The following is a 288,358-nucleotide window of genomic DNA, read 5'->3' as shown; positions in this document are numbered from 1 at the left end:
GAGGAGATTGTAGGATCACTGCATTGAGTGACCCTGGCAGTCCACAGGGTGGGTAAACATAAAATGATTAAACAACAATACCTCCCATCAGCTCCTGCTCCCAGAGAGAGGTACAGAAAATATTCACGATCAAATTCAGTTTAAACTCGGGGCAGTTTAAACTCAGTGGCTGTTCTCACTGTTTTAGTCAGCTTTTTCACCTCTGTGTGTGGCAAAAAGACCTGACAAGAACAATCAGAAGAGGAAAAGTTTATTTGGGGGCTCAGGGTTTTCAGAGGTCCATAGACTGCCAACGCCATTGCTCTGGGCCCTAGAGGAGGCAGAACATCATGGCAGAAGGGTGTAGAGGAGGAAAGCAGCTCAAGACATAGCACCAGGAAGCAGAGAGTGAGCTGCTGCAATCAACAAGGACAAAATATACACCCCAAAGGCCCACCTCCAAGGACCCACCTCATCCAGCCACACCCTACCTGCCTACACTGCAAACCAGTTAATCCCTATCAGTGGATTAAAGCACTGATTGGTTAATGCTAAGAGCCATAGCCAAGTAGTAATGATGCATGACTTTTTTGGTTGAAAGGTGACACCAGCAAGCCATTGAGATGATATGATTATGTTAAGATCTGCATTCAAATGGATATTAGACCCCTGCTGTCCACCTCGGCCTGCTACGGGACTCCTGGAGAGTTCCCATTGGTTGGGGAAGTGCGGTAGGAGGGACTTCCAGAGGAGGGATTTCCTGTTGGTGTGTGCGGGAGAACACTGCGTGTGTCGGTGGTCGGCATTTTCCCGGGAGCGTAAGGGGCATTGGCGGGGAGTTTCAAAAATAAAGTTTTTTCCTGCTTGAGTGGCTCGTGATTTTGTGCCCAGCCAGACTGTGGCAGGTTAACATTCTCATAATCCAATCATTTCACCTCTAAACTTTCTTGCACTGTCTCTTACATGAGCTTTTGGGGGACACCTCTTATCTAAACCCTAACACTCACCAAAGGGGAATTACAAGATTTCCCCAAGCCTCAGAGAGCAGTGAATTGCCGAAGTGAGGAGGCAGATAATGAGCTCTCAAGCCACGGAGACAGAGCCAATCAGACCTTGGTGGGTTTCTTTTAACCAGTATATCAGGTGAAGGAGATTGGAAGGAATTCAAGCCTCCTGAAGATATGAAATAAGCAAGACTTAATTCTCAAAGCTGTTAAGCAATACATAAGCAAAGCCTGGGACATAAGCAAAGGGTAGGGATTTCTGCAAGACAATGGTTTATAGTGCAGGTTTTGGAAATAAGGGAGGTCCAGAGTGAGCACTGTTTTTAGAATATCTTACCTGTGGCTCCTTCCATTTTCTTGCTGAGTTTCTATCAGTGTTTTATTCATGTTATTGTGAGGTGAAGTAAAGAAATTAACTGGTACTTTACCAGAATATAACTGTTAAAAGGAAAAAGATACCATTCATAGCATAACTTCTTTTTATTTTTGGTACTAGGGGTAGAATCCAGGGTTGCTTTATAATTGAGCTACACTCTCAATTCACCTTATATTTTATTTTGAGACAGGGTCTTGGTAAGTTACTTAGAGCCTCACTAAGTTGCTGAGGCTGGCCTGGAACTTGTGATCCTCCTGCCTCAGCCTCCTGAGTCCCTGGGATTACAGGCATGCGCCACCATGCCTGGGAACCTAATTGACTTCTAAGAAAGAATTCTGTTTATTGGACAGGATAGGAAAAGAGAAAAAGAGGACATTCACAAAGCAGAAAGGGAGAGAGTGGATCCTCTCAGAAAGGAGAAGGATGACACACCTCTACTGTCTTTTTGTTTAATTGGGGGTCCCAGGAAGTTTCCAGAAAGTCCAGGTCCATCTCTTGACTTTTGACTGATAGCAGGATTGCATCAGACTTTTAAGTCCCCACTGTGCATGGTCTTACCCTCATAGAGGGGAGATTTTACTATTATAATGACATGTTAAAATCCAAGGCAACTGTGGGTCACCTTTGTCTGCAATTACTGGTTCCAAATTGTAACTTATTCTTACAGATTTTATGGTTGAGGGCTTTGTGTCTAATTTTCCCATCTCCTGAACTCCTGGAACCAGTCTGCATAAGTCACAAAAGTCCCCCATCAGAAATTGGACATGGCAGCACATGGCTATAATCCTAGCAAGACAGGAGGCTGAGGCAGAAAGATCACAAGGTCAGTGAGGGTCAGTCTTAGCAATTTAGTGAGGCCCCAAGCAACTTAGATAGGCCCTATGTCAAAATTTTAAAAATTTAAAAAGGGGTTTGGGGATGTGATTTAGTGGTTAAGTGCCCTTGGGTTTAATCCCTGGGACCAAAAAAAAAAAAAAAAAAGATAAAAGTCCCCCATCAGGGCAACCCATGCTCTTCTTATCTGCAGGGAGGAGTCCTTGGACCTGCATTTCTCCTGAAGATAACAGGTTGTTTGCTAAGGAATGTAGCATATGCCATTGACTCAAGTCCGGCAGGCCAGAGCAGCCTCAGGCAAACTGTCCTTCAAAGGACAGTGTGTAGGGCTGGGTATGTGCCTCAAATGGTAACGTGCTGTGCTTGCCTGGCATGCGCGGGGCAGGCGCGGGGCATGCACGGGGCACTGGGTTAGATCCTCAGCACCACATAAAAATAAAATAAAGATGTTGTGTCCACTGAAAACTAAAAAATAAATATTAAAAAATTCTCTCTCTCTTAAAAAAAAAGACAGTGTGTAGGAGTCAGCGCAGTAGATCTAGTCCACAAAACCATGTTCCCACTGCTGCCACCTTTCTGAATGACACATACTTGTGAGTGAACATTTGTAGACCTGACCCACATATTGTACAGGAATGAAACACTGATACATTTCTTTTCCCTATAATTGAACTAGATTCTGAGTCCCCTCTTCACTTGGTAATGATAAAAGTAATGGTCTGATTTAAGGTTAACTCAGACATGGAGGGCTGACGACTCAATGGACAATGGCTATCTTCTTCATCAATTTCATCTTCTCCCTTGGCTCCTTCCTCCCTTCTGCATAGGTAGTGATATGAGTTCCATACTGACAAGAATTTTAACTATTTTCCAGGTCAGGAGAAGAGGACACTGGGTCCTTGATTACCCATCATCCGTTTGTAGCAGCTACTGAGCTGCAACTTATCCTCCTAGGTGTCTGGGTGCATGGCTTGCCACACTTGCTGAAATGATCACTGTCCTCCCAAGGACTCAGTCTATTCATTCAATACAGGCTACTTCAGTCCTTCCCACTGGAGCATAGATCTCAAACTCCTTTATGTCCAGTAGCCAGGTGCCATTTCCATCCCTCTCTTAGGGTCCATAATAACTTTCTGCCACTGTCCTTGGCCAATGCTTAGGCTAGCTATCTAGGTGTCTTTCTCATAATTTGTTGGCCATTATGGACACTGAATTCTTCTAAGGATTCTCAGTCTTCTTCCTAGAGGAGGAATGCTAAGTTCTTTCTTGCCTTGAATCCTCCCAGCCAATCTTGGATTTCCAATTACCTTCCCCACCTGGAACCAGGCCCCTGGGGGGAAGAGGGGCAAGATCCTGCCACACTAACGAACTCATTCTTCTGCTCTCTCCTCTTCCTTTGAAGTTCTTTTCTCCAACCAACAAAAGTCTTTCATCTTCTTCCTGTGTGGCTGAAAATGGTTTTTTCATCTTTCTCCTTCCCGTGTGTTGTTTGTGGGTAAACTTTATATTTTATTCCTTCAGGCTTTGGCTCTTGGTAATGAAAGCTATGTTCTCAGAATTCAGAAAACATGTTCCTTGTCAGGTGCTGTAGCTCTTAGCTCCACTCTCTTACTGCTCCAAGGCTTTCTGGCTTTAGTTTCTAGCTGACTTTCTCTTCAGTGTAGATGAAAGATGTCATAGCTTCTGGAACAGAAGAGGAAACTCATCATCAAAGGAAATCTAAAGGTGGGAAGTCTCAACTGATAATTTAAACATTATCTGCTACACTAATATGTGTTTTTAGGTGGATAGTACTTTGTTGGATCAAGTTGACTCTTCCACGGAACCTAAAAATCACCAGTATAGTCTATATTTTCACAAAGACTTGCTTTGTTATATGTGGAAGTAGAGGCAGGAAAAAAACTAGTTGGAAGTCTGAGATGACATATTGTAGAAGAGAGGCAACAGATACTGTGAGCCTACGTTGACCTTAAAAATACAAGTCCCTACACCATCTAAAAATCTGTAGAAATTCCAACTTTCATGTGGCACAGACTGTGGATTCAAGCCAATTTTATCTCAGAGAGTGAAGATGTCCCAGCTGATATCTGTGATAAATAGGAAATGGTGAAAATATGTTAGCTAATTATACTTCTTCGAGTAGAAGTAGCAATTGTGGTGGTCGGAATATTCTTGAGGAAGCCTACATTCCTGAGCTGATCCACTGCAGAAAGAACAACATAAAACAGGATTCCACAAGAGGCAGCAGTGCAGTAATACTGTTTTAGGGTCTCAGGCAAGAGAAACTGAGACTCAGGTTCTAACCTACTTAATAACTCCTCTAACTCATTACCTACTATGTAAAATGGTGCTCCAGAGGACCTCCACATGGTAATCAATCAATGTCTGGTTGGTTGACCTTGAAAACAGGGGATATATCTGGGTATCTGTTTAGATGAGTTATTGTGACTGAGTCCTTTGGGGTCATCTAAAAGAAGGTCGGATAAATGTGAAATTGATTCTGTCAGGTTAGAACGAATAGGTTATGAGAGAAATACGGTGGAGAGAGAAATACGAAGTATTTTGAGTAATCGTCTCCCTTGATGATAGAAGCCGACAAATACAAAATTTGGTGGGCAGGCCTCTGGCTGCAATTCTGGCAAGAGTAGATGCTGCATTCTTGAGTACAAAGGCAATCTGGGGGCAAAATTCTTTCTTCTTCAGAGGACCTCAATCTTTTCTCTTAAGGCCTGCAGCTGACTGGACAAAGTCCACCCACACTTCAGAGGGTAATCAGTGTTACCTGAAGTCTACTGGTTTAGATGCTAATCACACCTAAAATATACCTTCACAGCAACTAGGGTTTGATCCAACTATTGGGTGCCATAGGATAGCCAAGTGGACACACAAGACTAACTACTGCAATAGCATTTTTGTTTTTGTTTTGAGCAGGCACGTGGAGATGAGCAAGACAAGGACAGTGGGTAGCATGGAGATGGGTATGTTCTCAGGGAGAGAGAAAAAGATCCTTATGAAAGGGAGACCTGGATCTATGAGCATGACCTTGGAGGTGTTACTTGTCTTTTCTGAGGGTCGAGAGGCATCCCCACCCTGCCTTTGGAGTGTCTATACTTTTGCTTTGCTGTCTTTTAATAAATCTTTGCTTGTGCTTGCTTTTGACTTGTCCTAAAATTCATTTCAGTGACATAAGAACCCACCTATGCTGAGCTGAGGTCCCACTGCCCCTTGGAAGGACCTCCTCTTCCTTGTTTGGTGACAGCAAGACAAACAGGTTTCTTCATGTATAGTTATGCAGACAGGATTCAGCACCCATGTAAACATAAGTTAGCCCCAAACTAAAGGAGCTCCATAACAAACTTTGTGGACTCTAGGCTCAAGCAGCATTGTTTTGTGGCTGAGAAAGAAAAAATGTGACCCCAAATTGGGAAGAGAGGCGTATTCCCTGCTTCTGTGAGAAACTCAGCATGGCTCTGGCCCTTCAAAATTCTTAGTAAGTGCCAGAGAACAACTCTCTTGGCACGGATATTAACTTTTTCATTGTAGGCCCCAATAGCAATGACAAAGATGAGGTATCTCCAGTTGGGGTTTTTGTATGGCAGAGGCTGGGGTGGAATTTATGGAGAACAGAGTCACTGGGTGTGTCTGAGGAAGCCTTTAAAAATGCCCAGACATGCCTCAGAGAAACTTGTCTGGAGACAGGAATTTATGAATGAGACAGTGGAGACAACAAGAAGCCATATCTACAGATCTGAAAGACCTAGGGACCTGTGGATTATGCTAGTATTACTTTACAGATTGTAAAATCAGTTAGTCTTAATATAAATTTTGTGTATTTAATAAATTTCCTGCAGATGTTGTTGTCTAAATCTCCCTATAAACTTTTTGAACTCTTCATCTAATATGGAGTTCAGGGCTCAACATGAGCAAAACCAGCTCTGTTCAGACATACAGTATAGTTGTATGGATGAGTGTATTAACTTCACACTGGCACAAACTTTGGTCTTGAGTCAAACTGATGGAAGTGTCTTAGTTTAATTATCTTAAAACTATAAGTGATCCAGTTTGATGACCAAGAACAAGTAATAAGTTATAGTTATAAGTAATAAGTTATAGTTATAGTAAGATAACCATGAATTCAAATTCCTGTGCTACCTTGCCACCTTTATGACTTGGATTAGTTTATTTAATTTGTACATCTTGGTTTGTGTCTCTCCTGATGGGTCTGTTAAGAACTCTGGCATATAGTAAGGACTCAATAGTAGTTGTTAATATCATGATTGCTTACTTCATTCAATACCATATCTATCTGCCCCCTTAAACTTCAGCTGACATCAATGAAAGTGAATGTTAATATCTACTGTGGTTCTTAACCTTGGTAGGCATTTGGAAGCAAGGGACCTTGGGAGATGCTTTTGGAGGGTCAAGATGCTGTTGGTTGTCACAGTGACTGGGGAGTTCCATTTAGTACTCAAAAGATCAAGGATGATAAACACCCTGAAATTTGTGAGCCAGTCTTGCTTTATGAATTAATTGTCCTCCCAGCACCCATTAGTGAGAAAGATGTGTTTTCATTTCTGCTTATTTTGAGCTGAAAAAGAGAAATGAAGTAGAGAGAAGCTAAGCCCAGAGAGAAGGATTCATAAGACCTTACATATGACCAACAAATTGTTCTAATTCCTCCAAATTCCTCATAACAACCCAATTATAAATTCCAATTTTATGACTGAGGAGGAAACAGAAGCACAGAGGTTAAGCGCATTCCAGGCTTGGGTGGCTGGTAAATGGGAGCGCCTCATACAAAGCCCATGCAGTCTGGCTTTGGGGTCCCCTGCTCTTAAACACTGTTTATAATGCCTCTCAGTAAGATGAATTAAAGAAAATCAAAATTAAGTGAAAAATAATGAAGCAACACAAAACACTTGCTATGGTTTATAATTGCTTTTAGAGTTTCTAATGATAAATGAAAATTCTTTCTTTTCAGCTCAGAAAGATTAAAATAAAGCAATTATCTTAGGTAGTACCTCCCATCTTGTAAGAGAGAGCAACTTGAGGACAGAATCAGCAATCCCACCATGTGTCTGCTCTTTGCTACACGTAGGTTTGCAGGAAATGTCTTCTCTCAGAATGCAGCCAACATTCTGTGAGTGTGTGAACATCTATTTTTATATCTTCTATTTGTAGAGATAAATTTATGTTGAAATATTATTGAATCTCTGTAGCATTCTAGTGAAAAGTTTGATATTGGAATTTTTTCTGAAAATAAAAATGTACTTTGTGGTTTCAAGAATGAGGCAAAGGTGTAAAGAGAATACTGGAGAGGGACTTTAAAACAGCCTGCACTTTTAAAGATTCTATAATGGGGCTGGGGATGTGGCTCAAGCGGTAGCGTGCTCGCCTGGCATGCGTGCGGCCCGGGTTCGATCCTCAGCACCACATACCAACAAAGATGTTGTGTCTGCCGAGAACTAAAAAATAAATATTAAAAAAATTCTCTCTCTCCTCTCTCACTCTCTCTTTAAAAAAAAAAAAGATTCTATAATGATGACCTCAATTTGCAGAATTTGAATTTTTACTCATGAAGTGATGAACACAAATTTAGAGGCATCTCATGGTGACCCTGATGGCCAGCCAGCATATGACTTGAAACTACATTGCTGTTTTTAGTTTGTTTAGTAGTTGTGTACAATTATTTGAATATGGAACATTTTATTGTGTTTTGCAATTATCTCAAATAATTTAATCAATAGAAAAATAACACTAGTAATATGATAATTAGAGCAGATATAAATAACTCGTCGTGAAAAATTGTTCAGCTCTAGTTTTAATTGTGTACTCTTTGAACTTAAGACAGTTAAGTGCGTGTTAAATTGTGAGGAAGAAGAGAAAAATAAAAGGTGAAAAAATACTAGAAATAGATTGTTTAAAAGTTATGAATAGTACTTGAAGTGTACTGTTAGTGGAAATTGAAAAATCCTTAAAATTAAGGATTGGGAACTGTAATTAAATATACTCTGGAAACTGAAAGTCACAGGAAGCTCACAGGGCCACTGACAGCAATATGGCTGGCATCAGCTTCCTCTGTCAAAGCACAAAGGAGTCAGGTGTTTAATTTTTGCTTGATAAATATTTTCATATAATCAATGAATAGCTCCACATTTTTCTGCTTAATCCTAGGCATTTTTCTTTATTAGCCTACCTCTCCTCCCAACATTAAGACAAATTACTTTGGTTTCATATCAATGCCAATTAACCTGAGCAAACTAGAGTTAAGAAATTACTATAGAAAATTTTTATTATTATTATTATTATTATTATTAGTGGGTGCTGGGGATTGAACCAGAGAGTTGAGCATGCTAGGCATGTACTCTACTACTGAGCCACATCCCTAGCCCAGAAAATTATTTTTTGTCCCTTTGTATAGAGCTACTTTTTTGGTGATTAGTATATGCCTTACATTTCCTGAAAAGAGACAAATAATATCCATTTATACCACTATTAAGGATTTCATAATATTTAAAATTTTCTAATAGTGTCCAGTTGATTGTTGGTCTATAGTTCTACTTTGGTTTTGAAGGACTCTGGACATGTAAATGTGGGTCCCTAAATATAAGGTCATGGAGAGTCATTGTTGAGTCATTCCCTTCTCATTTCTTCTCTCCTTTGTTTTTTTTTTAAATTTTTTTTTCAAATTTTGAGACAAGGTCATGCAAAATTTCCCAGATTGGTCTGGAACCTTAGATTCTCCTGCTTCACCCTGTGGGTGCAGTGACCCCTACCTGTAATCCCAGCAACTCAGGAGTCTAGGCAGGAGGAACTCAAATACAAGGCCAGCCTTGGCAATTGAGTGAGACCCTGTGTCAAAATAAAAAATACAAGGGACTGCAGATGTAGTTCAGGGGTAGTGCACAAAAGAAGTTGGACCAAAATACTTTCAGTTAAGGTAGAATAAGATCTGTTTTCCTCAATTTTCAGAAAAAGGTAATAGAATGATCTCTAATTTTTTTCTATGTAAAGTTTCTTGAAAACTTTTGGGTTTGCTGTTTCTAAGACCAAGCTGAATAAACAAATAGCAAAAAGCATGACCAGAATATTCAGGAGCAGCTAGCTAATGAAGTAGATCATTCTTTGACACATTATTGTTTTAAGATTATTATATTCTATGTATTACTATAAAATAGCTATATGTATGTGTACATGTATGTACACATGTAAGTGTACATGTATATATGTATACATATATAAAAATATGCAATCCTATATCCTAGTAGAATATCATTTCATAGTCTGTGAAGACCATGGAATCTTAAAGAGCTTTATGACTTCCATGTGCTCTTTAATCCAACAACCTAAAGAAGAAAGCATTGTTATTGGTCCTTAAGAGAAGCCACCGCTGATGAAACTCCTTCCACTTAATGACTACCTAGGCCACGCTGCTCTGTCTGGAGTTTGGGAAATGCCTCTTCCTTTTTTTAAGATATAGGGAGGAGATTTGTTTCTCAAATGCAAAGTAGCCTGTCCCCATGCATTTCAATGCAGACACATTATAAATGGAAACTAGAAACAGTATCAGGTAGTAGCAGCTTTAAGTACAATATTTTGCAGGATGGCCCTGGAACAAAACCGCCATGGTTTATGAGGTCTGAGTGATAAATGACCAATTTGCATTCCAATGTGATTTTTGGAATATAATTCATTCATTAGTTGATTCCTATAATAATTATTATTATTATAAATTGATTGTCTTAGTTGGTTTTGTGTTATTCTAACACAATGCCATAGACTGGGTAATTAATAAAGAATAGAAATGTACTCTTTTATGTTTCTAGAGGCTGATAAATCCAAGATCAAGGTGCAAGCAAATTAGGGCTCTGTCTGTTTCCAAGATGACACCTTGAATGTTGCATCCTCCAGGAATACTGCATCTTAACCTGGCTGAAGAGCAGTGAAGAGAGAGAACTGCTCCCAGAAAGCCCTTTTAATAAAACAGTCATTTGTGAGAGTGGAGCCCTCATGACCTGAATGGCCCTCACGGGGTCCCACCTCCCAAAACAATTTCTGTGGGGATTAAATTTACAACACATAATTTTGGAAGAACACATTCAGACCATAGAATTAATTATCCCTGAAAAAAATGGCGGAATGATCAGGAACAAAACTCTGGAAATAAACTTGATTTGTTCAACCTGAAAATGACAGGATTCCTTCTTGGCCCTATGTTCAAGCCCTTTGAGTGTGTCTTTAAGGTGATGAGACTGTCAATCATTAGTGCCAGATCCAAATGCAAACAGGTGGCTCTCAGCAGTTAGATGTGAATCAAACCATTATGTCATTTCACCATTTTGAACAAATTCTGTTCACTGCTTTTATTTATTTATTTTTTAAAATATTCTCTCTGCCAAAGAAAGAATTCCTTGCAGAGCCAGCATTTGAACTTACTCATTATCTCCACAAGAAATCCTAATGTAGGGCTGGGGATGTGGCTCAAGCGGTAGCGCGCTCGCCTGGCATGCGTGCGGCCCGGGTTCGATCCTCAGCACCACATACCAACAAAGATGTTGTGTCCGCCAAAAACTAAAAAATAAACATTAAAAAATTCTCTCTCTCTCTCTCTCTCTCTCTCTCTCTCTCTCTCTCTTTCTCACTCTCTCTAAAAAAAAAAAAATCCTAATGTAATCCAAGAACTTCTATCTATTCATGAAACACTTCAAATTGTCGTGATTATGAAATCCATATTCATATAGATTTTGCCAAAATATTTAGCATCTAATTAAGTTGAAAAAAGAAGAGTGGGTTAAGGTAAGACTCCATCAATTATGCAAACTCTATTTTTACATTCTATTATCCAAATGCCAACCATGCATTTCAGATTTGTTAATAAAAGTTAAATATAAATTAAGCAGGATATATATAGGCTTTAAGGTGCCCCAGGGGAACATTCCTTCAAATCTGATTGAACTTTGTAGAACAATTTTTGGGCTACTTTTTATTTTTATTTAAACAGCATTGCCAAGATCCTGATAATTCAGGAGGGAACACCCTTCTCTTTTCTTTTTCCAGCTATTGTTATATGCTTGGGATATTTGCCTTTATTGTTTCCTTATGAAAAATATGCCTGATTTTATCTTGAGAAATGATTACTACTCAAAAGATTATCTTTGAATTGAAATTTTAGTAAACATACACTTTGTCTCTCAGCTATTCAGTATTCAATCTAAGTTTTACACAAAATTTTTTTATTCTTCCCAAAGTGTTTACTTTGACTCATGATACTATGACATCATTATTGATTATGCCCTTTTTGAAATGGCTTTTTAAAAATGCATATTCTTTATAATTTTTGAAATCTGGAATGCAAATATTTGTAAAATGTTTTTAAAACTTAAAATTAAAATCACCCATTAACCCACCACCTAAATGTAATTGTTATATTTGTATATTTCTCTCTTCTTCTAGTCTTTCTTTATAGACATACACATGCATTTTTGAAATACATTTTCTATCCAGGTTATTTCTGGCTTGTTTTTTTATCATGAGTATTTTCCTAAGTCATTAAGTGTTCTCTGAAAACAAAAAAAAAGCAAAACAAAATAAAACAAACAACAACAACAAAAAACCTTAAATGCCCTGTAGTAAGTATTTCATATATGGCCACACCACAATTCAATAATTAAAAAAAAAAAAACTGTTTCTCTTATTTCACTGTTATTCAAAAGTGATGTGATGGGAAGTCATGATTGGTTGATCTGAAGCTTTGACTCAGATGCTTCCAGATTGATAGTTTTAGGCAAAAAACCCCTGTCCCCCTCCCCCTCACACACCAGTGGTCCATTAGAATGCAATTATTTTGACCCAAGCTGAAGAGCTTAATGAATGTACAAGATCTTGAACTCTGAATAGATATTTGCAAATGACTAAAGAGTTAGGGAGTCTGTCACACGACTAGATATCATCCTGGCCCACAAATACACTTTGTGCCCTTCAAAGAATGAGAGGAATTCATCACAACTGAAAATGGGATCAAACATGAAAAGCAAATCCTAACATCAGGGTTTGATGTCAGAGGGAGAGCGGTGGCTGTGGGTGCCACGTGCTCACTGATCTCAGAATGCATTCCACTCACGGAATGTGCGTCAATGGAAAGACTATGAACTCTGACACTTTGGTGACTCAGAAACTCTGCTGTGGCACCAACTCTAACTGAGCCATAAAAATGCCTTAACTTTCATTTCACAAGAGTATCTGCACCGGGCAGATCTTTGACACTGGGGTGTGGTGGCAGCTTTGCAATTTCACAAACATTGAGGAGAGTGTGTTCTCAGCACTGCTGGTGACAGTATCTACAGTGAAAGTGACAATGTTAGCAATGGCACTGGCTAATCATAATAGGAAATAAATCCCACTTTAGGATTACACGGAATGAAACTGTCATAGGCTTGGATCACCGTGGTGGGGACAGATAAAACCCCTTACACTCTGGGTAGCTGACAACATTGGAGTGGGAAATGTGCCAAACTGGGTTTATGTTTCATTTTTAGACCTGAAGCTAAGGCAGCATTCCAGGCTTCCTGACACCACACGTTGCATATTTCCCACAGTCACAGTGGAAGTAGAAAGGATTAGCCTATGTTAAGTCTTATTGTGCCTCCAGAGGCACCAGGATTGGCTTGAGTAGACACCCTGGTTCCCTTTTAAACATTATGGAGAAGAGCCCTGTATAAGAAGATGGAGGTTTGGGGTGGTGGGGTTTAGGTATTAAGTTAATGTGACTGTCTTTGTACTCAAAAGTTCGTAAACCTGAAATATTTCGATTTCATAAGCTATGCTGTCATAAATCTCTATCAGGTTGGGACCAGTACAAGAATGAAAAACTATTATCAGTTTCTGACCCAAACTGGATTCTTTCTCTCTCTCTTGGAATTGTGGCATTAGTAACAAAACTAAGAGCTAATTATTCTGTGAAGGAAATTTTATTATTATTTTTTTTATTGGTTGTTCAAAACATGACAAAGCTCTTGACATATCATATTTCATACATTAGATTCAAGTGGGTTATGAACTCCCATTTTTACCCCAAACACAGATTGCAGAATCACATCGGTTACACATCCACATTTTTACATAATGCCATGTTAGTAACTGTTGTATTCTGCTACCTTTCCTATCTTCTACTCTCCCCCCTCCCCTCCCCTCCCATCTTCTCTCTCTACCCCATCTGCTGTAATTTAATTCTCTCCTTTGATTTTTTTCCTTTCCTCTCACAACCTCTTATATGTAATTTTGTATAACAATGCACAATGGAGTATTATGCAGCACTAAAAAATGACAAAATCATGGAATTTGCAGGGAAATGGATGGCATTAGAGCAGATTATGCTAAGTGAAGCTAGCCAAGCCCTAAAAAACAAATGCCAAATGTCTTCTTTGATATAATGAGAGCAACTAAGAACCGAGCAGGGAGGAAGAGCATGAGGAAAAGATTAACATTAAACAGAGACATGAGGTGGGAGGGAAAGGGAGAGAGAAGGGAAATTTTATTATTTGACCACAGAATAAGGAGAAACCTGGAGAAATAACTCTCAGATCAGCTTCTTGCCTGAACAAAGGATAAGGATCCTGTTAAGAGTAAAGAGAGGGCTTTAATTAAAGGGTAAGAGGACCATTCATGACTTCTTGGGGAGACAGCAATTTTTTTTGGGTCCTTATATGGGCCAGTTCAATTAGGGTCAGAAGCAGAGCAGATCAAGAAAGCTCTGTCAGGCAGTAATTTCATTAGGGCCATATATTACAATGAAATGGTAATGAGTCTGGTTCCATTCTGCATCTGATTTCATAGGAGCAGCCAAAGTCCCAGATACACATCTGCATGGCTGCCTAGGTAGTACCCTGTCCCAAACCGAAAACTGGTTAACAAGAAAAATTGTATCTCAGGTTTGAAAGGGTATTTTCCTGGTCTCAAACTCCTCCAAGTAGGGCTGGGGATGTGGCTCAAGCGGTAGCGCGCTCGCCTGGCATGCATGCAGCCCAGGTTCGATCCTCAGCACCACATACAAACAAAGATGTTGTGTCCGCCGAAAACTAAAAAATAAATATTAAAAAAATTCTCTCTCTCTCTCTCCTCTCTATCTTTAAAAAAAAAACCAAAACAACAACAAAAAACTCCTCCAAGTATTTGCTTTGGTCAGCTGGGGTTGCCATAACAAAATACCACAGATTGAATGGCTTAAACCAAAGAAATTTATTTCTCACAGTTCTGGAGACTGGAAGTCCAAGACCAAGGTCTGGTTTAGTTCAGATTCTAGTAAGGGTGCTCTTCCTGCCTTGCAAATGTCTACCTTCTTACTGTGTAGAGAAGGTCTAGAGAGCTCAGTTGCCTCTTCCTCATTGTACTGGGGCACCAGCCCTATTGGATTAGGACTGAATCCTTATGACCTTATTTAATCTTTACATCACCTAGCAGCCCCTACCTCCAAATACAGTTATATGTGTGAATTTAGTGGGGACACAAACATTCGGTCCATGATAGTGTTTTAAACTAACAAAATTTAATACAAGGGACTAGACAGTTACAGAATTAATGGAAGGGGAAGAAGAAAAATGAGGAGGAGAAGGGATGGGGGAGAAAGAGGAAGGAGAAGAATAATGTTTAGTAATAAAAGGTGCCATAAAATGGATCATCCTGTCCATAAAATTACTAAGAATGCCACTGTGTCACTGAAGTGGATGTCCTATGGTAAATATTTGTAGAGGGCACAAATGTTTTCATATTGTAGGCTCGTTTTGAGAGATCAATCCATAAATATATTTACTAGTTCTCATTGCCAGTTTCCAAATTATTTCTTCCAAGTCCCTGACATTTGAACAAAATGCTGGTAGACACCCTAAATTGGCATTAGTGTGTACAGCTGGCCATCTATCCTTCAAGGCATATGAAACTTCTCAAAGTTAAAAGAAAAAGAAGCGCAAGAGTTCTGCCTACTGGGAAAACTGCCTTCTCCTCCACCCTTTGTGGCCACTCCTGAGTGAAACCCAATGTCTAGCAATCCCCTTGTGGCTAGTGTGGGGGTATTGTGCAAAACTATCTATACACCAGGTGGGATCTTCCTTCATTTGTGAGCTAGGGGCATTAAAGTTCCTATAAAGCCAAAAGCAAGGATTGAGGGACAGGGACAGCACTGAGAATAGGAGAGGGAGATAGAGGTCTGAAGTGCTTCCTCAGGCAACTCACTAGGACTTCCAGGATATGCACCAGTGGAATCTCTATATCCCACTTTCTCCTGATATTTGAGTGCAGAGTTAACTTTGTGGCAGTATGGATCAAATACTTCATTCATGGGCTTCCTCTGCATCTTTTTAAGATGAGTATATGAGTACAACAGACCACCTAACATCCTTTAGGATGGCTACTCTCAGAAAACCAGACAATAACTTGTATTGACAAGAATGTGGAGAAATTAAAACCCTTGTGCACTGTTGTTTGGAATGTCAAAATTGAGCTGCCATCATGGAAAATGGTATGGAGTTCTTAAAAAAATTAAAAAATATGACTCAGCGATTCCATTACTGGCTATATGTCTAGAATTATTAAAAATGTGATCTTAAAGAGAAATTTGTACACCCATGTTTATAGCAGCATTATTCACACTAGCCAAAAGGTGGACCCATCCAAACATCCATTGGGAGATGACTGGAATAAGTAAAACATGGTATATACACACACAATGGATTATTTTTCATCCTTAAAACAGAATTTTTGACACATGCTTCAGCATTGATGTACCTTGAAGACATTATGCCAAGGTGAAATGAGCTAATCATGAAAGAACAAATATTATATCATCACATAGTATTTATATGAGGTGCCAAGAGTTTTCATGTTCACAGAGACCAAAAGCAAAATGGTGGTTGCTAGAGATTAGGGGCAGGAAATAATCAGGAGTTATTGTCTCATGGTTTTACAAGATGAAAAGCAGCTCTGGAGATGGACAGCAGAGATGGCTGCACAACAATGTGATTGTACTTAATACCATTGAGCTGAAACCCTAAAGTGATTAAGACTGAAAATTTTATATTAGGTGTATTTTACCACACAATTAAAAAATGTTAAAAAATAAATTAGCACAAAGACATTGTAGGGCCAGTGGTAGGCCCCACCACTAACCAGCTGTTTCCAAGTAGGACTTGCCCTTGCCCAAGTCTCTACTCCAGAACCCCTATCTCCTGCAGATGCTGTGAGTGTTTTTGAATCTACTGGGGCTGAAAAAGGCCATGTGATGTATCTGTATTCCTTACAGCCTACCCAGATGAAGAGTCTTCTTGCTCTAGCCCCATCTGGAGCAGGTAGTCCTTGTGGATACCTTAGTAATTGGTTAGTCAAGAAGCCGAAGGGCATAAAGTGAAGCCACTTGCCTTTCAAGTTGGAGAGGCTATTTCAACATGCCCTAGGGTATTGTTGATCCCTAGAAAATTCACTGTGATGTCAGAATCCCAGATTTTTCTGGAATGTGTCTCCCATTCTCTGATATTTACTTGTCTCACTTGGGAATCTGTTACTTTTTGTTCACCAGATATAATCAGCAAAAATTGATAAGTGTTATCAGTGTAGTAGACCAGTTTAGTATCCTTGACTTAGTGTCCTGATCGAAGTCCCCATGGATACGTTAACAGAGAGGCATAAAATTATACTTCAGATGGAAATCAACTGCTTGTGATGACCTCTGCTTACTAGAATGAATAGATATGACTTATTTTGGAAAATTACATCTGATGGGAATGTTGAAGTGAATTTTGAAATGAATCTCAAAAGATTTGATAGAGGAGAGTAGTAGAAGCAAAGACGTAGAGATAGGCAATTGTAGGGTATAAGGTCCTTTCTTAGCATCTGGAGGGCCATCTTAACTGACAGCTGCTATTTTAAGAAAAATTTTGTTTTCCTGCCCAATGGTGTTTCTGAAAAAGGCTCACCACTCTCTCATACCAACCCAACCCTTGACACCCCTCCCATTAGGACCCATCTGACTCTAATCCCTGAGCCTGCCCCATGAAGTCCTCAACCCCAAGCCTGTTTTGCCTCTCTCTATCTATGGAGAGATGTGCCTTTATTTGTCAGCTCTGAGAAATAAACTCTCTTGTGTTTCTCTGCCTGGTCTACATCTTTCATTTATCACTCTCCTGGTTTCTCGCTTTTCTTTCATTGGTGCCGAAACCCGGGATCGGGTTCCCTGGGTACCCACTCCCCTTTTTGAGGGTCACTGAGTGTCCCTGGGCCCCGATATGGATTCCATTGTGGCCCAGGCCCTCCATTCTGCTGAACGCTCTCTCTTCACCCACCACCAGACATTTCAGGTAAGATCCCGTCACTAAATGACCCACGGGTCCCAGGAAGTGACCATTGATTGTCCAGCACTCCCAGGGTTACTATGTGGTGAGGGGCACCCCCAGCCACAGCTTTCACAGCTACTGCTGATCCCTACTATCGATGGAGTCTATAGATGGTCTTTTATATGATCCTGGGTTTTGAGAAAAACCACCGAGGGTGATTGGGAGTTGTTCCTGGTGAGACCTCATGGACTTGGGTTAATCTCTACCCCTATGCAGTCCCAGCTGGGCACCGAAGTGCCCCTACAGGCTCATGCCCTAACACTTACCAGGAGTGGTGATGACCCCTAAGCATAACCATCCTCTCCACTTGGGCGATATTAGAGACTGGGGAATGCTCTACCTCTAAACTCACCATGGGTGGCTCCTCATCCATTCCCTCCCATAGTCCTCTAGGCTGTCTCCTGGCTAACCTAGGGTCTCTCTCTGTTACTCTGGACCTAAACTCCCCAAAACTTATCTGTTTGAGCAATCAGATATGGCCTAAATATCCTTTGGACTCTAAATGGCTGCTTAATGGCACTCTAGATCCCAGTATTATCAGGGATCTTTTCAACTATTGTGAGTGTTTGGGAAAATAGAAAGAGATATCATACATTCAGGCTTTCTCCTCTCTACATTCTAAACTTTCTCTCTGCAACTCTTGCCCTCCCACACAAGTCCTCTTAGCTGTCACCTCCCCTACACCTGCTTCCAAAGGAACTCCTTCTCCTTCTCCTTCAACCTAGCTGATGAGCCCCTGCCATACCACAATTCTCTTTCTGATGAAGCCACTGTAGCAACTGTCCCCTTGGTCCCTCCACCCTTCTCTCCTCCTGCTACATGCTCACAGGCTGCAGCTGCCCAACCTGCATCTCTGTGTCCTCTACACAAGGTGGCTGGGGTAGATGGTGTAATGTGCCTTTCTCTTTGTCAGATCTTTCACAGATAGAAAAGCAGCTTGGGTCCTATACTTCATGTTCCACCACATATATCAAAGAGTTTTAATATCTGACTCAATCATATAGTTCGACCTTCCACAATATCCATATGATCTTGTCTAACACCCTCCTGCCTGAGCACAGGCGAGTTTGAGAGCAAGCTAGAAATTATGCTGACAAGGTACATCAGACCTCCCCTTCCCATCTGATTGGCACTAAAGGGGTCCCAGATTGGGATCCCAATTGGGATTATAATTTGTCTGGAGGAGTAACTAGTAGAAACCAATTCATTACTTGCCTCATGGCAGGACTTAGAAAGGCAGCCCATAAGGCTATCAATTATGAAAAGCTCCAGGAAGTCGTCCAAGACAAAAAATGAAAACCTTCAGCCTTTTTAGATTGCCTGACCAAGGCTTTATTACAATATACTTATCTGGACCCTGAGACTCCAGATAGCAGACAACTACTAATGACTTACTTTTTCTCCTAGAGTTTCCCCAATATTAAGGCCAAACTAAGGCACCTTGAGAGGGGGGTCCCTAACTCCCCAAGCTGAGGTTCTGGGAGTGGCCTTTAAGGTGTATAATGGGAGAGATGAGAAGGCCTGGAAGCAGAAATATCAGATGGTGGCTCAAGCCATCTGTCCAGCCTCAGCATCTGTCCTTGGTTCCACTGGCCCATGGAAGGGTCCCTCAGGATCACCCAGACCCTGTTTTAAATGTGGTCAGATGGGTCACTGGGCTCATACATGTCCCATGTACAAGCTTCTGGGCCCTTGCACTGGGCCATTGACCATCCCTGAGCCAATGGCAGCCCCTGGCCATACAGCCCTTCTGGTTTCCCTTTCCAACTCTTAAGACTGGTTGCAGAGGACTGTGGAGGCCCAGGTCCCCATCACCCAACCACTACCATCACTCCTTGGGAACCCAAGGTAACTCTGTGTAATTTCAGGTAGGCCTGTCTCCTTCCTTCTAGACACTGGGGCTACATATTCAGTCTTCAAGGAGTTCTGGGAGCCTACTACCAACCCTTACAGACACCTAGCCTTGTTTGTGCTTTTGGCTCTCTAGTTTTCACCCACTACTTTTTGGTCATTCCACCGTGCCCTGTTCCCTTATGGGAAGGGACATCCTCATAAAGCTGGGAGATAGGCTTTCCTTCTTCCCTCATATATGCTTCCATCGAGACTCGCCTGTCGCTCCCCTGATCCTCACCTTTACCTTAGGACCATCCCCTATTCTGTCTGCCAGTGCCTTCCCATTACCCCCTTCCAGGATGGACCCTACTGTCTGGTATGTTTCAAGTCCTTCTATCGCCTCACACCGCGAGTCCATTCACACCTGTCTCAAAACCCCCCTCCATTTTCTGGCCTAATCACAATACCTGCTCTCCCTCCTTGTTGCTGCTCTGCCTCTCTTTTTGCAGCTCTCCTCTCTTTTTGCAGAGCAGCTTGTCAGGCTCCTGACAATAAACTCACTTCTTACCTCAAGTGCGTGTGTGATTAGTCCTGCGCCACTTTTCTTTCAGTGATGCCAGTGAATCAATCATGTTCTCCCATCAGCTTTGCTCTCCCCTCTGGGGATTTGAGCTGCTTTGGGATGCTGGCCTGAGGGCCCAGGATAATGACCACACACCCTCTTCCATTCACCTAGCGCTCTTCTTCTTCGTCCATACTCTGGCCTCATTTGGGTAAGTGACTTGGCCCTTCCTCTCTCCTCCTCCTCACAAGTCTACAAGTCTCTCTCTAGAACCCCCTTCTCCAGTGGGCACTTCCTTTCCTGACCCCTGTCTTTGTCATAGGCCTTTTGCTAAGGCTTGGCTCCCTGCACTATTACATTTATTCAAGACCAGATTCAAAGGATCTCTAACCAAACCATGAACCAGCTTCTGTTACAGGACTTCTAACCCCTCACCAAAATTGGGCTGTCCCAAGTCAGCATTGCCCGGCACCACTTGACCATCACCATTGCCTCAATGACACCTCATGCCCCTAACAAGAGTCCAGATGCTGCCCCTTCCCATCAGGAATAAGCTACAGAAGATCAGAAGATTGGTCTATGCTCCTGTCCCTTAAGGGACCCAAACAAACAAAAAAAGGGGGGAATATAAGTCCTTGCATTAGCCATCTTAAGTGACTGCTGCCATTTTAAGAAAAGTTTCACTTTCCCACCCAAGGGCATTTCTGAGAAAGGCTCACCACTCCCTCATACCAACCCAACCCTTCACAGCCTGCATTTTTTCCTGCCCAAGGGTATTACCACTCTCTCATACCAACCCCACCTTTAATAACCCCCCCCCATTAGGACTGCCCTAAACCCCAAGCTTGTTTTGCCCCTCTCTGGCTTTTTTTTTTTTTTTTGTCACCTCTGACAAATAAACTCTGTGTGTATCTCTGCCTGGTCTCTGTCTTTCATTTCTCGATTGCCCATCTCTCGGTTCCTCGCTTTCCTTTCATGGGGTATAAAAAGTGGCTAGCTGACTAATGGATAAATTCAAAATACATTTATTGAGCACCTACTGAATGCCAGGGATGTACTTTGCTGAGTTTGTAAAAGACAGCAGTAGGATGTGGTTGGGCGTTCAATGACAGAATAAGGAAAGGCAACTGTAAAGCACTTGAAGGCTTTTAAGCTGGAGAGTGATATGATTAGAGTTGCTTTTTATGAAGATTAATCTGGCAGCAGAAACGAATATCCCAGCCAGGAAGAAACAACGCAGATCTGAGCTGGAGTAATGACAACAAAGAAGGAAAAGGATGGGATGAGTAAATGTCGAGGAGGAGGGATTTACATCTGTCCTGATATGGGAGCCAATAAGGGCAGAAGCCAAAGCCAGCTTAAAGCTCTTGAGCTCGAGCAACTGAAATCAACAAAGGAAATAAGGAAGTCAACAGGAGGCTTTGGTATTAGGTGGCATAATGAGAGCTGATAATAAGAAACTAAAGCAACTTGAAAGCAGGGGCTGGAATTGCTCTTGTCTACACTTTTATTCCAGGGCTTAGCATATGAAGAGCACTCAATAAGTATGTGTCAGAAAATATGATACGTGCTTGATCTAGAATTGTCACATCCACTCTGAGAAAGAGATATAATTATCCTCTATTTTTGCTATTAATTCTATTTTTTAAATTTTGAATTAACTTAGGCATATATAAAAACAGAGAATATTGTAATGAACACATCTATGGCTCAGCCTGAGAGACAAAGCATTATAGTATCATCTGTCTTAATCAGTTTGGACTTTAATAACAAAATAGTATAAACTGAGTGCCTTATAAAACATCAGAAATTGATTACTCACAGGGCTGGAGGCTGGGAAGGTAAAGATCAAGGTGTGGGATAATTCAATGTCTAGTGAAGACCTGCTTCCTGGTTTACAGATGGCTGTCTTTTCATTCTGACCTCTATGTTGGAGGGAGTACAGGTCTCTCAGGGGCCCTAATTCTATTCATTCTAGAGTTTCCTCCTTTCAAAAGTTCCACCTCCTAATCCATTGCCCTGGGGACTTGGATTTCAGTATGTGCATTTTGGGGGAACACAAACATTCAGTCCATAGCATTATCCTTATCTCCATTGTATAGGTGAGAAGGCTGAAACTGAGAGTAATAAGATAACATGGTCAAGGTCCCACAGCTGGTGTCTGTAAGGGTTGACTTGAATATAGGTCTGTCTGCCTCCATAGTCCATTTTTTAAAACAAATATTTATTTTGGGGGGTGTAGATGGACACAATGCCTTTATTTTTATGTGGTGCTGTGGATCAAAACTCGGGTCCCGCCCGTACTAGGCAAGTGCTCTACCCGCTGAGCCATGATCCCAGCCCCTCCATAGCCCATTTTTGTAACTACACCTGGTTTGTGACAAGTGGATTATCCATGGGATATCCAAGTAGATATAGTTAACTATAGTACTTAACTATAACATGTGATGCAGGGAGAGAATTCAGGACTGCAAACATCATAAGAGAATTATCTGCATCAAAGTGACAGTTGAAGGGATGGGAGTAGAAAGGGAACAAGTAACAATGACTGGCCTGAGGACATAGACTTGGGCTTGAACAGTGGAGTCTTCCTGGAGGGAGAACAAAATAAAGGAGTCTATTTAAAAACCCTGCCTGTTCACAGAGTAAACGTTCTTTTTGGCCGCCCAAGAGTTTCTTTTTTTGGTTTCTGGAAAAAGGGCAGAGCTGTCTACAATCCACTGAGTAATTTTTCTCAACATCTTTGGCACAAGGCAAGCCAAAGAAGACATGGATGTTTTGCATCATTGGGTGCATAAGACTCCTGAAGTTGAGTATGCTGTTTTTTCAATCAGGGAGAACCCTGAATGTATCTCTGACTCTGACATAACTGGGCATCTAATACACTTCTAAAGGAGGCTGGGCTTGTTTGAAAATGGGTACCTTCCTCCTCCGTATGTAGCAGGACCACTAGGGTTTAATACTGCTTAGTAGGATTTTATTGAATTTGTAACCATTAGCAATACCACCCTCCAAGGAAGCACTTTTTGGCTTTCCTGCAAGATCAGATGTTTGAGTTTCCTTTGGAGAAATGTAAGTATTTCATAAAAAGTCTTGCTAAGTTTGATAAGTTTCCAAATCTCTTCAGGCCACTAAAGATCTCAAGATTTTAGAAAAGTTCCCAGTTAATATCACGGTTTTTTTTTTTTAATTTCCTCTAGCAATATTATTTGCAGCTGAAATATCTATGTAGTACATTTTTCTTAAGATGTTTTCTAGAAGATGTTTGGTAAATCACAACAATGCAGTTTAGGTCTTGCTCTGGCAAGTGTCCTTAGAGCTCTTTAAAGACATTATCAATTCCTTTAAAAAATCAGAAAATGGGGCTGGGGTTGTGGCTCAGTGGTAGAGTGTCTGCCTTGCACCTCATTCGAGCCCTGGATTTGATCCTCAGCCTCACATTAAAATAAAGGTATTGTGTCCAACTACAATTAAAAAATAAATATTTTTTAAAAATCAGAAACGTGAAAGACAATATTATTGTTTTGACTCTCAAATTCCTCTTCTCTATAAAATTGGTATAGGCTAGGCTATACTAGAATACTGAAGCAATCTTGAAATCTCAGTGATTCATGCAACAACAACAAAAAGGTGTTCTTTTCACTCATGAAACAGTCTGCCGTGGCTCTTCCAATGGGGACCCCAGGATACAGTCTATTTTCCTCTTGTCTTGTTTCAATCTAATGCTGAGTACTTTGGGCCACAGTAACATCATATATTGAGAGTAAATTCACTGTCTTTTTTCTCTTTTTAAATTCAACACGTAACTTCTAGATCATCAAGACTGGGGAGAAGTGAGCAGAAGGGCTACACAGAGGCTTTGCAGGAGATTACCCAGAAAGAGGCATAAGCCACTTCTCACAGTTCCCTGGCTAGAACTAGTCACAGGACCCCACCTAACAGTCAGGGGTTTGAGAAGTGTAGTCTTGGGATGTTCAGAAAGGACAGGAAAATTACATATTGATTTATATATCACATAACTGAAAACACTGAGACACTGATGATAAAACGAGGACAACCTTGGCAAGGGTAATAGTTCGATGAACATGCAAGTAATTCAGTCTTAACTCTGATACTTTGTTTGATGGTGAAAATAGTTTTGTTGAAATACTTTTATTTTCCATCTGGGATTCACAAATACTAAAGAAACACAGTTTTTCCAACCCATTTGGCATATGCTGATTTAATACAAATCTGGGTGTGGATCTATCTGCAAATTTTGTGGAGTTGAAAGAATAACGTTTTCCCTTCCTGTCTCCCTCTCCCTCTCCTTTTCCCTCTCCCTCTCCCTCTCCCTCTCTGTTCTCTTTTTGGACCAGGGCCAGATGGAAACATTTTGGGGTGCCAACTTGGATGCAATATTCATTCAAATGCCCTATGGTTCATTTCAGGCACACCAGATATTAAACATTATAAGGGTCTGAACCCAAGTCTGTCCATTGATATTTTTCCTAAGTAATAGGTAAAATATAACAAGTAGATCATTCTTCTTGAGGCATCTGTTGGAATTTCCACAAGCTTTGTCATCATCTTAAGTTGGCCTACTCTTAATTTCTTGATGTTAGTCATATCACATTTACAGAATTTAGTATCCCCTCATCTCTCTTTGAGCTGTAAGCATCAGCCATGATACTCTGATGATGACCAACAGTTAAATAAAGGCAATATTTCTTGAGTAAATAAATAGTTATTTTGCTTTTCTCCCCTACTTAAGATGAATATAGTTAACCATCTCAATAATATACTGTGTCTCCCTCAAGAATCCCCTGATTCTTCCTACTTTTTCCCCATCTCTTCTGCATGTGGGGTGATGGTTGGGGAAAACAGGAAGCTTGGGGGATACATGACAGTGTGAGTACCAGGGAGTTCAGTGTGGCTACTGAGGGTCTAATAGTTTGTGATTTAAATACCTCCATAAAGATGGAGGATGGGGGACAAGGTGAGAAGGATTCCTTGGGGAACAAGTTAGATCAAACCAAAATGTTTGTTTCTAGAAAATTCTTTCCCTATTGTCAACTTATTTCCATGTCATTCTATATTAATTTATCTTAATAATTTGATTATAATTCTTGATTCATTTTAACCCACACTGAATTTCTAACTTTGATTAACATAAATGTATTTTTAACCTGTGAATTTTTTTCTTAGTGCCAGGGTACTTAAATTGTTCAGATTTACATCTCCTCACTGCCAATTAATTATTTTATACTTATGCTAATAATACTTGTATGAAAAAATTGCTCATAGAGTAAACTCTTGATTTAGCCTACCAGTGGAGGGATAGAAGAGCCTTGAAAGCACACATTTCAAGATCATTATCCCAGTCAGAATGATTTCCTCCAAAGAAGATATGATTCTTGTATCATGTAAGATGGAATTTAGAGATGGAAGCTACATTTAAGATTATCTGGCCATGCGACTTTCTCATGTAATAAATGGAGTGATAGAGGCCAGTGTTGGGACCAGAATGCTCTTGAGTCTATTCCTGGTGCTCTTTAGTGAAAGAACATGAATACATAATAAATACTAGTAAAAGGTCACTCTTGTCATCTGAAAACTGTGGTTTAGAGTACTAGAGCTGTAGATGAAACAAGATGAATGAAGAGGATCTGGAAATTTTAAAATAAACTCAACTCTGTATCAAATAAACAATTTTTTTGGAAGACTGTAATGTGCATATCAGGTATTGAAAAGGGAGGTAAAAAATTCCCCACTGTCAAATAATGTGTCACACAGATGAATAAGAGCTACAAAAAAAAAAAAATTGAATAGATGTAATTCCAAGAACTATGTCCATATTCTGTGAAATTTTGGTCATGATGGAGTGTTTTAAACTTAGGGCCACAAGAAAAGAAGGTGGAGGTCATTTCTTCTCTTTGGCTTTCCCAGTGGCTTAATGATACCTCCGAATAGATGCTTTGTATCCTTGTAGCTTCCAGTTCAGTTTGTGCTAGGTGAAGAGAAAAACACACACCCAATACAGTGCCAAGGGAAAAGTGTCTCTTGCAACAGTCCCAACAGTGAAATCGCAGGTTGATGCGAGATGCCTGATTTAATAGCACACTTACTGGGGTGCGAACACTGTTGCTATTATTTCCACTCGTCCCAAATGTTATGCCGGCTGAGTCTGTGCCAAAATAGAGAGGGAGCCCACTAGGCCATACTGCAACCTCAGTTGTGTGGGGCAGTCCTTTTTTTCCTACCCTCCCGTGAAATACCATCCATCGCAGGACGCTCTGGAAGGAAGCCAACGAGGATGCGAAGTGGCGCATATTCCCCATCTGTCCTCTGAGAGGCCACACCCAACACAAGGCCCTCATTGTGTCTTGGGGAACAGTAGATGCACAGTACTAGGGGGCCGGCTGCCCTTCTTTTCTACTTTTTTTTTTTTTTGGACAAGATCTTGCTCTGCTCCCCATGCTGGCCCAATACTGGGCTTCAGCGACCCCCGCACCTCAGTCTCCTGAGTAGCTGGGATCACCGGCACGCCACCACCCGGGTTTTCGGGTGGTCCTCTTAAAAGGAAGCGAGCGCCTCTCACTCCAGCGACCTCAGCCACGGAGGCGGGGGGGGGGGGAGCAGCTCAGGCCACGCAGGTGGGAGAAGGCCCAGAGCCGCGCGCCCAGCCCCGCGCAGGCGCCTCGGGTCCAGCACTGGGGGCCTGGCGCGGGCGCGGCGCACCTGGAGGCGGAGCTAAGCCTCGTCGCCGCGTGCTCCCGCGCGCGAAGCCCCCTCCCCGGGCCCCTCCCGCCGCGCTGCAGTCGCGCAGGTGCGTGAGGCCGCGCCCGCCGGGGACCCTGCAGACGTGGACCCGCCATGGAGCACATCCGCACGCCCAAGGTTGGTGGCACCCGCGCGGGCGCAGGAGGGAGAGAAGGAGGAGGGATGCTGAGCGCGCAGGAGGCTCGACTTCCCTGCAGGGAGCTGGCAGAGCGTGGACCGCGAGCCGAGCGAGGGAGGAGCAGGCGGCGCTTCAGCATCTCTCCTCCGGTCCCTAGGAGGCCGGCCTTTCTCTGGCTGTTTCGCAGGCCTAGCTTTAGCTAACCTCTTGTCCTTGGTGCTCCGTAGAAGTGGGGTTGAGCAGGAGGGAACCCGGCTCGTGTGTCAATTAACAGACTGCTAATAACTGTTTCCATCTCTTCTAGCTATAGGCTTTAAAAAATTTTCATATGTAATTTTAAAAACTGTTTGACAGTTCTGAGGAGTTGAAAGGGAGCCAGACCTTTCCGTAGAAGGAAAAGGAGGTATATGCAGGTGGAGTGGATGCACTTGAAAGCATGTTGAATCTTAAGCTTCAGACTCACCCTCCTCACTCTTCCCAGGCTAGCTTCAAGGGACCTTTCATAGAGCTGATGATCAGTGTTTGCCCTAGGTTGATTGAGGGTGTGTTCCTGCCCTTTCCAGTCTGTTTAGTTATTTGGGGAGAAGGATGCAGGTTATAGATCCATCCACTGATGTATTTTAAACAACGCCACCTTTTGCCACTCCACACAAGTGACTGGTCCCTGATTATACAGTTAAGTAACATTTCCTGGAATCCTTGGCTCAGTACCAAACCTTCCTACCCATAGTTGTACTGGTAATATGATTTAGAATGAAAATGATTGTCATTCCTGCCTGATGAAAACCCTGAACTAGTGAGAGAATACATTTAAAAATCCTATTGGCTGTTTCTTGTTTCTACCACCACAGCTCCTTTATATCTCTGATGGTCTCGTATTCAAACTCTAGGTTCATAATAGAGTTAGATCAAAGCTCTTCATATTGGTGGACAGAGAGCTTCAGGAATATGGCTCATTTCATGGTAAGAGGGAGACAGTTAGTTTGCTTTATATCCAGCAAGAAAACTTTATTCCTAAATTGTAGAATGGTTCCTGAGTATTTATTTCTAAAAGCCTGTTTAAAATTGTCACATGCCAGTGAAAGAATAAATCTTTTACTTTGCTAGAGAATGTTAGTTCCTGTAGTATATTTACATTGCATTGATTTTGCACTATAGAATTAAATTGTTGCTTCACAGTCAGGAAATTGTAAACTTAGAAGACAGTGCTATAAACCACAAGATAGGTGGTTCAAAGCTTTCAGGGTTTAAGTGGTACTAAATAATTTATTCCAAAATGACAAATTTAACTCATGGATTCACTCTGCCCTTGCCAAGGACATCTCTTCTTCTTTAATGAGGAAGAAGGCCCTTTATAAGAATTGTATGTGATAAGAATGTCAGAAGCAGGAATGAATGGGCAACATGGCATTGGATATCGTTTTCTTATAGAATATAAATATTGGGGAGTAAAGACCTTTTCTAGTCCATATTCACATTCATCCTGCATAAAATCTGATGTGTAAATCTGATTATTCTTAAAATTGATTTCATAAACACCCTTCAAACAGTGTAGTACTTCAAGTTAGAAATCCCCTTCTATATAGAAATGGAAAGAAATTGGTGGTGGTGATGTAGACTTATCTGAAGTGTCTCTGAATTGGGGAATGGCTAACATATAGGGTGTTGCAGGGAAATAAATATAAAATTACACAGGTGGGGAGATGAGATTTATCTATTCTCTCATTTCATTCCACAAGCATTTGAGAATCTTTCATGTATCATGCTTGGTGTTAAGGGCCAGGAGACTCACAGACTGGAAGGGGAGCCACTTGTAAATGCCACTGCATGATGGAAAAATGTGCAAGATACAGTAGGTAGAGAGGGGAGAATGGATAAAAGATCAGCTCTACCATCAAGGGTGAGGAAAACTTGTTTAGAAGAGCTGAGAGTGAACATGGGAGGAGTCAAGGAAGGCCAGGAACATTTGAGCCAGAAACCGTGTAGGGGTGTGTGTGTGTGTGTGTGTGTGTGTGTGTGTATGTGTGTATACATACATACATATACCTATATATTATATACTAATAAATAATTACAAAGAAGTCGAAATCTCAAAGAAGCTAAAAACAATGACACTGGTAAAAATTAAAGATCCCTTGTGTTAAACAACACCCTCCTTTAGATTTACATTTTTTAGTCCAAAATTAATTTTCACCATCTAAATGAAAAAGAGAACAAAATTACTTTCAGAGCATGTGTTATAAAATGTAAAGTTGTCAAATGATCATATGCATCTTTGTTGTTTGCTCCCATCATACTCTGAGAGAATTGAATAGATAGTTTTCCTTTGATTTCATGGTTTCATGTCTTGGGTTTGTACTGGGTTGATGTTAATGTGTCTGAGATCCTAGCTAAGTAATCTACTTTTTCTGGAAGGCATTTTTTTTTCCCTGTCTGGGTTTATGTGACCTATCGTGGATTTGGAGCAATATTTACCATGGGGATTGCAGGATTTTATTTAAGAGGAAAAGAAATGTATGCATGTGTAACGTACAGTTGCTTTCCTGTTGCAACGCAAAGCATTCATTTAGTCTTCAAAAGCTATATAGTAGCCATCACAGCCTCTTTGTTTTGTTTCAGTCTCTGGAGTGCAGTTTAAGAAGACACAGGCACATGAATAATTTGGAAAGCTTTGCACATATCTCTTCGTGTGTGTATGTGTATGTGTGTGTGTGTGTGTGTGTGTGTGTGTTTAACTGAAGCCTTGAATACCATGTGCTAAGCAGAATGATTCCTCTATAGGCAAAATCATTTTCAAAGGACAAGCTTATTTCTTGTTGGGTTTAAGTGAAAACACCAAGTGCTACCTGCACTCTTTGTAGTGTACTTTTAGGTTCCTACTTCACTGTCTGGCTTCATTTAACACTCTGAATACTTTCCAGTAAGAAATTATTCTGCTAGAAGCTTAGGAATAATTTGAGTTCAGATACTATCTAGTTATATGAAAAGACTTCAGAGCTCCTAGAGATAATTGGAAGTGTTTGTGGACCTTAGTTTGGTCTTGGATGGATGCTAATCTGTCTGGGATCCTGGATAAATAAACTTTCTTTGGAAAGCATATCCTCACATCTGTAAATTGGAGTTATAAAACAGAATTTGTGATAATCTTTAAAACAGATCTTCAAAATGTCTTCTCTTCTTCTCTACCCCCACACCCAAGTCTGAGATGTTACTCTAAGAGCCTCTTAAGTGGGCTCCTAATTTACTCCTTTGCTCCTCTCTAATCCCTTTTCCACAGAGGGGTCTGGATGTTGCTTTTATGATCCAGATTGATCATATATTGCTTCTCTGCTAAAATTCTTGGGTGGCTTTAATTTGTACCCAATATACAAAGTAAGACTCTTCAAGAGGCCCATAGGACCCTGTGTAGACTGATCCCTTCTTATTTTTCTAGCCTTGTTTTGTGACCATCTTCTTTTTTACTTACTGTCTGTTCTCTGATCACAAATGGCCTTTGTGGGCTTCTCAAAGGTGCAGGTTCTCTTCTACCTTGGGACTTGTGTACTGTTGTTACATCTGAGAGAATACTAATCCTCTGTCTTCATACCTCAAATTCTAGTTTCAAATTAAATGTAATTTCCCATCTTCATCAGACCTGCCTGTCATATTCTATCATAGAAGTTTATTTTCCCTTTATGTTCCACAGTACAGTTATTGTATTTATTGGAGTGATAGTTATTTAATATTAAGTCCTCTTCTTACTGGAAGCTCTCTGAGGGTGAGGGTTGTATTCACCCCGTATCTACAGTTCTTAACACAGTGCCTGGTACCAAGTAAGCATGTGGCAAATAAATTAAAAATCAAAGGAATGAGTAATTATGGATTTTGGTACTTCATTTTAAAGAATTTTTGTTAGTGTGCATTGCACCCATGATTTGACATTATTGTGAATTCTGTAACAATATTAGCATGAAGTATTTGTGGAGGTCAATATATCTTATGTAGTATTGGTGGATGAGTGTCGCAATATTACAAGCATATGTGTAATCACAAAATATATTATAATGAGATAATGTAAAATTCACCATTTTTATCACATTGAAGTTTAAAATTCAGTGGTTTCAGAATTTACAAAGTTGTGCAACCACCACAGCTATTCAGTTCCAGAACATTTTCTTTTCTCCCAAAGAAATCTAGTATCTATCAGTAGTTAATCTTAAATTATAATACAATATCTTACCCTATCTATGTTAAATATTGTTTTGTTAGGCTTAAACTATTGTTTAATCCCTTACTCTGTTTTAGATTCTGATATACATCTGCTATTTCTCTCAGTTTGGTACCTTCTACTATTTAATAATGTATTTGCCTCCTATTACCCTTTTATCTCAACCAAGAAATAAACTAAATTAGAGGCATGAAAATTTTTAGTGACTTAAGCTATTTACTTTCATCTCTCAGGATCTTGGCCCTGATAGCAGATGTACTTGTTCTCTCTGTTTGGTTTCATTTACCAGTTTATGAGTACGTCCTCTAATACCCCTCCAAATAGCTTATCGGAGGAAGAAAGGAAGTACAAATGGTCTAAAATGACTGAGTGACTCCATGATGTTCCTGCTGACTGATGGTTTCCTTTTTTAGGTTTATACAAAGTTCTATTAAAGAACTCATTTTAGAATCTTGCTTAGAATTAATGTCAAACTCACCAACTTATCTGCCTTGTCCATTTAAAAATAGTTATCTTGTTTTAAGGTTCTCTAAGTGAGGGAAAGACATTGAGTCATAGATTTTCTTTCTCCATTTTATTCACCATCATTATACCATTGGCACTAAGGGGTAGTACTCCTTTTATTTTCATTTAACAAATATTTTTTAAGTTATAGAATTAATATAGAGTACTATAGGAATTAACTACTGTTAATATTTGAGTACAGTTTCTTCTGGCATGTTTTTATTTGCGTCAAATTTTTTGTTTGTTTAGAAATTTAGGATCATGTGGATCAATTTTGTAGATTGCCTTTTTAAACTTACCATCATATTGTAGTCTTAAAAAACATACTTTAGAAGATTCTGGGTGTTTTAAAATTCTATGGAAATATTATCACATTAACCATTTCTCCATTTTAAGGCTATTCTACTAAAGTTAATTATTTATGAACATTTATTAATATTGTCTGCGTATCTAGGATAGAGCCCTAGATGGAATTATTCAGTGAAGATAAAGGATTTTTATGGCTGAGATAGGTTGCCAAATGACTTCCCAAAATGTTACATCATTTGCCATTTTCAGAAACAGGGTATAGAGTATCTTTTTTATTGTATCTTTGGTCTATTATTGAAAGACCATTTGCTAATTTAAAGGGGAGAATAGCACTTCATTCTTCTAGGGTATTTTGTTGTTACTAGTGAGGCTGAAGCTTTTTCAAACATGAGTATTGACTATTTTGTTACTTTTCTGAATTATCTTTTTTCCCATCCCATTATATCAACTGGTGATGTGTATGTGAATAGTGTGTATACATATATTTTAATAACAACCTATTGAGATATAATTCAGATACCCTAAAATTCAGCCTCTTAAAATATGTGATTTTATGTATTTTTAAATGTTCACAGAATTTTACAACCACCATCATTATCTAATGCCACAACATTTCATTTGTCCCCCAAACGAAACTCCAAACACACTAGTGGTTACTCCCCATTTTCTCCTCCCCTGCCCATAGCTGCCACTAATGTACTTTCTCTCTCTACCATATTTTCTGGGAATTTCATATAAACTAAATCATATACTGTGTGGCCTTTTGTGGCTTTCCTTTTTACTCAGCATAGTGTTTTTCTGGTTTGTTCAATTTGGATCTGCCATGTTCATCAGCATTTGTGTTACCTTTTTTTTTTTTTTGGCTATTATTGAAGAGTTCTGCTGTGAACTTTTGTGTATAGGCTTTTGTGTGGACTTATGTTCTTATTTCTTTGGGGTAGAAGTTTATTTCTCCAAGACTAGAGTTGAATTAATTATAGAGAAACTTTATGTTTAACATTGTAAGGAACTACCAGATTGTTTTCTGAAGTAGCCGTACCATTTAAACCCCACCAACGAACTATGTCTAAAGGTTCCAGTTTTTCACCCTCACCAGCACTTGCTATTGTCTGTCTTTTTTATTTTAGCCATTCTAGTGGGTAAGAAGTGATATCTAATCTGTGGTTTTGACTTGCATTTCTCCAGTGAGTGATAATGATGAGCATCTTTCATGTGCTTATCTTCTTTGAAGAAATACCTATTTAAATTCTGTGTTCATTTTTCAATTGAGTTATTTATCTTTTTAATTAGTAAGTTGCAGGAGTCCTTAAGCATTATGAATACAAATCCCTAATCAAATATATGATTTGCACATATTTTCTCCCATTCTGTAGGTTTTTCCTTTCATAGTTTTGATGGTGTCCTTTGATGCACAAAAGTTTTTAATTTTGATGAAGTCTAGTTTACTTGGGGGCTGGGGATGTAACTCAGTGGTAGAGTGCTTGCCTAGCATATGTGAGATCCTGGGTTTAATCTCTAGCATTTCAAAAAAGAAAAGTCTAGTTTATTTATTTTTTCTTTTTTTGTATTACATCTATGTATTTTTTTAAAATCTTCTTCTCCTGATTATAAAAGTTTACATTACAGAAAAATTAGTTAAAAAAGCAGAGGCATAATCTCAACACCCAGAAAAAAACTACTGCTATGTATATATGTTCAGTCCTTTTTTTCACATATAAATGGAAATGTAATTTAAAACAAAATTGGGTCCATTTTTTCTTTCATTCTACCTGAGTGTGTGCATGCATGTGTATGGACACATGCTGTGTGTATAATTTTAGTGAATAAGAATCTGTTTTTATATGTCACAGTATACCATAAATATTTTTTCTCATTTTAGTAAATGTTCTTCTGAAAAGTGTTTTTCATAAGTACATAAATGCATATTCTGTGGATGCACTGTAAGTTACTTAGTGTTGGGAAGCAATTCTCCGTGGGTCATTCACATTTTTATACTTTTATTCTGAACTATTTATTCAGAAAAGAACTATCTGTTCATTATAATCTCTTGGTGAACAGTTCGGGAAGAGAGAAGTAGTTTCCTTCTTAGTAGCAGAGGGCAAATTTAATTTCTGTCTGGGATAATAAAAATGTTTTTCCCTTATGGGCAAAGGTTGAACAGGTTTGTTATCAGCCTCCTTACACTATTGACATTTCTTAAATTCTGAGCTTAAAAGTTCTGCATCTGTGACACAGATCCTCTCTGTATATATCAATACATTATGAATATCAGCTGTTTCATATAGTCTCATAGGTCGTACTCCCTCATGTACAGTGAGTATAACATCCTTTATTTGTCTCCCAGAGACTTGTGTCTTCTCTCAGTGCCAATGAAACTGTGGGATGTACTTGTTAGGCTATAATCAAGTTAAACTCTCAAATGCTTCCAAGTTCTTGACAGTTTATCCTCTAGTATTTGATAGTTAATATGTCTCAATTTTTTCACTATAATAACTGATAAACATAACTGCATTTAAATTGTTGTGTAGATCTCTTTATTGCCTCAGATTAAATTTTAAAGTTATATTTTTTGTTTCCATTTCTGTCTATATTAAGATTTTGATGCCTTTTCCTATAGTTTCCTCTAGGATTGTGTCTGCTTCTAGGATAGCAGAGGAACACTTATAAAAAATCATTCTTGAGAATGATATATGAAATATGGTTTATTCTTATTTATTCTTATTATGGTTTGTTCTCGTTTCTTTGCTTACTGATATGATTGAGCTTAGTTTTTGTGTGTGTGGTCATTTGTAGCAGTACCAATTCAATAATGGTAGTAATGAAAGGAAATCCTTAAAGAGCCCTATAGCTACTGCACTAGGCACTGCTCTGTAGCTTTACACTATTAATACACTTAGTCCTCAAAATTATCCTATGAGATGAGGACTGTTGTTAGTCCATTTAACAGATGAGGAAACTGAAGATAAATAAATTAATCAATTGTAAAAGGCAAAAGGAAGACTCAGATTAGCCAGTGTAGCCCTAAAATTTGTGTTCTTAACAACTACACTAACTGCACTATTTTGTGTTTTGATTTTGAGAATAGGAGAGAGAATGCCTTTTGGCTTCCTGTGGCTCTCAGACCTAGTTCCCGGCCTTCTGCAGCCTGCTTCCCTCCTTGCCTCTAGGTGAATGGTCTGCCTCTGTGTTATCAAACATTCCCCTCACTTTTTCTTGATATTGCAATTTGCTTTTATCAAAAGAACCAAGCTCAGCATTGTGTTTTGATTCAGGTTTGTCTAAAGAGAGATTATTGTCCAAGTGTTAGACTCTCTTGTTGCCCAGTATTTAACAGCTGTTGAGGAGATAGTCTATATAGTCCAATCTGCTCTCTCACTTCAAAGACAAAGCTGATGAGTTTGTTGTGGTGAACCAGTTATGGCTGCACAATTATGTCTTCTTTAGTTTCCCAAGTCTAAGCCAAACAATCACTTAAATTGCAGTTAATCGTTCCTCAGAAATCCACACTTCTTAAAATCCTCACTTCTGATAGGTCTGGCCAGTGTTTGTTTGAGACCTGATTGTCCTCAGAGAGGCTTGGGTGTGCACACAGTCAGTCTTAGAACTTAAGAATCCATAATCCTTCGTTTCATGTTTGTGCACAAATGCAGCCAGCTGCAAGGTACCTTTCTGATTAGGTGAATACAGACTACATGTATGTGTATGTTGTGTATGTGTATGTGTGCGTGTGTTAGAGTCAAAATGACATGAAGAGAAATAGAGTAACAAGATTGTTGGTTAGGAGTAAGTTAACATCATATTAAATATGATGGTAATACAGTCTTTAAGATAAAATGACGTTTGAACAGAGATATAATTTTAGAACATTCTTACCACCCAGAAAGAAATTCTACATCTACTAATAAGCATTTCCTCTTTCTTTCTCTCTACACCCTAGGAAAACACTAATTTAGTTTCTACCTCTGTAGATTTGCCTAATTTATATAAATGGAATCATGTAATACATGGCCCATTATGACTGACTTTTTTCATTCAGGTTAATATTTTCAGGGTTTATTCATATTATAGCATGTACCAGTACTTCATTCATATATTTCTTTGCTGAATAATGTACCATTTTATGAATACACTCACACTTGTTTATACTTTTACCAGTTGATAGATATTTTGAGTTGTTTTCACTGTTTATTATTAATAGTGCAGCTATGAACATTTGTGTACAGGTTTTTGGACAAATGTGTTTTCAGTTCTCTTGGGCATATACCCAGGAAAGGAAGCATTGGGTTATATGGTAACCATATGCTTAATATTTTGAGAAATTAACATTTTTCCAAAGATGCTACCCCATTCAACAGAGGTGTTTGAGAGTTCCAATTTTACCAAATCCTTACCCGCCTTTATTATTATCTGTTCTTTTGATGGTAGTTATCCTAATGGGTATGAAGTAGTAGCATACTGGAGTTTGATTTGCATTTTCCTGATGGATAATTATCTCAAACATATTTTCATGTGCATATTAATTATCTTATATCTTCTTTGAAGAAATATCTATTTAAATCATTCTTTATTTTTTGTTGTTGTTGAGTTGTAAGTGGTATTTATGGATTCCCGTTAATAGATCTCAACTGGATATATGACTTGCAAATATTTTCTTCCATTTTGTGGGATGTCTTTTCATTTTCTTCTTGTTGCCCTCTGAAATACAAACCTTTTAAATTTTGATGAAGTCCAATTTCTCTGTTTACCTATATATTTTTCCTTGGTTGCTTTTGCTTTATGTATCCTATCTGGGAATCCACTGCCTTTTCCAAGGTCACAGAAGTTTACACTGTTTAGATCTTAAATTTACTTACAATTAATATTCATATATTGTTTTAGTCAGCCTTTTCACATCTGTGACTAAAAGACCTGGCCAGAACAATTGTAGAAGAGGAAAAGTTTACTTAGGGGCTCACAGTTTCAGAGGTCACAGTCCATAGACAGCATGGCTCCATTCCTCTGGGCTTAAGGTGAGGCAGGATATCAGGGCAGAAGAGTATGGTGGAGAGAAGCAACTCACATGATGATCAGCAAGCAGAGAGAGCAAACTCCACTCACCAGATACAAATATATACCCTAAAGCTATGACCCTAGTGCCCCACCTCCTCCTGCTACCACTCCGTTAATCCCATCAGGGCATTAATCCTTTGATCAGGTTAAGGCTCTCACAACCTAATCATTTTTCCTCTAGACCTTCTTGCATTGTCTCATATGTGAGCTTTTGAGGGACAACTCGCTTCCAAACCACAGCATATATGATGTGAGTTAAAGATCCATCATTTTTATTACATGTGGAATTCCAGTTGTCCCAGCACTATTTGTTGAAAAAACTTTTTTTTTTTTTTAAACCCTGTATAATTGTCTTGACTCCCATGTTGAAATCAGTCCACCATAAGTGCATGTGTTTCTTTCTGGACTCTCAGTTCTTTCCTGTGATCTCTATATTATAGCATGTACCAGTACTTTAGCCTTTACCAGTACTTTTAGTACTTTAGTATCTTTAGCCATTATCCAACGGTCTTGATGACTATAGCTAGGTGTATCATTTTGATTGAATTAACTGAAGTCCTTCAAAGGCTTATTTTACTAATAGATTACTTGTTAGAGACTGAACAGTGAATATAGTTAACTTAAACAATGTGGTACACAGTAACTTTTAGTTGTTTTTATTATTTAATATCATTGCAAAAGGACTTTGCCCCAGGTTTATATGCTGAAAAACTTCCGTAAAAGAATTTTATTTAAGAATAAAAAGAATTTTCTTAATCCAAACATTTCATTTGACCTACTTATTCACTTCCCCACTGCACAATGGGTTTAAATATTTTTTCCCTCTGGAGGCCTTCTATAAAGAGTGGCTTTGTGTAACCCAACTCTAGTTCACACCCATGCTTCAGAGAATATTTTTTCTTTAATAAAAACATTAATCTCTGCAAACACATGGATTTTAGGAAAGGTATCCAGCTTTGCTCAGGAAGCCTCTGCAGTGGCCTGTGAGGCAAAGCCTCAGGGACATGGCCCCAGATTCCTGAGGGAGGGGTCTTTTTGGAATAGATTTGTGGAGAAGAAACTGGGAAACACTTTGACTTTTTAGTGGAGGAATATAACAGAGTAACATGGGCACTGCCATTAAAAGGGATGTGGTTAAGGTATTATACACCTCAAAACTTTTATTATACACCTCAAACTTTTTATTTTCTGTTTTTTGTTTTTTCCCATTCTGAACAGGACAAGCTGTGAACTAGGTATGAAATTAAAGCTCTTGACCAGACACCCAGGATTCCGAGACTTTGTCCCTGTAAGGTTCAGTTTTGTATTCTTATATCGCACTCAGAGGGAGCCCCAAAAGCTCATTTTGTACCATTTTCTTAGGTCCGGAACAGTCTCAACTATTTTTTTCTAGTGCCCTTTCCCCTGGTGGACAGCTACTTAAAGCCTTTGGGAGTAAAAGTACTTCCCAGGACATAAACCGAACCCTTCCTCCCACAGCCATTTAAAATAGTTTAAAAATAACTCCCACTTAAAGTTTTGTGGCAGGCTATGACAACTTTATAAAAATTGTATATTTACTTTTCTTCTCTTTTTCACTTATTAAAACACTGCTTATCACGGATTCCCGGAGAAATAAATTTATTGCCAAGCTATGAAAGAAAGTTTTATTCCTTCAGGCATGTAGCAAAACATGAGTTATTCTGCATGTTCAAGGTGAAATTCAACTAGTTTGAGCAGTGGTAGTTTAAGAAAGGGATTCTGCCTTTTGGGCTAAGCAGATAGATTCAAAGACTTTGTTCTTGAATTTATTCATTCATTCATATTTTCAGCAAATATTCCTTGAGTGCTTCCTAAATGCAAGTTGCTGTTTAAGGGCTTAGAGATCCAATGGCGAACAAGACAGCTAGGGGCTGTGGTCTCATGGAACTTACATTGCTGTAAGAATTAAACAAAAATAATATTGCAGTTCTTTAAAACACTGTATGTATCATCTGTGTATGTTGTCACATTAGAAGCTCTTCCATTAGAAGATCTAGTTCCCAGATCCTGTTAGCCTTCCATGTAAACCTTCTAGTAGCTTCCCACCCAACTCAGAGAGAAAGCCAAAGTGGTATCATTGTTGGAAGACCCTCTGAGATTCCTCCTCACTGCATGGGCCACCTGGTCACCCACTCCTCACTCCTCACAGACCTGATCAGGTTTCCTCACCTCCCTGTAGACTTGAATATTTCAAAACTGCCCCTGCCCAGGGCCTCTTCAGCTTTTGGTTCTGCTGGCTAGAATCCCCTGTCCCCACATGTCCTCCTGGTTGGCTCTCTTGCTTCCTTTAGTTCTCTACTGAAATATCTAATCATTTTATTACAGAAGATTTCCCTGGACCCTGCTGTCCCTTACCACCCAACCACTTACCTGCTTTAATTCCCTCCCTTGTGTGGCATGTACACATATACGCACATACACACACACACACACACATACACACACACACTTTATTTTTTCTTGTTTATCTGTGTATTGCCTATTTCCTGCCTACCTATCCCCAAACAATGCAGACCACATGCGAGCAGTGACCTATCTTGTCTACTCATGTATCTCCGGCATCTAGAATAGTCTGTATCCAGTACAGGTCAAGGAGCCCCCTGAGTATATGCTGGATGACTGAATGAAGGAAAGAGTTTAATGTGACTGTGTCCGAGCTTTAGTACCTTTCCATGGCTTTATTTCTAATTGTTCTTCAGCATTCTGTTTTAGTTCTGTGGCACTAGTTTTGCTTTTGTAGGTGAAGTTCTGCTTTATTCTTTTTTTCTCTGTTCTCTGTTTCCACTACTAGCAACATATTCCATTCATAATTAAATATTCCTCACCTTGTCCGAAAATTCAAATTCAACAATGCAGCCTTTCTGCTTAATGATACCTAATTCTACGTACAATCCCTCACATACATTGTTTTTACCTATATTGTTGATTTTCATTCCTTGGATAAATATAATCCATTATGTTGTCAGTTGTAGTCTCTGTCATTGTAATGTACCTAGGACTATGGAATAAAAAGAAAGAATAAAATGAGTTAAGTTTGAAATGTGAAAAAAAAAAAGAATGCAAAGACAAAAGAAAAATGTGATGCCTATCCCTAAGGATCCCGCAGTTGAGGGTAGTTGTGATGCTTTGTAATTATAGTGGTTTATTGTTTCCAGAAGGCAATAAACCAATATCTGTGTCTCCTTTTCCTTTCTTCCCATAATTCTGATGTAAGTGTGTACATAGCGTTGTTATGGAGCTGTAGGAAATATTATCTAGAAAATCATGAGTGCTTTCCTCGAGAATACATGTTCTTGGTAATAATTAGTGTGGTACCATAAGAATAACATGTAAGAAGGCAGAATAACGAGAGCCCAGGTGTCACGGTGGTTCAAAGGAAGGAGAATGATCACAGCGGACTGGATGGTTGAGGCAAGATTGTTCTTAAGAAGCTGGGCCTTGGGTATCAGGCTGCAGAGGGTCCTGCTGTGCTGGGTGCACGGGGTCCTCACTGATGTTGGGAACCTCAGAGCTCCATGACAGAGCAGCAGTGCAACAGTTCTTGTTTGGCCCTAGAAGAGGCCTCACATCTTTGTGTCTGCACAGCAGTTTGCGTTATGTTCATTTCCCAGAATGAGAATGATGGGCTCTTGAGGGTTGTACCGTTAGAGGAGGAAGGGAAAAATATGGTGCTGATTACACAATTTGTCCTTGAGGGCTTGGGGGCCAGCAGTGAGGCATGGGAACGTGTAGATGGGCTGGAATCTGGCCTTGTCCTGGATGGACAGACTGTACCCCTTCGTCCTCTGGCCCTGATACTGGCCAGGAATTGGTGGGAGGGGGAATAAGACTTGCTTCTCCCTGTTCCTGGACTGTCTCCTCTCTTTGGACCAGCAATAAATTCCATTTGGCGCAACATGCATTTGGAAAAATGCTTTCCCAGAGTTCCCAAAGAGCTATGTAAGTAGGCAGTTTAGTCCCTTTCTATCTGTGCCTTTGTGAAAACTATGCCAAATTCAGAGGCATTTTAGAATTTTAGAAATCTTTTGAGCAAAAAAGTCATCATCATCATAAAGTAAGGTATTGAATTTGTGTATTGCTTCAATGCAAGGTCTTTTCCCTCCCAATTCTACTTTGTTTTTTAAGTGACTTTATTGTCTTTAACTCAACTATCCTTAATGGATCACTCCATACATTTTTTTTTTTTGGAGTTACAATGGACCCAGCATCTGTTTTTAATTTATTTTCTTTTTAACATCCCTCTCTCTCTTTTTCTCTTATTCGTGCTTGTTGTAATGGTATTTTTGGTTGAGGTTATTTTAAGGTGGTGTCGAAATAAATCCTGGGACTGTTCTTTTGTTCACCAGCACATGTCCTTTTAATCCTACACATCCAGGGTCATCCTACCAAAATAAATTATATGGGTCCTGTGCAAAACTCTCAAGTGCCTGACTTTTTATTTGTGAGAGTTGGTTTCTGGCATAATGTTTGTAGTTTCCTCTGAGCTCAAACAGGCTTCTTTTCCTCCTGTCTGCCTTTTCCAAGAATTACCCGGACTCTTACTTCTTAAGCAGCCATGGCTCTGGGTCTCTAACAATTTTAGCTTCATTATTCCCCTCAGATAAATCTAGAATTTAGTTAAATATCAGTCAGCTCTGATGTTTTGACAGACATTTAGGTAGATAGAACAGCAGCCTCTGCATTTATAGGCTTTCCAGAATCATCAAGGTTTTTTCCTTGATCTTGACTTGAGTGAAAGAATGCTTATCCGTGATGGAAGTCTCATTGTTTTTTACTCCTTTTAAAAACGCGGTTTTCAAAGCCTATATTTTTCACAGAGAGGATCACTTTGTATACAGGATTTACTTGGACATTTGCAGGTGTCTTAAAAATATATAGAAATGTGTCTCAGGTACTCTGTTTCTCACATGGAGGAAAGACTTCACTTTGGAAGTTGATAGACTAGAAATCCTTTTAACAAATGTACAATTTCAAGATTTTAATTAATTTTAATTTTTTGTGCAACCAGCATAATAAAACAGTTGGATATACCCATTTATCCTTTCCCAGTTAGTTTTGAAAACTATTTCAAGATTACCAGGTTGATTTTTTTCTGAGTATTTGCCCCTGGGATTCACCCCCTTGGATCATGAGTCCTTTTCCAAACCGGGTCTTAGTCTTTCCAAAGTGAATCCTCCTACTTCAGAACTGAATCTGGCTCTGTCCAGATGAAAGTTTGTACGTGAGAAGCTAGGTTGAAGATGTGATCTCTGCAGGCAGAATGGCTATTGAGAGAGAAGGAAAGAGAAAGAAGGATGATCTGTCCTCACATGTATTCCGGTTTCAATCAGTATGTCTTTGGAGAATTATAATTGGCATATACCATATGATACTTACTGGTGATTGTTTTAGGACTGAAAGGAAGAAACTGGTGAGCAGATTGTAGAAGGCCCTGATCAGTAGCAGAGGGTAGACAACTGTGGCTCTGAATAGAGTGACATGATCAAGGTGTGTTGTAGGATGACTGTTTGTGTAACAACTTGGGTAACAGATGATGTGATAGACGTGTGCTGGGCTTTAGTTGCCCATCATCCATTCTCCCAGGCTCCCTCTCAGGATACTTGCTCAATCTGTATGTTTTGGGTATGTCACATAATATCTGACTACCCAAATCATGGCATTATGTGAGCACTCTGATTGGTTTCAGGATAAGGATGCAACCCAGCAGAATTCAGTAAACCTTTGCTTGGGCAGCTGGGGGAGCAGCTGCTGTGTTTCTCCATGCCCATGGTTTGGTAGGAGATGAGGTTGAGGTTGCTGGAGCCATCCAAAGCAGAGAACAGAGAGGGCCAGCATTGAGGGCACATCCAGGAGATGGAGGGTGAGGAGCTAGGCACTCTGAGCCCATGGCCAGTCTTGAAGCTAGATCTACTACTGACCAATAAAATTACCAGTAAAATTCCTTTTGTTTTGGCCATGTGAGATTTAGATTTCTGTCTCTTTCTCCTAAAAGGGTCCTGACAGAGCTGGAGTTAGGAAATCTGTGTTTAGTATTACCAATTAGGAGTCTCTTGATCAGTAGTCTGGGTATCTGAGTAGGCACTCAACAAATTAACCTAATTAATTAATTAGTAAATTAGAAGGACCTTAATTGACTCAGGGCAGCTCTTTGGTTTTCATAGAGTTCTTTCACAGAGAGCTTGTTTTGTATCATATCTGATTACATTTACCATGCTTTTGAAATAACAGTTTCATAGCAGGATATATTTTTAAGAGAGTTAACTTTTTTTGCGTAGCTTAAAAATGGGTTCTTTTCATACATCCCAGTGTATGTTGTATATCCCACAAACATTTTCCTCTGTGTCTTTTATGGATCTCATGAAGGGTGAGATCTGTTTCTTCTGGTTACATGTCATATATTTTCTTGGATTGTGCTCTGTGATTTTTGCCCTTTTCTTAGTTCTTCTCCAGTCTCTGACCTTTGAATAAAATGGTCCTGGGAAAAGACTTTCATTGGTTTTATAGTTTTAAACAGATTAAATCTGCCTTTTGGGGAAAGGATTGATGTTCCTGATTTTTCTACCAAAAGAGTGGATTAGAATACCCTTAAAGTTTCATGGATAGCACTTTTTATTTGTTTAAGCAACTTTATGTAAGGGTAAAAAGTGCTTTTTGTTTTAAATTAGAAAAGCTAAATGTTTTTTCTGTAATTGTAAGAGATTATAGCAATTCTGAATGGTCTGAAGAATTTGTTATTGTTTTAATTTTTCTGCTTGCATATCAGAGTACTTTGCCAACTATAATTGAGTAGTCCATCTTTCTGGAAGAATCAGTAGTTACTACTAGTTTAACACAGAGGAAATGAAATCACAAATGTGAGGTGAGCATTCAGTGGGGACAGAAAGCAAAACAGATGTCTCTGAGTTTCTTTAGTAATAATTACTGTTTGTTAAAAATTACCAACATGGAATCTGTCCCGATTCTGCTGCCTTCTTTCCTGGCAACTTTTCTGTAAAATTAGACTTTACAGAGTGCCCCAGTTTGGCACCAGAATTTAGTTAAATGGCCAGTAAGGGAGTAGGCACTACTTAAAGGCAAAAGAGCTTTTATACCGGTATCGTCCACAAGCACCCACCTCCCAACTCTCCAGATCCGAGGGCATCTGCTCGCCCCAGAAGCTTCCACACCATCCTGCAGTGGGTGTTCCTTTCTGAGAAGCTGTCAGGCCAGGAATCTGGTTCCTGTGCGCTACAGCAAATGCAGCTGCTTTTCATGTTACCCTGTCCAGGTGGCTGGCCATTGGACACCGTGGGAGAGGTGTTATAGCCACTGACCAGAACTCTCACTATTTTATCCCAATCACTGTGCTAAAAGCTGCACAGTACAAGAGAACTGCATTAACTTTTACATATTTTTTCACCGTATGATTATTGCACATTTTTGTATTCTATACTTTCACATTTTATGGCTCTGCTTACAGCTGAAAAACATTTTAGGCAGAAATGGACTCTGCCTGTACTTTTAGGTTCTCATTACTGTAATTGTCTCAACTTTGGTTTCTGCAGAAGTCATCCTTGTCACTCAGGCTCTTTCTGACTGGTGAGGAGGGCATTGAGTGGGTAGGCAGGCCCTAAGTGTCTGCCATGTAGTCTGAATATCAACATCAAAGACTGAAAAAAAATTGATGGATGGCTAATTTTTTTGTTTTCAGAAATAAAGTGGGCACTGTGATATGTATGTACATTCTCAGAAGTAGTTTTCATGGTCTTTTAAGGATTTTTATGGCATTAGATTGAATATGACATCTAAAAGAGATTTAGTCAGATGTCATTTCTTTAAGAAAGCCAACCAAAGGCTTTGTTTTCAATGCTTTAACAAGACTTTTAATTTAGATTAAAAAACTAATGATACTTACTTATGAGAAGTAGAAGTCTTCAAAAATTACAAAAACTCTAGGATTCCTACCTAGTTATTAGCTATGTCCTCTCTGAAAGAAGCAAAAAGGAAAAGAAGAGTTTAAGACAGGGAGGAGTTTAAGAGAGGTTAAGACTGAAAAATAGCCAGTTGTAGCCTGGCACCTTCTTGCCTGGGCTACCTGGCCCATGTGCATGGGCTTGGGACGTTCCTGGCCCCACTTTGGGTCTAGAGCTGTGGATGTCAGTGTGGCCTCTGTCCCCATTTTAGGGACTGTCGCAGCACCCTTGTTCTGAGGCGGGGGCTTCCTTTCCTTACAAAACCACAGAGTTTTGATGGTCAGCCACATTCCTGGATGGCTGAATTTCTGGAGAATTTAATATTGAATTGTATTTGACCTACAGAGTAGAAAGCTAAGATCCATGTTCTATTAAGATTGAAATTAGAAGGTGGCACCATCAGAATTGCTAAAGAGAGGCTCTGTCTCTCTGTTGTGTCTGTGTTCTCACAGTTGCTGTTTCGTGCCACTGAGTCAGACCTGCAGCCTGCTGGAATGGAGGGAGACATTAGAAACCCTGAGATTCTTTATAGAAGGCAAAACCCAGAAGGGAAAAATGTACAACTGCCTGTGCCCACAGTTCGGTTTCAAAACCAGAACCAGAACCAGAGCCCAGGCCTCCTGACTTGCAAATACTTTTCTTTTCATGTTGGTAGAGTTAGAAAATGTCATGATACCAAATTTAGCATGACAAACTATTTATCTAGCTGCTTTTCTTAGACTAGAACATAAACTTGTCTTAGGTTTTGGCTGCTGCAGACATTTTGATTTCTCCCTGTTCAACGGTCTCTGGATCTCTTCCCCCGGATGATTGACAGTGACCTTTAGCCTAATTTATATGGTACTGAGAACTTGGTCTCTGTCCTGAGCAAAGCTTGTGGCTAGTGCCATTGGTTTTCCTCCTGTCCTTTTCAATGAATGGTAACTCTACCCAGCTCTGTGAACTCCTTATCCTGCAGAGCGGCTTTACTTACGCAGATAGTCCTAGATGATTCTGGAACCCACAATCTTCAGCAGTCTACCATTTGACCTTCAGGGTAGAAAGCAAAGATCCATATTTATTATTCTATTAAGATTAAAATTAGAAGGTGGCACCATCAGAATTTCTGAAGAGAGGCTCTGTCTCTCTGTTATTTATAAGGTCCTCCTGACTCCTAGGCAGCGAGGGAAGGGCGAAGAAGGACTTGTGTTCTGTAGCCAAGGTGTCCTGTTTCAGACCTGGTAGTGCTTTGTTGGAGCCCCATGTTTTGACTGAAGCTTTTCAGCCCTGGCCCAGAAAAGCTGACAAAACCTTTTTCCTCCCTCAATCTAACACCAACAGAGGAGGGTTAGGAATAAAAAAGGATGTTAAACTGGGACACAGTCTTTTCTGTTGGATCTGTAAGATTGTAGAGGGTATACAAAGACTCTGTCTTTTTTTTTTTTTTTTTTAGAACCTAACTCAGTGCTACACAGAGGCATTTTGTTCCATGGAATTAGATGTTCAGTGTTCCCTTTTATTTCTTCTGAGAATCTTGAAAATCTGTCTGGGCCAATGTTTGGGCTCTCATATCCTATTTCCAAGTTTCTGTCTTTGGGTTTATCTCAAAGGATGGCATTCTGATAACAGTTTTGCATATATTTTTACAGTATAATTTTGTCTTAAAGCATTGTGTTTTCAAAATCAAATTTCATGTATAAGATTGCTTAAAATAATTGCCAGCTGATTATTCTAAACATTAATTTTAAGTAACAGTACTAGAATGACCTCAAAGACCGTGATGAATGAGTACCTTGGGGTTTGGAGTTAGATGAACCTTAGCTACAGACTGAGCCTTGCTTCCTGTTCCCTGCATGAGCTGAGGAAATTTGTCAAGTCTGTAAATGGAACTTCGAAATGGGGTTTATGTAAGAACCTAATTAATATAGGGAGTTAACTAAGGTCAGAGATGCAGAACCGTAGAATGAAGTATGACACAGAGTAAGCACATATTCTAAGAATATTTGTTGTTTTTTTTATTATTGGTTGTTATTTTGAGGATTTTTACATAAACCAAGAGACTGTGTTTGGCCTGATCTGTGAGATGTTGGTAGAGTTATTTTAAACACCCCCCATTCTCTTACTCGAAGGTTCTCCTGGGAATTTCTGCCAGCTTCCATGGCTTCTTGCATTTTTGAAGTCTTCTCTGGCAATATTTGCTGCTTAGTACAGGGGGTAGGTTGTTTTACCATCCATTTGTGTGTGCATCTCTATTCAATGACAGCTAGAATGGAATCTGCCTTTTCCTGAATTACAACCTTTCTACCTCCACCCTGACCAAAAAAAAAAAAAAAAAAAAAGCAACACCAAACCATCAAGGAAGGCTTTTTGGTATATAGGCAGCTGTTTGGATGATTAGGGCAAGGGAAGGATTGATGCTACGTTAGAGCAAATGACTTCAAACAAATTAGATTATACTTGTCTATCCCATCCCTGGGGATTATTTATTCTATCACTTCTAGAAGAAATAATAATGTATGTAATAAAACACTTAAAACAAGGTATAGGTATATTCTAAAATACTCTAAAAGAGTAACAGTGCTTATATTTGGATTATGGTCCTAGGGGTGATTTTCTTCCTTCTATATGACTGAATCTTTGAACATTTAATCAATTTGTACATAATTTTTGAAGACCAGTTTTATAAACTGAGAAACTTCATAGTGTTGGAAGAGATTTTACCATAAGCAGGAAAACAAATCCTTACCCAATCATCCTTATCTCCTTTTTCTAATCCTTTAAAATATGTTCCTCTGAGATCCCTCTAATGGAGTTAGTGTGTTTCCTGTGTGTATCACAGTGCGGTGCTCTTGTTGGTGATGCTGGGCTTCTGTCTCTACAGCATCTTGATCTGCCATTTGCTCCTGAAAAGTTCTTAATGTGCTTTGGTCTTGTACCCTACAGCCTCACTTCTGCATAGAGGAACTCTTTACCTTCTTAAGTGCCTGTGAGTTTGTGCATCAGGTTCATGGTTATGGCTTCTGATCCTGGTGCTTACAGGACCACTTCTTTTAAGGTTGCTAGTGTGTTTCATGGATAACTTACAGTTCTTGCCTTCCTCCATCTTTCAGCACCATGTGATATAAAAAAAAAATCCCTCTCTCTCAAAGCATTTCCTCTGCCATCCCCCTGACAGCAACATCTCCTAATTAATGGCCCCCTTCCTGGCCACTCCTGTCAACTTTGCTCTCAGACCCTCCTCTTCTATGGGACCTTTAAACATTGAATTTCCTCATATTTCTTCTCTTTCCACTCTGCATACTCTTCCTTCAGTCCCATGGCCTCAAATATCATTTATAAGTCAAAAACTATAAATTTACTGCATTTCAGCAAATCAGTGATGGTAAGAGGAGCAGATTTTATGTCCCACCAAGAAAGAAAAAAGCAGTGCCAACTAAATGACACAGTGACATCACATGAGTCATATGTGAATCTCATTGTCAGAAATGTCAGGAAGTGAAAAATGTGTGCAACTTCACGTAGGTTAAATGCCCTGCCCAGAGCATGCATATCTAGTGTGTTTTAAGCCGTGTTCCCAGGAGTTTGTGGCTAAGCTGCAATAAGTTTGCCTCAAGAAATGGGTAGTTTCCTGAGTCTTATCTCTCCAAATATGAAAGAAGCCTTATTGCTGTGTAAGTTATTACATATGTAGATGAGATAGAATTTAGGTAGCTCAGTGATGAGGCAGTCGTTGAACCAGTGGGTTTTCAGGGTGGTGCTCTGGCTTAGTATGTACCATGACATGAGCCCTGATCACTGTTCTCTGTCTTCACAGAATTTATTAGGTAACAGAATTTTAATCTTTACTCTTCATTTCTTTTGCTGTTACACATCACTGGGAAATCATGCTGTTGGTGTTTCCCTCGTTTTTTTTTTTTTTTTTTTTTCATTTCTTTTTTCCCTCCATAACTTTAGAATTGCTTTTGACAGCTCTGGGACCTATGAGAACCATTGCCAAATTTTGAAATTTAATCTTCCTGCAGCAGCATCCAAAGTTAACAAATAGACATGGAAAACTCCCACTATGTATTCCAATCTATCGACATCTGTGTACCTTATTCTGTTCCACTCGATTTTCTAAAAATAAAAGTGGTATGGCTTCTGTCACTTCTGTAGGAAAAAATAATTTATGCTAAATATTTTTGGTTCAAAAATATTCCTTTATAGTCAATATATTATCCCCAAAAAGTCTTGTTTCATTAGCCCTAAGTCCAGGAAAAACTATTTGTACTCCATTTTTAGATGTTGTTAACTGGTATAGTGCCTCTGGTCCTATGCTTAATTTAGCTTAGTTTTAGCATGCAAATGAGTTTTGCTCCCCAAAAAAATGTTCTAAAAATAATATATCCCCTTATTTTTTCTCTTCCACAGTTCTCTTTAATAATATCGTTTCTTGTAGTTTGTTCAAAATAGAATGTTTAATAACAAAATTTTAAATAAAAAAATCCAACCATGTGGGAATTCAAAAATATTCTCCATAAAAACTCTTGGGTCAAAGAAGAAATAAAAACTGCAATTACAGATTTTTTAGAAAGCATGAAGAATGAGTATACAAACAAAACTCCAAGGATGCAGCCAAAGATTTACTTGGAGGAAAATGCTTGAATTTAAAAACTTTTGTTATTAAACAAACATAATGAAAATTAACAAACTATTAAATCTGGGGATTTATAAACAAAAACCACATGATATACCCAAGGAAGGCAAGTTACAACATTTATTAACAATCAAAATCAGAAATTAACAAATTAGAAAAGAGAAAAATTATAAAGTTGATAATTTAAGACCTATTTGCTTTAAAGAAAAAGACCTTACCTGTCTAATCACAAAGTGGTAAAAGCACAATTCACAATATTAGGAATTAGAGAAGAGATGAAAAGGGAGAGGTTTGACCCCAAAGAAGGATTTAAAAATATTAAGAATTTGAAAATGTGCATTAAGAAGATAGTTTATAAAGAAAATAGATTCCAAAAGAAGATTAAGTAAAAAAATGGAGACATGGAACAGCTCTGTAACCATATAAAAAATTGAAATCATTATTAAAGAAATATTTCCAGAATAAGATTTATCTTTATTTGTTTCAAACAATAAATAATGTGTATGATAAAAGCTTTCTGATTAATTGGTATATTCACAATATGATTAATTCAATTATCAGTATTTCCAGTTTCAGTTTCCGGTGTCCTGTGGAGGTTGTCTTGACCTTTCCATTGCATTTCATGTTGGGATGATCTCAGGGCACACATCCTTGCATTGCTCCACACAAACAGTTGAATGCTTGAAAAACGAATCATTTGCAGGCATCTCTTGCAACCACTGAATTTTTAGCTCGGTGATGAGAATTCTGTCATTCAAAAGATTTTATTCTAAATGAATATGAGGATCTTAAATTAGTAGGGTTTCTTTATATACATTTCTCTGATACTTTTTTCCCCAAAATGTATGTTCGTGTTTCCTACTATGGTTTATATGACGGCAAACAACCATAAGGACATTTCTACAACTTTAGAAACACATGAGATCACATATCATTTTCTTTTTCATAGACTGTAGTTCATGCATAGTCACTGTGTAATCTCAGAGCTTTACTGCATACACTTTCTGCCTTAAATTAGAATTTTTGTGTAATTACTATGAAATGAAAACTTGGACCTCTTTAAACCTCAAAGAAAGGATAGAATCTACAAATGCTTTATAGTACATTTAAAGTCATCTTTTAGTAATTGGTGAATATTTATCTTCTATATACATTATCATATTGAAGTCTAAATAAGGGGTACATTTTGGTTTTTGTTACTGTAGGAATTCTCAAAATTCTACATTAGAGTAAGTGGGAGATTGCCTGCTATTTTCTGAATAGCCCTTTTGCTTCACTAAAACTCTTTCCATCAAACTGGTTTCTCTAGGTTGAAAATGTCCGGTTGGTTGATCGAATGTCTTCTAAAAAAGCAGCCCTTGGTACTTTGTATCTGACAGCTACTCACGTCATATTTGTAGAAAATGTACCTGATGCAAGAAAAGAAACATGGGTATGTTTTCCTTGTTTTTGGCTTTTCGTATTTTCTGTTGCTAGAAGTAAAATAATGTGACCCTAAGTTCTTTCCTCAGGTTAAGGTGGGGGCTGTTGGGGTCTGGATGTTCAAAGCACTGTCTTTTTCAAAGCCTTGTCCTTTTCTATTGCTGAGTCATATCCACCCGATCAACTTAATCGTTGTTAACACTAACCACTTGGACATCAGTAAAGACAAACCAAGAGATAGCCTGCAGGTTCAAGTGCTTCATGTTATTATAGCCATCAAGTAGATATTCAATAATGTCAATGTGCCAGATACAGCATTTTCATAGTGCTTAATTTGTTATATACACATTTTTTGCAACCATTCAATCATTTTATTAGGTTGTTTCTATCTATCTGATAATTTTGAAAAGAAAATCTAGAGAAGAGTCCCATCTGCTATTTAAAATAAAAATATTAGATATTTCTTAATGTATTCAGTAGTCTAACCTTGACATTATGACCAAACCAGAATCCCTGAATGGCAGATATCCCCCTTTCCAGACTCCATGGACAGTGTTACATTTTTGTAGAGGTGGCAGGCACTGTGGGGTGGACAGGAGCTTGGAGAATGAAGTGCGGCCATGGAGGATATCGTGTGGACCTTGAAAGACCAGAGAAATGCACTTTAGCATGATTTCTCTTCAGTGAAATCTCTTCCTTAGAGAGCAGAACAGTGGTTACCAGAGGCTGGAAGTGGGGTAAGGAGGGAGGGAATGGAAAGTTGTTAACCAAAGGTACAAAGTTTCAAATATTCAGGAAAGGTAGGTTTTGAGGTCTGTTGCACAGAGAGGTACTATAGTCAGTAATAATGTATATTTCAAAATAATTAAGAGAGCAAATTTCAACTGTCTCACCCTAAAGAAATGATAGATAAGCAAGATGATGGGTATATTAGCTTGATTTAATCATTCCTGATTGTACACATGCATAAGAACATCACATTGTATCCTAATACTGTACATAGTTATGATTTGTCACTTGAAAGTAAGAGAAAATTAAAAAATAAAATAAATCCTTCCTTCTGCAGCTTGCCTGACCACCAACAGCTCAGAAAACAACAAACCCAACTTGCTATTGAACTTGAGTGTTCCATGTGGAATTAAGGAGCATGGTGGCACCTCCCAGTGGAGCCATCTCTAACTTCTGTTGATTGCAAAAAAGTTTATTTTACTAACTTCCCATGACCTTATTTAATTTTAGCTCTTAAGCATATTCAACATTTAAGTACTAAATGTTCTCTTACCTGAAGTTGTGCACAATTGCATGCTAAATAGTTCGTTTCAAAATAATTATGCTGGATATCAGAAAGCTTGGTATAAAAAAAAAAAGCTAAATCGAGACAGTTGGTTCTCACTTGGAACATCTCATTTCTTGGTATCTGGGCACAGGTGGTGACTTAGCTGAAGGTTGGGTTGTGTTTCTTATTCGTGTGGCTCAAAGACCTGTGTTAGTCCTTGTCATATTTGTTGGTTATTTGTGCTTAGTGCATCCAAAATAACTTTTGGTTTCTAGATTCTTCACAGTCAGATTTCCACCATTGAAAAACAGGCAACAGCTGCTACTGGATGTCCTCTTTTGATTCGCTGCAAGAACTTTCAGATCATACAGCTCATCATACCACAAGAAAGAGATTGCCATGACGTGTACATCTCTCTGACACGCCTTGCACGGCCAGGTAGGCCAGAGGACTTGTTATTGAATATGGACCCACTCTTAAGCAAATCACAAATCATGTGCAAGAATTTGTTCAGCTTTATGAATGCTGCTGTTTTAGGAATTGTATGTCGTCCTTGTCTTTAGCTGAGGCCAAGAAGTCTGAATGATCACCTGCCATGTAGTTCCTTGTCCTTGGGGGTTTCTCCTGAGTTTGTTACTTGATGGGCCTCTTTCATTAATCTTGGTATTCACATTTTCTTGGTAGAGGTTATGTGTTTTCCTTTTAGGATGAAATCATCTTAAAATTATGTCCTTCTGATATACTATGGTAATTGAGCCACCTTGAATGAGGGATAAGACAGAACTGATAAATTGTTTTGCAGCATTGTTAACCAAACTCTTCTTGTATATTCCTCCCCCTCTCAGAGATTTTAAGGTTTGGTTTCCTTGGTTTTTGATATAATACATATTTTTCAAGGTTGGTGCACCTAAGTAGACTTTTGTTAGCAACAGTGAATATTTGGGATATGGATGTATTGATTCTTTTAAACAGAACGTCCTTAGATATGGTGAGAAGAATGTCTATTTTCAAAAAATAGTTTCTTTCATTTACATTATTGTCTAGCCTGTGTGTCACATTGGGGTCTTTACTATTTACTTCTACAGAAGTGTTTTTTGTCTTTCTGTGTGGCTTGTGTCAGCTGTGAAATTCTTCTGCTCAAGGGAACTTCTAGGTTCCTTCAGAGCATACCATGAAAAAAATTTATATAGAAGTAAAGTGTTACATAGCAGTCCTCAATTAAGGAAATGGGATATGTGCTTATTTACTTTGCCAGATGCGTTTTGATTCAGGAGAAGAAGTTTGTGAACTTTTCAAGGCATTGGTGGGGTCTTGAGTTCCATATGATATGACCATATCATTTGTAGGTAGCTAAGAGCCATATCTAATGGAAACGATGCGTGCCAGCTATCAAAATCTGGTAATTTTTTGACTTTGCTTTGTTCCCCTTTAAAGGCAGTTGGTTGAGGTCTTTTCCTCTAAGTATGTTGAAAAGAAATGCAGAGTAAGCCAGAAAAGCAGTTGAACTTTTTAGAGGGTGCACTATAATTGGAACAGAAGTTCTGGGAAGATGTACATTAGGTTGCACGCAGTAGAGAATGCGAGGAGAATTGTGTGCCAGCAACTTCTGTGTCACTGATTAATGGATGTACTACTGGGTAATAAATGTGCTGTGACCGGATTAATGGGATTTAGTAATAGTCCAGAGAACTGGGAAAGGGCTGAGCAGCTGGAAGAGTAGATCACAGTGGTGGAGGGGGCTGTGGCCCGGAGCCAGAAAGTGCCAGGACTTTCACTGCGAGGATCCACAGGGAAGAAAATCATTCTGTTCCTCTGCTTTTAAAAATATGTACTTTTTCTTAAAAGGTGATGTTTTGGGAGTTAGGTATTAAAGGCAGCCAGAGACCTGACTGGTTACCTTTTCCAAAAAAGGAAGCATAGCAGTTAATTGACTTAAAGCCATCACCTGAGAGGATTTAAAAAGACTCACTAACAGTTTGAATATGGGCATTAGAAATGTCAGTTTATGTAACACACAGTGCTTTAATAAGTGTGGGAAGATGAAATAGAACTAAAGGCGGTTTCACAGCTTTATGTTAAAGGCAGTGCTGAAGTCAGGACATATTACTGGCTCTACCCCTGGAAGCAGTGTTTTGAGACTGGGTGGAGATGAGGAGAGGTAGAGGGGGTCAGATATGAAAAGGCCACTCTCAACCTGGGGAAGGTGTAGTTCATCAGAACCCTCTAAGGATAGTTTTCAAAATGCACCTTTCCCTTCCCCTTCCCCTTCCCCTTCTCCTTCCCCCGGGTATATCACAGTGAAAGAGATGTTTGTAAAGCTCTCAAGATTCTTAGGATTTCTGGGATGAAGGTAAATCAAATTACTGAAAAATTGGGAGAGGTTTGTTGTTTGTTTGTTTTTGCCTTTTGTAAGAATAATGGTAAGCATTTGGTCAGGAGCTATGAAAGATTCTGATACAAAATAATGTGGCCAAATTCAGTAAGCTCTTTAATTCTCAGTAAAGAAACAGGTTAAAATAAAAGTTGTGACCTAAATGAGAAAATAAGTTAAACCCCATAGATCCAATTACGAATAAGGAGATAAAGTTTTCTGATTGAAAGACCCCTGTTTCTCAAGGGCTTCTGTTTTTCCCATGTTCTCTTAATTCTTGCTTCTCATTTGCCTTCTGTTGTTTGTTTTTATATCAATTATTTTTCCTTCTTTAGTGTTTGTGGGCCCTTTAACATTTAAATAATTTCTTTTGTTTATTTTCCCATTTTTACTAAATTACAGCTTTCTAGTTCATCTCAGCATCTCAACTCCCAATTCCTCTGCAATCTTTTTTTTTTTTTTTCCCTGTGCTATGGATTGAACCCAGAGTCTCACACATGCAAAGCACATGCTGTGCTATTGCACTGAGCTACATCCCCATCCCAGTTTATTTATTATGATTAAAAAAAAAACCCTCATAAGTAAGGTGGTCTCATTTGCTTAATTTTAACTTTTTATGTTTCTTCTTAGTCATTGATATTCAAATGGACTTTAAAGTGGAGTTTCTTATTGATAATGCTAATCTGAGTTTAGTAGTCCATTTTCACTGTGTTAGTGTCAGTAGTCCTAATGCTTAATTCGAAATAGGCATCCTCCTTACTTTTACTTTAAATATACAAAATCCAACAAAAGTTGTGTTAGTTTCACCTCACTCCAAATGGTCTTTCGACTACATTTATTTTAGTTGCTTGAATTCAGCAGAATATCTGGAGCAATTTGTTTATCATGAGTTACTAAAACCCCCATATTTCTTTTTTTTTTAAAGAGAGAGAGAGAGAGAGAGAGAGAGAGAGAGAGAGAGAATTTTTTAATATTTTTTTTTTTTTTTTAGTTTTCAGTGGACACAACATCTTTATTTGTATGTGGTGCTGAGGATCGAACCCAGCGCCACGCGCATGCCAGGCAAATGTGCTACCACTTGAGCCGCATCCCCAGCCCCAAAACCCCCATATTTCTGTGTCCTTCTGATATAGCTTGTAACTTTGCCCTCCTTACCCATCGTTCACATTGTGCTCATGCTGAAATGGTGTTGTTTTTCTTTCAATTTTAAAGTACTTTTGATTTTAATATTAAATTACCTTCTGATTTTTTCATTTAGTCTATAATAAGAGGCTGTTCTTCCATATTTTTCCCTAAATATTCTGTTTTCATAACCTTTTCCCAATACCTGGGAATCAAGCTAGGTTATTTTCCTTCCTTCCCTAATGTTTTGTCTTCCCCATCCTCTCTTTCCTGTGGCAGAATTGAGCATCCTTTCATTTGTATGGGAGGGAAGGAGCAGAGAGTGGAAGGTGATGGGGGCACCGTTTGCTGGCTTGCTAGTTCCAAGTCTAGAGTTTTCCACCAGAAGCCTTTCTTGCATCTTCTCTAGAGTGAGATTATCTGAGAGTAAGGAGGTTGATGAGAGCAATGGAGATGGAACTGGATTGGAGTGACATGTTTCCATGGGTTAAAGAAGACTACCATGAACAGTGCGGAAATAACATCAGTCAAAACATGCATCTCTGTGTTTGGGTGAAGGTCCTGCTTTTGACTAAAGCACCGATTAGGCTATTCCAGAAATGCAGCTGAACTGATATTCACTTTTCATTTCATGTAGCATGTTAGCAATTGTCATTTTGGTTTCTGAATCTTTATTTCCACATACTTTTTCTGAATTTTTTTTTAATTTTAAAATACAAGCTGCCCATGAATTTTACTCCTTCAGTCCAGAGGCATGTAAAGTATTTTCTCTTTTTTAAAAATTTTTATCTCTTCTTTTCAGTTACAGATGACAGTAGAGTCTATTTTGACATATTTATACAAACCTTCTTATGGGAAGAAAGAACTCCTGTGCCCTTCCAGTAATGGGGCCTCTTAGAATGCGGCCCTCAGGGCACATCCTCTTGAACCTGCTGGTCCCTAACAGCAAAAGACTCCAGACTTTGTGATGTGCACACACAATGAAGTATCAGACATGTTTTAAGAGTAGGTATTTTAAGAATAGCAAATCAACTGAGGGATGGAACTTTTCTAGATAGAGTAGGCAAATATTTTTCCCTCAGTTAAAATTCTATGAAGTTTAAAGATTTTTCTAAAATGAAAAGCAGCTCTGCACAACAAACACTTAACAGTGAAGAGACAATCTATGGATCAGGAGGAAATATTTGCAAGCCATTTTTTTAAAATAAGGGATTAGTATCCAAAATATGTAAGGAACTGAACTCTAAAGAAAGAAAACACATAATCTGATTAAGAAGTGGCCAAGGAGCCTAAATAGACATTTTTCAAAAGAGGATAGATACATGAAAAAAATGCTCAGCATTGCTCATCATTAGGGAGAAGCAATTAAAGCCACATTGAGAGATCTCCTTACACTTGCTAGAGTGGCTAATATAAAAAAGATGGATGATAATTCTTTCATGCTAGTAAGGATGTGGAGGAAAAAAAAATCTCATACACTGTGGGTGGGAATGTAAATTATTACAGCCATTATGGAAAATGATATGGAGAGTCTTCAAAAAATTAAAAATAGAACTACCACATGATACAGCAGTTCTGCTTCTGAGTATTTATCCAGAAGATCTGAAATCAATATGTTGAAGAAATGTCTGCACTCTCCTTTCATCAAGATGGGAAGAATAAGCCTGACTTTTTAAAAAAAGATCTATTCCACAACATGGCGAACATAGCTAGTAATTGAATATTGTATATTTCAGTATTGCGTCAAATGTTCTAATCATAAAATGTTAAATATTTGGGCTGGTGTTGTGGCTCAGTGGTAGAGCACTCGCCTAGCATGTGCGAGGCCCTGGGTTCAATCTGCATAAAAATAAATAAATAAAGATATTGTGTCCAATTAAAAAATAAGTATTGAAAAAATGTTAAATATTTGAGGTTAGGATATGTTAATTAGGTTGATTTAATCATTCCACGTTATATTTAAAAATCTCAACATGGCACTGTACCTCATAACTGTATGCCACTATAATTTGTCAATATGTAATTTTTTAAAAGGTCTATAACCCAAACAAACAAAAATTAGCCTTCAATTTTTTTATCTTACCTCCCTGCTGCTTGCTAAAGATTTTGTTATGCATTTTTTAGGAACTGGGAGTGAGAGGAACAGAAAATTACAAGGTTGGATATATCCAGTGACATTTACATTTGTGTTAATATACTTTTAATTTTTCAGAGCAGATAATCCTGTTTTCTTCTGGGCATTTTAACAAAAAAGCTGCCCACTTTAACAAGACTGAGCTTTGACTTAACAAAAAGGGAGTTTTTTTCTGTCCTCATATAGAATTTTATTTCAGTTGGGCCTGAGGTTTGGCTGATCATCCTTTTCTTTAAAAATATCCAAAAGAAAATTTTTAATTTCAGTGTCAACCCATTTTGATGTCTTTAGAGTGATCTTGATGTCTTAAGAGTATTTTTAATGTCTGTTATGAATTAATTTTGCTTTTGTTTATGTACAGTTTTATTGCCTCTTCGCAGTAGAAACAGGCATCAGCCCATACACAGAGAACTATCAGGAATCCTAGAATGTTTTTCTCTACCTTTAAGCCTATTTGTAAATATTTAACCAAGAAAACTTAACTTCCACTATTACCCCATATTCATCAGCTCTTTCTTCAGAGGGAACTGTAGTGTTCTCAAGAGATTCTTTTGGCATCTTAAACAAATTGCATTTGTGGTTAACATTATGGTAGCAGAAGCCTGAGTCATGAAAATGGTACTTAAAGATGGAAAAGATGTGTCAGTGTTGAAGCAGCAGTTCCCAGAACAGGATCTCAGTTTTTTTAATGCTGTCTCCCAATAAGCTGACAAGAAGCCATTTTTACTGGAGTCTGCTCTGTGTTTGTGTGTCCATGCACCTGTATGTATTTTATTATTTGTTTCAATAGTCAGTATTTCAAGTTTTGAAATTTAGAAAGATGACATCAAGAGAGACTGAAAGAGTCTAAGGTATCCAGTCAAGTTCTTTTTATTCATAGAAGTGTGTGTGTAATGACTTAAAATACGACCATGTCTTTCTTCCATGTGTCTGAGTCACCTCAACAGCAACAACACGAGTTTGAAACTGCCCGTGTGTAACTCATCCTCTTGCAGGTGGTGAGATTATTTATAGGGTCTCCAAATACATGTGTCTAGGAGCTTTAAATTGTGCTAACTCGGGCTGGGGATGTGGCTCAAGCAGTAACACGCTCACCTGGCATGCTGGGGCGCTGGGTTCGATCCTCAGCACCACATACAAATAAAATGTGTCCACCGAAAACTAAAAAAAAATAAAATAAAATAAAAATTCTTTCTCTCTCTTTCTCTCTCCCTTTAAAAAAAAAATTGTGCTAACTGAAGACTATTAGCAAGCGAAGGAATAAATAGGATGTAGGAAAAATACGAAAATGGAGAAATTTATTTGAGAGAAACAGGAAGACTAGGGGCATGAAACAAGGAAAGTATGGGAAGAGCAAAGAAGGATCTGCATTGGAGGAACGTGTGTGCCGTGCTCCGGAGCCTACAGTCTGCAGCCAGACAGCCTCATCTCAGTCTTCATTTCTCCGCCATTAGCCTCGTGGCCCTGTGTGAAGGAATGTTCTTCAAACTTCTTTGCCTCGCATTCTCATCTGTAAACGGAGAACCACCACAGTGCTTACTAACTGGATCAATACATTTATTAGGGCAGAATCTAACAAAAAAGGACTTCATTAGTTATTAGGTAGTAATGTTTAGGTTTGAACAGTCCAATATGGTAGCCACTGGTCACATGTGACTGGCTGTTTAGTGCTTAAAATGTGATTGAATCTGAACTGAGACTTGTCATTGAATATAAAACACACATGGAATTTCAAAGATGGTAGAAAATGAAATGTATAAATATTAATATACTTTGCATCATGTACATATTCAAATGATAATATTTTGGGTATATTGGGTTAAGTGCAAAATATTACTAAATTAATTTCATTTTTTTAACTTCTTAAAGTGTGGCTGCAAGGACAATTTTAATAACATATGTGGCTTGCATTGTATTTCTGATGGACAGTGCTGGCCTGGACACTTTCCTTTTATGGCAAGAACCGAGGAAGAAAACCAAATCCTAAATTTTATTGCAAAAAGAAAAACAATGTGGTCATTGGGCTTGGCCTCACAAGCATAAAAGGCAATATATAAAGACAGAAATACCATGAAAAATTTGAGAAAAGACTTTGATGGTACATCCTTTGACTCCATGACCAGACCACTGTGTCTTACACAGTGATATCTTATTATGAATCTTGTCAATATGAGCAGTACAGTTATATTTAAGTAGTTATTATATGTTCAAGTGTTTTTAAACATAAACAGCTTTTCCAACTGTTTTGATATTTAATTTTTAGTATTGTGAGCATCAAAATGTGGAGGTGGCCTGGCCTCCTTTCTGCCTCTGAGAGGCTACTCCAAACCCCAAATTGAGATATATATCTTGCATTATTGATGTCTAAAGAACACACACATTCTTCATTATTTTTATGCTTCATATTTTATATGGTTGGAAAAAAAATATTCACTTTTAAAGCAACTAGGCGGGTGGGTGGGGGGAAACACAGGGAGAAAAAGCCTTGTTTTCTAAAAGGAAAGAAGCTCTTGCAAAGTTGAGTCCAGATGCCCCAAGACCTTGTCAGGAGGAGGAGCTGGGTGACCCTGGTCACAGAGGGTGCTTCTGGGATTGTGCCAGGGGTGAGAGGCTGGGATGGTGAGCTCTAACTGGGACAGAATGTTTTTGGGGAGATTTGGTTCTGGCTTTGACTCAGCTTGATTTGGCTTATTCTTCCTTTTCTTGCAGTGAAATATGAGGAGTTATACTGCTTTTCATTCAACCCCAAGCTGGATAAAGAAGAAAGAGAACAAGGTTGGATGCAGATCGATCTCAGTGAAGAATACAAGCGAATGGGCCTCCCTAATAATTATTGGCAGCTCAGTGATGTGAATAGAGACTATAAAGTGAGTGGAGGCAGTTAGCAAAATCCAAATAGTCAGTCCACATGGAATCATGACTTTCATATCCTGTGGATGTTATGTCTCTTTGTAGGTATAAGTGTGTGGGTTCCCAAGCCTCTCTTAGTTATTGCTAGCTTTATTTTTTCTCTCTGCACCTAGAATCAGAAAGTTTGAACAAGAGAACCTTAGAGACCATCACTAGTAGATACTCCTCCTCTTATGTTTGAGGAATTGGACATTCAAGGAGGTCCTGTGGAGACCTTGAGGCCAGGCAGTTGGTGGGAGGGCTGGCTGGGACCTCATTCTCCCATCACATCTTTTTATAGAACAGGGAGCAATTAGTGGGGAAGTCAGAGAGACTCTGATGGCAGTTTGGCACTAGCTCCTCAGTGTGCTCACTGGACTTTTGATTGGTACACAAGGTCACCAAGAGGTTCCCCCAGAGAGATGTGAGGAGATATGTCTACTCTTGTAGAAAGGAACAGAGAGAGGAGGGAAACAGGAGTAGCAAATGAAACTCATGTTCTTTCCAGTGGTGGATTTTCATATCAGTGTTGGCTTCATTATTCTTAAAATGTTTGAAGCAATAATATTAATGTAAGAAACTTCCAGAAAGTTTGCAAAAAACTGAGGAGGGTTAATTACCAACCCACCACGCCAATACTTTAACATTCTTCTATGGCTTTTTTTTTTTCATTCTTGTTATTTTGTAGTGTTGGGGATTGAACTGAGGGCCTATTCATGAGGCAACCTCCCACCCCAAGTCCACTCTTCTGTCTTAAAATTTTCCTTCATTTTTTTTCTCATCTACTTGCTTTGATAACTTTTTTCTTATCTAAGTAATGCTTGTGTTTTTGGCCATTCACATTGACTCTTCTGCCAATTTCCTGTTCATATCCCTGCTCTTTTTTTTTCTGTAAGATTTTCTTTTTTGGGGGGGAGGGGCTGATAGAAGTATTTTATCTATTTTAGGTAATAATCTGTTATAATTTGTGTAACTATTGCAAATATTTCCTTTCAGGAGCTGTTGATAGTTCCTGGGGAGTCTTGATTCTTGTTTTTTTAAATCAAGTTTTATATTTTAGCATATTGTTGAAAAATAAAATCCCTGGTCTATTTGCTAAGCTTTGTCCAAATTTGATACTATGTAAATTCTATAATTACATTTTTAGTTATTACGATTATCATAGCTTTATAATAAATCTTAATTTCCTTTAGGTTTGGTCCTTCCACATCCTTCTTCAGAGTATCCTGCATTTATAGTCTATTTGGGGTAGAATAGATACTCAATATACTGATTCCTCTTTGTAATTACACCTCAATTTAACAATGAAGCCTTGTTTAATCATTTTAAAGTATCTGGGTAACACTATCAGTCTAGTTTTTTCTCTTACTGAAGCCAGCCTCTGCGTTGAATTTTTAGGCTGGAAATAAAAGGAAGGGAAATCCAAGTTTAAGGAAGAAAATTGGATGTCTCTTTAAAAAAAATAAAAAGCATGTACACATCCTTGGGCAAGGAAGAAAATGAAGTGGGGCCACATCTAGTGGAATAGCGTTTTCTTGGAAATGCAGGTTCTTTTTCTTTTTGACAAGATTTCCTTTTAGAATTAGCATTACAGACATGACTCATGAGCAGTCATTAAAGTCCTACATTGTACAGACTGCAAAACATGTTACTCAACTTTTCTTTTCAAAAGTAACACGCAGCAAAACAAAGATAACCATCAATAAACTGCATTGAGACAGAAGAGGTAAAAACCTAGGGAATTTTCTGAATTTGTAAATATCACTGAAATAGGGGAAAAGATGACATATCCTGATTTATTACCATTTTAAAAATAGGATACAAATTGTGTTCTTCCAGAATATTTCTGTTAGTCAACTGAGAGAGTTTTGTCCTAATCCCTTCCTTATGGTTTTCGTTTCATGATTGAGAAGATTTGTACTTTTTGATTCCTTCCCTTACAAGTTATTTTATTTTACTTCTCATAGATCCTTTGAGGTAGGTGGGGCAAGTGGTGTCACTTGGAGAAGAAACTACTGATGATGGAATTGACACTAGACATAGAGTATGATGACGTAGGCCTCTAGAGCTAGTTCTGCCATTTTCTATTTGTGTGGTCTTGGAGAGGTTAATTATTAATATTATTATGTCAGTTCTGTCCTCATTTCTCCATCATTTATGGTACTTGCTTATGGTAATTTAACTCTCGGAGCCAGGATTTTGTTTTATATCCAACTTTGGAAAAAAAAATAAAGTAATTGGCATTTATTACTAGGTTAAATTTTTAGTTGAACTCTCTTGGTCTACAATTTTAAATATATCCCAAACCTGTGATTTTATAAAAGCCATTTACTTCAGTTTTCTACACCTATGTTTTATGTATTACTATTCTATTTTATTTGTTTATACATAAGTTATTTTGTGCTGTTCATACCCTTCTTTTCCTCATTCATCATAAATTTCTTGAAACAAGTTTTAGATCCTAGATGTTTAAGAAGAAACTTTGTATGTAGGTATACCCCAGTTCCTGACAACAAACACTTATCTGAAAGTTTTTGATTGAGGAATTGGCCTTGAATACAGAGGTCTCAGACCACCTGGATGGCATCTGAGATGGAAAACAACCTGGGACAGCAATACGTTTACTGGAAGTTTATAACCAGGTCAACAACAAAGATCAGTTGTTCTGGGAATATGAGATGTTCAAGGCCCCAAATTCTGTTGTTTATATCTGCCCCAGTGCCTAAAAACAATGCCTGGAATATAGTAAGTACTCAGCAAAAGCTTATTGAATGGGGCGAAAGAATTACCAAGAAAATTCCTCAGGGTAGGACAACACAGAGACGTTCGGGCACTCCCAGCAGGCTAATTTATTTAATGGAAGGAAAAGAAAATTGTTTTCCTTATTTATTAAAAGCTAAAATGATTAACTTTCTAATCTATTTTCATAATTAACTAAGGCACAATCAGAAGAAACATAAAAGATTCAGGAAAAAAAATCTTCAGAAAAAAAGCTTTTTTCACATTTATGAACTTTTCCTATTCTCTCTGAATTTTCTTTCTTGATTTTCAAAACCAGACAAAATTGTGGGAAGCTTATTGAGGTTAATGGTGGCTTATATTTCCACCATATTTAAAATCTCATTTGTGCTATAATGTGGTACATGATTCATTACTAGAATTTGGACTGCAGCTCTGAGTCTGTAGTATAAGTGACAATTTACCACAATTTTTTTTTATTGTGGTAAAAAATACGTGACATACAGTGTGCCATATTAACCATTTTAAGTATATGGTTTGGTAATGCTCAATATATTCACATTGTTGCTAGCTTATCTCTACAATAAATCAGCTTACAAAAATGAAATTCTGTGCCCATTAAGCATTGGCAACCATCATTCTACTTCTGTTTCTATGAATTTGATGATTTTATATAACCTCACATCAGTGGAATCATACAATATTGTCTCTGGAGTGGCATAGGAAACTTAACATAATGTCTTCAAGGTTAATCTGTTATAGCATGTGACAGAATTTCCTGCTTTTTAAAAAAGCCTGAATAATATTCCATTAAAGATCTCCATATGTTGTTTATCCATTCCTTAGATGATGGACATTTGCTTTGCTTTCACCTCTTGGTTGTTATGAATAATGCTGCTGTCAACATGGTTGTACAAACATCCCTTTGACACTCTGCTTTAAGTCTTTTGTTTATTTACCCACAAGTGGGATTGCTGGATCATATGCTAATTCTATTTTTAAAAATTTGAGGAAACTTCCTACAGTTTTCCATAGTGGTTGCACTTTTTAACAGTCCATCAACAGTGGGTTACAGTTTGTCCTCCATCCTTGCTAACCCTTGTTATTTTCTGTTTTACTCTAAATGGTGACAACCCTAACAATTATGTGTATCTTCTTTGGAGAAATGTCTATTCAAGCCTTTTGCCCATTTTTAATCAGGTCATTAGACTTTGTTGTTGAATTGTAGGGGTTCTTTCTATGTTCTGGGTAATAATATAGGAGATACATGATATGCAAATATTTTCTCCAGTTCCATAGGTTGTCTTTACATTGTTTTGATTATGTACTTAGACCCACATTTTTAAGTTTGATGTGTTCCAATGTGTCCCATTTCCCATTGATCTTATTTCTTTTTTATTGTCTTTTTTGGTATCATATGTAAGAAATCGATGCCAAGCCCCATGCAATACAGCTTTTCCCTTATATCGTGTGTGTGTGTGTGTGTGTGTGTGTGTGGTACTGGGGATTGAACCCAGGGTCTCTCTACCTCAGAACTATATTACTAGCTACTTTTAGTTTTTGAGACAGCATCTCACTAAATTGCCAAGGCTGGCTTCAAACTTACAATCCTCCTGCAATAGCCTCTTAAGAAGCTGGAATTACAGTTGTGCATCACCATATAAAGCCCCTGAATTACTTTTACAGGAGCATTATACATTTTTATCTTACATTTAGATCTTTAATCTATTTTGAGTTAATTTTTGAATATGGCATAAGGTAAGGGTCTGCCTTCAATTTTTTTTTTTTTGTATGTATGTATCTAGTTTTTCTAGCACGATTTGTTTAAGAGGCTGTCTTTTTCCTATTGGGCTTGACAACCTTACTGAGGGTCACTGGAATATGTGTGTGTGTGTGTGTGTGTGTGTGTGTGTGTGTGTGTGATGGTTTGTTTTTGAGTTCTTTATCCCATTGATTTATTTGTCTGTGTTTAGGCCAGTATCACTGTTTGATTATTATAAAATATATGTGATTTTGGAATATACTTTGAAATTATGAAGTATGAGTCATCCAACTTTGTTCTTTTTAAAATTATTTTGGCTATATGGAGTCCTTTGAGAATTCATACATATTTTTGGATGAATTTTTCTACTTTTGCAAAAGACACTCTCGGGATTTTGATAGGGATTGCCTCAAATCTGTGGGTTGCTTTGGGTAGTATGGACATCCTAACTGTATTAAGTCTTCTCATCCACAAACATAGGATGCCTTTCCATTTATTTGTGTCCTCTTCAGTTTTTTCCATCAGTGTTTTGTAGTTTTCAATGTAGGATTTTTACTTTAATTTGCACTCACGAGCGCTGTCTACTTTGATGAAAGCAGGATGAATTTCTTTTCTTCAGCTCTATGAGAAGTTGTATTTTTTAACTGGCACTGAGTCTGAGTTTTTTCAAAGGTGTTTTAACTTGTTAGAGCTCCCCATGAGAAACTCATCAGAAAGCTCTGTATGTACCATGGAGTTTTTCTCCTAAGACCCAGTGCTCTGGGGAAAGGAGGAAACTTTGTAACTGGTTATCATCTTCCTAGGGGGAGATCCTGTCAGCCAGTGCAAGCCTGGCTGCTATTGACTGGGCTCAGGTTCTTAAGTTCTTGGCCTTTGCACACACTAAGCTGTGAAGGTCTATATTTTTCTGTCTTGGAGAGTGAGAGGTCTGATAGTCTGAGGGCAGGGGTCTGTCCTTTCTGGTGCCCAGGTGAACAAAGAAGACTGTGCACGCATAGACAATAATAAGTTGAATTGAGAGTGTCAAGGAGAGTGGGCTCCGGATGTTTATCTTCTTTCTTGGTCTCATTCCATCTGTGGTGCACCCAGGGCCATGACCTGAGCCAAGCTGGGCATTTTCTGGCTTTGGGAGATCCGTCAAAGGACCTGGGAGGAACTCAAAGTTTTTGACTCACCTCTTGATATTCAGAAGCAATATTGAATAAGTATGCTGAGAACTATTGCCCACCACTTAATCTTCTTTCATTTAGTCATAAAATTTTGCAATTCCTTACTGTTGTTGTAAGGAAGAAAGTAGGTAGTCCCCAATTTACTGAAAAACCTACTTATTTCTTTTTAAAAAACTGTTATTTTAAGAAATGTCTAGTGCAATGACTGCATGTCTTTTGAACCTCAGACAAGCAGGAGTGGTCTATGTAGTAATGATCTAGCAGACTGACTTCAGGCGGCTTTAGACACTGGGTTGGCATGGGGACAGAAGTCGGTGTCTTGCAGCAGTCATTCTAACTGTCCCAGTCCAAGTAGGCTTGGCCATCTGTTCTTGGTACAGGAGTTTCCTCCAGAGTGCTGGTGCCAGAGCCCACAGTAAACTCTTTGGTAATCTTTCCTAAAATATCTTTGGGGGAATCCGAAAATTATGCTTTGGGCCTGTGGACATTCCCTTGTGGCCTCTTTATCTCCTGCTCCATGTTGTCCACCAGTCTGGTAATGGAGATGGTAAAGGCAGGCAAGGGAGGGCAGCATGATGAAACAATTTGAAAGAGCTTAGGAGACTTGGATCTCACATGTAGTTGGCTTGCACTCCCTTTAGTTCCATCTTCCAGAGTGGTAAGGGTGGGTGGAGATGGACAGAGGATCTGCAGATAAAGTATTTCCCCATTGCTCTACCCTCTTGAGAACTCTTGATTTGCCTAGGAAGGAAATAAACAGCTGCTTGATGAAGCCCAAGAAACTGCAATTGACACATTGCAGAAAGATTGATGGACTGATGCAAAAGCAAAATATGTGTTGAGCAGCAGCTATAACTTGCTCCCACTGGCGTTCCTTTCAGCTGTGACAGTTTATAAAGTACTTTGTCACGAGTGCTATCTGATTTGATCCTTTTATCAACCCCTCGAGATATTATTGCTGCAGTGTTGGGTTTAGAGATTAGAAAACTAAAGTGCTAGTCTGGCTTCTCCAAGGTCATAAAGTTGCTAAATCAGAACCAGGTGCTGAAGCAAATTACAAAATCCTTCTAAGGTATGAGAGTTTCCACTGTGATGATTCCTGCCAGAAAGAGTCAATCATTTCTTACCACTTACAAATCAACACTTATAAAAATCAAATATAAATAAAGCTGTGTATTGTGTGGTAATGAGTGGCATATTAGGAAATCAGATTCAGAAGTCTATATGAACTGGAGGATCAGAGAGGAGGCTCCCTGGAACTTTTTGGTTTGGCTCTGGAAGAATCGATGAGATTTGAGAAGGCAGGACAGGAGTATCCAGGGAGGGCAAAGGAATTCGAGCCTTTGTGCCAGGGACACAAACGTAATCTGATGACAGCTACTGCACTTGTATTTTAGGAAAATTGTCCCCAGTGTCAGGCAGTCTTTCAATCAAATACTACTGGCTTAAGTTTTCTCAGCTGTTAGGAGGCAAAAATTACAATTTGTCCCTTTGTAATGGACAGAATGCTCATTTTTTACTGGACTGCTTCACAAACAGGGTCCCAGGAGAACAGGGACAGTGTAGAAGGACAGGATGCTCAGGGGTGTCTTGTTTATTGTCAGAGTCATCACAAAGAATCAGTGACACTTTATTTCTTGGAAGTGTTTTGGTTTTCTCAAAAGAGCTTCCTCTGTAACTTAGTTGAAAAAACTTAACGTATGCCACCTACAAGTACGGTGAAGTGGAATTTCTGGTGGCAGTTACAAAAGATTACTCAATTGTCTAAAAATCCTTCTGTATTTTCTGGTGATAGGTCTGTGACTCTTACCCGACTGAACTGTATGTTCCCAAATCAGCCACGGCACACATCATCGTAGGGAGTTCCAAATTCCGGAGTAGACGGCGATTTCCTGCCCTTTCTTACTACTATAAAGATAACCACGTAAGTCTCGAGGCATGCTTTTGTTTCACACGTTGCTTTTCTGTTTTATCATCACCAGACCTTTTTCTAGCTGCCCTCTGTTCACAGTGTGTTTGAATTCTTTAGAGGTATGTGGCTTTTCCTGCGTTTGGCATAACTCAGTGCAACTATGCTAAGACCTTCATCTCATATAGAAGTGGACCTCTGTGTTTATTTGACAATAAAGTCATGGGTTGGATTCAGACAGTACCTGAACTTGATCTTCCATGATTCCTGCCCTCCTCTAAGCAGTCCTCTTGAGAGACTCTGCCTGCTCCAGGGCTGGAGGGCCTTTGCAAATTGATGTTAGAAGAGCCCCTGAAGTCTGCGACACATTCTTTTCCTTTTCTTTCCATCCCCCTTTTAATGACCATGTTCCTCTGAGTATCCCCACTCTGAGAAATCTTCTGGCTGTCATTGTTCATCAAAACCCACACATGGAACAGGCCATCTTCCATAAAACGTTAGTGGATACAAATTCTATAAGTGTACTGATCTTTCTCTCTTGTGATTTTGACCTTTTAGGTTTAAGACTATGTTTCCCCCCCCAGCAACAGAACGTTGTGCTTGTAAACAAGAATAACAATTTTATAGTTAAAATACTGGAATGCACCCTCCCCGGGGCGGGGGTGTGTGTGGCTATTACTAAAGGGACATTTTGATGGTAAGATGACTTGGCTAACGTTGGGCAGTGGGAATTGGTGGTTAGATGACTGGGTTAGGTAGAGCCTCATGGACTTCCTTTGGAATCAGATCTAACCATGCTCATTTTATGAACCTTTTGAGGGTCCTTTGATATAAATGCCCCTGCTGCTGGTTCCTAATTCCCTTTGGATCCACTGTTGCCATACACAGTGTTGTAATCATGTCCTACACACCTGTTGGTGAATCTAGGGTGGCTTAGAGTGATGGGATGGCCAAACTCATGACGCTTCACATTGGACATAGTAGATCCACAACAGCTTGAGGTCACATGGACTCAATGCCCAGGAGGAGGGTACCACATGTCACAAATATCCACATGGGGGTTGCATTGGGGTTCAATGGACAAGCAGGGTCAGGGAGAGGCAGGCTTTGTAGCATCAACATGGTGAGGTCACCCCAGGCTTATTTGAATAATTCTGTGGTCTTCTGGGAAACTGAAACACCTTACTCGGGGATGAACAGCAACTGCCCCTACCCTGCTAGATAAGGAGAATTATTTATCCATAGAAGCAGAGTGTTGAGGGGAGCTTGCATTGGGGACCTCTCAGTTTCACCAGATGTCAAGGCAACCCATAAGGTTAATTTTAGGGCTTATACCACACCTGGGCTAGGTAGAGTCTCATGGACTCCCTTTGGAATCAAATCGCTTTGCAGATCACAGATAGAGGTGTATAAGTGTTCACAATTTTGTGCATGTTTGTAATCAAGAGCTCTCAGAATTGGTACATTCTTTCTTCTTATTATATTATCTTTAAAAAAAGAGAGGTGTTTGCTTTAAACTGTGCACCACATGGTTTTCTAAATTCCCAGCATAAATTTCTGGGACACACAACTCTTGAAGATTTCTAATGGACATTTCCTTAAGAAAAACACAGCTTTTCTTTTCATCACTAATATTCATTGAAACCTCTTATGTGATAGGCACAATTCTAGGAGCATTATAGTGTTATATACTTTATCACACACTTTGGTTTTAATCTTATTACTATTTTATAGATGCGAGAATTAAGATTTAGAAAAGATACATAAATTACCCAAGGTCATATAGTAAGTGAGACTAAAACTAGGATTAAAAGCCAGATCTTCTTGAATGCTGCTCTTGATGCTATATTAGGCCATCTGGCTTATTTTTCTGCTGGGGGTGCTACTTTTGGGTAAGAATTTAGGATCAGGAAACATTGTCTGGATGAAAATCATGGTTTTACTAATTACTAACTGTGTGATCTTGAACAAGTTCCTTAACCTCTGTGTGCTTTCATCACTTCATCTATAAATAATAAAAGCTCTTACTATATATGATAATTAGAAGATCAAATAAAATATGCGAAGTTCTTTTTTTATTTTTTTAATCAATTTATTTTTTAAATACACAACAACAGTGGAATGCATTACAATCCTTATTACGCATATAGAACACAATTTTTCGTATCTCTGTATATAAAGTATGTTCGTGCCAATTTATGCCACTATACATGTACTCTTTATTTTGCATTACAATTCTTAATACACTTAAATACCACAATTTTTTATATCTCTGTATATAAAGTATGTTGGCACCAAATTCAAAGTGAAGTTCTTAAACATGTGCCTGCCACATATGCACTCAAAACGTGTAGATTTTAATGATTAGTAGCTTTGTAAATAAGCAGCTTTCCTGATAATACCACTGGGGATGTTTTAACCTCTGTTCTCAGGACCTTGACACCTGTAGGAAGTGCTGCCAGGGACTAGTAATACTTTCTTAACCTCTCAACTATCTAGAGTGTTTATAGGATACGAAGAAACACTCAGAGACCACTCACTGTTTGGTACAAAATTGAAAACTGCATGTGAGGAATCCCTGAGTCAATTAGGAATTCTTTTTGGAGCACATCATAGGTCCAGAAAATGACCCACAAAACACTAGCATGAAGTCCATTTAACATGTCTGGTATAATATATTAGCCACATTTCATAGTATAACTGTTCCAATTAACCCCTCATTTAAATCTAGCTTCTCTGCCCCAGAAGGTAATTGGTAACTGTTGTTGTCACTAATTTGCTTCACTTCATGGTTGGAATCTCACTGGCTTAGTGAGTTTAGGTGTGTGCTTCACAGACCAATTCTTACATTTAGAGGAGGTCCCTTCCCTTACTCTTCTAATAGAATCTAATAGGTTGCCTGGTGCTAGCCGTCCTCAACTAATATTTCTTTAACCCAGATAAAATATCTTGTGAAGCCAACTCAGAATCATTCACTCTCCAGTCAGAATTCCTTCAGAGCAAGGTGGCAGACTCTGACCCCATAAAGATCACTACTGAAAGGAAGCCGGACCCCAGGCCAAGCCATCTATGGCGATTTGTTGGTCCTTTGCTCCCCAGTGTCCTTGGGTCTCTCTTTGCCTTGCTTCTGGGTCTTTCCCTGGTTTGCTGTCCTCTTCTCCCATGTTCAGACCCTCTGGTCCCTCTCCTCTCCCTACATTCAAGAACTATACGTCTCTGAAGGGACTCAGCTGCCCCTTTGCTTTGTTTTCCATTTTCCATGCACTGCCCTCCTGAATTCTGAGTGTAGCTCCAGGTCCTGATTTCCTTGAACCACACCAGTAATGGCCTTCTTCTACTTCAGAATGGAACTGGCATCCTCAGATGTCTATATGTCTAGCCAGTCTATGATTCTTGATGTTTATGAGTAGTGAGAAATGTCCCCACCTGCTCCACTGAGGGGCACCGATGCCCACATTCTTCTGGGGAAATGCAAGCCCTTACCAAGTTGTCTTGAGTTGGGCTCTAGGAACTGGGAAGCTAGAAATTGGACCCAGAGAGGGCACCTTCTCATGGGTGGAGCCCTATTATCCAGCCAGTTGGGCAGGAAATGACATATGGAGACTATTTCCCACAAGGGGTTCCCCTTCTCAGTCTGTCTGGAGGGGTTCACTTCTCACCAACCATGACTACTGCCTCCTCCTACCCAAGGGAATTGCAGACTTAAGGTAGATTCTTTGAGTCATTCATGTATTTTGTTGGGAGATTTCTATATATTTAATTTAAACATTAAAGCAAAGTTTAAATCTACAAAAAGATACTTTACTAAAAAACTGTGGGTTTTGGGCTGAAGTTGTGGCTCAGTGGTAGAGTGCCTAACGTGTGAGGCACTGGGTTCGATTCTTAGTACCATATATAAATAAATAAAATGAAGGTCTATTATCAACTAAAAAATATTTTTTAGGTAAAAAACCTTATGTTTTATAGCTGCAAGTTCATCTGTACTCACTTATTCACAACTCAGGGGTAGGTTTGTGTTCTTCCACATGTCATGTAACACTGCAGTACACTGCCGTCCATGAACGGGCAATGGTTTCAGGATCCTCCTCAGAGACCAGAGTCTGATGATACAAAAATAGCATGTTTTTGTGTATGACCTGAGTGCATCCTCCTGTGCAATATCTTCTTTAGATCATTTTAAATACTCAGTGCAACGTGAATACTTTGTAAGTAGTTATTATGCTATATTGTTATAATGACCAAAGAAAGTCTGAACTTATTTAGTACAGGCACAGTTTTTTCCTGAATATTTTGATCCACTAATGTGGGATCTATGAATATGGAAGGCTGATGTACCATGTTAGAATTGCAGGGTAAGGACAGCGCAGTAAAGAATGCAGATTGATGCCAAAAGTAGTCCCTTGATTCTAAGTACACTGGAGTCAGCACAGATTTGTGTCAAGCTGGTACCAAACCTGGCAGCAACCTGGGCTTTCATTACAGTGAAAATTTACCATTTAGAATTAGAGTTGCTTTTTAGTATTGGTAATGTTTTTAAATAGGTTAGTTGAAAAAATGAACAGCAGCATAGCATTAAAAATACATGCACAAAGCTATGTGTATGCGTATGTTTTTTTTTTTTTTTTTTAACTGGTCTTGCTATTAGCTCATCCTGTAAGTTTTAGAATATTTATTTTGCATTTCTGTTTTTGGCAGGAAAATGAAACAATACCAGTGAAAAGGAAAGTAGGTTATTTAAATGGCTTTAAATTTCATAATTTTGATCCTACATAAACATCTTTACACATTCCTGATATCTTACACAAAGAGTTTTTGTACTGTTTGCACATGAAGTGGTTTCTTTGACCTGAATTAAAAATTTTAAAAAATCTTGATTTCCAGAGACAGTGTTACCTTATTTTCATAAGCGGGTGTGTGGTGTAGGTGAACCAAGGGGTCTCTGTTTGGGAGATAACTCCAGAGTCTTCTGGGTGCAGTTGCCTGATGTTGCTGTGTCTCTATGACTCTCCCACAGGCCTCCATCTGCCGGAGCAGCCAGCCCCTGTCTGGCTTTAGTGCACGGTGCCTGGAGGATGAGCAGATGCTCCAGGCCATCAGGAAAGCCAATCCAGGAAGCGACTTCATTTACGTTGTGGACACTCGGCCTAAAGTAAGTGGCACCATTCCAATGCCTCTATGCGGCTCTGCGGTGGGCAGCCAGAGTCCAGGCAGAGCTGACAGTCCACCACTGCTGGGTCTGCCCAGGGGCTGTTCCTCTTTGCATGGTCAGTACTCGGGCGCCCTGCTGGGCTGCTTTCTGAGGGCCTAAGCTCCTGAAGGGCTGAGTGTGTCAAGCACATTTTCTGTTTCCCCTGCTCCTAGCTTTGTGAGCACATTAAATGAGGCTGGCTTAGTTTTAGAAATTGCCCTCCTAAATACACCCAGGGACCATTTGATTTTTTTTCTAAAACACCTCTTTCTGTTCTGACAATATGAAGTGTACTGTGGAGCTCCAGCAGTTCAATTTTTGTGAGGCATTCAGATACACGCTTTCAAATTCTACTTGTGATGATCTATACCAATAATTTGGAAAGAGCTACAAAATATAATGTTAAGTTTAAAAAAGTCACAAAATAATATGTATACTATTATATTTATGTAAAAAAACCTGTACATATGTAAAAGTATATAGAGTAAGATCTGGAAGGATAAACAGCAAGCTATTAAAATTCCATGGAGAAAGGAGGCTTTGGGGAGGTACAGAACTTTTTACTTGTCTGTTTTCTATGTGTTAATCTTCTAGTTTGATGAAACTTCTAGTAGGAAATAACAGAGCAAGGGGCAGGCCAAGGTGATCTTTCACTTCCCTCCCATTCAGCTTCACTTTTTTAAAAGCACAGAACTAAGTACAGTACAGGTTTCCAGTTAAGCTCCTTAGACCCAGTTTTTTCAAAATCAGTCAAAAAACAGAGTCCCCAGAGGGATATGCCAGTGAAAACAAAGAAACGAATCACCTCTAAGTACAGTGAATATATTGCATGGGGTGAGATGACAGAATGAAATGTCCTTTATTCGATATATTTCCCATTGTACTTTCTAACCAATAATGAAATACATCTGGGCCTATGACTGATGAGAGTGAAAATATACATGCAGCTCTTTCTCTCCATATGGGTATGGAAAGGAAAGGAGTCTAGCACGTACCATTAAACAAGAGTAGGATATAATCCCACTGGGAAATAAAAAAAAAACTGAGGGGGGAAGTGTATATCAAAACCTGTAGTTGGTAAGAGGTAAATGTTAAGATTTTTTTACTTTTTAAATTACTGTTGGGAAAAAAAAATACTGTCAGAGTTCTTTTCATCATAAAAAGGCTTTAAGAGCATAAGGACCTTCAATGTTATAGAATTACAATATGACCAGTAATTCCATTCCTAGATATATACCTAAGAGAAACAAAAACATGTCCACATAAAACCAGTATTTGAATGTTTATTCATTATTAATAAGAGCCTAAAAAATGGAAATAAATATTCACTAAAATATAAATTCACTGAGAATGGATTTATAAAATGTGGTATATCCATTCAGTGGAATATTATTCAGCTATAAAAGGGGTGAAGTACTGATACACTGCAATATGATGAACCTTGAAAATGCTATGTTAAGTGAAAGAAGTTTATGCCAAAGGACACCCAACTGGGAGATTCCTTTTATATAAAATGTCCCAGGCAGATTCATAGTGATAGAAAATAAACTGATTATTGCTTTGGCTGGGGGGATGGGAGGAAATGGTGTGTGAGGGGGGCAACTGCTAATGTGTAGAAGATTGTTCTTTGAGGTGATGGAAATGTTCTAAAATTAGATTATGGTGATGGTTGCACAACTATGTGACTATACCAAACACCATTGAGTTGCACTTTCAATGGGTGAATTGAATGGCATGTGAATTATATGTCAGTGAAGTTGTTAAGAAATGAACATAAAGGGGCTGGGTATAGCTCAGTGGAGAATACTTGCTTAGTACCCACAAAGCCCTGGGTTCAATCCCTAGTACCAGCTGGCGGTGGTGGGGAACACAGAAAATAAAAAGAGCATCAAAAAAAGAACAGAAAAGTAGGACCCACAGCTTCAGTCACTCAAAGAATACATTATTAAAAATGGGTATTTATAGATAGTCTGTACTCAGTGGCAATTTGAGAAAAAAAATGAGAATGGGATGCAATCTTTTTATGGATACTCAGACCTTGGTAATTTTCACTGCTTCTCTGAGCCTCATTTTAAAAAATACTGTGATTCATTTCCTCCGTCACTTAATGTAATGTTTTCCTCATGTAATGTCAGTGTTCTCCTCAGGCCCTTGGCCTCAGAACAGTCCATTCTGTTTCTGATCAGAGTGTGCTATGGAATAGCCTTGTGGAGTAGTAAGGGTGGAGTTGTTCTCAGATGCCAGATCAGCAAGTCAATCGGGGAAACCAGCCATGAAACATGCTGCGGCCAGGTCCTAGTCACATTCTAGTAGATTACACATCCAGATCCCTTCCTTTTAGATACACTCTCAAAGCACAACACATAGGCAAAAGTTTCAAACTAGAAACAAAAATAGCTTTTCAGCTTAACGCTTTTCACTTGATAGTTGCCAGAAAAATCTCTGACTTGTACTGTTCTCCTTCAGTTTGTGACCTTCTCTCTGACTCACGCTTTAACCCCTTCCTGCAAATGCTGACTGCCTTCCCTAAGTAAAGTGGAGGTCTTCTGGATTTCCTAGTAGTTACAGAGGATGAATGAATGAATGCCTGCTTCTTCGACACACATACTGAAGAAAAGACCAGGGCTTTAACTGAGTTGAGACTGGAAAGCCCTTTTCCTATCCTGTTTTCCCATCTTCAAATAAAGGCAGACAGATTCACCTGCTAATTTAAGAGCCAGTGATCCAAGTTTGCACTGTGTTATGTAAGCCTTCCCTAGAATGTAGCAGCTGTAGGGCCGGGCATATTCCAGATTTAAAACAAATTAATCCAAAGGATTTGATTCGAAGGGTATATTTAGCACTTAGTGTGTTTACTCTAAGAGATAAGTGGTTCAACACTGATCCATTAAAGAAAATTGGTGGCCCTCTTCTCGTATTTATCCCTGCACACACACTTCACATGATTTTTAAACTGTTTGCTTCGTGCTTTCATTATTTTAGAGATCGTGTATGTTGATTTTTGTTCCAGAGTGTGTTAGGCTCCCTTGGTAGCCGGGAGACTGAGCTCATGTTAGTCATAGAAGGTGTGGACAGTGGCAAACCTGGTACTTCCTAAAGTTGCTTACAGGTTTGATTAAAAAGAGAAAGGCTTTGGAGGCAGCCTGAAGGAGTCAGGTCCTTTGGGCAAGGCTAGCCCCATAGGACAGCCTCCAGAGCAGCTTGTTCAGGTGAAAGCCTTCTAAACTGCTTATTGACAATACAATCATGGGAGGCAAAGGTAGTGAAGTCCTCAAGCACATATTGAATATCTCCTCAAAAATTATGTCCTCGAGGTCACATATTACCGCTAGAGTCTGGTGCATGAGGAAAATTTGCAAAGGCGTTGATGCGGTATTTGCTGGATTGTAAAATGAGGGATAACTCATTATATCTCAACCTTGTTCATACCCTTCTCATGTTCTGGATTTTGCTGAGCTTTTAAAAACTGCCAGGTGCTTTCGCATTTAACAAAAGAACCCTGCAAATGAGGAGATTTTTCATTTCGTAGGTAAGGGTGTAGGTCCAGATTTACTTAAGGTCACACAAAATTCAGATTGAAATCCGGGCCTGTCTGTTCATGGTGGTTTGTGGGTTTTTTGTTTTGTTTTGTTTCGCTGTGTGTGTGTGTGTGTGTGTGTGTGTATACGAAATCTTTCCTGGGGGAACCTCATCCCCATGTTAGGGTTCCGGAGGATTGTTACTTCTGAGCACACACCAAGTGAAGCTGCAGACTCAGACCTGAAGAACTAACCATTAGTTCATCCAAAGTCAGGCCAAGGCCAGAGAAGCAAAAAGGTTTCTGAGCTGTACTTTGAACACCAGCCCCTGTGGAGGAAGTGCTGAGCCAGGCACTGGCTTTAGTTGGTGCTCGGCCTTTTGTCCTTGCTGCACCTCCAGAGGCTGTTTTGTGGGTGTAGCTTCCAATTTCACCTTCTCAACGATTTCCTATGGCGTGACATGATGCCACGTGGGATGTTTTTCTTTTTCTCTGGAGTTGGTGATTAGGTGGCATTATCTACTCACTGGATCTGGGAAATTCAGTTGTAAAGATTAGGATTGCCAGAAAGAGGAGAATCTAGGATCTCATTTCGTAATCAGACGTACATCGTGTTCGCGGAGGGCCATCCTGGCAGCAAGCAGAGGAAGAGAGAATGGGAGGGAGACAGGGTGTGGGAGCAGTGGAGCAGTTCACATTCCTGCTCTCTGTTAGGGCAGATTTCCTGTGAGTTGAGCTGGACATGAATTATCTTACTAGAACCTTCCTCAGAGAGCTTGCCTGCTGGGGGTCTCTAGCTGTATGTGACTGTGGGGTACCTTCTGGCAAGGGAGGCTGAGGGAACAGGCTCACACCAAAGTGGATTTCCATGTCAGTGACATGTGAACTTCCTCTTCCAAGATATGCCCTAGCAGATTCACAGAGACGGTCATTTAGTGTGATCCAGGAAACAGAGACAGAATCACAACCTTGCCTAGCTTTGCAAAGAGCTGTTCACCACCGCTGCCCGACACTACACAGAACTGAGATGAGAGAGAGGAGGGAGGGTGTCCCAAAGCAAAGCCCTCACTGGTCCACACAGCCCAGAATGGGGGAGGGAGATTATTTGCATTATACCTGGGTTCCTATCTGAATATGTCCCTCAAGCTGTTATCTACTTACAAAGTAGGAAAGGAGGAATTTTGACCAGCTCAGTTGGAGACAGTAGTTGTAAGACATAAAATCTTCTCATAATTTCACATTGTGCCGCAAGTTAAGGTTCTTCACCGAACCAGTTATGGATGGAGGAAGGGAAAAGGACCATCACCGGACAAACACCAGGGCATGGCCCAGTCATCCTCCTATGAGATCAGCGTTTGTTGTCGTTCCCCAACTATGCCAGATGAGGACCCGTTGTTACTTAGGCATAAAATGTAACTGCTGAAATCTTACACTCCAAGCCTAAGATAGTGACCAGCCTGCCCTTTAACTTGAGATCAAGATGAACTCTTGTGTTTTCAGAGGTTTGTTAGATTGAGAGTTGGGGGTGAATCTGACGCTGTTTCTTTACAGTCTTGGTGTACTCTTACTTCATTCTGTTATTCAGTTACTTATCCAGTTAATCAGTCAGTCAATCAATCTTCATGAAGTTCCCGTTCTGTGTAGTAGGGGTATGGCCCTAAATGAGGTGCAGGGATATGACCATCAGTGAGCCTGACAGGTCTCCATGGGGCTTATGTTCTCTACCCCTCCTCTCATTCACCACTGAATGTTTCGGTGCCTGCCTGCTCCACTCTCTTCTCATTCTGGTGGATATTCTCTGTTGTGGACACTAAATAAATCTCATTTTTTTTTCTATTTAAGCACGCTAAGAAATTCCTCAGTCATCCTCTGCTATCTCAGTTAAAAATTTAAATTTCTTAAATGAGTCTATTTGCAGAGGACCCTAAATGCTTTTGAGCTTCTTCTCTTGCTTCTGCTGCCATAGATGAACTTCTGCTCCACTCGGAATGGATGGCTCACTGATACTGACCTGCCCCTGTCCCTGTCCCTCTCCTCCTCTTGCTTCATCTTGAGGGTCCTCCTCTGTGCTTGAAGTCCAGCCTGAGCTTCCACTCTCATGAAACAGTAGCCCACACCCGGTTGCTCTAGACTCCAACTCCTGCCATGTCGCTGTCTCTGCCTTTCACTTGGGGGATTGTCTGTTATCTTTTGGTACTCTGTGCTCTCCTTTCCATCGCAATTGTAAGCTCGGGACAGCAGAAGTAGATTCTTGTGCATCTTATCATTGTACTCAGTGCCTGGCACACAGTTCATTGAGAAACACCCAAGTTTCTTTTGTATGATTTATGAGCTTCTCTGCACCCTTTATACTGTTATCATCAAACAGCATATTTTCCATATACATATATATAAATACTAGGGTAACTTTTTGAATATTTTCAAATTGTAAAACTGTGTTTCCTGCTTTGGGGTTTCAGCTTTTGTCACATTATGGTTATAGATCCTGTAAAGTAGGTGAAACTCCGGACAAAAGTTATACTTGGGATGGTAGATTAAATATTGCCACCTTCTGTTCATTATGTGAAATACACACTTGCTCCCAAGATTTCCCTGTGTTTGCTCCTTTGTTTTTAAGGAAGACTACCAATCAATTCTCCCACCATCTATAACTGATGGTTTAAAAACATGGAAGGGCTGGGGTTGTGGCTCAGAGGTAGAGCGCTCACCTTGAACATGTGAGACCTTGGATTCGATCCTCAGCACCACATAAAAAAATAAATAAGTGACATAAAAGTATTGTGTCCAACTATAACTAAAAAATAAATATTAAAAAATGTGAACATGGAATCAATTATAGATTAAAATAATAGCAATAGTATTTTATTTCACTTTTTTGAAAGAGTGTCTCTGTGGTATGTATTGAGCAGGCTTAACTTGAGTTATTCAAGAAACAGGATAAACACAAGGTTCATGTAACATAAGGATACTTGCAAGTATCTTATTAATTTGTTCTGTTTTATGAAGCTTGTTGTAAGGGATAAACAAGCAGCTCTGAAAAATGCTTATATAAAGCAGTGACATTTTATAATGCATAGTTTTAGAAGAACAGTGCCTATAAGTATTTTTTTAAATCCCTTAAAATATTTAAAATTAAAAAAAATAAACATAAGTTGTCTTTCAGATACATGATTAAGGTGTTTCCTTGATTAAGCCTAAAGCCTGTTTTATTAGGGGAAAGGTGACTCTTTTTTAGACAGGGAACAGTGCCCCGAGGTACTGACATTCCCCCAATGAACTGATGCCACATGAACTGAATCATGGAGCCAGGCTGCTATTGAGATGGGAGTCCCTGGGTCTGGCATGGTAGCACATACCTGTAATTCCAGAGGCTCAGGAGGCTGAGGCAGGAGGATCATGAGTTCAAAGCAGCCTTAGCAACTTGTTGAGGCTCTAAGCAACTTAGAAAGACCCTATCTCTAAATAAAATATAAAATGGGCTGGAGGTGCGGCCCAGTGGTTAAGCACCCCTGGGTTCAATCCCCATACCAAAAAAAAAAAAAAAGGAAATGGGAGCCTGAGAGCCTCTATGGCAGTGGCTTACCCTCTGCCGTTTTATTTTTAACCTTTGATACATTTATATTTGTTATTTAAATTACAAAGTTAATGTATGTTCTTTGTAACAGTGAAGGAATACAGGAGTATCTAAGGTTTATAAATGGTGTTTCTCTGCCACTTGCCACCCTCTGTCTTTGTGCTATAATGGTTGTGGATCAGCATATTCTTCCATATATTTTATTTTGCTTAATAAATATGCATAAACATAAATGCATATCTGTAAATTTGCTTTTATTAGAAGCGGATAATTATATGAATTACACCCTCTCACACACACTTACACATATATATATACACAAATATGTATCCTTCTTGACACTTGGTAGTAGTCTAGGGTAAAAATAAACTGTAATTTATCCAGTCATTGCCCTATTGAGGAATTAATGGGTTTTAAGTCTTTCACTATTATAAAAATATTATAATAAACATTCTTGAACGTTGTCATTTTGTGCTGGTACTTTTGAAATTTTGTCAGATTATCAGAAGTAGGAGATCTGGGTCAAAGAATATATGTGTTTTTAATTTACTTTTTTGAAAGTATTGCTTTGCATCATGCTCTTAAAAGTGACCATTTTTTTCTGATAGTGTGATCCTGGCATAGGTTCTTTCCTTGGACTATCCCTGCTGCCCTTTGTGGGGTAAGCAGAAGAGTCAGTGAAAATGTTTCTGAAGATGTCACAGCCTGCTTAGGCCAACAGCAACAGTGGGGTATTAGCAGACGCATGTCCATCTAGAAATGGATGCATTTCCCAGGACAAGGCAGGACTTGTCCCCTTCTTCATTTTACTACATAGAGCTCAGGCAGAGAGATTTTTGGACTTAATAAATTTCTTCAGAATCCATTATCAGTTTGAACTAAGAAACCTCTAACTTCTCATGTGCAAAATTATGATAATGAAAGTGACAAAGGGGAGAAAAGCCCATTTATTAGGTGTCTGGATTTAAATAGTGGCTGGCAAGTGTCTGCATTCCTCTTTTCATTTTATTCAGTGATTCCTGCTCAAGGTTTAGTTGGGTATCTAGGGGATCCTTGTTGGCAGATTAGAATGAATGTGACATTTGATAGCATATTTATTGCAGTATCATATTGGAAGGTACCATAATGAAACTTATAGAGCATTATGTTAACAGCTGTATCTGCTGATATTCTGCCAATCTGCAGGTTGTAAGATACGTTATTAAATCGGAACAACTTGGCTCCATCACAGAATTCCACATTCACTTTGGCACCTCTGACAGGAAACTGCAAGAGGCATCTCCAGGAGGGTTTATCTATAGAATGCTTCCCAGCTAAGAAAATGTTGTGCATGCCAACAAATTCATGCTGTTGAAATAAAAGCTCAGTGTGAGTCCCTGGAACTACATAGCTCAGTAGAGTGTCCCAGTGATTTATATCATATTATGTTTCTGCACATGATTTTAAATGTTTTTATGAATATCTGTAAAATGTTTTGGTTGTTTCGTGGCCTGAATATAATTGATAACTATTCTGTTTTGCTGACCACTGCAGCTTAATGCAATGGCAAATCGTGCTGCAGGGAAAGGCTATGAGAATGAAGACAATTATTCCAATATCAAGTTTCAGTTTATCGGGATAGAGAACATCCATGTCATGAGGAACAGTCTGCAGAAAATGCTGGAAGGTAATCCATTTCCCTATGCACAGCATTTAAAAAAAAAATAGAGCTAAATATCTTGATTCCAGAATGAAATTAGATAGTCTTTTGATTTTAAACTTTTTCCCCCCAATGATGCTGTTTACATAGGTGTCATAAGCTTGGAAAAGTATCATGTTGCTGTGATTCTTGAAATATTCAATAGTCTCTTTTTTCCTTTAATTATTACTGTGAAGTGGTTTTGTCACTTGATTAGCAGTCAGGGATACTTCAGTGGCACTCAACATCTAAGATAAAAGTGCACAGGGATTTTTTTTTCTTCCCCACATTAGTCAGACCCACATTCAAGGACCTTTAGAGAGAAAATGATGCTACATTTAAATCAATTCTTTAATCGCTGTTTTTGTGTGGAAATCAGGTTAATAAATTGTATCTCCAACTTGCTGAGTGGCCTTTAGAAGGGCGGGTATTGGAAGTCCTTGAACTCATTTCTGAATGGCAGCAACTGCTGCAATACACACACATATACCACCCCCCAACACTAGCACATGTAGCAACAAGCACATAAAACTTGCATACACACTCTGCATGCTTTTGTGGAGAGGAAATGAAATAGATGACGCATAAAACAGTTATTCATACAGCCATAACTGATCAGCAGAAAATGTGCATTTCAAGCAAAACTGGATCCTGTCTTATGCCCCTTGTGATCATAAAGACCCACGGAAGAATCTATTGCCATTGTCCACCATTTCTGACACCAGAACCAACTAAGAAGAGGAAAAGGAGGATTCAAAAGCCATGGCTTTTGCCTTGCCTCTAAATGCTATGTGTGTCCTTCCGGTGAGCAGCAGCTGAGTGCCAGGAAAGTGGGCTCTCGCAGTAGGAAATGTGGAGTCTGGGGTGTAGATGGATAAAGAAGGTACTGATTTTTTTTTTTCTAGAAATGCACACTTGCTGTCAGTTACTTATGTAGTTCTCCATATAATTAGTTGTGAGGCTGGGGGATCTTGAGCATCTCAGACAGACCTAATGTCCATTCTCTTTTCTGGCCTGTCTAGTTTATATCAGTAATTATGAAACTTTGAGCACATCAGTTAATTTAGCTGGGTCTCTGTTACTTGCTGTAAAATGGGGGGATTGGGTTAGTAATTTCTGTGGGCCTTTATTATTGCAACAGTTTGATGCTGTGATTACAAACACTTTAAAATTGAGAATTTGAGGTCTGGGGGTATAACTCAGTGGTAGGACACTTGCCTAGTGTGTGCAAAGCCCTGGGTTCCATCCATGGCACTAGAAAGAAAATTTGGACATTTGAATGTTTAGAAGTAATCCTTCCCTTCAACTGGAAAAAAAAAAGGAAAGAAAAATCACAGTCCTAGAATTATCTCCATCTGGTTCTTCACATAATCTGCAGTCTCTTAGGTCACAGTGGCAATACTCTGGATATGATTATTTGAGCTTCTTACACTTCTAGAGATTTTAATGAGAAGTCTGGCTGTCTTTGATGTAAGCTTTTTACCCCTTGAAAAATTGAGCTAGCTTGATACAGTTATAGAAGGGGCAATCTTTATAGGAACTTCAGTATGAAGAACACTCATCATTGTTAGACTCATAAAAACCCTTTATGTTGATAAGTTTTACGTTTTTCATTTAGTACTTTCTAAATTGGCTTTTGAGAACATCTTCTACGCAAAAAGTTGCGCACAGAAATGCTTATAACATATAAAATTGACTTCAATTTTAAAATTGGCATTTATTTGTTTCTCAGTGCTTATTCTTCTGGTCTGTTTTCTAAAGGACAAGCAAACTGACCACATTCTGGAGGCAGCTCTCCTTTTCATAAGGGCTCATGGTATTTGTACATAACTTTTCCAGCTACGTGCAGTGCTGTAAGCAAGGACAACTTTCTGGATGCCATTCAGGGGACTTGACCAATGTTTGACTATCTGTTTTTACTGGGTAAATTATAAACCACTTGTGGAGGCTCAGCTGGTGATGAAGTGATGCAATCAGAGCCACCTGAGGAAGAGGAGGTTTCTTCTTCAAACAGCTGTCCTTGGCATGAAAGAGACGGGATGGTTTACACTGATGCGCCTGGTCCACAGGAAGAATGCATTTCACTCATGATGTTTACTTATTTTCTTCAATTTTGTCAAACCTGTTGTGGATATTCTCAGAGTAGATTCTGGACAATAGAAAAGTAAAATCATTTGCATTCTGGCTGCAAACAGCTCTGTTTGTAAGAGCTGTGAGATATTTCATCAGGAACAGAAATCTAGGACCAAGTTCACGTCCCGTATAGGTGGTTTACAATAGAGGTGATTTAACTTAGAATTATAAGTTCTAAACTAAACGACTTTTGTGGTATTCCCACCCACTAAGGAGATACAATGATGCCTTTCATAGCAATTTGTAACTTATTGAATGTTTTTCATAGTAGTTTCTCTTTCCATCACATATAGGATGGTTTTCCTCTCCAGTGATAGAAGGACATCTGGTATTGTCTTTGGTATGGAAACAGTGAGGATACTGTTATCATCAGAGGTGGAGTTTTCCCTCTGAGGAATCCTCAGTGTTGGGGAGGGAAACAGGGAGAGGGGCACAGAGAGGTGTGCACAGAACTGCTTTCACATCTCTACTTGGTGAGGTGGTGCCGCACTGTGACGGCTCTTCCTGTCCTCTACCTTCAGGGTAGGTGGGTGCTTATGGGAAAGGTATGGCAAGGACATTGTCCACCTTTTTCAATCAACATGACATCTTTTGGATGCAACCTAGAAAATTTCACTATCTCCTCATTAGTAGTTTTGGGCCTACATTCCACACAAATCTGAGATTGATATTGCTGTTGTGTAGCTCTTCGCAGCTGACCACTTATTTGTTGATTTATTTATTTAACTAAAAATTGAGCAACTTCTATGAACCAGGCTTCATAAATATTTTTACTTAGGTAATAATTGTATTTGATTTTCACAACAATAGTGTATAGTGCATATTATCTGTACTTTATAGATGAAGACAGTCTCTTAGAAAGGTTAAACAGCATAAGATAATTTTTAAGAGGAAGCAGTAAGTTGAAACAAATAGTCATGTAAAAAGTGTATGTAAATTTGCTCTAGAAACAAAAGAAATGTTCTTTAGTTATTAGAGCAAAGTACCACTTTTTTTACCTTTTTAAAAAATTTAAAGTATCTAGTACTAAAAAGAATGTGATGAAATTAGCACTTTACTTCTGGAATCATTTAAAAGTTGGCTTAGAGAGACATGTTTTCTTTAGAGATGTATAATTTTTTTTTCCCTGATTGCCTCCTTTTAGGGACTAATCCAAAATAGAGTTTAAAAAAGTAAACACATAGACATGCAAGTATTGACAGTAGAGTTTTATTTATAATAGTAGTATAGTGGAAGCAACAGCAGTTGACTGCTTAAATAATTTTGCTCTACCTTCTTGATAGAAGATTTGGCATCTGTTAAAAATAATAAATATGAATAATATGTGTACTAATACAGGAGAATGGGTATAACGTAAGTTAAAAATCTAGGCTCTGGATTTTATATGTACTTCTGTTCACTACAGTAAGTCATATGTATGAAGTAAGACTAGGAGAATTTCCAGAATATCACTGGGTTAGCACAGGAGGATGAAGGGTGATATTTTCTATCCTCTCATTTATAGAATATTTGCTCTGTTTTTTTTTTAATGATACACATTAGTTATCTCACAGATTCTGTGGGTTAGGACCCTAAACATGTGTCATGTGTAAGTGGGAACCTGGAGACCCCCTTCTCGGGGCTGGAGGAGGCTGCAGTCAGCATCAGCTGGGCTCTGTTCTCCTCAGGAGGCTCGGATGGGGGAAGGAGCTGCTTCTGAGCTCATTCATGCTCTTGGCAGAATCAGCTGAAGGTCCCACATTTTATTGGCTGGAGTCCACTCCCAGGTCTGGAGGCTGCCACAGCTCTGCCACATAGACTTCTACATAAGCTGGTCACACATGACAGTTTGCTTCTTCAAGGCCTGTAGCAGTGCCTCTCCTGGTCTATTTCAGTTGGAATTAAGACATTTAAAAAAAAAAATCCTTCCCATTATTACATAACAAAGCAGGATTTGAACCTTGTACCTTCTGTCATGTTACAGTGATCCTTGTTTTGTGGTTCTGATATTAGATAGGCTCACAGAAAACCACCACACACAGTAATGATGACAAAACATTTTTCAAAAGATTACTGTGTACTCAACACCAAAATTTTAAAAGTTTACTCAGTGAGCCTTGGTGAGATCATGTGATGGCTGCTCTTATTCTCTTTTATAGATGAGGAAATTGAGGCACAAAGGCTAAGTACCAGTGTCAGCTCACAATAATAAGTGATAGAACTGAGATTATTACCTCATTAGTGTGAGTTCAATCACCACACTCTTAACCACTCAGCTTTACTGCCTCCCTGGGGAGTAGGAGAGGCCTAAGTATGAAAAGACCTAGGTTTAGGTTCTTGCTTTAGACCTCAAGTAAGACTAATACTTCTCATTTCCTGTATGTGTAAAGCAACAGCAGTAATATGTTTTCTCTATTTAATTCAGACTTATTAAAAGGATTCCTTGCAAACTACCAACTGCTTTTCAATATGAGGAGCAAATGCTTTCTCTTGGAAAGCAATACGTATTTAAAAATAAGTACTGGTGGGCTGGGGTAGTAGCTCAGTGGTAGAGCGCTTGCCTAGCACATGTTTAGGCATTGGGTTTGATCCTCAGCATCACATAAAAGTAAATAAATAAAATAGAGGTATTGTAGTCATCATGCCCAGTGTCAGTTGGGCATTTTGGGCTAAAAAATATTTTAAAAATAAAAATAAATATAAGCACTGGAAGGCTGGGGAAAAAAGCTCAGTTAGTAGAGTGTGTCCCTTGTATGCACAAGGCCTTGGGTTCACTCTCCAGCACCACAGGAGAAAAAAAAAAAAAGAATTAAAAATAAGCATTGGATAAAATGGATAGGTTGATGATGAATTCAGTCAGGCAATTATTTGATAGGTCCTTTCCTTTCTAAATTTTCATAATTTTTCTATTCAAAATACAGCACGATTTTCAGAGTCATGTAGGTGCTTGCCTCACAGTGTGGTCTGTATCCATTCAGTGCAAGTTCATAAAAAATGATTTTTAATAAACATGTCAGGCCTGTGGGCATTGTCTAAGAAAGTTATTTTATAGAGTTACAGATGTTAGCCTGACAACAGACCAGATGGAAGTGGGCCCAGAGCATGTGCAACAAAGGCCCAGTGTCATTTGGGCATTTGGGCCATACTGCAATGAGGTGCTATTTGAAAGGGGGCCAGGCTGATTCCATGTAAAATATTGAAGTCTTTTATAGGAGGCCCCAAAATGTAACCTCCCCCTTTATTTTGGTAATATTTTCTGAAATTGTGTGTATTAACAGTGGAGAATGTTTTTTGGCAAAATCAGGTGTCTCTAGAGATCATATAATAATCTGTTCTTCTTTGTGAAGTTTCTTAGACTTTACTCATCAGAATCTATATTAGGTGTAGAAAGAATGGTTAAAGGGGCAGAGAGCTTAAAGTATACCATGAGAGGAACCCTCTTGGTGGGTATTTCTTGGAGTACATCATAGGAGGCACCATGTTGGTAGGTATTACTTGGAGTTTATCAAAGGATGCCCATCTTGGTGGGTATTATTCAGAGTTTTTCATGGGAATATACCATCTTGGGGATATTACCTGGAGTATATCATGAGAGGCCCATCTTGGTGGGTATAATGGTCATATAATTGATTCCTGCGCTGGTCTTTCTGCCAGGTTGCCTTGGGGCCATGGTCTACACGGGAACAGTCCTTAACACACAGCTCCAAGGTTTCCATGAAATATTTCTCTCTGCTCAGAGAACTGCTCCATAGGTTCAAAAGTCTTTTTTTTTTTTATACTTTCTTCCTTACTTATGTCTTTATTAGTGATGGCTAACTCAGCCTTGATGAAATGGAAGATTTCTACCCTTCATAGATATTTCAAATTTAAGTTTTTCAGTTTAAATTAAGTATTTCCTATTACATTGTCTATAAATTTATGTTTGGAAGTTTTACTAGATATGAATTAATAAAGTCTATAAAGTTTCTTTTTTAGTTCTCCATGATATTTTGCCATTATTAATTCTTTGATTACTAAGCTATTAGATGGGACAACCAATAATGTCCTGAAAATCTGGGTATTTCTCATCAGAATTTAGCACCATGGCTTCGTTTCTACATGAAAAACCCTAGTCTCCTTGAAGTAGAACTAGAAGACTTCACATAGAAATAGTAGTTGTCAGGCTTTGTAATGAGTCCTCTACTGGGCCAATAGATCTATCTAGTCAGGATTTACTTGTTATTATTGCATGATCATTTGGAGAAAAGAAATGGATCAAGAATGTGTACTTGGCTTCGGTGTGCTATTGGATGAGGATTTAGAATTTGGCTGCAGGAGCCCTGAATGTTACCAATCGAGAGAGTAAGCTCAGTGTCCTAAGTGCTGATGCATAGGGGACAAACATGCTCTTTGTGGATATATGTGCTATGAATCATCCATGGATGATTTAGTAAATTTCCTTAAGCAACTCTTTCCAATCTGAAAATTGGGAGTAAATAAACCCTGTATGGTAGATAATATATAAAGAGCTTCAGGCCTAATTTCTGATTATAGTAAGTACTTAATAAAAATGAGCTACCACATTTATCTCAGACATTCATCATTCATTAAACAGTAATTGAGGTGGTCAATATGCTGGGCGTTGGATAGACAAATGCTTTATTCCTTAATACACAAAGAAGTAGCCATTTTGATAAAAGACAAAAAATCATGATAGGAAGGAAAGATCATGCTTGCTTTAGTAGTGATCTCAGCATGGACTATCCTGAGTAAGTCATGGCTGGATGTTGTAACTGGATGTCAAAGCTAAAGACTTCATTTCCAGGAAACATTATCAAAGGAGAGGACAAGAGCAACCAAAATGATTTAATGAGAGAATAGAGGCTATGTTTTTAAAGTCCACATTATGCTTTCTTTTGAGATTCATGGAGACAATTCAAAGATTAATGTAAAATTTCCCACCCTCAGAATTATTGTTCTTTATCTTGTTAATCATGATTGCAAGTTTTTGGGTAACTAGAACATTTACAAAAGGAGTGCTTATAGAAGAAAGTGGCTAATTTTAGTGGCAAGATGAACTGTTTTTCCATGAAGCTGCAATTTGGGGTTGGCTGTTCAATATTTGCTTGCCAGTGACAACAGGGTCTCAAGTTTGATGAAAGTGTTGGTCCTGGGAGCTTTTTCAGCTGGAATGAGTCCCACCTCCCACATCCTCTGCTGCTTTTCTCACCACTTCAGTATTTGCTGCCAGCATCTTCATCTTACATGATTCTTAGCCTCCTCTCCAGGGCCTCCTACTAAAATATGATATCCATCCCAGGCTTCCAAGCCTCTCAACACCCCTGTCTCCTCCCAGTCTAAACTCCTGTTTCCACTTTCTTTTAAGTTTCCTATTTAGATTTATTGTCCTTAAGTCCTGACTTCTATTTAGTTCCTGTTCCTGGCTCAGTTTGTGTATTGAGCTTTTAATTGTTTTCTTTTTCTAGTGAAAATAATACATAATGTGGTGTGCAGGAAACTAGATATCTGTTATAATATACTTGCTGTGCCTGTTGCATCTGAGGCCTTTCCTCCTCCGCCAATTGAGACAATTGCATCTACCATGTGGACTCAGTGAAGGGAAAGCCTGTGCGCCTTTTCTTACATGTGGTAGAAGTACTGTAAATGGCCACACATATTTTTTATTTGCTGCAAAATTTTATGTATACCAGCAGTAAATATTCATGTCTTACTGTTCTTAACATCCATTAACCCTAAGGTAGTACAGGTTGCCACCTTATACTGTAAATTTGTCTTTAGATACAAAGTTCACACATGGAGCAAATAAATGCTAACAGCATTCCTCGTGTGAACCTGCTGTTTCATTTTCTTTATGCTAGTAGGAATTAGTATTCATATTTGTTTATGTGTGTAAGCACACACATGTTTATTAGATGCACATGCACACACATAGGCATGTTTACTATTGTCCATGCTAATTCAAGCAATGCTAACATAGGTGCACAGAATTTAGGCTTGATTGCACCTCCTAGGCATTTTATACTATCGTCACAGTCTTTCTAATACAAAACTGTATGAAAATGACTTTCATGGCATTATTAATTATATAGAAATTCCAGAAAATATCATATCAACAAAGTTAGAAATATTTTGAAGAATAAGCTTTAACCTTGTCATTATCCTATGGAGAAGCTTGTACACAGATCTTTCTAGTTGATGCAAATTCTCTATAAAGAGGGTCTGTGTTGGGTGACTTGGGTAGGGAGGAATGTGCTGCTGGCATTAATAAGTTGAATACAATTCACTGCAGAGCTCAGAAGTTTATCCTGTGTTGCCATGGTGGTCTCTAAGTAAAAGAAGGAGACTACAAAGCAGGCTTGACTAAACATTTCTACATCGCAGGCCATAATTAAGTTCTCTTCTAATGGTTTCTCTTACTAGGATATTCACTGAAGGGAGATTGTTATCATTTTGCCAGTTCTTTGAAGACTATCTCCTTGGTCTTGACTTCTTGACTACAAAATGGGAAAGAGATAAATCAAAGATCAGCAGAACTCAGCCATATGTCAGGGTAGTACATATGGTGGGGGGGGGCATGCACATGTCTACTTTAGGTCTTAGGGTACAGGAGAGACCACTCCCATTGGGGTTCAAATGGAGCCTTTCTTTATGTCCTCACTGACATTACCCAGCAGCTATAATAGGAAGAAATGAGATTGGTGTAAGTAACACCCAAGTAAGACCAGACAAGGCTGTATTTCCTTCAAGTAAATTTCACATTTCTCAGGTTCTAAAATTATACATCTTTTTCCATTATGGTTTATATATATTTATGGGATATAGTTACCCTGTTATATAAAACAAATATCACTAGACCTGCCATTAAACTCCCGGCTAGTAAGTACAGTTCTCTGTAATTTGTGGCATATGCCTCTGATGTCAGCTGAAATGAACTTTGTTCAGCAAAATGGTTTGTAAATATTGGTTTGAGTTTGGCAACAAGAGTGAACAAATCAGTATTTCTGCCTTATCCTGAGTTTATTCAAACAAACCCAATAGTTTTATATTTAAAAACTCAGGCACTAATCGTTTCAGTCTCAAGTGTACCCCCATCTGTCAGGTGTGTTAATCATCTGCAGAGCTGTTTGCCTTGAACACTGCCACTGACCATTAGGGGAAGACACCATCTCACTTGTCATCTGGCCTGAAAACCTGGTGGGTTATTTTACAAGCGTGTGCAATTTGAGTGTTCCTGAAAAAAAGAAATGTTACACGAGGATCCATTCTTAGTGTGAAAAGAAAGGAAACTGATGTGGCAAGAGCCCAGCCGCCTGTCCCTTGGCCATGTGAGCTAAATGAACAAGGGAGTGCTGGAGAATCCTCTCTCCTGGACATTGTAGGGCCTTGTTTCCTGAGCTGTGGATTCCTCTCTTGCTTTAGGCACAGGCCATCTCCAAGTTAACTGTAAAGCCTGGTATCTTTATTTTTAAACTTGCTGTCATTTCTCTGCCTTGTGGGAAGAGAAGGTGAAAAGGATCGTTTGTTCTTGGGCTGAGCTTCAGAGTTTGGATGCCAAGATATTTCTCAGGCTCCCTGGGCTTTTTGGAATAAACAAGAATGCTAACCAGCCCAGAGCCCTATAATAACAAACCGAAAGTTTGGCCTTTTTAGTGAAAAAAACTGCAAGAGAATATTATCTGTGGAAGGTTTAAAGGAATCAATTGAGTTCTGCAACTTCACACAGTGGAATGTGTGTATTTTAGGATTAAGTTGAACACTTTGGGTCATGGCCCAAAGTGGAAAGAAAGGCCAAGCAGCAGGAGCTCAGGGAGTGGCAAGAGCTCACAGAGGGTGCTGGAATTTGCCACGCTTCCTGCTGGGCTGTGTCTTTTAGCAGTGTGCATAGGCAGAGGCGAGCCTGCCACTTAGAGGGCCTGTGCAGTACTGCTGGGCAGTGTCACTAGAGGACAAATCAGCTGGGCTGGGGCAAGAACAACAGGGCTCAGTTTTAACTAGGAGCTGGCAGTTGGCCTTTGCATCAGGGTCAGCTCTTTGTCTTCAAATTGTGTCTGTGCTCCTATGAACTCACAGGAAGCTTTCTGAGGTGTGCCATGGTACGTTGCTATATGGGGATTGGCTCCTAGATCAACGTCTGTGCCCTGTGCCCGTCTTCCTAAAACGATGTGACCTGCCATAGAAGGCTCTGCATGTCCAGGCGTAAGCCAGCCAGGCTTTCCCACCTCCTGTTCCTAATTACCCTTTTGCCACCTTTTGAAAGAAAACACCCTTTGCCACACCCCCCAACTTTATCAAGATGCTTGATACCAGAGTGTGTAGGGAGATGTTTTGCAGTTTATTTTAGAGGTACATGTACAAAAAGGTTTGAAGCTTTCTGATCAGAATAAACTTCCTTGAGCAAACTAAATTAGCACTCTCCATGGAAGTATAGTGTAAGCCACAAGTACAGACATTTGTTATTTTAAATTTCTTGGTAGCCATATTGAAAGGAGTGGGAAGAAAGAGGCAATTTAATTTTAATAACATTTTATTTAACCTAATATGCTGAAAATGTTGTCATTTCAACACACATCTGCATATAAAACTATGAATGAGGTATTTTGTATGCTTTTTCTGTATGAAGTCTAAAACTTGATTTTTATTTTATGCCTCCAGCATAGTTCAACCCAGATCTGCCCCATTTCCAGTGCTCAGTAGCCACATGTGACTGGATGGCTACTACTATATTGGGGTAGTACAATTCTAAGTGATAGCATAACCGTCAAGCTGATGGTACATGTGAGTTAAATAGTACTTTGATTTGTGTTAGAATTATGAAAAATAAGACATCTGAGTTTGAGAGGCCATGGTGAAGAGCACAAGCTTAGTCCCAGCCTCATGATGGACCTGCTGGTAGACCTCAGACAAGCTATTTCACCTCTCTTGGTACTGGTTTCCATAGTAAAAACGTGACAATAATACCAGTGCCTTCCTTATAATGACTGTCTTGAGGATTAGAAAAGCTTAACTATCTATGTAAGGTACTTAGGAAAGTGGCATCTGGTATTTAAATTTTACTACAATCATTATATTATTCCTAGTATAACCCACCAAGATAGCCATGGTATGATGGCAAACACCCTAGTTTTGTCTGTCAGAATATCTGTGTTTGAGACCTTCTACTATTGATCACTTTGTATTTTAGCTTTTCTGAGCCTCAGCTTCCCCTTCAGTTGAACACCTTCTATCTCCTAAGACATTGTTCTGAATGAACAGGTAAGAACACGTATAGCTACCATTCTGGGGAGTCTTCATTATGGCAGCATAATATATATAAGTATTATCTTGTTTCATCTTCACAACAACTATTTGAGGAACGTGCTTTTATTCCACTTTTACATTTGAGGAAGGCAAAAACTCAGCTGGCTGCGGGTTTCAGTGCTGGAATTTGAAAGCAGGAATGTCTGACTTCAAAGTGCCTGAATAGTGCTGCGTGCTTTATTAAGAGGGTAGAAACATAATCCAACTATGATGCTTAAAGGTGGGGACTGTGGGAAATGATTAGGCTTAGATAAGTTCCATGATCAAATTACTGGTAGCTTTAGAAGAGAAAGAGACATCACAAGATGTACACATGCTATGCGTACTTCTTGGTGATACCCTGCTCCATGTCAGGACTTTGACAGCAAGAAGGCCATCACCACATATAGCCTTTCAACCTTGTACCTCTAGAACTGTGAGCCAAAATAAAGCTCTTTTCTTTATAAAATAATCTGCCCCAGGTATTTTATTAAAGTATCAAAAAACAGACTCATACAAAGGAAATCTTCAGGTGCCAGAAATGAAGACTGTTAAGACTTTGAGCTGTTTCCATGGTAAAGGTTGAAGGCAAAGATGGAGGGCCATTGCTCCCAGTGAAGGCTTATTCAGTGTGTTCATCATTGTTATTCTGTAACTATTATTCATGGCTGAGGCTTTTTGTATACTCTGGTTATTTCCTTTCTAGAACAGTTTAGTGTCCTTCCTGAAGTTAATACATAGTCATCTCACTGCTTTGGTTTTCTCAGTTCTCTTTGAATCACTCCTAGTCCTAAGGCATTAGGACCAGCAGTGGTTCGAAAAGGGAGCCTTGTTTTGGGAAGGTGGGGGATGAGGATATGGGGCGGTGGTGGTGGTGTTTGGAGGAACAGAAGAAAGTCACTGATGAAGGGCTGCAGAGGGAGCTGGTCAAGATGTTTCTGGGTGGCTTCTCTTGTGTTGGGCTGAGGGCAGGGCTGAAAGTTTGGAAGAAGAACTGGGTGGAAGACTGGGCAACCAGAGCGAGAACTTTGGGAAGGCTGGCTGTGAACTCGCTAAGATGACAAGAAACAACCTCATGCAGTGGCCAACAATAAGTCATCCACAGGCCACCAGAAATGTGAATCCAGGAATGCCACCCCTTTGTGTTTTACTCCATCTCCTGCTTGAGTGCAAATGTGCTGAAGTCTGTCTAGATGATGGTTCTGTTGCATCATATTCCTGGGCCAATCCTGTACCTTTTCTTCTCTACTTGCTTTTATTAGGAACACTGTTCTTAGATGTTTGCAACTTACCTTCAGTGAAGCCTTTTCTTAAGGATTCCACAGAATTATGGAAGTCTTGCTCCTAATCAGTCTTTGGGTTGCTTCTGCCAGGTGTCTGCAAGACTCGCAGCCCAAACATGACCACTTCTCAGCTCCCAAGCTCCTGTACATAAGCAGAGTGTGGGTTAGATCCTCAGCATGCCCCAGTCCAAGCCCAGGGTCTAAACATCTCAGGGTAAATTGTTATGTTCCTTATGTGGAGATCAGGCTGAGACTAGCTTAAGGTCACCGTACTGGGTCCAGGAGTGCATTTTTTTTTTTTTTTAACACTTTAAGTTTCAAGTGGGGAATCTCCTGCCCTGCTCTGGCCCAAAGTCAGGTCTGTTGTTTCTGTTCATTTGAGCACAACCTGTATTTACCCACTTCTTACTCCCCACTAAAAGGATAACAAAGTGGTTAAAAAAAAAAAAGGTATGTGTGTTTGTATGTGTATACGTGTATGTTAAAACTACAAAAGGATGAGAGAATGGAAGAGGCGGTGACAATGACACTAATATGAAAGCTGGATAATAGATGAGTGATAAGTGACAGAAAAGATGAGAAAAAAGCTGGAATTCATGATTGGAAGGTGAGAAAAGGCAGGCCAGATGGAACTGCAGCTGTTTAGGATCTGGAAGTTGAGGTATCAGGTATCTCAAATGAGGACTGGCTGAGTGTTGGCAGCCAGAAGTAGTTGTTAAGTCCCAGCCTCTCTGTCCCCTGCACTGCCAGTGAATCCTCTTCCCACATCTGCACAGGAGAAGATTGTGATGAACTTCCTGGAAAGACTGACCCTCTGGAGCACTTCTGGTATCAGGAACCCACCCAAAGCTGGCGGACCTGGGAAAGGAATACCAGGACAAAAAAGGATGGGTTAAGTGAATGTCTACAAAGGGAAGAGGAGACCTGTGGTTCCCTGCCCCAACTCCATTCTTAGGACATTGTCATCCAGTCTTATTGACTCATGCTGGTGTATGGAGATCCCTCTCTGGAACCTCCAGCCATTCCAAGAGAAGGTCTTCTGTATCCTGCCATCTGTGGTGAGACTGGCCAAATCTTCCACAGCTAAGCTAGCAGCTAAGAAAGCCTGCCATGTACACGGCACTCCAGCCAGCCCTTTTGTGCTCCACTCTCATGTGGGAATGAACTGAGATTACCAGAAAATTGAGCAAAGCAAGCACAATATCAATGATAAGAGACCATGCATGCACACAGGCAATCTACTAAGCAAGCAAACAAAAAGAATTTAGGAGGAAAAATAAAGAAACAGATTCAATCCAGAGAGTAGAATAAGAAGAAAACAATAAAACTGGCATTAATAACCTTAAAGAAATAAAACTTGGTGAAACTAAAAAATGTCATAGTGCCAAGTGGTAGCCACAATTTTGAGAAAGAACTCTCCCACCTTCCTGGTGAGAATGCAAATGAATGCAGCCCCTTTCTAAAGCAATTTGGCAATACTTGGTACTGATGAAGATGCACTGACCCTATGGCCCATTCCATTTCATTTATGGAAATACATTTATAGGGAGATTTTCCACAAGGAGATTATACAACAATATTTTTACTGTGCTGTTTGTAAATATTAGAATAGAGGAAAGAAATAATTGTTAACAGTAGGGGAACAGATAAATAAGATATATTCATCAAGTGGAATACTATGCAGTTACTAAAATGAATGATATTTATTGATGTGAATAGCTCAATGAAATAATGAAAAAACATCAAGTTGCAAAAGGTTATAATTATGCAAATTTTAATGCATATCTATCTATCTATCTATATATATATGCTGTATTATTTGGGGATAATAATAGTAATAAGGGCTAACATATATAACTATCTTTGGAAAAGGGGCTTTTGTTTAACTCCATTTTACAACTAAGAAATGTAAGGCCTAGAAAGCCTAAATACTGTCCAAGCTCACACAGCTAGCATGTACGTAGTGAAAGGACAGAAATGTGTTTGGGAATGTTAACAGACTGCAAAGGAAGGAAGCAAGATGCATGGGAACATGGGACTTTTTTGGGTAGCATTTTCTACCTTTTTAATAGAGATTTGAAACAATTATAGCCAATCTAGTTATCTATTACGTTATTTTTTTAAACAAATGTTTTAGAGCAGTTTTAGGTTCTTAGCAAAACTGAGCAATAGGTACAGAGATTTCCCATATATCCCCAACCCCCACAGACTCTGCCCCCCTCCACGGTTATCAGTTGGCCCCATCAGAATGGTACATTTGTAACAATGGATGAACGTACATTGACACATCATCACCACAGTTTAGGGCTCACTCTTATTCTACATCCTGTGGGTTTGGATAAATACTTAATGGCATGTATCCACTGTTACAGTATCATACAGAGTTCACTGCACTAAAAATTCTTGTGCCCCAGCTAGTCATCTGTGTCTCCAACCTAGCCTCTGGCAACCACTGATCTTTTGACTGTATCCAGAGGGTTTTTTTTTAGTTATAGATGGACACAGTATCTTTATTTTACTTATTTATTTATATGTGGTGCTAAGGATCGAACCCAGTGCCTCACGTGTGCGAGGCAAGTGCTCCACCACTGAGTCCAGCCCCAGCCCCTGTCTCCAGAGTTTTGCCTCTTTCGAAAGTCATAGTTGGGAGGCTAAAGGATGTGGCATTTTCAAGTTGGCCTCTTTCATTTAGTAATATCCATTTGAGTTTCTTCCATGTCTTTTCATGTTATAATAGTTCATTTCTTTTTATTGCTCAGTAATAGTTCATTGTCCACATGTGTAATATTTAAAACTCATACAAATTTTAATATCTCATAAATATTTCCTCATAAAATGAGGAAAATTGTAAGCTTGAAAACACTGCTAAATACCCAGGACCTCAGGGTTGACTTGGAACTATAGCTTCTGTGAATGGCTGTGTGTATTCTCCCCTGGGCTTCAGTAGAGTACCCTTTATGTACTTTGCCAGGTAATGATAGTGTCTTCCGGCCTGTGGTGTTGGGCCTGGAGCTGGAAGGGGACAACACTGTGACTTAGCAGAATGACAGTGCTCCCAACCAGAGTGCTGCTAGAGAGAGAGAGAGACATCAAACACCCACTACCCCACACCCTCTGCCATTGGTTATTAGGTACTTCCAGCAGGTCAGGCTTTTGGAAAGATTTTGGAATCTTAACTAAACATGGTCCTCATATGGCTTTCTAAAATAGGGCTTTTTGCTGGGAATCTCTGTATTATTTCTTTCATCATTGCTGTCTCTGTGACTCAGAATTTAACCACTTGTGCTTTTCTGTGTGACTCTTTGGTTGCACAAAATCAGAGTGAATCCCCTGTGATCTAGCATATTTAGGGGCAGGGCTAACATATAACTATCTTTGGAAAAGGGGCTTATTTGTTAACTTATTTAACAAATAAGTTAAATATTTGTCACTAATCATTGCCACGTGCTCCATATGCACAGTGCTTTCAAAGAATTAATAAGAGTCAAATAATTTAATTTACCATATCTTCCCTATTTTAAAAATGAAAAACTGAGGCCCAAAGAGTTAAATGACATGTACAAAACAACATAGCTAATTACTGACAGAGCTGAGTAGGAAATAGGGCTCCCTCTCCTCACCTATATTTATTTCACTGCAGAGTACAAAAAAAAAAAAAAAAAAAAAAAAACCACTCACCACCACCACAACAAAACTTAACAAAACAATGGGTCATTGTTTAATTTTTATGTTTGTATTATAAAACTCCTTAAAATGGGCTTTCTGGACATAATTCTTATAAACATTGAAATGCAGAATTTGTGATAGTCAGAACACTAGTTCTAAAGCTTTTTCATACCTTCTATTAAAGAGGAGTTCTTGAGATGAAAGTTTCTTGTTGATGATGTTATAGGAGTGTTCACACATCTACCTCAGATATCTATGTGTATACAATATAGTTATCATTGGGACACTGGGTTTATTTCAATCAAAGGGAAAGTATCTGGCCTGCTGCACTGGAGTGGATCAGAGGCACAGATCTCATTTTTAAGTTCACAGGCTTAACTCCCATTGCATTGTTGAGAACAGGAATCTGGTCATTTCATGAAGACTTTTGGGATAGTTCCATTTTATGTTTTTGTAATAGTCTCAAACTGAAGAGGTTGGATGATGAAGAGTTCTAATTGGATAAGTACTAGAGTTAGTTTTATGGTTTTTCTTCCTAGTAGTCTCAATCCAAGTACTCCTTAGGTACCTATTTTTAATATCTTTTAATTTTTAAAAAATATTTTTTAGTTGTAGTTGGACACAATATCTTTATTTATTTATTTTTATGTGGTGCTGAGGATCAAACCCAGCTAGGTGAGTGCTCTACTGCTGAGCCACAACTCCAGCCCCCCTCATTTTTAATATCTTTACTGGAAAGGTAAGTAGATGTTCTCTGCTGAACCTTTACTATACTAACATTCAATGATTTTCATTAATTGGGTTTAACCTTACAGATATGATTCTGGTAAACAAATGCAGCATCCATCATGGCCAATGAAAGTAGAAAAGCCTTACCTGAAATGGTTCAATGGAACCAAGTTTAGTAAACTTTTGATTCAGGTTGTCCAGAGAATATCTACTACAACAAACAAATTATTAATAAACTACCTGTAAAACATGATCATACATAAAAGAGAGATTGCCTTAATTTCACTTTTATATCTTGATTCATTTTGCAGTATGTGAACTCAAATCTCCCTCTATGAGTGATTTCTTGTGGGGGCTGGAGAACTCTGGCTGGTTAAGGCACATCAAGGCAATCATGGATGCAGGAATATTCATTGCAAAGGTATGTGATTACAGAGAAAACAAATTAAGGGGTAGACTAGCAACCATGCTGACATCAGAAAGGTGACCTGTCTCCTCTCCATGGGCTCCCCTGTACTTCACTCTGCTGTCCTGAGGAGATGGCTGGCTTTGCAGACCTCCATAAGGTTTGCCTTCTGAACATGTAATTTTGCAAGAGTACAGTGCTTAGTTGACATTTCAGTGGTCAACTAGACTATTTCCAAAATATTCTGTCTTCCATTAGGCTTAGTCCTGGTGGAACAAAGAATTTTCTGCAGGACAGTAAAACCAAATGTGAGTCATTTCAGAGATAGGGCCTTAAGGCTTCCATTGAATATATTATTTTTAAAGACATGACATAAGCAGAAGTTATGTCCCTCAAACTGGCAGGTGGATTCCACTTTGCCATGGGAAGAATATTGTGGCAACTTTCACTGTTTTTGAATGTATTCTATTGTGTTGTTCAGTGTTTCTAAAAATAGGTTCTTCTTAGATTTACACTTAAGAGAATCATCTTTTCTGATGACATGGTCTGCTCCCCTTTATTAGATAATCATTTACTCAACAAATATTTATTTAGTGCCTGGTACTATTCTAGGTGCTATGGATGCAGTGCCGGCTAAGCCAGATCACGTCTCTCATCCCTCACAACTGACATTCTGATGTGGGAGACCAAAAGCAGGAGTAAAAAAATAAAAATAAATTTCAGGTAGTGATAGATGCTTATAATGAAATCTTTACCAATTTACATTTCTTGCCAGGATACTTTCAGCTAGAAGTTATGTGTGTAGTTTCAATGTTGATTAGAAAATCTTCCTTAGCAGATAATTCTGGTTCAATTTTTAGTTTTGTTTTCGCCTTCTTTCCCTATATCCATTACTTCACTCTTCCCCTTTTATCTTTAATTTTGTGCTTTTATAATTTAAAATTTTGTGCCTTTTCCTTTTTGGAAAAGGTTGGGGCCAGTAGTTATTCCAGGATTTCAATAAGACTTCACATGGAAATGGGAGGGCAGGAGAGGGTGGAGGGTGGACAAGAGATGTCAGAAAGGTATGTTTGCACAGGAAATATACTTTAATTTCATATCTGTGCTAAATTTGAGGTGACTTGAGTGAGGGCTTCTGGATGTAATGGAAAGGGCAGGAAAAGCTTAGCTGCTAGCACTCACTGGGCCACTCCTGGTTCTGTCCTAGGAAGGCAGGGCATAAATGCCAAATAAAAGAATGAACAGGTTTTGTTCTGTTTTGTCTATATCTTTCTCTAAGTATAGAAGTTAAACCTAGTTCTGATGAGAGATGTTTCCTTCTATTGTCATTCTGTGTGACTCTGCTGATTGGTATCTTCTAGGCAGTTTCAGAGGAAGGGGCAAGCGTGCTTGTCCACTGCTCTGATGGCTGGGACAGGACTGCTCAAGTGTGCTCGGTGGCCAGCCTCCTGCTGGATCCACACTACCGGACTCTGAAGGGCTTCATGGTGAGTGTGGCTGCTGGGCTTTCCCTGGAAAGGCAGTGCCTTGACCACAGTGGACTTCTTTTTAAGAAACTTTTGGCAACATTTTTTTTTTTCTCATCAGCATTATTTTTCTCTTAGTAGATCAGCAAAGTTAATGAAAGGAGAAAAAGTGAAGTAGGCTTGGAGTAAAGAGGTACATTTCTGGGATATTGAAACCACTTCATATCAGTGCTACTGAATGGGGACAAATATAAAAGACATTCAGTAGTGGGAAAATAATAAGCTTTTAAAAATTTGCTCATAAATACTTCAAGTTTGGGAAAATGTGTGTAACAAAATACTTTTGGGGAAAAATATCAGGGAAAAACATTTTCTATATTGTTCATGCTAATTGTCTCTAGAAGGAAAAACTGCTGTCACTTCCAGGTTTCTAAGTAGTCCTCACAACTAGATGAGAATATTCACTGTTTTCAGGGTTTTTGTGTTCTTTGATGCAATTATGAGTATATTCTCTCCTAGAGGTTGATCCTTTTTGGGTATACATCAAGATGTGATACATTGCTTCTGACTACAGTTGCCAGGGGTAGTGAAGTTTTGATTGAATAGTGAGATTTCCCTAAAATGACTGCAGGGGCTTTCTAGTGACTGGACCATTACCTGGTTCCTTCCTCTTGAACCGTGATTGGATAGAGAATGCTTCAGTGAATCCTGAATCCATGCTGGGGATAGATGCTGAGAGGATCCCTACTAGAATATCATTACTACTAATCTCTTTCCCAAGTGCTATCAGCTGACACCCTGGGGACTTGAGAGAAGAGGCCAGCTTCCTCCCTGGAGCTTTCCCTTTCCTTTTATCAGGATGCGCCTAAGAACTTGAATTATCTGTGACAGGATTGATTTGAGAGTGACATTCCTGCTTTAGACCCCTTTCCTGGGCTGAGGTTAGGAGGGCTAGATTCCCTCATTTACTTTTGGAAAATGGGTTCCCAGTCACACCCTGCCATGAATCTTTCTTCCACATACCTTCCTTTTCTTCCACTCTCTTCCTGATTGTGCCACATTAAATTTACAGCACAAATGAAATGCCCTTCTGAGTTAACAAGGACAGATTTCAACTGGTCCATTCACTTTTTTGGGGGGGAAACTAATGGCCATTTTAGAGCACTGGTGATATTAATAGGACTATTCCATATAGTTAACATTTTTTAAATCCAGACTACTTCAGTCTGTGAACTTATGGTAACCCTAATTCCAAAGCAGGGCTAAAGCTTCTAATATACTCATAAACCCATTTTAGAATTTTTCTCATGTACAGTAAATAACACTGGAAAGCATTTCTAATTGTTTCTTATTGAAAGGTTGGTATTTTTAATTATTCAAAGAGGCAGTATCATGTATTGGTTAAAAGATGGGGTTTAGAGCAGAGAGACCTGTGGTATAAAGTGATGTCCTCTGCTTCCTATAGCAGGTGAATATTAAATCTCTCTCTTCTTCATTCTCTGTTGCTGTAAAATGACAGGGATAACAACACCTATCCCACAATGAGGTGAGGTGTCACATGGGAAGCACAGCAGTGTCCAGCAGGGAGGAAGCATTGAGTGGATGGTGTTATGATGTTTTCTTTTTTAACTTCAGTTCTCATTTATTTTTCCTGTGCATGACCTTCAATTTTGCCCTTCCCACATGCATTGGTGGATATTGTCATTTCTTACTCATTTTCCGGTTATCTGAGGATAGTGATTTCTGAACCAGATGTCTCTGAATCCTTCAGTATTGTTGGTTATGGTCTCTTATTTTCCTTCATTTGCTTCTCTCCATGATACTTATATTCTTTCTTATGTAGGTATTAATAGAAAAGGACTGGATTTCCTTTGGCCATAAGTTTAATCACAGGTAAGAAATATTTTAAAATCTGTTGCTTTGAATGTTTAGGATAAAAACACTGTTTCCGAAGTTTTCAGTGCAGTGTCCAGGGGAAAAATAGCTTGGTTTTGAAAGGATTTTTACTACTATTTGTGTATCCCATTTGGAAAGTTTAAATTATGTTGTACATTTTGCATCATAGTTTGAGAGGACATTCTCAAACTCTAACTGCACTTGGTATTAGTTGGGCAGAACTCAGTAAAATTAAATTGTTCCTGAAGAGACATATGACACTTGCTCATTCATTGACCCAGGAAGGATCAACTCTCCCTCCTTCCATGCACACTGGATTTATTCCATTTTGGAAGTGCTGACATTCACTTTAGGCTGCAAGTTGTGAGGTGCCTGGAGAACAGTTTCCCTGCTTTTTCACAGTGGCAATCAGATTGGATTGTTCCTGAAGCATTCACATCACATCGAAGTTTCTCCCAGATATCTCTGGAGAGGTCATGTGGGACAGTGGCCCAGGCATTGGAGCCAGACAGATGCAACTCCAAATGCAAGCTTTGGCATTTACTGTCTGACTTTGGGCATTTGTCCTCTCTGACCTTGGTTTCCCATATATGGGACGGGGAATGTTTTGGGTCTTCTTGGTACAGAATCATATCATCTTTCGTCTGATTGCTCTGGCTAGAGTTTCTAGAACTATGTTAAATAGAAGTGGTGAAAGAGGATGTCTTTTTCCAGATTTTAGAAGGAATGCTTTCAATTTTTCTCCATTTAGAATGATGTTGGCCTGGGGCTTAGCATAGATAGCCTTTACAATGTTGAGGTATGTTCCTGATATCCCTAATTTTACTAGCATTTTGAACATGAAGGGATACTGTATTTTGTCAAATGCTTTCTCTGCATCTATTGAGATGATCATATGATTTTTATGTTTGAGTTAATTAATGTGATGAGTTACATTTATTGATTTCCATATGTTGAACTAACCTTGCATCCCTGGGATGAACCCTACTTGATCATGGTGCACTATCTTTTTGATATATTTTTTATTGAATTTGCCAGAATTTTATTGAGAATTTTTACACCTATATTCATCAGAGATATTGGTCTGAAGTTTTCTTTGATGTGTCAACATTGGCCTCATAGAATGTATTTGGAATTGTTCCCTCTTTTTCTATTTCATGAATTGGTTTGAAAAGTATTGGTGACAGTTCTTCTTTAAAGGTCTTGTAGAACTCAGCTATGTATCCATCCGGTCCTGGGCTTTTCTTGGTTGGTAGGCTTCTGATAGTGTCCTTTATTTCCTTGCTTCAAATGGATCTGTGTAAATTGTGTATATCTAATCCTGATTTAGTTTGGGCATATCATATACCTCTAGAAATTTGTTGATGCCTTTGAAGACATTTCTGTACATCAGTGACAAATCCTCAGAAAGAGAAACTAGGAAAACCACTCCATTTACAATAGCTTAAAAAAATATTTGGTAATAAACTTAACGAAAGAGGTGAAAGACTTCTACAATGAAAACTATAGCACACCAAAGAAAGAAAATAAAGAAGACTTTAGAAGATGGAAAGATCTATCTTGTTCTTGGATAGGCAGAACTATATAGTCAAATGTGACTATATAGTCAAAATGACCATACTACCAAAGCACTGTACAGATTCAATGCAATCCCAATCAAAATCCCAATGTCATTCCTCATAGAAATAGAAAAAGCAATCATAAAATTCATCTGGAAAAATAAGAGACCCAGAATAGCCAAAGCAATCCTTAGCAAGAAGAGTAAAGCATTTGCTGATCCAGGCCTATACTATAGAGCAATAGTAACAAAAACAGCATAGTATTGGTACCAAAATAGACCTATAGACCAATGGTAAGAATACAGGATACAGAGACTAACCCATATAACTACAGTTTTATTAGGCAAAGGCATCAAAAACATACATCGGAGAAAAGATAGCCTCTTCAACAAATGGTGCTGGGAAAACTGGAAATCCATATGTAACAATATGAAATTAAATCTCTATTTCTCACCATGCACAAAACTCAACTCAAAGTGGATCAAGGATCTAGGAATTAAACCAGAGACCTTGCGCCTAATGGAAGAAAAAGTAGGCCCAAACCTCCATCATGTTGGATTAGGCCCCAACTTCCTTAATAAGACATCTATAGCGCAAGAATTAAAACCAAGAGTCAATAAATGGGATGGATTCAAACTAAAAAGCCTCTTCTCAGCAAAAAAAACTATCAGTGAGGTGAATAGAGAGCCTACAGCTTGGGAGCAAATTTTTACCACTTTCACATCAGATAGAGTACTAATCTCTAGGGTATATAAAGAACTCAAAAAGCTAAACACCAAAAAAGACAAATAACCCAATCAATAAATGGCCAAGGAACTAAACAGACACTTCTCAGAAGAGGATATACAATCAATCAACAAATATATGAAAAAATGTTCAACATCTCTAGCAATTAGAGAAATGCAAATCAAAACTAAGATTTCACCTCACTCCAGTCAGAATGGCAGCTATTAAGAATACAAACAACAATAAGTGTTGGTGAGGATGTGGGAAAAAGGCACATACATTGCTGGTGGGACTGCAAATTGGTGTAGTCAATCTGGAAAGCAGTATGGAGATTCCCCAAAACACTAGAACTACCATTTGACCCAGCTATCCCACTCCACAGTTTATACCCAAAGGACTTAAAAACAGCATGCTACAAGGACACAGCCACATCAACATTTATAGCAGCAGAATTCACAATAACCTAAATTGTGGAACCAACCCAGATGCCCTTCAGTAGATGCATGGATAGGGAAACTTTGGTACATATACACAATGGAACATTAGTCAGCATTGAAAGAGAATAAAATCATGGAATTTGCAGTTAAATGGATGGAGTTGGAGAATATAATATGCTAAGTGAAGTAAGCCAATCCCAAAAAACCAAAGGCAAATGTTTTCTTTGATATGAGGATGCTTACTCATAATGGCTATGGGGTGGCGGAGCATGGGAGGAATGGAAGAACTTTAGGTAGGGCAAAGGGGAAGGAGGGGAATGGAGGGGGTGAGGGGATAGGAATGATGGTGGAAGGAGTTAGACATCATTACCCTAAGTACATGTATGAAAACATGAATGTTGTGAAAATACTTTGTGTACAACCAGTGACTTGAAAAATTGTGCTCTACAGTGTAATATGAAGTGAATTGCATTCTGCCATCATGTGTAACAAATTAGAATAAATAAATAATTTAATAAAGAAAAAGAGTAGAAGAGGAAGAGGCCTGGGTCCCACTTTGTCCTTTGAGAGCACACCTCCACCGACCTAAGACCCCACTTCTTAAAGGCTTCACAACCTCTCAATAGAACCACCCTGAGGAGCAAGTCTTAACATACAGTTTGGGGGATATTAAAGAATACAAATGACGGCATTCTTCTTTCTCTATTGACTTATTGTGTTCTGCCCAGAACATAAACATATTACTTACACAGAACAAATATCTATTACCAGATGATATTTTATCTTAAGAACACAGAAGTTTTTAAAATTACATTATCTTCAAAAGACAAAGAGTTTTAATATTAACCTGAAAATTGATAATCCATGTATAATTAGAGAAATGCTCAGTTAATCAAGAAAGCAAAAGAAAATGTCTAACTATTTGGGAAAATGCAAATTTCCAACAAATAACACAAAATTTATTGATTAGATTTTATTTGACTTTAGATTTTATTTAAAGGTGTTTATAGAAGAGCACTATGTAATGTACATTCACTTGTCATTTCAAAAATATTGCTTGCTGTTTCAAGATAAAATTTTTTATATTATCCTAAAAAAAGTTTTCTGTGGAATCTGTGGTCATATAAAAATGAGTGTTTTGTTTTTACTATAGAAATGAGAATATCCTAGGAAACCATTATTTTTTTTTTCAAATTGTCTTTCTTCCTTATTCCTTCCCAGCAAACAATGCAAGAGTGAGAAACCCAGAAGTTGCTTAGAAATTGCTTCTAATTCTCCCATTAGCCATTAATAAAGTAGAAGATTTATTTCAAAAGTTTTGTTGTACTTTTACAGTTTGAAATAAAAACTGCTCATTTTCCATGGAAAGTTTCCTTCAATTTAATCTCTGGGACTATTCCACTTTATTTTATTTTATTTTATTTTAGAGAGAGAGAGAGAGAGAGAGAGAGAATTTTAATATTTATTTATTAGTTTTCAGCGGACACAACATCTTTATTTGTATGTGGTGCTGAGGATTGAACCCAGGCCGCATGCATGCCAGGCGAGTGCGCTATCGCTTGAGCCACATCCCCAGCCCCAACTATTCTACTTTAACACTTTCTTTTGTAATTATAACATGAACCTGTTCTCTTCTTTATACCACCATTACGAAGTTCTTCTTGAAATTGGAATTTAAAGGTTAATTTTTCTACCTCTTATACTGAGTTTATAAGATTTGTTTAGGAACTAGTATTGCCTTTATGATAGTTTATGAATTTATAGCCTTCTAATTAAAAAAACTTACCTTATAACATATCTTCTACTTTGTTTTATAGATATGGCAATCTAGATGGTGACCCAAAAGAAATCTCCCCAGTAATTGACCAGTTCATTGAGTGTGTCTGGCAATTAATGGAACAATTTCCCTGTGCCTTTGAGTTTAATGAGAGGTTTTTGATTCACATTCAACATCACATTTATTCTTGCCAGTTTGGAAACTTCCTATGCAACAGTCAAAAGGAGAGACGAGAACTCAAGTAAGTGTTTTGGAGTTTTAACTTTTATCTCAAGCTTTGGGCAACATAGAATTTTCAGGTGGACTTTTATAATTTTGGACACTATGTCATTTAGTGCATATATCTATATTGACAGATTCAAGTTCTTTTCTTGTTTCTGGCACCATTTCAAAGTGGCAAAAATGTAATTAACTGACAGAGATCTGTACAGTTGTACTTTTTCCCTCAGTTTCTGCCTGATATACCCAGACAGATATACCCAGATATATCAGCCTGATATACCCAGGTTGGGGGGGTCTTGAAAATAATTCTGGAGGCAAAGAAAATAATTTTTGCACTTAAAAGTTAGATATCTTGGGTGGATATATGGTTAGAATAAAAATTGCAAATATAACAGGGAAAACAAATTTTAAACTCAAGGCACTGTTAATTTAGATTAAAAGTGCACTGCATCATCCAAGGGTAAAAGTAGATAAAATATGGACTTCCAAGTACATTATAAAGTCAGAAACTTAATAACAAGAAGGTGATTTAGGAAGTGCAAATAAGAGATTTTCATAGCATAAAATGATTTTAACTATGGTATATACATGATCAAATTTAATTTTATAAATAAACAGTTTAAATAAAATAGGCTTTATGCCATCAGAGTTATACAGAAATATTTTTTCAAGTGGATACTGGTTTATTTTGTCCAAGGAACTTTAAGTATTCCTGATGGGGGATGATTTAGAAGAAGCCGAGCGCATCTTATAGGCTCACCTGTTTTCCCACATAATTTGTGGCTTGTCGCACCAGACTCTCAAATTCTAATGGTATCTGCTTGGATTTTAATTCTGGCTTTTACATTCACTAGCCATAGGAACTACTTAACCTCTCCATTTCTTTAGTGTCTCTTCCAGAGAATGGATATATCTTACAGGAATTCAGTGAGGGTCAAAAGAGAGAAAACACGGGAAGCCCTTTGAAAACAGCCTGGCAAATAATAAATGTTCAATGAATATTTGGGCAAAAAACTATACAAGCAGCTTTTTTTTTTTCTTAACAAGAATTAAACATCCTGTCCAGGCTAGTGCAGATAGTAGGGGAGGAGTTGAAATTATTATAGTGCTATTCTACCATATCAAGAAACTACCAAAAGATTATAAATTTCCCTTCTGTAGAACAAGGACTGATGTTCAGATCACAGTGCTTAGTTCCTTTCCAGCTGTTATATTATACATTTACTATTCTTAAGAACCAAGATCAGTCATTTTTGACTTTTTTTTTTAAACAGTATTCAAGAAAGAACATACTCTTTATGGGCTCATCTGTTGAAGAATCGGGCTGACTACCTGAATCCTCTGTTTAGAGCGGATCACAGTCAGAACCAGGGATGCCTTCACCTCCCTGCAGCTCCATGCAACTCCATGTACAAGTATGTAAACCTTTAGCAATCTTCAAACTATGGAGTGAAACTGGATTCTGGCACTGTTTAACTTTCAGAGGCCAAAGTGTCTGAGACATTGGGTTTCAAGGCTTTTTTGTATACACAATCCTCCAGAAGATGCTTGAATAACTGACTGGTATTTTTGGCTGTGTCTCCTCCCTCTCATCCCTCTAAATGTGAAATTCTCTTCAGAAGTTAATGTTTTATAATAATGGTATCTTAGAAATATATAGAAACTTATATTTCTAAGTGAAAGTGAAAGGGAGGAGGGGAAGAGAGAGAGGAAGAGAAAAAAGAAAACCAAGTGTCTTATAGGCTAAATTAGAATGACACATTTATCAAATTATCACATGGTTTTATCTCTGCTGAATCAAATCCCAGCTTATTTCTCTTATGGAAATAGATTATTTTAAGATTTTATATATTGGGATGGGAGACCAAGCATATTATATGTTATTCTTTGGCTTCTTCTCTAGTCTTATGTGATATAGAAATGACTCAGAGGTCAGCCAAAAGGCCAGTGCACAGAATATAATGAGAAACCACATTCCTTTTCCTTACTCACTCCCAACAAATACTTACTGGGTCCCCCTCACCCCATTATCATTAATAAATATAAATATCATTATTTCCCCAGACTTTTAGAGCAGAATGTTAATTTTATTATACTTTTTTTTTTAAAAAAGCTTCAAGTTTAAAAGCCTCCTTTTGCAGCTGACTCTCAATATATGTTCACTAATTTTGAAGTTCAAAACAGCCATTTAATTAAACCAAAACAAAAATGTGGTAACATGTGCTACTTCAATCTATTATAAAAATATACTTATTATATGCCTCCTAATTCAGTATCATATATAAGTAGACACTTCATGAACTTAACTTTCTTCAAAAGTCTATGGGCTCCCCCCAAAAACCGTCAACATGAAATTATTGCGAGTGGCTTTTTTGAACTTGTAATTTGTGTTTGGTTATTATTTAGACTGTGGAACTGTAATATTAAAAATAGCTTGTAAGATTTGAGAATGTGAGTTTTCAGATTGTGGTTTGGTGGTACTGTAAAGCTCTTTTTTCCTAGGTTTTGGAGTGGAATGTATAACCGTTTTGAAAAGGGGATGCAGCCCCGACAGTCCGTTACAGATTACCTTATGGCAGTGAAGGAGGAATCCCAGCAGCTGGAGGAAGAACTGGAGGCCCTAGAAGAAGTAAGACATACTTGCTATAATCTATATTGTGTGCTTGCAGGTACATGTGACTAAATCAATCAGAGTCACTCCAAGTGAATTTGGGCTGACTAAATAAAGACACAGACACAGAAAGTACCTTTTTTGGGGGCTCAGTGACTGCTCCTCAGCCACAGCTCCCAAAAGGGGGGGCAAGGCAGGCAAGAAAGAGGAGGGGAGCATGCCTCGAACCCGGGTTTTATTAATGGAGGGAACTAATCCATGGAACATTCTATCCAAAAAAGGGCAGAAGGGAAGGATTACAACAAACAGGTGAGTGTAATTCAACCCTATCAGGTAACACCCACTCCCTGAACTGCACCTTTCTTATCCAAGCAGAGGTAAAGTCCACCTGTATTGCAATGGGTGCAATACCAGTCCAGTACCTCTTTGCTCAGGACTTAAGGTGTGTACATACCTCCTGTACAGGGTGCCTCCTGACATGTGCTTATTTCTTTCAGAATGTGACCCCATGAAAGTCTCTAAAAGCCCATATATCAAATTAGCAGTGACCATTTTTATTTATAATCATTGGATGATACAGTCTCACTCAGGTGAGCACCCAGATGACTGATGTCCATACGTAGGAATTTAATACATATCACAACTCTGGCTCATGGTCATTTCCACAGTGTGCTGAACTATTTGGCTATTTACACACACACACACACACACACACACACACACACATTTTGTTGTTACTAGTAAATACTAGTACTAAAATTCTTTCTGGAGAAAGCATGAAAAAAGACTGAAAAAGGAGTAAAATTAGACATTTTATCTGTAGTAAAAATCTACTACTTCTTTTTTTTGCTACTGGGGATTGAGCCCAGTAGCACTTATATACTGAGTCACATCCACAGCCCTTGTTATTTTTCGAGACGGGTTCTCACTAAGTTGCTTAGGACTGCTAAACTGCTGAAACTGTCTTTTGAACTTGCAATGATCCTGCCTCAGCCTTCTAAGTCACTAGGATTACAAGTGTGCACCATCATACCTGTGTCCTGTCTTTACTTTTAAGAATTAAATAATGATATTATGTTAGTATATAAAAGATAAAATATTTGAAATTGACTACTTTGGGCTTCTGTTACTTCCCCATTTGGGCCAGGGAGGTTATAATATACTTAAATGCTTTTCTTAATTGGATAACTTTGTTTTCAGTGATACTAGTTAAATTTAGTTGATCACCAAACCCACTTGGATTTTTGCTTGGTTCTGCTTCAGTTGTTTTCTTAAAACACTTCACCACCATACCATTCATTTGTTCAGGAATTGGCAGTAAGTTCCTATTGTTTGGGACCTGAATTTTGAATTGAGGTTCAATAATTTAAATATAATGAAAACTTTAAGATCATATGTAGTGAGGAAAAAGTATTAGGAGTGAGGGTTGGAAATTGTCAATAGTTAAGGTTCTTCTTTATCCTCATAGAGCAATAACGTGGCTAGAAGAGAACATAGCCTTTCCAATTGGTCAGTATCTAAAGAAAGTTCAGCAAAATATCACAAATTGAAATTGAATTCTACTCCTTGGCCCAGTGGATACTCACCTGCAGGTCCCCACTGAGAATGATGCCCTGGGGAAATGGTGCTTTATGATTCAGGGCTCTCAACAATAGAGGTGGTCATTTAGAGGTAGCTGGTGAGGCTGACTCCTGTTCTTCATGATATTCTAGAAAATATCACTTTTTGAGATATAAATATCATGGATGATCTTAAGTTGGGTTGCAAATTTAAGTGCTTAAGCTGGACAGGTAAAACAGATTCACAGGTTAAACCATTGGTTTGGAGAACTTTTAAGACCAGGTATAAATGGTACTCTAGAAATCTGCCAGCGTCCAAAAAAACTTTGCTGTATCTGTATGATGAATTCTGCTTATATCATCATGTTTTACCTTATTGGAGAAGTAGTTTTTAGCCTTGTTTGTGCAGCAAGATCACCACTTCCCAGGAAATCCTGATGCCTGGGCACTAAGCCTAGAAATTTCAGTTTCTTGAGTGCCACAGGTGATGTGAATCGAATCAAAGAATAAATGAAGAGAGTGAAATGAGCCGCAGGTTGGGGTTTTAGAATTCTAGAGCCATGGTAGATCTTTTTTTTTCTTTGAGTCATCATTGGGCCAGTTAAATTTATACTTCCTAAAGACATACAAGCTTTATGAAAATCTTAGGATTTTATTAATCTTTTCCAGCATTCATTTTGTTGAACAATTGTTAAACAATTTTAAAAAATATTTATTTAGAATATTTTAAAGTGCCTTAATTTTAAAATTTTTGATTATTATTTCCTTATACGACAGGAAAAGTTTCTTAGTCTGGCATTTGAGATTTTCCTATAATTCAGTCTAATCCAACTTTTCAACCTTATTCTCCACTGTTCCCTTTGCTAAAACTGAACATTTTCTGCTTCTTGCTCATTATTGACACCTCCTTACCTTTGTGTTTTTCTTCTCACTGTTCCTTCTACCAGGAATGCTACCAGAATGTCCATATTTAATCCTTTAAGAGTTCTGTTAAAATGCACTTTTCTCCCTGAAGCTCACCTGCATGACTCCACCCCCATCCCTCTTAAATTTGACTCTTCCAAATCCCTACATGAACACAGCCTCGGTTAAACACTTCAAGTTCTCCACAGCTGGATCTAGATTTATTTCTGTTCCTCATATTGCCCAACACAGTGCTTTTTCACTAATACCTTATATGAGTGGTTTTGAAGGAATATGAGATACTCGATCTTATAATACCTCCCCTGCTGACATTACAGGATAAAATCTGGTAAAATATATTTTGAATAGCCCAAATGTCCATAACCCGATGAATGGAGACACAAAATGTGGCATATTCATGTCATGGAATGTAAATAAAATCCTGATACATGCTATCATATGGATGCTCCTTGAGAACAGAAGCTAAGTGAAAGAAGCCAGACGCAAAAGGGCATGTAGTGTATTATCCATTGATATGAAATATCCAAACTAGGCAAATCTGGAGATAGAAAGCTATCTAGCAGTTGCCACAGGATGTAGAGAAGGGGAATGGATGCTGACTGCTAATGAGTATGATTGGTTGGAGTTTTTTTTTTTTTTTTGGAGGTAGGGGAGGGGTGATGAAAATGATGTAGAATTAAGTAGGGATGGTTGTAAAACCTTGTAAATTTACTAAAAGCCACTGAATTGCATACATTGAGGGTGAATTTTATAAGTGAATTATATCTCAATAAAATTAGATAAACACCTCATTTCTAACTTATAAAAAAAAAAACATTCTGAGTTCACGGGAACCAAACAGGCATAGAAAAGAGGGAGACTACTGATAACCAGGTACGTTGTCTGTGTTAAACTGTTTCCATTTATAGAAAACCTGTCACGCTAGTTATTATCATCCTCACATTAGAGATGAAGAAAGCAAGCCTCACAGAATTCATTTTGTTCAGGCCAAAAAGCCTAGGTTTGAACCCTCATCCATTCGAGTCCCATATTCTTAACATTATACCCAGCTGGAAGGCAAACTAAAGGGATGCATGTATAAAAGGAGAAGGTAAATTATTTATAATTTTTCCCTGAAATTATTATTTCTTCTTCAGAGGCTGGAAAAAATTCAGAAGGTCCAGTTAAATCACACTACAGTGAAGAGTAACAAGCAAAGTGAACCCAGCAAACACTCAGGGTTTTCTACCACAGACAACAGCACAGCCAACACTCCCCAGGATTACAGTGGGAATGTGAAATCATTTCCATCCAGAAGCCCTTCACAGGGTGATGAAGATTCTGCTCTGATTCTAACCCAAGACAATCTGAAAAGCTCAGATCCAGACCTGTCAGTGAACAGTGATCAAGAGTCTGGGGTGGAGGATTTAAGTTGTCGGTCTCCAAGTGGTGGTGAGCGTGCACCAAGCGAAGACAGTGGTAAGGACCGGGATTCTGATGAAGCTGTGTTTCTCACTGCCTGAAATTTCCCTTTGGAGTTCCAAAGTGAAGGATACACAAGAAACACTTCCAAAAACAAGGGCATGGTGCAATTCTGAATAAAAATAACTTAGGAAATGGGACATGTCATCGAGAATTGTAAAATGTAGCTATGAAAATGGAAAAAATGACCAACTCTTAGTGTATTTAGATGTTTAAGAACAAGAAGTAGCCACTTCTTTCATCAATATAAGGAAAATTATTCATCATTTTGAAACTCATTCTAGACTATGAAAATTGTATTCACTGCAAAACAATTACTTCTATCATCACTTGAGGTTACCAGTATAAATCTTCCTTGTCATAGCATGCATCTCCTCACAAAGCCCCCTGACCCTCTTCCCTTACACCTGTTATGATTTTGAATGTGTCTTATTTCACTTCCAAATGCACAGTTTGTGTTTTCTACCTTCTGACCCTATTACCATTATTTCTAAAAATAGGGCACGTTGATGAGATATAAGGAGCTTTGAAGTTGTTTAAACTTATCTTTCAGGTATAATAATCACTTTAACTTTTCCTTAGATAATATATTTTGAATTGTTAATAATAATTTTGTTGCCCTTTCTGGAATCTCTTTTGTTTCTCATCATTTAAAAAAATAATAAAACTTATAACTTACTTTTTCTCTAAGATGGGTCTAATACCTAATAAAATAGAAGCAACATTCACTCTCTGGCTCTTACATATGAATTCAGATCATATTTGCTTTCTTAATAACAACCTTTCGTTACTGTTCCAGAGACTAGACTACAAGGACTGTTTGAGCCAACTATCAACCAGTTTGATTCCCGAAGTTTAACACTGTAAAAGTTAGTAGGGTAAAATATCAACAAGAGTAAATCCCAGCTAAGAACTAGAGAATTTGGCTGTCATGCCTATTAACCAGGGAGGAATGAGTTACAGCATCTATCATTCTAGAAATTATGTGACTGGTGAATCTAGTTTAATTAACATTAGTAACATCTGATGAACAATGACTGCTAAATATTCTGAAAATTTTTTGTTTTGGTAAAAGGCACATGTGAAACAGAACCATTCTCCTATCTTATTGCTGAAACATAGGACTTTACTAGGTAACTTGAACTTTTGATTTGAAGGAACCTACTAGAGAATCATGTTTGAATAGAAAGAAAGAGTATTCACAATGTATGGCTTTGAAATATTAGTACATTCTAGAATGTAGAAGGATTAATTTTATCACTTATATCAACATTTTAAATATGTGAATTTTTATTGGAGAATATATTACATTTTGCTAAAATGGGAGCAAGGAAAAGAAAAAAGGCAAGTGATATTGCTAAAATCTCTATGAAAGATTTGGGGCATAGTAATATACATAAATCAAATTATACAGTATAATTGTTAATTGTATGCATATTTAAAAATAGAAGTTATTTTAATATACTAAAGACATGTAATATAAAAAGCTCTTTTAATATTAAAAAAAAGCAAGTACAATTGTTTTAGAATACAAAATCTGAGTGTTTTCTGTTGAGTAGTTCCCAAATTGAATACAAGGAAAGGTCATTCATTTTCTATAATAAAAAAAAATATATATATATATAACAGAGAATACCCTGCTAAGAAATACTTAGGATATAGGGTCAATGGCTTTTACATTTTTATAATGTATATAACTCACTTCATACCATTCTTGTAGTTGTCTACTTCTAGAAACTTTGTTGCCTAAAACTGAGGATATGACTTTAATTTCTTCCAGTTGGTAGTGTAAGGCTAAAAAAAGCAATACTTAAAAAAAAAAAAAAAAAGAAAAGAAACAGTATCTATGCCAAAAAGGACTATACATTTACTTGGGAAAGCAAATATTCTATTTGATATATTAAATTTTAATTTTATAATGTGACATGTTCCATCAGAGCCATAAACTTTTTAGTTCCCTCAATCTTTTTACAAAACATTATGTTCATTTAGTCTATGTTTTATAAACTAACACTGAACTCTATATAAAAGTTTATATTTATTGCTTATTAAACATTTATTGTGCTTTTACAGAGCCTTTAAAGAACACTGTCAATCCAACAAGACTAAATTCCCTTAACAGTACATTTTTATTTTAAATCAAACTGCAATCAAGAAGTGTTTTATAATTTAGGGCAGTGGTTTAAAGTGAAAGGAATAAACCGATATGCAACTGACATAGGCCTGTTACTTCCTAATTAGTAATAGTGCTCAAGTGATTTGTTATTCAGTGATATTAAGGTAAATTTGATATGAAGTAGATAAGAATTTTAATCATGATTAAGCAAACCAATAATTGAACTATTTTATAGAATAAAGGAAGTTAAGGAAAACAAAGGAGAAATATTTATTCAAGAGTACATAAATATGAGCTGTCTTTCAATATAATCATATATAGATTATGATTAAACCTTATTTGTCCAATGACCTCTATCCCAATAAAAATTCTCTAGTCCGTTTATTCCTAGAAATTTCTTTCAACTTTAAAATTGTTATCTTTAGTAGTATATATCTCATTGATTTAGAATTTTCTTCTCTTTTGAGATATTAACCTTTAAAGCTTTATCCATAACAAACCTCTGTCCTAGATAGTCTATTGAAACTCCTAAGTTTTCCTCTACAATTTTGATTTCCATCTAGTCTTCTATTACATAGTAAAATCAGAATATTTACCTTGGCATGTATGTCTATAATCATTTTTTACAAAGAAATATAGCCAAAACATTAGAAAAAACATCATTTAAATTTATTGCAGTCATGGAACACAAATTCACACAGGCATAAAATCTTTCCATCCTAAAAGACATACATAACCTATATCTGAACTAAATTGCCAATTTGTATAATACAGATAATTGTGATCAAAATTCTCTAATCACTGGGTTGTTAAGAGGTTATCTAATAAACTAATTTAAAGGAAATTATGTATTTTTTATACATGTATATATATATTTGGGTAGAACAGGAGGTAGATGAGCACTTCAATAACTAAACCATGTTTGAGTTATCTTTATATGGTATTTCCGTAATGCATTATTTTTAGTGTGAATGGTCTTTTAGAAGGTCTCTGGTCTGCTGACCTCTTGTTCTAGGATATATCTAGTTTCCAGGAAAGCTACCTGATTTGTTTGTAAAAGATTGGGAATGCAAAGTCTTCCAGTGACTGCAATAATTGTTGGGAATATTAATCTCTGATAGCCAATGCTATCACACTGGATATTGTCACAGACAATAAGGAAAGTTCTGAATGCCCAAAAGACTATCACAAATTTGACATACTTTTACTTCATTATTTCATCTACAAACCAGGAATAATTTTACCTTTTTCTGAGCATTTTGAATATTAAATAGCATGCCCTTCCTTAGCACAGTGCCAGCAAAACAGACAATTAATAAAAGCCATTTTTTGCATACAACAATGTACCTTTTTAGTCCATGTGAATATTTGTGTTCTACAAACATAGACTAAGTATTAAGTATTTTTCAATTCTAAGAAAATTAAGTCTTTCCCCTAAACCTCCATTGCTAAAGACATGTATAGAAGGAGAGAAGAATGAAGACAAAGATAATCTGTATTGTATGCAAATGCTGAAATGATAATTATAAGGGGATGAAATCTAAGCAAAATTATGCACTAGGTTGTTTCGTGATTTAGATACTAGTTTATTGAGCCTCAGAGTTCAAAATTTTCTCCCTTTAGAATCACTTAGGGCTACTTATGAAATATGTTCATTTGGTGACATGGCATAGAAGCAAATTACTGAACACATTACAAATGAAGAGGAAATTCATTAAAAATTTGGATTGCTTAAAAACTAAATAGTACTTTTACTAGTTACTATAAAACTTTTCTCAGGAAAATCGAATTCACATAAAAATGAGAAAAATTCATTGATTTTTTTTTTTGTGTGTCTAGATTATTTTTATTAACAAAAAGATTGTTTGTAACATTAGGAATTTAGAAAGCATACCCATCTAACCACAAACCCATCAGATACTTATTTTTTTAAGAATTAGCCTGACAGTTTGTTTTGGACTGGTTTAAACGAAACCAGTCATTTTCTTAAGTAAAATATTTATTTAACTGTCTTGCAACTTAAATGTATCTTTAGTTTTAAAAATAAAACAATATATGAAGAGCTGGTTTACTCTTTTTTGATTTATTGTAGGTATTAAAAGTTACTTACTTGAGATGGCACATTGGCAGATCTGGTGTTTCCTGACACTATGAATATTTAAAAACAAATTGCCTTGAAAAGTTTTATCCAGAAAGAAAGAAAGAAAAAAAAAGGTGACTTTCCACAGTTGAAAATTTCTTGAAAAAAGGTTGAGAGGAAAATAATCTAAAAAACACACCACTCTTGATAAAGAACTGAGGCAGCTTTGAATTAAAACTACAAATTTAAATTAGTTTTATAAAGTACTGAAAAGTAGCTGAAATTGCATGCATAGGCATTTAATCAATAATAAGAGGAATAGCAGCAGAACTTAAATATATGATAGTTTATCAACAATAAATAAACATTTTTAGTGCAAATAGTGCAGAAAATTTTCTCAAAGCAAAAATCATAGCAAGTATTTTGATCTATACAAAATCAGTCTCAGTTCTGTATACAATCTATATAGTATATCTGTGAATTCAGCCCCTATGATGAAATGCCAATTTGCAAATCATAAATATAAAACAATGTGCTTAAGTTTTATGTCTCATTTTTCTCTTGGCAGTTCATGTTTTCGGGAAAATCTGGAAAGAAAAGAAAATTTTAAAAATCTAAGATTTAATTTGAGGTGATACATTTTCATCTCTTTATATTCTCTTCCAACTAAAATTTACCTATAACTTGATTATAAGGGAACAGAGATAAGGAAAAAAATTAATATGTTCATTTAAATTAGCAATTACTCAGTGTCTACTTCTCAAGCTGTGGGGAATGCAACTTGGTATCAAAAATCAGCCCTGCAGACAGGGAATTTACAATATGATTATAAAATAAGATACAAAACAATTCCCTTCAGACTTGGCATAAGTACTGTACAAGGAGGCAGATGTATTTGAACAGGAGATAAGTCACTTCCTTCCTTTGTATTATATATTATACATCTTACTATATAAATAAGCATATAACCATTAGAAATCAGTTGACTATTTCTTCAGTATGATATTGGCTTAAATAAAACATGAATCCCATTCCCTTTTTTAGGGAACTTACTGTTCTCCTTAGAGACCACTCCTGTAGCCTGGTTTATTGGGCAGAGAACCACATGACACTAATCTACAGGCCAAGCTGATCAGGCCAGGATGGGTATCTCACACATCTCTTCCCTGGGAATTTGTGTTAGTGCTCCAGAGATTCTTGCTAGTCTTGAATGGCTGCTTGAACTGCAGATTTGATATAATCAGGATTTGGGAAGCAATAGATGAGGAGCAAATTGAAAGAGAAGAAAGTGCTAGGGATATAGCTTAGTGGTGGAGTGCATGCTAAGCATGCAAAGTCCGTAGGTTTCATCCCAGCACCCCCCCTCCAAAAAAAACAAAAAATGAACAAATAACAACAGATGCAACAAGTGGCTCTAGCATGAAAGCAGGAAGGAGCTATTTTAGTTGAGTGGTTCCTAGTGTTTTCAAACTCTGGTGACTGAGCTGTAATTTCTTCACTTCAGCTCTATAGTGTATCCCTGCATTATCCAACTACATAGGTTTTTACTTAACCATGTTAGGGTGAGATTTTCTTACTCAACCAAATCATTCTTACAACAAAATTGATGGAGAAGAAAAGGGAAAGAATGTTATCAGTTAAGAACATGAACAAAGACAGGGTGGTAGAAGGAAGAATATGACATACAAAACAACATAAAGAGAAAATGGCAAATTAAATTGGATGAGTTGAAATATATGCCAGATTATAGAAACAGTTAAACCAGAGAGAAATCTGACATTATAGGTTCATTACAGGTTCTGGAGCAGAGAAATTTTATGACAAAAGTGGTACTTTAGGAAAATCATCCTGTTAGTGCTGTATAGGAAGGAAAATCTTAAGTCAGGGGGATTAACTAGAAAAGCACTTGAATAATCTGTAGACTACCAAACTACATCCCAATTTCTTTCTTTCTTTTTTTTAATTTTGAGTCAGGGTCTCACTAAGTTGCTGAGACTTGCTTTGAACCTGTGATTTTTCTGCCTCAAACTCCTGAGTCACTAGATTACATTTTAAAGGAAGAAATGATATGACTATTTCATAATATGTCAACCAAGTGACATGGCACACTCTATACTCTAGTTGAGAGAAGGAAATCAACCCTTAACTTCTAATTCTACATGAGGAGCTATCTGGTGTTGAAAAAACATTTCATCTAAGCCAATATCATACTGCAGAAATATCCAAAAGATTTCTAGTGACTACATGCTTAATTATATAATATATTTAATATGTAATACAAAACATTCTGTATGTTACATAGCACAAAAGAACAGGCACTGTTAAAAACATTTACTTCTCCAAGAGCCTTGAGACTCCAACCTGAAATACAATTTACCTATAGTGGAGCATGAAATTGGCTGTGCATTGCTATCACCTGTTGAAGTTTCTCTTCCTTGGCTCTTCTACAGTGGCAAATCTAGAAGATAAATTATTGAAAATATCAGTTACATCTCCAAAAATGTGCCGATTATTTTTTACATTACGATGTAATTCTTTTATCCAACTGACACTATTTCAAGTTTTAAATGTTTAAAACAGTTAATTCCTCTGAACTTAAGAATCCAAAAACCGGGGCTGGGGATGTGGCTCAAGCGGTAGCGCGCTCGCCTGGCATGCGTGCGGCCCGGGTTCAATCCTCAGCACCACATACAAACAAAGATGTTGTGTCCGCCAATAACTAAAAAATAAATATTAAAAAATTCTCTCTCTCTCTCTCTCTCTTTAAAAAAAAAAAAAAGAATCCAAAAACCATTTAATAGAAGATAGCTTTTGCTGGCAAATTCCAGAATGTAATATAAACCCTGATCCTTTACATCAATTCTCTTTAATTTAAAATAACTGTGTCTTAAAAATATGGAGATAAGTCCTGCTGTTAATCAATCTGCCTCACCTGCCTTAACACAATATATATATGCAAATATACACACATATTGTACCCGCACACACACACAAATCTCATGTCTTATAATTACCAATTAAAAATTTTAAAATATGATGCTTAGAGAAACTGTGCAAACATTTAGGACCCTACTAAAGGACAAGAAACTATAATGCAGACTTTTTCAGGTTTTCTTTAAATACAATGGAAATATCAAATAAAAAACTGTTTGAAAATGTCAATATTTTTAAATTTGTTTTTTAATTTGTTTTTAATTTCTATATATTATCTCATTAAACGACTTGTGCAAATAGTTGTAATTGAGGAGTACACTATAACTGTTAATTAGAACAAGGCTGAATTACCAGCTTCTATAGAATGGTACAAAACTATTATGTCTCAAACAGAATAGTTATTTGATTTACCTGCTTGTGTACTCAGAACAAGCAAGTTTAATAAGTGATAGTGAGAATAGGGTGTTGCTATCCTTCTAAATAGAAGCTCTTCAGATTCCTCTCCTAGCACTCAAATCCCCAGCTCAGTAATGTGCTGAAGTTTTTTTACTCATGGGTGTAGTTAAGTAATTTGATATTATGTTGTCACTCATCCTCAATGGAAGAGTATTACATACCGTTCTCTTTTCCATGAAGCTACTGAGAAAATCGTCTATTTCAGTTTTTCCCTCCAAGAAATCTTCAGCGATATTATCAGATTCTTCTTCAGCTTCGTGTGCAGCTACTTTCAATCTTGCCTGCAGGGCACTTGCACTACAGCTCTGGGGGAAAATTTTTAAAAAAATTCCTTTGAGGGAAAGAAATGAGGTAGAGGTATGAAGAAGAATTTACTAAATGCCTTACTTAGTAGCCTCATTTTGAGAAAATCTGCTCCTCTATAATGTCTCACCCAGGTCCTTAGCTTTTGGTTATAAAGTAGATACCTAACTAGAAAAACCAATCCACTGGCTGCAAATTATTAAATAAGAAATTAGGCAAATCATTGCACTTTCCTGGGGATTTTGGGATTAAATGCATATGGAAAGCACCCTCTAATATGACCCCCTCAAGAACCTCTGTCTTCTAGTATTCCTGCTCTTGTTTAATCCTCTGTTCTGGAGAGTAGGCTAGACCTAGTGACTCACTTCTAAGTAATAAAATATGGCAAAGGTGATAGGATTAAATTTAAACAAAGAGGTGGAAGACTTGTACAGAGAAAACCAACTGTTGGAAGAAATTAAAAGCATAAGTAAGCGGGAAGATATTTTATGTTTATGGGTTGAAAGATTTAATATGATTAAGATAAAATACTAACCAAAGTGATCTACAGAAGCAATGCAATTGCTGTTAAAATGTCATTGGCATTTTTTTGAGAAATAGAAAGGCCCATCCTAAAATTTATATGGAATCTCATGAGATCCAAATGACAAAAATAATTTTGAAGAAGAACAAAGTTGGACAATTTATATTCTGATTTAAAAAGTTACTACAAAGTCACATTAATCAAAATAGTGTGGTACTGGCATAAAAACATATAAAGCAATGGAATAGAAGAGAGAGCTAACACATAAACCCTCATGTGTATGATCAAATTATTTTGACAAGAGTGCCAAATCTATTCAATAGGAAAAGGACATTTTTTTTTTTCCCAAACAAATGTTGCTAGAAAAACTGGAAATCCAATGCAAAAGAATAAAGTTGGAATCTTATACAAAAAATAACTCAAAATAGATCAAAGACCTAAATGTAGGAAGTATTTTTAATAGCCACCTTAGTATGTATGGAGTACCTCACATACAGGAATATCCAGTAATGCAACATTATTATCACCCTTGCTAAAACTGATTATTCAAATGCTTCCACTTACTTATTCACTAAATATTTATTGAGTATCTGTTATGTACTAAACATTAGAGCAAGTATTAGGTAACATAATAAAACAGGAGAGGTTTCGTACTCTTGTACTCAATTGTGTAATCATGTAATTTACAAACATTGAAGTGTAAAGCAGGCATCATCTCCAGAGAATCTTGAGTGAATACATCTAGGGAAAAGCCTTGGAATCAAAGTATTTATTCTGCATGTGAATTTTTTTTTTTTTTTAACTTTAAGTTTTTCAAGAATCACTTCCAGTAATTCCTGTATAAACTTTCAGGGACTAAAATAACAGTTAAAGCAGAATCTTTATTGGATATTTATATTTCTTCTCTTGTGAGTAACTTGTTTTTTCCTTCACTTTTCATCAACCACTGCCATTAATGTTTATTTGTCATATATGTGACAAATATTTGTTCTCTTATTTCACTTTTGATATTATAATTTTTGAAATTAAAAAATTTTAATTTATACACAGTGAAATTAATTATAATTTTCCTTCATGCTTCTTCCCCTTTTATAATGCTCAGCAAAGTTTTTCTCACTGTAATCTTAATAAAACTCCTAGAGAGCTAGTTGACTGTGATTTCCACAGAAAGCTTTTCTACAATATCTTTCTGTATCCTATATGATATAGTGACCTTACTTTCTATAAATGGGTACTAATTGGACAACCAAGTATATCATTTATTGAATCCTCAATTTTTTCCAATGAATCACATATACGAGTCTATTTCTGAACTGTATGAAACTATTTTTCTACAAAACTACTATACCATTTTAAATCATGAGTTTTTACAGTGTATTTTGATAGTAGAAAAGGGCACTCTTTTCCATTATTACCTTTTCATTTAAGCTTTTCCTACTTTTACCTGTTTAGTCTCTCAGATGAACTTTTAGATAAAATCCATTAAGATTAAAAAAAAATACTTTTGGCAATTTGGTTGCAACTAATGTATACGTATGTATTTTAATGTTTTTGGTTGTAGGTAGACACATTACTTTTATAAATTTATTCGTTTATTTTAATGTGGTACTGAGGATAAAACCCAGTGCCTCACATATGTGAAGCAAGAACTCCATCACTGAGCTATGACCCCAGACTATAAGTTTATAAATTATTTTGGGAAGAATGAAGTGTTTATAACATGGTAATATTCATTCCATGAATATTATGTTGCTCTAAATATAGTCTTAGAAAATAGCTCAAGAGTTCTTTCATGTCATTAAGTAAAGTTTACTAACTCACTTCATCAGGCTCACTTCTAAATATTTTGTATATTTTGTTGCTACTGTAAATGAGCTATTTTTTCTCTGTTTCATTTTGGAACCTTCCTAGGCTGGGGATGTAGCTTTGGAGTACTAATTGTTGGAACATAAGATGAAAAATTTCTCTTCTCTCTAGGATTACTGATTGTTTATTTTTTGGTAAACAATTATTTCACCTCTTATTTTCTATTGCACCTTTTATTTCCCTTGTCTGATTGCAGTGATCAGAACCTCCAAAGCAATATTATACAGCAGTTGACAATGAGGCATTATTCTCTTATTCCCAACATTAATGAGATTCTGGAAATGTTTAGTCACTAAATGTAATGTTTACAGTTGATTTCTAATATTTTTTTATCAAATAAAAATTAATTTATATTCTTAGTTTACTAAGAGTTTGTATAGGAATGATGTTGACTACTATTAAAAGCTTCTTTAATATCTACTAAATTCCAATATGTATCTAAGACTATTTCAGTTGATTTTCACACATTTTATGAGACAGAAGATTGCTTAGGTTTGACTCTGAACCCTAAAACTTTCTATAAAATGGAAAACAGAGAAAAGTAACAATACCTGTCTTGTAGGATTTGGGGTAATAATGGGCCAATGTATATAAATATCCTGGTGCAGTGCAAGACATACATTAATCACTCAATTTTAGCTACTATTCTTATTTTTTTTTCTAAATGATAATCCCATCATCTGAAATTCATTATAAATCAGATTCTCCTTTAGCATCCTTTTTTATTGCTCTTATTTTATTTCTAATTTATGTGTTATTACATTGGCTTAATCTTTCAGAATTTGATTTTGAAGAAAATACAATACTAATAACAATGATGACTTAATGGTAGACAATATAGATTATTTCCTCCATTCTATTTTTAAAGATTTATTTTTTCACAGATATAGGCTGAATTTTATAAAATGCTTTCATATATTATATTTTTCAATTTGATAACTTTTCATTTAAAATATTCATACATAAGCTTATTTTATACATAAGCTTATTTCTGAGTCTGCAGTTAAAGATTTTATTTTATTGTTAAGTTTTATTACAACTATTACACTATTTTTATAACTTACCCAGAAGTTATTTGTGGGGCTTTTCATATTTTCCTGTCTTAGAACCAAATATACTCTCATATGAACACAAATGATTTATTGTAGTATCTAATAACAGAGCTGCGCATGTATATTTAAAGGTATCAGGCTTTCTACAGACAGGCATCTAACAAAAGGTAGCTGACAGAAGGTGGCCTATGCACATCAGGATGAAAAGTTCTCATAGGAAAGGAAAAGAACTAGACTCTTACCTCACTAAGTTCATGCTGCCTTTGCATCTTCTTTTCAAAAGTAGATTTCATTTGTGTAAGTAATTCATACTAAAAGAGAAAATAAAATTCTGTTTAATTCTATTTTTAAATTATATAAATTTCTTCAAAATGATCACTAACTCACCTTATCTAAAACAATTTGCCTTTTGGCTTCCAAGCTAGGTTCCAAAAGGAGATTTTTTTCTGTAAGATAAATTCTCTGGTTATTTCTAGATAAAGATCACACTTTTCTCAGGAAATAAGAAGTTAAATAAGGGAAGACATACTTGCTAATTCCTCGATACTTTTTACTAAGTCATCCTTGTCTGCAATAATTTGTTTCAATTGAGGCAAAGTCAGGAACTGTTCTAGTAATACTTCCTCTTGTTCATTCATATCTGTGAGTTGTGATAAACTAGAATACAAAAGAAAGAAATATGTTGTTAATGAAATCAGTCATATAGTATTTCTCCATGATGATAAATATTTTCAGTTTTATTTGGTTGATAAGATTCTAAATAATTTTCATATGTACACATAAAAAGGCCAAATATAAGCTTAAGAGGAAAATAAAATGTTAACCATAGTGGAAAGTAGAAATGGGAGATTCTATAGGACAACCAACCAAGTTCTGCAAAAAATATATAATAGTATATGTATAAAATATGTATGTATTTATGTCTATGTATATGTGTGTATATGTAAATCTATTAGTGTATGTGTAGGTGTAAGCATGTGAATATATATGTGTATGTATAAAGGTAGAGATAAATGGTTCATTAAAGGATATTTAAGAAAGCTAGCATTTAAATATAATAGTTGAACATTTTTCTGAATCCTAATTCAAATAAACTAGCAACAAAAAAATTTAATAAATAAAATGTTGAAGAAAGAAGATAACATTAAAGAATTATCATTAAGGAGCAATGAAAGAACTAAATAGGCCAAGATATATTATGAAATAATCAGATATAAATACATTCAGAAATAACTTTCAAAGAATGCAAAAAAATTTTTTTCATATGAAAAATATTTGTTACCTTCATAACTTATACTTCACTCTTAGCATTTAGAAAAATCCCTGGTGGTAGACTACTCACTCAATAAATGCAACCTTTAATACCTAAAACTGATTTTAAAATTCTCCCCCTAATATAATCACAATATAGGAATAGTGAAGATTTTTTAAAATCTTTTTATTTAATATGAATATGAAATGATAATCTGGTTTATATTTACAAATAAAATATATCTCAACTTAAGTTTTTTACCTTAATTCTGAGAGTTCTGGAAATGTATCAGGAACATCTGGCATCTTATAACCAAAACCATTCTGGCTTATCTAAAGAAGAATTTAAAGGGTGTTACATTTCAGCCATCTTTTGATTATTCCCTTTTACATATATAGTAATTTTTAATCTACTATGTCCCATAACTACTCTCATGATCACATCTTCATCTTCTTATTTCATGTGGCCCTTATGCTCCCCTTGTATTTTTTTCCCCCAATATAACTTTGTACATATAAGCTTACTTCTTATTTTTTTGTTGATTAGGTCCTTTGGTGAGAGCCTGTGTTAGCTTTCTTTCATGGGCAAATGTATGGGTATAAATTGGAGTATCTGTGACAGGTATGGGAAATATCAGTGGATTTCATGGATATAGATGAATGTATTTCTCTTAAATGAAAGACAGTAAGTATAGAAAAACTTAAGCTGTCAGTCTGAATAGTTATGTATCTGGGTTACATAGGACAACAAGGTAGTTGCAGAGCACAGTATCCACTGTTTGAATATATATAAAATTTTTTATGCTTGAAGACCTTTGAAAAGTTCTCTTATACTTTTGTCAATACTCATTGCAGTTTGTTTATTAACACAATGATGAAAAGTTTGGAAAAACAAAGTCCACTTGGGTTTCTACTCTAAATGATTACAAACTTTGAAATTAGTAATTTTTAATATAATAAGGTTTTACAATGTTTAAGTATTACTATGAGTGATATTCACTAAGGGTTAAAGGGAAAGTTTTCAAATCCTTTTGAATATTTTATGTACCAAGTATTGGTCTCTCCTTCTGTAACATCACATGTGGCAAGTAACCAGCCTCAGAACATAGTTTTTAAACCAATGGGATGCTTGAAGCCCTTAGTATGTTATAGAAGCTCCTCTTCAATCTGACACCTGATTTACCTACATGATCAGTCCTTGTGCCTTTCTCTACACCCAAAACAACAACCAGAGAGATCTATTATAGGCGGCTTTACAAAAACACCATCTGAGGTATACTACAAAGCCTTTGTCAAAGTTATTGCCTATCACAGAATGTCTTCTAGAGCCTCTTGTTATCCTGGCAAATTCATAACCACCTTTCAAAATCTGGCCTCAAAGCTGAGCTTGGTGGTGTGTGCCTGTAATCCCAGCTACTAAGGAGGCTGATCATAAGTCTTGAGGCCAGTATGGGCTACCTAGCAAGATCCTGTCTAAAAACCAAGCATGAATGCATTCCTTCTTTTATCTGAATAATTTTTACTGTGCAATTGCTACATGTATCAGGCTTGGTTTCAGGCACTAGAGATAAAAATGGTAAAAAAACAGAACTACAGTTTTTGTAAAGGCATCCCTACTAGTTCTATCTTGGTCTCTGGGAGTAATGGCCATTTTTCAACTGTTGTCTCAACCATAACACTAGCATGTCTTGAGAAGTTCCTTATTTGAAATTATTTGATCATTTGTTGCTTACCTCTTTGAGTTTGTTATTTAAGTTGGAAATGTTATTTAATCTTTTTATATTTTGTGCCTAATTTAGTAGCTGGCACATAATAAACAATAAATGTCTGCTGACTGAATGCATATTTCATGGGTACAAACTAGGCTACTAAAGATACCAACCGGAACTGAAGTGTCCGTTGTGGGAACAGGTAATGGCAGACTTGAAAGGACACCAAATGAAGGAGCAGCAGGCTTGGCTGTGGTATAACTTGTTGTTGAAGAAGAAACAGTGTCAGCAACAGACAACGAAGTGATATTCCTGTTAGCTTCTTGTGGAGGATATGGAGGAAGAAATGGAAAGCCCTGAGAAGCATAAGGAGGCATCCCGCCTGGGTTACTATACAGGCTAAAGAGAAAAAGAGAATGAGAATTAGATCACATTTAGGTGTGAAGTATAGAAAATTATGACTAAATTGTTCTAAACAATAATCATTCATTTCTATTGATAGAACTCTATTTTTGGTAATACTTGTTATAATTATATGACTGATATAATTGTAATTGATAAACTATAAAGCCTCCAAAAAAAGAACTGCAGTCCTCTTTGAAAAAAAGATGACTACTATAGAAAGCATACAATTCAAATGGTTAGAGTAAAGGTTAATAGGCCATTTTTGAGTTTCAGCATTCCACTGATATCATTCTTTCACAGAGAGAATAGAGAATAACATTTAACCCAGGAACATTATTCAAGGGGATGCTTCTTAGTAACTTTCACTGTACTTGGAAAAATCTAACTGAAAGGTAAGACTGCTTTTCTAAAAAATTTGAAAGAAAAAGTAAATATGTACATAAGCTGCAAAAAATGTTAAATAGTGTCACAACATTATGTACTTGGGATTTAATTAGAGAATAATAAAGTCAATATTTTTTTTGTAAGATAAACCTAAACATTATACATTTAATATACTATCCCTTAGAAAAGTTCACAAAGCATCAAATTATTAAAAAAAAAAAAGGGAATTCAGGCATCAAGGCAGACTGAGAATCAGGTAAATGCCAATATTTGAATTAATAGAGTAAGTTTATATTAGTTATATGTAAAAGGTAAAGGATTTACCGTATGTTTAAAACAATATTAACCACTAAAATGTTTCAGTTTGAACTGAAACATGTTTCAAATCACATCAAGCTTAAACACTTTGTGTTGGAATACTATTACTTCATTTCATGATATAAATTAACTTGAGTTGAAATGTTGTTGGAAGAAAACATTGTTACAGATTTTGAAATGTTTACTAGTGAACCAAATTTTATATATAGAAAAAGGAGGGTAAAAAGATAATAGCCTTTATATACAGCAAAATTAATTATAAAACTTTAATAATTAAAAAAATGTATAGGTCAGTACTTATGAATAGATAGGAGACTGATGGAATAAATATAAAATGCAGAAAAAACCTAAACACATTTGGGAATTAGGTTGTAATAAAGATCAAATTTCATGTAAGTGAAAAATAGAAAGGTCAGTAATTACTATTGGGATGTTTGGAAAAAATTAAATTCAAGTCAGATTCTCATATTTACAATATTATAAAAACTTAATGGATTAAAGATTAATTTTTTTTAAAGTCTTAAAAAATCAGAGTGTGGCTATATGCAGTGGAACATGCCTGAAATCATAGAAGCTTGGGAGGGTGAGGCTGGAGGATCGAAAGTTCAAAGCCAGCCTCAGCAACTTAGGCCCTAAGCACCTAGTGAGACCCTGTCTCAAAAAAAATTAAAAAATAAAAAAGGACTGAGGATGTGGCTAAGTGCTTCTAAATTCAATCCCTGGTACCAAAAAACAAAACAAAACAGAACACAACTGTAATCCCAGTGATTTGGGAAACTGAGGCAGGAGGATAGCAAATTTGAGGCCAGCTACAGCAAATTAGCGAGACCTTTAGCAACTCACTAAGACCCTGTCTTAAAATTAAAAAAGGACTACAGATGAGGGATGAAGCTGAGTGGTAAAGTACTCCTGGGTTAAATCCTCAGTACCAACACAAAAGAAAAAAAAATCTTAAAAGAACTGGAAGAAATCATTGGGAAATTTTAACTTTAGGCTGGAAAAAGACTTTCTGTGATATAAAATTCAGTAGTCATAAGAGAAAATAATGATGAATTCTACATATTCATAAAGTATCTACATGGCAAGCCCTTTATAAGACAAATAGGGCTGGGATTTAGCTCTGTGATAGAGGGCCTGCTTAGTATGCCCAAGGCCTGGAGTTCAATCCTCAGTACCATAAACAAACAAAATAAATAAAGGTAAAAACATCTGAAACAAATATCACACATAGAAGATAATTTCTCTAATATAAAAATAATTCCTACAAATTGGTAAAGGACTAACAATCCAATGGCAAAGTGAAGAATAAAAAAGTACTGGTTACAGAAAAGAGAAACATCTCTAAAGCATAGGAAAAATGTTCACCTTCACTGTTATAACATAGGTACAACTAAAATTATATTAACATATCATGTTCTGCCTAAATAGCTAAAGATTCATTTTGATAACATACTGTGTTGGAAAAGAACACAAGGAAATAAGCATTATATATAGAAAAAACTGCTACAACTGCTTTGGAGGGCAATTTTGCAGTGTTTGTCAAAGTTACAACAGTGTATATGACTTCTAGAATTTATTCAACAAATATACTTATGTTTGGGAAAAATATTTGCTGTGGCACTGAGGGCAACAAAGCAGTGTGATCCTATATTAGAGAAGGTTAAAAACAACAAACATCTCAATCAAAAGGACTTTTGTTAATGAATTACAGTATATCCATAATACTTTGTGGATATAATACTTTAGAAAATAGAACAAATACTTTGTGGGCATAAAATAATAATTGGAAAGAGCCTTAGTTACTAATATGAAAACACTCCAAATCATATTATTTAGTGAAAATAAAGCAAGGAAATAGTAAGCTATCATTTGGGTAAAAAGGATGGGGGAAGAGAACAAAATACTACATTCATATTTCCTTGTATATGCATAAAATGCCTTAGGATACACAAACACATACATACACACACACACAACTCTGGATGCCAAAGAGAAAAAAAAACTTAAATTGCAAGAGAACAAGAAGTGGCGGGCAGACTTTCCACTTTATACTTCCTAGACTTTTTGAATTTTAAGTTAAGGGGATATATGATCTATTCAAAAAACTCAGTTAATTTCATTTTGCTACACATGGATTTCCAGTTTTCCCAGCACCATTTGTTGAATAGGCTATCTTTTCTCTAATGTATGTTTTTGGCGCCTTTGTCTATAGTAAAAGATAACTGTATTTATGTTGTTTGTATCTGTGTCTTCTATTTTGTACCATTGGTCTATATGTCTATTTTTGTGCCAATACCATACTGTTTTTTGTACTACTGCTCTGTAGTATAGCTTAACGTCTGGTATTATAATGCCTCCTGCTTCGTTCTTCTTGCTAAGGATTGTTTTGGCTATTCTGGGTCTCTTAATTTTCCAAATGAATTTCATGATTGCTTTTTCTAGTTCTGTGAAGAATGTCATTAGGATTTTAATAGGAATTGCATTAAATGTGTACCATATTTTTGGTACTATGGCCACTTTGACAATTTTAATTCTGCCTATCCAAGAGCACAGGAGATCGTTCCATTTTCTAAGGTCTTTTTCAATTTCTTTCTTTAGTATTCTGTAGTTTCCACACAAAGAGGATGAAAGACTTAGGCACTAGAACAGAGATCCTGTGTCTAATAGAAGAAAAAGTAGGCCCAAATCTTCATCATGTCAGCTTACTGACTTCCTTAACAAGACTCTTTAAAGCGCAAGAAATAAAAATTAAGAATCAATAAATGGGATAAATTCAAACTAAAAAGCTTCTTCTCAGCAAAGGAAACAATATCATGGGAGAAAATCTTTACCACACACACCTCAGATACAGCACTAATCTCCAGGATGTATAAAGAACTCAAAAACAAAACAAAACAAAACCTCGTAACACCCAAAAACCAAATAACCCAGTCAATAAATGGGCTAAGGCTAAGGAACTGAACAGACACTTCACAAAAGAAATAGTCGATCAACAAACATGAAAAAATGTTCATCATTGTGGGAGGCTGACTAGCATGTGACTGTGTCTGTCTCCCCTTCTGATTGGTGCGGCATTGTTGGTCAACCCAGAGGATAGCCCCAATCTTTAAGGTGCAAGCATGCTGAGAGCCACAGCCGAGTCTGTATGGCCCCTGGCATTTTGCCAACAGTATTGATTGACAGGCAAGGCGTTAATATCCGCCTCTGCCGCTACTTTTGAGTTCTCGCGCTATTTTTAGTTCTCACGGGGATTCCCCGGGAGTTCCCATTGGTTGGAGAAGTGCAGGAGGAGGGATTTTCCCGGGGAGATTTTTCCGGCGGAGAGTTCCTGCAGGAGCCTCGTGGCTTTCGGGAGGATTCCCCAGGAGCGTGTGTGAGGTTTTTTTCTTGCAGTAAAAAATAAAGTCTGTTCTTGCTTCAGTGGCTCGTGATTTGTGCCCAGCCAGACTGCGGCACAAGCAACTGTGTCTTCGTGCATGGGCATGCCTTCCTGCATCTCCATGGGTGGAACTATGCTCACCTGTTCCTTTGTGATATTACCCCTTTGCCCTGTTTGGGATAGAATGTTCCATGGAAACACCTTTTGTGTGTCCCCTTCTCTTACACTGCCCTTGGGTGTGGCCTACCCAGATGTCAGTCAACCTGCTGACAGCAGACATCATGAAGCTAGACAGCCCCTTGAAACCTGACCCCTTGCCTCATTTGAATAGCTTCTCCTTAATAAAAGGGGTAAGCACGTGCTCTCTCACTCTCTTTCTGTGGACCCTTAAGGTCAGAGAAGCCATCACAGCACCCCCAAATAAAAAGGTATTTCTGTCACTTGTGTGGTTATTTTGCACAGCCCAATTAGCCCAGTTCCCCTGGAGTGACCCCTGAGTGTTTTATTTGTATGCAACCCGGCACATCATCTATAGCAATTAGAGAAATGCAAATCAAAACTACTCTGAGATTCTATCTCATTCCAGTCAGAATGGCAATTATCAAGAACACAAGCAATAATAAATGCTGAAAAGGATGTGCGGACAAAGGTACACTTACACATTGCTGGTGGGACTGCAAATTGGTACAAACACTATGGAAAGCAGTATGGAGACTCCTCAGGAAACTTGGAATGGAAGCAGCAGCAATTTGACCCAGCTATGCCACTCCTCAGTTTATACCCAAAGGACTTAAAATTAGCATACTACAGTGATGCCATCACATCAATGTTTATAACAGCTCAACTCACAATAACTAAACTATTTGATACTACGGCTGTCCCTTTTAGACCAACTTAGATGCCCTTCAACAGATGAATAGATAAAGAAAATGTGGTACATACACACCATGAAATATTACTCAGCCTTAAAGAAAAATGAATTATGGCATTTGCAGGTAAATGGATGGAACTAGAAAATATCATGCTAAGTGAAATAAGCAAGTCCCCCAAAACCAAAGGCCAAATGTTTTCTCTGATAAACAGATGCTAATCCATAATGGGGGGTGGCGGGAGGGAAGAATGAAGGAACTCTGGGTTGTGCAGAGGGGAGGGAGAGGAGGGGAGTGGAAGAATGGTAGAATGAGATAGACATTATTACTCTCTACGCATATATGATTACACTACTGGTATGACTGCACCATGTACAGCCAAAGGAATGACAAATTGTGCTCCATTGGTGTACAATTGTCAAAATGTATTCTACTGTCATGTATAAGTAATTAGAACAAATTAAAAATTTTAAAAAGCTAAGTTAAAAAGTTTTCTAATATGATTGTTTATTTCAAAGGATAGCTCAGCTTTATTTTAAAACTTTTATCTAGGGTAAGTATATGATAACAAGTTATTTAACTTGTTTATATGACCAATATAGAGAATATTTACTATCATTGAATTAAGGTATCAATAATTCTGAATCAATCTGCTGTATTTTGAACTCTAGCAGATAGAAACCCATAAAATAATCTACAAAATACATTAAACTTGATGTGTAATAATGTACAATGTATCACAGAACTTATTTTAAATGTAGCAAGTGAACATGTTGGCTTGTATTTTCAAAAAAGCTGAATGATCTCATAATCAACCTTACCAATAAATAACACAGGAAATACAGTTTTCGAATATGGCATATCCAGATCTTTATCCAAAAATAAAGACTCAGGATTCTAGGATGTAGATAATAGGAAGCCAAAAGGTGCAAGAGAGAAGGCTGAGGTACCAAATGAACTGGATAACCTGATTTAAGATTTGCAGGCAGTGTCAAAGATGCTATCTGACTTCTGAATAAGAAAAAGTTCTTGGAAATTAAGTAGAAGGACTCAGAAATATTAAGACAATGAAATATCAAGAAAGAGGAATTATACTATAAACATATAGAATAAAAAAATTAGATACTTCTAAGAGTTGTAATATAAGTCTTAAAAGAAGTTTCATAAATAAAGGACTGGGGTGTATGTAGCTCAGTGGTAGAGCACTTGCCTAGCATGAGCAAGGCCCTGCATTTCATTCCCAGCACACTTAAACTTAAAAAAAAAAAAAAAAAAAGGAAAACCAAATATAGACCTTTATTTGTAGAAGAGTAGTTTTTTCAGCCTGCTTCTTACCTATAGAAGTTTACAGATCCAAGGCTTCTTTTCATTTGACACTATCTCTGTCCCTTTTAGACCAAGATGATATAATTCTTTTAAAATATTTTTTATTTTCTTATGAATCCATTTTTCATTTATTTCCTCAGACAAAAGCAACACCCACAAGGCATGATAAGCTACTGAGCTTCTAGCAAAGCTGCTGAGAAACATTGTCATTGAGATTTTTAGAAGGCCTTGAAGGCCTTTTTTTCTTACTGGGTAGTTCTCTGAGGCAGCACCTTGGTTCTTTCCGAGGTGTTAGCAAAGAATTTTCTACAATACTTTGGGTTTGAATTTTGCTTTTTTATAACATTTCTTATTTGAGAATCTAAGGAAAGCTGGGAATTAGGTACATATTTATTTTCAATTCAGGAAGTTTTTTCTTTAACTCTCTCCTGACTCATTTTACTACAGCCAGCTAGAAGTTGAGTGGCACTTTAATATTGCCTAGAAATTTCCTTAGCTGGATCATCTAATTCACTAGGTACATTTTCTGTTTTCCATATTATCATAAACAACAGTGCTGACTAACCTTTCATTAATACAGAGCTTCCCTCCACTATTCCTGTTAACAAGTCTCTTTGAGGCCCTTCATTCGTACTTTCCTGTGACTATTTCCAGTTTTCACATCTGCTTGGTCACAGAGCCTCTCCCATAATCTCCATATGTGTATGTGTCACAGCAGCATTTTACTTCCAGGTACCAAAATCCTTTCTGGTAACTAAGGCTGCCTGACAGATTACCCACAAGGAGAACATTTATTCTGTTTACTAATCTGCAGTCTGGGCAGAATTCATTGGAGAAGCTCATGTATACTGTACACATCATCAGCTTGCTCTCAACAGAAGCTTTACCTGGGAATACCTAGATGGGGCTTCTATATGTAGCTTGGTCTTCCTTATACTATGAAGGGTGAACTCCCCAAGAACAGCTATGAGAAGGCATACTGCCTTTTTTTGACTTCGCTGCTAAAGTCATTCAGTGTCACATCCCCTACATTCTATTTGTTGAAGAAATCTCTAAGTCCTGGCCAGATTCAAGGGGAAGGAAATGGGCTTATCTTCTTGATGGGGAAGTGGCAAGTCTCTGAAAGAGCATGTGGGACCAGAAGTATCAATATGGCCATTTTTAGAAATTAGAATTTATGTTCCAGCCAAAGAAGTTTGGAAGATAAATTTTGAGACTTAAAAAAGTCTGTAAATGTCTTTGACATTCTCACTACTTCATAGTTGGTAAAGTTCAAGTTCTACATTGGTGTGCTTTTTCACTTAGAATTTTGAAGACACTGCTCTGTGGTCTATAAACTTCTTACTAGGGTATGTAGCTCAGGGGTAGAGGTAGGCAAGGACTCTACAACTGAGCTACATCTATAGTCCAAGATCTAATATTTAAACAAAAAGGAAGAATGACTCAGAAAGCAAAACCAAGAATCCAGAATTATTCTGTGAAAAAATCATTGTCATGAAGTTAGGCTAAGTCTTAACTAAAGAAATGTGCCCAGATGGATTTCATAATTGCTATGGACCAGCAACTTCTATGGTTCCTATTTTCTCCTTTTTTGAGTGGAATGGTCTATAATGGTTATCCTAGGCTTGTTCTACCATTATATGATGGGTATGTCAGGGGCAGCAACCTTGTCATTTTAATTCACTTGTCTTCAGAACAAGAATAATTATGGTACTGGAGACTGAACCCAGGTGTGTGCTACTACTAAGCTACATATTCCTATCCTTTCTAAAAAAAAAAAAAAAAAATTATGAGGTGCTGGGCTTTTTAAAAATTTTGAGACAGAGTCTTGCTAAGTTGCTTAACTGTCCTCAAACATTCAATGCCCCTGCATCAGTCTCCCTAATAGCTAAGAGTACAGACATGCACCACTATGCTTAGCAAGAACACCTCAATTCTCCTGGAGCCTGATTTAGATAATAAAATCCTGGACTCAAAATTAAGAGCCTAATTCTATAATAAAATGAACTCTGGAAGTTCTTGGGGGAGGAAATTAATGTATTTTTGACTGTAGGAAAGAGGTGAATTCTTGTGACCAGGAGTGTGACAGATTGTAGTTTCCAAAATTGCTACCACAAGATTTCCAGTCCCACATGCTCTTCTTGAACTTTTTACTCCATTGACAGACATAGTCTATTTCCTCTTCCTTTTCAACCTGGGTGGGACGTTAAAAAGCAGCAGAAATGATACTGAATGACACCCAGGACTACAATCAAAACATGATGCAGCTTCTTCTTGGCTGGCTTGACTTCTTTCCTGGTATGCTCACTGTCAGAACCCAAACTGTCATGCTGTGAAATAGCCCAGGTCACATGAAGAGGCCACATATAGAGGTGTCAGCTGACAGCTTCCACTGAGGTCTCAGCCTTTGGCCAACATTAACTGTCGGACATCAGAATTAAGACAGCCTTCAGATGATCACTGAAGTGATCATTAGATCACTTCAAACCATGTGATCTAATGCAAAACTGGAAGTGAGCACCACTGATCCCTAACTAAATTAAAGATTCATCAAAAAAAGATTCTCATTATTTTAACCACAAGTTCTAGGGTAATTTGTTATATATCCTAAATAACTAGAACAACATTCCTTTACTCAGGAAACTATAAAAAGACAGTAAACCAAGAAACTAGGAGGTAGCTTTAAAAAGTGAATAATACAAAACCCAGGAAGTAAAGAGTTTAATACAAGAAAGTGGCAGAGGAAAATCCTAAGACCAGTGAAGTTCCTGGATGACAGCTGTGGAATAATCATAGAGAAGAACTCAGAAAGGAGGAGGAAAAAGTGCAACTTCATCTGCAAGTAAAAGGAAAAACAAAAACAAAAACAAAATCCCACAGAACCTAGAGATGACCTGACAATGTGAAAAAATGGGTTAAGAGATATTTTTCAGAATTGCTAAGAGCTCTGTGGAAATTTATGATGTGGAAAATTAAGATCTAAAAAACCAAAGCAATACAAAAATGAGGTAACTACTAATTCCAGGAAAAAGTAAAAATGGTTACATACTTGGCTCAGCAATGGGTAATATTTAAAGTCAAAGTAATGAAAACACCAAATATAGGTTAAAATCATGATATAATTTATATCATGATATAATTTAAAATAATGACATAATAAGTTAAAATCATGATATAATTTCACTTGGAAGAAAAAGTGGAGAGAACTTTTTGAAAGATAGCTAAAATTATTATAATGTAGCTATCAATTATAATAACAAGTCAATAGAAATATCTAAAATGAAAGAATTGAGAGATAACATCTTGTACATATTATTCAGAAAAAGGAAGGTAAACGTTAGAAAAATAGCAATATAGTCGCCACTGAAAAGTGTGGATACATTTCAAGATGAGGATATAGAAATTAGAGGGTTATCTTTTAACATCATTTAATCTTTTAAACTGCATTTTGATTTCTTTGATAAGTACAAATATGTTTTTATTTGTTATAAATATACTTACTATGGAAATGCTGTCGAAGCAGGAGCTAAAACTGGGGGATTCTTCCAAAACTCATCCAACAGACTTTGAACAATTTTCCCAAGATCTGAATGCATTGTAAACTGAAAGTAACAATAATGCATGAGTATTAAAATCACTTTCAAAAAAAAGATCTTAAAGTCTCATTGACATAATGTCATTTTAAATTTTAATCCACTTTTGCAGGTCAAGAATTGCCAGAAAAACAAAGACAACTGTGTCAAATCAATGTAATAGTAATCCACAACTCACGGCATTTTCTTATAGAATCAATATTATAAGTATTCAGTAATTAGCAAATTAGGTTGAAAGTCCATTCAATCAACAATAAAGCTAAAATAATTCCACATTTCACTATTTATAATAGTTTGAGAGTTTAAACGTAAAGTTATGGTCCTTTAACGTCAACCATATCATATCCAAAAACTATAAGTCATAGTATTAACTAAACATGATATTTTCTAGTATATAAGGTAAAATATTTTTTTGGAAAATTACTGAATCCAAAGTGAAATTTTAAATGAATTTTAGGTTGCAAACATATTTCATAGAAAAGTAATACACTTGTTATAGTACTCTGAAAAAAATTATACCACACACATACATTGCTTACTAATGGAGAAGTAACATACACTCCTTGTTTATCCATTAAGTGATGTCGTATTGGTGGATAAACACTGATCACTGGTTTTTCCTGAGGAAATTGTGGAGGAAGTAATCTGGTAAAAAACAGAAACAAGAAATATTATATTATATAGTCACAATCCTAAAATTCAAGTTAAAAGGAAATTAAATTTTTACACTTGTACAGATTCATCATTAAGTACTAAATGTTCTATGCCTGGCACAGTAGAGCAGGCCCGTGATTACGGTGACAAAGGTGGCTGAGGTAACAGGATTGCAAGCTCAAGGCCAGTATAGGCAAGTTTGAGGCCAGCCTGGTCAGCTTAGTGAGATGCTGTCTCAAAGTAAAATAAATAAATAAATAAATAAATTAAATGAGCTAGGGACATAGCTCAGAGGTAAAGTTTCCCTAGGTTCAATCCTTAGTACCTAACAAAAACAAACAAAACAAAACAAAACAAAAAACAAATAAAAACCCCAACCATACCAAAAAACTCTATGATGGTTATTGAGTTAACTAAAATTTATGAACAATTACACTTTGGTTATATAGTAATTCAACACAGCTAAAACCTTAATGTGCAATATAGACAGTTTGAATTGCAGAAGTTTTTACATCATGGTGATTGTTTTCAAATATGCCAAGCTATACAAAATCTCAGCTAAAAATCAGAATCAAATGAATCATACAAACCCTGTCTGATTATTTACTGGATCACAGTTTCTGGCCACACAGTATTCTTGGGTTTTGTTTTTGCTTTTTTTTTCCTTAAATTTTAAAATGCCACCAGTAATTATTCCAACATCTGTTCTATGTCTAAAGAGTAAGTAGATAAAATGCAAAGCACTAGAACTGAAATGCTGGATTTCGTCATGCCTTGATTCTACCTTATTTTCATCTAAATGTTCCAATTCAATTAACACCTCTCTCCCAACTTTGAGATCAATTACATAGGTGCAAGCAAAAAAACACAATAAGTTCTCCAACAATTTATTGTCAACAAATTCTCAAAGGTGAAAAGTTAACCTTTTGTAGCATTACAACATTAAAATTATCAGGTAAAGTCTTAAAAATGAGTTTACTATTTTCCAAATCTCTAAAATTCAGAATAGTTTTCCTTTTACACTATCTCTCTATTCCTGTTGGCCCAGAAGGCTATTTGTTGACAGTATTGTCACAAAGAAAACTAGTTCCTTGTTGGATTCTCCTACTTATCTCTACCCAGACATTTGATGAGAAATAAAACTACTTCATTTATATAAAGATTTTAAAACTACTTTGGTAAAAGAGATAATAAATGGCCTTTCCAGCCCATCAATCTGGATTTGTATCCTGTTATGATATCTACTAACCATGTGTCTGTACTTTGTCCTAATCTGCATGATGGCTATAAGGATTCATAAAGCTCATGTGTCAAGTTAATACTTGGCAGAATTAAATGTTCATTCTTGAATCCATTCGTGCAACTATTATTTAATAAGGCCTCCTCTGCATAGGCACGATGTTAAGCAATGAGGATACAAAGATGAATAAGAGACGTTTTTTTTCTATACCTTACCCAGATACTTCCTCAAACAACCAACCACCTAAATGCAATCTGAGGTAATAACTTATTTTTTTTTTAACAATGGAGACTAATAATTGCATTTAAGCCTAAACAGTCACTTCAGCAATCAGTCCAACTTCTTCTGTTTATGACTTCAATACAAACCTCATAATTACATTTTTAACTTTTAATTCCACCCCACCCCCCCACCCCCGCGGCAAAAATCAGCTGATCAAAACCAGCCCTGACTGTTCTCAATGATGTAGTATATCTACTGGTGAAGTTTCAAACATGTTAACTTGTTTCTGATGTAAAGGTGAATCAATCTCTATAGGTTTTCCATATGTGATTCCTTTGTCTTTATCATTTTTCAGCCTATCTCTAGCTAAGACTAGTTCTAATAAAAATAATTATAGTACTAAGGGTTATTATTGTATCTTTTAATTGCATTTTCTCTTTTATACTTCCTTTTCTATGGCTACCTGTATCAGTGATGTCTTTTACAAATTATTCACTAAGTTGCACACTTTTTAAAAAAATTATAGTTACTTAAATTCACTTTAAACAGCTTATTTCTAATAGTAACTACGAGAGAATAAAAAGTTTAATTCCTATTACATGAAAAAATAAGACACAATTCTACTCACATATTAATGTTAATAGTCAGATTGTTTACAGTGAATGGCAATCTGTATTCCACATCTTTCTGTATTTCAGCTATACTGTAAGAGAAAATTTGAGAAAAGAAAAACTTACCCAAAGTTATAAAAAGCATTAAAGTTAAAGACAAATGTTAAATGCTAGAGCCTACTAAAACTATTTAAATTATAATCACAGAATCTGGATAGACAGCATAACTTGTATTTTGCAAGATAAATTATCACAAAAACCCTTATCAAATAAGTAGGCAATAATACTCTGAAATATCCAAGGGGCAGGTGGAGCATTCTAAGGAAAACAGGCAAGTAAAAACTCTTGTATTTTATGTTAGATTGGTTCACTATCATTTAATTTACCATTAATAGAAGCAATTGCAACCTCTCTGGTTAATATAGGTCAGCAGGACATATGGGTTCTGACTGGAACTATCACTGTCCAGCTACAGATGGTAATGTCTTAAACTGAGAAATGTGAATGAGTGTTGATTATATATTTGGATAGAGGCTGAGAGCTGCTTTTCAAAAACAATTATTTCCCTTTTTCTAAGTAAGGGAAGACAGATTTTGTTCTAGGTAGCAATGTTTTAGTCTTGCTTGTAACTACTTGTTGCTAAATACTTAAGTCACAGCCTATGAAATATATAGGAAAGTTGTGAGGTAAATATCCAAGAAAATATCTTAAAAGGGAATGAAAGAATAAACAATTGTACGCACTCTATTTGCTTACTACCTGCCTGGATCATTAACTAGACTTCTTAAAAAAAATTGTTTTTTCTTTTAAAAGCATATATATATTAGTTTAGATGGACAGCAGCATGCCTTCATTTTTATTTTACGTGGTGCTAAGGATCAAACCTAATGTCTCACATGTACCAGGCAAGCACGCTGCCACTGAGCTACAGCCCCAGCCCCAATAACTACACTTCTAATAGCCATTTTGGACCATGAGTGACACTGAGAATGGGAGTCATATACTGGGGACAGCTAAGAAAAAAGAAGTAGCTTGGGTCACTGATGACCATGAAATTTCCAGGCTCTTAATTTATTTTATGTAAGAGAAAGATAAACTTTTATTGTACTTAAGTCATCATTTTGGGGGTCTTTGTTATTGGCAGAATATAACTCCTTTTAACATTCTATAATGCAGAATTTTATTTTGTTTTATTGTTAATTTTAGGCATACCTTTTTACAAATATCATCTGTAAATCAGATATGGAGACTTTGGGGTTCACTTGGAATACTAATCAATATTCACAATATTTCCACTGAGAAAAATACTAAGTTGTATCGATGACTTCAGGTTGTAGAGGGAACCTTAATATCAAACAGACAAGAAACTTCTTCAAGCATGAATATCTGGGAAAGGCCTAGCATATGCATAATGGTTTAATTTGTGTTCTTTTGGATGCTTTGAACTAAACTTCTAATTTTTCTCATTTTTTGACTATTATATTTTCTGGTCTTTTTTTTTTTTTCATAAACACCTAGGCTCTAGAATATGTAAATCTTAGATGGCTTAAAATGTTAGAGAGTGTTGGGACACAGCTATGGAAAAATATTAGATGCAGATAATGCTTTCTCTTCTGACATCCTATGGAATAGGATTATCATTGAGAAGAAAGACCTAAAAAAAGACTCAAGCAAGTACTCAATATCAGGATTTATATAGTTTTTATTAAGTTTTTCTTTGGGGATTAAGTTTAGACTCACTGCCCTTTCAGAGGTATGAACCCTGCATAATGAAAATAATGGCCTAGTTTTTAAAAATTCTGTTATATTAGCTTACAACCCTAAAGTTTCATTGTTCTAGGAAACACTGGTCGTAAAAGATTCCACCATTCAAAGTCAAGAAAAGCATCTAAGTGATTAAGAGTGTGACCTTCTCCTTTTAAGGTCAGGTTCAGATCCTGCTGGTGACCATGGGCAAGTTACTTGACCTATTTAAAGCCTTTTTTCTCAAATTGGAAATGAGAATGTTAAAAGCACCTATTTACCTAAAAGTGTTGTCAGATTAAGCAAGATAGTATATGTGAAACCCCAAGAATGATACCAGGCAAATAACTGCTCAAGATCTAAGCTATTATTTAAAAAGAATCTAGAATGTACATTAAAGTTGGGGCCTGACTGGCCTTGTGATATTAAAGTTTTAACTCATTAGGTTTTTTGATATTATTCAGATTTTTAAAGAAAAATTTCATAGAAAACACATTAAAATGTTTCATTTAAATTTTTCAATTAGGAATGTCCAATTCATTTCTCAGTTATACTCTTCACATTTATTACATTTTTGAGACGTTTTCTACACAAATGAGGTATCAAAAAAAAAAGAAGGTAATTCTTACATTGTTAATGACAAATGAACCATCATTAATAAATTCCAAGCAAGTTAATCATGGCAATCTAGTAATGCATTTTCAATAACTGTATTAGATAAATCTAACTGCAGCCAGATATTGAATTCTTTTATGTAATGAAAATAAGTCCTCGAATATTAATTACAAATGTGATTTTGAACATTTCGCTATTTTTAATAACTTTAAAAAAACTTATTCCAAAACTGATTCATCTCATTAAAAAAATAAAAAAAACAGGCAAAGAGAACATATAAATAATTTGGAATCTTATATAACCAAGACAACTACTAGTAACACATTGATGCAAAATTTTCTAAATTTTTTCTACATTCACACCTTTACTTACAACAAAATATAGAATTTTGAAACTTTCTATTTTCCCACTCAATAATTTATTTATAATTATCTTTCTAAATTTACATCAATGATAATGTTATTTCTACATTATCAATCTTAATATCTGCATAATATTCTAGTATATAGTCATAATATTATTTAAACTATTCACTATACTTTTAGGTATTTAGATTGTTTCCAATATTTACTATTATAAATCATCCTGCAATAAATACTCTTCTTATTATATATTCATGCTAACAATGATACTACCTTTTTTGCAGGGATGGGTGTGGTGCTTAGATTGAATTAAGGATCTTGCATATATGCTAGATACCTACTGCACCACTGAGCTACAACCCCAGCCCCACTGATACTACTTTGAATGTAAGTATACACACACACACACACACACACGGACACACACACACACACACACACACACACACTTGAAAGTAATACTGTAATCATAGCACAATAGAAAATATAAATTGCCTTCCATTAGTAATCTTTTTCTGTGAGGTTCTCCTCTAATAATTTTATTCTCTAAGATTCTTTGAAAGAAGAGAATTACTATGGTTTTACCTCAGTGTCTCTGAATCTGTGTGGGGCTAAATCAATCCAGGACAACAGATAACTTCATTAATAGGAATATACAATTAATTGGCATTCTCATTCTTCTGATAATCCCTAAAACATGAAATGCAATCTCTATATATAGTTAAAATATCCCTATAGAGAATAAACAGTCATTTAATGCTTGGCTTATCTTTTGCATAAACTTGGATTTCCTAACACAGAGTTCAAATAAGCAGATACCATTTATCCAACATCTTGAAAGGAAATGGAAAAACAAATGAGTATAGGGTGATCTTTGCTCTGAAGGAGCATACAGCTTGATGTGAAAGTCCAGAGATTTTTTTAAAAAGATCAAATGAAAATAATGATAAGCATTTCCCATAGTGCTGGATAATTCAAGTAAAAGTTTATAGATAAATCTTGCAAATGAAGAATTCAGACACTTAAAGAAAGTAGATAAAGAATAGGCAATTTTCTTTTCTTATTTAAATCTATGAACTATTAAAAGAGATTTTAAAAAGGCAAATCTGTAATGATGCTGAAAAGCAAACACTACCATAGCAGATAAGAAATTTTAAGGAAGATCTGAAAGATAGAACATGGGATTAGATTTAAGGAACAGAGTGGAAATAAAGAAAAGGGAAGTAAATACAGAAAATAATCATAACCCAAAACATAAAACCAATACAAAGTCAGGAGCAGTTTGAAGGTCTTCCAAGTGTTTGAACCAAGTCAATACAAAGCAAGAATGTACAGAGAGGAGAAAGGGCAGAATTATTTCTCAGGTTAATGACTGAAGTAACATATGTAGCAGATGGGCTAGTTAACTCTGTCCATTTTATTGCATGCTTCAACCTGTAAACAGAAATTATATTTGCATTCATGTTAACAGTGAAGGTCAGACACGGTGGCGCATGCCTATATTCCCAGCTACTTTAGAGGCTGAGGCAGGAAAATCACAAGTTCAAGGTCAGCCTCAGCAAATCAGCAAGGCCTATCTCAAACTAAAATAAAAATGGGGATATAGCTCAGTGGTGGAGCACTTGCTTGGCATGTGGGAAGCCCTAGGTTCAATCCTAAATATTGCAAAAGTTATTATTAGTATTAGTATTAGTATTAACATAGTGAGCTTCTAAGGTAGGTAGCAGTGTTGTGGAAAGTTACAAATCAAGGAGGCTACTAGCTCACAGAAAGCCTCTATTTCCAGAAGACAACTATTAGCTTGCCCCATATAGAAGCACATTATTCTTTTTGCTCATCATCAGAGGCAATATATGGCAGAGTAAAGATCCACAAACAAGTCAACAGAGAATATCAAAACCAGAAATAAGAACATCATAAAAGTTTTAATAAAACAAAACTATGAAAGGAATGCAAGCTCAGCAAACCAAAACACAAAATTGCAAGAAACGGGAACAAAAAGGAGACTATAAATTTGTGTAATTAATATCCTTAGAGAAAAGAAAATTATAGCTGATGTGAAAATAAAAAGCCAAGAAACTGGTAATTTAAATAGCTTTTATCTGTTTCTTAGCGAAAGTTGATGTACATTAACATATTTAAAACTTTATGGAATTCTAAAGTAAATTGCTGCAATTTGTTTTCCAAAGCTGTGCCACATGTACACATTTATTTCATGATATTTTTTGAACAGTGTTTCATTGAACAGATAGGAAAATGACTAAAACGTGCAAAGAGCTATAGGAACACAGAAGAAAGCATGTAACCTAGTGGAGAATAAAGGGGAAAAATAATATCTGAACTACCATTAAGTCAACCAAGAATTAACCTAAGGAAATGTTAGAAAAGTTTCAGATACAAAACAATATGGGTTCTTTGCTATGGTTTGGATCTGAAATGTCTTCCAAAAAGGTCCATGGTTTCTAGTTTAGCGCTATTGGGATATGGTGGTAGAGACCATAAAAAGTGGGGCCTAGTGGGAAGTTTTAGGTCATTGGGAGTGTGTCCCTTAAAGAGGATTGTGGTATCCTGTCTCTTCCCCTTTGTTTTCCATGTCGTGGCCATGAGTTGTTTTGTCATACACTGCCATCATGGGCTGCCCTATTGAGTCCAAAACAATGGGGCCAACTAGTCAAAGACTGAAACCTCCTATTAACCCAGTGCAAAGTGTTTTGCTTTTTAATGGCAGTTAACCTTTCAGCAACTGTGCCCTCCTTGGTTGTACCTCTAAACATGCTCCTTTTCAGGCCAGAAAGTTTTCCTAATTAGTTTTTGCTCCCATCCTCACTGTAAATTTGTCTAAAACCCACTACCCAAGCTGCTGCTTTAACACTGTGCTACATTAAAATTCCCTCCACCACGTAAATTAGTCCAACACCTCTAAGTTCAGCCTCCTACAAAGTCTTTGGGCATGGACACAATGCAGCCAAAATCTTTGCAACGGAATAATATGAATGGCCTCTAGACCAGTTTCTAATACAATTCTCATTTCATCTGAAGCATTAACAGCCAGGCCTTTACTTTCCACAAGTCTACTGGCATTCTGGTCTACTGAGCCCCACAGAACCACCTGTTAAGCTCCACTTACATTATTCTAGGCATTCTCTAGCCTATTCCTCCAAACTTTTTCAAATTCCTTCTCCACTTTGTCTCAGGAATAGTCACAGCAATGACCCCAGTTTTAGTAGTGAATTTTTTGTGTTAGCTTTCCATCACTATAACAATACCTGAGATGTATCAGCTTATGAAGAAAAAAGGTTTGTTTTAGCTCAGTTTTTAAGGTTTCAGTCCATGATTAGCTGGCCCCATTTTTTTTTTTTTTGAGCCTGTGTTGTGATGGCATATCATCATAGTATTACATGGCAAAATCATTCACCTTATAGCTGTGATGAGAAAGAGAAGGGGTGGGAGCTCCCACAATTCCCTTCGAAGTCTTGACCTCAGTCACCTAAAACTTCCCATAAGCTCCATATCCTAAGGGCTTCACAACCTCCCAATAGTGCCAAGGGCCAGGGACCATGCCCATTTGGAAGATTTTAGATACAAACTATAGCAGGTCTGGAGCAGCTATTATCTATTGAGAAAGTTTTTTTCTTGCATGGTTATATGGTTTATTGTATCATACACTTTGCAAGTGTAAGTTTTAATAACTCTTTATAGACTATATGTCTTAATGGGTCAAATAAAATTCACTTAATTGTGGGGTTGTTTGATACATACAATTTTATAGTTTACTATGTAAGTTCAAAGATATTTGTACAATCAAAAAGTTGACATTCTGTAGAATTATTTAGCTTCAATAGATGAAGGAAAAACAGATTCTTATAGAATTTTTTATTGTAACAAGTTAAGGTGATTTCCTTCTATAAATTTTTAATCTCAAATACCTATAGGAGCAAGTAATGTACATGAATAAACAGAGCTGCTTGTATTGCAACAGAGAATAACTGCAAAGTGACAAAATGGGAAGTGGGAAGCCCAGCAAAAGCGACGGCTACTCTTAGTCTGAAGCAAATGTTGCTATACAGATATTTTGTTAGATCTTTCCATATCTTTCATTTTAAAAGTTATAAGGGACAAAGGACATTGGGAAAAAAATTATGCCTTCTTTTTAATTTTGTTACTTAAAAAAAGTCTATTAAAAGTAAAGTTGGAGATTTGGATATTTTAATGTAAAATCTCAATTTTTAAATGTTGGCAATGGGTCTTTTTAAAAAATAATAACGTGGAATAGTTAAAACACATACAGACACACAAACACCCTTATATCCCCACACTTTAAGTTTTTTCCCTTCTATTTTCATGATATAAGTTTTTGTGTCACCAAGTTTGTATATGAGTACTTAAAAGCTAAAAGTGAAATTCATAGAAAGGAAGGCACAGAACTTGGATTTACTCAGAAACCTATGAGGGCTGGGGCTGTAACTCAGTGGCAAAGCACTTGCCTAGCATGCATGAGGCACTGGATTCTATCCTTGGCACCATATAAAAATAAACAAAGGCATTCTTTCCATCTATAACTACAAAAACATTTAAAAAAGAAAGAAGAAACCTATGAGCACACCTGTAAGCAAAGGGTCAAGCTTAACAGCTATAGGAAAGGAACTATACAAAAGTAAACTTTCCAAGGAAGTTATAAGGCTAAAAGTTTGGGCGATCAGAAATAACACTGGGATCCAAGTAATGGCAGTAAAAGAAAATATCAAAACAATTTTAAAGACTATGGAGACTGCCATTGCTACAGCATCAATCTTGAATGTTTCCTAAAGGCCCATGTGTTGAAGGCTTGGTCCCTAGTTTGTAGTGCTATTGGGAGATGGTGGAAACTTAAGGAGATGGGGCCTAGAGAAAGGAAGTTAGGCCATAGAGGGAGTACCTCTGAAGGAGATATTGGGACCCTTCCTCTCTCTCACTCTCTCAGTGTCTCCTGGCTGCCATGAGGTGAGTAGTTTCTTCTGCAAGTTTTACCCACCATCATGTTCTATCTTGCCATAGACTCAAAAGCAAGGGCCAACCAAACATAGACTGAAATCTCTGAAACTGAGCCAAAATATACCCTTCCTCTTCAAAAATCCTTTATCTCAGATATTTTGTTACAGTGATGGAAATGTTATACAGATACTATTAAGATATAATATTTCAAGTTCTTTACTTGCCTAATGCTTTATTAAATAACTCTACAGAGAGACATTTCATTTGTGAGTTAACTCTTTGGAATGGACTTGTTTTCGAACTGGAAAGTCAGAAGTAGGCTTTCCAGAGACAAATCAGTTGTAGGTAGGCTTTTGAGAGATTCATAAACAATAACTTGGTTAGAAGCATGTAGACTAAGAGGCAAAATTTTAGGCACACTAATTCTATGCAGGGGGGAAAAGGAATACAATTTGTCATATGTCTATTACTGATTTTCTGGATTCCATTTATTGTATTTTTATCTTATTATTATTATTTTTTAAAATCTTTGCTCTGCCTCAGTTCCTTTTATTTGAACAATGAGACAAACAGACATCTGTGTTACTAAGTTTTAAAAGAAATAACAGCAATTAATAGAGCATAAAGCCCAGGGGTTAAAATGGGAAATAACTATGCTGTTTCTCTTTATACCTAAATTGCTCCTGGGTTGTAAACAAGGGACTGAGAAATTCACTATGCATTCTAGATAGTTAATACTGTCTTGTAGAGAGGATTACCATTTTCAGACTCACTCTCTGGCTATGACATTTTTATTCCTGATTCTGAAAGCTAACCAAAGAGTCCCTGAGAAGTTTCAGTCTCTGGAGAATTCCAAGGAATGTCATTTCATGTACACCATAGACTTTCTGGAAGGGAAGCTACTGAGCACTAGCTCATCAGAAAGAGATAATTCTGCTGTATCCTCTCCATTTTTCTTCCAAAGATTCTCAAGCAGACCTGTTTCTAACACAGAATATCCAAGCAGAAGCAGAAATGATAATCATTTAAAATTGGGATTGCTTGAGTCTGGCTTATATTTATGATGCTCGAATTAATTTTTTTTTTTCTGTCTTACAGACTGTCATTACATTGAGGAGTCTGAGATATCAACAGACTTTCATCACTAAACAGAGCAATAAGAAAGCAGGTAGTCAACCCTTTCATTTCAGTGGTCATATGGCCTGTAAAGGTTACATGACTATCCAAAGTGGCAACCTGCCTGTTGATGACACATATGTATCTCCCGACTCCTTGCACAAGGCTTCTTTCATTATGATTCTATTAGTTGTTCCAGAGAGAAAAATAAAAACAATTCTTTTTTCTTTAAAGAAAGAGAGAGAGGAGAGAGGAGAGAGGAGAGAGGAGAGGAGAGGAGAGAGAGAGAGCGTGTTACCGCTTGAGCCACATCCCCAGCCCAAATAAAAACAATTTTGATAAATAACCTAACCCCCAAATTAGATATTATTGTTGAAGAATACAAATAAAAAACAGTATAGGATTATCATGTAATTGATTATTATTTAAAAGAATACAGAAGTCCTTTACCTAGTATTTGTAAGTTAAAAGGTAACAAAGATTATTTTTTATATAACCGTGAATTTACATAGTTAATTATAAATAATATTTACCACTCACAACATTGCTACAAGTTGTTATTTTATACATAAGGAAATTCATAAAGAAGCCAATAACTTTAGATACTGTGAGAGAAGAGAGACTCTTCACTCTAGATGGTTGGAATAGTCACTATTAAGACCATCAGTTTTTAAATTTTTCTGATTGCAAGTATAATACAGAGAAATACTACTCCTTAGCTTCACTTTTTGAAGACTCCTTAAATATTGAGATTAGTGAATTTAACAGCTGGGATATTTTTAACTACAAGTACATGAAAACCAGGGTAAAAGTGACTTTAACAGTGAGGAATTATTTATCTTAAATGAGTAGTGTAGAGAAAGGGAGTTTCCAAAGTTAGTTAAGTTAGCAGCAAAATATTATCTTCCATTTTGCCACATTCAATAGTCAGCCTTATCTTAGCTCATGATCCAAATGGTTCCAAAAGTCCCCTGTGACACAATAGCAAACATGAGAGACATTTCTTCCTCTGATCTCTTTGTTCTCCTAGACATCTCTTTTATTATTCAGACAAGGCTTTGAGTAGCTTCCAGCTAACCTCCTCTCCAACTCATACTGACCAAGATTAGGTCAAGAGTTAGAGAAGTTGAGACCATCAACATTGGCATAAACAATCATTATTTACCTCCTGGGCTTGAGAGAGCCCAATCTCTACTAAGTGAGGCCCTGCACAAGGGAACAAATAGAATAAAAACAGGTGCTCTTTCCAGATGACAAAGGAAATGAATTTGGATAGGAAAACAACAGTGTCTCCAAAGTGAACTACTTTATGAGGTAGAAGGAAATAGAAGGATTAGTTCTGCACATAAAGTCAGAAATCTTAGTGGTAAATTTAACAGTGTGATAATTATTAACTCAAAAGATACAATATAGTACTTGAGTCCAACCTATCTACCTTTTAGTTTCTCTTTCCATACAGACTTAAACATGTTATTATACTTGGTTAACTTTTTTTTTGTTGTTGTTACTATGACAGTATCCCACTTGCCCTGCATCCCACTGAGACTAGATGAGGAGATATCTATAAAATCCACCTAACATGAGGAAGATGAGAAGGTAAAATTCTATTAAGGTAAATAAAAATGAGTTTATATCCATTAGAGAAAGAAACTTGAATAAATTCTTTGTTGAGATGGGATTTTCAAATAAAGAGTTGGACAGAAAATGAGAAAATGGGATGGGGAAAAGTTACTCAGTAAAACAGAAGGGGGAAAAAAAGCTACATACTTCAGGAAGAGCTTCTGACCTTACAGAAAAAAATTAAAAAAAAAAACAAAACTCAGAATGTGAAACTAAAGGGATGTAGGCAACATGCAATAAGATATTGATATCTATCACTCAAGAAATTTTTTTTATTACACACACACACATACACACAAACCAACCTATTTTAAAATATTCTTTTAACTTATAAAATGCACTTCAGAATAACCAATCATGGTGTCTGTACAAAAATCTTTAAGTATAAGATTACCTACTAATTTGCCTAGTCAAACAACATATTCTAAGATATCACAGGTTGATCATTTTCACTGGCTATCCTAGAAATGTATGTCATTAGTTAAAAGGGTGGACTTAGCAAGAATAGGTAGGTAGAAGGCATGCTTTTTTTCTGGGATTTTACCATTCCTTAGAAAACTGGAAGCATATGATCTACTTAATTGTCCCCAGAATTATCCAAATATAACTTGTAAATTACACAAGCTATACAAATTGTGAAATATTTCAATTAAATAAAACTCCAAATATTTTTATAAACAAACTTAAAGTTACATGTTCATAATATTACAAAATATAGGTAATGTCCCATGTTCAAGACTTCTGGCTCAAAAAATAATAAATGAATACTTTCTGCATTCAATTCATGGTATTTATTCATCCTTTAAGGCCAATTTTAGAACTCCTTAGATGAACAATTATTGCTTTACAACCTCAGTTCACTTGGGTGACCAAAAATTCAATAAATTTTAGATCAATTACTTCCTTATTTACAAGACTTTGCAGCAAGGGACTTTGGAGTTTTTAAAAATTCAATTTCACCCTTAAAGAATAAAAATTGTCCAGCATTAAGAATAAACTAAAGGCTTAACTGCAATTAATTCCAAGGATATGGTTCTAAAAAGTATTTCTACAGTGGTATGATTAGTATAGTACTCAGTCTTCCAAGGTGACAACTTCTAAGGGGACAAATTTGTTATGCTTGTTAAAAGTGAGTCTCCGGGCTAGGGCTGTAGCTCAGTGATGAAGTGCTTGCCTCGCATGTGTGAGGCACTGGGTTCGATCCTCAGCACCACATAAAAATAAAGATACTGTGTGTTAAAAAAATTTAGAATAAGATTTACTTGTCTTGTGGCTCAGAAAATGATACTCCAAAGTATGGCACTTTGGCAAGGTAATCACATTGAGCTAAAGGAAATTAGAAGGCCTCAGCAGCAAAGTTTCCCTGACTTTTTTCTACCTCTAGGTTCTTATTTCTTTCTCCCCCAGAGCATTCATAAAAATCAGAACTCCTCTTCTGCAAATCTGGTCAAAGAAACTAGATCTCCCATCCCCCAAAGCAAGTGATAAAACCTACAAAGGTCACTTTCTCCACCCTCTCCCCAGAAAACCCTCATTCCAGAGGGACCCTTCCTTATACCCATATGGAGAAGAAGGAAAGCTACACAAAGTGCCAAGAAGAATCTGGACAGGCCTTGCTAGGTTTCTTCACCTCATTTATTACCATTAAGCCATAAACTTCTGTCAAATCACAATTTTACATGGTTGTCCATTCCTTACCAAACCTAAATATAAAAATAGACAGTTTTCCCTGGGTCTTTGGGTATTCATTTCTTAAGGCTCCCATGTAACATAAATTTTTGGTTAAATGAATCTGTTATGTTTTTCCCATGTAGCATGCCTTTCCTTATGAAAGCATTAGCCATTACCCTTATAATGGGTGACACTTGTAAAAACTTTGAGTTTAATTTTCCAAAATGAATGCCACCTAATTTTGCAGTAAATTTATCTTTTGACAATACATTTATTACTATTCTAGGTTATAATTTACTTGCTTGGAAAAAATATTGATGTGTAACAGATAAAATGGCAATTCAATAGGAATTCAATTGTTCAATAGGAATTACTCAATTTTATTATCTCATTATGTTTTTCAAATGTATGAAAAGATCTTAAAAAGGACTAGAATTTAACCATGTTGACATCTTTACATAAAACACATGCTGTGAAACTGTTAGGAAAATATAATTGTATAACTCATGACATAAAACAGGCAGCTCTAATTTTTGAAAATCATTAGAGGCGCAGGTATTTGCAGTATAAAAGGCTATAGCAAACCAGACTACAGTAAATAAAAACAGTTGAAATAATTTGAATTGCAAAATATTTCTAATCTGGCCATGATAAAATGAAAACTCTTAAGAAGACAAAACAACAGAGATGAATGCATGGCAATCTTTGAGTGTAGAGCCAAGAATATTAAGGAAGTGAAAATGTACAGACACTAGCAGTTGCAAGATGGGGAGAGGTTATTGGAACAGGGTAAATTCTTAATTAGAGACTCAAGAAGACTGACTATCGCTCAAAGAATTCACTGATGAAAAAACTACGGCTTCCTTTCTTTTGATATTGCAACAATTTTCCTCTTTGTGAAACTTGGAGATTCCTCTTCACAATTCCCCTTAGCCAATTACAGTGCTTTAACACTTCTGCCAAAGCTGTAATCAGGTGGGTATAGGGAAAGATTAGGGGGGAAACCAGGAATACTAAAGGGTATCGGATATAGAATACGAAAGAGATTACTGTCAGCAGCGATGTGTCAAAACGGATGAGCAAGTCAGAAGTAGAAGAGCTGAGCAGTGGTGGGGCAGGAGGCAGGGGGGGTTCCGGAGGAAAATAGTAAACATGGGTAGGAATGGAAGATCAGATGTGTGACCCACTATGAAAGGAAGTCTATCAAAAGGAGGCAGCTGGCGGGCAGTCGGCCTGTGGAGCTGTGAGAGTGACTGGGACCAGCCCGCCCTCCCGCCCTACTTTTCCCTCCTGTCGAAGAAGCAGCGACCAGTCACCTGGAGTGTGAGTTCCGGAGGGACTCGATCAAGCGCTGCTTCTGCTGTTGGAGGCTGGTGAGGCCACCGGGAGAACCAGCCGCGGAGGAGGAGGCGCTCTTGGTTAGGGGAAAGAGCCAGCTCATCCTCCTTGGGTCCCGGGGCCCAAGGCCCTAGAAGGCTCTGGCCTGCTTCTCCCAGCTGCTCAACCCGGGCGTTCTCCAGCGACAGAGAAGCGGGCTGAGACGCGAGTGGCCTAAACGCTGGGAGGCTGCATCTTCACTAAGCAAGCCCGGCTCGCGGTCTCCAGGTTCTGGGGGACATGCTATAATGCAGTTAGCTGGAGAGGGGCAACGTGCCGACCGGGTTAGGCAGTCCTACCTTCGCCGCCCAGACGCCCAAACCAGCCAGTCAGGGAGGCTGACCGCCCAGCGCTCCACTACCCTAGCCTTCGTCACCTGCGTGCCCCGCCTCCGCCCGTGCGCCGCGCCCCCTCTGCGTGTCGCGTCATCATCCAGCGCCCCCGCCAGGACGTGAGAGAAGCTACGGCGCAGCACGGTGCGGCGCAGCTCCGGCTCCCCTTTCCCAGTTGCTGGGCGAGAGGTGTCTATGGGGCACCCGCCGCCGCCGCCGCCGCCGATACCGCCACCGCCGCCGCCGCCGGGTGCTGCCTCTATGGCGAGGAGGAGGAGGAGGAGCGCCAGCTCAGAGACACAAGTAGATTTAGCGACTGCTGCAGACCTGCGGGGGGAAGGGCGGGCTGGGGAAGTAGAAAGGGGGCGGGAACCATGAACCTGAGAGGGTGCGCGATGGCGCCTGCTGGAGTCAGCCGGTGGAGGAAAGAGCTTGGTGGCGGATGATGGGGGAGGGTAACTGGGGCAGGGGGTATTTTCTAGAGGGTGGCGCGGAGTGATGACGTAACGGCTTTGTACCTGGGGCTTCGATGGGGGACGGAAATTTAGAGTTGAGGGCGGTGGCCTAGATCCTCAGCTCCTGGTGTTTCTTCACGCAGCATTACTTGGGAGTCAATCTGGCTCCAGTAAATATCAGAATCTTCGCGTTGGCTCTGTGCCAGGGAAAAGAGTTATCTGTGACATGAATGCCTCTGTGCTGTCCTGTTTCTCTGGAAGCCTGTGGAGATGGTACCTACAGTAGTGAGAAGGCCTTTGGTGACTCTTCCTGGCATTTGGAGCAGCATAGAGAGAAAAGTGGAAGAGAGCAGTGTTAACAGTATCATATCAAAGTGTTTGTGTATCAGGATGGGAGTTTTAAAGAAGGGCTGTCTTGGATCATTTGTGATTTCTGTTCTTAGAGCAGACGTTACATTTATTATTTCCGAGTAGGACGACACAAGATTCCCCTCTTTGACCTCAGTTTTTTTTCCCCCCGAATTTCTGTGAAAAATGAAGGAGCATTTGGGATTTCTCTAAGAATATGTTGGTCCAAATTACCATTGTATATCAGAAACCAGCAACATGAGAGCTATCTTTAGCAACGGAAAGTGCTTGGAATTTTAGGAAATTAGAAGTAAATTTAAAATGCAGACATTCTGTTGCCCTTTTTTTTTCACCTTCCTACAGTTTCAGATATTCAAATGATTTCTATGACTGTTACTTTTTTCTCACAACGTATTTTTTAAAAATTAGTTTTGTCCCCTTCAATCTGGATTGAATAAATGCCAATGAAGCAGATTTTGTAATTAAGATTTAAAATGTTTTGTTAATTAATGACAAACAAAAGTAAATGGTACCTTTATCATGGTAGCATCTGATCTCATTTTTATTTGGAAATGGATGGCTTCATAAAGTTTTATGCAGAGGATGAATTGAACTCTTTTTAACAGAAAGTTTAAAAATATAATTTATGTGTATGATTTAAGGACCCTGGGTAAATAACTACTTAGGTTTCTACCAGCTCAATTCTATGATTTAGATTTATGATACATCTGGAATTCACATTTATGATATAGCTAGTTTTTTATTTTATTTTTTTTTATTTTGACAGGTACATAAATAAAGGACAAAGTATTTTATGAAACAGATCTTCAATCAAATATAACATTTTGATGCTTGGCATCTAGACTCCCTTCTGCCCTCACTATGCCAGCAGCAACTGTAGATCATAGCCAAAGAATTTGTGAAGTTTGGGCTTGTAACCTGGATGAAGAAATGAAGAAAATTCGTCAAGTTATCCGAAAATATAATTACGTTGCTATGGTATGCCCTTGAACAGATCTTTAAAATGATTGTAATAAAGGGATAGGAGGGATTTTAAGTTTGAATTCAACCCTTTTGGTTGATTTTTAAAGATTAACCATGAAAAAAAAGAAATTACTGGTGCCATCTCCATCACAAAACCATCAGAAGCATAACTGTAATTTGACAAGTTGGGTTTATTATCATGGGGTATTTGAGTACTAATGTTAGAAGGTCGCTATTAAATTTGGTCTTGTGTCAGGGATATTTAGTTAAGGTGTAAGGAAATAGGGCTTTTTTCTGGATTGGTTGCTGTCGAGAAGATGCATTATTTCCCTATTTGGGTATTGTCATAAGTCTGACCAGAATGAGGGAAGACTAAAATAAAGGTAAAGCTGCAGAGGAGGAACAATCATGATAAGGCCTAACTTATAGTACCAGATGAACTCTTGGAAGCCAGGGGGTTCCAGGATATTTCTTTCAAACAAATGGAGTCTCCCATTGAATGAAACATTGTTTTTCTGCAATTTTTAAATTATAATCACTGGAACTCCATGAACACACTATATTATTAAGCAGCTCTGCTCTCACACATGCTATTCAGTCTGCCTAGATTGTTTATATAGTTAATTGTTTTCTGCTTTGCTATTGTATTTTTGTGTATCTATTGTAGCTACTCTACTGTTTTCTAGACCCCCTAGATTATTAGTTCCATAAAGCAAGGGAGTAGTGTCTTCCTTATGCTTTCAACACCTAGCATAGTATCCAATAATTGGTTGTTGAATTGAACTGAATTTAAAGAAGTTTTAATTTATTTTTGCATACTGGGTTGGTATTTAGTTTTTGTTGTTTGTTAGTCTTAGTTTGAATTTGGATACTAATGGATATGTTATTTTCTCAGTATTTTAAATATAAACAAAAATAAATCATCTTGTTTGGGTAGGGACAAGATGATTGGTGAAAATACAAATATGTGTACATAGGCAACATTCTACTTAATAAAGGTTTATTTGCCCATAATTAGAGTTGAAATTATTTTTCTTTTGTTGGGGGGATATTTCTTATCCAGTGGAAATTCATAGTGATTTTTTAAATGATAAGGGGTAACAACATTACAGAAATAATGACATCCACCAGGTGTGGTGGCACACACCTATAATCACAGGGGCTTGGGAAGCAGAAAAATCAGGTTCAAAGCCAGCCTTAGTAACTTAGTGAAGCAATAAGCAACTTAGCAAGACCTTGTCTCAAAATTAAAAATAAAAAGGGATGAGGATGTGGTTTAGTGGTTAAAGCACCCCAGGTTCAATCCTGGTAGCCAAATAAATAAATAAATAAATGTAATATCCTACAAAAAGGAGTCCGTGGCATACAGTTCTTGACAGATGCTTTCTGTGATTGATAGAATGTTCGTTTAGCCAAAGAAATTAGGAGGCTAATGGTGCTTCTAGTGATTTTGGTGTTGACATAAACCTTGTCTCATAGAAACAATTGGAAAATGGTGAATTTTCTATTCCTTAACCAATTCTTCATGCAGCTTGCTTTTATTTTAATATTTTAATACTGTGAGCATAGCTTAATATACTCTTTAGGAAACATGAATTAATGTTTTTCCTTCTCTTTGGCATAGAATAGTAAGTATCATATTTTAAGTAAAAACAAATCGTTAAGTGTGTAGTTTCATTTCATGGTTCTAAAAATTAGTGCTCTTCCTAGTTAAAAGTATTTAATATAAACATGTAGAGTATCATCAGTAATAGGATTCTTTGACTTGCATCAAAAATTATTCTAGGAATTTATGGATTTTGGTTGTTAACGTTTAGTAAATAATGAACCCTAAAACTGTTTTACAGGACACCGAGTTTCCAGGTGTGGTTGCGAGACCCATTGGAGAATTCAGGAGTAATGCTGACTATCAGTACCAGCTATTGCGATGTAATGTAGACTTGTTAAAGATAATTCAGCTAGGACTGACATTTATGAATGAACAAGGAGAATACCCTCCAGGAACTTCAACTTGGCAGTTTAATTTTAAATTTAATTTGACGTAAGTGGGAACTACATATATAACTCAAGCCTTTTTTGTTTAATTTTAGAAATTGATTTCCTCAGGTATAGTAAAGTTCTGAGTGAATTTTGGTACAGTTATCCTGGAAATACATTGCATTTCAAAAATGTAGGTTTTGTTCTTAATATGAGACCAAAAAAATTCAGATATTAAAGATGTTAAAATTCAGATATTTCAATTTTAAAGATATATTTAAAAAATATGACTACTAGGTTGTTTTTTTTTTTTTTAATTTGGGAAACTGGGTTTTTTGTTGTTGCTGCGGTGGTGGTGGTTGTTAATTTCAGGCTCAGGGTCTCGTGCATGCTAACAAGTGATCTAGCTATTTTCTCAGCTCCAAATCATTGGGTATTAAAGATACTTTTTGATAGAAAAAATAATCTTAGGACATTGATTGTACTTTCAAACTTTTTGTGTGCCATGTGAAATATAGATTTCTATAATATGCATTTTTGTGAAGAGATTTTTATTGCAGTCATAGTACTCTAGTTTGTAAGTAGACATGTCACATGCAGTAAGATATTTCTTGGAAAGTTGGGTGCATTTTCTTTTCAAATCAGTGTTATGGAATGATTATTTTCCCTTGTCATCTCATAGAATCTCTTAATTTTCGTAAAGTAGAGCAGTATCATTAAACTTGGTGATGCTAGTATATCAGAATCTAAATTCTAACTCAATCCCTGGGTCTACACTCAGTTTCTTTAGTTACAATATTTCTATATTATTGATAGAAGTAGTCTTGATAGCTGAGAGAAGTTTATAATGTTTTGGGGGCAATGACAGGTTGTTTATAAACTGTTGAGGAAATAAAATGTATTAATGCATTCTAAATGTATTATAGTATTACAGTGTCCTTTTGTTTAATAACCTGTATTTATATGATATGATCTAACATCTGATTGGAAAAAAGAAGTTACTGGGTAGTTAATGGGAGTGCAATATAAAAATTATTCCTGTTCTTGATTGCATAATGTTTTGTTTAACATAAGCTAATGAAAAGCAGGCTAATGATTTTAGAGTGTAGTAGTGACAGTAGTATAATAGTGTGGCTTCTCAGTGCATTGTGTTTATTGTGACTCTTCATTTTACTTTATAAGTACTAGTATTATTATAAATATTATATAGTATAATTACAATATACTCTCCAGAACCTTTAAAAGGTTAAAAGTATTCAACCTTTCTATAACTGATAACCTTTTATAAATACTACAGATCACACACAGTAAAAATTACCTTCTATCCTTTTCTTAAAAGATGATCATTTAATTAGTCCCTTATCATTTTAATCGTTCTGTGTTACTTTTTTCCCCCAAATGATCATTAGAGCATTGTCACAAAAACATTTTAAATAAGGTACTGTTATGATTTGAGTTCATGAGTAAAAGAGTGACCCCTTAGTGTCTCAGTTTTGGTAAAATTGTTTCCTCTTCTAGTAACATCTTTGCTTTAGTAACAATGGCTTTCTTAATAGAGTCTCTGTGCAACTTTTTTTTGTTTCCCTGACACTATAGTTTTAACACCAAATTTTGCTACCACTTACAGAAATGTTAGTGTCCTAAGACACAGTTAAGGAGCAGGATATAGTGAAAAACATTCAAGTAGAAAAGGTCATTTGAATGATAAAGCCAGTACTGTGTAATATGTGAAGAAAGCACTGTGAACAGCATCTTGGACATGTTTAACAAGATGAAAATGGACTTTTTAAATCAAGTGTCTATAATGAATGTGTCAACTACAGTGCTAGTCTCTAGGGGTATAGTATTGAAGAAAATTGGTCATGGTAATTATAACTTAATGTTTTCTATTGCTCTTCTATTTTTATGAACATAGAATTTCCAAGTCAGTTGCCCCTAAGAATTCAGTATTTAAATAGTGGTTGCCAGGTATGATAGTGCATTCCTGTAATCCCAGCATCTCACAAGTTCAGGAGAATCAGGAGTTCAAAGCCAGCCTCAGCAACTTAGCAAAACCCTGTCTCCTAATAAAGCATAAAAAGGACTGGGGATATGGCAAAGTGCCCCTGTGTTAAATCCCCAGTACCAACATAAAAAAAAAAAAATTATACCAATATTTTTCCAAATTTTACCTTGAGCATCAAGAAAATAACTGCAGATCAATATTTATCTACTGTAGATATAAAGACTTGTGAGACATGGAAAGCTATGTATAGTTACAATGGTGTTTCATTAGGCTGTGAATAGTTATTTAAAAAAAACATGCAACTAAAAGATCTGAGATCTAAGTGACATTAATTTCCAGTCTTAGTTATATGTGACATTTAATATTTTCTGAATCTTGAAGGTGTGATTTATGATGTTTAAATCATAGCATCCTGGTTAAAGCACCCTGGTAAAATGAAACAGATTTATGAGCATATGAGTTTTGTAAATAGAATTAACTTTCTTTTTTCACTTTTCTTGATAATTATATCATGATAACTACAGTACTTATTGTGGGCTCAGAAGCAAACAATTTTATATTTTTTTTAAAGCTAGGAAAAGTTTGGTTTCTTTCCAGGGTGCTTGTTGATTTAATAATAATAAATAGGACATACATGTTTGAAGAGCAAATTAAGTGGTATATTCTAAATTAGAGTTGGATTCAGTGTTCTGAAGTAAACTGAGGTTATGGTCACCTATGTGCTATATAAGCTAAAAGATGTTAATATTATCCTAGTATTCTGCTTTTACCTCTTGTCAATTTGGGTATTAAGGATTATTGTGCAGTTAAACAATGTTCCATTGACGAGTTTGGATTCATCAACATCCTCACAGACTGAAATTAACATCAAAGTCTATGGATTTTGGACATGAAACAAAGGAAATAAAACCTGAATTTTTAACATACAATACATATTTACTGACAATATTTGCCTTGTTTTTTCTATGTAAAAAATAGCATGCTTCTGGTAGAAAATACAGAAAAGTTAGAGATGACTACTATCACAGTTTTCTAGCATTTCCTCTTTAGTCATTCTGTGATTAAAATACCTTTTTTTACATTAAGAATTTATCATTTATATATTATTATTAATAAGTTACTAACAACTTTTTGTAATCATTTGCATTGACCTCTTTATGGTTATACCATAATATAACTAACCATTTGCTATGGTTGGACATTTAGTTTGTATGTTGAAATTTTTATTGTTGCTTTGCTCTTGGGCCTCTCAATAAACAGATGGCCTCTGCTTTAAAGTCGTTCAGCTTACAACTTTTTAATTTTACGTTGGTACAAAAGCAGTATACATTCAGTAGACACCAGACTTTGAGTTTTGAATTTTTGACCTTTTTTCCTGGCTAGCAATATGCAGTGCAAAACCTTCTGGCAATGCTGGGTAGCAACAGCAAGAGGCAGCTCCCAGTCAGTTAACATGATAACAAGTGTAAACAATCAATATTCTATAGTATATTGTGCTACTAATTGTGATGTTCAGTAAGTTAGTTGTTTTAGGTAGATTTTCAGCTTATCATATTTTCAGTGTACAATGATTTTATTGGGATATAACCCAAAATAATCAAGGAGCATCCGTACATCTTTGTCCAACATTTTGGTTATTTTATTTGGAATAGATATCTATATCCAAAGATAGAAAATTCTGTCCTGTCTCACCCATTCAGATAGCAATATTAGCATATTTTGACTTATAAATTTCATTTGGTTCTGATAACTAGTGTTATTTATTTGTTTGTTTGTTTTTGGTAACTTACAAGTCATTTGTTTTCTAATGTTCCATAGCCTTTGAAGATTTTTTGGCATCTTTGTGATATCAGTTTGAGTTTATGAAATATTATTATTAACCACCTTTGTATTTGTGACTATCTGTATTCCAGTTTGTGTTTTTAACTTCATGATTTTTTAGCAGAAATTTGAGTACATTGGAGTTTATACTTTTAAAAACTAATTTTAGTTGAAAAGTATATGAGAGTAACTTTTTGAAAAGTACTTTGTAAACCCTTTGGTGCCTGTTGAATCACGAGTGGTTTGAAGTTGGAGGGTGCCCATGTATTTAAAAATATGAAATTTTGGAGTAGGCTGTTTTTATTTGTAGAAAGTGATAATTTCAAGAAATTTACTGACTTTAGTTTAATTATTTGAAGTAGTTCCTGTATTTAGGATATTACCTGCAGATAACCATGCATCTCTTCTTTTTGGGAAACCCTTCTTAACAGACTTATACATGGTTATCATTCATGTTCAGTTAATGTAACAGATGTTTTGCTATCTTACCCTTCAGTAGTTCGTTTATCTTTAGTTAGGAGAGATCATGTTGTATTTTATAATTATTGTAAACAAATTGACCTTATGGACAGCCAATACCAGCACCTGCAGCAGTTCTCATATCTTGACTGAATGCTACTTTACTCTTTTGAGGGTAGTGTATATTAACATTTTTTCCTCTCCATTGCTTGGATTTTTGAGGTGGGAGAGACAGTATAGGAAGGTTTAAAAACTTGAACTGGATGCCATTGGAAAGTGACAGCCTACTGATTTGAAGAATTGACTCAGAACTATTTTCTTCATCCTGCCCCAAGATTTAACTTATCTGCCTAGGGTTTCCCACTTTTTCCTTATCATGAGTTGGGTATTATAAAGCATGAAATTGGTACCAAATTATAAAATGTTCAGTCCATGAAACTTAGATGAGACTACATGGACTTATCTGAATTAAGCTGTATGAACTATGCAGAAAAATAATTATACACAATTCTTTGTTTACCAAACTTATTTGATTATGAAGTACCCAAGGTACTCATCTAGGTCTCTTACCTGGGAATTGTGATTCATTAGGTCTGGGACATCAGTGAGACCTGGAAATCCATATTTTGGTAAGTTCTCTGGATGATTGTTGTCCTTTGGCAAGTTTGAGAAATACTGGTTTAAATAGTGCAGTATACACTGTCCTACTTCATGTATTATCCAGTCTGGTGATATAATATTGAAAACCAGAAATTCCCTTCTTGAAACTTGTGATTGGGACAGAGAGGGAAAAAATTAAATTAAAAGTGAATTGAGCTCATAACCCAGAGTAATGAGAGCCTGGAGAAGAATCTATTTCTTTGGTTATAGTTGCTAAAGCATATTTCATGTGAGCTGTGGGACCTAATGAGGGATCTTCTCATCAAAATATATAAGGTACATATTTTGAGTATAGCAAAACCAGTATCTGTTGTTTAACCCAGGAGAGGTGGTACTGCATTTATTCAGATGTCTCTTTTTAATCTTTAAAAAAATTTTTTATAAGGGAAATTTTAACTTAAAATGATTATTGTGGCTTTCTATTTTTAAATGTTTTAGTTTTGGGCTTCATTAGTTTTAGACATTTAGAAGCAAAAATTTCCAGAGAATAAATCATGAAAATACTTTGTGGCCCAAGTGAAATATGTCTTGGTTTAATTAATTTCATTAAAGTTTTTAATAGAAAGTTTCTTTGTTAGTATTCTTAAATTTAAAAAAGTAAATAGCTTCTTATTCTCAAAAATATACCTCTGCATTTTAATAAGGTTTTAACATTTTGGATACTTATGTATTTATACTTGGAAACTTAGAGATGGCTTTGTCTCTAGCGTAAGTGAAATCTTGAAAGACTAGTTTAGATTTTCTGACTTGATTTTGGAGGCAGTCTTCCAGAATTAGGATTGTTGGAAGAAGAAAATTATTGCTGTTATAGCATTCCTTAATTTTAAATAGTTCACTACTTTTTGGAACCATTTAAAAGGCTTATCATCATTTGTGAAAGGATGCATCTCCTTTTTAAGATTTGTTCAACTTAGCTGCATGAGATGTGTCTCCTGCTTGATATTTCATTCCTGATGAGAGAGGGGCATAGCGTCACAGCTGTGGCTGCAGCACTCTCTGGCAGCATTAAAATGGATGTTAAACTAAAATGGATGTTACCATGTCCTGGAAAGAACATGTCTAGGACTTTGTAATGGTAGCCTCTGTGAGTAGAAAATTATTTTTAACAATACTAAACTTATGTAATATATAGAAGGCTAATGGAATTGAGTTGATAGTGAATGTTAAAATCTCATCGTTGGACTTTTGTGATTATTGTTTGAACACTTTTCTGAAGTAATGATCCTTATATTTAGACTGTATTTTTCTTGCATTGATGTAAAGCATTGGAACAATTAGTCCTCTGTCTTGTTTTTGGCACTATAGTTGTAAATGGAAGCAGAAGATAAACTGTTTGAAGTGATGGCATTTTGAATGTTGTCTTTCTCTTTCTTCTGCCAGGGAGGACATGTATGCCCAGGATTCTATAGAGCTACTAACAACATCTGGTATCCAGTTTAAAAAACACGAGGAGGAAGGAATTGAGACCCAGTACTTTGCAGAACTTCTTATGACTTCAGGAGTAGTCCTTTGTGAAGGAGTTAAATGGTTATCATTTCACAGGTAAAAAGATTGCATTGAAAATGGATTTGTGATTCCACTTTATACCTGCCTTGTGCTTGCTTGGGTCATTATATAAACACTATCATGCTTAGTTCTAGAAAGAATTGATTTCCATATAACTGGTTCCTATGTACCTCTTATGAGGCTAATTAATATTGCTGTACCTTAAAGTTAACATTATTATGAGTGAGATCCATTTTAGCCTGTAGGGGGTAGTATTGCTTAAGTGGAAAGAGCACAGCTAGAAAAATAGATTTTGACTGGAATCTAGCAGTGCCGTTGAGTATCATTGTCACAAGGGTTTTTTAACATTTGTAAGCCTTAGTGGTTTGTTTTTTTTTTTTTTTTTTTAATTATTTTTTTTATTTTGCTCGACTGGGGATCAAACCCAGGACCTGGCACATACTAGGTAAGTGCTCTGACATTGAATTACACCCCCTCTAACATTGAGCTACACCCAAATCCTAAGCCTTAGTTTTTTATGCTTATAGAAATGAAACCATTCATTAATAACAATTTTTTTGAAGTATGTGTATGTATAAAAAAAAATAAAACAGCAAAGAGAATGCTATGGGTGAATTTTACTTTTTAAAAAATAGGACGATAGGGAAGAAATACTTGCAGATCTGTTTTAATGGCCAATAATAACATTTATTTATGTATTTATTTATTACCTTTATTTTATTTTTTAAACTAGATGATTTAAAAGAATTTCTATAAAGGAAATTCGTTCCATTTTTGTGAAAATAGACTTTAAGATATGAAAAAATGTTTTTTAACTGAATTGGCAGTCCAGGGACTAAAATCTTAGAAATTATTTTATTTGGCTTTTGGGTATGTTTTTAAAAAGCATTGTATTACATGGCTGTTATGCTTTTATACTTGTTTTCCTCACACATCTATTTTGAAAGAGTCCTGCATGCTATAGAATTTTCACACTGACTTATGTAATGAAAGACTTCCTCCTGAAGGCTTCGATGTGATATTTTTTAGTTGGAGGTACTGAACATACTAATTCTCACCTATCAAATTTTCTCTCTGCCTCCATTTGAACTTGTACATAAGGAAACAAGACTTAATTCTCTGTTAATGTAAGAAGGCTTTTTTAAGTTATTTGTATGTTCCTATATGAGAGTACAAAATAAGTAGAAAGCATATTTCCTTTTTTTTTTTTTTTTTTTTTTTACCAACAGGTGATATACTCTTATTCAGAAAATATAAGACCAGACAGGGTTCATGTCTTCTTGGAGTTCAGAATCTAGATTAGATTATTGTATATTTAAATATTTACCAAGGTATGATAAGATTTTTATTCCATTAATATTAAATATTTCCTTCATATTCAAATATATTTCTGGTAAAGACAAATTTAAGAAATTTATAAATTCTAATACAGCCTTACTTTTACTAGTAGTAAGCAAAAGCCATATTGTCTTACATTTTTAGATAGCCAGCAAGGTTATTTCCTTGCCAACTATCATAAATTTTAAGTTTCTAATTCCTCGTGCTTATACTTTGATAGTCATTAATGGTGTTCAACAGTAACACTTCCCTCCCTCTTTTAAAATTATTATTAAAATTCTGAGTGGTAAATAGAAGTTTTGTTTCCCTTCCAAAAGATAGATTAATTGCATCTTTCATCAAATATTTGTTGAGTTTCAACTGTGTGCAAGGAGAAAACAGTATTTTTTACATGTGATAGAATGATTCATGTATTTGAAAGCATAGTACAAGAAAACATGTTCTTTAAGAAATTTCTGGGAACTGGGCTCTTCAGGGAATGCTTGCTTTCAGCGACCTTTTATTGGAAAGGAGTATGTAATTGATGTGGGAGTAGAGGGTAGATAGAAAACTGTAGAGAGGGAAATGAGAAGGATAAGAGATCCTGAGAGTGTGAATTTTTGTTTTATTATTTAGGATAGTACTACTCAACCTACTATGTTTATTTCTTTCATATGCGGCCGTTTCATTAGTTTCTCTCAGAAAAACATATTGAGATAGGACCAAAATTGTGAGGGAAGAGAGTATGCTTCCAAATGAAGTCATTTAGGAGAAGTGAAAATATTTTGTTGGAAACTTAACTGTGGACTTTTGAAGTATGCTACCATATTATGAAAAACTGGGAAGATTTTATTATTTTTGCCTTCTTAATATTCTTGGTAGTTTTTGACATTTTGGACCAAGTTTCCATTCATCTTTGTTTCCCTGTTTACAATGTTATTCGTTATTCTTTGAGATAATTTTCTTTTGAGATATTTATGAGCAGTTTGATAATCTTTAGTATTCTTTTTTTTTAGAAAGTGAATTTTTTTTAATATTTATTTTTTAGTTTTCTGTGGACACAACATCTTTATTTTATTTTTATGTGGTGCTGAGGATCGGACCCAGCGGCGCCCCGCGCATGCCAGGCAAGCATGCTACCACTTGAGCCACATTCCCAGCCCATCTTTAGTTTTCTTTAAGTATCAGTGAAATATTAGTGACTGCTGACTTGGGCTGGTATTCTCGGTTTGTATTTCAAGGGCTCCGAGAAATCAAAGGACAAGTTTTTAGCACTGATTGTAAGTTGGCAGGGTTTTCCCATTACATTTGTAAATAATGTATATTTTCTCTGTTTTCTTTTTTTTAAAATAGTTGATTGCTTTTTTGCCTATAGTGTAATTCGTTTAAATTTTGTATTAATAAAGCATCTTTTTCCATCTTTGTGGTATTTATACATCTCTGTTCTTCATTCTTTTGACCCTTTTGTAGTGGTTATGACTTTGGCTATTTAATCAAAATTCTGACCAATTCTAATTTGCCCGAAGAGGAACTTGACTTCTTTGAGATCCTTCGATTGTTTTTTCCTGTCATTTATGATGTGAAGTACCTCATGAAAAGCTGCAAAAATCTTAAAGTAAGGCTTTACCATTGCCCGGTGGCATTATCTGCAAAACAGCACACTATTCAGATCAAGTAACTGAAATAAAATCCTAGGCTGGGGTGATGTTTTGATCCATGTTATTTAAAGTTTGTGTTAAATATAGTATCTGGTCTTTTGATTCTTGCATAATTAATAATTTATAGGCACTCCCCTTTCTAAGCATTAGTATATCTTGGCACAATAGTCAAGCTAAGTGTTGGGAGTTCTGTTATTGATTGCAGATTGAAAATCATAAATCAAACAGAAATGTGAAGACTGGTGGGGTTTTCCTATGCACAGAAGTAGTGTGAATTTTAGCTCCCAACACACTTGTAAACTACAAGATAAAATTTTGAGTTGGCTAGCAATGGACAGATAGATTCAGCTGTGTGGTTAAAAAAAAAAAATGGTTTTTCCCCTCGGCTTACCTTGATTTAGATTTAGAGTTTTGTGGGGTTCCCCTCCCTAGCTAAAGCCAAAGAGTAATGTTCCTAGAATTAAATTATATAGCTAAAACTATATGAATTTTGCTAGAAGTAAATGCTGTTGTAAATGTGTAGATGCTATCTTGATTATAGCTTGCATTCTGACAACTGCTTAGTTTGTGTAGTTTTTTATTTTTATTTTTTTGTTTTGTTTTTTTGGTGCTGGGGAACAAACCCAGGGCCTTGACAAGGCAAGCACTCTACCAACTGAGTTATATCCTCAGCCCTTTATTTTTATTTTTATTTTTATTTTATTTATTTATTTTTTTACTTTGAACATTTAATTATTTCAAAAGAAGAGTTTGTTAAGGAAAGGTGCTGCTCCTTTGGTTTGAGAACAAATTCACCTATGATGGTACACTAACTATTGAGTTTTGTGATGATTGATGGATTAGTAAAATAAGAATGTATAACTATTAGCCTACTGTGATCTGCTTCCTCATATCTTTAGAAAATTTCCTAATTAGAGTCCCATTTTCAGATTTATCAGCTTCTCCCAGTTCAGCAAATAAATTAGTATTATATTCTGTTGGGGACTTTCTCCCTCGGTGTTCTTAAGATTTAAATATACATTTTAAAGTTTATTCATATTTTGGTCTTTGTCCATGTTTGTGACTTGTGAATTCAGGCATACAAGTGTTTCTGTTTCTCTCTATGACAAGCAATTTTTATTTCTTCTAGGGTGGATTACAGGAAGTTGCTGAACAGTTAGAGCTGGAACGAATAGGACCACAACATCAGGCAGGATCTGATTCATTGCTTACAGGAATGGCCTTTTTCAAAATGAGAGAAGTATGAAGACATCAGTGCCTTTTTCTCACTTGCTTATTAGGTTGAGAACATTAAAGATTTGATGGCAAAAGTTTTAGGCACTAAAAGCCTACTAAGTGTAGTTAGAAGTACCACATAAGTAATATTCACCACACTTAAGTGATTAAGTATTAAAAAATAAATCAGCTTGAAATATAGTTCTGAAGGAAATGGAAGAATAAGTTCTTTTTAGGATAAAAGCTTAAAAATGTAAGTTACCTTAGAAATCATGTAAATCCAACTTATAATTTCTCAAGTGAGAAAATAGAGGCTAGTAACTTTTCTCTAGGATCAAACATACTACTAGAAGAACTCCACAGATCTTTCTTAGACTTCATCAGTGCTACTTAAAACAAGGTAGGGAATTTATTCCCCTAGTATGGCTTCTCTTAGACCTGAATCTAATGGTAAAAATTTCATTTGCTTGTACCATTCTTGTTTTGAAGATTTTATAAAGTAGGACTCATGCTTTTTACTGGATTGAATCTTACAAAGTAGTTTTAAAGATTCTGAAGGGGTTATGTAAATCTAAAGGAAAGTAGTAGCCGAATCAGAAAACATTGGGAAGACTCTTCATACGTTATCAGAATCTTAAATATAAAATCATTAGATATAGAAGAATGAAATTTAATGAACTTAAGTCTACTCTTAGGTTATGTATTTGATAGGTACAGTTATACTTTGTTGTAGGTAAACATGATTGGGTTGTGCAAAAACAAAAGGGGATGGATTTGTTACCTATAAAACAGTTTTGCTTTTTGCAAAATATTTGCTATGGAATTCTTTCAAGTATATTCTCCTAGATATTAAGGAGTTGACTGAGACTGAGAAATGTATTAATAATAATAGAATGCATTAAATCTGTTTTGTTAAGTAGTATTAATTTAGAAGTGATTTAAATTGTCAGGACAAGTAAATATTTTGTTTTTTGTTTTTTTTTTACTTTTTCCAGTACTTCATTATAGAATTAAAACTGTTTTCCAGATTTGCATTTTAAAAATACCTTAGAAGTTTAATTAATGGTGGATTTCTGACACGAATTTGTTATCTTTATTTTTCTTGGCTTTTCAAGCACTGTAACCTAGTGTGAATGTTCATATTTTACTTTCCATAACTTGTTTAGGGTTTATTTTTAGTTATCTCAGATTCAAGGCCATTTAAAAATTTCATTATTTTTCTCCACCACAACCTTTATTTTTTTTTCCTCCACCATCATTAGCTATTTTCATTCATACTTAACTGTTGAGTATTATTACATTAGTGGAATAAAAATGTCTGTCATTTTTCCATGCTCAAAAATTCTTATAAAAGAGATCTAAATGTTAATGAGAAAGACATGCATTTATACCTTTTTTTTGTATAATCTCTTTTTTTGGTTTCCTTTTGAACACTGTACTTCCTGGGGACATCAGTCTTATTAAACATCAGTGTGTGGCTTCAAAGGAACACTATAGAAAAGAGCTGTTGTTATATAGTTAATGAACAGTCAGTACTTACATTACTGAAATATAAATTGCAAGTGGTACTTTTTGGTTAAAATTATCTTTTTTTTTTCTTCAAAATTCCTTTTTAGATGTTCTTTGAAGATCATATTGATGATGCCAAATATTGTGGTCATTTGTATGGCCTTGGTTCTGGTTCATCCTATGTACAGAATGGCACAGGGAATGCATATGAAGAGGAAGCCAACAAGCAGTCATGACATGAAATAGTCCTTTTTATTTTATTTGACCTACACACATGCTTGTATATAGGTTTTATCTCTGGTTGAATCCTTTGAACAATAGACAATACGTTTTCCCCCCTTTTGTAGCCCTTTTGTTTTTTGCCTTTCAGTACTAAGTATGACCGTTCCTATCTCAGATCTTAATAAATAGAAGGTATATTCAGGTTAAATTTGGCCTTAATTTAAAATATTTGTTAGCAAGCGTGTGTGACAGAGTGGGGAAAGCTACATCATATTGAATAATTTGATAAACTTTACCTACTTGAGCTTGTCCCCTCCTCCCCTCCCCCCCCCGCCCTTTCCTAAATTAACTAGCACTGACTGTAATTTATTTCCCTGTTTCATGTCTCTCCCTTCCGTTCTGCAGGAGTTTTAGCTATTTGAGATTGTGGACCATCAATTGTGCACTTTAGAGAGTGATTCCAATCCTCTGTTTTATCAGAAATTGTGGTTTTTCTTGCTCTTAGCTAGAAAAATGACCATCTGCCAACTTTCTACAGTATTTTGTTTTGACCTACAGAATATAATTGCACAGGTGTTGTGCAAATTGTTGATTCAGCAAGACTAACAACAACGAACTACTGAGGAGCTTAATAACTACTGTTTCTGTATGTAGTGTTTAATCTTCCAAGCACATCTAGTGTCTGTCAGTTTCTCATTGGCATATGTAGGCTGCTCTGTGAGTGAAGAATTTTCAAACCAGCTTTACACCCTTCAGCAAAAAAAAAAAAAAAACAACCTTGTGATTGGATGTTTAGTATCTGCCAGGAAACTGGAATTCAAGAGATTGAGGCTACACTTATTTTATGATAGCACACTTCCCTTGATCTGCTTTTTATTCCATCACTGTTAACCCTTTTTATTTTATAGCCATACTTATGATGCTCTTGATTTGTTGATTATACAGATCAATTTCATTAAAGTCCAAAGATAACAAGTCTTTAGGTATATTTTGTATCAAATTAAAAGAGAAAAATTGTGCTTTCATAGTTGCTACAAAGAAATACTGGAGAGATTTGGTGCAAAACAACAAAACACAAAATATATATACACACAAAAACACATATATATAGCTAATAAAATTACCTGAGGAGTGTAATGCTTGTTTATTTTTTTGTGTATATCTTTGCAATCTATTTTATATATATTTGACAAAAGAGACTGTGAAATATTTAGCCATGCAGAATATGTGACCAGACCAGAGCATGTGTAGGAAGACTTTTTGGTAATCTTTAACTCTACCCTAAAATGATGGACTACAAGTTATTATGTGTTACCTACACTTCAATCAGTAATATTAGCAAATCTCCAAGTGTTAGAAACATTAGTTTGTTTCCCTTGTACATTCTTTATTCATATTACAATGCTGTAACTGGGTGGTCCTTTTTAAACAAAACATTATTTGCAAAACAGAGGGTATTATTTGTTTTTAAAGCTTTTGTAAATAAAGGCTTCAGAAATGTTTTCCTAAATGTAGATGACTGGTGATTTTGCTTTTAAATATTTATTGGGGATGTGTGTGAAATACCTACTTGTTTATTTGGGCAACTGAACAGGACTGAGTTATTTCACGAATGGTAAGTGGTTATAACTTTTTAAATTCAAAAATCATTCTGAGCCTTCTGCATTTCACCTATTCTTGCTCTTTTTGAGGACCTTAACTAGATAATTAAGAACTGATCTGTTTCTCCTTTCTAGAAACACATTTATTCTGAAAGACTAAATACATTTGGTATAACTTGCTGTGGCTTCTTCTTAAAGCCACCGTGCTGAAGCAAGTTTGTTTTTCACTTTGTCTACCCCTTTAAAAAACAGGAATTCTAGATTGCCTTTTTAGTAGCCACATCATTGCTAAAATTTCATAACTTGTATCAGTTTTGATTTCTGTTCCTAAAAGTAGTAACATTTATAATTTCTGTAGAGGAACATTATGACCTTTACCTAATGTAGGTTTTGGATACAAAGAATTTTGGCTTATAATGTTTTTAGTGTTCCTGAATCATTAATATGGGCTCTGTTAAATCTATAGAACAGGGGCTGGGGTCATGGCTCAGTAGAGTGCTTGCCTAGCATGTGTGAGGCACTGGGTTCAATTCTCAGCACCACATATAAATAAGTAAATTAATAAAGGTCCGTTGACAACTAAAAAAAAAAAAAAAAAAAACATTTAAAAAAAATCTATAGAACAAGGGTCAACAAGCTGAACTAAAGGCCCAATAAGGCTGCTGCATGTTTTTGTAACCCACAAATAGTTCTCACTTTTAAATTGTTGTGTGGAGTAACATTTCCTGACATCTAGAAATTACATGAAATCAAGTGTCAGTGTTCATAAAATTTCATTAGAATGTAGTCAGATTAATAATTTGCACACTGTCTGATTCCTTTCCCCCATACAATGTGAGACTTGAGTAGCTGCTACAGAAACTACCTATGGGTGGGTTCATTGTCTCACATTGCTACTTAGCAAGCTATAGAATCAGTCATGCAGGTATAACTCAACAGCATTTGTTGTACCATGTATATCTTGCCACCAACATTTTAATTTTTTTCTGTTCACAGTACACACTCTTAACGTTAAAACAAAAAAAAGTATAAATGTTTGCTTTTAAGCAAACTAGAGTACGGATTATTTTGTCAAATTACAGGAAATGCATTGTTTTTGATACAATGAGAATGTAGGCTAAAATAATACAATATGTTTGACATTATCAGAGTAAACATCACAATGTTCCTAACTCATGGGAAGAATTAAAAATTTTAAATGGAAAATCAGCATAATTGTTGAGGAAAATTGAAAATGAGGCTGCAACCAGAGTTATCTTTTTAAGTGGCTAGTTTGTTAGCCAAGCAAAACTGGTGATGAATTACATCATGTTTCAATGTAGGAGCCCAAATAAAGGTCCAGAAAAAGTAAAACTATTACTATTGATGAGAATAGTTGCATTAACAGTGAGGACGTTGGAAGCAACATCAAATGATTTTGAACATTTTTCTTTGGCTCCTAATGAGTCAAAAGTTACCAGTATTGTCCAGTCTTAAATATTTGAGAAATCAGTATTGAATTCAGTGTCTGAAGAAATGGTTTCTATTGGTAGTCTGTTTAGAACAGTTATGGGTTATGAATATTTTCAAGTAAGTAAAGAAATTGTTGTCAGTACCACCTGAAATGGAATGTGATAAAACTAATGGGAAAGGTATGCATCAAGCAGAAAATGGTTTCGTTGACAAGTTATTAAAACATTGATAAAAAATATAGAGTGTTTAAAGCATACAGCTATTCATTTTATTACATTGGTGTCAGCAGTGAACTTCATGCATTTTTTGTGAACTTAACCATCAGTACTGACTAGCTTTGAATATCACTTTTGTTGTCTCCATTTCTTAAATTGTCATCAGATATATCTTCTTGCAGTTCTTTCAGTGTTTTTTGGATCTTGATGGCAATGCAAAGAAAACATTTCAAAATCACTTAACTGCAATTGAAGAGCTTCCTCTTAATCTGTTGGAAATGAATAATCTGGAGTGAAATTGTGTGCTAAAAGGCAAAGACCAAGAAAGACTAATGGAATCCTATAAATGCCTTAGAAGTGGTGAATATATGCTCTGGTGGACATCAGTATTTGGGCAGTACCTTGATCCGTTTGTGAAGAGACTTCAAAGATGAAATAAGTAAAAATCTCATTAAAAATCAGCACTAACAGATGGACATCTTCAATTGACTTTGATTATAGGGGATACTAAATTGAGCCCAAATTGACCCACTAATTTTAATTTTCTCAAATTGTACTCAATTATTTTTATAATTAAAATGCTATGGAAATTTTTTCTTTCTCCTTTTATCAGTACCTAAATAATTTCCTTCATTTTATCTTTTACCTTGCCAGCTTCAAATTGTATCTGTCCACCTCTATTAGAGAAAACTCAAGGATCCATAGGTGTCTTGTTTGCTGTTGGAGCTGTGATGACAAATATAATGGCTCCTCTGGTTAAACAACCTGAGGTGGAATCAAATTATTTACACTTGAACACTTTCATTAGGATGAATGTGTTTTCTTAAAAAAGAAAAATAACTGATTAAATCATTCCTCTTGAATGTAGATGCTCTATATTAAAGTCCACATATTCCTTTGGCTATGTGGCTATCATTTATGTGAGTACTGTTTTATACATAATCATGTTTTTCTGTTAAGACTACAGAAATGGAGGGCTATCATTCAAGTCCTACAGAACCATCATTTCAGGCTTTAATTTTTTTTTAAATAATTAGCTTAAATTATGATAATCATAGAGGACTTCATGTACATTCTAAGACAATTTCATTGTCTTGTATTAAATAGTTTTCTATAGCATTAGTGAATTGCTTATATTTAAGGTACAATATAAAAGCAAACAAGCACTTTTTCTCTTGTACAAATGCATTTCTTTGCTAAATAGCAACAGCAAATAGCTGAAGTAACCATGTTACCAATATCCAAAATTACTTAGTGAAGATAACCTTCTTAGCCTGCAGAATTTTATATAATATTTCTGGTTTTATTGTCACAAGAGGGGAAATTCCCCACTCTCACATACCTGTTGTGGCTCCTCTTTTTCCTAAAATGTCATGGCTCATTTGGGTAAGCAACTCAGTGCCACACCAAGAAATTGGGGTTCCTTTAGCTTCAGATTGTATACCATCATTTGGCTTCCTGATTGTTAGGGAGTTCCAGTTTGAAGAACTCAAAGACAGTATGTTATATCTTATTAGTCATGCCATTAGGCAGTTTCGATGTGGACCGGTTTCAGTTGTGCCAAACACTTTTTTCTCAATAAGAATTCACATTGTTCTTTGTTAACAGTTGTCTTATGTCATTGCAAAGCCCATGTACAAAGAGGGTGGACAAAAATCATTCTTGAGCTACACACAGACACACATACACACAAGCCTTATGTTGAATCTGCATAACCATTTGGGGGTTCATCCATATACTCTACTTCTTGCCTCTATGTCTCAAAGAACTTGAACACATGCTTACATGTCACTCCAGGTTAGTGTATAATTATTTTTTTAAAAAAATTCAACTTCCATACAATAAATATTTGATTAGACCAATAAATATATTTTAATATTACCCTTTAGGGAGCCATAAAAATATATACACACTGATAGGGGAAAAAAAGGTGCAATCTAAATTCTCATAATATCCTTGCTTTAATAGCTGAATAAATGCAACCAAAGAAATGAAATTTTATAGGATTGGCATCTGTTCGTTAGTTCAGCATCGATATAATCCTACTCTAAAGGATTTTTTCTCTCAATTTGAATAATCACCTTTATCTGTCAAACTATTAATAATAGTATTCAGGTCAGGATGAAGTTCCTTATAATACTGTTAAATGTTTATAATGCAATATAATAGTTTTCACAATATAAACAGTACTGACATTTCTGAGCAATGGGAACTCCTTAATGTAGTATAAACCAGGGCTTTAAGTCAATTATTACAAGTTTCCTTTTGGTTTAACTAGTACTATTATTAGAAATAAACGAAATCAATCTTAATATCTTTTGTTCATCTTACAATACAGAAATAATGAATGCTGGCTATGTTTAAGAACAGGGATTTGTGAACAACGATTGCCAGTTTTTGTTTTGCTTTCACTTTCCTGCATGAGAAAGGACAGGAAATGATTTAAATAAATATGCCTCATATCTGAACTTTTTGCTGGTATAAGACTAATTAGAGGGTGTAAGAGATTGAGCTAGTAGTCATCTATCTATGGTAGAGCATTCTGAAATCACATTTCAAGGGGACACTGAGAAAGGAAAAACTTGAGTATCATAGTCCAAAGCCTTCTGCAACACTAAACATTGTGCTAGGAACTACTTCTTGTTCATAGTTGGATCCACAGAAGTTCTTTTGAATACATGAACCCATCACTTTGGTAATGTTCATTGTTCACAAGCTATAATGCTACTCCAAAACAAATACATCATGGGAAAGAGAAATGGAAAATGCATCCTTTGCACAATATAATACAATTTCTGGAGTTCTGAAACATAATAAGACCCTTAGGTAATAACTTGTAAAGGGAACCTAGTGGGGAACAGAGTGCTCAATTTCAGGATTTCTCTAAATGTTGTTCATGTATTTAATACTTTAAATGACATTACATGTTACATGATCAAATTGCTAAGATTTCAATAAAAACAGAATCTGAATTTTTATCGACAAGGTTAAAATATTCTAGTGGTATTTTTGTAAAAGAATAACAAATACTTAAGATGCATAACTAAGTTCTCTTTCATACAGAAGAGGAAATAAGTGCTGAATTGGCTGTTTATAGAAAAGGAGTCTAGGCTGCTAAAATATTCAGGATTGAGCCAGGCAGTTTTCCATTTAGGAAGAGCAAATTTCTACAGCAGGATCTTACCTAGAGACAATTGTAAAAATCTACTGCTGAAATGTGTCACTTAAGACAAAATAATGGCAGGTCAGAAAGTCTTGGTGGGTGGGATAGCTGTACTGGGAGAAACCTTGATCATGGTTTACAGTGCAAGTTGCTTTAACATATACATACATATACGTTCATAGCTTTTTAAAAAAATACTCAGAGGTGTCAAAATCACCACTTTCACAAGTAAATATCTGACTGGTAAGTGTATGCCAAATTATACAACATGACTTCAGAATGAGACTGACAAGTTTACGTATATTTCAAAATGAAGAAAATTTACTATTTGTAATATCATGGAGCAATGATATTTTCAATGTTTTCTTAATGCATGAATCACATTATTAATCTAATTGCTTTTAAATGTTTTATAATCCTTTGCATTTGGCATCCTTAGTGAAGATAGTTTCCATCAAACATATGCCATATTTCCAAAAGATATCTATGGATTTCAGTAATTTGATCTATATAGTCCATTTTTAACTGTCTAGTTAACTACTAAGAAGTAATACATTATCTTTTCATCACCTCTCTCTCTCAAAGACTCATGTTATGATTATGATGTAGATATCGATTTTGCCAGTACAGCTCAGATAGGCTATTAGGAAAAGTATATCCTTAAAGGATTTGTACTGTTGGTGTAGAAGCAATTTCACATGGACACTTAATGAAGAACAGCCACTTTATTAGGGTATATCAGGAGTGAGTCCCTGAATAAGTACTTCCTTCAATGCCTCATCACTGAATTCAGATCCAACTGTTCTTTCATTTGCCTTTGGAAAAAAAAAATCTCCTTCCGCTACATAATAGCAAATATTTACATAAACCAAACATTAGTTCACTATTTTTTTTAAATAAATGCTCTGTTCATAAATAATGAACAATAATACCTAAGTCTAGGTTGCTATAAATCTAGGCAGTTGAGACATCATAGTCAGGCTATTTAGTTCACTATTTTTAAATGAAATTTTTTCTTAAAATTTTGGCACCTTTATGGTAAAATCTCTAAAAAACAGGAAAATAATCAAAATTATGAGTTTAAAGGTGTATTTTTAAGTGTGTCTTCAAGTCTGAGTTAAGCCATTACATTTTTAAAGAATAAAATGCTTAAAATGTTTCAAAGGTGAATTTTATAAATATGTACAAAAGATAGATATATTTATTTGGTGATTTATTCACTCAGGTAAAATTATACTTCAATTACTTCCACAAATTATCATCTCCTACAATTAAAACAAAGATGGCTTATTTAAATTTGAAAACAGAAAGGGAACCATTACAACTTAATGAAAAACATTTTTATTTTTTTAACTTTTTCAAATCTGATTCTAATGTGTATTGACTTACATATTTAAATAAGTACACAAAAGACCTAAAGGGAGGAGGATTAACAATATTTTTGCAGAGTAAAAAGTTAATAATTTAAAAAATCCCTCTTTTTTTCCTTAGCATCCAGTTTGACAAGAGGAACTCTTAACTGGATCCTGTCCAGAAAAACAGCCATAATTGTGCTTTGAAGAATAGCTGGCTGCTTATAATTTTTAACACACCACATGCAGCTATTACCCTTAAGACTTCTAGCAGGAGCTATAGCTTCCATTCTGGCACTTTAGGTAGTGACAAATGACCAAACATGCTTGAAGACAAAAGTAAAAATGTATCATATCTTTTGAGCTATCTGGAAGCAGACTGTCATATCAAATTCATTTGCTCAAAAAAAATATGTAAAAGCTGCCATCCTGTACTCCAAGGAACTATCAAATCAACTTGGCTGACCTTGGTTCTTCCATAAACACAGTTAATGTAAAAACTCTTTACTTTTTTAACAAGGATGAGTAATTGCAATATCTTTTACTTCATTAATCTTCTGGTCTTCTAGTTTATTTTGTATTGAATTTTTGTTTACACCAATTACTTAGCTGTGTTTAAAAGGTAATCTGTTTTATAGTCTCAAAATCAGTACCAAATAAAAGTATACATTATTCTAATTGTTAACATTTACAAAACTTACACTCTATTGGATATTTTTTTAAAATGAGAACGTTTTCCTGTTTTTAAATAGTGCATACAAGGCACAAGAGCTTCTGAGTATATTTACTCAAGCCAAATCTTTTGGCATCAACAAATGCATCATTTAGTTCATCTTAAACTAAATTTATAAATTGTACACCATTTACTTCATATTGAATTAAATTTCTTAAAGTATATGAATTTAATGATTTGCATAAATTAATTTAAATAAGTATCTGAGGAAAAATACAGATTAACTGTTACAGGTTTGATGAGAAGACACAGTAATAATATGGCTATCACTGGAGGATTAACCTATTGATCTACCAGGAATTCTTAACAAAAATTCAATATTTTCACTGTGTTCAATAAGAGAAATAACCTAAAAAGATACTTTATGCCAGGTGCAGTGATGCATACCTGTAATCCCAGCAATTCAGGAGGCTGAGGCAGGAGGACTGAAAGTTCAAATCTAGCCTCAGTAATTTAGCAAGGCCCTAAGTGACTCAGAAAGACCCTATCTCAAAATATAAAATAAAAAAAAAGGTCTGGGGATACGGCTCAATGGTTAAGCACCCCTGGGTTAAATCCTGGTACCAAAAAAAAAAAAAAAATTACAAAAGCAAACCTGAATAAAGAATGTCATAAACCAATCTTCATAATTGTTATCATAGATTTCCCCACATTTAAGATTAGAAGAGGGGGCGAGGGTTGTGGCTCAGCTGTAGAGTACTTGCCTAGCATGCACGGGGCACTGGGTTTGATCCTCAGCACCACATAAAAATAAAGATACTGTGTCCAACTAAAATAATATTTTGTAAAAAAAGATTAGAAGAGATGAAAATGTATTTTCAATGTAATAGAGGGACTTTTGTCAGAACATTGTATTAGTTTTCTAACTAGTTGCTTTATCAGTGGACCCAAGGTTCAATGTTCTTACTTTCCAGCAAGGAACAAAGGGTAAAATGAGATTTAAAGTCTGGCAGAAATGGGTGGTGATCCTTAACTGTAGGCTACTAGCACTCTGTAGTGGACTCACAGTTACTACAGTTCACTCAGTCTGAGGTCAGATTCACATTAGAAGAGAAAACCAAAGAAGTCTTATTTCTTACCCTCTCCTTCTTAAAGGAAACTAATATGAATAAAGCTTAACATTATAATGTGATTTAAAATTTTAAATCTTAAAAGATATTAGTCTTAATTTTCTGAATAAGAAAACCAGATTATTAATGTTTTTTACATGAAAAACTGTGCAAACCAAGTATTTGAGTGAAAAGTGACCCATTAATTCATTCCCAGTTTTTAATAGAAGATATTTTCCCTTTGATTCAAAAAACACAATTACTTTTAACACTTAAGAGGAATTCACGTTAGCTGTAACATTTGTATAGTGGATCAAAAACGTGTTCGGCTTAAGCAACAGCTTGGAAAGAACTAGTCAATTAATATTCTGCATATCCAGGGCTGGAGATGTAGCCCAGTGGTAGAGCACTTGACTGGCATGTGCAAGGCCCTGGGTTCAATCCCCAGCACCATGAAACAAGCAAGCAAACAAATTTTCTACATATCCAGCCAAATGAATAAAGAAGCTGCTGTTCAATGGCTTCTGTGGGAAGCCTCTGCCATCCTTCTGCAGCATTGGTACCTTGAAATGAAACAGAAAACATGAAACTATTGTGTTAAGTACAAAAAATGAAATCCAAACTAACCACCTCATTATTTGTTGCAATAACATCCATTCCTTGTTCTTCTATGCTAGCAGGCTTGGTAGACATGTTTTTGAATACAGACTAGATCCATGCTTCTCAAATTTTAATGTGCATATACATGAGAAGACCTTAGTAAAGTTTAAAATAATTCAGATCCTTATACAAAGTACATGTATGAAGACTTGAATTGGGTGTCAACATATTTTATATACAAACAGAGGTAGAAAAAATTGTGGTATATATGTGTATTAAGAGTTATAATGCAAACAAAACAAAATAAAACAACAAAAAAAGTACATGTATAAAGGCATAAATTGGCATAAACATACTTTATATACAGAGATACGAAAAATTGTGCTCTATATGTGTAATAAGAATTGTAATGCATTTCAGTGCTGTGCTGTCTGTCGTGTATTTAAAAAATAAAATCAATGAAATATTTAAAAAAGAAAGAAAGAAAATTCCAAATTTGGTAGAAGATATAGATCTAAAATAAAAAAAATTAATTAATTAAATTAAATAATTCAGATCCTGATTCAGTAGGTCTAAGGTAAGGCCTAAGGTTCTGCTTTTCTAAAAAGTTCCAGATGATGCCACTGATGCTCATTTGGGGCCACAATTTGAGTAGAGAGTTCCATGTTGACAGTTTTGCATTTGTCTGAGGTCAACTGGAGTTTGGGAGTGACAAATGAATTGGAAAGGACATTTAAGGAAATAAATTTGAAACTTCATACACATAAAAACACAGCACGTTTAAATTTATATTGTATTGGGTAAGCGAAAATAAATCTATTTTTAGCACTACTATGGGTTTTAGCACTAAGCAATCTTTTATGAAACAGCCTTAAATTGAGCTGGGAATGTAGATCAGATCAGGGATAGAGTACTAGAATGCTTGCCCACCTGTGGCTGCACAAAGCCCCAGGTTCAATCCCCATCTCTGCAGCATTTAAAAAAAAAAAAAAAGCCACAGACCACATACTAGTGTAGTTCAAAGAAATAAAGAACAAAAAAAATTCATTTTGTAAGATATATTAGGCACATCAATATTAATCAATATTAGATGACAACATTCAATATTAAATTGAATATTAAATGAATTACAAGTCTAAGATATAATGCAAGAAAAACTATTTTTAAAAGTCTAGTATTTATTAGCTATCTTAGAACAATTCAATTTAAAAATTTTTTACTGCCAATGGTTATATCAACCAAATGAACAACATTATATTATAAAACCTCTTGGTAATGTTTTGGGGGTTAGGCAGTTCATTTATGCTGCCATTTGGTTATTATAACTACTAATGCCATATTTTCCTATGTAATAAAATCAAGCTTCTATGAGATTTTTAATTTCAATGTTGTTTGATTTCTTATCAACCAAATATTTATTGAGAACCTACTATGTTTCTGGCACTGTGCAAGGTGTTAGGTATAGCAATGAACAAATCCAACACTAGTCTGTGTTGAAATACTGGGAAGGCTAAATGACTTATACACAATCATATTATGTAAAAATGCAAAACATTGAACACAAAAAAATTTGTAATGTCACTGACCTCACAAAAAAATGAATCATTATAACAAATTATTATAACTAATAATGAAACACAGTGGGGAAAATCCTGTAAAATTTTGTTCTACAGAATATGTTTCTATAAAATATTTTATTTGTGGTATTGACTAGTAGTTCATATTTGTTTATTCATTTTTGCATTTTAAATATTATTTCCAGAATTTAATAATGTTTCTTTGCTATGTAACCAAATTCAAAAGATAAAATTTTCACTATCCTAACCACAATTAGGATCAGTCTTATCAACTGTACCATTATGCATTCAGACCTGATCCTGGTCTTCCCCAAATTAAAACACTAAAATTGTGAATTACCAGATTCGCATCCTTCTGTCAATTACATGACAACCAAAAGAAAGCAAACAGCTAAAACAACCAAAACAAAGCAAACAGCTAAAATCAGATATTCAGGAAAGACTTTGACACAAACAATTTTGTTTTAGGTGCTAATTGGTTGCTTCTCTTAAACTTTAGGAATCTAGATTGCGGTTTTGAGTAGATTGAGAACCTACTATGTTGAGAATCATCTCAACTTTAAATTTTGATTCCTTATATAGTGCTTATTACAAAACTATATTTCTTATGTTTGTTTAGATGTTAATGGCTTTATTCCAAAGGTTCTCTTCATTTTCCCTTCTTACTTACTGGAAGTTTATTAACATATTAGATTTCAAGGAAAGTGACTTGGAACAAGTTTAAAAAAAACTTACAGTTTAAAGAAAATGATTTGGAGCACCTATTATTTACATGCTATGAGGTCCTACTGTGACTAAAAATGGGGATGACAGGTGTTTGTGCTAATAAAACAAAATCATCTTATACTTGGACCCAGTGAGATTCTGCTAAAGGATGGTCAAAGATATGATAATTGTGTATCCTGAATGTTAGAAAAAAATAAAGATGATAAATTCTATGATCCTATGAAATGACAAGCAATGTTTGAGTAAATGTAAAGAGTTGATCTCTGCCATTTAATGCATTCATATATAAATAACTTTTTCATTAACTTATTTCTATACTTTATCAAATTAACCTGAAGTGAAATTCATGTCCAGAGGCCCAGGATAATTAATGAAATTCCACAGGTCACATAAGACATCTTACATGCAAAAATAAACAATATTTATGGGAATTAATAACTCTAATAAATTAAAAAACTGTTAAAAATATAAAACATAAAAATAAAGGGGAAACTTACTTTATTTGTATAAAGTGTGAATTTACTTCGCTTGAAGAGTTAAGTCTCATTCTCCATGGTTAATGCAGGATTGCTCATACCTTAAAGAAAGAAAATAAACTAACATTTTTGGTTGTTTTTGAACAAACAGACAGAGAAATGTTTATTCACCTAAGAATAATTCTCAAGAATACTTGCAAAGGTGCCCTGAATATAGTAAGGAGGCTGGGGAGATGACTTCTAGAAGAACAAACATATGCATTCACACCCTGTCCAATGTTAGAGCCAGGATTTTTCTCCCCACCTCACACACACAGACATCAAAGCCACTAAAAATAGAGCTAGAAATGTAAAAATGTAAATATGTGTTCGATATTTTGCATTTTTACATGAGGAAGTAAAAGAACAAAATGGTGAAAGATATTAAATCGTTCAGATCAAGTTTCCTCACCTAATTACCTCCTTCTTCAAACCAATCTTTAAGTCCTTTCTCATCTTCTCCTTCTCTTTTTATTCTTCCTTCCTTTACATTTTCCTCTATACTAGTTTCCTCAATTCATTCATCAATTTAACAGAAAATTAATGTAAATGCCAAATAATTAATAGCATATAAAATCAAGCAATCATCTCCAAGTCGATGTAGACTATCAGATAGAGTGTCTATCCCTTCTGGAAGAAAGGGAGTTCTTTGTTGCTCTTCCAAACAATTGACCCCCAACTTTTCATCACTTCTTTGCCTCTAAGGAAGGTGATAAACTCAAATGGCAAACAGGTGCCATCAATTTTTGTCAATGCAATGCCTCCTTCCTATAGACTAGAAAGCGAAATGGTGGGTTAAGGGAGGGACTAAATTATGAACACTCAGATCACGAGGATCTTCAGAGGACACAAATGGCCTTCAAAATATGATCTTTAAAAAAAAAAAAAAACTTTGATCTTAAGAGAATTGACTTCTTATATATTAAATAATGATGAGAATTTTTACTCTGGACTCTACTTCCCACTATCACTAAATCCCAAAGAGATTTCAAGTAAATCAGTAAACACTTTAAAGTACAATGAACCAAGTCAGGAAGCACGTGAATTTGAAAAAAAAAAAAAAGAACTAGAAACAAAGAAAATGTCTGAAAAACTGCTAAAATGAGTCAATCTGGAAATTTCCTGGCTAACAGGGCCTTACTTGTGGGTGTCTGGTTTTGTAGTCATTCTGGGGACACCCACACACCTGCACTACAATCACCTCACTTAATATTGACTAACCCCAAGAAACAGAGTATTTGAAGGATAAGGAAGCTAAGCCCAAAGGAAGTTAGATCGTAACAAATACCACACACTAACAGGTGTCCAAACTGGGTCTTGTAAACAAGTCTGACTTCAAAGCCTTGATTGTTCTTTGCTAATAAACTAAGTAATCAAAAGATTAAAATCAATAATAACAAAAGAACTGTGTGTGAGATATGAAGAAATTACAGGCAGTTTAAGTTATGGAAATTATGCAATCATTTTACATAGATATTTTAAAGCTGAATAGAAATCTTAAGAGTCAAAAACAGAGCTACATAATTAATTTAAAGTACTTTTCAGAAGATATATTTTATAACCGCCTGAGTTGACTACATTTTTTTCATTGTAATCCTTTGTATTTGGAATTTATTTCTATCACTACTTAAAAAAAAAAAAACAGGCAGTGATAAAGATTTGGTTCTTTAAACTGGAAAAAAAATAATCTTCTATAAAATGGTTTTCTATTAACAGATGTTAAAACAACTCACAAAGAGTTCTTTCAAAATTATTCTAAATTTACAATGGACATCTGACTCCAAAGGTTGTGTGTGTGTGTGTGTGTGTGTGTATACTTATATATAGACTTACATTTATAAAGACATATTTATATATATTTATAAATACATGTATAAAAATTAATAAAGTTCTGTAGAAAAACAGTGAGATTTTTCACCACTGCCCCTTTTTAAAACTAAAGCATATTTAAAAATAGCCAAATAAGCACACCCTTACCAGCTTTGCCTTTTCCTGGGTTTGTGCTGCTCTCTGTCCAAGACTGAGAATCAGTAAGAAGGTGGCTCTGGGACTCTCTCAATGGCTTTGCAGGAAATTGATGGTTTTCAGGACTGATAAATAATAATGAACATCACAGGTGAATTCTTGGTAGTATTGTTGAGTATTTCTCAAAATATGAAAAACTCAAACCACTTGTAATACAAGACGATTTTAGGAGGTATCCAAGATATTTGGGGACGACAAGGATAAGACATTAAAAGACACTGACTCACAAGGAGAAAAATGTTGTCTTCAGTCTCCTTTCTTCCTTCTCATCATAAATAACATGATAATCTCTAACCTTGGAAAATTTACATTATTAATATAGAGAATAATCCTTAACCTCAGATTTTAGCAGATAAGGGAATCTAATTCAAACTTAATAAGATCATTTTTATACTTGATTTTATTCTGTTTATGGCAAATTATAATAGCTTTTTTATTTATGACTGTGATATGAAGTTTGCTTGAAAAATAAGTTTAAGTATCCTTCTTAAAGAGATATATTACACAAAAATATTAATTTTGGGATATATAGATATGGAAAAAATATGAAGGTGACAGTAGGAAGATAAGTTTGAGAAAAACCATGGTAGTGTTTCTAAAGTGACCTAAATGATCTTGAACAAAGAATTCTCCTCCTCCCTATGAACAAATGAGAGTGCTATCTTGTAGGAATGTTGAAAACATTTGACTTCACGAGAACTTAATTTGGGGAGTGAAAAGGCTTGAAAGAATTTCCTCTGAAACTTAAGTTTTAAAGTTTAGGTGGACCTGCCATATGTCAACATGTTGGATGATGTGGAAAACATACAAAAAATAATAGTCCACTTAGAGAAAAATTCTGGGCATAGAAGGTATTAGCAAAATTTTAGAATATCCTGAAATAGAAATTATAATTTAAAAATCTACTTACAATTCTTCCAAAAACTAACTGCACATATTTTAGCTGAATATAATTATTATGTTTTTAAGGATATGAGGTTAAGCTTTTGCTCCTTAATGATTACCTCATATCTAATATTTTATAACATTTTAATATTTTTTGCAGCTTTAATAGCTCCTTATTAAAATTTTGGAGGTAAATTTTTAAAATGAGCATGTTTCTGCAGAGATTTATACCTACTCATAAACAAAAATCTTTTTTACTTTAACTCTTAATATTCTTCAAGAAAGAGGCAATAAAACAGAGAATGCTAACTAGGGACTGGTTTAGAGACTCCTTAAGGCTAACAGAACGCTACAAAGTGGACACAATCCAATCATTCAATAATATTTTTTGAGACCTGATATATCAACGAACACATTCTTTGCACTTATGGAACTGTGTGATAATTAAGGAAAAATAATAAATTAAACATATAATAGCCTGGTGACACTAAGATGGCCTCTAGTGTAAAGTTATACCTGAGCAGAAAGTAAACAAAGGGAAGACTCACACCATTCAGACAAGTAGGGGAAGATCTGTTAATAAGGGTAATTTGTCAAGATCACTTAGCTGGGTAACATTATCAGAACTAAAAACTTCCCCAAACCGAACAATACCCATTAATTTTTAAACTACAAAAGCCATTTAACAAGGGTAAAAATGACTACTGCAAACTACTGTTAAATTTTATAAAAGCTTGAAGGCTTATCCTAAATAATTTATTAAAACTAGATTTCTCTGCGCTGATGTATAACAAAATCCACTAACATTTAGCTGTGTAATTTCCAAGCCCAAACTCATAAAACATGACCCGTGAGGCTCTGATGTCTTTGAATATCCACATGAACTACATCAGAATGGCCTTGTCACTAACTGATGGAACCTAGCTGTCCATAACTTACTCTAAAGATGGAGCTGCAAATGGTTTTCTCTCTTTTGACAACTTAAAGTGATTTTGGAATTGTTGCCAGAAACCCTGCCTTGAGAAGGATTCTGAGCTCACTCCAAGCTCCACAGGAAAAAATACTGTGATCAATAAAACATTTTCACACACAAAAAAAATAATAGTTAAGGAGCACTATTCTTTCAAGCTTTTTTCACTCCCCAAATTAAGGAGCACTGATGTAAGTCCTGTATATGTGACATGTAGCAACCAAGAAAGTCTCCAAAATTTAATAAAGAATGATATCATGGTTATGCTTTTGTTGTTGATTTTCCTTTAAACATTACAGGTATGTTGATACTCAAATAAATATTTCATAAAGGTCTAAAAATTAGTGTTTCAAACCAATGAAAACTTACATCAGCATTTTAAAAATTTTAACTACTATCGCCTTTTGACAGTAGCAAAGTCAGAATTAAACTTCAGTTCTGTTGCCATCTTAAAATTCTTGAAAGACTGAATCAAAACAAACTTAAAGCTGGAGCAAAAGTCTCCAGACAACAAATTTCCCAGACCCCTTCACTTCTCTCTAAACAAAATAAAAAATAAAAAGGTTCTGATAATACTTTGAGGTCTTTAAACAGCAAAAAAGTTATAGGACATATTACTAATAGAATTATCAAACAGGTGCCTTGGGATCCATCTGAACTCCAAAGACTTGATACAGAGAATTTTCTCTGATCTTCATAAAAATTACCAGAGAGGAAAGACATGGAGGGTCAGAGGGGAATTTTATCCTTTGCATGCTCACTAGAAAAACGAGGAGCTAATTTTGTCCTATAATTTTTAAGTGCTACATTTAAAAAAAATCATAATATATTTCAGTCAACTGAAATGTACAGAGAACCTGTGTACTTATCCCTTAGACTATTAGCAAAACCTCATAAACACAATCTAAGCAGCCCAGGTTTGCCTCCCCAATCATACTCTCCTCTCTCCCTCATTCCAAGTGGAAACCATTGCAGTAAACTCTCTTATGTTTACTCCTGTAACCAAAGGACTCAAGAATAAAACTCATTGGAAAATAAAGCAGAAAAAAGTGTGGGATTACTTTTTAGCTGTGGAATTCAGTCCTGCAGGAGTGGATGGTTGTTCAGGATCCTGGTTAACAAGGCAAGTTGGAAAAGAGCAGCCATCACCTAGACTATAATTAAAATAAAAACTTACAGTTGAATCAGGAAAAAGACAATGGAGTAAAACCCTGTTACAATGCCAATGACTGAAAGCAGAGCAAGTAATATGCAAAATATGTGGATCAGCACTGGCTTCAATACACTGTTTATATTTAGAGAGAGGATGAGTTAGTTCATGTTCACATTGATGTAATAGTGAATCATAAAATATTACTTAAAAATAGAAGTCACTACACAGAATTATAGACCTATGGAACAGAAACTTTTTCTGAAATTGTCCTTTGTTGACTTGCTTCCATTAGTTTAAAACATGAAAAAGTTAACAGCAAAAGTACCTTGAGAAAATGGGTAGCAACCAATATTTCTTCTCATCACCAAAAACTTGTCGCATGTTTTTACTGAAACCCAAGCTGAAGCCATTCTTATCTGTTCCATGTCGAAACACTGGACTTCTGAATGCCTCTAGAAGAGATGGTAAAGCAACTGCATGAATAAAGAACAAATCAACAAGAGGTTCCTAATATTTAGAAATAATTAAATTAAATGAAGAAACTCTGGAAATCAATGTCCACCCTGTGAGTAAATATGTACCTACTAGTAGCCCTGACATACAGATTGTCTAATCTTTTCAAAATATCACGCCTATTTTAATTCTCAACTAATCCTTTTACTACTATGGCTGTACATGTGCATTGTAAAAACATTTAAAAATACAAGTAAGCAAATAGGTTAAAACTTTGTTTCTTCTGGATCTTTTGATAGATAATTGAATGGATACATGGAAGGGCAATAGATATATATTCAAATATACAGAGTTTTTTTTTAACCAAAATGAGAGTATACTTTACATATATTGTATAACTGTTTTGAAGTTAACAAATTCTAGTTTCAATATTATTGAAATTTTCTCTCACTTAATCATAAAAATTTTCCAGATGACCCAAAAATACACTGTATAGTGTTTGTCCAAATCAGGATACAATCCATAACCATACATTGCATCTGGTTGTGCCCACTTGCCTATCAAAGTTGAGGCTGAGTAAGGTTCTGGGAGTTGCCCAAGATCACAGAAGAAATAAATTACATATGTAGGATTTGAACAAGGTCATCAATTTTCCTTCCAGAATACTACATTTTCTTCTTGAATAACACTGAAAGGCAAATTCTAAAATTTTATTTTTGGAATATGAACTAACATTTAAGTATAATGATTTTTTCCCAAAATTTAAAAAAAAATTAACTAGAAGTTGGGTTCTATGAAAAATGTGGTGATTTAGACATACCACAAGTTGTGTCCACTTGCATTATAATAAATGCAACATCCTTTGCATTTGCCACTCCAGGTTAAAGAGTTATTTGAAAACTAGGGCCATATTACCCAGAGGAAGTCCTTTCAGTGCTACAAGTTAAATCTCAAATCTAGAAGCTAAAAGCTTCTGGAAACAATTCATTTACTTTCAATGCATTAGAATTTAAATGTCCAAACTGAAATTGGAAAACAAGACACCTTGCTTAGAAACTACTTTATTAAAGCAAATTTTTTTCTAATAATATGTGCTGTAATAGGATTTTGCCTGAATGTTAAAAATGAACAAGAACTATCTACTATAATTAATCTTCACTGAATAATCATGGGATCTCATAGCTTAAAGGCTCCTTTCTGATCAAAGGAATTTTTAAATTCTAGTTGCATTCCCAAGCTCCTAATCTTAGCCTAGAAACTATGTAGCTAAGTCTCTGCTTACTTTTCACTTCTCATTCTTTAGCTTCTTATGCTCCAACCCCATAGATGGTTTCTCAAGTATTCCTAGCTCTTTTCTTGTATTTTCTTTTTTTAAAAAAACTGAGGTGAAATTCACAAAACATAAAATCTTTTTTGAAGTGAACAACCAAATGGCACTCAATATAAATTCTGTGCAATAATTACCTTTATCAAGTTCCACAATAGTTTTACTATTATACCCTTAAGCAGTTACTCTCCAGTCCCTTCTGTCCTTATCCCCAAGCAACAACTAACACGATTTTGCTCTATGGATTTTCCTATTCTGGACATTCATATGAATGGGATCATATAAGCCATAATCTTTTGTGATTATTTTCTTTCACTTAGCATGTTTTCAAGGTTCATGTGTGTTGTAGCAAGTGTCAGTACTTCATTCCTTTTTATAGCTGAGGAATATTCCTTTGTATAGATATGCCCATATTTTCTCCATTATTTAATGGGCATTTGGGTTGCTTCTGACTACTGTAAATAGTTCTTTAGGGTCACTGGTATATAAGCATCCATTTAGATTCTTGTTTTCAATTTTTGGAGTATATCCCTAGGAGTGGCACTGCAGGCTCTTACGCTAATTCTACCATATGAGGAATATACCAACATGTTTTTAATAGTTGCTACACCATTTTATATTCCCAGCATAATTATAAAAGGATTCTAAATTCCCTAAATCCTGACAAACACTTGTTTCTAGTTTTGTATTACAGCCACCCTAATGGTGTGATGTGATACATCACTATGGTTTTGGTTTGAGTAATGATGTTGAGCATGTTTTAAAGTACTTGTTGATTATTTGAATATTTCCTCTAAATAAATGTCTACCTAAATGTCTATTCAAATCCTTTGCCAATTTTTTGAGTCTTTTTGTTGTTGGTTTGTAAGAATTCTTAATATATTCTGCATATGAGGTCCTTAGTCAGATACATTTTTTGCAAATATTATTCTTATTCTGTTGTTTTTTTATTTTCTCAATAATATCCTGTGGTACACAAAAGTGAACATGCAACAACAGAAAAAAATAAGGAGTTATTTTTTTCTGTTGTTGCTCATGATTTTGGTATTCTAAGACTACATTGCCATTTTCAAGTTCCTGAAGATGCATTTTCTAAGTTTTATAGTTTTAGCACTTCTGTTTAGATCGTTGGTTGATTTTAATTTTTTAAAATATTTTCTAGTTGTCAATAGATCTTTATTTATATACAGTGCTGAGGATCAAATCCAGGGCCTCACACATGCCAGGCAAGTGCTCTACCACTGAGCTGAGATTCTAGCCCCTTCAATTTTAATTTTTTGTATATGCTATGGGGTAAGGGTCTAATTTCATTTTCTGCCCTATGAATTCAAGTTTTCCCAGCAACATGACAAAGCTATTAGTCTTTCTCCATCTATAGTCCTGACAACCTAGTTAAAAATTGATTGACTAAAGATGTATGGATTTATTCCTGGAAATATATGTGTGTGTGTGTGTGTGTGTGTGTGTGTGTGTACACGCATACATGCATGTGTGTAATAACGTAATATAATTAAGAATACACAACCAAATGAGGAGATGCACAAATATAGAGGTATGTATCTCGTCATGTCAGTAGCACACTGTTTTGATCATTATAGTTTTGAAATCAGGAATGTGAATCTTCCAACTTTGTTCTTTTTCTGGTGAGATATTTTGGCTGTTTGAGTCCTCTTATAATTTTATATAAATTTGAGGATCAGCTTTTGCATTTTGTATAAATCACTTTGGGTAGTACTGCCATCTTAACAATGTTAAATCTTCCAGTCCATGAACATGGGGAATCTTACCATTTATTTATAAGTCTCCTTTAACTTCTTTCAATCATGCTTTGTATTTTCAGTGTGCTACTCTAGAACCTCCTTGGTTAAATTTATTCCTAAGTATTTTATTCTTTTAAAAACTTTTGAAAAGTGGAATAATATTCTTAGTTTCATTTTTGGATGTTTCATTTTTTTGTGTACAGAGAAACATAACTGATTTGGCACTTATTGATTTTATTTGACTATCCAGATATTGTTAACACTGTTTTTTTGTGAATTCTTTAGATATTTTTATATAAGATCATGTTATCTGTGAATAGGGATAGTTGTACTTCTTTCCTTTGGTTGCCTTTATTTCTTTTCCTTGACTAATTCTAACTGGTTAGATCTTGCTGTATGTTGAATAGCAGTAATAAAGGACATATCCATGTTTTGTTCCTGATGTTAAAAGGAAAGTTTTCAGTTTTTCACCTCTGAGTCTGAGGTTAGCTGTGGATTTCTCATAAATGCACTTTATCAGGTTGAGGAGGTTCCTTCACACTCTTAATTTTTTAAGTGTGCTTCCTCTTAATCATGAAAGAGTGTTAAATTGTGTTACATGTTTTTCTCTTTTCTCTGTTAATGTACAGTGAAGCCAAACTGTCCCAGGCTTTTTTTTGTTGTGAACCATTTGATTACTGATTCAATCTCTTTACTTGTTATAGGTTTGTCTTAGTTTTTTGTTTCTTCTTGAATCAGTTTGATGGCTTGTTTGTTCCTAGAAATTTGTCCATTTCAGCTAGGTTTTCTAATGTACAATAGTTCATAATAATCTTTTATAATCCTTTCATTTCTAAAAAGTCAGTAGCAATGTCCCCATTTTCACTTCTGATTTTTGTGATGAGTCTTCACTTTTTTCCTTGTTAGATAAATGTTGTCAATTTTTTTGGTTTCATTGGTTTTCTGTAATTTTTTTATTATTTATTTCCATTATCTCCTATCTTTATTACTTCCTTCCTTCAGCTAGCTTTGGGTTTAATTTGCTCTTCTTTTTTTCATTTTTAAGGTAGAAAGTTATTGATTGAAATATTTCTTCCTTGTTAGAATGACATTTACAGCTATTCATTTCCCTCTAAGAACTGCTTTAGCTGCATCCCATATTTATAGGGCTTTTGAACATACTATTTTCTCTGCCTGACGTGCTCTGGCTCTTTTCATGGCTGACTGCTTAGGTTAAGTACTTTTTGTTGTAGTAAGTGCTTTCCTGCCAGCTCATTCTAAATAAGTTTCCTCCATCATCCCCAGTCCTTTATTCACACTTGAGCATTCTCTTTGCTTCATTAAAATTATTTTGCATTTTGTAATTACTTTTATGTTTCATTATTAATTTAGGGACCCCTCAATAGACTGTCTCCTTTACTACTTCTATTCAGCATTATACAGTAAGTTCTAACTACAGCAATTAGTCAAGGAAAAGAAATAAAGGCAACCAAAGGAAAAAAGTACAACTATCCCTATTCACAGTGCTCTTGGTCACAATGCTTTGCCCAGCATGGATGACCAATAAATGCATGAAATGAATGAACTTATATATGTCGAAGTGACTATCCACTCACACAAAAATGTGAGAAATAAGAATGATTTTTACCACTTCAGGATAGGTGGATGTTTAATCATATGGCAACTTTCAATGAGTATCTACGTATGTACTTAAAAGTTCTGTCAACTACAATAATTTAATACTCACCTAATGTAGATTTATTTTTGCTGACTAGCCAACAATGATAGCCAAACAGAGAAGACAAGCTGACAGAAAACATAGCTGCAGCAAAGAATAAAAACATAATATGGAACTTGGCTTGAGTATCAGGTAGGCCATTCTATAAAGAAAGGAAGAAAATAACATGTTTCGTCAAAGGGGAAATTATCCTTTTATTTTTATAAGTAAGTTTCTTTTTGCTTAAAATTTTTTATAAATAAATTTTTTATAAATTTTTAATAATTTTTTAAATAGATTTAGATATGGATAAAGATACATGGTGTTAAAACTTTAGGAGAAAAAAGAAATATATATTTTGTCATATTAAATTAAATATTTGCGGGAATATGTGTCTGGAAAAAGATTAAAATTGGGGGTATTTATTTTGCATAGTCAAATCAGAAAAATTATGACAGCATAGTATAAACTATAACAGTAGGACATGAGATAGAAGGAACTGTAAAATATTTTAAATCTGACATGTTTTGTTTACATACTACAGATTCACAAATGTTTAAATAGCTTTATTATTAAGGTTAACTGGCACAATTTAGTTACCATTCTCATTGATGTTTTCTATTACTGCAAACAACAGCATTGACTAAAAGAATACATATAACAACACATCCACAATAATGCTCCAAGCTATTTTAAATAATAACATCACAGAAAAGATCAACATTAGTGAATTACACCTATCTAAAATAAATTTTATAATGTCCATTGGCTGAAATCGGCCACCTCAAAGCAAACTAGCTTGATCGTCACTGTTGGTATGTCAAAGGAGACTTGGACTGGCTCTAGAATGGAGGGCGTGGGGATATGGGTAATTAGTGAGGCACCCCAGCTGGCGTGGAGGACCCATCAGATAAAATTGTTGGATTCTCTACAGTAACTGTCAGATTGACACTGGTCATAAGACCTCATTGGTAGTTTTCAACAGTGGGGTCTTCCCATTGAAAACTCTGGTCCTTCTTTTTCAAATATATTTGTGTTTTGGAATGAAAACCACTCACAAGAATGAGGAGCAGTGAATTAATATCCTCCCAGGCATTTGTTAGGGATCATTCCTCAAGCTGGAAACTGCTACAAGCAGATCCCTTCATCTGTGTGAAGCTAGTACTTAGCAATGTTAACTAGCACATAGTAGGTATTCAACAACTCTTTGGTAGTAAATTTGGTTTAAACCTCAAAAATGGATCCAATGATTCAGAAATTCTCACCATAATAAAGGATAATTTAATGAAAATACTAAAGCCATTCTGACAAGGAATAAATTGCTTTTTAAGATTATTTGCCACTCACAAGGAATATCTTCAGATATTTAATAAACTCTCAATTTTGCCTGAGAACAGTAACATAAAAATATATACATTAAAATAAATTAAGAAGTGATTATTTAAACATGTCATATTTTATATCAGAATACATTAGTCTTTCCATGAATTTAATAAAGACTTAAGATTTGGGAAAATATATAATACAGAAAAAAAGAGTACTTAAAGCCTAATTAAACAATACCCACTAAAAATTGAAAACATTATAGACATAACAATTTTTAAAAAAATCTTCTATATGAAAACACATCTATATTTAAATACAGAAAAATAGCTATTTATATAGTCCATTATCATTATTTGCAGTAGCTATGTTCTATAAGGTTACCATGAACACTGACTTTGTGAATCCTGAACCACTCCTCCCAGGGAGAATGCAGAGTTAGGTTCCTGAAAGACTCCTGGCATAACATCTTCATCAACTGACCAATTCACAACTTCGTTTTCTGTGGGTTTTTGCTTAAAGGTCCCTTATCATTAACATGGAACCTGTGGCCAACGGCACTATAACTTAGGCTAATGAATGAGGCTTATTAAGGTGTTTCCTTCATATAAAATGTCAGTCTTGATTAGAAATGTTAGACAGCACTTCAGCGTTATGCTTGAAGACCATTTTAAATAGCAAAATCAACAAAAAGCACAGAAATACAAGACACGGCACCAGACTGTGAAGAGCACGTTTGTTCACACTATGAGAGCTAATGAAGCAAGAAGGCAGAGCTCTGCCTTGTTTCACCTCAACTGGGCGCATGCGCGTGGAACACTCCAAAACTCTGCCATTCTGCACCCATCTGCAGATGATTCTGAAAGCTTTGTGAGTACTGGTTTTGATATTACAGACAAATTTTGAGAAGTTGAATTAAAAAATACAGGATCTGTGAATAAAGAGGACTGACTATGTGAATTAACTCTATTTTGTAAAGTCATTGTCTGAAATAATTCACTGCTGAAAATTTACATTACATATTTTTATAAACTGAAGAAAAGTCACTAAAGTAACAACTTACTGTCCAAAATTTGATAAAATACTGTAAATCTGTAGCAGCAATAAAAAGGCAGTACAGCAGAGAATAAGCCAAGAAAAGGAGGAAGAATTTATAATTTGAAAATCCAACACAATTGTTCACCCTGCCAAAAAAAAACAAAAACAGTCACAGTGAGTATTACATCTTCAACCCAGTTATAATATGCTCAAATTTAACAGTGTTTGGTTTTCTCTCATTTAAAATTTGTTAGCATTTCTTTAAGTGTAAGTCATAAAATTTCTTTATACATGGAAACATTAAAAATCAATTTTAAGAAAAAAGGAGTTTCTGTGCTTAGATTTTCAATATGCAATATTTAATACAGCTTTAATAAGTTGTGATCAATGTAACTACATTTCATGTCCAAACATATGAATAAGCACATGCTTAAAAGCACAGAGCTGTAAGACAACTAGTAACGTCAGGCAGATTAGAGAAATTGACAGTTATCTTTGGGTTTGATAACAAATTATGATTAAGTTAAAATCTTTTAAATTTTCCTAGGCTAGATAAACTAACTTCACATACTTCTCCTTGCATGCCATCATTGATTGAACCAACCAGACTGTCAAAGCATATTCTTAAATGGGAGATTTAAGAAAAGAAATACGATTGGGGGCCAAAATAGTAATGACATTTGACACTAGATAATTACATGGCCCGAGAAAGTGAAATAGTAAATTAGAATTTCATTTTTCTTACCTGTAAAAAATAAAAAAGCACTAAGATCATTTTTGACATCCAGCTTTATATTATATGATATGGACAATAACAAATTCTCAGTTCTTATTATTCTAAAATCATTATGTGATGCTTGGGGGAGGGTGGAATTCCAAACATTATTAATACATAAAAACATAAATACAGCTCATTTTATATTTACTCTTTCTCTTAAAGGACCTAGGAATTAAACAAGAGAAATATTAAAAAGCAATAATAAAAGAAAACTAACCAAATTATAACTAATAGAAGAAAAAGTAGGTCCAAATCTCCATTATGTTGGATTAGGCCCCAAATTCCTTAAAAAGACTCCTATAGCGCAAGAATTAAAACCAAGAATCAATAAATGGGATGGATTCAAACTAAAAAGTCTCTTCTCAGCAAAAGACACAATCAGTGAGGTGAAGAGAGAGCCTACAGAATGGGAGTAAATCTTCACAACAAGCACATCAGATACAGCACTAAACTTTAGGATATATAAAGCACTCAAAAACCTTAACACCAAAAAAAAAACCCCAAATAATCCAATCAATAAATGCACCAAGGAACTGAACAGACACTTCTCAGAAGAGGATATACAATCAATCAACAAATATATGAAAAATGTTCAACATCTAATAGCAACTAGAGAAATGCAAATCAAAACTACTCTAAGATTTCATCTCATTCCAGTCAAAATGGCAGCTATCAAGAATACAAACAACAAGTGTTGGCGGGAATGTGGGGGAAAAGATACATTTATACATTGCTGGCGGGACTGCAAATTGGTACAGACAATCTGGAAAGCAGTATGGAGACTCCTTGGAAAACTTTGAATGGAACCACCACTTGACCCAGCTATGCCACTCCATGGTTTATACCCCAAAGACATAAAACAGCCTATTACAGGGACACAGTCACATCAATGTTTATAGCAGCACAATTCACAATACCTAAATTGTGGAACCAACCCAGATGCCCTTCAGTAGATGAATGGATAGGGAAAGTTTGGTGTATCTACACAATGGAACACTACTCAGCATTAAAAGAGAATAAAATCATGGTATTTGCAGGTAAATGGATAGAGTTAGAGAATGCTAAGTGAAGTAAGCCAATCCCCAAAAAACAAAGGCCCAATATTGGGGGGGGGTTGGGGGATGGGAGGAATTGAGGAACTTTAGATAGGACAAAGGGGAGGGAGGGGAAGGGAGGGGGCATGGGGGTAGGAAAGACAATGGAATGAGTTAGACATCATTACCCTAAGTACATGTATGAAGACACAAATGATGTGAAAAAACTTTGTGTACAACAAGTGACTTGAAAAATTGTGCTCTATATGTGTAACATAAAATGAATTGCATTCTGCCATCCTGCATAAGAAATTAGAATAAGTAAATAATTTAATTTAAAAAAAAGATTTTTTTCCTTTGCATAGAGATCACAGCATTATGGGATAACCTCAAGTAGATGTGATAGAATAGATCTGTTAAATTGGCTGAAATCATTGCTTTCTGAGTTAGCTCAGTGTTATCTGACATACTGAACCTATTTCATAGAGCATATACATATTGTTTCCTCTCCTCAAATGTCCTTGTTCTCACTCAAGTGTTAGCAAAATAATCTTTCTATTGACTTTAGTAATAAATTAAAAACTTTCTTGTTCCAGATTTTAAAAATGAAACTATGTTCACATGAAAAATGGTTATATTTTCTACCTCAAAAATATAAGGTAGGGCTGAGGTTGTAGCTCAGTGGTAGAGCGCTTGCCTTGCACGTCTGAGGCACTGGGTTCGATCCTTAGCACCACATAAAAATAAATAAAATAAAGATACTGTGTCCGTCTACAACTAAAAAAAAGAGAGAGAGAATTAAAGAAATATATAAGGTAAAGGAAGCAGCATTAAATTTATTAATTTGCATTGTATATGATCTATAGTTCTATATGGGGAAGGAATTCATAAGGATGTCCAAAACTCTGGATGCACATTGTATGCAGTTATATTTGCAGCTCTAGAGATTCCAGTGGGAATCCAAATTGCTGAGATGGCTTTTCAAGGCATCAGAATGAAAAAATGGCAAGAAGTAACACTGGTAATATTCTGTACAGCCTAACTGTAATTTGTTTCGAAAGGATACAGGATATTGCACTTGCTTACTTGTGCTGGTTTCAAGAGGAAAAAAAGGGTAGGTGAAGGTGAAGACTCTGGACAATGTGAGTGTCACCTATGACTTTTGTGGCCTGGGGGGAATTAGAAGGAAGGGACAGATTGCTTCCCTTCCTATAAGAATGTAAGAAGCAGTTTTTGAGTAAATGATGAAGAGCATTTGTATTTATAGAAATAAAATGATTTTGATCACAGATTTTATAATACCCAATTTGGCTTCCTTTAACTTCTATTAAGAGTAATTTGCATGTCAGACAGAGGTAGGAAACATGGCAGAAGCTCCGTAAAGAAAGACCAAGCATTTTAGAGTCTGAAATGTTTCTAGGGAGTTTTATGTGTATGTTACTAGAAGAAACAGAGTCATCATGTTTATTTTTGAATAATACCTTCCTCTTGTGACAGACAGTTTGGGGCTAGACATTTTAACTGCCTACTGGTATGTAGATTCAGATGGGAAAGGAAGAGAACCCAGTCCAAGTCTGAGCTTCCTCCATCTGGAAAAGGAATGACTTCACATGAAGAAACAACATGTTCTGGGTAAATATCCCTCTTAGGCTATAAGCACAGCTGTTGGCTCTGTTCAGGGCAATTGTTTTTCTGAGAACAGAAAACAGAACACAATTTATTAGGAAGAATTCGGCCTTTCAAGTGACTTTGAGCCCATGTTTCAAGTTTCCTGAGTCTTACTTTCTTTCCCTTTAAAACGGGACAAATCGTACTTCTGTTTGTTGTTGTAAGGATGACAGATTATACATATGGTCTCTAGAATACAGTAGGTGCTCAATAAATTAAAGCTAAAATTATTTACTTTTATTTATATTACCTAATTTGGGGCAAGTATGTGAAAGGATTATTAATATAATTAAATTTTACACTAAAAGAAAAAATTTCTCTAATAGAAAGCTCGTAAAGCTAATACTAGAGAAACTTATTTTTAGTTAAAATAATGAGCGTGAGATTGATTCCCTGAATCCTGATGGATAACTTTAACTGGCCAGAGCTGATATGCTGAAATCATTGAAAAACTGAGAGCCACTGGTTAATATTTCAAATGCTCAAAGTTCATAGGTACTAAAGTTCAAATCCACATACAAGACCTCTCTAAAAATGGTCTTCCCACAGTCTGGGAATATCCTAATGTAATCATATAATGGCTTTTTAAAAACATTTTCAGGATATTTTAACTGAAAGAAAATAAACCAAATTTAGTCTACAATACAGTCAGTTGTGTTTTTAAAAATGAGGGAGGGAGGGGCTGGGGTTGTGGCTCAATGGCAGAGCACTTGCCTGGCATGTGTGAGGCCCTGGGTTTGATTCTCAGCACCATATATAAATAAAATAAAGGCCCGCCAACAACTAATAAAAATATTTTTTTTTTTTTAAATGAGGGAGGAAAGCCCCTGCCTACATACAGACCTGTGGTTCTCTGTGAATAGGGGAAAGAGGGGATAGAAGAACATGTTCACTGCTTTTATTTTTTAATTTAGAACCGTAAAAATGAGTAAGTGTGTGTGTGTGTGTGTGTGTGTGTGTGTGTTTGTGTGTTTTAGGTGGTGGGGATTCAACCTAGAGCCTTGTATATGCTAAATATGTGCTTTACCCCAGAGCTACACACCCAGCCCTACAAATTTTTTAATTTAAATTTTTAATTTCAATTCTTTAAAAAAGTTGACTGCTCCATTCAGCTGCCATCCAATGAATATCAGGCCCTTGGCATCAAACCCTTCACAATCGGCATGGTTATTGCTTTCTTCAAGGGAATGCCAGAGCTGAGACGGTGGGGGGGAGGTAGGGGCTGCAGATGGGAAGAAATAGTGCAGGAGGCAGTCAGGTCATTGAACTTCTTCCACATTGCCATTAAAGGATGAATGCAAGACAGTATGCAGATATAAAATGTGAGACTATTTTTAAAAACTCCGGAGTCTTTTGCCTGTTTCCCTTCACTTATTTAATAGGATCTGTCAAAATTTGAAAGATTGTCCAATTATCCTATAAGTTTCTTATTCAGTCAAATTAATTGCAGGTTTAGAAAGATTGACATAATGGCAAATCGTTATTTTCTATTTTTATAATTTTGAGTGTATAGCAAGGACATAGCAAACTTTATAGGTTGGTACTGGTCTGGAATGAATCCTGATTATCTTCACCTCTCTGTTCATTATCATCTTAATCTTCTATTAAATTGGAAAAATTAAAATCAATTTTATGACCCAATTATTTTACCACTGCTAAATATATTGAGAATCCACAGCAATTCAAAATGGAGAGTGCTGAGTATGGTTTCCCTAAAAGTAGGCCCTAAGTTAACACCTTTGATATAGTTTGAGACAAAGAAGGGAGAGGATTTGGGATATCGTTTAGTGGTAGAGCACCTGCCTAGTATGTGCAGGGCCCTGGGATGGAACCCCAGCCCAAGAAAAAAAAGTGGGGGCTAGAGGGGAGGGAGAACGGCCCACTAAACAGTATTACTGGACAGGCCTCATTGGTTGAGGGTGGCCCTGGGGCTATTAATTCCCTGGCACTTCTGGACTGCCTAGCCTGTGAGCAGAGCAAACCTATCCAGGTAGAAGAGAGCCCTCCGATGGAGAAGCAAAGAAACACAGGTGCCTGAGGTGGGGGGCTGTCTGCAGGTGTGATGAACTCACAGTGGGTCCTGGGGATGTGAATGGGGCATTGACAACTTCTGCTATGGTGAGGGCAAAGAGGAATAAAGGGAGGATTAAGAGAACTTGTAATTGAAACTACTGGATGGGGGAACATTTGCTTAGAGAAAAAAAAAAGAATGGGGAGCAAAAAAAAAAAAAAAAGAATGCAGATGCAAATTAGTACAAATGGGGTTATTTACAGAAATTTTTCTTTAAGAAGACAGCTATTCTTATAGGAATTGACTAGTCTTAACATTTGAAAGAAGGATATCTAAGTGAAGGAAAGGAAGAGATATGCTAGTGAGAAATCTACACAACTATGAACCCTACATTCTCTATTTCCTGCTGCGAAGAGAAACATTCTTTTTTATTTAAAACAAGTCTCCTGTAGACTTGTGGGGATGTATATATTTCTTGTGGCATCACCCCTGAAAGAAGAAAGTCTGTGGAATAAGTATGACTAAGGTCTAAATCCAACCTGGCTGGCAACCTTGGCCCGGTTGTCAGAGGTCTGTGCGCACTGAGGTGAAACTTATAGGAAAATACAGAAAAATTATAGAAAATCAACCTTCATCAGATCTTTCAAATAGATCTCTAATAAGTAACCTAACTTTATAACTTAGAAATATTAGAAAACATTAGTAAATTCCAAGTGGAATATCTTATTTAAAGAGCTCTGTGCTTTTCTGTATTTGCCATCCTATTCCTCAATACCAAGTTTTATTTAAAATAATGGATAAAGCTTTAGGGATTTAATTCTTCATTAGATATCTGCATGAGGTATTATTAACAGTATTATGTATAATTAATGGGCAAATCTTTGTATACACTTCTGGAAAATATTTTAGAATTTCTGTGTTTATGTATGTGCATACAAATTTCATTTGTAAAAATGTTTAAATAGAGAAATAATTCAATTTATAAAAATGTATAAGAGACCTAAGCCTACTTAAGTACAGAGCCTACTCACCATGGACAATGATGATCCATCTTCAAAATACACCTAAAAAAACAAAACACAAAAGCCCACACCCCACAAGTTTTTAAATCACATTGTCATAAAAGGAAAATTTAAAGCATCATTTCATTTATGGCAAGTAAAATACTGCAAAATTAATTATATAAAAAGTAATAGCAAAAGTCCTTATCAAAAATAAATACTAGAGCTGATTTTAGTTGCAATATAATAACAGAACTATAATCTTTTTAAAATTATTATTTATTTTTGAGATGAGGCCTCCCTAGGCTGACCACCTGAGTTATGAACTTGAGTTCCTCCTGCCTCAGCCTCCTACGTAGTTGAGACTAAAGGCATACCAACATTCCTTACTTAATAATAGTACTTGAATTTAAAATATGTGCTTTAAGATGTAAATCAAATCATTTTATAAAAACAATATGATATATAACATACAACTACCTCATCCTTAAAAAAAGTTCAAAACGTCAACAGACTTATGGAAAGTCTAGGTAAAATCTTCTCTTTAATATTAATATTAAATCATTAATTAATATTAAATAATTAATATTAAATCTAAATAATTAATATTAATCATTAAGTCAAATCATACTGTTTGTGTAGTACAGTAAATATATAACATTTGTCTGTTATAAAGTCAAGTGAGTTATTTTAATAAAGAGAGAAAATGCTCACAGAAGTACTTACTAAATTGAATTAGTCAAGTCAGAACTGCTAGAAATCAAGCACCTTAAGACATCATGAACAGGGTTGAGGGAAGGGGACAAGTGACTGTGGCCCTAAGCTACATGAGTATTAATGCAAATGATTATACCAATTATATTTCCTAATAATGATCTGAGAAGCATAAATAAGGAAAAAAAATGTGATAACCTGGAAAACAGAATAAATACTACATGAAAAGGTCAGATATTTTAGAAGCAAAAAAAAAAAAGGTTTCCTTACTTATCACAGACGGAACAGTGATGGCAACGATCTGGTTTTATAAGTTGGCATCTGTCACAATATCGGATTGCTAGGAACAAAAAGCTCCACTTAGTCTTAAGATTTAACACAGAATTGAATGTACAATTAAATGGCTTTTATCATCTCTCCAAATTTAAATTTTAAAAAGCATACTGAATTTAAATTTGGTAAAAAGAAGATATTCAACTCTGTATAAGTACACAAAAAATGAGTAGTTGAGCCTATAGTCAGAGTTCTCTGGAGAGGTTTACCAAGAAGAAAGGATCTTTTTGGAAAACTTTTCTGAGGTGTTTTACATTGTCAGTAGTCACAGGAAGGCTCACAAAGGGCACAGATGTGTCCATTTCTATTAAGGTAGATAGTCTTCTCAATTAAATGAATTTACTTCCTGTGCATAACAGGGTGAGAAGATACAAACGCAGAAACATGTTTGAGAAATTGATAAACTCTATTAGTTGCTTAATTGGGAAAGACCTCATGTCTCTATTGGGCAGTATACAAGATTAGAAGTGACCACTGGATGGGCTGGGTTTGTGGCTCAGTGGTAGAGTGCTCACCTGGCATGTGTGAGGCACTGGGTTCAATCCTCAGCACCACATAAAAATAAATAAAATAAAGGTACTGTGTTCTCTACCACTTAAAAAAAAAAAAGGGTTTTATATAAAAATAAAAAAGAAGAAGTGAGTACTGGAAGAAGTACTTCCAATAGAGAATTCTAGTTCTTGTAACTGAAGCCCTCATCTTTTCTTCTATGATACAGATATCAAAGACAATTATGGATAATTGACGTGGAGATGCCATCTCAGTACAGAAGCATCTTACAGGATACACTTGAAGAAGAAAACAAACAGGATAAAAATTGTGTGTAAGACTTCAATTATTCATTTATGATTCTGAAGTAGGTTAGAAACAAATATAAATAATGTAAGAATATTAACGAGATACTTCACATTCTTTTTTCTATACTACATCTTTAAAACCCATTATGTATTTTATGTTTATTTAAAGTGTTTCAACTTGGACTAGCCATATCTGGATTACTCAGTAGCCAAATGGGCTAGCGATTGTTATAATGGGAAGCACAGGTCTAACGTTATAAACAAATTTCTGGGTAATCTTGGTGGGCAAGTATCAATAGTTCATATGTGTCAATTTTGAATACAATTGTTTAATTAGATGTGAAATAACCTTTAAAATCTGATCCAAAGAAAAGATGTATTTAGTTGTATTTGTAAAAAAAAAATTTGTTTAAATATTAAGGATGAATAAAGAAACTGTACCAATATCTAAATTATGTCTTACATAATTTATATAATCAGCTTTAAATTTATAAAAAGTGCATGTGAAGTTATTAATTTTATATTCAACTTAGATACTGCTCCCTTAAGTACCACTAGGAAAGTCCATAATTAAAACTTTAAAAAATTCTTCTTTTAGGAATACTCCTAAAAGATTTTAGCAGCTCTTACACCTTCACTGAGTCACAACTAAGTAAACATAAACAGAATTAGAGTCAATTCTGATTTAGTTGAGATCTCTGCACCACCGATTTCATGTTTCCATTCTGTTTTACTGAATTATACAGAAACCTTTTACAGCAATCCAAGAAATAATTATCTTGAATGTTTGACAGTTTCAAGTACATACATTCTTCATAACAGTCACCACAGTGCATCATTTGGATACTGTTCCAAGACACTCATTATCCACACTGACCTCCAGACATAGTCCTAGTGTAGATGGGAAGATCTTTGGCTGCTCGCCTAAGAACTTCCTGATGGGCTTCTCCTCTTGGCTCTCTCTCCAACAAGTCTTTTTCTGCATAAGAGAGATGGAACTGTGGAATAAATTTACATTTTAATCAGTATTTTTGAAGGAATGATGAAATATTGGTCTGCTCCACTTATACCCAAAGGCACTTATAAAATATTAATGGTACATAGTATATTCAGAGAAGTAATAGAGTTTCAAACCTGGAAAAGTCTGTTAACCTCAAGGATCACTGCTTTATGCATCTAAAAAAAGTATAATAATCATATCTACATTTTCAGGTGTTTGGGAAACTCAAAAGGAATAGAATATATAAAGTGCTTATAAGTTGTAGCATTCTATCCAAATACTAATTATATAATAGATACGGTAAATACAAACGGCTCAATAGATAAATTTTTCATTTGGATACCATTAGGAACAAAAGTAGACACAAACCAATCAAGCATATTTTCTCATCTAAGTAAGTTTTAACTTAGGGATAATCATCACACAACATCTCTAGTCGAAATTGGCCCAACTAATTAAAAAATACTTTTTAAAGAAAACTTTGGTAATCACGCAAACACCAAAAAAAAAAGTTTAAAAGTCTACTATATGAACTTTTATAAACATATTTCAAGAGATGCAAACAAGAATAATCACAGTATCATTGTTTGAAATGTAAAAAACTAAATACCACCCTGTGTCCATCAAAAGGATAATGGATACATAAACTAGGATAGGATACATTCAAAATACTGTTGGCATTTAATGATTAATGGACAACAACTATTCAAACAAAGGACCGAATTTCAACATATTACTGAAGACAGCAACAATAACCCAGCTTACAGAACATACACAGAGCAACTCCTTCCCTACAAAACTTTAAAATCAGCAAGCTAAACAACTTGCATAATATTAAAGATGCATGTACATGTGATAAAATTATAAAGAAAAGAGAATAATTAATAAAATGCAGAGCAGTTGTTATTTCTTGAGCATACTGAGAAATACCAGAAGTAATACAGGAGGTATGGAAAATATGACTGAGTGATTATTAGGTGTTTTCATTTTATTGTTCTTCAAATTGTATACTACATTACTTTTTTTGTATGTATAACACATAGATTTTTTAAAAGAGATTAAGTATTTAAAGAATGAAAAATAGGTCACAGTATTTGAGCCTATATCTTTATCCTCAGAGAAATAAACTTAAAAATCTTTGTTCCGCAGTTGACAATTCTATCAAAGTTCCTTTAAAAACAGAAATAAATCTCCAGCTTTCAAATGTAAATAAATTTTAATATTATTCCTGTATGCATAAACCTTTCAATCGAATCACAAAATTTCAGACCCATTAAGGTGAAAGAAAATACAATGTTTTCTCCAAGTATAAAATTTACATACTAAGAATCCTAAATAACTACAAAATACTAGTATTAAGCTAGTAGAATGTAAATTAGGCTTCTTGTAAGTTTCTAATATATTTGAGAGAACTATTCTCTAGGTTAATTAGTCCTCCTGTTATAAGTTGAAAGCATTCGCTTACCTGTCAATTAACTTCAGAGTGTTTCAAATTCAACTAGTCCTTCAAATGAACACAAACAAGTAAAGGCCATATGTTTTAGGAAGGCTTAGCATGCCCTTTCTATCAGCTGCTCTTCATGAGTTTGCTATCTTAATTATTTAGCTTTTAAAAAATGGAGTATGTTTAGACACTCTTGGTTGCTAGAATCTGAAACGAGGGTGGCTGTGAGCAGTGTGGACTGTGGAAGACCAGAAGTGTGTCTTGAGGCTGATCCTAGAGGCTGGCAGAGAAGCAGCAGATCTAAATATCTTGAATCCAAGAAAACATTGGGAACCACCTTTCCAACATGTGGGAAATTATCTTCCAATTGGATCACGAATCCCTAGATTCATTCCATTATTTTCAAAGTGACTGAAAAAAGAACTCTGATGGGAAGCTAATGGTATGAAAATGTTGTCAGCCTTTAGACTTCACAGAATTCAAGAACTGAGAAAGATTCAAGTTGTTTACTGATCTATCACATGTGATCATCTTCATTTACCAAAAGATTCACCAGATTTTCTTTCTCCCCTAAAGATTCTATGTTGGATACCGTGTAGATGGCACTACTTTGAAATTAAAAATTGAAAGTGCTATTAACCGTCTTGAGAGAATTGAAACGCAGACATACTAATGGTCTTAATAGAACTGGGTATCTTGTTTGGGCCTATTTATTTGGCATATGAGGCATAGCACCATATGATGTTGTAAGGATGCAATGGTAAGAAAAAAATTTTAAATGGTAGGCAGGGTTGCAAAGTTGGTTCAACATACAGAAATCAATAAGCGTAATACATCACATTAATAGACTTAAAGACAAGAATCACATTATTATCTCAAGAGATGCTGAGAAAGATTTGACAAAATTTAGCACCTCTTCATGTTCAAAACACTAGAAAAATTAGGGATAGTAGGCCTACACCTCAACACTGTAAAAGCTATCTATGCTAAGCCTAAGGCCAACATCATTCTAAGTGGAGAAAACTAAAAACTGGAACAAGACAGGGGTGCCCTCTTTCACCACTTCTACTCAACATAGTTCTTGAAACTATTTAGATCAGACAGACAAAAGAAATTCAAGGGCTATGCATTGGAAAAGAACTCAAACTATCACTATTTGCTGATGACATGCTTCTATATATAGAAGATCAAAAAAATTCCAACAGAAAACTTCTTGAATAAGTGAATTCAGCAAAATATCAGGATATAAAATCAATACCCTTAAATCAAATGCATTTCCATTCATAAGCATTGAATCCACTGCAAGAGAAATTAGGAAAACCACTGCATTCAAAATAGCCTCAAAAAAAATCTATCAACATATATATCAAAAAAGTGTTCATTATCTCTAGCAATTAGAGAAATGCAAACCAAACTAAGATTTTATCTCACTCCAGTCAGAATGGCAATTATCAAGAATACAAGCCATAATAAGTGTTGGCGAGGACATGGGGAAAAAGGTCCACTCATACATTGCTGGTGGGACTGCAAATTGGTGCAACCACTCTAGGAAGCAGTAAGGAGATACCTCAGAAAACTTGGAATGGATCCACCATTTGACCCAGCTATCACATGTCTCAGTTTATACCCAAAGGACTTAAAATTAGCATATTGCAGTGAAACAGCCACATTAATGTTTATAGCAGCTTAATTCATAATAGCTAAAATATTGAACCAACCTAGAAGCTCTTCAACAAATGAACAGAGAAAGAAAATGTGGTACAGATACACAATGGAATATTACTCACCCTTAAAGAAGAATGAAATTATGTCATTTGCATGTAAATGGATGGAAGTAGAGAATATCATGCTAAGTGAAATAAGCCAATACCCCAAAACCAAAAGCCTAATGTTTTCTCTGATAAGCTGATGCTGATCAATAGTGGGTTGGGCGGGGTCAGGGGGATAGGAAAGAATGAGGAACTTTGGTTTGTGTAGAGGGGAATGAGGGTAGGGGTGGGACTGTGGGGATGGGAAGGTCAGTAAAATGAGACAGACATTATTACCCTATATACATGTCTGATTACACTACTGGAATGACTCTGCATCATGTACAGCCAGAGGAATGAGAAGTTGTGCTCCATTTGTGTACAATATGCCAAAATGCATTCTGCTATAAAATAAACAAATCTTCAAAAAGCACAGGGTCATTTCAGAGAAATTATCTATCAACTTTGTACAAGCCGATTCCTCTGCCTAGAATACTATTTCTCGTGCTTCTTGTATAAACAGCTCCTTCACTTTCGCAGGTTTCTACCTAAATGTCTCCTCAAAGAACTTCTGTGATTCACTTAATTGGGAGGTAGCCTGACCATTCTGTCCCATATATTATACTTTCCTCGGGTCGATCGGTGCTTTCCTTATGTGCCATACTGCAGTTTAAAATTATTTCAGATTTGTTCATTTGTCCTTCACCTCTCTCTCCCACAAGAATTTAACTCTACAAGGCCAGGCAAGGATCAAGACCTGGCACACAGTAAGTTCTCCATTATAACTGTGGAAAGGACAAAAGAGCAAATATCAGTAGGGCCAAGTCAGACCACTGCATGTCAAGGAAAAAGTTATTTTATATTCTCATCCCCACCTTTACATACTCAGAGCCATGATTCTCATTATTGAGGCACAGACATATTCCTTCCCCATTTCTAAACTTAATGTAAAACCGGTATTGTATGTTATTTTGGTAAAAGACTGAAAAACAGTCAAATGGATTGAAATCATCAACATGACCTTCATTTTTTTTAGTTTCTGGATCCTTTTCACCTTAGAGAAAAGTTCTGGGGAGTGCTAGAACTGGAAGATTCCTTAGTATGTTTAACTTTCTTAATAAATAAACACAGTGGCCAGGCTTGGTGGTGCATGCCTGTAATTGCAAGTTCAAAGCCAGACTCAGCAACTTAACCAGGCCCTAAGCAACTACTGAGACCTTGTCTCTAAATTTAAAAAAGGGCTGGGATGTGGCTCAGTCGTTAATCACCCCTGGGTTCAATCCCCAGTATCAAAACACACACAAAACACAACAACCTGGATCTGCACCAAGAAATAAAATACAGATTGGTAGAACTGCTATTCATATGATAGGAAGTCAAAAGATACACCCTGGAATACACCAAGTAAATACACTCTGATGCAAAGGCATATCACACCAAAGATTTTAACAAAGAGGCTGTTTATAGATCTCTGAAGAAACAGAACATCTCTTAGGGTGGAATAGGTAACTAACTTCCAGATGTGACAGTTCTTGACACTACTGTTTAAATAGTTTCATTTTGGGGGGGGAGCACAAAAATTTGCAGAAAAATTGAGAAAACTGAGAATTCCTATACTCCCTGGTGAAGTTTCTCATATTGTTAATATCTTACTTTTTAGTATGGTGCATTTGATACATTAATGAACCAAAATTGATACATTGTTAACTAAAGTTTAGCATAATTTATTTGTATTTCCTCAGTTTTTTAATTTTTTTTCTGTTTTAGGATCTCACCCAGGATACCACAGTACTTTCATCATATTTCCTTGACTCCCTTTTAGCTGAAATAGTTTCTCAGGTTTTCCTTTTTTTATTTTTTCACCTTGACAGTTTTGAGTATTACTCTTCAGGTATTTTGTGGGGAATCCATCTATAGCAATCCATCTGAAGTTTTTCTTTTGTGGAGAAAAAACAATTTTTCATGATTCATTTGGGTTTATGGAGTATATGAATTATATAGTATAGGAGACAGAGGTAAAGGGCAATTCTCATCATGTCCTATCAAGGGCACACGCTGCCACCTTGACTCATCAATGTTGATGTTAAATCCAGTCGTCTGATTGAGAAATCTTCTGGCAGGTCTCTTGACTGTAAAGTTACTATTTACCCCCTTTCTATCCTGTACTCTTTGGGAGAAATTTACCATATGAAGCTCACATTTAAGAAGTGGGGATGTTATTCCTCCCCTCCTTAAGGCAAAGTATTTGTATAAATATTTAGAATTATTCTATGCAACAGCTGTTTCCCGTCTACCTCTTCATTCATTCATTGACATCAAAAATCTCATTTATTTTTTACTTTGGGTTTTAATCCAACACTATTTTATTTTTCCAGATTTACTGAATTTGCTCAAATTATTCCACCTTTGTCAACAGGAGTCCCATTAGTGGGGCTGTGGTCCTTCTGACATGTCCCCATCAATTTTTCTTCTGTATTTTCTGGCACTTCAAAAAACCCCAACCATCTTGGGTATTTCCTGCCATAGTCCCAAAATCAGTGATTTTGCCAAGGATCCTGCCTTTCTTTTACTGGAGAACATTACTAGAAATCAAGATCTGAATTCATACATAGTTTTCAGGTTAAAGGAGAGTATAATTTTAAAAGAATTTATGAATTAAGAAAACCAAGATCTAATAAAAACAAACAGAAAATTCATGGAACTGTATTTCTTACTCTATTTTACTTAGGATGAATATAAAACATCACTAGTTTCTAAAATGTACAAATTAAGACATAAAACATTTTTGCCTACTAAATGGGCAACAAAGGGTTTTCTTGATAACATGAAAAGCCAAGAGTCTGATAAACTGGTCATATTATACGTTGCTACAATACTTTGGGGAAACAATTTGGCAAGTGACTTAACATTTCCTTGATCTAGTAATTCTACTTTTGAGAATTTTTATCAAGAAAGTAATTCAAAATGTGGATAAATATGTAAAAACATGTTAATAATTATGTTTAATGTGAAAAGTTTGGATTAACCTAAAAATCCAAGATGGGTTGTGACTAAATAATTACATATTTCAATGAGAATATCATGCTGTTAAAAATGGCAGTAAACCAGTGATGAACAATTATGTGAAAAAAGCATAACAGATACACTCCACACAAAAATAATTAGAATGAAATTCAAAATTCAAAGTGGTTGAATTAGTGTGGACATATTTTCCTTTTTATTTTTGCCTAGTTTCCAATTTCAAAATATAATTTAGTATGGTTATACTGGGAGAAAATCTTATGAGAGAAAAAACTATGGTCAACTTAACAATCTTGCTATGAAAAAGGAAATTTTGATTCAGATGTTTCAGATTTCTTACATCCTCTGTACAATCACAAGAAAATATTAACATTATTTTCTTATATTACCTCTTCTCCTACATTTTTGGTGCAACTTTTCAAAAAAATTTTATCATGTGAGAGTACTTTATTGGTCAATTACAGTCCAGGACCCTCGTTTTACAAGTGAGGGATCTCCAACTGCTGATAAATTAAAAGGCATTGTATTTTAATGGAATAATCCAAGAATATTCACCACCTAACATAGGCTCTTTTCTTTCAAACCGTAGTCTCCAAAATTTTTTGACCATGTATTCCTATCCATAAGAAATAATATGAGATTTCACTGCTAATATGTGAGTATTTCTTTCTTAATACATGTACTGCCAAGAATATATTACATACCTTAAAAAGAAAACTTAAAAAAATAGAAACAATAACATATAAGCAGAAATTTCTCTATTTTTCCCCAATGCTTCAGTTGATGTCCTGGGCACACCCATGCCACTTTGATATCTACTTTCCATACCAAATGTTATTGCTTGGATACGAGGTATTCAGTGAAAAGCTCATGCGGGAATAATCAGAGGTGAAATGATTAGATTATGAGAACTGTAACTTCATCACTAGATGAATACATTTGATAGATTAATAATTTGAATGGACTACTGGGTGGTAACTGTAGGTTAATGGGGTATGGCTGGAGGAGGCAGATCACTGTGCCATACCCTTAGGAATTGTATTTTGTCTCTGGCTCCTTGCTCTATTTCCTCGCTGCCATAAACTCGGCTTTCTTCTACTACACCCTTCCACCATGATGTTCTGCTTCATCTCAAACTCAAGGCAATGGAGTGGCCAACTTTGGACCAAACCTCTGAAACTATGGGCCCCCCCAAAACTTTTCTTTGTATAAGTTGCCTCTTATCAGGTCTTTTGGTCACACCAACAAAAAAAGAACATGTCAGAGCACAGTGGAGAGAAAACAGTGTGGCCTTAATAGCCAAAAGAACCTTGATATGAATCTTAGCTCTGCCACACATTTTAGCACTAGATGCCTTCAGAATATTAATGATTGCAGCCAATGGCTCCATCTGTAAAATGGTAACAAATAATATCTACCGCATACAGTTGTCTGAACTGAATAAGGTATATATCTTTTGTAGGAAAACAAATTTCCCAATGATGTCTGGTAGAGTTATGAATTCACTGTCATCAATTTTGATTGTTCTTTCAATAAAGAGATTTATTGAAATGATAATTCTATTTATTTAAATGATAAATTTATTGAAATGATAAATACAGCATTTCTGTATCATTTCACTTTTCCACTCTTTCCAACTACCTTTTCAAATCTTACGTGTACCCCTAACCTCAGTCAACCCACCCCTTTTTCATTTTTAAAATATCTTTATTTTATTTATTTACTATTTTTTATGTGGTGCTGAGGATCGTACCCAGGGCCTCATGCATTGGAGACAAGTGCTCTACTACTGAGTACAACCCCATCTCTCCCCTTTTTTTAGCTGATAATCTCACATATAATTTTAGGGAGAAATTAGAAGTCACCTCAACTTCCTGTCAAAGCTATAAACATAAGTGTACATTTATATACTAACTTTCCCCCTACTTTCTTTCAATCACTTTGAACATCTTTTATAGGTCAGACATTGCTGTAGGCCTAGGTGATGGGGTAGTGAAGATGGGGTAGTGAAGATGGGGTAGGGAAGTTCATGCCCTTGTAGGGCTTACATTCTAGTGATGGTACAAAAAAACAATAAAGGAATAGAATATAAAGGGGTAAATGCTATGGATACAAATATAGCTAGGTAGGTGTAGGAAATTTCAGGGACAGGAAATTTGCTATTTTTACATTGAATAATCATGGAAACCCTCAATGATAAGGATACTATTAGAGTTAAGGCATGAAGAAAGTGAAGGCGTTGGCTACACAATTTCATGTGGGAAGAGTATTCCAAGTCAAGAGGAAATAGGTTCCAAGGCTGGTAAAGGAGGGACATGCCTAGCATGAAAGCCCATGTGGCTGGAATAGCACTGAATATGGAAGAGTAGGTCAAAGAGGTGATGTGGGACAGACCACAGAAAGCCTTTTAGGTCACAATGGGGAACTAGATTTTGTTACTCTGAGCAAGGTGAGTCATCACAGGGAAGTTGTGAACAGAAGAATAATATGATCTCAGAGACAAAGAAAAAAGTCAAGGATGATTCTAAGATTTTTGGCCTTAGCAACTGGAAGATGAATTTGTCATTACTGAGATGGGAAAACTTCAGAAATAGGAGGACTGGGAAATGAGGTGGAAACAGGGAGTTTGGTTTCAGTTATGTTGAATGTGAAATTTTATCAGCTATCAAATAGGTAGCTGTCGATGACTCTGGAGTTTAGAAAAAAGGATCAGGCACTAATGTACTGAATTGAGAGCCATAACAATGGGAAACTCACAAAATTAAAATAAATTGTTAATGGAATAAATGTGGATATATAGGAAAAGAGTTTCAGAAATTGAGTTCTGGAATGATTCAGTGCTCTAGAGGTCCAAGATATAATGAGCAAAGGAGACTGAGAAGGAACTGCTAGTATTGGTGAAAACATGAACTCTTTATGCAAAAAAAAGGGGAGGGGGGTAAGAATATTTTAGACATAAAATACTGCTGTGGTGTACACAGGGAACTACATGAAGTTAAGACAAGAGTATAGAGTAAGAAGCCAGAAAAAGAGAAGCATCTTTGCTGCTAAGCAAGGGAGACTGCATGCCCCAACCCCCACCCCCAAATTATGTGGACAGTCATAGAACAGACTCAAGCAGTACAAAATGTTAAATTTCTTTTCATATGGAACCCTCCAGCTTTAGTGTGGAAGATACATTGTGCAGAGTTCGGGAAGGGAATGTAGGTAAAACTGAAACAGTATCACATGGAGACCATATGTCTTAGACAAGGGAGATGATTGACAGCCTGAATTAGGGCAATGATAGAGGAAGAGAGAGAGAGAGAGAGAGAGAGAGAGAGAGAGAGAGAGAGAGAGAGAGAGAGAGAGAATTTTTTTAAAAAAAGGCAGAGGGGATATCAGGAGGACTTGGGTGCTGAGGGAGGGTTGGGAAGATGGAGAATTTGGATATGGCTCTGCCAAGCTTCTGGCTGAAGGACCCTGTAGATAGCAATGGTATTAACTGAGAGAAAAACAGATGAGCCGTGGCTTAAAGAAGGAGAAGGTGATGACTTGTGTGTTCTGTGGCTGATGGATCAAGGAGCTGTGTTTGGCAGGGAGATCCTAAAGTTTGAAACTCAGAGGAGAGTTCAAAAAGAGATTTGGGAGTTATCAGTAAAGAGGTTGTAGACAAACCTCCAAAGTGGATGAGGCTACTTATGATAGAAGTCGGCATTTTTCTTCAAACCTACAGCTAAGGCCAGGATGCGGGGAACATAAACAATGGGAAAGAACTAAATACTGTATGAAAGGGAAAAAGAGGCAGGGAAAGGAAAAGAAGTGGAGAGTAGAAGAAGAAAAGGCAATATATAAAAGCATTCTAGTCCAGTCATGCCATTAATTGTATGCACATAACTGTGAGTTTTGTTTTTGATTTTCTTTTCTGGTCTGATAGCATATTTATAGGCCTGTATGACCACAGCTACATTTCAAACTGATGACTTCAGGAAACCATCTGAAGTGATCTCTTTCTTTTTTTTCCTTTCCCTTCTTTTAACTTGGCCTACTAGAACTACACTGTTATAACAAAGTTCATTTCGATTCAATAAACATGTAGAGGACTAAGTGATTTCTTATCTTTAGGACAACCTTGCTAATGTTTCAACTTTTTTTTTTTTTAAGAATTCAACAAACATGTACTGGGTTAAGTGCCAAAAATATACAAATCTGTAAGATTTCAACCTTTGATCCAAGAACCAGATAAAAGATCTGGGAACAAATAGAACAAACTTTTCAAAAAAAAAGCATATATGCAAATTTAATTTAATCATATCATTCTACTTAAACCTTTCTATAGCATAGATTGTAAGCTGTTCTCCAAAAATCAAGTCTTACCTTCTTCTGTAGAGGTTAACATGAGCATTGAGAATAAAGACTAAACTCCCATCCATTTAGGAAAGTGTGACCATATAACTAAGTTCTAAATCGAATTGGAAGTGATATCAGTAACTTCTAGAAAGTATTTTTAAAGGAAAGGGCATTTACTTCTCCTCATCTTTCCTACTTCCTCTGGTCTGCTGGCTAGAAATGTAGACATGATAACTATAATTTCAGCTATCCTCTTAGACCAAGAGGAGGCCTTGAAAACAGAAACTACACATGATAGAACAATAACGTAGATAAAGCCTACATACTGGAAGCTGTGGACTAGCTTTAGATTTTTTTAAAAAATATTTTTTAGTTGTCAATGGATCTTTTATTTATTTATATGTGGTGCTAAGGATCGAACCCAGGGCCTTATACATGCCAGGCAAGTGCTGTACCACTGAGCCACAACCCCAGCCCTAGCTATAGATTTTTTTGGCTGTTGAGAAGGTAAGTTAAGCCATTTGTTGTTGTTTCTGGTAGCTGAAAGCCCACTAATACATCTTTAGTATGGCAATTATAATAGAATTCTGTCTACCTGCCAGCTCTATCTATCCATCCAACCACTCATTTGATATTTGACTCTAACGTAGGAATGGAATGCATAGTAAAGTTAATACTGGAAATACAATAACCATCTGGTACAAAGGTAATCTTTATCAAGTGAAAATTCAAGTATTTATTAACATAGCATTTTTTAAAAACTAAAAAAAATCACTATGCCCTTTAAATCTGTAACACTAGTGAAATGAAGAAAATTTATTTTTCAGATATCAGTACTACTGATTTCTCTCTTTAGGATAACTGTTAAACTTACTTCTTTTGAAGGATTCATTGGTAATGTAAAGATAGTTTTCCAGTACGACCAAACAAACATTGCAAAAAGTAGATGATAAGCCATCAGGCACACAACTAAAATGAGAGAAACATAATTATCATTGTGATATGCAAATACATACTCAAACCATGATACTCACAAAAGATCTGCTTGTTCTAAAACAGCCAAGTTACTAATTATGATAAATCATAAAAATTCATTTTCATCATGTTAGAATAAGTACTTTTTAAATATAAACTTAATGCCAAGATTATTTCTAAAAAGACTCCTAAATGCATAAGTATATCTACATCCATGAATTGAATGTTCTCATCTGCAAATAGGCATGTATCTATTTGTAAAATGGCTAAAGGGACCCTTTTAAACTATAAAAATTAGGCAGTTATGCCTGCAACCTTAAAGAATAAACACAGCATTAAACAAATGTCAGATCTTTAAAAACGTTGCTTTATTGAGAGAGACAGCAAATGCCATTCCTGAGAAGCTGTCTGCTCATTTATTCTGCTCCTGTCTATGCTGGTGGCCCTCACTAATGACAACATGTGTAAACAGGCCAAAGAGGTGCTTCTCCTTGTCCACTTAGACAAAAAGAGATTTCCTTCAGTGGAAATGCAAGTGCTTTATCACATGGGACAATCATTACAAAAAAAGCATTTTGAATGTTTTCTTTAAGGTAATATATAAATATACTTTGTGTGGTGTTTTAAAGTCTTGGAATACTATACAAACTTAAAAATACTAATTTTGTATGCAGTGATAATAATCCACTCTGAATAATACATTAATACACAATTCTGTGAGATATAGTTGAATAAAATATGTTTAATATTTTAAGCCTTTTTTGGTGAAGATAAAGCATTTTTAAAATTTTTATTTTTTGCTCTTTTTAGTTATACATGACAACAGAATTAATTCTGATATAACTGTACAAGAATGAAATATATCTTATTCTAATTAGGACCCCGTTCTTATGGGTGTACAGGATGGTGGAATTCACTATGGTGTATTCATATAAGTACATAAGAAAATTATTTCAGATTCAATCCACTGTCTTTCCTTTTCCTACCCCCCACTTCCCTTCATTCCCTTTTGTCTAATCTACCGAATATCTATTCTTCCCCTTTCTACCTATAGGACTTTTTAATTTTTCTAAATAATGATGGCATTCATATTTATAGAATCATTAAAAATTTCAATTATCCAATAAGGCAATAATAATTTGAATATCTCCAATAGGGGTGAGATGACGACAGCCAATGGTAGTTTTCATAAATTATGGAGATGACTCAGTTATTAGGTAATAGTGTGAGTTGGGACATAGACTATTGATATCCTTGTACCTGAGAGTCACAAGAATTTTAGGCACAATTACTGCCATTTGGGGCTTGAGTTCTGTTATGGTTTAGATCCAAAGTGTCCCCCCCCAATGCCCAAAAAGCTCATATGTTGAAAGCTTGATCTCCTATACAGCAGTGTTCAGAGATGTGCCCTGAGGGAGATGAATGGATTGTGAGGGCTCTGACTCATCAGTGGATTAATCCATGATAAATTCTTAGCTTAATGAGCTATTGGATGTGGTGGAAACTTCAGGAGATGGGGCTAAGTTGTTGGAGGAAGTAGGCCTCTGGGGGGGTGTCTTTGAAGTGTGTATTTTGTCCCTGGTCCCTCCCCCACACCTCCTGGTAGCCATGAGGTGAGCAGCTTTGTTCTGAGGAGTTCTTCCCAGGGTCATGTTCTGCCTTCACCACAAGCTTAAAACAATGGAGGCAGCTCACCCACCAAGGACTTGAAACCTCTGAAACCATGAGCCAAAATAAATCTTTCCTTCTTTCAGTTGATTTTCTCAGGCAAATTCTTTGCCAAATATCTGACAGAATTCAGTTTAGGAATTTAGAGAAATGAGATATCTTCTTTTCATTTCTCAAAGAGTCATTTTTAATTGCAACCCAATCTAAATGGATACAATTCATTTTTTTTCCAAACTTAAAAAGGTATACTGGTAAAAAGAGCATAATATATTTTACCTTGTTCGCCAATGTTTTCCATGGACACTATGGAAATAGAAAACAAAAGATAGGTCATAGGTTACATGAAGCTCATGGCAAGCGTACAGTCGAAAAGAGATATAAGGCATTTACATAGGTTAATCATTTGGCTTCCCTCTGAACCTACATTCTTTAAATATTTGTTCAACTTTACTTAGAGGAAAGGTAAGCACTATGTGGAGTGAGGGTGGGGAAGAAAGACTGGCAGCCATGCCTTTATTGTGCACTTCAACTCTGGCTCCCGTGCAGCAAAGCAGCATTCATCAAGTGTGCCCTTTGGGTCTCAGTCATGTGTCTGTTGGCTTATTGGTTTCGCTTCAACCACAGGGTTCAGATAAAAGCAGGGTTTACCATATCATTACATTCCAGAGACATTTATTGCTTTTTATCAACCGGCCACCACCTGGCTAGCTCTCAACAAAGAATAAAATGCTGCTTCCAGGGCACATACTCTTCATATTTCCAACAGTTCAAATTCTCACCCCAAGGGGTCTGACTGCTCCCTGCTGTACAAAGAGGAGCCCAGGCAGTGAGGGGAAACAGCCCTCCCTCAGGGGCCACTGTAAATATGTGAAGGTAGCGAATGGATTAAGATAGGAGCCAAAGGAGCAGAAACAAGCTGGGACAAGAAATTGAATTTAATAATCCAGACCATTTTCTCACTTTGTGTATTGTCTATTTGTTTTGCTATCCATGTAGTCTTCCTGTGTCTGTTACAAAGTGGGTTTCTCGGAGGGTGTTGGGGGTGGAGTTTGGCCTATCTCAGTTATACCAGAGGAAAGTTTGATTTCATGTATTTTTGTTCCTACTTGTTTTTTTTAAAGGGGTACAGGACTCCAGTTCTTAGCTCTGGAATGAAGTATCACTGCCTTCAGAAGTGCTAGAATCAGGGTAATGTGAGAGGTTTTTAGGACTACCTCATCCAACCAACCGCTTTCTCAAACAAGCTATTGAATGTCAATTCAGGCATTTCTAGAGCCAGCAGGGGCCCACAGCTTTGGAGAGCAGCCCAATCTATTACTGGATTGCTCTCAGAATAAGAAAATTCATCCTTACAGGATGATAAAAATTGCTTCTTGTGGCTTCTACCTGTGACATCTAGGCTTCCAGTCTGTAGCAATAAAAAAAATCTAAATGATAGAACTTCGAATATTTTAAAAGTTACTGTTTCCCCCTTAGATGTTTTCTTTTAGCCCAAATAATAAGTCATTTTCAGGTCTTCTACCAACTTTGAAATGTATAGCACCTGCTCTTCAGAATGGGCCTGACAGGCAGCACTGTGACCTATGACTGACCAAGAACCTGTTTCATAAGTTTACTTTTTCATAGACTCTAAAGTGGTGAGGCTGAAGGCATAAGAAAGACTCCAGCTGGGCTGTTTCCTGCGTCTGAACCTTCACCGCGTCTACGCATTTCTCTCTAGGCACTGCCTTGCTGGTCTTTGCTGTTGCTCCGAAATTGACTACATACAACTCTTCATCAAAACTTCTTGTCCTTCAGAGGGCCTCATCTAAGGAAATGGAAAAGCGATTTGACTCCATTTGTGCACTTATGTATATGACCCTTAAATGACCATGCCATTGGTGTTGCTGCTTTAAAGAAAATGCATTTGCTATCCTGTGCCTCTAGCTGTCAGAACAGAAAACAGTAAAAGAAAATGACATTTAAGAAAACAAATACAGTTAATGAGTTAATCATCTTTTTGACCCAGAACCCAACTCCATAGTTGGAAATACATTCAAAGACATATTTTTAGAAGTTATTTTTGCCATTTATGGCTTGTTTTTCCCTAAATGTATTTCAAAATCCATAGATGCTCTATATTTTTTTATGATTAATCAAGTCATACTTGGACACATATTAGAGTAAATAATTCTGATGTCACTTGTAGAATGAGATTTAGAAGTCCAAAAAGGCTACATCTGATTTCACTCACCAAGATGAACCTATCCAATTTCCTATAACCATAAGTTTTTAATTTTTGTCAATATCACAGGCCAAAATGAAAATCCTTCTGTTTTAGTATTTGTTTCCCTCATTACTAGTAAAGTTCAGCACTATTTTTAAAATACTATTGTTTTTTCCAATCTCTTCTAAGTGAATTCTGTCTTTCTTATTGGTTTACTTTACTTTTGAGAGACTTTTATATATCTTGGAAAATTATCTCATATCTGTAAATATGTTATAAGTAAAGTTATATGTAACTGTTTTCAAATGATTTAACAAATACTAGCAAAATTTTATGACTTATCATTGACTAAATAAGAGTATCAAAATTTTCAAATTATTTCATTAACAGATATATGAAGCCTACTAGGGTTTTGTTTTCATTCTTAGGACATGAATGTTCTCCCAATCATGTTTATTTAATTAGTATGTCAGTGATTCACCTTGTAATTTTCAGTTTAATGGCAGAGTTGTCAAATTTCAAAATATCCTTTCTCATTGTGTAAAAACATGAGATGAATCAGAAAATATAACGTCATTTTCTAGTGACAAATCACAAATATTTGTAAATGGCTAATTAAGAACAGATTGCTTTGTAGACTCAAATATTTTTCTTACATGTATAAAAAACTATATGGAAAATATAGATGCATTTTTGAAAAAATATTGATGTAATCAACTGTAATTTGATTATTTACATTGTGTAAATAAAATTAAAGAATTAAACAGCAATATTGAACACATTTATGACAGATCTTCCAAAAATAACTATTAGTTTTTTGTGTGAATTCTGAGTTTTAATCCAGTATATTTACATTATTAACTTCATAGAATTACTCAACTTTATTACTCAGCCTGAAAGAAAAAGGAAGTTATGGCACTTGCAAGTAAATGGTTGAAACTAGAGAACATCATGCTAAGTGAAATAAGCCAATCCCCTCCAAAAAACGAAGGCCGAATGAATGTTTTCTCTGATAAGTCGATGCTGATCCATAGTGGGGGTTGGGGGTAAGGAAGAATGAAGGAACTTTGGATTGTGCAGAGGGAAGTAAGGGGAGGGGTGGGGCTGTAGGGATAGGAGGCACCGTAGAATGAGACAGACATTATTACCCTATATACATGTATGATTACAGTACTGGTGTAATTCTGCACCATATACAGCCAGAGGAATGAGAAGTTGTGCTCCATTTGTGTACTGTGTGTCAAAATGCATTCTACTGTCATATATAACTAATTAGAACAAAATTTAAAAAAAAAAATAGAAGGGAGACCAGTAGAATAGAGGAAGGGCATCAATCAGGGGGAAGTTAGAGGGGAAAGGGATGGTACTGGGGAATGAAATTGATCAAATTATACTGTTTTATTGTGTCCACATATGAACATATTATAACAGATTATACCATTAGATATAATTATAATGAGCCAATAAATAAAGAAAAATAAATAAATTTTTAAAAAGAATTAACTTCTTTTGTTTGTTTGTTTTTTGTTTTGGTACTGGGAGCCTAACAGGATCTTGAGGTAGGCAAGTGCTCCACCACTGAGCTACCTCCCCAGCCCAAGAATTAACATTTTGGAATCGAGAAATGTCATGGATACTATAAGGCCAGGAGTTTGGGTTATCAGGTCTTCTTTTTCGGGCAACCCTTTCTCCCTAACTCCCCCCTCCTATGATTCCTTTAAGTAATAGAATGGGGACTGGAGAAAAGGCTGAAATGGTCAGTCATCCATTTATAATTGATAAATGTGATAGTTTTTATAATAGCACTAATTGTTCTTTAAGGAATCTTGATTTAAAAATAAAACAAGCAGGGCTGGGGCTGGGGCTCAGCGGTAGTGCACTTGCCTGGCATTTGTGAGGCACTGGGTTTAACTCTCAGCCCCACATATAAATAAATAAAATAAGATCGATCAACAATTAAGAAAAAAAATATTAAAAATAAATAAATAAAACAAGCAAAACCAAAGTTGAAGAGTAGGATTTGTCAAAGTGAAAAATCCCAAATACAGAGAAAACTTGATCCATTTGTCTTGAAAATATCATTTAAATATATTACCACCTTATCTCTTCAGCCTGAATTACCAAGCAATCGTTTTGTTCCAGGTGTCAGTAAACTACGGCCTTTGGTCCAAATACAGTCAGCCATCTTGGTTTGGGTATGAAGTCTCATGAAAGGAAGGCATGGTTTGCAATGTGGTAGTGTTCAGAGGTGGGGCTTTGCAGGAAATGATTAGATCATGAGGGCTCTAAATTCACCAGTGGATTAATCCTTCCATAGCTGAATGGGTTACTGGAAGATGGTGAAAACTAGGAGGTAGGCCATGTTATGTACATGCCCTGGAGGAGGATTTCTCATCCACTGCCCCTTTCCTCCTTCTGCAGCCTGGTTGCCAAGAGCTGCGATTTCCTCTGCTACACCCTTCACCAAGTGTCTGCTTTGCAACGACCTGATTATGGACTGCAACCTTTGAAACTGTGGGCCAAAATAAACTTTTCCTTCTTTAAGTTGTTTGTGCCATTTTGGTCACAGTGACAAAAAACTGGCACATACCTGTTTCTGTAAATAAAGTTTTGTTTAAGCAAAAACACATTCACTCATTTAGACAGCCCTTTTGTTTTGCAGTGGCAACACTACATAGTTGAGACAAGGATGGTTTGTCCTTAAAAGCCTAGAAGACTTACTATCAGTCCCTTCAATAGGGAACCTTAATCTTTTCTCTGAAGACCTTCAACTGAACAGAAGAGGTCCACTCATATTATGAAAAGTACACTGCTTAACTCAAATCCTATTATTTAAATGGTAATCACATCTAAAAAGTTCCTTCACATTAACATCTAGACTGGTGTTTTACCAAACAACTGGCCACCTTCACCCAATCAATTGGATATACAAAATTAACTGCCATGGGGCTGGGGTTGTGGCTCAGTGGGAGAGCGCTCGCTTCGCACATGCGAGACTCTGGGTTTGACCCTCAGCACCACATAAAAATAAATAAGTAAAATAAAGGTATCGTGTCCAACTACAACTAAAAAATAAAGATTTTTTTTAAATTAACTGCCATACCTTGTATCAATAATTTAGTTTTATTCTGAAAAACTTTTTCTAAGATTTGTATTGATCTTTTGTAAAAAATATTTAATTTTTGTAGTTGTAGTTGGACACAATAACTTTATTTTTATTTATTTTTATGTGGTGCTGAGGATGGAACCCAGGGCCTTGCACAAGCTAGGCGAGTGCTCTACCACTGAGCCACAACCCCAGCCCCTATACTGATCTTTTATACCAATTCTCAGGCCAAGTTTTTTTGACATATAGATTAATAAATTAGAATGCTATCTAACAAATGACTACAATATAGTGCATCTTTATGTACCTATTAGAGGAAAAGCAATAACAACGTCCTTTGCCACATTATAGAAATCTGGTGACAAATAATTTTACCCAAGTTACATTTATTTATGTACCCGTATGATTGCCTAAGGATGCAGGATGCTATCAAACCCTATTCTCTAAAGAGCTCTAAAAATATTCATCAGTTTAGTCTAGGTTTATTTAAATTCAATCTTGATTAAAAGCAGGGGAGCATCTCAAAGATTATTCCAGTCCTAGATTTTTTTTTACCAAGTATTTTGTAAAAATTTGGCTTTGGTGATTATACATGAAGAGCTTGTCAAAAACTCAACCTATGGACAAGCAGCAGTACAGTAAACTGCTGGCAATTTAAAATGAGTTCAACTGTTAGTCATAAATACAACTAAAATGCAAGATTTCAGATATTAAAATATGCCTAGTAGATAAAAGATGCACCCCCCATGCCCTCAATTAGCAAAGAACAGTCTTATAGTTGCTCTAGAACAATTCAGTCTCTAGGTATTTTCACTGCATGTGTATCGCTATGCTCTTTTTCTTCATCATCTCTTTTTCTTGTCTTCAAATTCAAACTCTCTCCTTTAGAGGAATGATTTACCTTAATTACTTATACACAGTGACCTTTCTGTATAAAACTATGCCATTTCCAGATTTGTTCTCACACAGACATATCTTAGTCTCATATAAGCAATCTGATGATGAAGAACACCAAAAATAAGAGGTTTGGTTCTCACGTATTAATCTTAAGGATAACTTCATAGACGGACTCTTTTTTCCTGTTTATCTTTAACTTATTTAATTTTCCACTCTCTTAATTATACTATCCCTACACTGTGGAGCATAAAATGGTAAATAAGACTCTATCCCAGTGCTCAACAAGCTCAGAGTTTATTTAATGATTTTTCTTAGAAGTGAAAACTAACTTAAAAAATTGGATGCAGCTATTAGAACATTTTCAAATAAGTAACAGAAACAGCTCAGATTCAAAAAAGTAAAACCAAAATACGAGGAGCAGTACATTTAAATATGCTTTACTATCTTCTGTCCTAACAAAACCTCTTCCTTGACATCATGTTGACTTCCTTGACTGCCATTCTTTGCTCTGGCCTTTTCACAAGACAGCTGATTTCTAAAACCATCTGAAGTCATTGCCTCAACCTGAAAACTTCCTTTCTTTTCCTGAACCAACTCCATGAATCCCCCGCCCACCATCATACTCCACTGGTCACTTTTGTTGAGGCCTTCAATGCCCTTTCCCTTCTGCTAATTTTCTACACTAAAGTAATTGGACACAATTAATTACACTCTTTCTGAAATACTTTGTCAAACTGACAGTGAATTCTGACAAAACTGGCCAGTGGGATCTCCGAAAAACAGAACTGTTTGTCCCTTCAGCTACTTTCCAAGAAGCTCTATTTCATTTTTAGTGTATTAGGGGTCAAAATTGACATTGCTACTAGACCATTTCAATGACAGGCCTAAGAAAAATATGTTACTCACATCAGTATTTCCAGTTTAATTCTAATTGTATTTTTTATTTTCCTTACAATATATCCACTTGCATTTTTTATTCTTTTACTTTATTTCATTTTATTTTATCTTTGATGATGGGGAGTGAACTCAGGGTCTTAGACCATGCTAAGCATGCACTCTGAATACCCTCAGCCCTACTTACATTTTTAGTCTTTATCAAACATTGTTTTTTCTTTGTAGTCCTCATGAGTCGTGATGATATTATGGACAAGGGCAGTGCCTGCCTTCCTCTCAGACATCATCTCATGCTACTTCTCTCTTGTGCACAATGCTTCTGGATTTTCCTGTCTCTTAAACATGCTAACACTGTCTCTCTCTAAAGCCCCTTCACTGGCACTTAACCAGGTGACAGGAAACCTGAAACCTTAGTCTGATCCTCCCAGCAATGTGACCTTGATCAGAACACTCAGCTGAGCTCTGCTTTAATTTTACATTTAAACAAAAATTTGGACTTAAACTTGAAGACTCCTCTGGTTATAAAATTATTTTAACAACTATTTTGCTGGATTAAAAAAAAAACTGAATTTAGGGCAGATGTTATTCAAAAAATAAATTTATTAGTGGAGTTAGGGAACTGTAGTTTCAGAAGAGAAATAAAGGGTAAGGGCGAATCTTCAATAGGTGCACCATTTGGAGTCTCAGCATAAAAGCCAATTCTAATCTCACACTGCAACGTAATCTACATTCCTCACTAGATCCCCAGTCAGTTCCTTAAAAAATAAAAAAAAAATTCATTTTGCCATATAAAAATCTTGATCTCTCCTAAAGTGTACATTAATGATGATGTCATCTTACCCAAAACCCTCCTAAGAACTTATAATACATTTACAGTATCATAGTTTCTTTATTTCAGTCTTAGAGGTCAAGAACGATCTGGCTCCTGCCCACCTCTCCTCTGTGGTCACTTCTTGGTATTAGTCAGCTGACTCACCAAGCTACAGTCATGCTGAGCTTTGATTTCTAGAACACAACAAGCTTTGGTGTCTACCCTGTCTGTAAAGTTCGCCTGAGTACACACCTGGTCGCTCTTCATGACCATCAGCTGCAGTTTAAATGTCAGTTTCTCACAGAGGCTCACTGCCCACTTTGTCCCTATAATTAATATCCCAACACAGTGCTTTTTTCTTAGCACTAAGCACAATCTAAGGACTTTTGTTTGTTTCTTTTCTGTCTCCCTCACTGAGGTTTGCATTCTGGCTGTACCACCAGTTTGATGTTTTATCTTCACCAAGTGATTTAGCCTCTCTAAACTTTATCTCAGTGTTCATCTCACATGACTGTTTTGAGAATTAAACTAGGAAAGCAAAAGCACCTAAAATAGAATCTGGCAATCATTAGGGTCTGTTAGCTGAATATGGAGGATAAATACATTGCCAAACAGTGAATGTTAAGAGTAGGAGTTCTCCAAAGTTTAGTGCTAACAGTTTTATAAACAATCTAGAGGAAAAAAGTACACAGTGAATTTTTAGCTTGCTAAAATTTTCTGGAGAATGAAATGCCAAGTTGTTAGGAATGAATTACTGGAAGACCTTTTAAGTGTGAATATGCAGAAAATTTCAGAATTACAATGTTGGCAAGTTAATATAGGAAACAAAACTGAACCAGTGAATATTTTTTTCCAGGGCTAAGTATTGAACACTGGGCCTCACATGCACCCTAGGCAAGTCCTGTACCACTGAGCCACATCCCCAGCCCAAATGGGCTATCTTTTAAACTACATTTTCTTAATCTGCCCCTCCCATAGCTCTGTTCCTCTCAACCTCACCCCAATCTGCACCCCACCATGCCCTGTTCAAATTCTAAGGTCTGGCATCCATGGGCATCTCAATATTATGCCTGGAGAACAGAGTTATATAATTTGGGAATAGGACTTCCCTACTGATTTGATACATTTCCTCAGAATTTATATCTAACAAACTATAATGATCTAAACTATGGGCTAAAACTAGTTTAGACCAACCTTGGAAAATGGCCCTCAAATTATTGGAGACCTTTTATTGCAGAATGGCTCAAAGTAATACCAAAGACAAAAGTGAGCAACAATAAGTAAATATAAACCAAGACCCAAGAAGTCTCTTGGAAACAGTCCAGAGGGTTTGACTTGTGGGTGGATAGGCCTCTAGTAGTCACCAAAATCCTCTGCATTGTGTATATGACACATAGTATTACAAAATTACAAAACTAACTGCCCTGTGTTAAGAGAAACCAACCTATTGAGTCTGTGACACCCAAATACATCCCCTACCCTGGGGCTGCCTCCTTCTTTTCTACCTGCTGGGCCACAAGAGAAGAGCTCATGCCACTGCAGATCTTCAGTGATGATACCTCTACACAGACTGGGAGACTTAAAAGAAATCTATGGTTCCAGTTCTGAGGCCAGAAGACTGAGATCCAGGTGTTGGCAGGACTGATTTCCTCTGAGGCCTCTCTCTCCTTGGCCTGCAGTGGCCACCTTCTGTCTTTTCGCATCCTCTTTCCCCTGTTTCTCTCTGTATCCAAATTTCCTCCTCTTATAAGGACACCAAATCTTAATAGATTAGACAGAGCCTACCCTAATGGCCCAATTTTTAACTCAATTACCTCTTTAAAGATCCTATCTCCAAATACAGTCAGATTCGGACGCTCTAAAATTTTGGATTCTATCTAAGAATTTTGAGACACACACACACACACACACACACACACACATCAAAATATCCTTCCAAGTGAGTCTGCAGTTGGACAGGGTGAAGGCTAGATGGAGTGACAGGGTATCTGTGGGTTAGTAAGGGACAATGAGGAGTGAGACTAAAAGAACTAAAGGAAGCCAGCCATCTGTTGAATGCTTTCTATTTGCCAGAATGTGGGCTAAATGCTTTAAATATACATCTCATTTAAACCTTCTAATAATAAGTGACATAGGTATTATTATTATAATTTTTAAAAAATCTCTCAGAGGTCAAATAACTTCTAATGTAATTCAAGTCATAATTTACAAGGCTGGAATCTAAATATGGGCCCACTTGACCTCAACACTCTTTCAAGGATTCCATGTGGCCTCTTGGGGCATGCAACATCTTCCTGAATATCTACCCCACTGGGCCTCTTTGCCCTAAGCAGTCATTCCCCTCTTTACTTGCTCCCAAGTACAGGTCTGTGTTGACACTCATGCCACCTCCTTATGCTTCTGATGGGGGCTGCTGGGGGATACTGTGGGAAGCAGGGGGTAACATACCCTTTTTTGTCACCTTTTCCTTCCAACCTACATAAAGCACTTGGAAAAAAAGATAATTTAATAAACTCTGGACTGAGATAATTAAAATATTTGGTCATATTTCAGGGCACTGCTTGAATCTGGACTTTCCTAAGCATCTCATTTTAAGAACTGAGGAAGGAATAGGGTTCTGGGTTCTTAGGCAAGAAGGAGATGGTGTCCCAAGAGTCAGGCACTGGGACAGGTGATTCCTGACCTCCAGCCTCATCAGAAGGAAAGAGAATTCTGGAGATCTGTACCGCCCAGCCATATTCCAATAGTATACCCCTCACTTGTAGAAACTGATATTAAGAAGGACGGAATGTGGAACTGTCCTTGATTGGTAACTCTTAATTCTTACATTTATAAAAATCTTCCAAGTTAGAAGCATTTCTCCCCTGCTCCCAACATCATTTCATTTTCCTGTATTCTATATTGTGGTAATAACACACAACCCTCTTTAAAAAATCTTTTTAAGTTCATGACACAGCAGTATGAAGTATAGACATAAGGATGCACAGCAGATCTCTAGAACTTATTCATCCCACATACCCAAAAACCTTTATACCTGTTCAACAACAACCCATTTGTCCCTCCTTCCAGGCCCTATGCAACCACCAAACATTTCACCTCTGTTTGAGTTTGACTATTTTAGATCCCTCACCAAAGAACGATACAGTATTTGTCCTCTGTGACTGACTCACCTTAATTAGCATAATGTCCTCCAGGTTCACCCATGCTGTTAGATATAGCAGATTTAAAAACATTATTTCCTTAGCAGTTTAACAACCAAGTCATTGCTCTAAAGCAGCTCTCCTCTATAGAAATGGTGTGAAATCTAACTGAACCAACTGAAGGCTAGGAACATGTGTGCCTTTCAATTTATCAGTTCTGAAAAGGGACTAAAAACTGTCTCATGACTACGGCCCTGAAAAACCCACTGACCCTTTCATCTTGGCAAGTGGAAAGGCAATTCCTGAACCACTGGCTGTATTAAGAAGTGTGGATAAATAAGGAAATCTGATCTCAGGGCTGGCCCCTGGATCTTAGTGTCCTCATTTCGAAGCTTACTCAATGGAATCCTCTAATCTCTCTGTCTTAAATTAAAATAGAAGAGATTCCCAGTGCTGAACAGTTGTACAGATTTCAGGGCAGGTGTAATTTACTTATCCTGTACAACATGACTACAACTCAACTTGTAGTTCCTACACTCACTGAATCTTTTCCATTTCAACCCCCTTCCTTTCCAATTCCAAATGCCCTCCTTCAGGAACCACTAGAGAGGCTATGACTGACATGACTGGCTCCTGGGCACCAAAAAAAAAAAAAAAAAAAAGGTATGGTAGGTACTACACCCTCAACAAGGTTCTACCTGCAAGGTTCTACACGCCATGATTTTCTACTCTCAAAGGGAAGGTCAAGTCAGGTGTGGTGGTGCACACCTGTAATCCCAGCCTCTCAGGAGGCAGAGACAGCAAGGTGAGTCTTGGCAACTCAAGGAAAGCCTGCCTCAAAATAAAAAATAAAAAGAGCTTGGGATGTAGCTCAGTGATAAAGTGTCCCTGGGTTCAATCCCTAGAGTAAACAAAAAAAAAAAAAAAAAGGAAGGGGGAGGTCAAGTACGGATTTATATCCTGAAACATTCCCTTCTTTAGTGAACAAAAATTTCAAAATTGGAAAGGCCTTGGCAATTGTCTTGCCCAATATAACTACGCATAATCCTTCCTATATATCTGTATGCATGTATTGGTAGCAAGCAAAAGTCCTACTTGTATTTTGGTGATTTCTTCATTTTAAAAATACATGTGATGAGGTAGAAACCATTTTATATTGCATGATTTAATATCATTAAGTCAGTTTCTCATTATTAGGTGTACTCAGAATTATCACAGAGGACAATACTGAGAGTACTTTTTTTTCCCCCCACTACCAAACATTAACTGTTTGATTTGTTAAGCAGAAACACTAAAGATTCCTCTTTGCCTCTCAAAGGAAACATAATCTCCTAAAACTACCACTCAGGGTTAGCAGCTACATGTTGAGTACTCTAGGACCAGAGTACATGCACAAGTATCACATTTACAAATTCAACCAGTATTTCTGGGTTCATAAAAATTATTTGACACTTCTATAGTACACTGTAACTCTCTAGAGGAAGAAATTATGTAAGGCTGTAATTCCAACCTTTGTGCTCACAATGCTCATAATGGAATAGAATTTACAGTGGTGCACTTAAAGAGATGAACTAAAAGATTTACAGCAACACTAACTCCAGCAATAATCACTGCAATATAGCACGGGGTCACAATATGTGTGAAAACAAGCAAATCAAGCTATTTCCTAGCTTTCTCTTCAGAACTGGATGGCTGGGAAACATTTTTTTCTTTTGCAACTTCACTGTCATATTTATGAAGTTCTCATACACAATCTTTCTTTGGTCCCAGCTTACATCACATAATGCCTTTCCCTTCTTACTTGCAATAAGTTATACCCTCACTCTACTCGGTATTTACCTATAACACCAGCACAATCTGACACACTGCTGAAATGGTAGTTATATTCACTTGAAACAAAAGTAAATCATAAGGGTAACCCACAGATGAAAGATTTACATGACTACTTCTGTGAGACACACTATAGCAAAGCAATATTATGCAAATACCACTGCATTATACCTGGACGTATTCATTAATGTACATGAGAAGTTATAAAAAAAATTATATAAGGAATTAAAGAAAATAGCCATCAATATTTGGAATAAGTCTCTTCTGCTCTATGTGAGAAGCTGCAGATCATGTTTCCTGCTGGGATCTCTCTCCTAATTATAAGTATAGATCTTTGGCTTACTGTAGACCTGCAGGCACTACAAAAACCTTGCTATTCATTCATGAATCATGATCAGCCCCTGGCCTATGGATCAGGATCTAGTTCATAATTAATACCATGGGCTACTAACGCATCTACAGAATGTTTTCCCCACTTCACTCTATCAACCCTAACTTACCCAAGTGGAGTACCATTTGCACTTGCTAACAAGTTTTTCTTTAAAGGGATTAAATTTCTGTTATCTTTCTACTCTGGACTCTCTGGTTACTCAAAAAGTGTAGTTAAATTCTTGACTATGCACAGTAAGCCAGCAGCAAGTTTTCCACTCTGAGCATGCCTGATGGCCAGGATTTCTTGATGGACAAAATAAGCAGTAATGAAGGCTACTTCATGGGCAAAATGGGACTATTCATAATTCCCTGCCCATCAATTTTCCTGCTGAACCATGGAAGTAAATACTGTTGTGGTAACATTGATACATCCATCTCCTGGATACCTCTAGAGACCTTTAAATGCCCACATGTTTACAAGGGCATATGTATACAGACTTCCCTGGGATCACATTTCCATCAAAAAAAAAAAAAAATCACCTGCTCTGGAAAAAACTGTATGAAAATCCTCAAAAAATTAACACAAATTTACCATGTTATCCATAAATTCCACTCTTAAGTATATGCCTAAAATAATTTAAAGCAGGGACTTGAATAGATACTTTTACAGCATTATTCAAAATAGCCAAAAAGGTAGAAACAACTAAAAAGTGTATCAGTGAATGAATAAACAAAATGTGGTAAATACATGCAACAGAATATTATTCAGCCTTAAAAATGAAATTCTAACGCATGCTACAACACAGACAAATCTTGAAGACATTATGCTATTGAAGTAAACCAGATAAAAAGATCAAAACTGTATGATTCCATTCATATGCAATAACTAGAATAGTCCGATTCATTGAGGCGTGAAGTAGAATGGTGGTTATCAGGGCTGGTAATGGATACCATCTAAGGATATAGAGATTTGGTTTGGGAAGATGAAAAAGCTCTAAAGATGGGTGGTGATGATGATTACACAACAATGTTAATTCCACTGAACAGTACACTTAAACATGGCTAAAATGGTAAATTTTTATGCTACGTATATTTTACTGCAATCAAAAAAAAAAAGCAATTGCTCCATAGTCTATTCTCAACCACGAATTAGGTTAATATGCAACTTCAGCTAAAATTTTCTTTCTCATCTCTAATCATTTCCACATGGCAGAGTTTTTGTCATTTCATATTTTCAGGAAAGAAATCCCAGAATTTATAAGTAAGAGAAGAACAAAGCTTTATTAGGATGCAGATGCCTAGCTGGGCATTTCTATGTGAAATAGCTCATTCATGAGTCTGCCCAGATTCTTAGTGTCTGAGATCCAAAAGAATGCTTGGGCAAAATGACAAATTCCATTCTTCTTTGACCTTCTGCAGTTCACACAAGTACATGAAACTGTGAATGTAAAATCCTAATTCTGAGGCTCTTGGATATTCCTTGCTATATCTGTCTCAGATTGATAGCCTTAAGTCAGAATTAAAGTACATTCAATATTCTCTGTTTAAGAAGGCTGAAGAAATGAAAGAAGAAATTAAATACATTTTAGAAAGTCTTTCTTTTTTAAAATATAACATGGGTAATAATTTCAGCAATCTAATGAGAGGTTTTAGTTAACTGAAAACTGCCAAAATGGATTACAGAATGTCTGAGCAAAGCTAAGTTTGAATGCTTCCTGCAAATCCATTTAATTATATTTTAGTGGCTGATTTATAAGCACACTGGGAGGGAATATTTTACACACTTTAAGTTGTTATTATTTATTATTATAGAAAGATCATTATAATTTAATCATCTTTTAAAATCTCAAATGACTTCTACAATGTTATCTTCTAAATTCTCATTACAGATAATTAAATTTTGAAGTCCAGAAAGAAAAGAAAGTATTTTATTGTTATATGTGAAATCATAAAAATATTACAAACTTATGAACATCTTGAATGAATAAAAAATAAAAAGCTAAATCAGAAAGTCCTTTCATGAAGGATTCAGTGTTCTCTGACGCTTGAAATGTCACTTTGTTCACAGGCTCAAATTAAACAATTTTGCAGGCATTCATTCATTTTTCATTCTACAAAGCAAATGTCCTGAATGCAACTACATGTTAGCCTGTTATACACCAGTGCTACAATGACGCACAAACCAGATGTGGTTAGCATCCATGACATTTTCTGTACACCATCTCCAGATAAAAAGAAAATTAAGTTTACCCAACAGAGGAGAGCCTTTTAAATTTAGACAGAATTATTTCAGATTTCCCAGCAATTCACACATAGGTATATGTGACTTTTTGGTAATGCTTTCACATTAAATCCAAGAATCAAGGGTAAATTCACAACAAGGGCTGAATATCCACATTGTTCAATTCTCAGGCCTCATTTTACTTGATGTATGAGTATCTTTGTCAAAGTCAACACCCTTTCCCTGTGAGGCTCCAGGAAACCACATTTTCTTAGTTTTCTTCTACCTAAGGGGTCACTCCTTCTTGGTTTTTGCTACTTTCTACTTAACTTTTAAGTTCCCAGTATTGATCACCTTTGGTCCACTTCTCTGATCAATTTATAGTCTATCCGTCTTTTGTCAAGTGTTACACATCAAAGACTCCCAAACTGATTCCTCCATTCTAGACCTTTCTCCCATATGCCAAACTCCTGTATGAAACTGTCTCTTCAGCATCTCTATTTCAACATCAACGTATCCATTACGATCCAAGGCAATCCCTCTGCCTGCAACTCTACTCTACCTAGAGCCTTTCCATCTTGATTGATCTCCATTTTTCCAGTTGCTCAGGAGGAGAATAATGGAATTATTTTTGGCTCTTTTCTTTTACAACTCATATTTGTCTGTCAGAAAATTGTGTTGTCACTACTTTAAAAATACATCCAGAATCTAACCACATCTCACCGTTTCCACTACCCACACCAGGGTTGGATTCACCATCATTACTCATATAGATTTATATAGTAGTCCAGGCTCTAGGGCAGCCAAAAAGTGTTTTTTAAATCTAAGTCACAGCATGTTACTTCTCAATTTAATTCTCTAAAATCGTTTCCCATGTCACTCCAAGTAAGGCTGAAATCCTCACCATAGCCTAAGAGGTCCTGTAAGAGCTGGACCTCTGCCCTACCTCTCTCATCTTGTCATCTCCTTTTCCTTGCTCATTCTACTCGAGCCCAAATCATCTCTTTGCTCCTCCTCAAACGTGTTGGGCAAATCCCTGCTCAGGGCTTTTATACCAGTCACTCCCTGCACCTGAGACCCATTTCTCTTTAACACCAGCATAATCAGATTTCCCAGTTCTCTAGGTCCTCACTTAAAGTCCCCTGCACACTCATGCCACCTTATTTAAAATTGAAACCTTCCCTGGCTTCCCCAATCCTTCTTGCCCTGCCTTTTTTTTTTTTTTTTTTTTTTGCTTTTTATCATGATGCTTAGGACTTTCCAACAAATTATATAACTCATTTATGTATGTTTCTTATTTGTCCTCCTCTCCATCCCAACTAGACTATAAGCTCCAAGAACAGTCAATAGATGTTTTTTGAATGAACGAAAAGTGTGTTCCAAAATTATGGCTGGTTGAAATGCATTCGATTCTTGGATTTTGTATTTTGTTAAAGGGCAAATTTATGAGAGCCTATAGTGAATCCCTGCCACCTTTCCCCTCCTGACATACAGTTTTCAGTTCTATATATATTATTTTTCAGTATGTAGTCATCATAGAATAAGCTGTATTTCATTAAAATATGCTATAACTAAAGCCCTGTTTAAGTCAAACTGGTCTCTGCCCTTCATCTTTCTACATTAACTGACCTCTCTAGGGATGCCCTAGATCATCACAAGTCATAGTTAAGTGCATAAATTCCTGACTGTCTTTCTTCCTAATACATGTCACATCAAGTTGCCTAGTTGGTAATAAACTTGACCACTAACTGGCCCCTGCAATTGGGAGCAGGCTTATGACTTTCAGCTTGAGGCTCATAACTGAAAGTCTTTTTTCTATAAATGGCATCAGGTGTCTTTTGTGACATCTCAAGCTCAGCTGTTCTGCTGCAGGCTGTCTTTTCCCCTACAGTACGCAAGATGTGGATTATGTGTACATTACAGACACTATTTTAAATCCTGCCATCCCTCACCTCCCTACAACTCTGCTGAAAAGCCACACTTCCGATCCAGCTTCTATACCTCTTTGTGATAACCCACAGCCCCCAAAGGGATCAGGGGCACAATCTGGGCCGAGGTTTTTGTTTTGGTACTGGGGATTGAACCCAGGGCTTCCCCCATGCCAAGCACGTGTTCTACCACTGAGCTATACCCTTATCCCCTAGTCTGAATTTTAAATTATGTCACTCCACACATACTCTTCAAATACAATGAAAATTCAGTTTTTTACATAATGCAATAAACACACAAACAGAAATTTAATTTTATCTGCACACAAGAACACAGACAACCATGACAAAGCTCCCCCTCCCCTTAATAGACTCCTTTGGACTATCCTGCTCCTTTGGAATAGCAATGCTAGCGAATAAATCCAAGGAGGTCAAATTAACTTAGGTACAGCAAAAATGCTTAATTGCACACTTCATATGGAGGGAAATTTCAGGATACCATGGAGAAAACACTGGCAGAGAAATAAAACCCAGGCATTGACCAAAGCACTTCATTTGTATTTTTAAAATATAATCAACGACATATCTATAATGAACAATCGTTAAGTAGAGAAGTGCAGAGGAGTGCTAAGATGATAAACACAGCATATTATTTTTGCTCACAATAAACACAGCATATATATTTACCTCTCAAATAAAAATGGATTTGTAACACCTTGGGCACTAATATTTATAAATGAATTTAAAAGCTATAATCAAGGGAAAAGTCAAATTAGGAAAGAAGCTACATAAGTGTTACAAAAATGTGGTGTTAGAATTTTTAAATGAAAACCCTCAGGTTATCACAGTTGCCTTCTTTATTGCTATCATATATTTTTTTAAAAAAATCAGGGCATCTACCTTCTGCCACTGCCCCTGACTCCTACCTTCTGCCTTTATAATTTCACTTTTTCCACTGTGGGTATCTGATTGATGTAACAATAAATACATGTTAATAAAATTCCCCTGAAGGAGTTAGAAAACATAGTTCAACAGTTTTTCTAATGGACTATTAAAAAACTCCAATTGTTATGTTTTTATTAATTCTCTATACTATTTCTAAATTATAATATGCAATAATATAATTTCACATAATATTAAAACTGTCTTTCTAATGACCTTTGAAATCTTGCTTTCCCAACAGACAGCATGAAGAATCTATACCATATTCTATTCTGTCATTTTCAAGTTGGACGAGGCAGTTATTTTTACAGTCATCACAAAGAGTGAGAGTGTGCTGGAATCTCAAGGGAATGATGAACCCACCAATTCCTACAGAAAAGAAGGCTGGGGGATGTGATTCAACTGTCAAAGTACATGAAATCAGCAGTATAAATTATGAGATCTAAGCCATAGCTCCATTTTTCTGTGAAGGGAAATCACAAATTTTCCATCAAGATGAAAAAGACAAACAAATGAAACAAAAAAAATCAGTGGAGAGAACATCTCAACTCCTTATACATTAACCTCTGGAAAATACTTTCCATTTTTGTTGCTGTTGCTTTGTTTTTTGTTTTATTTATTTATTCCTGGAACTATTTTTCTTCCTGGAAAGCAAAAGAGATCAAACACCTGTGCTTGCTGAAACCTACGGCCTGTGACATGGATGCAACAAGCTGCACTCAGCCTGTGGAGCTGAAGCTGGAACCACTTTTCAAAGCTGCAGGCAGCAGTGATGGTTCCAGAGCTCCATGGTGGCCAGTCACTAGGGCAGTGGCTCCTTCAGAAGGCCATTCCAGAATAATCTCAGCTTGGCTTCACCAACCTTTTCTTGGTTTCTGTCCATTTTCCAAACTAGGTCCTCCAATCTTTTCACAGATTCAATGAATTATATTTATGAAGTTCTCTGCCCAGTTTCACCCAAGTCACAAGCCCTGGGCTGACAGCAGAGTAAAAGTGGCCCAACCAAGCATCATGTAAGAAGCATGGGAGCTAAAACAACTACCCAGTTGGAAGCGTGGAGCAAAAACTGCTGGTCATAAACTACCTGTGAGATATACATACATACGTGTGTGTGTGTGTGTGTGTGTGTGTGTGTGTATTAAGATTTATAACATGACTTGAATTCATCACTACCTAAGAGTCCCATCAGTCTCTGCATTTTCTTTACTAATTGCCCTTTCACATTGGTCCAAAACCAATACCCAGGTTCCCAGGAGTGCTGTGTCTCATCTTCCATTTCTGCTCTCCTACCACTCACCCAGAAGGGTCATTCTGAAAGGTAACACCTCTTGCCTCCTGCCCAAGCTGGCAAAGACTTGAGGTTTTGTATTCTTTCCCACAGGCAATTTTTTTTTTTTCTTGGCTATTAGGAAAAGATCTCTATTAAGCTCTCTCTAAGTCATTTCTAGGGAGGAAAACACTTGGCATATAACAAGGGGTCAATGAATGGTTTTGAATGAACCTTCTGCAAGCTTCACAAGTTGACTCCTTTCTAACCCTGTGGACACGCCTTCCCTAGAGACAATTGCCTTGATTTAAGAAATCTCCCTCAGCTTTTAATTACTAGAAGCCTGCACCTATTGAAGGCATGAATGTCATTTTCAGGAAGCTTTTGAAAGCAAACCTTGCTACAGTAAGCCTTAGTTTAAATTGAGTTCTGACAGCAAGATCCTATTCTCTATTTATTTCCACCATGTAACTGGATGTTCTCATACTCCAAAGAGGTTAAATAAAAGTAAGTAAAAAAAAAAAAAAGATTAGTTTATTTAATATTTGCTGAGCATCCCTACATGCTAAGTCTATGGTAATTGCTTTATATAAATTATCTCTAATAGAAATTAAACAAACAGTAATGACGTGTTGTCTAGTACAGCAAAAGAAAAAATAATTTGGTGACACACTAAATGGAACCAAGAAAAAATTAGGTAGCATCTTTTCTCCTATGTCTCTCCCTCCCCCTGAACCATTTCTATTAATGTCAAATGTAGTATAGATCAAGAATTTGGAACATATCTTAGGTTGCACATTTGAATTTTAGATTTGAAGAAATGTTGAGATTTTAAACCCTTGGTCCATAAACTTCAACTTTTAAAATATTTAACAATATCAAGAACAATCACAGAATATATGTTTTTGGCAATATTATTGCCAATAAGAAATCATGTTTAAAAGAACTTAGGAATCAAATGTTTTATATGCATCATTTTTCCATGTATGTGCCTTCTGTTTAATTTTAAATTATTTTACTACATATAGATAGTAACATCTATATTCCCAAGGTCATCTGTCTGCTCTTAAAAAAAATAAAGAAAAAAGCCTTAATGTCCTACATAGTTTATAAAGTGATAATTCACAAATAATAATAATGTTCCTTTCTGCATGGCTCGAAATCATTTCCTGCTGGAAGGCACTTTAGAGACCCTTCAATCTCCATCTTTGAACTTGCAATGGCCTTGAGTTAATGGTAAATCACAGCTTAATAGAATATGAAGTTTTATATATTTTATCCTCAGAGATATTTGTTTGCATGAAAAATAGAAAACACAATTATATATCTACCAAACTGATTCTTAAGTTTGTGGATTACTTCTTTTAATTCTTAAATATCTCCAGTAATGTGTACAATATAAGAGGTTGCAATCATTGCTGAGGAATGTTTATTAAGAAAGACCATTTTGTGAATGAATTAAAGCCTCAATGCTCTAATGGTATAATTTCTAACAAACCCCAAAAGTCAGCAAATATCTGATTTGCCAACTATTTTTTTTTCAATAAAGTTTTACTGGAACACAACCACAGCTAATTTAAGTATTTTCTATGGCTGTTCTCTACCACATGGCTAGCAAAGCCAGAAATATTCACTCTTTGGCCCAAACTATATAGCCTTCTAAAACTCTGAAATCATTGTATAAAGGCTATTAGCTTACTTTCAGAGCTGTGTTAATTCTTACTAAACAACAACGAGAGTATTAAAAAGACCTGCTATACAAATTCACTGGGTTAGGAGATTTGGTGAGGCGTTTGGTAAGAAGGGAGACATTTTGATATGTGTGCCACAGCAGTGAAAGTCACAGCTGACACCTTCACTGGGTAACTTGGGAACAGGACAGAACTTGTAGCAACTTTGAACATTAAACTGCTTCATCCATGATACAGGAAGAGGTTGGCCTAGATGACCTCGGAACTTGTCGTTCTTCATGATTTTGTAAAAATGACTTAAGTAAAAGCATAAGCAAACATGGAAATGTGAGTACACCACACAACAGTCAATGTCTCCTAGCACCTGCCCATAAAGAGAGCAGAGAAGTAATACACTATAGAAAAAATGGAAACCAAAATGGTTACAAGAGAAAATGTGGCAGTTATTATAATACTCTAGCAAGTTTTTAGTAAATTTGAAATTATAACAGAATAAAAGTTTAAAAATAATCACAACAATTTAAATGTTAGCATTTAAAAGGAAAACTTCAATTACCTTCTACAACAAGCAAAGTTAAACTAATAACTACCACAGAGGATTCTGTGAAACATATAAACAGGGTTCAGTGTGTCCACCAAATCAGGCATATCTGAGGCTACGAATCACTCTTGCTCCTCTAGTTCTGTGTCTTGGAGTACCACCTTGCAAATTTTTCTCTTTGAATTTATTGTATGGAAAACAAGATAGCTAATAATTAAAGGAATTTAAGACCGAAAAAGAAGCCAGGATACCTGAAACACTTGACTGTCACACTATCAGTATATCCCACATATTTTACATATACACATATTCCAAAAAGATAAGAGTTATTTTTATACAATACAAACATGAAGAAAAAAATTATGCTAACTGAAAAAGTGCCTAGAGAGCCACACACATGCACACAGTTAAATATAGAAACTAACTGTAATGAGGAATCATTATCTCCAGTTTCCAAGGATACCAGGATAAGCACTACTCCTAAATTGCAGTTCACTCAGCAAAGGGCACACAGCAATTTATATTCAGGGTCATCTCTAGCTGACAGCAGATGTGAAAGGAAGGACCAGGGTAAATCACCTTGTTTGTTTGAGATCTCCTCTACTTTCCAGCCCCTGACCCACCCGCCTCTGGTCCCAACCCTGGCCAATGTTTTATATAAGAAAAATTTTAAAATATGACTATAAATAGCAATTTCCAAGAGGGGGAAAAACTCCACAAAGGACAGGGCAAAATAAGATGTGATTAATGCTGGGAGTGGGGGTGGGAGCTGGCATTCCATTTTCTTTGTTTGTGAAAAGCAGCAGAGGCTGGTTTTGTGCATCAGTCTAGTTGCCATCTTTCCCAATGCCTAGAAAAGAATTATACAGTTAATCTCAATTTCACACCCAAACAAGGCTATGCAAGGCTTTTGGGTTTACCATTCCTAAACTGCCATAGTCTCTAGAATCAAATACAGTTTCAATTTATCTGTCTTCCAGACACTAGGATCTAGACTTTTTTATGATTACTTCCTTTTGTGTTTCTATGGCAATAAAAAGGTAAAAACTACTTTCTGACAACCTAGGGGATATTGCCTCAGAATCCTTTGTTTGTTTATTCAAGATCATTTGTTTATTTTTCCTGGTACTGGAATCAAGATCATTTATTGATTGCTTTCACTTTGGGAGGCATTTGTGCCAAGCCAAGTAGGCAGTCACGAGCTGTGGTAAGAGACTTAGGATCACGAGGTCAAGTATCAATGACAGACCTTCACTTAGGTAGTATAAAAAGAGGTATTCTCCCTCTTGGTCAAAATGTCAATTATGAAAATAGTGATGTGGATTTTATGGTACGTTAAGTTTGTCTTAAACATAAAGTATATATAAAAATATGGCCCATATATAACAGTAATTCCTCACCCATCACCAGTCTATCCAATACAGCAAGGCCTCCCATGTTGCATCTGGTACATGTTAGAGAAGAAAAGCTCTTTCTGCCTTCAGATGTTTCCTCCTGATGGACACGACACTGTGCCAGGCTAAGCTTCTTAGCCTAATGTGATAATACAGGAAAATAAGCTGCCTGTTCTGAAAAAGAAGGCCTTCTAGGACTTTCCTCCTGTACACCAACTAATTGATATTTTTACTGTTTCCACAAGGTGAAGGAATAAAATACAGCAAAGATTCCTAGTGGTTATGTAACATACAGAGTGTATAGCAATAAGGAAAGCTATTTTAATATTAACTATTAATATAAAATGCAATGCTTTTTCCTCACTTTCTTTCTATACATTATACATGATTGGAATACCACATATCCAGAAGAATTGTCATGAAGATGTCAGTACAGCCCTATCTTTTTTTCTTTTTTATTTTTCTACATAGTCTCACTTTTTTACTTTTTGGATTAAGATTGTTTTTAAAGCTAGTAAACAAAGTACTAAGTGCAGATTTCAAAACTATTAAAAACTATATGAAATGGGAAGCTAGTCTCAATTCTCTTAAAAGTTATGTCAGCAATTATTCTGGTGTATTATTCGGACCCTATTTCTCACAGGGATAACATTTTGAGGTAAGAATCTAACGTCTCAGCCTTGAACCTTTAAAAATGCTGAAATGCTACTAAATAGGGTATTATCTAATCTTTTCCTCTCTTCCACCCAACGCTAATGCTTATAGAGCAAAAACACTTTGCTAGGAGGAACAGCAGACACAGAAAGCATCCACAAGTTACTGGCACAAAGACTGCCCTCTGTTTTAACGTTTTATTTTTTCCGATAACCCAGACCAGCTTTCACAAAACCTCTGAAGGTAGAAGCCAGCATAACTGCATTTCCTGCTTGTGCATAACCAACTTAAGGAAAAGAAAAAGTATTCCCATTGAAAGTACCCTACCCACCAATTCAGGAGCCTCACACTTGGACTGGAGCCATTTGACACTGCTGATATCAAAACCTCACATGATTTCCCCATCCCCATTAGCCTCACTTCGAAGTAATGGTCCTGTGTATTGCATGTCTTCAAAAATACTTTTTAGCAGCTCATCCCCCTCCAACTCTTCTTAACTAGAAAGTATCCAACTGACAATTCTCAAATCATAAAGGCAGCTAAAACGCCCTTGAGCGCTGTCACAAATTTTTTAAAAAGTGGATTCATGACAATCAGCAAAGGACCTGCCACCAGAGGCCATCCCTACATGGGTTAGGAGTAGCTCAGATCCGGGGCCCAGCTTGGAGCCCTCCAGCCTCCCGGGTAACCTCCCGGCCTCACTTCTTGGTGGAGGCTGCGGGCAGCTGAGCCCACAGTTGTTGCTGATACAGTCCTACCCATCTAGGGGGTGTGGCTGGAATGGCGGTGCTTAGGGAAGGCAGCAGGGGTGCTGGGCTCCGTGTGCCTGGGGAGGAGGTGACCGGTAACCCCAAGGTTGTCAGGGGAAGGCGAGCATAAAGCCAGGGTTAGGTTGCCCGGAGGCTGCTCAGGGCCTCGGGGTCAGCGGAGATGCTGCTAGTCCCAGCTCCCGGGGCGCAGGGGAGAGCGGGTGGGGAGAGTGGAAGTGCGGCTGAGTGGGCTGGGCTCCCGGAGTCCCGGGACTGTCACGATGGGCCGCGAAGGGTGAGGGGAGAACGGGGAGGCTGTGGGCAGGCTGGTGCCCTCCCTGCGGGGCCGGGGGTGGGCCGGAGTGCTGGCCAGCGCCAGAGGCGCGCACTCACCTATGCACAGCTGGACGGCGTAGGCGTAGTAGGACCAGCCCAGCAGGAGGCTGATGAAGACCACCGGGATCCAGTAGAGCACCCGCCGGCACCGCCGCCTGATGCTGCCCGGGCCCGAGGGCGCCATCTTCCAGCCGCATCCACCTGCCCAGCTCTGCCGCCGCCGCCGCCCGCGGGCCTGGCTATGGGGCGAGCTGGCCGCGCCCGGCGCCCCAAGCGGGACGGGCCCGGGGGCGGCGGCCGGTTGAGCTGCGGCCACTGCCGCCGCCGTGGCGCTAACTCCCCATCCCGCAGCCACGAGCCAGCGCCGCGGACTCCCGGCTGCTCAGCCCGGCGGAGGCGGCGGCTTCGAGAGGAGGCCGAGGGGGAGGAGGCCGAGGAGGAGGAGGAGGCGGGAGGCTCCGCTCCGCCCCCGCCCCGTCGCTCCCGCCTCGCCGCCTCCCTCGGCGCGGCCGCTGCGCCCTCGGGCGGGCTTTCTGGGGACTCCGGGCGTCTCCGCGGCGCTCGGGGCCCTTCGCGACCCGCGCGCCCTCTCGCCCCTGGGTACTTGAGAGGCACCCGGGGAGGGAGTGAAAGTTGCCCACCTTGGCCCCACTGCCTCCGGGTTGGATCCTGAATTCCGGGGTAAACAGGTGGAAGTGGGAGCTCCGGGGCTCCTTGGCCTTGCTCTCTGGGGGTTGGGGTTAGATCACTGGGTGACCCTCCCCAGGCGCCCGCCTCTCGGGGAAGTTGGGAAGCGGGAGCCGCTACACTTTGCATCCAAGGCGCGCGGGGAAGGGGAGACAAGGGCGACCCTGCAGACCCGGAAAGCTGGCCCTCTGCACCTGCCCTGGGCTAGTAGGGACCGGTGGCCCACCGCGATAAATGCGCCATTAGAAGGTCTGTGGGCGCTGAGGCCAATGTCCTTGCATCCTGCTTGGAACATACTCGATTCAAGTAGTGGGCGCCAGCAAACGTGGAGGACAGAGAGGGTGCGCCAGGTTCTTGACTTGTGAAAATACTGTTTGGTTGTGAGAAAGATTACTTTGTCTACTGCATGGACTGGATGTTTTCTTTTTCTTTTTGGGGTGGTGGTGGTGTCAGAAATGCACCACTAAAGGGGGTTGCAGAGTGGTCTTCCTTCGGGTGTGTCAGGGGATGGGAAGCCAGGAAAGAGCATTTTGGTTTGAGAATCCAGAGACCACTGGAATTAGTAACGGAAGTTATTTACTCCGAGTGTTTTAACTCTTTTGCTAAATTATTTCATGATTGTTAGAGTATCCATTACCAGTACCCCTTCCCAAGAGCCTGATGGTTCCTCCTAGCACTCTTTTCCTCCACCCTTTTGTTACTACAAAGTTTTCTTTTGTTGTGGCGATTCTAAATTTAGCATATAGTTGCTTCTTAAGTGATTGCCTAAAACACTGGAAGGAAACCTAAGGGTAGTTAAATCAAACCTACCGGGTTTATGATGGATGAAGAGAAAAAAAAAATACAAATGCTTCTGAGGGTGTTTCCTTTTTTTTTTTTCTGGTTCATCTGATTATAAACGCATCTGATTCCACAGGAAAACACCTAAATCAATGTAGTGCATCTGAATTAGATAATGTAATTATTATATGAAATGGCCATAATTTTACTTAACCTATTGAATATGTATATTTACACCACAGAGCAACCATATCGAATGAAATTACTCTATATTCATGTATAAGGTTCTGATTTACAGGAATTAAGTCAAATTAAACTCTCCTGTTTTTGTGATTAATTTTTGTGACTGGATTAAGCAGTAAGCTAATCTCTACTGAAATAGCTACTACACTGCTCTCACACAATCTCTTCACTTCCATTAAAAAAAAATGCATAGAAATTTCTATAGGATCCTGAATCATCAAAAAAAAAAAAAGTTCCATCCCACTGTTTTTTTGTAGCACTTTATATTCTTTTTGGACATTCTGTAGGGTAGAAAAGTATAAAAATATAATTTTCCTTGAGTCCTCAGTTTTACCTATGGAAAGAAAATCTTGTGCTTCTAATTAGAGTAGGCTAAGGAGGTTAGGGGTGAGGCTCAATGATAGAGTACCTGCTTGGCATCTATGAGGCCGTGTGCAAAATAAATACAAGAGATTAACAAGAATTAAAAGTCCCTAACTGGACTGAACTACCTTGACAATCAGTCAATTGAAAGTCAGTAGAGTCTCCTGAGGTATAAAAACAAGTTTCTTACACTGAAAGCCCTGGAGAAAGTGCAAATTGTGTCTCTTTAGATACTGGATGCTTCAGTGTCCTGTGCTGTTCCTCATCTTATGGGGGCTTGAGGTTGTGAGCCGAAGGGTATTCTATATAGTTGTCCTATCTTTTAACCTTTTGGAAGAATGTGAATATGTAACTAAGATTGGTGGAAGCCACATTTTTTATCACCCAAAATAGTATTAAATTGTTCATATTTATATTAATGTTTATGGAATATTTTGCAAGTTTTTACTTTTTTAAGGATACAAATATTACTGAATTCTGCATTCACTATTATCTTTAAAAAAAAAAATGTTGGGGGGGGGACATCAATGGCCCATGCCTGAGACAGGAGGATCACAAGTTCAAGGCCAGCCTCAGCAACTTAGTGAGACCCTGTCTCAAAATTGAACAATAAAAAGTGCTGGGAATGTGGCTTAGTGGTAAAGTATCCCTGGGTTCAATTCCGATAGATAAATCAATAGATAGATAGATAGATAGATCTAGCACAGGAAGAATTTTCTCTAAAGCTTCCCAATGACAGGATTTATCTTCACATAGTCTCTAGGCATAAACATGCACGTACAAATGTAAGCTCTTGGGTCAGTAGCCAATCTTTAGATACCAGACTTTGTTGGAATGGAAGGATTACTTTTATTTTTAAGAATAAGCTTTGGTTTTCCCTCTCCCCTTCTTTAGGACCTTATATCAACAGGAAAAATTTTTGAAAGTGACAATTAAGAAGCTATACTAGAGAATTACTCTTTAGAGAAACAAGTTTCAACTCACCAACTGTAAATTAGATATTTAGAAGTTACACCGAAATTGTGGGTTTTATGTGTAACTAGAACTGACGTGGCCACTTATGAAAAAGAGAGTCCGCCACAGCAAAGAAGGGAAAGGGCAATACTAGGGGAGAGAAGGGGAAACAAGGCAGCCAGGAAAGGAGGATGAGGGGAGAGAGCACCTGAGAAGGGAAGAAAGGCCTGTTCCACCCGGGTCCTGATGATCATAACTCCAAGCTTCTGCCTGGATGCTCTGTCCACTCAAATTTATTAATATCATTCAGCTTTCAAAATTTCAAATTCCTATGATCAAATCCTGCTTCCATGAGAAAACCTAGATTCTTCAGTCCCCAAACCTCAAATCTGTCATGACTTTATGGTTAATACTCCAAATTGTCCTCCTACTTCCAGATCTGGATTAAATTTTTCATTTACTTCCTTGTAAGTATGAATCAAGACGACATGCCAACCAAACCCAGGCAGCCACAGATCCACCTTGTCTCAGGGAGCACAGACCTCCATTCATACAGCTTATGCCAACCTTATCTCACCTTTCCAGCCAAACCTCCTGTCTTTATTGATTTCATTCAGTCACTTGCTTGATATTTATTCCTTCCTTTTGAAAGCGATCCTCTTTGATTATTTTCCTATCACTTTTCGGGAGGAAGGGAGGGGGAATTCCTTTAGAAGCCAGTAATCCATGACATCAGTGACTAGAGTTAATTTGGATGTTTATAAGTAATCAAGATATTTTCTGGGAAAAGAATCACACACCCAAACCACCTATTTCTGGACACATGTAAAACAGAACCAGTTTTTTTTTATTTATTTATATATTTATTTATTTATTTTTGCATTACAATTCTTAATACACCATTATACCATACTTTATCATATCTCTGATTATATATAAGGTATGTTGACAACAAATTCACATCTTTATACATGTATTTTGTATAATGATGAGGGTCTCCAGGAAATGTGTGGATGAAATAATGCTTAGACGTGTTTTGTCCCCCATAGATTTATGTTTTTAGTTATACTAGAATGAAACTGTGTAGAATGAAAGATTATTTCAAAGGTCTAAGTATAGAACTGATTGGCACAAAACACTGGTAAAACTGTAAAGTGGGGCAAACTGGCCGACCTCACCTTTCAAGAACTCCAGTATTTCTACAGCAGTGTTAGTGTGTCCTGCCACTAGGTGGCAGGCGCACACCAAGCGGTGTAGCTCTCCTGCACATTATTTTTCACAGATTAAATAGCATCAACCATGAACTTCATTAAGGCAATTATAAATTCTAACTTAATGATCAATTACATATAATTATAATTATATAGTTTTATATTATAATTTAGGGGCTAATTATTAATTAATAAAAATATCAACCCCATTCAGAAAATTCAAAAGACAAAAAAAAAAAAAACCCCAAAAACCTTTCTGTATAGTAAGTCACTCTGATTATGCTGTTTTTTCTTTATAGTTTGCACTCAGGTTACTCTCTATAAAACTAAGTTGTAGTTGGGTGGTGTGCACACCTGTAATCCCAGTGACTCAGGAGGCTGAGGCAGGAGGAACCTAAGTTAGAGGCTGGTGTAGCAAATTGAGACCCTGTCTCAAAATTAAGAAGACAGAAATGCCTGGGGATGTAGCTCAGTGGTAAAGTGCCTCTGGATTCAATCCTCGGTACAACAAATAAATTTGAAATTTTCAATTAAATATTTTTGCATGTACTGACCCCCTTTATTAACCCTAAATGGGACAGGGCAGGGCCCATGAACCCAAAAGGTGAGCAAATATTCCCTCCTCATGGATTGGCTGTGACCAAAAGACATGACAAGCACAATTAGAGGAGGGGAAGTTTATTTGGGGGCTCATGGTTTCAGAGATTTCAGTCTATAAATGGCTAGCCACATAACTCAGGCTTGAGCTGAGGCAGAATATCATGGTGGAAGAGTGTGATGGAGGAAAGCAGCTCAAGATGGGAACCAGAGAGAGCGAGCCCTGTTCAACAGGAACAAAAAACATAAACCCCAAAGACAAGCCCCCAGGACCTACCCCTTCCTGTCCCATCTTGTCATGTTGGAAAATATGGACTTAGGATATTTCCATTTCCATCTTTGTAGGAAGTTGTGTTGGACAGACTGACTTGACATCCTATCGCCTCTGAATATTCACAAGACAGGCTTTATGTAAGAAACAATGTAAGTATAAAACGTATGTTTATGTGAGAAACAAAAAATTCTCCTATCTAGTTATACTTCCACCGTTTTATAGAAACAAAAATGACAGGTGATAGGAAGTTGAAGGGTATTTTAGGTTCATGGTGTTAGGAACCTTTTTTCTTTAAATGGAGTCCTAAGAGTAAGGAGGCTTGTGGATCATAATAGAGATAATACTATAGATTGTTGAACCTGAGGTTTGCATACAAATAATTCATTTCAAAATATTTGCAAGGAGACACTTATTAGAATAAAATTGTAAACTCAAATTCTTATATATACAGATAAATATTTAATTAAGATTTTAAACCATCAGTGCTTGATAATGTAACTTGATTCTTGGGTAATTCTACCTTTGAAGCACAGAATGGTCTATCTTCATCCAGTGGCCATCAGGACTCTCTTGATTTTGGGCTGAGCAGATAATCATTGGGCATCTAACAAATAACTGATTAAATTTAACTCTATCAAGTGGTAGGATAGATTAGTCATGTTACATTTTCTTTTTTTAATTTTTTTTAGTTGTTGATAGACCTTTATTTAAAAAAAAAATATTTATACATGGTGCTGAGAATTGAATCCAATGCCTCACACATGCCAGGCAAGTGCACTACCACTGAGCCCCAGCCCCAGCCTGTCATGTTACATTTTCTTTATGGCAGATGTGGATAAAAGTATAATTCATGTGTCTTGCCCAGTGGTCTTGCCACACTGGTTCTGATTCAAGGCACCCTCTCCTGAAAAGAGGAGAGGAAAGGACCCTGGGGAGGGAAAGAGGAATGGAAAGGAAGAAATCAAATGGTTCTTTTAAAAATGTTTAATTTTTATAAATATTTCCAAGTGTTGTCAAAGACTTAAATGTAACTGAGAAATAAGCTCATGTTGCAATTTATAATTGTAGAAGGAAAAAAAAGTAAATCTATCAAGAGCCTTTTTCTCTGGCCTTCAAAAAGAGCAGGAAAAATAAAGAATAAATATTTAATGGTGACATTTAACAAAAATGTTATATTGGCTTTGGATTTGTATCAGAAAAACTTGATCATCAGGGATTCTTCCATCAGCTAAGCATTTATCCAGTGTAAATTATGTTCTATAACTCAGAATCTCTGAGTCTATAATTATTTTCAAGTGATACTTAAACACTCCACATTCTAAGTTTCTTTGGATTATTTCACTGGTTGATAAAGCCTTTTCCTGCTCATATTTCAGTCTTTGGTAATGGGTCATGGTATGAGATGCTAAGTTGGCCGTGGAATATAAGTAACCTTTATATCTGGAATATGAGACAACATGGATTTTGGCTTTTCAAACACTTGGTATAATTGTCGAGGGTTCAGAATCAAAGGACCCAAGATTTTGAGTTTTACATACTATAGAAAATAATAGGTTTGGATAATACATTTTCATTCTTTTAATCTTTCCTTTAAATTCAATCAAATATTAAAGATAACTCTTTTTCAGATTCTAAGATTCAATAAAGATTTGACAACTTGGTAAGGTCACTTCATGAATGGTTGAAAAATATATTAATTTAATTAATATGTAAAACTTATACAGTTCTAAAAGGCAAATTTGACTTCATTTATACCTAATGTGTAATGAAACTTTTCCAGTGGTTACATTGTGACCCATTACTAGTCATGAAAATTTATAATTACTCCTTAACAGCATCTTGAAATATAAATGCACATACTTGAATACAAATTTCTGAGATGGAAACTAAAGTTAAAAGATCAATATTCTATTATTTTCTTAAATAGCAAGCACTGCAATAGATGATAGTGCCTCCAGCACTAGAATAAATTATCTAGTTGGCTAAAAGTATTTTTAAATAAAAAGGTCAATTATAACTATCATCTCTAGAAAACAGCTAAAGTATCTGATATATTTGCAAATTTTAAAAATTATTAACCAATTGAGCCTGTTTAAATATGACTAGGAAATTTTCCAAACTTCTGTGGCATTTTATTTAGCAAATACTTACTGTTTGCCTGCTGTGTACTAAGATATTGGAGATATTAAAAATTCAAAAACACAGTCTGTAGTCTCAAGGAGTTTATGGACTAGTTAGAAGAGTAATATGCAAACAACTTACAATAATATGATGAATGCTCATTGCAGCATTGTACCAAGTACATTAACAACAGAGGAAAAGTGACTCAGTGTTTCAGCAATAGAGAACTTTGGATAAAAAGTGGAATTCATGGTAAAACTTAAAGGACAAGTAAGAATTTTTATCATGGGGAAAGGTTTTCTTGCACAGCAAATTCCATCTCGTCTTGAAGATAGAGGGTATCAGTCAAGGTCCAGCCAGAAAAGCAAGACTCAGGCATTTTTATGGGAAGAATTTAATATAGGGATTTAAATTTTTAAATATTGGAACAGTTGAAAAAAAACAGGATGAGGTGAGACAAGCATAAGATTAATAACTGTAGGAAATTATTACCACACCTAGGACTGGGTGAAAAAAGGGGAAGTGGTTATTTCTGAGCTTCAGATGGGGAACATGACAGATGCTGGAGACCTTGGGGGTAATTGAGCCACTGCTGGAAATAGCTTGAGATGGAGTGAGAGAAAGGGCCAGCGCTCAAGCACACAAACTTACCTGGAAGCCAGATGGCAACACAGCCTGAGAAATATGGTTTGCAGAGGTCAGTTCCCTGTATATAAATAAAGTCAAGCATAAGAAAAATAAGAAACGATCTAAGACCAAATAGTCAACTAATCATCACAAGGGAGCTTAGAATAGGGAATAGTCAAAGATGATATAGATATTAGGTGTTTAAAATAAGACCCAAAGACCTTGACTGATATTCAAGAGTTTGAATTTTACCCAAAAGTCATAAGAGAGCTTTTTAAACAATTTTAAAATTTTAAGCAGAAGAATGAGATGTTAGATTTCAGTTAGGAAGATAATTCTGAAAGCACAATGGTGAATAAAGTTGACTGGTAGGGAAACTAGTAGCATGAGAACTCCTGTCCAGCTAAAGAAAAGTGAAACCTTGAACTTGAATAGTGACCAAGGGGATGGAGAGGAAGAAAGAGATTGTAGGACAGGCTCAAGGACCAATTGGATAAGGGATGTGGAAGAAAGGAAGGAACAGAAGATTCCAAAGGTGTGGAGTCTGCAGAAAGGAAATATAGGATGAGGGCCTCAGGGGTGAGTGGGCCATGACAATCCAGAGGGCTCACAGTCAACTGTACAAGAGCAAAGTTTCTGGCTGCCATATCTACTGCTAACTATAACTTCAAAGTCAAATGCAGAAAAGAAACATGACATTGAGAAGTGGGAATGGCTGTATCTCTCAAGTTTCATAGGAGTCTATGTATACCCATCCATTTGGATGGTAACTGAGGTCACATCTTAAGATTCTTTTCCGGATCTTATCCTTCAGTTATTCCTTCAAGTGTCTAACAACCCTCACACCGTCATTTGGTTTGGGTTTGTTTAACTCTTCAGCTTACTCAGATTCTGAGAGATGTAGTTGCAAAATATCTTTTTTTTTTATCTAACCCTTTCATGTTCGAGATGAGATTTTATTAAAAGAGTCTTAAGTACACTGGGATATTAAATATACAAGGATAAAAGATCTAACCTAAAAAAAGTGGAAGAATCACTTAAAGGCAAAGATGCTGTGGCATTTTTAAGCAAGACCATCATTCACTGCGTAGGGCTGTTTTGAGCACTGCAGGTCATTCAGCATCTCTGTGCACCAAAAAACGACAGGGTGCTTTCCTAGGCATTAGGACAAACAAAACCATCCTCTCAGTGGGCGGGGATAGGAGGAGGTTTGGGAAGACAGTTCCAGCTTCCAGAGGCAACCACTGAGAGAAGAAAGAATGGTACAGAAGTTCCGTCTTAAATAGACAGTGGTGGGTGGGATTATTTTTACCATAATGTTCCCTCATATAGAATTCAAGTATATTTATGTCAATTATATAATGGAACATTCTCATTCGGAAGAACATTAAAACTGTTTCTAGAGAAGTTGAAGAGAAGATGAAGTTTTATCAGAGTTGCACCACAAGATCATATTTTAAGCTAGATATTTAGAAATACCACTGAGGTACTGGCATTACAGTTTGTTTTTCTATATGGGGCTGCAACGGAAAAATCTGGATTTCAACAAGGAACTTGCCTGAGTGAAGTTCATAGTATAGCTAAAGAAAATGTCCACTTTTACATCTGTTTTTTGAATGGAAATAACTGTATCAGGAGGTTCACTGGTATATCTCCAAAGATGTCCTGCAGTTTGTATACTGTCAATACTTAATAAAATCTAGTATGAGATATGTATATCCAGATTCAGACCAATTTAAATTGCCAGGACCTAAAACACAGTCTATGTCTACACATGAAATAATCCACAACTAATGTGAAATTTGGACATATTTCTGTGAATGGTTCCCTGCCAGTATGTTCCCCAAACATTGCTGATGTCAATTTTTAGTAAAAAGGTGTAAATTGTATGCAATAGCATTGGAAACTCACCAAAGCAGAACATACGTCAGCTATTTTAAATAATCTCTGTGTTGGTTATTTCCATTTGCTCTTCTAGATCTGTTCTCTGCTCTGTGTGTGACTGAAGTGGTGTTGCTGGTGTGTGGAGGGTTGTCACCTTTTCCAACTGATCTCAAAGGACTCCTTTTCCCTCTGGATTCTCATTGGTTTAATCAATGGGAGACTGTCAGAGGATTAGATAACCACATATAACATAGTTTGTTCCATCTCCTCCAGACTGACACTGAGGATCACACTTTCTGTCTCCCTTTATCCTTGAGGTCTGGGGTAGGGGCATGGGGATGATCACTCACCAGAGGTTCAACCATACCCTCTTGGTTTCCTTTATTTAAATTCTTCTCAATTAACACTTTTGAGTGTGTCATCTCTTCCCTGTCTCTTCCATAACTAATGGAACACCCTCCAGCCTCTCTGTAAATCTGAGTAGAGTCTATTTTTTGCTACATAGAAAAAAAGACATAAATGCCTACTGAATCCTTTTTGCTGGTATTATTCTTTATTATCTCTTTTAAAATCCAAAAAACCATAACAGAATTGTGTGTAACAGAACAATACATAACCTCTATATATAACAGAAAATTTGGAAACAAGAAGATAAAAATGTACCAGGATTTTAAGAATCAACACAAGCATTGTTATTTTAGTTTGTTTTTATCTAGTCTATCTTTGTGTATTTTTTTAGAGTTGAAATGATAGAATACATATAATTTTGTGTTCTCATAAATATTTCATCACAAATTTTTTTCATGTTACTATATAGGTTTCAGAATAATCTTAAATATTTGAAAAATATTCCATTCTGTAGCAATACTGTAATTCATTAAAACATTCCACTATTTCTAGATATTTAAATATTTTCTAATGTTTCACTGGTATAACATAAATATCTTAGCTAATATAGCATTTTGTTTATATTTTTTTTATATTTTTTTCTGGATAGCATCCCAGAAGTAAAATTAAAGAGTCAAATGTCTTGGAAAACTATGCAGCTGTGTTAATTTCAAATATTTTCACAGATTCTTCGATACTTCTCCTTTTCAGACCTGAAGTTAATTCCTCTCCCTTCAGATGCTGACTGGACTTAGTGTCTTAGTTCATTCAGGACACTGGCACAAAATACTATAAATCAATAGCTTAAAAACAACAGGAAATTCATTTTTAAAGTCCTGGAGGCTGGGAATTTCAACTTCTAGGTGCTAACAGATATGGTGAGGGCCAGTTTGGGGTTTGTAGAACACACATTTGGGCTTCATTCTCAGATTGTGTAAAGTGTGAACAAGCTTCCCAGAGCCCCTTTACAAGAGCGCTAATCCCATCAGTGACAGCTTCATCCTTGTAGCCTGATGAGCTCTCAATTGCTAACTTGCTAATAACTTGGGAATCAGGATTTCTATTTTTGTTTTTGTTTTTAATTTTTTTTATTTGTCTAAATAGTTATACATAACAGCAGAATGCATTTTGACACATCATATATAAGTGGGAGTATAACTTCTCATTCTTCTAGTTGTATATGATGTAGAGGAATCAGGATTCCAGCATGGCTTTTAATGAGACACAAACATTCAGACCATAACAGTGACATAACCTAATAAAGCAGATGATGGTGGACAGTTTCAAAGACTTAAAAAAAAAAAAAAACCAACTGTGACTTTCTGCTGTCTCTCAGATCACATGATCTGTGAGAAGCTAGCTACCATGTCAGGAACAGCCCTATGGAGAGGCCCAGGTTGCAAAGTAAACTTTGTTGGCAGTCATTCCTCCAGCCCCAGTGATCCCTTCAGATGTTAGCAGTCCTAGCTCACAGCTTTGTTGCAAGTGCACAAGAGATCCTCAAACAGAATAAGCCAGCTAAGCTGTTCTCTACTGACTCAGGAAGTGTGTGAGATAATAAATATTTGCTTTCTTAGGCCACTGCATTCTGGGTAGTTTGTTATGCAGTAATAGATAATATAGCAGCAAAATGCTATAATTTATAGCATTTGTTTAACCAGATTCAGATACGAGGCACTTAGCGAGCATCCCAACCCCAAATAATCATGGCAAATTATTGCCGATGAAAGCACATACATAGGAAGAGCCAATGAGAGACATAGGGAGGACAAAGAGGGAGAGAAACAAGGTTAAAAAAGTGAGAGAGGGGAAAAGGAAATAAGTTAACAAGAGAAGGGCATGGGGAAATCTATCATCCTACTTCATCATAGATTGTCCTGGTTTGTGGTGGTGTCCTGATATCATTATGAATAGCTCTTTTTTTCACTTTCAGAAGTGATTTCAATTGGATGATCAATTATATGTCCTTAGATAGGCCAATATCTTGGCCTTGTCCCAACCCAGTTTTGTGACTTAATACTCCATCATTCTCCAGTACCTCATGCCCAATCTACTCCAGCTCCAGATAGAGTATTTGCTTAGAAGACTAAATTTCCCACCAAACCATAACCTTTCACTAGCATCTCTTCCAGGAATAACCAGTCACCTCTGTTTACTTCATAGTGTCCTTATATCACAGTAAACAATTTATCACAGAGGCTCAGGAATTAGGAAAACCTGTGTCTGAATTGGGTAACTTCTTTAAGCCTGAGAGGTAAGATGGAGAATATCATATCATCTAATCTTCCACATAGGATTGTTGAGAGTATTACTAATAGTATGCACATAAAATACTTAGCATATGGTCTGGTTTCTGGTGCATAATATACACATACATACATCACTAAGCATTTTACATGCATAATATATATGATGAATATGTTAGCTTCTGCCAGAATTACCGTCAGGGGAAAAAAATCCATTAAGACTGGGACACTTTAGTTGTTGGAACCTACATTTTACTAGGATACTCTGAATTATACAAAAGATTGTATTTATTAGTTTTAATACTATAAAGTAGACATAGTTTAGGAAATGTGTTAGCAATTTTAAAAGTCAAGCAAAGACTACATTTGCCCTTCATACTTGATATGCCTTACTTTGTTTATTCATTCATTCATTCATACACTTATTCACTTATTCTTTCAATGGATATTTAATGGCTATCCACAAAATGCCAGACACTATGTTAAGCACAGGGTTGAACAAAGCTGTTTAAAAAGAATAAAGCTTTATTCCCACTTCTTAAAGGACAAATCTTATATATCAAAAGGATATTATGTGGAAGTATTAAAAAACTAGAGAACTGAAGCCAAATTTATATATATATATGTATATATATATATATATATTATATTTCCAATGATTCAAATTTTATTTTAAATTAACTTTGAGCAATAGAACAATTTTCTGTCAAGAAAGGAATGTATTTTAGCTTCTGACTTAATTAAAAAAAATAAGAGTGGCAAAATGCAAATTATATGAATGTATTATTTGTAATCCTTGACATATCAGCAGGAGGAGTTGACAGGGAGATGACTTTCTCCTCCTCCTCCTCCTCCTCCTCCTCCTCTTCCTCCTCCTCCTCCTCCTCCTCCTCTTTCTTTTTCTTTGCCATAGACATTCCTCATTTTTGTTTTTAGGAATAAAGAAAACTACTATACAGAAATAGTCCTGGGCACATGAACTATATATTTCATAGACACAGCATAAAATATTCAGCAAACCTAAGTAGATTCCTGAAAGCCAAGACACTTCAATAAGTGAAAGTGATAACAACAATTAAAATGCATCCTCCTCCACCAAACAGTATAATAGCACAGAGGAAATACGTACAGGATAGGTTTAAATTATTACCAGAAAAAATGTTTAAAACATTTTCTTTTCACTGCTTTTATTCCACTTTAGTAATAAGTACTACTTTATAGTTTTAATAGCCATGAATTATTACCTGTTTGTAATCTTCAAGGTTAACATCAATTACAAATAAGTTGGTTCTAAATGAATAATGTATTTATTTCAGGAATAATAATAACTAGCATCTATTAAGTGCTTACTATATGATAAGCTTGGTGCTTCATGGGCAGTTTCACATTAAATCCTCATAGTCACCAGATCATTATCTTATCCATGAAAATATTGAGGATGTGCAGTGTCAGAATCTTATACATCTGCAAAAGTGGTTGGTGACAGCCAAGAGGAGAACTCATGGTACAGTGACTCCAGAGCCCATGCTTAGCCTCCATGCTATTCTCAACAGATGGGAATATAGTCCACCTGTTTATGCATGCTTTGTAATTTATTCTTTTTGAAATAGTTAAGTCTATGTGGATTCTGCTTTTGGTCCTTGACCATTTCCTCAATTCTACTCCAGGATCATTTAACATTATAATTATGCAAGTCTATGCTTGTCTGAATGATACACTGACTCATTCGTTTAGTTGAAAGGCAGAAACAGAATCAATTTCTTAAAATACCATAGAAAACTAATTGAAAAATTTCATGAATCACCTAAATGAGAAATTGATACTAGGAAACCAAGTACAGAGAACCCCAGACAACTTCCTTTTTGGAATACTAATTAACTACATATTCATCTTGAGTGAAAATACCTCTGTGACAATACATTGTGTGACAATGAAGTGTGGGAATGTGAGAACCATTTCAGTGACTTCTAAACAGTAGTTCCTCACTCTCATGAATTTGAAGATGATGCGTATATTTATTACTGAAAAGTGATCCAATCAGTCTTCTTCCCCGCACTGGGTGAATTAAAGACAAAGTTCACATTGTTCTTTGTTAGTTGTGCTTTATTTCTTTGAGCTGTCATTCATCACTTCTTTCCCCATTGTTCCAAGGCTAGCAGATCTAATGCTGTGGTTCCTCTATAGCCCATAGTTCTGCTGTAATAGCTGAAGAATGTTTTGTGTTCTTTCAACCCCCATTTTTTCCTTAATAGCTTCGGCCTCCTGCAAAAGAAAATGTTATAACATCTTGCTATTATTTCTTATAAATTTACATTCTGCTGGAGTTCTTTCCTCCATTAAATTTTTGTGAAAATCAGTATCCATTCCCAAGTAGCATAAAATGTTACTCTTTATCCGTTTCTTATCTTCCTATACTTTTCCAAATTCAGACACACTTGTGTACTGACTCAAATTTCCCTACATTAGGGGAAAAAATGGCTATATAAGATTTGGAGCCCAATGCAAAATGAAGATGCAGAGCCATTTGTTCAAAAAAGCAGGAAAAAGTGTGGTTTAAGGTATTAAAATATAAAGCTTTTCTGTTTCTCTTATGGTCTCCTTCAACTTTTCACAGTTTTTTTTATTTGCTATTTAATGTCATTCTAAGTAAATAAAAAATTTAAATTACTAGTATGACTTTTACTGTTCATCTTTACATTGTGCAATGCCAATTTCAAAGGCAAATATCAGCACATTTAATTCCTATGTGGAATCATTAAAATTACATAATTCATATTTCACAGCATGGAATCTGATGGTTTCTCCCATTGGCCAGAAGAGGCAATATACAAGTTAGACTGAGGAAAGTTGGGAGAAAAAAAAGAGTTCATCCAGCATGGAACAAACTGAGGGGATGCTTGCTTGGGCATAGGAATACTTGTAGGGTGAGTGTAAACCGTCACAAGTGCCCTGGGACTCTATCACATGACAGTATTCACATACATTTGCTCAGGCTTAGCTACTGGAACTGATTGTTGCACCAAATGCCAGCTAGTCTCATACTTGCAATCCTCCTGCCTCAGCCTCCCGAGAGTAGCTGGGATTATAGCTGTGCACCACATCTTAATAATGTTAATAATTAAGATTACATCTTAATAATGTTATCTTTGAATTTGTGATTTGTACAAGAAGCCAGTGTGGTAGTAGAGTTCATAGAAGGGCTATAGCCTCTGCTTACCAGAGGTTCTCCGTTCCATTCTCCCCAACTCCCTAGGATGAGTTCTTGTCTACCCTCTGCCTTTTCTGACCTCATCCTACCCACCCTTGCCCAGCTACTGTTTCCATTCTCCACTCCCTGGCAGGGCTTGGGTACAGATGGGGGAAGGAGCAGAGTAGGGCATCCACACCCCACAAAGTCTTGGGGCATGATGGAAGACATCCTGTTCTAGGCTGGCAGTGCCACTGTACATCAACTAATAGCCTGCCAGGGACCTTAATTCAGCAGAGATGAGTCTTTAATTTACCCCTAATCTAAGTACTTAGAGACTTTTTTTTAGGCAATAGCTCCTGAGGTTGACTTTCCACCAGGGGTTTGGGCATCAGGGCTGTGGGAGGGGGAGTGGCTGTCTTGACTTCCCCATCGTTCTCCCTAGCTGGCCAGAAATGAGAAGAATGGTCTACCATGACCAGAATTTATTATAATAATGCAGAACAATATTATAATATTAGGAGGTCTATAAGGAAGATAGATATAGTACATTTGTTGATACAATACAAAAATGTAGCCCATGGCTTTTTGAGGAGGAGTTGTTGAATATATCACAATGGAACCATCATGGTGAAGATTTAAAAAGAATAGAAAAGAACAGCCCAGGGACTCTGCCAGTTGGCACATTGCCATTGTGGACGTTCGTATCTGGTTTGCTTAGTCCAAAGCCTTCAGTTCAGACAAAGATAGAGGAAGAAAGCTTAGAGCAGAAAAAGCCATCAGAGGGAAAGTTACAAAAGGAGACTGCTACTAACAACTTTCTATCACCAGAGGGCGTAAGTGTTCAACCAACAGCACCACCTCTACAGGAGACTGTTACTAACACCTTTCTACCACCAGAAGGCATAAATGTCCAACTAACAAGGCCACCTCCATATGCTGGGAGGCCCCCAACCCCCACAGTTGATAGTTCGGATCCTGAGACAGGATCTCAAGTATTAACATGCCCTGTATTTGAGGTAGGAGGGCAGCGAATTCACCATGCTTTAAATTTCAAAACAGTGAAGCAGCTAAAAGAGGCTGTAACAACCTATGGTCCTCAAGCACCCTTCACTGTAAGCTTGGTCAAATTCATTAACAACTTGAACATGACGCCAGCAGATTGGGCTAATATGTGTAAAGCTGTGCTAAATGGAGGACAATACCTGTTATGGAAGGTTGCCAATGAGGAATTTTGCAAGGAGACGGCTAGGCGAAATGCAGCAGCTGGTTATCCTCAGAGAAATCTAGATATGTTGTTAGGAAAGGGACCTTATGAGGATCAGCAGCAACAAATTGCATATGATCCTGGCATATACGCACAAATTGCTGTAGAGGCGGTTAGGGCATGGAAGACTTTACAAGGACATGGAGGTTTACAAGGTCAATTATCTAAGATAATACAAGGAGCTAATGAATCTTATGCTGAATTTGTAGATAGGCTTATTCAAACAGCTACCAGAGTTTTTGGGAATACAGAACAAGCAATGCCATTAATAAAACAACTGGCTTATGACCAAGCGAATCGTTGGTGCAGAGATATCATTAGACCATGGAAACATGGAGATTTAAACACATATATTAAATTATGTAGAGACATTAATGAACAAGAGCAAGTCGTGGCAGCTGCAGTAAAACAGGCTTTAGATGCCAGAGACATTAATGAACAAGGGCAAATTGTGGCAGCTGCAGTAAAACAGGCTTTAGATGCCAGGCCAAGAACATGCTACAATTGTGAACAAACAGGACATTTTAAAAGGAATTGCCCCATAGGAGGAGGGTTTAACAAAAAACTAGGTATCAAAGGAGTAGAATACTGGGTATTTGCCCACGATGCCGTAGAGGGAGACATTGGGCTAATGAATGCCGTTCTCAAACCACCATAGAGGGTACTCCATTATCAAAAAACGAACAAGGACCAGGTGTTTATCCACAATATTGTGGAGAAAGGCATCAGGCTTCATTGCCAAAAAATGGACAGGGGGGCCCAATGCTCTGGGGCCCAAAACCACAAATATACAGAGCACTGGAGGAACCCAGCAACCCCATCAGGGTAGTGCCCAGGACACATTGTCCATCAGATCCCTCATCAGACAAACCAGAGGGAGCGCAGGGTTGGACATCTGCGCCTCTGCCAGATCAGTACTAACTCCAGAGATGGGAGTTCAAATCATTCCCACAGGGGTAAAAGGACCTCTTCCCAAAGGAACAGTAGGCTTATTATTGGGACGCAGCTCTTCTACTCTAAAAGGACTTATGATAAGTCCTGGAGTAATTGATCCTGATTATGAATGTGAAATACAAATTATAGCCAGTTCTCCAAAGGGTATATCAGTAATTTCACCAGGAGATAGAATAGCACAGTTACTAATAATACCAAGCCTACATGATAAATTTTCCAGTCGTGTTGTAGAAAGAGGTTCCAAGGGATTAGGCTCCACAGGTGTAGATTGGGCTATGCTTTCTTTAAATTTAGATTCTCGCCCCGTGCTAAAACTAAATATTCAAGGACATGAATTTAATGGGCTCCTGGGTACAGGTGCTGACCTTAGCATCATCTCTCGTCAAGAATGGCCAAAACATTGGCCATTACAACAAGCCACTCAAACGCTTCGAGGCCTAGGAGTGGCGACTAATCCCCATAGAAGTGCAATGGTATTAGATTGGAAGAATCCTGAAGGATGTGAAGGAACTATACAGCCATATGTATTGGATCATCTTCCCATAAATTTATGGGGACGAGATGTCCTAGATCAATTAGGTTTGACATTAACAAATAACATCAATCAAAATGCACCCACTATTATGACTAGACAAGGTTTTAGGAAAGGAAAAAGATTAGAAAAACAAGAACAAGGTATAGCAGCACCAATACAAATAGACCAAGGAACAGACAGACATGGGTTGGATTTTCAGAAAGGGCCACTGAGACAATAAAAATTACTTGGAAATCAGAAAGACCAGTATGGGTTCCTCAGTGGCCCCTGACTAAAGAAAAGATACAAGCAGCCCATGATCTGGTCAAACAACAATTAGCGGAAGGACATACACAACCTTTTGTATCTCCCCATAATACTCCCATTTTTGTCATCAAAAAGAAATCTGGTAAATGAGAGTATACAAAGAACTCAAAAAATTAGACAATAAGAAAACAAATAACCCAATCAACAAATGGGCCAAGGACATGAACAAACACTTCACAGAGGAGGACATACAATCAATCAACAAGTACATGAAAAAATGCTCACTATCTCTAGCAATCAAGGAAATGCAAATCAAAACCACCCTAAGATACCACCTCACCCCAGTAAGATTGGCAGCCATGATGAAGTCAAATAACAACGAGTGCTGGCGAGGATGTGGGGAAAAGGGTACTCTTGTACACTGCTGGTGGGACTGCAAACGGGTGCGGCCAATTTGGAAAGCAGTATGGAGATTCCTGGGAAAGCTGGGAATGGAACCACCATTTGACCCAGCTATTGCCCTTCTCGGACTATTCCCTGAAGACCTTAAAAGAGCGCACTACAGGGATACTGCCACATCGATGTTCATAGCAGCACAATTCACAATTGCTAGACTGTGGAATCAACCCAGATGCCCTTCAATAGATGAATGGATAAAAAAATGTGGCATTTATACACAATGGAGTTTACTATGCAGCACTAAGAAATGACAAAATCATGGAATTTGCAGGGAAATGGATGGCATTAGAGCAGATTATGCTAAGTGAAGCTAGCCAATCCCTAAAAAACAAATGCCAAATGTCTTCTTTGATATAATGAGAGCAACTAAGAACAGAGCAGGGAGGAAGAGCAAGTGGAAAAGATTAACATTAAACAGAGTCATGAGGTGAGAGGGAAAGGGAGAGAAAAAGGAAATTGCATGGAAATGGAGGGAGACCCTCATTGTTATACAAAATTACATATAAGAAGTTGTGAGGGGAATGGGATAACAAACATGGAGGGAAATGAATTACAGTAGATGGGGTAGACAGAGAAGATGGGAGGGGAGGGGAGGGGGGATAGTAGAGGATAGGAAAGGTAGCAGAATACAACAGTCACTAATATGGCAGTATGTAAAATTGTGGATGTGTAAATGATGTGATTCTGCAATCTGTATTTGGGGTAAAAATGGGAGTTCATAACCCACTTGATTCTAATGTATGAAATATGATATGTCAAGAGCTTTGTAATGTTGTGAACAACCAATTAAAAAAATAAATAATAAAAAAAGAAATCTGGTAAATGGAGATTATTTTAAGATTTAAGAGCCATTAATAATGAGATGGTTATTATGGGACCTGCTCAATCGGGGATTCCTCAATTGTCTGCTTTGCCAAAAACTTGGTATGTTTTAGTTATAGATATTAAAGATTGTTTTTTTTCAATTCCAATTCATCCTGAGGATAGTCCACGTTTTGCATTTACTATCCCTGCACTGAATCATGAAGGTCCTGATCAGAGATATGAATGGAAAGTACTCCCTCAAGGCATGGCTAACAGCCCAACTATGTCAAATTTATGTTAACAAAGTAATCCAGCCACTTAGAAATCAAAATCCTGAACTACAAATATTTCACTATATGGATGATGTATTATTAGCACACAAAACTAAAAACACATTGCTAGAATGTTATGCCACACTTACAAACTTATTAAAAAATTATAATCTAGAGATAGCAATAGATAAAGTACAATTAAATTTTCCAATTAATTATTTAGGAGTTCTATTATCCTCAACCATGGTCCGTCCACCAAAAATTCAAATACGAGTAGATCAACTCAAATCACTTAACAACTTTCAAAAGTTATTAGGAGACATAAATTGGATAAGGCCTTATCTAGGTATACCAACAGGAGAGTTGGGACCTTTATTTGATATCCTAAAAGGTCCATCAGATCCAAATTCACCCCGAATGTTAACGCCTGAAGCAAGAAAGGCATTAAAAATCATTGAAACATATATGGAAAATATGCATTTGGATAGAATTGATATAACTTTGCCTTTATTATTTATTGTACTACCAACAAAAAATATTCCTACAGGAATATTTTGGCAAGAAGGTTCATTATTCTGGATACATTTATCTTATTCTCCTAACACTATTCTTACTAGGTATCCTGAGGCTGTAGGACAATTAATACTCAAAGGAATAAAAGCAGCAAAGGGAGTGTTTGTAATTTCTTCCAATAAAATTATTACTCCATATACTATGAATCAAATTGATGAGTTAGCTAATGAGTTAAATACTTGGGCAATAATCATCTGCAAATCTAATGTTTCATTTGATAACCACTTACCATCTAATCCTTTATTGTCTTTTTGGTCATTGCATCCTGTAATTTTTCAAAAAATGACAAGAAAAACACCTATTATGAATGCTCCAAATATATTCACTGATGGGTCAAATAATGGTACAGCAGCAATAGTTACACCTGATCAAACTTTTACATTTTTAGTACCCAAACAATCAGCTCAAAAGGTAGAGCTTAATGCAGTATTACAAGCTTTTGTGATGTTTAAAGATTCTGTATTTAATTTATTTTCCGATAGTCAGTATATAGTTAATGCTATAGTATCCCTTGAAGATGCTGGTAGGATTTCCCCTTCCTCTACTGTTTTCTCTTTGCTTTCCACTATACAAAGTCTAATCTGGGACAGAAAAGATCCATTCTTTATAGGACATATTAGGGCACATACAGGATTGCCTGGAGCCCTTAGTTTGGGCAATGATTTAGCAGATAAAACTACACATGACATACATATTTTCTCTACACTAGAAGAAGCTATAAATTTTCATAGAAGGTTCCATGTCAATGCTAATACTTTACAAAAGCATTTTAAAATAACTAAGGAACAAGCTAGACAAATAATAAAACAATGTCAAAATTGTGTGACCTTTTTACCACAAGTTAATCTTGGAGTCAATCCTAGAGGATTGATACCTAACCATATTTGGCAGATGGACGTCACACACTTGCCAGAATTTGGAAAATTAAAATATTTGCATGTTACAGTTGATACTTCTTCTGGATTTTTGATGGGCTCCCTTCATGCCGGAGAAAAAACTAAAGATGTTATAGCTCATTGCTTACAAAATTTTGCCACTGTGGGCATTCCAAAACAGTTAAAAACAGATAATGCCCCTGGTTATACTTCTACCTCTTTTAAACAATTTTGCTCATCATTTGGCATTACTCATATAACAGGAATCCCATACAATCCACAGGGACAAGGCATAGTTGAAAGAGCTCATCAAACTATTAAAATGTACTTATTAAAGCAAAAAGACGGAATTGGGAAGGGGTATATATTCCCCAAAGATAAACTTAAAATAACCCTTTTTACTCTAAACTTTTTAAATTTGGATTCATCAGAACTTAGTGCTGCGGAAAGGCATATGTGTCCAAAAAATGTACATAAGCCCAAGGTACTTTGGAAAGATATTCTAACAGGACAATGGAAAGGTCCTGACCCAGTAATTGTCTGGAGTCGGGGGTCTGTTTGTGTGTTTCCACAGGAAGAACAGCAGCTGATTTGGATTCTGGAGAGATTAACTAAAGCGATTTCTACAGACCAAAAAGAAGATGATTTGACTCAAATCCATAACAGCTGATATCCAAAACTCCAGTTTGGCTATCCTTACATCTGCGACAGAACCAGGATGCTTTGTTCAATATCTATTTTATTATTGCCCTTTCCCACATCATGAAGTTCTATTTTGTTTTTTGAGCTCATACAGACCTAGGTTAATGTTTTGCTGATCAGTTCTATTTTTTGACTATAGAGTTTTTAAACATTGCAATGGAGATTTCACATGTAAAAAGTTATAAGGCCTTTACTATTATGTTATGTCTTGTATGTATTATATTATGTGTGCACACTTGTATTTTGTGTTATATGTTTGAATGTATGTATATCCATATATCATATATGATGAGCGCTCATGAAAAAATGGATCCAAATATTTTTTTTATTCACGTGATTTAAATGGTTTAACTTAAATTGGGTAAACAACTGTTGAGGATTGTTTTAATATGTGAACAAAAAAGGAGGTTAACAGATCTCTTTGTTTACTTTTACCTTTCCTTTTCATTATATTTAATAATTCTCTTCAAGATAATGTAAATTGTTAAGAAAATTGTTTTCTTTTAGTGCCTTCTGGAATGTTACATAATTTTTTCTTTAGTCATTATTGCCAGAATTCCTATCTTCATCCCAGTGCTGGTGAAGACAAAGATAAAACCAATCTACAGCTTCTGTAATAGCCATCACTGAACTGCTTGCAGAACTTGCCTGGACTATGTATCACTTGTATGCATTGTGAATTCACCTGTATGCCTTGTGAACTATCTGTTGGTGCAGCGACTTGTGGTAGTATTGGGATATTTTTGCTGATGATGTCATCGGTGGTACAATTTTTCCAAAAGGAGCCGTCAATTGGCTTGGTGTATCTTCCTCCCTTCTGCTTGTCATGATCGTTCAGCTAAAATTTGGGGGCCAACAGAGGTGAGGCAAAGAACCTCATCCCCCTGCTGGTACAAAGACCCTTCCACAGGTGTGGCTGTATACTGGACCAGTAGTCAGTGATGGGTAAGATCCAATTGCAGTGGTACCAACCTAAGACAGGAGGCTGACGCCTTGAGGTCAGCTCATCTGATAACGGGTAAGAACCATATGTACTATTGGACAACCTAAGGCAGGCACGGTCCCTAAGCCACATACTTGTTGTTTAAACAGAGGGGGAGATGTTGAGAGCCACAGCCAAAGGGGCCCCAGCAAACTTCCAGCTGCCAGCAACCTTTCAGACTGCCAGCTGATGATTGGCTCACAGCAGCCCCAGCAAAATCTATCTGATTAGCTTCTCTGCGGTGATGCTCATTGGGGGACTTCTTTGGCTCCGCCCACATGACCCAGCCAATCGGCCTCAAGAGCAGGAGTATTGTGGGAGGTGGTGAGGCTTGTATTTGGTGAGAGGCTTGTGGGAAGCCGGTGGTGGCAGTTGGGCTCTGAGGGTTTTTCCTGAGGAGCTGTTTTGTTTGGCCTGTGTGGTTCTAAAAATTAAGTTCATTTCTTTTGACAAGTGGCTCCTGAATTGTGCCCAGCCAGACTGCAGCAGGAGGTCTCTAAGGAAGATATAGTACATTTGGGTGTCAAACAGGAAAAACAGTATAATCATATCTATGGATGCAGACCATTTACTACTTATTCCTTTTTCCAAATCCTTCTGAATTTAGGAAATAAAAGATACTTTCTTAAACATGATAAAGTATTTGTCTTGAATCAACAGTAAAATATTAAATTGAAACATTAGAAATAATCCTATTAAAATAGGAATTTAATACTGTCTCTACTAGTATTTCATTGTTCTGGAAGATATAACCAATGCAATAATACAAGAAATAGAAATAAGAGCAATAATATAGACATGGCAAAGACACATTTGCCATCATTTTTTTATGTAATATGATTATCCACCAGAAAACTAAAGGAAGTAATCAAAAACTCTCAGAACTACCAAGGGTTCAGCTAAGTGGTTGAATAAATAAATTCAATTGCTTTTCTATATACCAATAGTAGTCAGGTAGAAATTTTTATGTGAAAAATTCCCTTCCTTAAGAGCAATAAGAATTATGTATGACCTAAGAAAGACTCTTAAGAAGTAGGTATGACCTGGATAATTAAAGCCATAAATCCTGATTTGAGAATAGAATAAATAACTGAACTTGAATAATCATTCTTGCATGGGATAAAATATTATAAAGGAATTATGATTCTTAATGTAATGTGTCAACTTGACTAAACCACTTAGTGGTCAGGCACTATTGTGGGTATTTCTGTGACAATGTTTTTGAATGAGATCAGCATTAAAGTAGGAGTTTGAGTAAAGCAGTCTTTGCTAATGGGGATGGGTCATATTCAGTCATTTGAAAACCTAAAGAGCACAAAAGGCTGTCTCCTTCAGAAGAGATAATTGTTCCAGCCTAGTTGTTGCACACTGAAACACTGACTTTTCCTGGGCCTTGAGGCCTGCCAGACTTTGGACTCAACCCTTAGCTCTCCTGTTTCTCAGGCCATTGGGCTCAGATTAAAATGAACACTTGGGCTCTTCCAGGTCTCCAACTTGCCAACTCACCCCGAACATCTTGGGATTTGTTGATCTCCACAGTCACGAGTCAATTCCTTATAATAAATCTCCTCTCTATATGTATATCATACTGACTCTGTTTTTAGGGAGAACCCTGAGTAATACAAGTGTCAATTCTTTTAAAACTAATTTATAATTTTAAAGTGATTCCAATAAAAATGTCTATTTGGAGGAGTTATGATAATTCAAAGTTCATAGGAAAACATAAACAAATAAAACAGTTAAGAATTTTTTTTAAAGGGGAATTGAGATATGGCTATTGAAGGGGAAGACAGACAAGTCTTATGGATTCTGAAAACATAAAGCTAGAGTAATTGAAATAATGTGGTTTCAATGGTAGCAAAACAATTCAAAGGAAGAGAACAGTTTATTCATTTACTTTTTACCTTCTCTTCCCTTGAGATTAGTACAGGTTGAGTATCCCCTACCTGAAATGCTTAGGACTAGAAATGTTTTGATTTCTGATTTTTTTAAAATCTTGGAATATATACATGTACATGATGAGATATCTTAGGGATGAGACCCAAGTCCAAACACAAAACTCATTTAGGCTTCATATACACCTTATACAACTAGCCTGAAGGTAACTTATACAATACTTTTGGTGGTTCACATGAGGTTTGACTGTGACCCATCACCTGAGGTCAAGTGTAGAATTTTCCATCCATGGTTTCAGGTTGGTGATCAAAAAGTTCTGGATTTGGGAGCATTTCAGATTTCATATTTTTGTACTAGGGATGCTCAGCTTGCTTCTTGAAACAGATTTAAGTATTTAAAAATATTTGAAATATAACTTGCATTACATTAGGTGGAAAAAGTAAAAAGTGTTGGACAAATTGGTTAGATATTTGTGGATAAACTGGAGTTGGGACCTTATTTTTTAACATGTAAAAGAACTAATTCTAGGTGGATTTTTATTTAAACACATAAAAAATACAAACCATAAAAATAATGACAGAATATTAAATTGGGAGTGATATTTCTAAGCTTACAAACAATGGAAGAAATGGCATATAAAAGATTTCTTCCAGATATATAAAAATTAGAATATTTGATATATATACATATAATTAAAATATTTGAAATATATATATTACATATATATATAAATTTGAACAATACACTGGAAGAATATTTACAATTTAAATGACAGTCAAATCATCTATATATTTAAATCACAGAGACTGAATGAGTAGATTAAGAAAAAGAGGACATGAATCGATATTTGTGACAAAGGACATGAACATTGGATCCATAAATAACAAAAATCTCAATGGCAAGCAAACAAAATGTCATTAACAAAGAAATTTTTAACTTCTGGTAATGGTGGAAAAACTTGATTGAAATAACCCTTCTTTTTTTTTCCTTTATTTATGTGGTGCTGAGGATTGAACTCAGGGCCTTACACATGACAGATGAGCCCTCTACTGCTGAGCCCCAGCCCCAGCCCCAACTCCAGCCACAGCCTGGATTGAAATAACCCTTCTATAGAAAATAATTACATGGTACACAGAGCCAGAATATATGACTACAGAAATTAAGGGTAGAAAGTGAGAATGGCTTCTTTATTATGCCTTAGTTGTTGCTGGTGCTATAACAAAATACCATACACTGGGTAATTTATAAGCATCAAAATTTATTTCTCACAGTTCCATAGGTTGAAAAGTCCAAGACTGAGTTGTTAAAAGGTTCAGTGTCTATCTGATAAAGTCTTGTTCTTTATTTTCAAAATGGTGCCTTTTTGCAGTGTTTTCACTTGGCAGATGGGGTGTACAGTTCCCTTGCACAAATCTCACTCATGACAGCTCCATCCTCACGACTTCATCATTTCTTAAAGGGCCCCATCTCTGAATACTATCACAGTGGCAATTAAGTTTCAAGATATGAATTTGATGGGGAGGGTGAGACACCAACATTTAGTCACAGCAGTACCTAAGAATTAACTTGTAGAATATTTGCTTCTTGTTCTGGCATTTTTGAGTTTTGTCATTTGAAGATCTTACTACTCAAAGGGAGCATGATTCCACTATGTGACACAACAGAGGTTCCACTGAGCTGGAGAAAGAAGAGATTCCCATCTGGCTATTTTAGATTCCCACTGGAACCAACATGTGGAAAGGTGGGCTGCTCTTGTAGGTGGGAGAGTGATGCCTACTACCAAGAGGAAACTGGGTTGGTGTCACACATTATGGGAAAGGAGGACTGTCTGTAATCCAGGAGACTCCCTGCGGGTGTTTGTTAGTACTCTATACCCAGTAGGAAAGGTTAAGGAAAACTGTAAGATAATTGAGGACTCAGAGCCTTCAGGAATGAAGGTTTGATTTGTTCTACTGTGCAGAGAATTCTCAGGTTAGGGTCGTCTGACCAACAACAGAAGAAAGGGCTGCAGTTGCTTTGCTTTCTGTTTGCTTCTCTTAGGTTTGTGCTTCCATGCATGTGTTTTCCTCTTCTCTCTCCTTTCCTTCAAAGAAATTTATATGCAAGTTGCTAGAGGTTAATTTTACAATTTAGTTTTTAGCAACAGATTATGCTTTGGAATTGTGATGGGTTTTGAGGGGCAATCAATACAGCAACAGTGATGTATACAAAGGTTACTAGGTGGTACATCTTCTCTTTTTGAGAAGACAGTGAGTGTTCTATTAGGGAAAACAGAGAACTGTTCATTGTGGCCTGGCATTCAGGAGTATGTAGAGGGTATACCCAGAAGCTGAGTGGTCAGACTGTGCGGCTTACTATTTCCTTTTAACTCCAAATTCACCCTTTTTGCCTACATGTAATCATGAAGTTGGATTTTGTAATTTTTTTTTTCCATTGCTAGCCAGCCTTGTGTTCAACCTTGAAAGCAGAAGATTCTAGAGGAACAAGGAAGGAGGAAGGGATTTTCTTTGCCTGATTCTGGTATGGCTCAATCTCTAGGCTCTTGTAGAGTGCCCCCCACCCACCATTTGGTCCTTATATGGATTCTCCAGGGCTAGGTTCTTATAATTGGCAGCTATCTCCATGGGAGTTTCCATGGGCCTGTGTCCCCCCACCCCCACCAAGGTCACTATTCCCCACAATTTCTCTTTAGCCTGAGAATTCCAGAGCCACTCTGCAAATGTGCTGGGCTCCTGCAGAAGGTCACTTCTCCAGATCCCAATTCCAGCAGTGTCCAGCCACCAGCAGGTCCCCAGGCAGCTAGAGAATTATGAGGCTGAGAACTCTGGTGACAGGCTCTGCTTCCATGTGATGGCTTGCTTGGCATTCCAGAGACTTCCAGCAATCCTACTTATGTGGCATCTCGGTGACTTCCTTACCACCTAGTGAAACAAAGCTATGGCCTTTCCAAAGAACTCTGGATCCCAGCAGAGTATGGGGAGAGCTCTGTCTTGGGAGCTTTCTCTCAGTCCCAGTGGAAACAGTTGCTCCTGATTTCTACTACTCCTTTGTTAGAGTTCTGCTTAACTCTCATGAGTCACTTCACCATTATTCCAACACTTGTTTACATTAAACTTCCCTTAAATCATCATGTGGTTTTTGCCTCCTAACTGGACCCCAACTAATATATCTAGTAACACTTCTTCCCTTGTTAATCTACTTTGTCTGAAGTCAGTACAACCATTCTAGTTCCCTATCATTAATGTTTTTTTCTCTATCATTTTGTGTGCACCCTATTCATTTATTTATATATAAAGCACTTATTTTCTAGATGGCAAATAATATTCATTTTAAAAATCAGTCTAATAATATTTGACTTTAATTGGACTATTTCATGAACTTATATTTCATGTATTAGTTTTCCATTACTATAATAAAATACCTGAAGTTGGCAACTTTATAAAGAAAAGAAGTTCATTTAACTCACAGTTCTGGGGGTTCAAGGGCATGGAGCTATCATCAGGTTGGCTCTGGTGAAAGCTTCGTGGTAGATAAGCAGGAGTGTATGTAGGAGGAAGAGATCATATTACTAGACAGGAGGAAGCCAAAGTATGACTCAGGGTTTCAGCTCCCTCCTTTGTAACAACTGGCACTTGCAAAACTTACTCTAGGAGACTAGCATTCCCTTCTGAAGGCTGAACCCACAATGACTAAGGCCATCCCATTAGGCTCCATTTCCTAAAGGTTTCATCACCTCCAGCATTGCCACACTGGAAAGCAAGCATCCAACACATGAATCTTTGGAAGACAAACCATATTCAAACCACAGTATATAATTGTTAACTTTGTGGAATTTATATTATCACTTTGTTATTTTCTTCTATTTGTCATCGTTTGTTATCATTTGTCATTTGGCAGACTCCCCCCCCCCCCGCCTCATTTCTCTTTTCCCACCTATGGATACACCAATATATATTTTTTATTATTGAATTTTATCAAATCTATGGTTCTATGGGTCACATTATAGATTAACTGATTTAATATTATACCACTGTACCTAACATGTAAAAATCTTAGGACAGTATATCTCTACTTACTCTGTTCTGTCTTTTGTAATATTTAGTCAGCTTTTTTGACACTGTGACCAAAAGACCTGACAAGAACAATTTTAAAGAAGGAAAGTTTATTTGGGGGTTCACGTATTCAGAGGTCTCAGTCCAAAGACAGCTGGCTCCATTCTTTGGGGCTTGAGGTAGAGCAGAATGTCATAGTGGAAGAGGGAGGGAAGTGGTTCAGGAAATGAGGGGGAGGGAGGGAGGGAGGGAGGGAGGGAGAGAGAGAGAGAGAGAGCGAGAGAGAGCGAGAGCAAGAGAGAGCGAGAGCAAGAGAGCGAGAGCCCATGCAAGTGATAGCTCTCTCTTTACCAGATCAAATATAACCCCCAAAGGTGTGCACCCAGAGACCACCTCCTGTAGCCATACTCTACTTGCTTACAGTTACCACCAAGTTAATTCCTATCAGGGAATTAATGCATGGTTTGGTTAAACATCTTGTAACCTGATCATTTCATCTCTAAACTTTCTTGCATTGTCTCCCACATAAGATTTTAGGGGATACCAAAAATCTAAACCCTAACAGATATTATCAAAGGTTTTAGTGATAAACTCAAGCATACATTATGTATGCTTTAAAGTCAATTGCCTTGTTATGCATTTAGTCCATTATGTCCCAGCATCCCAGTTATCACATTTGCCTAACATCTTATTTATAGGATGACTTATATATGTAAAGGATAATACTATGTCCCAATGCCCTTTTAAAAGGAAAATCTGTGTTTTCATTCTTAATGATAACACAAGATATATAAGCTCTTGATTATGATTTCCAAAGTATTTTAATGTATCTGTGTCAATTTTGTTGAAATATTCAGACTTGAAAGCTTGGGACTTAGTGGGTTAAAGGAAAAATTTTTATATTTAATAAAAGTTTAGGATTTATGATGAACTTTATTATTTTGTACAGATCAAGGTTTCTGGCTGGCTTGATTCTCCAACTGCTTGAAATAATCCTTTTAACTTTTTTTATGGTGCAGGTCTGCTAGTCATATATTCTCTGATAATCTTTATCTGTAGCATCTTTATCTTTGTATTGCCAATATTATGAAAGGCTATTTTGTTGGGTCAAGTACTGTAGGTTGATACTTCTTTTTTTTAAATCTCTCTATACCTTATAGATGTTTGACAGATAACTTTTGTCCTCTGTTGTTACTGATGAGAAGTCAGCAATTATTCTTATTATTACCCACTGTTCTCTGGCTGCTTTCAAGATAGAACAATTTTTTCTTTCTCTAGTATTCCATCAACTTGGTTAGGATATGACTGGATGTGGTTTCTCTATTCAGGGTTTGTAAAACTTCTTGAAATTCTGGTTTGTATATTTCTTCAAATTTGGGAAACAAAATTGGACATTACTTTTTTCTTTTGCTGTCCCTTCCCTTCCTTCTTGATCTCCAACGACACTTATGATGGACGGCTTTACATGATCACAGTCACTGAGGGGCTTCTCTTCAATCAGTAGAGTTTCTCTTTTTAATCAGCATTTTTTTGGGGGGTCATTTATATTTTCTTGCCTTCCAGTCTTACCTTCTTCTGTCTCTAGTCTTCTTATTAATTCTACACAATTTTTATTTCAAAAACTGTGCTTTTCAATCCTAGAATTTTTCATTTGACTTTTATAGTTTTTACCTGTTTATAATTCTCATTTCTTTTCTATTTCCACCGTTTCATTTAAATCCGTGAACACACTTATGTGCTAAGCCAAATATCTAGGCCACTTCTGGGCTTATTTCTTTTGATTATTTCCTCTGGCTAAGGGTCACATTTTCCTGCTTCTTAGAAAATATAATACTTGATTTTTTTGTAGGGATTTTGTTTTCTTCTACTGAGTTTTGTCCTGGAAGGCATCTTGATCCTGTTAAGGGTTAATATTCTGGATGGGGTCTAGAGTTGCCCTTACTATAGAGCAAGAGCTTACTATAGAGTTCTTACCTTTATGTCTAAGGTGTGATTTTAATTTAATTCTTTGGTTGTTCAGTGAGACCTTTACATTCTGGTTGGTTTGAACTCCATGGTAATCTTGGCTTCTAAATTTATTGTTGCTGTTGATTCTGTTTTATAGTGGCTACATTTTCTGTATTGAGAAGTCTTTCTTTAAAAGGAGATACTTATCTGTGAGTCTTATGGGACTGTTTCCTATGCTTCATTTAACTCTGCTCGTTATATGTGTATACTCATCTCAGGACCTTTCTGGACTACTTTAACAGTTTTAACTCAGAAGAGGGAATCTCACATTTACAGGTCAGCTTCCTTATTGTTATTTAAAAGCTCAATATGCTCATACATTATTAGCATAGAGCTCTGGCTTCAGGACAATCCAACTCACTATTCTAGTTCTAACTAACCACCTGTGAACTCTTGTTGTTGTGGCTGGGGAGTCTCACCTATTTGGAGCTCAGCTCTTGAAGTTTTAAGAATTTACCTTTTCTTTTCTTTCTTTCTTTTTCTGTTTCTTTTCTTTATTATTTTTTTTCAATTTTGAAGGTTGGAATCCCTGGAATCTAGAAATCCTTTGGTGTATGTTTTATTTGGGGGTGGGGGTCTAATGACTATGGAATAGAAATTAACCCAAGCTTCTATAATCACATGAATTTAGGAGATAAACACATATATTAATTGTATAATCAGGTAATTGACAAAAATAAAAGGCAACAAATGTCTATCTGAACGAGTAGCATATATATTTAGATGGTAATATATCACCATGAGAAACTGAGTGGTTACTTTAATCTATTCATCATTTTCCTGTTGCTTAATTTATTTCTTAGTCCAAATACTAGTTAAAGAATACTTTCCATGGACTGAATCTTTGTAAATTTTAGAAAAACATATTTAAGTTGACAAATGAAGGCTGACATTTGGCTGTGTTTTAATAGGCTGAACACCTAGCAAATCCTATTCGTTTATTTGTTCATTTTGTAATAAGTCTTGACATCACCTTCTCCGCTTTCTTAAATTTGCTTACTTAGCAGGGCACAATGCAGTTTTGATGTGCAATCTGATTTCAAAAGAATCTTTGAGACAGCTAATCTTCTGTACACTCAATGTAATTAAATATTATAGCACAAATGGTACATAAGATACTCATTTTCTTGAGAACCTCTTAGCACCAAAGAGCAACGACACAAAAAAGTATAGATTTTCAGAGTGCTTTTTTGGTAGGTTCTTTGGCTTGAACTTTTAACTCTTATAGCACCTTAAGTTTGCTAAAGCAATTCATGCTGTAGACTGGAAATATCATTATGATATTTCATTCTGTCCTAAGCTCTCTACCTCAGTTTAACATTTGCTTAACTTTAAGCTATTTGCTTCAACTACTTCTTTGCTTCAAGCCACCAGCTTGGAAGTATGCTGCTAGGGAATGCCGTACTGAATTCGTTTTACAATCAAGTTTGGTTGTCTCTTATGGTAAATGTGACTAAAGTATGTTTTGTCAGGTTATGGCTACCATGTTTTACTTTTTTAATCCAGGAACTGATTTCCATCCACATTTCTTTATTAATTCCTTTCTCAGCCTTATCATCCATACTTAAACTATATGGTAGTTTCATAAATTCACATTAACCATTATACTTTCAATTTTACTAAAACCTTCTCTTTTTGTCTCAAGAAGTATCTAACTCTGGTTTTGGTGAATCCTTCCAACACAAGGCCTTCATGTACATTCTCACTTTTTATCAGACAGAAAACCCTCAGTTTTTAAAATGTGCTTTTCTTGAAAAAAGTAAACATGCTTATGCTAAACATTCAGTTAAATAGCATCTCATTAAACATAACCATGGCCTCCATCTTCAAAGGTAATCATTCTTAAATTCCTTGTGGGTATTTTCAGATATATTTTAAGTATGGAATTTAAATACTACATGTTGTTTTGCACACAGATTTTTTTTCTCACTCCCTCTTGAAACTAACAACAGAGCTGGGTGAGGTGGCTTATATCAATAATCCCAGTGACTCAGGAAACTGAGGTAGGAGGATCATAAGTTCAAAGCCGACCTCAGCAACTTAGTGAGGCTCTAAGCAAATTAGGAAAATGCTGTCTCAAAATAAAAAAAAAATTATAAATGAAAAGAATTGGAGATGTGGATCAGTGGTAAAGCACTTCTCTGGGTTCAATCCCCAGTAACAAAAAACAAGACCAAAAAAAAAAAAAAGAAAAAAAAAACCCAGCAACAGTATCAGCAACAACAAAACAAAAACAACAGAAAAAAGATTTTTTAAAAAATGTTAAGCTCTCTATTTCAAGGACAAGAAAGCTACACAGGAGATACAGAGATAAACTCACATAAATATAGTTATCTCATTCTAGACAAAGGCGCCAAAAACATATGGTGGAGAAAAGATAGCCTCTTCAACAAATGGTACTGGGAAAACTGAAAATCCATATGTAGCAAAATGAAATTAAACCCTTCTCTCTCACCCTTCATAAACAGCAACTCAAAAGTGGATAGAAGACTCAGGCACTAGAATAGAGACCCTGCGTGTAATAGAAGAAAAAGTAGATCCAAATCTCTATCACGCCAGCTTAGGAACTGACTTCCTTAACAAAAGACTCCTAAAGTGAAAGAAGTAAAATCAAGAATCAATAAGGGAGATGTGATCGAAATAAAAAGCTTCTTCATAGCAAAGGAAACAGTCAATGATGTGAAGAGAACCTACTGAATGGGAGAAAATATCACATGCACCTCAGATACAGCATTTATCTCCAGAACTCAAAAAACTTAACACTAAAACAAACAAATAATGCAATCAATAAATGAGCAAAGGAACTGGACACTTCACAGAAGAAGAAATACAACTGATCAACAAATATATGAAAAAATCTTCAACATCTCTAGCAATTATAGAAATGCAAATCAGAACTACACTGAAGTTCCATCTCATTCCAGTCAGAATGGCAATTATCAAGAATACAAGAAACAATTAATGTTGGTGAGGATTTGGGGAAAAAGGCACACTCATACATTGCTGGTGGGACTGCAAATTGGTGCAACGACTCCAAAAAGCAGTAAGGAGATTCCTCAGAAAACTTGGAATGGAACCACCATTTGACCCAGTCATCCCATTCCTAGATTTATACACAAAGAACTTAAAATCAGCAAACTGCAATGATGCAGCCACATCAATGTTTATAGTAGCTCAATTCATAATAGCTAAACTCTGGAACCAAAGTAGATATCCTTCAACAGATGAATGAATAAAGAAACTGTGGTATATATACACAATGTAATATTACTCAGCCTTAAAGAATGAAACTATGGCATTTGCCGATAAATGGATGGAACTGGAGAATATTATGCTAAGCAAAATAAGCCAATCCCAAAGAACCAAAAGCCAAATGTTTTCTCTGATATGCGGATGCTAATTTACAATGGTGGGGCGATGGGGTGGGGTGGAGAATAGTTGGACTAAACAGAGAGGAGTGAAGGGAGTGGAGGGTGACATGGGAGAAGGAATAAGAGTAAAATGAATTGGACATTATTATCCTATGTGCATATATGATTACATGACTTGTGTACTCCATATCATATACAATCGGGCAAATGAGAAGTTATACTCCAAAGGAGAGCAAAAAAACAAAATTTTAAACCTCAGAAACAGATGATAAGTACTTTACAGGCAAATGAGAACTTAAAAGCCTAGAGACACTGAGAGGCTGCTTTCCCTTGCAGAGTTCCTTAAGAAATGAAGGATCCAGCTGCTTTTGAAAGTTGTATTATAAATAGGATGGACTGATTGAAATTTGGTTTAAAAAGCATTTAGATTTCCTTTGTTCTACCTTCTTTCCCCTCCCATACACACCAGCAGAAAAGGCTTCAGAGGTCAAACCTGAGATATCCTATGCACAAAAAGAAGAGCACAATGGAAGAAAGGGTGATTCAAGGTCTCTTCTCCTGAACTCAGCTGTGAACAAAATAGCAGCCAAGCTCTGAACTGCCTAGCAGAAGAAATGCAGCTAGCAGAGAATGAAACCCATCAGCCACAAGCTCATCCTGTGCCCACAGATTCCAATGTGTTTTAAAATAGGAACGTGTAGCAAAGGATTACCCATTATTTGAGAAAAGCCTCCAGTATCAGAGACCTACAGTATCAGAGACAAACAAAAGGGGAATGAGGCAATAAAGGGAACAGAAGAAAACCCCAAAGTAACTGAAACAAAGCAATCAGGGAGATAATAAAAGTTATTGAAATACATAAAAGAAATATAGGAGATGACAGAAAATTCAGAAAAAATTTTTTAAAGATGAATAAATAAATAGAATATTTTGAAGACAAATTAAGAACATCCTGAAATGGTATGATAAAAAAGACTAAGAGGCAAGCTAGGCGAACCTGCAAGCCACGGGCGGGCGGGTCAGGCCCAGCAACCAGCCAAGTGACTGCAGCTACATGCGCCGGCGGGGAACGCGGACCAGACCCACTAGGACAGGTCCGGCGGACGGCTGAGGGCTAGGCCCGTCCCCTCCCCCAGTGTCTGCAGGTAGGCGGGACTGTGAACACCAGCAGAGCGGGCCCAAAGCCTGCTGAGGGGCAGAACCGGCCCCTCCCCCAGTGCCTGCAAGCTAGGCGAACCTGCAACCCATCGGGAGGTTAGGCCCAGCAACCTATGGAGTGACACAGGTGCCCCTGGCGCCTGCTGGGTAGGTGGACCTTTGACCGACCAGCAAAGCAGACCTAGGGCCTGCCAGCATGGTAGACGGATCACACTAAGTGGAGGAGGATCACAGCCACTACCTGCCCTGCAAGGGTGATTTTTCAACTATACAAGAGCAATATAAATAAATAGAGGGGGAAAATATCAAAGACACAACAATTTCACCAAGCAGAAAGAAACGCCAGCAGTATGAAACGACAAGGAAAGAAAGGACCACAGGCAATGCAGGTCAACTCAACTTTAGAAGAGGTAATAGCTGCAACAGATGGAATGTCAGATAGAGAGCTCAGGACATACATGCTTCAGATGATCTGGAGTCTCAAGGAAGACATGAGACAGCAAAATCAGACAATGAAAGATCACATTGACAAACAAATCCAGGAAGTAAAAGATCAATTTCACAGGGAGATAGAGGTAATAAAAAACAAACAAATAGAAATACTAGAAATGCAGGAAACAATAAACCAACTTAAAAACTCAATTGAGAATACTACCAGCAGAGTAGATCACTTAGAAGATAGAACATCAGACAATGAAGACAGAGTATTTCAACTTGAAAAGAACATAGATAGCTCAGCAAGTCTACTAAGAAACCATGAGCAGAACATTCAAGAGCTATGGGATAATATCAAAAGACCAAACTTAAGAGTCATTGGGATACAGGAAGGCACAGAGCTCCAAACCAAAGGATTAAGCAATCTATTCAGTGAAATAATACAAGAAAACTTCCCAGACTTGAAGAATGAGACAGAATCCCAAATCCTAGAAGCCTACAGGACGCCGAATGTGCAAAATCATAAGAGATCCACACCTAGACACATTATAATGAAGATGTCCAACATACAGAATAAGGAGAGAATTTTAAAAGCTACAAGGGAAAGGAAGCAGATTACATTTAGGGGTAAACCAATCAGAATAACAGCTGATCTCTCAACACAGACTCTAAAAGCTAGAAGATCCTGGAATAACATATTTCAAACGCTTAAAGAAAATGGATTCCAACCAAGAATCTTGTATCCGGCGAAATTAAGCTTCAGGTTAGAAGATGAAATTAAAACCTTCCACGATAAACAAAAGTTAAAAGAATTCGCAGCTAGAAAACCATCTCTTCAAAAAATCCTTGGCAAAACATTACAGGAAGAGGAAATGGAAAATAACATTGATAACCAACAATGGGAGGTAGGACAGTAAAGGGGGGAAAGTAGTCAAAGAGGATAACAAATCAGGTTTAGTAACATCAATAAACAAATATGGATAGAAGAACAAACCATATCTCAATAATAACCCTAAATGTTAATGGCTTAAACTCACCAATTAAGAGACACAGGCTAGTAGAATGGATCACAAAACAAGACCCAACAATATGCTGTCTACAGGAGACGCATTTGATAGGAAAAGATGTACATAGACTGAAGGTGAAAGGTTGGGAAAAATCATATCACTCATATGGACCACGGAAACAAGCAGGAGTGTCCATACTCATATCTAATAAAATAGATTTCAAGCCAAAGCTAATCAAAAGGGATAAAGAAGGACACTTCATACTGCTCAAGGGAACCATACACCAACAAGACATAACAATCATAAATATATATGCCCCAAATAATGGTGCAGCCGTGTTCATCAAGCAAACTCTTCTCAAGTTCAAGAGTCTAATAGACCACCATACAGTAATCATGGGAGACTTCAACACACCTCTCTCACCACTGGACAGATCTTCCAAACAAAAGTTAAATAAGGAAACTATAGAACTCAATAACACAATTAACAACCTAGACTTAATCGACATATATAGACTATACCACCCAACATCAAGTAGCTACACTTTTTTCTCAGCAGCACATGGAACCTTCTCAAAAATAGACCATATACTATGTCACAGGGCAACTCTTAGACAATACAAAGAGGTAGAGATAATACCATGCATCTTGTCTGATCATAATGGAATGAAACTGAAATTCAATGATAAAAGAAGAAAGGAAAAATCAAACATCACCTGGAGAATGAACAATAGGTTGCTGAGTGATCAATGGGTTTTAGAAGACATCAAGGAGGAAATTAAAAAATTCCTAGAGTTAAATGAAAACACAGACACAACATATCGGAATCTATGGGACACATTGAAAGCAGTTCTAAGAGGAAAATTCATTGCTTGGAGTTCATTCCTCAAAAAAAGAAAAAACCAACAAATAAATGATCTCATACTTCATCTCAAAATCCTAGAAAAAGAAGAGCAAAACAACAGCAAAAGAAGTAGAAGGCAAGAAATAATTAAAATCAGAGCTGAAATTAATGAAATTGAAACAAAAGAAACAATTGAAAAAATTGACAAAACTAAAAGCTGGTTCTTTGAAAAAATAAATAAAATTGACAGACCCTTAGCCATGCTAACGAAGAGAAGAAGAGAGAGAACCCAAATTACTAGCATACGGGATGAAAAAGGCAATATCACAACAGACACTTCAGAAATACAGAAGATAATCAGAAATTACTTTGAATCCTTATACTCCAATAAAATAGAAGATAGTGAAGGCATAGATAAATTCCTTGAGTCTTATGATCTGCCCAGATTGAGCCAGGAGGATATAGACAACCTAAACAGACCAATAACAATAGAGGAAATAGAAGAAACCATCAAAAGACTACCAACTAAGAAAAGCCCAGGACCGGATGGGTGTACAGCAGAGTTTTACAAAACCTTTAAAGAGGAACTAACACCAATACTTTTCAAGCTATTTCAGGAAACAGAAAAAGAGGGAGAACTTCCAAATTCGTTCTACGAGGCCAACATCACCCTGATTCCGAAACCAGACAAAGACACTTCAAAGAAAGAAAACTACAGACCAATATCTCTAATGAACCTTCATGCAAAAATCCTCAATAAAATTCTGGCGAATCGGATTCAAATACATATCAAAAAAATTATACATCATGATCAAGTAGGATTCATCCCTGGTATGCAAGGTTGGTTCAATATACGGAAATCAATAAATGTTATCCACCACATCAATAGACTTAAAAATAAGAACCATATGATCATCTCGATAGATGCAGAAAAAGCTTTCGACAAAGTACAGCATCCCTTTATGTTCAAAACTCTAGAAAAATTAGGGATAACTGGATCATACCTCAACATTGTAAAAGCAATCTATGATAAGCCACAGGCCAGCATCATTCTGAATGGAGAAAAATTGAAGGCATTCCCTCTAAGATCTGGTACAAGACAGGGATGCCCTCTCTCACCACTTCTGTTCAACATAGTCCTCGAAACACTGGCCAGAGCAATTAGGCAGACGAAAGAAATTAAAGGCATAAAAATAGGAAAAGAAGAACTTAAATTATCACTATTTGCAGATGATATGATTCTATACCTAGCAGACCCAAAAGGGTCTACAAAGAAGCTATTAGAGCTAATAAATGAATTCAGCAAAGTGGGAGGATATAAGATCAACACGCATAAATCAAAGGCATTCCTGTATATCAGCGACAAATCCTCTGAAACGGAAATGAGGACAACTACTCCATTCACAATATCCCCCCCAAAAATAAAATACTTGGGAATCAACCTAACAAAAGAGGTGAAAGATTTATACAATGAAAATTACAGAACCCTAAAGAAAGACATAGAAGACCTTAGAAGATGGAAAAATATACCCTGCTCATGGATAGGCAGAACTAACATCATCAAAATGGCGATATTACCAAAAGTCCTATATAAGTTCAATGCAATGCCAATCAAAATCCCAACAGCATATCTTGTAGAAATCGATAAAAGAATCATGAAATTCATATGGAATAATAAAAGACCCAGAATAGCAAAAACAATACTAAGCAGGAAGTGTGAATCAGGCGGTATAGCCATACCAGACTTCAAACTATACTCCAGAGCAATAGTAACAAAAACAGCATGGTACTGGTACCAAAACAGGCGGGTGGACCAATGGTACAGAATAGAGGACACAGTAACCAATCCACAAAACTACAACTATCTTATTTTTGATAAAGGGGCTAAAAGCATGCAATGGAGGAAGGATAGCATCTTCAACAAATGGTGCTGGGAAAACTGGAAATCCATTTGCACCAAAATGAATCTGAATCCCTATTTCTCGCCGTGCACAAAAGTTAACTCAAAATGGATCAAGGAGCTTGATATTAAATCAGAGACATGGCATCTGATAGAAGAAAAAGTTGGTTATGATCTACACGCTGTGGGATCGGGCTCCAAATTCCTCAATAGGACACCCATAGCGCTAGAGTTAACAAATAGAATCAACAAATGGGACTTACTCAAACTAAAAAGTTTTTTCTCAGCAAAAGAAACAATAAGAGAGATAAACAGGGAGCCTACATCCTGGGAACAAATCTTTACTCCACACACTTCAGATAGAGCCCTAATAACCAGAATATACAAAGAACTCAAAAAATTAGACAATAAGATAACAAATAACCCAATCAATAAATGGGCCAAGGACCTGAACAGACACTTCTCAGAGGAGGACATACAATCAATCAACAAGTACATGAAAAAATGCTCACCATCGCTAGCAGTCAGAGAAATGCAAATCAAAACCACCCTAAGATACCATCTCACTCCAGTAAGACTGGCAGCCATTAGGAAGTCAAACAACAATAAGTGCTGGAGAGGATGCGGGGAAAAGGGCACTCTTGTTCATTGCTGGTGGGACTGCAAATTGGTGCAGCCAATTTGGAAAGCAGTATGGAGATTTCTTGGAAAGCTGGGAATGGAACCACCATTCGACCCAGCTATTCCCCTTCTCGGTCTATTCCCTAAAGCCCTAACAAGAGCATGCTACAGGGACACTGCTACATCGATGTTCATAGCAGCTCAATTCACGATAGCAAGACTGTGGAACCAGCCTAGATGCCCTTCAATAGATGAATGGATAAAAAAAATGTGGCATTTATGTACTATGGAGTATTACTCTGCATTAAAAAATGACAAAATCATAGAATTTGGAGGGAAATGGATGGCATTAGAGCAGATTATGCTAAGTGAAGCTAGTCAATCTTTAAAAAACAAATACCAAATGACTCCTTTGATATAAGGGGAGTAAACAAGGACAGGGTAGGGACGAAGAGCTTGAGAAGAAGATTTACATTAAACAGGGATGAGAGGTGGGAGGGAAAGGGAGTGAGAAGGGAAATTGCATGGAAATGGAAGGCGATCCTCAGGGTTATACAAAATGTCATATAAGAGGAAAGGAGGGGTAAGACAAGATAATACAAATGGAAGAAATGATTTACAGTAGAAGGGGTAGAGAGAGAAAAGGGGAGGGGAGGGGAGGGGAGGGGAGGGGGGATAGTAGAGAATAGGACAGACATCAGAATACATCACACACTAGAAAGGCAATATGTCAATCAATGGAAGGGAAACTGATGTGATACAGCAATTTGTATATGGGGTAAAAGCGGGAGTTCATAATCCACGTGAATCAACCGTGTAATATGATGTATTAAGAACTATGTAATGTTATGAACGACCAATAAAAAAAAAAAAGAAAAAAGAAAAAAAAAAAGAGCTAACCAAGTCAGAGAGACTGGATCATAAAAAAAAAATATATATCTGAATATGTAACAATGAACCCCACTATTCTATGTAATTATAATGTACCAATAAAATATGAAAAAAAAAGACTAAGAGATGAACAGTAGGGAAGAAAAGAAAAAAATAGAGATTAAATATAGGAGGTTCAGTATCTGAATAATAGTTTGGTGTGGTGATGCATGCCTGTAATCTCAGTGCTTTGGGAGGCTGAAGCAGGAGGATCACAAGTTTGAGGCCAGTTTCAGCAACTTAGTGAGGCTTTAACTAATTTTGTGAGACCCTGTCTCAAAATAAAAAATAAAAAGGTTTGTGGATATAGCTCAGTGGTAAAGCACCCCTTGGTGCAATCACCAGCACTCCCCCTACAGAAGAAATCTGAATGGAAATTCTAGAAAAACTAGGGAGTGCTGGGTGTGATGACACATGTCTCTAATATCAGCAGCTCTGGAGGCTGAGCCAGGAGGATTGTAAGTTCAAAGCCAGCCTCAGCAACAGCAAGGCTCTAAGCAACTCAGTGACACTCTGTCTCTAAATAAAATACAAAATGGGGCTGGGGATGTGGCTCAGTAGCTGAGTGCTCCTGAGTTCAATCCCTGGTATCTACCCCCCCCCCTCAAAAATAGGAAGAAAATCAAAACAAACAAAACAAAAGCAAAAAGAAAAGAATCTCTCAAAGAAATAATAATTTAAAAAAATGGATGCCATGAGTTTTTAGAGTAAAAGAACTAGTGAAGGCCCAGAACAGACATTGAATAAAAGACCTCTATCAAGTACATCACTTTGAAATTCTGGAATAATAGGGACAAAAGAAGATTCTACTCAAGTGAGATTCTACTCAAGTGAGAAAACCAGGTGAGGAGTGAGATTGACATCTGATTTATCAAGAACGACACTGAAAGCTGGAAGATAATGGTGCAATGCTTTCAAAATTCTGAGGGAAGTTTTTCTATTTTCAATTTCTATTCTGGACAGACAGTTACCCAAACATGAGGGGAGAATAAAGCCATTTTCAAGGCATACAACTCAAAAATTTATTTATTATGCAAACTTGACCTGGCAGATAGAGAGGGAGGTCCTGAAATGACAGCTCTGTACCAGGCCTCTCCCATCTAAAGTGTAACAACCGTTTTATATGGGAGAGTGAGATGGAGAGCTCTAAAAGGGAATTCTAAAATGTTAAAATGTATTAACAATATGTGTCTAGTTCTGGCAATAAGTCTAGAATAAATTAATGATAGGTAAGTGAAAGGTATATAAAATCAAGTAAACTGAAAAGGAGAACATTATTAATTTTAGGTAAAGTAAGATGTAAAAGGAAGAAAATATAATAATTGTTAAAACTATAATAACTGATTTAACTGAAATTTTGCTGAAAGGATGGGGAAAGGGAAGCATGGATCTGTATTTTTAGAGGCAGGGCCTTGCCTGAGAGTGCCAAATTTTTATCTAATATTGTAGGAAGTCAACAGTAATCTGAGAATTTGAATAATAAAAATATTAGCAAAAGTATATTATCTTGAAATGTTAATAGTAGATACCTATAGACACTGCTAAAAGATATCAATGTCATTGCCTCTGAGGAGCGGAGATGAGGATAGGCTGGATAAAGGAATTTTGAAAAAGGACTTTAGAACTCTTTGACTTGTAAAACATGCACATACAACTTGAATACAATTAAAGTATTATTCTATCCAGTGAAACTATGTTTTGAACACAAATAGTAGCAGAGTATATTTACTGTGCTCCCATAAAAATATCCTGTAGATCTTGTCATTATCAACACTATAAGTGAAACTCCTACTTTTTTTTAATAGTTACATATGATTTCATTAACTATATATATTTATTGGCATATAAATTTATAAATGTACATATTGGGATATTATAGTTTCAGAAGTGAAAATCTAGCAAAGTTTTGAGGTATTTCTATATTGTCCTCTAAAGATATTGCACCCAAACTTATAGCCTCATTACCAATGTTTGAGAGGACTGAACTGTCCTACATACTCACTATATATTACAAAACTATCTTTGCATTTGGAATGTGAAAGTACATATTGTTGTTTTAATATGCACTTGTTTAAATTTATTTTCCAAAAACTGTCTACTCCATTACAATTTTGAAAATCTATCCTTATTCAGATTCCGGCACCATTCTTGTTATTTACTATTCTATTTTTCATTAGCACTTGTTCCTCTCTTCTTTCA

General features: G+C 36.5%; 4 protein-coding genes across 9 annotated transcripts; 2 read left to right on the top strand and 2 right to left on the bottom strand.

Moving 5' to 3' along the window:
- Positions 1-26,820: 26,820 nt before the first annotated feature.
- Positions 26,821-114,977, top strand: Mtmr7 (myotubularin related protein 7). Its single transcript, XM_077792457.1, has 17 exons — positions 26,821-27,005; positions 38,133-38,202; positions 40,547-40,746; positions 44,203-44,335; positions 50,812-50,934; positions 52,476-52,638; positions 60,537-60,694; positions 68,182-68,310; positions 73,310-73,444; positions 82,108-82,240; positions 99,630-99,739; positions 101,086-101,211; positions 103,034-103,083; positions 107,626-107,826; positions 109,082-109,222; positions 110,310-110,436; positions 114,038-114,977. Exons 1-17 carry the CDS (start codon positions 26,821-26,823, stop codon positions 114,401-114,403), a joined length of 2,550 nt encoding a protein of 849 aa, XP_077648583.1. The 3' UTR covers positions 114,404-114,977.
- Positions 114,978-118,972: 3,995 nt separating this feature from the next.
- On the bottom strand, positions 118,973-155,483 carry Vps37a (VPS37A subunit of ESCRT-I). 3 transcript variants are annotated; one of them, XM_026389458.2, is made up of 12 exons: positions 155,068-155,483; positions 141,671-141,745; positions 139,457-139,571; positions 138,835-138,935; positions 128,826-129,051; positions 127,206-127,276; positions 126,222-126,349; positions 126,080-126,138; positions 125,935-126,003; positions 122,110-122,253; positions 120,936-121,016; positions 118,973-119,145 (listed from the first exon to the last, which is right to left on the bottom strand). In XM_026389458.2, the coding sequence occupies exons 1-11, from the start codon at positions 155,190-155,192 to the stop codon at positions 120,936-120,938; spliced, it is 1,194 nt and encodes a 397-aa protein (XP_026245243.2). In that variant the 5' UTR covers positions 155,193-155,483; the 3' UTR covers positions 118,973-119,145. The 3 variants fall into 3 exon arrangements, with proteins under 3 accessions (XP_026245243.2, XP_026245244.2, XP_026245245.2); XM_026389459.2 differs by having other exon boundaries at positions 120,975-121,016; XM_026389460.2 differs by having other exon boundaries at positions 155,428-155,474.
- An 84-nt stretch (positions 155,484-155,567) lies between these two features.
- Cnot7 (CCR4-NOT transcription complex subunit 7) lies at positions 155,568-175,461 on the top strand. 2 transcript variants are annotated; one of them, XM_077792556.1, is made up of 7 exons: positions 155,568-155,763; positions 157,051-157,262; positions 159,095-159,288; positions 165,550-165,711; positions 168,463-168,607; positions 169,780-169,890; positions 175,047-175,461. In XM_077792556.1, the coding sequence occupies exons 2-7, from the start codon at positions 157,146-157,148 to the stop codon at positions 175,158-175,160; spliced, it is 843 nt and encodes a 280-aa protein (XP_077648682.1). In that variant the 5' UTR covers positions 155,568-155,763; positions 157,051-157,145; the 3' UTR covers positions 175,161-175,461. The 2 variants fall into 2 exon arrangements, with proteins under 2 accessions (XP_077648682.1, XP_026245286.1); XM_026389501.2 differs by having other exon boundaries at positions 171,482-175,139.
- A 1,330-nt stretch (positions 175,462-176,791) lies between these two features.
- On the bottom strand, positions 176,792-245,089 carry Zdhhc2 (zDHHC palmitoyltransferase 2). 3 transcript variants are annotated; one of them, XM_026389452.2, is made up of 13 exons: positions 244,767-245,089; positions 220,007-220,033; positions 217,962-218,056; positions 206,423-206,543; positions 204,686-204,755; positions 203,732-203,764; positions 197,235-197,355; positions 194,879-195,011; positions 189,938-190,064; positions 189,521-189,613; positions 186,557-186,669; positions 184,562-184,641; positions 176,792-181,724 (listed from the first exon to the last, which is right to left on the bottom strand). In XM_026389452.2, exons 1-12 carry the CDS (start codon positions 244,891-244,893, stop codon positions 184,601-184,603), a joined length of 1,101 nt encoding a protein of 366 aa, XP_026245237.2. In that variant the 5' UTR covers positions 244,894-245,089; the 3' UTR covers positions 176,792-181,724; positions 184,562-184,600. The 3 variants fall into 3 exon arrangements, with proteins under 3 accessions (XP_026245237.2, XP_026245239.2, XP_026245238.2); XM_026389454.2 differs by lacking the exon at positions 244,767-245,089 and adding an exon at positions 230,815-230,884; XM_026389453.2 differs by lacking the exon at positions 244,767-245,089 and adding an exon at positions 227,021-227,081.
- Between the last annotated feature and the right edge of the window lie 43,269 nt (positions 245,090-288,358).

Source organism: Urocitellus parryii, chromosome 14 (genome assembly GCF_045843805.1).
Source record: "Urocitellus parryii isolate mUroPar1 chromosome 14, mUroPar1.hap1, whole genome shotgun sequence".
In the NCBI taxonomy this organism is placed as follows: domain Eukaryota; kingdom Metazoa; phylum Chordata; class Mammalia; order Rodentia; family Sciuridae; genus Urocitellus; species Urocitellus parryii.
The sequence above is the reverse complement of the archived record's forward strand: the minus strand, read 5'-3'. Positions and strand labels throughout refer to the sequence as shown.

Excerpts from the sequence above, each read along its gene's own strand:
- Vps37a (XM_026389458.2), bottom strand. The coding sequence starts at position 155,192 with ATGAGCTGGCTCTTTCCCCTAACCAAGAGCGCCTCCTCCTCCGCGGCT. Across the intron at positions 129,052-138,834 it reads GCTTCGACAGCATTTCCATA|CCTGTATAGTAACCCAGGCG; the intron begins GTAAGTATATTT and ends TTTTCTCTTTAG. Across the intron at positions 122,254-125,934 it reads GGCAGCATGAACTTAGTGAG|AGCTGTAGTGCAAGTGCCCT; the intron begins GTAAGAGTCTAG and ends ATTTTCCCCCAG.
- Mtmr7 (XM_077792457.1), top strand. The coding sequence starts at position 26,821 with ATGGAGCACATCCGCACGCCCAAGGTTGGTGGCACCCGCGCGGGCGCA. Across the intron at positions 60,695-68,181 it reads ATGTGAATAGAGACTATAAA|GTCTGTGACTCTTACCCGAC; the intron begins GTGAGTGGAGGC and ends TTCTGGTGATAG. Across the intron at positions 68,311-73,309 it reads ACTACTATAAAGATAACCAC|GCCTCCATCTGCCGGAGCAG; the intron begins GTAAGTCTCGAG and ends ACTCTCCCACAG.
- Zdhhc2 (XM_026389452.2), bottom strand. The coding sequence starts at position 244,893 with ATGGCGCCCTCGGGCCCGGGCAGCATCAGGCGGCGGTGCCGGCGGGTG. Across the intron at positions 197,356-203,731 it reads ATGGATCATCATTGTCCATG|GGTGAACAATTGTGTTGGAT; the intron begins GTGAGTAGGCTC and ends TTTTTTTGGCAG. Across the intron at positions 190,065-194,878 it reads CAAAAATAAATCTACATTAG|AGGCATTCAGAAGTCCAGTG; the intron begins GTGAGTATTAAA and ends CATCTCTTCTAG.
- Cnot7 (XM_026389501.2), top strand. The coding sequence starts at position 157,146 with ATGCCAGCAGCAACTGTAGATCATAGCCAAAGAATTTGTGAAGTTTGG. Across the intron at positions 159,289-165,549 it reads AATTTTAAATTTAATTTGAC|GGAGGACATGTATGCCCAGG; the intron begins GTAAGTGGGAAC and ends TTCTTCTGCCAG. Across the intron at positions 165,712-168,462 it reads AAATGGTTATCATTTCACAG|TGGTTATGACTTTGGCTATT; the intron begins GTAAAAAGATTG and ends ACCCTTTTGTAG.